The sequence below is a fragment of the Bos grunniens genome, chromosome 2 (genome assembly GCF_055505025.1).
Source record: "Bos grunniens cultivar Pamir isolate PY7600 chromosome 2, Bosgru_T2T1.0, whole genome shotgun sequence".
NCBI lineage: Eukaryota > Metazoa > Chordata > Mammalia > Artiodactyla > Bovidae > Bos > Bos grunniens.
The window spans coordinates 131,208,666-131,497,023 of NC_141166.1; the positions used below are offsets into that span (position 1 = coordinate 131,208,666).

The following is a 288,358-nucleotide window of genomic DNA, read 5'->3' on the forward strand; positions in this document are numbered from 1 at the left end:
CCTGCCTGGAGAATCCCCATGGACAGAGGAGCCTGGCAGGCTACAGTCCATAAGGTTGAAAAGAGTCGGACATGACTGAAGTGACTTAGCCCACATGCACCCATCCTTTCAGTTAAGTTCTTTAACTGCCTTTATTAGTCATTTATTGACAATGTAGAAGATCTGTGTGTATTTAAGGAGCATTGGTGGTATAGTTGTGAGCATAGCCGCCTTCCAAACAGTTGACCTGGGTTCGATTCCCAGCCAACGCAGCGGGCTAACCTTTGTGACTTCTCTCGTGGCTCAGCCAGTAAGGAGTCTGCCTGCAATACAGGAGACCCAGGTTCAATCCCTGGGTTGGGAAGATCCCCTGGAGAAGGAAATGGCAATCCACTCCAGTATTCTTGCCTGGACAGAGGAGCCTGACAGGCTACAGTCCATGGGGTCTCAAAGAGTTGGACACGACTGAGCAACTTCACTTCAGCTCAAACAGAGATTTTCCTCTTGTTTTCAGTTTCCACTAGGTACGTCAGAACTTCCCCCGTGGTCAAAGGCTACTCAGAAAAATCCTTCAATCAATATTCTTTCATGTGTTTTTGGAAGAACTTAAATCTTTTGTAAAAAGAGTATGTGGAGCTGGGACATGGAGATAAATAGTCTCAGATTTTGTTCTTCTGCTGTTTCTCTTCCCTCTCCAAATCAGACCTTAAGAGCCTCCATTTCCAATATTACTGTCTGTTCGTATTCTGTATCTGGCTGGACCCAAGTGTATTATGGAATTGTTATACAGATTTTTGACTTCTTTATTTTCCCAGGATGTTATAGTGACCATGGGCGTGGAAAGACAGTGTAAACCACTGCTAGGAAGAAATTTATGTTTAATTTATAATAAAATAATACTTTTATTTTTTGAAGAAAATTGACACAAGAAAGTCTATCTGTTCTGAGTAGTTTCTATAACAAAACCATAATTTCTAAATTGGTCACATTTCAATAGTTTGTGGAGAGTATAAATAATTCAACCAATATACTTCTGCTGCTGCTGCTGCTAAGTCGCTTCAGTCATGTCCAACTCTGTGCGACCCCATAGATGGCAGCCCACCAGGCTCCCCCACCCTTGGGATTCTCCAGGCAAGAACATTGGAGTGGGTTGCCATTTCCTTCTCCAATGCGTGAAAGTGAAGTCGCTGAGTCGTGTCCGACTCCTTGCGACCCCATGGACCGCAGCCTACCAGGCTCCTCCGCCCATGGGATTTGCCAGGCAAGAGTACTGGAGTGGGTTACCATTGCCTTCTCCGTAAAAAAAAAAAAAAAAAAAACCTGTTTAACATAAAGGATACCTATTACACAAAAAGGAGAATTTCAACAAGATCCTCTCACATATATTATTCACATTGATAAAGTATCAAAAAGAATCTATAATATTTCCAGTGATTATTATATCTAGTAATGAGTAGATAGAGGGAAAAACAAGGAAAAGTCAATTAAGAACCAGGAGAGATAGTGAAATGAAAGGCAAAGACAGTAACCTCTTAATCCTAAAACAGATTCTTACTGAAATTCTCCTTTTTGTGTAATAGGTATCCTTTATGTTAAACAGGTTTTTTTTTTTTACTTGTAATACTTAAATATCCACTGTAAAACAAAAGATTTAGAAAGCACTGCAAAATAAATGGATAGCCCAATGAGTTGTTATAAGGCCAGTACGCCTGTAGCCAAGAGTATTTCAGAAGTCCCCCATGTGCCTCATTCCAAATTCAAGTCACCTCCTGCCCCTCAAAGCATTCACCATCCTGATATTCACAGCGATCATTTCCTTTGTTTCCTTACAGTTTATGGCACCCAAATGCACATCCATAGACATTTTTACCCATTAAAAAGTTGTTTTGGATATGCCTTTTAAGTCTCTCTTGTACTGCTTCACTCTTCTATCCTTGGTATTTCCTTCAAACTGGCACCTGGGTTCAGAGACTTCCCTGGACTTGCTTTTATTCCTTTGGGTAAGACTAGAGGTGTGTTGTGTTCTTTCCTGAGGAATCATACAATGTCTGGTTTATTCTTATTTTGTGATACTTCTAACTATTGGTATCTAGATCCATTGGGGGTTACAGAATGGTGACATTCAAATTCCATCATTTCTTTTTCACTATTAGCTGATATATTTTGATAAGGAGACATTATCTCTCATCTACTATTTGGTTACCCAGTGATACATTTCACATGGAAAATGTAGGATAGGTGCTCAGGTTTTTTTCTCCACCAGTTTATTGTCCTCCTCTAAAGGTCACCAATTCTTTTGTTTTTAAAAATATTGTCATGAACTCATGATTTCAACATATTTGATAAAATTTCAATCAATAGCAATTATTACTTATTATTATTATTATGTTTTTGCTCGTATTGTCCTATCTTTGGCCAGCAGGATTCTCTTCAGGTTGGCTTCTGAGTCCTTTCCATATGACTTGATTTGATAACTTCCTTGATTTTTAATAACAGATGTCTATGTTCATCTTATATGCATCCTGCGCCAGACAAGAACTCAGTCCTGTTTCCATAAGTCTTGATTTCTTCTATGATTTCTAGACCACAATCTGGGTGGTAATGCTTATTGCTCCTGAGTTGGCTACTTATTGCTATTTGGCCTTTTCAGTGGCAGAGTTAGGGAATCTATCTATTGATTAGTATACATATAGGTACAATTTTACAAATAAAATACTGATATTTCCAATTAAAAGTCAGTGCTGTTTTTAGTTGCTCAGTCGTGTCTGACTCTTTGCAGCCCCATGGATTGTAGCCCGCCAGGCTCCTCTGTCCATGGAAATTTCCAGGCAAGAGTACTGGAGCGAGTTGCCTTTTCCTACTCCAGGGGATCTTCGTGACCCAGGTATCGAACCTACATCTCTTGCATCTCCTGCATTGGCAGGCGGGTTCTTTACCACTAGCGCCACCTGGGAAGCCAAAAGTCAGTACTGTGAGATTTTAACCTAGTCAATTTTATACTTTTACTTCATCTGTCTCTCTCTTCCTCCATAACAAGATTTCTAGTTTCCAAGGGTAGGGTAGATGGTGGAATTGTAATATCCCATAACACTCATTTACAGTATCCCACACTGCATACAGAACAGGCTTAGAATAACTATACACATATCACCACCACCAGTATAATTACAAAGGACAGCTCAGGACTTCCCTGGTGGTCCAGTGGTTAGGAGTTTACCTTCCAATGTGGGAGACACTGGTTTGGTCCCTGGCTGGGGAGTTAAAATCTGACATGCCTTGCAGCCAAAAAAACAAAACATAAAATAGAAGCAATATTGTAACAAGTTCAATAAAGACTTTTAAAAATGGTCCGCATTAAAAAAAATCTTTTACATGTTTCAATGCCATTCTCCCAAATCTTCCCACCCTCTCCCTCTCCCACAGAGTCCATAAGCCTGTTCTATACATCAGTGTCTCTTTTGCTGTCTCGTATACAGGGTTATCGTTACCATCTTTCTAAATTCCATATATATGCGTTAGTATACTGTATTGGTGTTTGTCCTTCTGGCTTGTGAAATGTCATGTATGAAACGAGATGCCAGTCCAGGTTCAATGCACGATGCTGGATGCTTGGGGCTGGTGCACTGGGACGACCCAGAGGGATGGTATGGGGAGGGAGGAGGGAGGAGGGTTCAGGATGGGGAACACATGTATAATTTTTTTTTAATTAAAATTGAATAAAAAAAAAAAACTTAAAAAAAAATAAAATAAAAATAAAAAAAATCTTTTAAATAAAACAATGGCTTAAATTTTTTTTCATATGCTCTCCTCACCCTCATCCTATTTTTATAGTTATACTATATCTACATTATGTGCAAATATAGCTTTTACATATTATACTCTTTTAATTCTCATTTAGCATTAGTTCTTCAGATAACTGTTTTTATGTCCACCACCAATTCTTCTACTAATGTCTATCTAATCATTTTGATTGTTTAAAACTCATCCTCCTCTAGATTCTTCAGGAAGGGCTAATGTGAACAATACTCTCTGAATCCTTGCATAATGATAACTGTTGTTCTGTGCCTTTTATAGTTGAAAGTCGGTTTTGCAGTATATAAAATCCTTGCTTTACATTTTATTCCTTGTGTCTCTTAAATACGTTATTCCATTTTTTCCTGGCATAAAGTATAGCTGTCAAAAAAACCTGATGATAATCTACATTTTTTCACCTTTTAAGTCACTTTTGGTTTTGATTGGATACTCAATGAAAGTTTTTTCTTTAAAGTTCATTCATTTTGCTAGAAATATGTCTTGGTGTTGATAATTCTGGGTCAACATTCTCAGCTACACAGTATGTTCTTTTTTTTAAATATATGACTTCATATAGTTTTTTATTAAAGAAAATTTCTCTTTAATTATAATTTTTAGTATTTGTTTTGTCCCCTTATTTTGCATTTCTTCTTCAAAAATTAGAGATATTATCCTGTTCATTGTTTCTCTTAGACATAACTTTGCAAGACATTTGGCCTCAATACTTATCTGTTCCTCATTTTTATGTAAAAATGGCTTTCCAGAACTTTTAGCAGGATACATGGCTTTGAGTGACTTTTCTAACTGCACAAACTCTTCTGTGGTTTTCAAGAAGTGTTACGAAGAGTCACCTTGCTTTATGAGGTTTCCAGATTCTGTTCCCTTCCACCACTTTTATTTGACCTCCTCTCTGTTGTTCTCTGCCCAGCTCAGTTCTGACTCCACTTTCAGCATTTCCCTTCAGCGTGACCCTCCGTCCTGGAAGGCAGGTCAGTCTCTAGGGCAGCTTAAGCGCCTTCAGTCTTCTAGCAGACCCCTTGCACTCACCACCTACTGGATTGGACAAAACGTGCCCACTCGCTTTCCAATAAACAGCCCTTGCTATCTAGGGATTCTCTTCTCAAGTCCACTAAAGTCCGTCAAACTTCACTGCTTCTTTCGGCTTTTCCTGCCCACGTGTTGAAAGGATTCAGGTTTTGCAGCTGTTGGTGGTCTGTCTGCCCTCACTCACATGTATTTTGAAGTTTGTATAGATGCCTTGTAGCCAAGCATCAGTATAAATGTTGTCCATGGGATTTTAAGTTTTGCTAAGTTGTTGTTCTCTATGATTTTATGTTAAGATTTAGATTAAAAATTACACTGCTGCTGCAGTCATCTCCCTAGAGCCCACCACATAAACTATTCTCTTTAAGTAAAGCCCAGATTTTCACAAGAATTAGGAACAAAAATTATTAATAACTTCCTAAGCTTTGATAATTTTATTATAACTTCAGCAGGGTTTAGAAAATGTATTCTCCATGTTATAAAATCCTAAGCACTTTGGAGCAATGTAATTTTTGTTTTACTTCTCGTGCAATTAAAGAGAGAACATTTCTTTGTTTCTGAACAGGTGCTCCATGTATTAATGGAAACCAACCTTATATAAACCTTTGGTATAAGGCAAGTATAAGCTGATGATCAAAGAAATGATAATTTTCATTGTAGTAAAAAAGGAGGTGTGTTTGCACAGTGTTTTCATGTATGTTATCTTATTTCATCCTCAAAATAACTCTCTTAGAGAGGTACTGTTATGAGTCCCATCTTTCAGAAGAAGCAGTTCAGCTTAGAGGACTTAAAAGACTTGTTTCAAGACACTGGCTTTGGGACTCTTAACCCGTCTACGTGTTTACTTGTCCTCTGAGGGCTCAGTTTGGGAGAGATCCCTGTGCAGCCACACGGGAGGAAGTGGAAACTGCTTGGCAAGCTCTATGGTCAAATACTTCTTGAGGACCCACAGGGTGACAGGTGCTGCAGGCAGATCTCCCTCACAGGCTGGCCAAGAGCCTTGTCTAGCCCCTTAGAGCCGTAGGAGACAGAGCGGCATTTGAACCTGAGTTTCTAAACTCCAGCGCCTGTGGTTTGCTTTTGCCTGCTAGCTAAGGTCAGTGCCAGAAGGCGCTTTGTGTGACCTGCAGCGCTTAGAGGGCTCCACGTGGCATCGCAACACCTGCATGTTGCTGGACATGAGTTGCTTCACTTCGTGGCAGATGTGAAAGGACAGGGTCAGCACTTCTGGAGCTTGCAGCACAGCTCTTCCGGGGTTTACTTGGCATACTCTGAACAGCAGAGAAGAGAATCCTGTCCCAACCTCCAGGCAGCCTCTTATCGCATGCTAATCTCTTACCTTAAAATCCATGCACTTTTTATTATTATTTTAAAAATTTTGTTTGTGCTGGGTCTTCACTGCAGCACACAGGCTTCTCTAGTTGTGGCCCTTGGTCTTCTCTTGTTGCCCAGTACAGGATCTAGAGTCTGTGGGCTCAGGAGTTGCAGCGTGCTTGGGTTTAGTTGCCTCGGGGCATGTGGGATCTTAGCTCTCTGACCAGGGATCAAACCTGTGTCCCCTTTTAATAAATTACCCTAGGAGAGAAGGGGGCAGGCTGCAAGAGAGTGAATGGTCCTGAGGGGAGCAGAGAAAATCTGGCCCCAGGGAAAGGGCGTGCAAGCTCCCAGGAAAACAGTGGTAATGGGTCCTGGGAACCTCATTGCCTCATCGCCTGGAAGGCAGATTCTTAACCACTGGACCACTAGGGAAGCCCCTCGTGCAACTTTTAAATTCTACTTCACAATATATGTGTGCTATTGAATACAAAAAGCATATTTTCCATACACATCAGCAAGTAAAATTTTTGTTATAAGGAGGCACAGACTGTTCTCGGATGGCTCTTAGTATCTCCTGGCACATTACATACTCCTAAAGTGCTCCTCAGTTTGAAAGCATAAGAAGAAATACAGACATGTAGACTGGGGCTCCATCTTGGGAGTTTGAAGGTTTTGCTGAATCTCTGGACTTTGTTCTGTAGACACTGAGGGTCCAATAAAGCATTTCAAGAAAGAAAGGGAACGGGTCAGTTTTGTCTTAGAGGAATGGTTCTGAATTTCCTTGAACACCATCTATAGTAAGAAATACATATTACATGCCAATTCATATGCATATTATATATTCAGTTCAGTTCAGTCACTCAGTCGTGTCCAACTCTTTGCAACCTCATGAACCGCAGCACACCAGGCCTCCCTGTCCATCACCAGCTCCCGGAGTCCATCCAAACCCACATCCATCAAGTCGGTGATGCCATCCAACCATCTCATCCTCTGTCGTCCCCTTCTCCTCCTGCCCTCAATCTTTTCAGATGAGTCAATTCTTTGCATCAGGTGGCCAAAGTACTGGAGTTCCAGCTTCAACATGAGTCTTTCCAATGAACACCCAGGACTAATCTCCTTTAGGATGGACTGGTTGGATCTCCTTGCAGTCCAAGGGACTCTCAAGAGTCTTCTTCAACACCACAGTTCAAAAGCATCAGTTCTTCAGCGCTCAGCTTTCTTTATAGTCCAACTCTCACATCCATACATGACAACTGGAAAAACCATAGCCTTGACTAGACAGACCTTTGTTGGCAAAGTAATGTCTCTGCTTTTTAATATGCTGTCTAGGTTGGTCATAACTTTCCTTCCAAGGAATAAGCGTCTTTTAATTTCATGGCTGGATCACCATCTGCAGTGATTTTGGAGCCCAGAAAAATAAAGTCAGCCATTGTTTCCACTGTTTCCCCATCTATTTGCCATGAAGTGATGGGACCAGATGCCATGATCTTCGTTTTCTGAATGTTGAGCTTTCAGCCAACTTTTTCACTCTCCTCTTTCACTTTCATCAAGAGGCTCTTTAGTTCTTCTTCACTTTCTGCCATAAGGGTGGTGTCATCTGCATATCTGAGGTTCCTGATATAAATAAAAATTTGATGAAACTTTACTTACCTTTATATTGTCCACCCTAACCTCGTTCATCTAGGAAAAGTTAATGCAATCCACTAAATTGGTTGCACAACCGCTACTGCACTGCACTTCAGGTAACCAGAGAATTTATATACTTCATTAATATTTCAAATGGAACAGAACTGTACTCATTCAGAAAACACTTTAATGCTTCTTCCAGGAGGGTTAGAGAGGTTACTGGGAAGGAAGAGGCAATGAGGTTCCCAGGACCCATCAACCCATTACCACTGTTTCCTGGGAGCCTGCACGCCCTTTCCCTGGGGCCAGATTTTCTCTGCTCCCCTCAGGACCATTCATTCTCTTGCAGCCTGTCCCCTTCTCTCCTAGGATAATTTATTTCAAACAGAACCTTCTCCAATCATCCCACTTGAGAAGGCCCGATAAGTGGGAGAGAGTAATCTGTGTCTTGAACTTTCACCCTCCCCCAGATAGAGAACACCTGAGGGCAGAACGTAGCACGTCGTGATCGGCAGTAGTTTGCTAAGCTGCCGAGACCAAGTGCTGGAGACCCGGTGATTCACACAACAGAAACTGATTTTCCCGCAGCTCTGCAGGCTACCATTCAAGATTAAGATGTCAGCAGGGTTGATTTCTTCTGAGGCCTCTCTCGTTTGCTTGTAGACGGCTAACCTCTCCCTGTGTCTTCATGGGATCTTCCTTCCGTGTGTGTCTCTGTGCTAATCTCTTATAAGGAGACCCAGTTGGACTGAATTAGGGCCCACTCATAAGTCATCAGACACGACTGAGCGACTTCACTTTCACTTTTCATGTTCATGCATTGGAGAAGGAAATGGCAACCCACTCCAGTGTTCTTGCCTGGAGAATCCCAGGGACGGGGGAGCCTTGTGGGCTGCGTCTATGGGGTGGCACAGAGTCGGACACAACTGAAGAGACTTAGCAGCAGCAGCAGCATAAGATGTCATGTGCAAACTGAAGAGACTTAGCAGCAGCAGCAGCATAAGATGTCATGTGCACTTAATTACCTCTTTAAAGACCCAATTTCCAAATACAGTCACATTTTGAGGTACTCGCGTTTAGGACTTCAACATATGAAGGTGAGACAAAATTCAGCCTGTAAAAAATTAATGAAGAGAAATCTCAGTTAAGTAGAGTCGAGAGACCAGAAGGGGGAGCTCTCACGCCCTCGGATGAGCCCAATAGGAAGAAGAAAGACTTCTTCCCTGCTAAGAGCCCAGCCCATGACAGTCAGAACTCACCCGCTGAAAAGCCATGGACTCTCTGCTTACTATGCCTGCTTGCCCCCGCACTTCTTCCCCACCATAAGAGTTCTCTTCTCCATTTTTGTGGGGCACTTGCATGTGAGGCTCACCATGGTTGCACACTGTGAACTGCAACTCATTGTTAATACTAAATAAGCCCATTTTTGCTGCAGAAATAACTAGCAGTCTATTTGTTTTAGGTTAGTCCACAGCACCATTTATGTTTATTTTTTATAAAGGAATCAAATTCAGTCATTTTTATGTTCTACAAAATAAATGCCAAAATACTAGCATTACAAACAACATCACAGCTATTCTCATAATATAATGAGTTCAGTTACTTAATTGTATTTTGGATAGATAGATTTTCCATTTTAGTGCCCCCCCCCCACCCCAGGAGAGTCTTGGAGGCTACCAACTTTACTTTTTAAGAATAAGAAGGTCTTAGTTTTTTATTTTACTTATTAAAAAAGTACTGTATACTTAACTGCTGCCCAACTGTTTCATCTTACCCTTGACTGGATGTCCTCAACACACACACACAAAAAAATGCATGAAAAGCTGGTACATGTTAATTAAAAGATTTCAGTAAAAGAAAAGAGAAAGACAAGAAATCTTTTATTTGGGATTCACTGGGCTGACTGAAAAGAAAAAAATCTGACAAGCCCTTTCTCTCTTTGGGAAGTTCAGCAAGAAGCAAGCCCAGCAGATTGGAATTAGCTCAGAGGAAAAACACAGGCTAAGAACAGTAGCAACGGGACATGAACTCTAGCTAAGCTCTGGTCTGATAAGGCCACTTCTCAGCCAGGAAGCTCCTGTGATTACAGATGGACTGGGTGTCTCCTCCCGGGCCTGTGGTCCACAGACGGGCCTGTAGCACCAGACGGGGCTCTTCCTAGTCTGCATCCCGCAGCGCCAGTCCACAAGCCTCTCCTCCTGCCTCTTTCCTCTCTGTGGAGCTGCGAACACTCCCAGCTTCTGCCTCTGAGCTTCCCATTTAACATTTATTTCAGGAGGCTGCTGCGGGTGGGGGCCAGTGCCCTTGTTTCCAATTGGTTGACTGATTTATCAAACTCTCTAGACTCCCCACTCTATTCTTTGGCCGACTCCTTTTCAGCTCTCTGAATCTGTACTTCATTCTAGAGATGTGGTTGTTCATCAAGATGATCTCTATGATTCCTCTTCACCCTAATGTTATATGAATCTATTCTGCAGTTTCACACTTTCATGCAGATTAAAAAAAAAAAAAAAACTCCCATGTACAATTACAAAAGAAACTCAATATAGATACCATTGCCTAACAGATAGGAGGAGAAAAGTACCACCTTTCTTCTTTAAGCTTATTTTAGGTAGAAAATTTAAGCATATCTCATGATTACCTGTGGGTCTTCAACTTGCTCCTTTGTTCTGCCTTGGGCCACTCATTTATAGTGGCAACTCTGAGAGAGTTCACTGCTGGAACTACATGTAACCTGAAACATTCTCCTTCAGTGACACTGGCAGGTTCACCACTAATTATCCAGCTAACTCAGTTCAGTTCACTCGCTCAGTCATGTCAGACTCTTTGCAACCCCATGGACAGCAGCATGCCAGACCTCCCTGTCCTTCACCATCTCCTGGAGCTTACTCAAACTCATGTCCATTGAATTGGTGATGCTGTCCAACTATCTCATCCTCTGTTGTCCCCTTCTCCTCCTGTCTTCAATCTTTCCCAGCATCAGGTTTTTTTCCAATGAGTCGGCTCTTCTCATCAGGTGCCCAAAGTATTAAAGCTTCAGCTTCATCATCAGTTCCTCCAATGAATATTTCCTTTGATTGATTGGTTTGATCTCCTTTAGGATTGACTGGTTTGATCTCCTTGCAGTCCAAGGGACTCTCAAGAGTCTTCTCCAGGACCACAGATCAAAAGCATCAATTCTTTGGCACTCAGCCTTCTTTATGGTCCAACTCTCACATCCATATGTGAGAAAAACCATAGCTTTGACTATACGGACCTTAGTTGGCAAAGTGATGTCTCTGCTTTTTAATATGCTGTCTAGGTTTGTCGTCGGGCTAACACACATATAATTCTGAAAAACGTCATCGAAAAAATTCAAAATGACTATCTGTGAGATGGCATTATCAGCAATGCTTTGTTTTTCAAAATTAGAATTGCTAATAAATTATTTTCTAATGCTTTTTTGTATGAAATTAAAAGATGCTTACTCCTTGGAAGGAAAGTCATAACCAACCTAGATAGCATATTCCAAAGCAGAGACATTACTTTGCTAACAAAGGTCCGGCTAGTCAAGGCTATGGTTTTTCCAGTAGTCATGTATGGATGTGAGAGTTGGACTGTTAAAAAGGCTGAGTGCCGAAGAATTGATGCTTTTGAACTGTGGTGTTGGAGAAGACTCTTGAGAGTCCCTTGGACTGCAAGGAGATCCAACCAGTCCATTCTGAAGGAAATCAGTCCTGGGTGTTCTTTGGAAGGAACGATGCTAAAGCTGAAACTCCAGTACTTTGGCCACCTCATGCGAAGAGTTGACTCATTGGAAAAGACTCTGATACTGGGAGGGATTGGGGGCAGGAGGAGAAGGGGACGACAGAGGATGAGATGGCTGGATGGCATCACCGACTCGATGGACATGAGTTTGAGTGAACTCCAGGAGTTGGTGATGGACAGGGAGGCCTGGCATGCTGCAGTTCATGGGGTCGCAGAGAGTCGGACATGACTGAACGACTGAACTGAACTGAACTGATGGATATTTTCTTAAGATAGTTACATTTGCAAAATGGCTTTGTACTGTTTTCTCTTTGCGCCCACTTGTGGCCCACACATGCCTGGCCTCCTCCTCCTTGCTGACTCACAGGCCCAGGCTCTGCCCACACTCACACTCAGTGACCTGGCACCCACTGTCCAGCTCTCCTGTGTTCTCCTACAAGTCCACCCACGCACCTGCTCTCCTTCACACAGGTAGACACATTCATGCTTCCACTGCTCAGCAGCCAAAGCACAAGCATGGCTTAAGGGAGGGGAAGAATAATGTTTCCAATGATCATCATGTTTTATTTAATTAGCAAGCTCTATTCACACATGAATAGTTTACAAACAGTTCTTTGATTCTTAAACTACTCCTCCAAAACCCCCTCATACACGATAATTGGGGTTTTTTATTAAAAAAAAAACCCTACCAAAATATATGTGTATGTTCATGTTGCAATTTTTTTCAGTGACAATATTTGTCCTTATCTTTTGTCCACACTGAAATATTTTACTCACATCTTGAAGTGAATGGGTATACCAATGAGACAGTGGCTTGTTGGGATGGTTATTTGTAATGCCAGTACCTGAGCTAAAGCTGGAATCAACAGGCTGCCTGACAAGATTAATTCGCTGTGGATCATGCCAGAGCAACTCCAGAGCCAACGCCAGAAACAAGGGTCAGCCCACTCATTAAAAGCCTGCCAAGGCATACTCTTGGGGAGGCAGGCCCCAGAGGAGGCGAGGAGGCCAGCCTGTACTCCCTGTGTGTATTTATAAGGCTACTAGAAAGGCCTTCCTCAAATCATCCTCACCCCGGTGTTGCCATGTCTACAATCCCAGCATTAGAGAGTCATTCCTGAAGCTTCTCAGGATTTAAAGTATGAAGAATTAGAAAGAGGCTGTTGGAGTTTCTTCCCATTTGTGGCAACTACTTTTATCTTTCCAAGGAGCTCAGATTATATGCCACATGGTGTGAACAGAATCTATTCTGCAATATTACAAATCCACTCTTTAATAGGAAATATGAGCATTAGGGTGGATTTTAAGAAGCACACAATTGAATTTGTGTTGATATTTTTTGGTTTTGGTTCGTTGTTTGGCTATCTCTATATTAAGTTGAAGTGCACTCCTTGAAGGAAGGCTAGGACCATTTCTCTTTCTTATTTATATTTCTGAGCTGTTGTTCAGTCGCTAAGCCATGTCTGACTCTTTGCGACCCCATGGACTGCAACACACCAGGCTTCCCTGTCCTTCACTATCTCCCTGGGTTTGCTCAAACTCATGTCTATTGAATCAGTGATGCCATCCAACCATCTCAACCTCTTTTGCCTCCTTCTCCTCTTGCCCTCAGTCTGTCCCAGCATCAGGGTCTTTTCCAATGAGTTGGTTCTTTGCATCAGGTGGCCAAAGTACCATGCCTAATAAGGCTGGAAAATTGCTGCCTATCCCTGGTAATTTCTCTTATCAATACTAAACCTTTAGAGCCAATTTTATTTTACTTTTCATCCACCATTATTTTACTCTTTATGTTGAATATAACTACTTTTTTCCTTTAAATTTCCACAATGTTGGGTCTACTGTCTAACATATCTAATCACTTTCTCTCTTGTATCATATTTAATCTTAGAGCTCATCATGGCTCATAAGGACTTTTAAGTTAATCTCTATATGATTTATACATCCTATGCAAAGATCCCTACATAAAAAAAACTCCTCACGTAGAAAGACGCAAGCAAAGTATGAAAAGCAAGAAATAAATGTCTCCTGGGCCACCCCACAGCGATCTGACTGCCACAATGTTGTTTCCAGCTGTGAGGTTCCAGCTAAAGATGGTAAAAGGAACACAGCACATTATCTCTTCTCAGCAGAAATCAGAAGAGGGGTTATAAATAGATGCAAGATTTCAATAAATATTTGGTGGAAAGAGGATGGAGGAAATTTAACTGGCCCAATGGGAAAGGAAGTCACAGTCTAAAGTATGTGTACTTGGGGATGCTGAAGATAAGCAAGATATTTCACCATGAAGAACCTGAAGGAGGCTCAGGACTTGCAGTCACCACATTTGGCAGAAAGTAAGGGTAAGGTGTGGGATGTAAAGCGGAAGTTGAAACCTTATATATGGGTCAGTCACCTACTCTTACAACCCCAGGCAGAGAAAATCAGGAGCCAAGCTACTCCTTCCTTCTTCAAGGAGGAAACTGAAGTCACTCAGTTGTGTCCCATTCTTAGCAACCCCATGGACTGTAGCCTACCAGGCTCCTCTGTCCATGGAATTTTCCAGGCAAGAATACTGGAGTGGGGTGCCATTTCCTTCTCCAGGAGATCTTCCTGACCCAGAAACTGAACCCAGGTCTCTGGCACTGTAGGCAGACGCTTTACCATCTGAGCCACCAGGGAAGTTGAGGAGGAGGAGGGATTTATTTCCTGGAGACACTCAGTAGGAAAGGCCTGGGCATCAGAGAAATCAGGTCTCTAGAAGACATGGGTAAGGCATGGGGATGTAAACAGCCAAGTGAACTGGAGGCCTGCACTGGGAATGGCTGGATCACCTGTCCCTCTCCACTGCCGTATCATCAAAGCACTGTTAATCAGGAAACTAACCCTGAGGCCAGGCTTCTTCAAACTGTGGGTTAGGAAATCAGTTTAATGGGTCATAATAAACACTGTCATTGGTTGGGCTCCCCAGGAAGCAGATTCTGAGACAGACTGAGAGTTTAGAACATTCATTGTATGCTAAGTCGTTTCAATCATGTCCCACTCTTTGCAACCCTATGGACTGTAGCCCATCAGGCTCCTCTGTCCATGGGATTCTCCAGGCAAGAATACAGGAGTCTGTTGCCATACCCTCCTCCAGGGTATCTTCCTGACCCAGGTATGGAACCTGGGTCTCTTACATGTTTCCTGCATTGGCAAGCAGGTTCTTTACTACTATTGACACCTGGGAAGCCCAAGAATATTCATCAGGGAGAGACTTTGGGATCAGAACTTGTAGAAGGAAACAAGAACTAGACAAAAGGGAAAGTAGGGCTGTGATTCAAGGTCCAGTGACTACTTCAGCCAAGCCCACAGGGGACACAGAAGCTAAAACAGCTCCTCAGAATTGTCCCCAGTCAGGCCAAAGTGGCCAGCCTTTATCCCCTTTATCCTTGATTGGGAGACTAGGTCTTTAAAGAGGCGAGTAAGTTCAACTGAGGCCCTCAGGGCAGAGCCCTAATTCCATGTGACTGGCGTCCTTACAAGAAGAGAAGGAAACATCTGGGGGTTGCTCAGAGAAGAGGCCGCGTGAGGCCACAGCGAGAAAGCGGCCATCTGCAAGCTAAGGACAGAGGCCTCAGGAGACAAGATCCCACACGCAGTGCGGTGCGTCCAAACAATAAAAGTAAGGAAAGGAATTCCCTGCTGGTCCAGTGGTTAAAGCTCCGTGTTTCCACTGCGGGGGCACGGATTCAATCCCTGGTCGCGGTGCTGATATCCCTCATGTCACACAGTGCAGCCAAAAAGAGAGAACAAAATGCTTACATCTTCACCCTAGAAGGCTGAGAAAATACATTTCTGTTGTTTAAGTCACCCAGTCTACGGTATTTTATTATGGTAGCCCTAGAAAATTAATATATTCCTCCCTTATTGGACGTATGACCTTGCGCATGTCAACTCTTTGAACCGAGGGAATCCCTGGAGGGGCTGACAGCTCAAGCCTGCCCACCAGCAGTCCTCAGCGACTGGGGCAACCAGGCTGTCACTGCAGAGGATATGACTGGTAAAACACAAGGTCTGTCACAAACATTCAAGAAAATAAAATTCAACAGACTAAACAGAAAATATCAGAGTGCATGTAGAAGAGATAAATATTGTTTCATGAAACTTTTCTGCATAAACATACACACATATATATATACACATATATATACGTATATACACACACACACGTGGGCATGCCTTGTATAAATGTACATATATATATGTGAACTAACATGATGAAAAATGATTTCTTTTTGCCAAAAATGTTTATAAGTCACTTCCTGAGGCAAGAAATTACAGGAATGTTTTTCTGAAAAAAGCTAAACAGACCCAGAGAAGTGTTGAAGTCCTTTAATGGACCAGAACCTGGTGGTCTGGAGTCGACCGATAAGAAAGTAAAGCAGAGAGAAAGAGGCTGATATTCCTTGGTTTACACAGGAAGCCAATAAAGCCCCTGGCATGGGGCTTGCTCTGTTCACGGAGGCCTCAGGCGCCCTCTCGATGGGGTGAAGGTGCAGAGCACCTTCTAGAGAGGGTTTTAGAAGCCAGGGCAGGAAAGTGAACTCAGAGAGCCTGCAGAGAAATAGCCTGAGAGAGAGAGAGAAAGAAAGAGAAAGACACGGGGACCAGAGCTCTGATGGAGCAAAGGTGTTTTAATCAACATGGTGTGGGCATATATACTGTAGTTATTTTCAGCAAAGATAAAGATTAAAATTCCAGACTTAACAAACATAGGCGATCCATATTAAAGAGAGAGAGAGAGTTGTAAATAATCACTTTTACCATATGGTTCACAAGAAGGAAGAGGGTACTTATAACCGTATAGAAAAACTAATGAAGGAAATGCCTGGATTCCTCAGCCCTGGGAGAGGCTTGCCTCTCCTCTTAATTCCTGAATATTCAGGAATTAATAAGGAACAGAGGATTCCTGACAGATCCAAAACAGTACACAGAAAGCCTCCTGTTAAATGCTTCCTGACAGAGAAAAAACAAAATGTTTTCTCTACCATCCAAAAGTGAACTGCTGCTGCTGCTGTTAAGTCGCGTCAGTCGTGTCCAACTCTGTGCGACCCCATAGACGGCAGCCCACCAGGCTCCGCTGTCCCTGGGATTCTCCAGGCAAGAATACCGGAGTGGGCTGCCATTTTCTCCTCCAGTGCATGAAAGTGAAACATGAAAGTGAAGTCGCTCAGTCGTGTCCGACTCCCAGCGACCGCATGGACTGTAGTCCACCAGGCTCCTCTGTCCATGGGATTTCCCAGGCAAGAGTACTAGAGTGGGGTGCCATTGCCTTCTCCGAAAAGTGAACTATCACCCTATAAACCCCATCCACACACACAGAGTTCCTCATTAGAGCAATACCAAAGAATGTTCAAACTGCTGTAAAACTGTGCTCTTTTCACACGCTAGCAAGGTTATGTTCAAAATCCTACAACGTAGGCTTCAACAGTACATGAACCGAGAACTTCCAGATGTACAAGCTAGATTTGGAAAAGGATTTGGAAAAGACCAAATTGCCAACATTCAATGGATCATGGAGAAAGCAAGGGAATTCCAGAAAACCATATACTTCTGCTTCGTTGACTATGCTAAAGCCTTTGACTGTGTGGATCACAACGAACTGTGGAAAATTCTTAGAGAGATGGGAATATCAGACCAGTTTAGCTGTCTCCTGAGAAACCTGTATGCAAGTCAAGAAGCAACAGTTAGAACTGGATTTAGAACAACAGACTGGTTCAAAATTGGGAAAGGAGTACTTCAAGGCTATATACTGTCACTCTGTTTATTTAACTTATATGCTGAGTACACCATGCGAAATGCTAGGCTGGATGAATCACAAGCTGGAATCAAGATTGCCAGGAGAAATATTGACAACCTCAGATATGCAGATGATACCACTCTAATGGCAGAAAGCGAAGAGGAACTAAAGAGCCTCTTGAGGAGGGTGAAAGAGGAGAGTGAAAAAGCTGGCTTAAAACTCAACATTCAAAAAGCTAACATCATGGCATTTTGTCTCATTGTGCCCGTGTGCTTAGTCGCTCAGTCACGTCCAGCTGTTTGCGACCATTTGGCCTGTAGCCCACAAGGCTCCTCTGTCCATGGAATTTTTCAGGCAAGAATACTGGAGTGGGTTGCCATTTTCCTCCTCCAGGGGATCTTCCCAACCCAGGAATAGAACGTATGTCTCCTGTGCCTCCTGAATTGCAGGCAGATTCTTTACCCACTGAACCATCAGGGAAACCCCATTTGCCATGCCTTTTCATGGCAAATAGAAAAGTAAAAAGTGAAAGCAATGACAGAGTTTCTTTTCTTGGACTCCAAAAGCACTGTGGACAGTGACTGCAACCATGAAATTAAAAGACATTTGCTCCTTGGAAGGAAAGTTATGACAAATCTAGACTGTATTGAAAAGCAGAGACATCACCTTGCTGACAAAGGTTCTTACAATCAAAGCTATGGTTTTTCCAGCAGTCACGTATGGATGTGAGAGTTGGTCCATAAGGAAGGCTGAGTGCCAAAGAATTGATGCTTTCGAATTGTGGTGCTGGAGAAGCCTCTTGAGAGTCCTTTGGACTGCAAGGAGATCCAACCAGTCCATTCTAAAGGAGATCAACCCTGAGTATTCATTGGAAGAACGGATGCTGAAGCTGAAACTCCAATACTTTGGTCACTTGATGAGAAGAGCTGACTTTTTGGAAAAGACCCTGATGCTGGGAAAGACTGAAGGCAAAAGAAGGGGCCGGCAGCAGATGAGATAGTTAGATAGCGTCACCGACTTGATGGACATGAATTTGAGCAAGCTCCAGGAGACAGTGCAGGACAGGGGAGCCTGGCGTGCTGCAGTCCATGGAGTCACAAAGAGTCAGACACACTCGTTATATAAACACTGAATAGTGATATAACTATATTGGGAGAATTAGAGGAGGGTATAAGAGGCCAAATCCACATCTGCTATGGAAAAGAGTAATAGATAACACCCGGAACTTTGAAAAATCAAGAAACAGCATTAGAAATGTGGAGATAAATACCAGAAGAAACGGCTGAGAGTGAGTGTGGTTGCTCTGGGGATGGAATTAGAACTAGAACTTGCAGACGATTCAGGGAAAGGTGATCTCTTTTTCTTTTAGGCATTGAAGAGAGATTTGGCTTTTTAAACTCTGTACGCTTGTAACTTAGATGAAAATAATATAAACAATTTCAGAAAGAAAAATAATACATGCATATTATTTTTGAGTTATGGAGGCAACCATTTTAAAAAGCTCTAGGGAGTCACAGGGATGTAATGAATACGTAGGGAATAGAGTTAGTAAGAGTTTAACAACTTTGGTGATGGATGGTAACTGGACTTACTGTGGCAATTATTTTGTAATGTACAAAGTATGAAATTATTATGTTGTATACCTGAAACTAATATTGTATGTTAAGTATAACTTAATAAATAAAAACTAAAGGGAAAGTCTGAAAGTTTTTTCCGGGGGACTGGGGGGGATGATAGAACCGGAGTTGATTTTCGCTATTAAAACAATTTGATTTTGTAGACTTGTGACAATATTACATTGAATAAAATTTTTAAATAAAAATAAAACAATTAATTTGCAGGAATGAATTCAGGCATGCAGACGCTTAGGAAGGGCTTTGATTCCTAAGCCTTGCTGCTTGCAGATTCCTCATCTTTGAAATCTTTCACATCTTCTTTACACAGTGTAAGCAGCTCATGAGAAAACATATCTGGAAGCTCCTGGTGGATTGAAAATGATCAATAAAGGTTCCCTTCTTTCCTCTCATAGATGAAGAACTCAGGCACTAGTGTTCAGGAGCATGAACTCTTTGAAATGCCTCTTTGCTTGACTCACAAGGACCCTCCCAGTACACTTTGGATATAAAAGGAATACCTAGCATGAACATATATAATGAAGTCATTAAAAAATATCCCATGTGAAATAAGAAATACCTTTTGTGTAATCTGGCTAGCTTTGCAATGAATCTATTTTTTTTCAACAATAAAGTGTAATACACACTTTACTTACATGACTTTTCTCAAGCCTTACTGATTTTTGAAAAAGTTCCAGATCCAAATTTTATCTAATAGTAATTAGAGCCAATTTATCCATTGTGGTTTCCCATTAAAGCTCAGCTTTAATGCTTAGGAAGGGGGGTTGAGATATTGATCCCTGCATTGCTTAGGGTAGGCAGGCACCCTGAATTACTAGCCTCTGGACAGGAATAGCCTGTTTTATGCAGATCTGAATGCTGATTATAATTTTTCTTTGAGTGCCCTGTCATGAAAAAGGTTGGGAAGCATTTCCTTAACAGGTGCCATAAAAATCCACTGTAAGGACTGGCAGCTCTTTAAAGTCTGAAGAAGGTTGCTTCCAACCCTCTTACACTGTTGGTGGGAATGCAAGCTAGTACAGCCACTATGGAGAACAGTGTGGAGATTCCTTAAAAAACTGGAAATAGAACTGCCTTATGATCCAGCAATCCCACTGCTGGGCATACACACTGAGGAAACCAGAATTGAAAGAGACACGTGTACCCCAATGTTCATCGCAGCACAGTTTATAATAGCCAGGACATGGAAACAACCTAGATGTCCATCAGCAGATGAATGGATAAGAAAGCTGTGGTACATCAGTTCTAATGAGGTGGATGAAACTGGAGTCTATTATACAGAGTGAAGTAAGCCAGAAAGAAAAACACCAATACAGTATACTAACGCATATATATGGAATTTAAAAAGATGGTAACAATAACCCTGTGTACGAGACAGCAAAAGAGACACTGATGTATAGAACAGTCTTTTGGACTCTGTGGGAGAGGGAGAGGGTGGGATGATTTGGGAGAATGGCATTGAAATATGTATAATATCATATATGAAACGAGTCGCCAGTCCAGGTTCGATGCACAATACTGGATGCTTGGGGCTGGAGCATTGGGACGACCCAGAGGGATGGTATGGGGAGGGAGGAGGGAGGAGGGTTCAGGATGGGGAACACACGTATACCTGTGGCAGATTCATTTTGATATATGGCAAAACCAATACAATATTGTAAAGTTAAATAAAATTAAATTTAAAAAAAAAAGAATAGTTTAATTTGCATGACTTCAGATGGTTTTCAATGTCTTCCACATCTGACTGGAAATTATGTAGCATTAGGTTTATGTATCGGAGAAGGCAATGGCACCCCACTCCAGTACTCTTGCCTGGAAAATCCCATGGACGGAGGAGCCTGGTAGGCTGTAGTCCATGGGGTAGCTGAGGGTCGGACACAACTGAGTGACGTCACTTTCACTTTTCACTTTCATGCATTGGAGAAGGAAATGGCAACCCACTCCAGTGTTCTTGCCTGGAGAATCCCAGGGACAGAGGAGCCTGGTGGGCTGCCGTCTATGGGGTCACACAGAGTCGGACACGACTGAAGCGACTTAGCAGCAGCAGCAGCAGGTTTATGTATGATTTTGAATCATTAAGCTACAAGTAACTTAATAGAGACCCCAAGATAGTTGTTTAAACAATCAGATTACTCCCTCTTGCAAAAAGAATTCTGGAGAAAGTAACCCAAGGCTAGCATGGTGGCTTCATAATAATCAAGGATCCTGCTGCTTTATTGCTAAGGCTCAGGGAATGAAAGCCAGAACACCCACACCTCAAAGAGCAGGATGGAGGCGGGAACGGGTGTGCCCTTTATCTCTTAGGAAGACTTGGTAGAAATCACTGTCCTATCCCCATTTAAGTCTACTTATGCGGAATGCAGTCACATGACCAATAGCTGGAAACTCAGTAGCAAGTTATGATCTTTTAGGCAGGTGACACGATGTCTAGCTTGAGCTAGGAGTTTCATTAATCTGACAGAGGAGAATGAGTATTTGGTAGGGAAACAGCAGTCTTTACAACATGCTTTTAGTAATTGCTGTGTAATTCATTTCAAACAAAAGCAATCTGTCAATTCATTATTTCATATATACTGCCAGAAAAGATGACATAATATGTATTAAGGAAGACTAATTAGCAAGTTCATTAATTGAAGTTTTGATTATATATTTTTGTTGGATTTAATAATTCAATGATTAAGGGAGTGTAGCTAGGAGGTAAAACAGATTCTGAAGCAACTGCTTGACTTCCGTCTATTAGTTGTGTGAACTTGAGAAAATTGCTTCAGTGCTCTGTGACTTAGTCTCCTTTTCTGTAAAGTGGAGATAAAAATAATCATACCTATTTAATAGGAATTTGGAAGAATTAATGAGTTAAAATATATAATGTACTTGGAATAGTAAGTGATTAGTAAATGATAGCTATCAATATATCTTTAGCTTTGTTTGTTTTACCTGCTAAGTGGTGTCCTACTCTTTTTCGACCCCCTGGACTGTAGCCTGCCAGGCTCCTCTGTCCATGGGATTTCCCAGGCAAGAATACCAGGTTGGGTTGCCATTTCTTTCTCCAGGGGATATTCCCCACCCAGGAGTAGAACCCATGTCTCCTGCATGGGCAGGCAGATTCTTTACTACTGAGCCACCTGAGAAGCCCAACATATCTTCAGCTTAAATTAAAATCTTTTCCTTTAAAACCAGAGGTAACTGTGACAATCTTCTTTATTAAAGAATTTTGGGGGTTCCCTGGTGGCTCAGTGGTAAAGAATCTACCTGCCAATGCAGGAGACATGGGTCTAATCCCTGGTCTGGGAAGATCCCACATGCCACGGAGCAACGAAGCCTATGCGCCACAACTTCTGAGCCTGTGCTCTAGAGCCCCAGAGTCTCAACTACTGAAGCCATGCACCCTAGAGCCCCCGCTCTGCAACAAGAGAAGCCAGCACAACAGGCCCACCTACCACAACCAGAGAGGAGCCCCTGCTCACCGCAACTAGAGAAAACCTGTGTGTAGCAACGAAGACCCAGCACTGCCAAAAATAAATACATAAATACAATTTTAAAAAAGAATTCTTCCAGATATGTAAAATTTGCCAGGTTTTGCATTGGTAAGAGAAAGAGAGAGTGAAGTCGCTCAGTCATGTCCGACTCTTTGCGACCCCATGGACTGTGCCCACCAGGCTCCTCCATCCATTGGTAGATAACTTAAAAATGCCGATCCCTGAAGACAAACCACAGGGCTTTGAACTAATTAATGTTATGTTCCACAGTAGCATTATGAAAGGAAAGGCAACATAGTAAGACTGAGCAGTAACTAGCTTGTCTCTTTTTCCCTCCCCTTCTCCCACTTTCTCCCTTAATAACCTGTACTGATGATATCACCGCCTCTCTTCTCCCCGCCACAGCCTGACAGTCTCACGTTGCCCCAGGGCAGCACAGATTCTGGGTATCTTTACCCCTAACACTGCGGCATGCCTTCTGCATCCATCGTCCTTTCCAGTCATGTTCCTAATCATTTCTGGTGGTTCAAAATTATAAACTGCCCAGACGGGAGCAATAACGTCATTTACATGCATGCTAAGCTGCTACAGTCGTGTCCAGCTCTTTACGACTCCATGGGATTTTCCAGGCAAGCATACTGGGGTGGGTTGCCATTTCCTTCTCCAGGGGATCTCCCCTGATCCGGGACTATTGCTGTCTATTATGTCTCCTGCATTGGCGGGTGGGTTCTTTTCCACTAGCGCCGCCAGGGAAGCCACGAGAAGCCAGCTGAAACGTGTTTTAGGTTTTCCTCGAACAGCTCCACAAATATGAGACCCATTTTCCTTTTAGAAAGACAAAATTTAAGTTTTGACTACTAATGACACTAAGACTATAGCTAAAACACTTTCTTACCTTCTAAAAATAACAAAAATTATATTAAAGAAGTTTTCAGTTCAGCCTGACTCTTTGCGACCCCATGGACTGCAGCACGCCAGGCCTCCCTGTCCATCACCAACTCCTGGAGTTTACCCAAACTCATGTCCGTTGAGTCGGTGATGCCATCCAACCATCTCATCCTCTGGCGTCCCCTTCTCCTCCTGCCCTCAATCTTTCCCAGCATCAGGGTCTTTTCAAATGAGTCGGTTCTTCACATCAGGTGGCCAAAGTACTGGAGTTTCAGCTTCAGCATCAGTCCTTCCAATGAATATTCAAGACTTATTTCCTTTAGGATGGACTGGTTGGATCTCCTTGCAGTTGGAGGGACTCTCAAGAGTCTTCTCCAATACCACAGTTTAAAAACATCAATTCTTCGGCGCTCAGCTTTCTTTATAGTCCAACTCTCACATCCATACGTGACTACCGGAAAAAACCATAGCTTTGACAAGAAGGACCTTTGTTGGCAAAGGACTGTCTCTGCTTTTTAATATGCTGTAAATTATATTAAAGAAGTTTTATAAAAAATAAAAAATTCCTATTTCCATTAATGTGTTACTTTCATTTTTGAACCTAAGGCAATTGCTTCAGTTGTCACCATTTCCTTCCTAGAGGGGGGTTAATAAGGGATGGAGAACATTTCTAGTCAAAACTGGGGAGTGTACACATATCCTCGGCTTATGCTCTGTTGGTAAGGACCTAGTCACGGGGCAAGACCTAGATTCAAAGGAGGCTGGGAAATGTCCTCCGTGGCTGGGACCAGCTAAAACTGGAGGTGGGGTTTCTTTTACCAGAAGGAGGAAAGAGAGAACAAATGAGGAGTGTGTAGCTTTGCCACACAAATGTGTCACAGAGTTGTGGTACAGTAAAAGCCATTTTACTTTGCTTTTTACTTAACATTATGTCAATCAAAAGCTTTTACCCCATGTTATTACATGGTCTTCAAAATTATAAAGCAACAGCTTTATCATGATTACTGTGTGTATAATCAATAATGCTTTGACTCTTCCTATTATTGAGAATGTAGATTCTTTCCAGTTCTTTACAATGTCACAAAAGATTTTTCCATAAGTGTATATTTTTTTAATCTTCCTGGAACAACTCCCTTAGGAAAATTCCCAGAACTGGGAATACTAGGTCAAAGGGTATGTGAACAGTGTATGATTCTTAATGTTTTTGTTCCAAATTGGTTTCTAAGAAGGCTGTATCAATTTGTTCCCAAAGGAAATGTGCATATTTTTCTATGAGGGTGGGGAGGAAGACATATTCACATATCCTTGTAGGTAGAATATTTTCAGTTTTCAGGGTCCGGCTGGAGTGATCAGGAAACACAAGACTTGGGTTTGAATCTCTTATTCTGCCACTTCCTAGTTAAACAGCTGTAGGCAAGTTCCTTGTGCCTCAATTCCTTATTTTAAAATTGACGATAAAAAAAATTCCTCATAAGATTGTGATTCTTGATAAATATTGTTTTTTTTAAGATTGTTGACAGATATTATTTTACCATCTGCTACACACAGGGTAAAAATGCAATTTCCTGCTCCACTGAAGAGAGATATAGCCATGTGACTTTCTTTAGCCAGTGAAATGGAAGCAAAAGTAACAAGTGTCATCTCCAGGCATACATTTCAAGGACCTGTGTGTTATATGCCACGTTCTTTTTTGCCTTTGCCATATGATTGGAAATACTTCAGATCATCTGTTGTCATTTAGTTGCTAAGCCATGTCTGACTCTTTTGCGACCCCATGGACTGTAGCCCACCCAGCTCCTCTGATAATCGGATTTCCCAGGCAAGAATACTGGACTGGGCTGTCATTTTCTTCTCCAGGGGATCTTCCCAGCCCAGGGATCGAACCCACATCTCCTGCACTGCAGGTGGATTATTTATCTCCGATCATACCAGCTCTTCAAGTGAGTCCTAGACTAAGGGTGGCACGGAGCAAAGCCTGAAGCCAATCTGTGATGGATTCGTGAACTTAGTAAGAAATAAGTCTTTGAGTGTTTTTTAAGCCACTGACACTTTGACATTGTCTGTTATTGCAGTATAACCAAGCCTATTCTGACTGCTGCACATTTTCTCAGGATTAATAAAATAACATGAATGAGATGTTGGGCCCATGATAGGCATTCAATATATGTCCTTTATAATAATAATTACTACCCTCTATTCAATAATTCAATGCCCTCTATTTGCCAGGCAATTTTACACATTATCTCTAATCTTCAGAATAACCCTGCATATTATAAAAGCCTCCATTATAAAGGAGAAAAACAAAGCTTGGAACGGTTAGTATTTTGCCTAACATCATCCAGCTAGAAAGCTGCAGAGCTGGGATTCAAATCTGGCGTGTTTCCTTCCATCTTTTTTTCTTTGCCTTTGGAAGTCTATGGCACAATTTTTTAACTACTTACATCATTATGTGAATTTTCTTTTACTTTTGTTTTCTAAATTTTATATTTAATCCTGCAACAAAACTTCTATTGTCTTAAACTTATTGAAAGATACACAGAAATTGAATCAAAGATACAGTAGCTTGCTATTCAAGCCCCTGTTTGTTCCACAGAAGAAACAATATGAACTCAGATACCTTCTACGGTTTTCCTGACAGAAGTTAAGATTTATATACTTATAAAAAGAAAAAAATGGTTTCACCAGTATCCTATTTCCACGGTAGGAACAAAGATGTAGATAGAGAATGGAAGGGAAGGGGCGGGCGGGACGCACTGGGAGAGCGGCGCTGACGTACATACATCACCGTGTGGAACACAAGTGCTGCTGGGAAGCTGCCATATCGCACACGGAGCTCAGCTCGGCGCTCTGTGATGACTTTGGGGGCGGGAGTGCGGGGGGGGGGGGCGGGAGTGCGGGGGGGGGGGGCGGGAGTGCGGGGGGGGGGGGCGGGAGTGCGGGGGGGGGGCGGGAGTGCGGGGGGGGGGGCGGGAGTGCGGGGGCGGGGGGCGGGAGTGCGGGGGGGCGGGGCGGGAGTGCGGGGGGGGGCGGGAGTGCGGGGGGGGGGGCGGGAGTGAGGCGTATGTGTATTCACTTCGTTGTACAGCAGAAAATAACACATCATCGTAAAGCAACTATACTCCTATTAAAAATAAATTAAGAAAGAAAAGAATGGTTTCAAAATTGGAGTGGAATGAGTCAGATTGGAATGAGTTGGATTAAATTCTCAAACCAAACACTTACTGACTCTGTCTCTTTCTGTCTTTTAACAATTAAGATACAATTCACATACCATTTAACTCAACCATACCATTCAACTCAACCATTTAAAGTTACAATTCAGTGGCTTTTAAAACTGTCACAGAGTTGTGTTATCTATCAACCCCATCAATTTTAGACAACTTTCATTACCTCAAAGAGAAATCCCACACCTCTCAGCCATCACTCGAATCTCTCCATCCACCCCACCTCACCCTCTAGCCCCAGACAATTAGGAATTTACTTTCAGGACTCTGGCTCTTTTTACAGTGCTTCCCAGAATTTCAATTCCCCTCCATCCCCCAAAAATGGTTTGCCGTACCGTCTTACCACTCTAGCCTCACACCTAACCCGGCAAAGCTTTGTTCAATTATTTTTAAATTGAAGCTTCAGTTCTTAGACTTTTTGTTTGTATTGGTCATTAAAGTCCTGCTAGGTATCCAGAGTTCTATTTATCTTAGCTGTACAGACTCTTTCAGAGGTTTGATGTGCTGCTTCAGATGCATCTCCTGTGATCAACAGTGGATCACATGAAGTGAAAGGCAAATCTTTCTGCTTTATGTAGAAACATTTCCAATAGGAAGCTCTGCTATCTCTAATAAATATTGCTGAAGACAGAAAAACAAAACAAAACACCAAAGCTTAAATTCTAAAGTATCTGGTGTAAGAAACTAAAATTCTCTTTTCTTTGCTGTTATTGATCAGTTGCTGAGTTGTGTCAGACTCTTTGAGACCTCATGGACTGCAACACACCAGGCTTCCCTGTCCTTCACCATCTGCTGGAGCTTGCTCAAACTCATGTCCATTGAGTCGATGATGCCATTCAAGCATCTCATCCTCTGTTGCCCGCTTCTCCTCCTGCCCTCAATGTTTCCCAGCATCAGGGTCTTTTCTAATGAGTTGGCTCTTTGCATGAGGTGGCCAAAGAATTGGAGCTTCAGCTTCAGCATCAGTCCTTCCAGTGAATATTCAGAGTGATTTCCTTTAGGAGTGACTGGTTTGATCTCCTTGCAGTCCAAGGAACTTTTTACTTACTCTACTAAAAACTTAGAATTTCCTTGTGATATATTACTAAAGATTCACAAAATATACTGTTTTTTAAAAAGCTCTCATCTGTTCGTGACCTGATCATCTAGTCCGTAGAACTTTCAAAACTTTTTCTTCTCTTTCGTTATTCCCTTATGAGCCATTTCACAGTTTGTAAATACCTCTAACTCGTGATATAAGGTGGTCAAGTGGGTGAGATGAAATTAAAATTGCTCTCTTATGATTCTTATTTTTTAAAAGTGTTGGTTAGGAAAAGGCAGACATTGACATTAATGGTTAAAAAGACTACAGTAGTCCCCTCTGACCCACGGTTATGTTTTCTGTGGTTACCCATGGTCAACCAAGGTACAAAAACATTAAATGGCAAACTCCAGAAATAAACAACTCATACGCTTTAAATTGTGTGCCACTCTGAGCAGAGTGACAGTCTCTCGTCATCCAGCTGCATCCTGCCCGGGACGTGAATCATCCCTTTGTTCAGCCCGTCCCTCCTGCTTGTCACGGAGAGGCCACCTGGGTGATCAGACCAACAGCGGTGGCTGTTCTGCGGCTGTGCCCCTGTGCAAGTAACCCTTAGTATACTTGATGGCCCCAAGGCGCAAAAGCAGTGATGCCCGCAATTCGAGTATACCGAAGCCAGAGAGTGCTTCTTTTAAGTGAAAAAGTGAGAGTTCTTGACTTAATAAGGAAAGAACACAATCATATGCAAAGGGTCCCAACACGTACGGTAAGAATGAACCTTCCACCTGTGAGATTGTAAAGCAGGAAAAAGAATTTCATGCTAGTTTTGTGGTGGCACCTCAAACTGCAAAAGTTATAGCCATAGTACCTGATAAGTACTCAGTGAAGACAGAAAAGCCTTAGCTATTTTGAGAGGGAGACCACATTCACACAACTTTCACTAAAATATACTATTGTAACTGTTCTATTATTAAATCATCTCTAATTTCTTACTGTGCCCAGTTTATAAATGTAACTCTTTTATCAGTATTAAATTAATAAATATAGATATTAAATAAAGCAGGAAGCAAAAAAATGCACCAAAGCATTAAGAGGATGGGAGAGATGAACTGTTCCCTTGGAGGGAAGAAATTAAGGAAACGTTGAATGCTTGTATACCCATGAAAACAGTGTCTCTGCGATGGACTGAATTGCGGATGAGTTAACCAGTTTGCGGGGTCTGGTTCTAGTCTCTACTTGTGCTCTGCTGAGCTGTTTTCCGCGTGTTTTGGATACATGTGGCGATAGCAACCTGTTAAGTCTCTGGTAAAACCCAGTCCAAAGATATGCGAAGCCTGGACATGTGGAGCTGAATAAGCATGTATTAAAGCCATGAACTGTATTAACCTTATGGGGCAGTTATGGCAACGGGAAAAACAGTGTTGGTGAATAAGAGCGCTTAAAGGGCGACGGCTTAACGTAAGGAAACAGCAGGCACTGTGAAAGTTCAGAGGGCATGACATGCCTTTCTTTGACTCCAGGAGCTGCAAGTTCTACTTCTCCCCCGCCCCCCACCCCATATACAACTGCACTATTCTCATGAAGCTTACCTTCAGCAAATATTTATTCAACAACTATAAAATGACATGTGACTCGGTGGCTGGAACAGTGAGGGGTGTGTAAACGACAGGACCCCAGGAGTGTGTGGGAAAGCACAGATGATGCTTATGAAGCAATGAGTCCAGTGTGTAGACTACTATATTGGTGGGGAAAATGGAAGAAGAGCGTGGGACTCAAATCAGTAGGTTCTTGAATACCAAATTTATGTTAGGACTTTATTCTTTGGAAAACACAAGCTCATAATTTTTTTCCTTTTAATGTGAAAAGAAAGTGATCAAAGCTGTTTCTGGCTATTTATTCACATTTTTTTGTCCTATTGATATCTTTTTTTAGACAGTAAATTTTCAGTGAACAAAAACAATATCTATTTTACTTGCTTGTTTAATGTCTAATGCAATTTGGTAGGCTATTGCTTAATATTTAGTTGATGTAAACACCGGCTGTTATTAAAAATTCAAGAGTTCTTAGTATAGAAGGAATAAAGGATGCCCATTGTTCTTAAGATTTATTTAGCTAAACTATCATCTGCCTCACCAGGAAAAATAAGAAACCGAAGCAACTGTGGCAAATCATTTGCCCAAGAATGCCACTTTAAAATCCTAGTGAAGAAGATATCAGGTACTACAGCATAGAAGTTCTGTAAACTGATACATGCTGTATTTCATTGATTTCAGCATTTTTTTTTTTCAGTATTATAACTGTAGGTAGATTCCAGAAGACTCGCATATATTTAAATTATCTAAAGATCTGGTTAAACATGATCAAACTAATTCCCCTCTTTCATTGCCCTCTGTAGGGTCTCCTACCCTGAGTGATTGGTTATAATGGACAGGATGTGACAGATGCCACCCCCGGGCCCCATAAGGTAAGGCATCTGAAGGAGGGTCGGAAAAGCCTGTGACAGAGTTAGAGGGAAGGAGGGATGATGGTGACTACCATAGAGCCAGCATGGTCCCACCAGTAATTTCAAGAGGGAAAACAAGAGTTCTTGCAGTTTCCAGAAACAGGATTGACTGCCAGCTCCTTGCCATCCTCCGCCTTAGACTGGCTATGGGAGAACAGGCAGGCACACGCAGGCTGACAGCTCTTGCCTGTGACAGCTCCAGCTGACACATATACAGTGCCAGCCTTCCCAGGCCCTGGGAGCCAAGCGGGGTGAGCTGGGATGAGGTGAAGGAAAACCCCGAAGTAAAACAGAGACGATGGGAGAATTGGAGGCCAGGGTGGTGAGTGTGGTATAAGGTGCCCTGTGGAGGCTGAGTGGAAGCGAGGATGAGGGCATGAGACAGAAAGCCTGGGGCTGCCTGGTGGGCCTCCTAGAGGGGCGTGGGCATGTTTGCAGAGGAAGCTGTGGGGGCATGTGCGTGTGCAGAAGGTATATTAGGGAGGGGTTTTATTGATGTAGGCGTGGGAGGGTGTGTGCTGCAGGGTGTGGAATGCGAGGGTGGAGAGAAAAAAGAGTGAGGAGGCTGGGAGGACTTTCATGGAGTGCCAGGAACACCCATTTCACAAAGGAGAACTGCCAGCTGCCAGAGGGTCAGATCTCCTTGTGGGAACGGATCAGCTCCCCACGCTGGATTCTGGCCACAGATCCTACCCTGCCAGATTTCTGACCCCAAAAGGGAGGGACACAGTTACTGGATTTTTACCACACCCTGATCCATGATCTTTCCCAGGGACTGATGTTTTTGCTTGCGTTATTATCATAGTGTTGGTCACAGAGCAGTATTTCTTGGCAGACAGTCTGGTGAATAGAACTATAAATTAGAAAGAAAAGAGTTTCTTGTTTTGGTTTCTTTCATGTGCTTTCTGATGGCCTTTGGAACCGTGCTGTAATATTTCTGTGTCTTGGTTCCCAATTTTCTTAGTAAGAAGAAAGACTACATCAACCAGCTAAGGGAAATATAATGTAAAATAACTGCAATGAATAAATAATTATAAAGACAACTAGATAATAAATTTTAATCCAGTGTGAGAAAGAATTTTCATGAATTACAACTATTCAAAACTAGGAGGAGGTGAAACAGGAGGTAAGGGGACAGGGCTTAACCTTTGAAAGAATGACATAGTCAAAGATTATAGGACATAAATTGGTTAGAACCAACTAGATGCAAGATGGTGGAAGATCTGACTTCCCAGTGGACCTTGAGCCTCATTACTGTATGTAATACACTAGCATGCTAAATGACGCACGCAGAGTCCTGACCATAAAATGCCAAAAAGTGGGCAGTGGACCGATTCCTGGAAGTCCCTGCCCCTTCTCCAAAGTAGTTGGAATAATCCTCCCATTCATTAGCCTATGAAATTACCCAGCTCACAAAAACTAACCACTCCATATTTCAACGCTGCTCTTACCTTTTGAGACAGACTGCATTCTCTCTAAGGGATGTGTATCTCTGTAGATAAATCCACTTCTTAACCTATCACTTTGTCTCTCACTGAATTCTTTCTTCAACGAGACATAAAGAACCTGGGCTTCATTAAGTCCTGAGACCAGGTGTGGGTTCAAGGCTCAATCTGAACTGTGCAATTTCAGCGGTATTTGTCTGTCATGTCATTAGATATGTTCAAATAGAGGGAAGAGGACCAGTTGTTGGGTGTCTAGCAGCAAATGAGGTGTGTATTTAAGATATCCTGAAGACTTATGTAAAAACCCTGAGATGTTATGATTCTAGGACTACACAATGCTTTAAGCAATACAGAATTATTTCACACATTAAAGTGCCTTAGATATGAAATGATCATAGTATTAAATGGTCAACTAACAAAGAATGTCTCTGTGTGATTAGCACTGTTATTGGACAGGCTGTATGTACAGCACAGAAATACAGAGAGAACTTGAGGCCCAAGTACTCCACAGTAACCCTGAAGCAAACTGAATATAGAGAAGAAGGCCCTGTCATATACCAGCGGGTAGTATTCAATGCAAACAGGCTGGAACTCTGATCAGTCATTCCTGAATAGCCTCGATTCTTATGAGCCATGCAGTCCAACTTTGTGTAGTCCTGAAAGAAGACGAGGCGGTGGCACGGGTGAAGAATCCTCCTGCCAATGCAGGAGATGCTGGAGACAAGGATCTGATCCCTGGGTGGGGACGATCCCCTGGAGGAGCGCATGGCAACCTCCTCCAGTATTCTTCCCTGGAGAATCCCATGGACAGAGGAGCCTCGCGCTCTATGGTCCGCAGGGCTGCAGAGTCAGACACAACTGAAGCGACTTAGCAAGAAAGAAGACCACAGGTGTTCTCTTCAGTGATTAAAAAAAACTGTCAGATGTCTGCAAAGCACCAAGTACAGATAACTACGAAGTGCTCATTTGAGAGATAGTCAAGAAGTCCTTCGGATAAGGCAATGGCACCCCACTCCAGTGCTCTTGCCTGGAAAATTCCATGGACAGAGGAGCCTAGTGGGCTGCAGTCCATGGGGTCACTGAGGGTCGGACACGACTGAGCAACTTCACTTTCACTTTTCACTTTCATGCATTGGAGAAGGAAATGGCAACCCACTCCAGTATTCTTGCCTGGAGAATCCCAGGGACAGGGGAGCCTGGTGGGCTGCTGTCTCTGGGGTCGCACAGAGTTGGACACGACTGAAGCGACTTAGCAGCAGCAGCAAGAAGTCCTTAGAGCATCCTTAGCTTTCCGAGTACTGCTGACAAGTCTCCTCAAATGTCAGTGTGCCTTTTAATTACCTGGGGATGGATCAAAATGCAGATTCTGATTTAGTAGGCATGGGGTGGGCCTGAGATTCTAGTCAATATACGAAATAGTTCCCTTTTTTTAAGCATGCATCAAATGATGTGTTCTAAAACTTATTAATTAATTCATTGTATTTTTGGCTGTGCAGGGTCTTTTCGTTGCTGCCCCAGGCTTTCTCCGGCTGCAGCAAGCAGGGCTCCTCTCTAGTTGCTGTGGACAGGCTTCTCATTTCGGTGGCTCCTCTTGCTGAGCAGCACGGACTCCAGGGCACATGGGTTTCAATAGTTGCGGCATCTGGGTTCTAGAGCTCGGGCTCAGTAGTTGCGGTGCATGGGCTTAGTTGCCCTGTGGCTTGTGGGATCTTTGTTTCTGGATCAGGGATCAAATTCGTTTCCCCTAAGTGGCAGGCAGCTTCTTAACCACTGAGCCACCAGGGAAGCCCCTCAATATATTTCAAAGAGATACCGATGATACTTGTCCACAGGTCACTCAGAGAAGCCAGGCTGTAGAATCTACAATGTAGACGAAAGTGCTGAGGGAGTTGCAGGTATTCACCTATTTGACGCTGCATTAGGAGAATAAGGTTCAACACTACCCCGTGCATGGAATCACAAAACCCATAGTATACAAGGAACAGAGCCTTGTGATGCCCTTTGAAAACCATAATATGTCTCTGTTTACTGGCCAAAATTTATTATGTGAGGGAGTATGAAATCTGTCTGGACCTGGATTGACATCTCCTTCCCTGGTGGCTCAGATGGTAAAGAATCCACCTGCAATGCCGGAGACCCAGGTTCCATCCCTGGGACAGGAAGATCCTCTGGAGAAGGACGTCAACCCACTCCAGTGTACCTGCCTGGAGAATTCCATGGACAGGGGAGCCTAGTAGGCTATGGTCGGGGGTCACAAAAAGTCCAACACATTTTCAAATTTTTCAACTAGAGCAGTGATAACGTGGTCTCTTAGGGTAAATGTCAGCAAAGTCTTGAGAATGCCAAACTACACTGACAAGGAAATGAAGTATATTTTAGTCCCTTCTTACCTGTCTTTTCCCTTCTTAGAACATGCTTTTCCCTAAGAGGCTACCTTGATCTTTTCTCTCAGGGCTTCGACCTCAACTAATTATCTTAATATCCTCCACTGAAGTAGACAGTAAGGAATTTAAGGTGCAACCTTTCCCTGGGGAATCTGTAAGACTCCACATCTTCAGGACACTAAAGGATAAGACGCTATCAGGAAAATGTCAGACCCTGTGACAGGTAGAAAAGTATATTTTAATAGGTGGACTTGCTTTAAATGGCCTTTTCACATCTCTGCAGATTGACATTACCCAGGATGAAAGGAGTGGGGGAAATGACAGTGCTGGGAGAAGTCTTGAGAAGGGTCTCGGTCTCATTCTGACTCCTCAGGATTGAGAAGGTCAAAAGATGGAAGCTTCAGTCCAAAGGAAAGACATCTGAGCACATGAACTAGCAAAGGTTGTTAACCATCTTCTCAATGGTGACTGATTTATTTTGCATCAATGAATCAGAACTAATTAGATTCCACCCTGTTTCTCACCTCAGAATAGATAGTAACTAATGTTGTACCATATATTTTTAACTATATTATAAATGTAGGAATTCTTTGCTTCAGCCATCCACAACTTAGCTCCCCAGCAGTACTGTCCATCTGGAACACAACTATAAACCAAGAATTATGCAAAAAATTCCCCTCGTAGGCAAATAGATGTCATTACATTCACATGGAAGCTCGTAAGACCTAAAGATCTTAGAATTTACATAATCGACATCTCCCACCTCACAACGGTAATTCATTACTGACAATCAGCTGTTGTACATGAAACAAGCTGACTGGACTCCTGTTTCCCATTATTTCAAATGGGGAAAATTATAACGTGTCACACATCGGCCCTAAACCACCACCAAATTTCTAAAAACGTAGTGAAACCATAGTAAGATGTGAACATGTAAGTAACAAATGACATATTATGAAGTAAAATGACTCAGCAAGCTTACTGATTATAAAAGAACGGACACAGAAGTTACCAGCTGCTCTTTGTATCAGTTTCACATCTTAGTACCAGTGACACAGAAACTCATCTTTATTGATGATGTGCACTTTTAAAAGTCTGTGCACATGATTCTATCAGTTAAAGAAAGAAAGTGAAAGTGAAGTCGCTCAGTTGTGTCCGACTCTTTGCGACCCCATGGACTGTAGCCTAATCAGGCTCCTCCATCCATGGGATTTTCCAGGCAAGAGTGCTGGAGTGGATTGCCATTTCCTTCTCCAGGGGATCTTCCCGACCCAGGTATCGAACCCGGGTCTCCCACATTGCAGGCAGACTCATTACCGTCTGAGCCACCAGGGAAGCCTCTATCAGTTACTTCCCTGCATATTTGCTTTTAAAAAATGTTCTACTGAGGTTTGAGTATGTAAGCATGTATTTTCCCCATAAAAATATCAGCCCCAAAATGATATGCTGAGAGTGATGTATGTTCTGTGAAGTTGGGTGTTAAAAACCAAGAGATATTCTATGAGAAGATGTAAACTGGGGAGGTTTGCAGCGTATGTCTGCTGGCATGCTGGAGTCCACGTATATTGGTTCATGGGAGTCAGTTATTAAATTCGCTGGAGTTTAGAAAGCTGGTTGATGTCACATTGATAACTCAAAATTGGACATGATGGAGTATTTACACCACACCACAAAAACAGATGAATACTACATGTCAAGGACTCCTCTCACCCCCATGGGTGCTGGCTGTTGAGCACTTGCACACCACCAAGTACGCCTGGACTGTATCTCACCAAGTGTAAGCTATCATTGGTTACTATAGGTTATATTACAGTAAGGATATGCTAGACTCAGGGTGTGGCGAAAGCAAACCCCACACGCCAGGGGCTTACACAACAAAAGTTTGTTTCATGCTACAAGGAGAGTCCCTTGAGGCTTCTGTACGACTTGGTCACTCAGGAACCATGAGTGATAAAGGCCCCATTGTCTCTATGAGAGGTTCAGGGTTTACTAGGTGAGAAAAGCGACTGGCAATCAAGACCTAGTTTTCCTATGCTTGGAACACAAGTCACTTTCCATCCACATCCTCTGGCCAGAACTGGTATCATGCACAGTCTATTTAGAAAGAGCACAGACAGGTGAGGACACTCTTCAGTCACATGAACCATTTATTTACATGTGTCTAAGCTGGGGGTGGGGGAGGGAAACACTGTCAAACTGTGCCTTTAGGCTATACTCTTGAGAGTCCCTTGGACTGCAAGGAGATCCAACCAGTCCATTCTGAAGGAGATCAGCCCTGGGTGTTCACTGGAAGGACTAATGCTGAAGCTGAAGCTCCAGTACTTTGGCCACCTCATGCAAAGAGTTGACTCACTGGAAAAGACTCTGATACTGGGAGGGACTGGGGGCAGGAGGAGAAGGGGACGACAGAGGATGAGATGGCTGGATGGCATCACGGACTGGATAGACGTTGAGTCTGAGTGAACTCCGGGAGTTGGTGATGGGCAGGGAGGCCTGGCGTGCTGCAATTTATGGGGTCGCAAAGAGTCAGTAACGACTGAGCGACTGAACTGAACTGATAGCACAGAATGAGTTATTTGAGACCACAGATTTTTAAAAATCTTTTGTTACTCTTTTGCATGCTGAAGAGGGTAAATTAATCAAAATAAATCAGTTAAAGTATTTCATAGGGCTTCCCTGGTGGCTCAGAGGTAAGATTCTGCCTGCCAATGGAGAAGATGCAGGTCTGATCCCTGGGTTGGGCAGATCCCTTGGAGTAGGAAATAGAAACCCCCTCCAGTATCCTTGCCTGGAAAATTTCATGGACAGAGGAGCCTGGCAGGCTACAATCCATGGGGTTGCAAAGAGTCAGACACAACTAAGCAACTCAGGGTGCACACAAAGTATTCTATTAAAAAAAGGCAAATCAAAACTACAATGAGGTACCACTTCACACCAGTCAGAATGGTCCTTAAAGGTCTACAAATAACAAATGCTAGAGAGGGCATGGAGAAAAGGGAACCCTTTCACAAGGTTGGTGGGAATGTAAGTTCGTACAGCCACTATGGAAAACAGTACAGAGGTTCCTCAAAAAACTAAAAATAGAGTTGCCACACGATCCAGCCATCCCACTCCTGGGCATATATCTGGACAAAACTCTAATTCGAACAGATTCACGCACTCCTATGTTCATGGCTGCACTATTCACAACAGCCAAGACATGGAAACAACCTAAATGTCTATCAACAGATGAACGGATAAAGATGATGAGATCCATACACACGATGGAATACTCCTCAGCCATAAAAAATGCAATAGTGCCATTTGCAGGAACATGAATGGACCTAAAGATTATTATGCTAAATGAAGTAAGTCAGAAAGAGAAAGACAAACATCATCTGATATCGCTTATATGTGGAATCTAAAATATGACACAAATGAATACATCTATGACACAGAAACAGACCCACAGACATAGACAACAGACCTGTGGTTGTCAAGGTGGCGGGGGATGCAGTGGGAGGTTGAGATTAGCAGATGCAAACCAGTACACACAAAATGGAACACACAAAATGGATAAACGAGAAGGTCCTATCATATGGAACAAGGAACTGTATTCAATATCCCATGATAAGCCATAACGGAAATGAATAGGAAAAAGAATGTATATATATGCATAAATGAATCACTTTGCTATTCAGCAGAAATTAAAACAACATTGCAAATGAACTATATTTTGGTAAAAAAAAGTATTCTCTGAAACTTCTGTACATGTAGGGGCTTATTGTTTTGAATCACTTTTGAATCAGTAACTGGTATCTGTGATTTTCTACAGACACCATGCCACCAAGAGCATGGGGGAGGCAGCATTTCTTAAAAGTGTTCCATTTTTAGCTCAACAAGTTTTCCCAAACCAGTAACACCCATTATGCATGTTTTAAATGTGGAGCTTTATGAATCCTCCTGGGAGTTGCTGGAAGGTTTTCAGACAACAGGTTTATACTGTCTCAGATAGCCTCAAACGATTTGCTGTCTGAAGCGCTGCAGTTGTCCAATCAGGCCCTGATGGGAACAGCCAAGTCATGATATTTTCAGTAGGCTCATTTTTTAATGGACTAATTTCTCATGGATGTAGGCAACTATGTCATGAACACTGCTTGGCAAAGTGTGATTGTTAAAGTGTGACTGTCATGGATTGCATCCTGATTTCAGAGATGTTGAAATGTAAAAATTAAAATGAATAAGATAAAATAAGTGTGTTTTAGAATCTATTAAAAGACACTTACCTAAGGGGGAGATTGCACTAAAACTTAGCCTTAAAGATCTTTGAAAACTTGATGGACAGAGGATGGAGAAAAGGGATTTAAAAGCTATGTCAGTTTTTTTCTCCCTAGAGATGACAGCTAGAATTCACCTTCAGGCTAGACTGTTCTCTCTTATTTGGGGAAAATTCAACAGAATGAGTCCTTTAGGTGTCAAATCTAAGCAAAGGCCTTGTTCTGAATTGGTGATTTTCAATCAGGGTGACTCTGAGTTGCTAAACATCTTTGTTTTATAACTCAACAATAAATGTCTGTTTTGTAATCTGAAGAATTACATCTCTGCACATTGTATTTCCCTTGATAAATGTTTATTATCGTGAAAGAGTGAATTTAGGCTTTATTGTACCTATAAAGTATCACTAATTCATTTGGAGATCTGTACACTCTTGTTCAGAAGCAAAATCTAGAGATTGTGTGGAGAAGGATTAGGCAAGTTTGCATGTCACTAGCGGACAGCCCTGCCAAGGACAGAAATGCCCTTGGTAGGCCTCAACCGGGCCCAGACTGTTCATGTCTGTGGGCTGTGTGTGTGCTAAGTTGCTTCAGTCATGTCCCACTCTTTGCAACCCCATGGACTGTAGCCCACCAGCTCCCAGGGTCCATGGGATTCTCCAGGCAAGGATACTACAGTGGGTTGCCATGCTCTGCTCCAGGGGATCTTCCCTACCCAGGGATCGAACTCGAGTCTCTTACGCCCTGCATTGGCAGGCAGGTTCTTTACCACTAGCGCCACCCGGGAAGCCCTGTCTGTGGGCTGCTGCTACTGCTGCTGCTACGTCGCTTCAGTCGTGTCCAACTCTGTGCGACCCCAGAGACAGCAGCCCACCAGGCTCCCCTGTCCCTGGGATTCTCCAGGCAAGAACACTGGAGTGGGTTGCCATTTCCTTCTCCAATGCATGAAAGTGAAAAGTAAAAGTGAAGTCACTCAGTCGTGTCCGACTTTTATCGATCCCATGGACTGCAGCCTACCAGGCTCCTCCGTCCATGGGATTTTCCAGACAAGAGTACTGGAGTGGGGTGCCATTGCCTTGTGGACTACATAAGGTCAAATAATCTAGAATGTATTGATACTGTACTGGTATGTTTTGATGCATTATCCTACAGGGAACCATGAGACAAGTTCATGATTCTGTTGGTCTGTCATCTTAGGAAAAGTAATGAGTCGCTAGCCAATGATAACTGGAGAAGTGGGCTCCAAACCAGGGGAAGGAAACACCTCCTTCCCATGTCTGGAGCTCGGCAGTGGGCTTGTGCTTGGAGTTGTGGATACCTTTGACCTGCTTCTGGGGTTGGCCTGAGCAGGACAGAGATGGGAGCTACACAGGCAAATCTTTGTGGAGGACTCAGAATGGGTCTGAGCCTCGCTGGGTTTGGGGTAAGCTCATCTGGTAGCTCAGGGGTCCCCAACCTTTTTGGCACCAGGGACTGGTTTCATGGAAGGCCATTTTGCCATGGACCAGGAGGCAGAGGGGATGGTTTCAGGATGATTCAAGTGCATTACATTTGTTGTGCACTTTGTTTCTATTATATTAGCTTTCACCTCAGATCATCAGGCATTAGGTCCCGGAGGCTGGGGACCGGGGAGCCAAATCCAGCAGCGGGGCTATGATGTCCTTCTCCTCTGTTACTCCCCACACTTCAGTTAAGCTTGTTAAAGGTGCAGCCTGGTCTCTGAGGGCTGCAGTGAGTTAAGGGGAGGTCTGCTGCATAGCTGAGATGACATGATACAGAAGGGAGTTGGGGGCTTTGCTCTGAAGTCAAAGAGGTGGGAGCTGCATATTAGGAGTGAAAGGGCTTTCCCTGCAAGCCCACTCACAAGGCTGAAAAGAGAAGCCTGAAAAACAGGAGAGAAGATTTTAAAAATCTTACATAAAGGAAGCACAAATACTGAAAGAAATGAAAAACACAACCACAAAAAGTCTGTGGGTCTAGGTGAGAGTCAAATAGCACCACACACCTGAGCTGGGTCCTAACACAGCACTCTCTTACAGCCCAGCACACATCTGAGCTGGGTCCTAACACAGCACTCTCTTACAGCCCAGTACGAAATGCACAGTTGTCACGGCAATTCCAAGTTCTCAGGGAAAGGTTTAAGGTCACATGAAACTTCATACCCACCATTGAGAAAAATGTTTATGTAATTTGTTAATGTAAAGAAAATCCTTATGATACAGAAGCTTAGCCCTCAGTTACTTGAAATCTAACCTGAGTACCGTGGGTGCTGAGAAACTCGGAGAGTCCGAGAGCTGCCTATTCAATTCACGGCACTGGCACTCCAGGACATTTCGAAGATAAACACGGTGTTTCCCCTGAAAGCATTTGGAGACGTTCCCTGTGTGTTTCTAACAATGCTCTAGCAGCTCATATGAATCAAACAAGCATGAATTTATCTAAATCTTCATTTATCCTATTTATATTTGTAAACTACGCAACATCTTGAGGATAATGAGTTCCATATGTTTACTACCCACTGTATAAAGTAATGCCATCTTTTATTTGTCTTTAAACTACTTTCATAGCATTTCAATGGATGCCCTGAAACATTCCAGGATTTGAGATGCTCTCACTCGAGAGCCACAGCTAGCACAGACAGGGCTTTAGGCGGGTAAGGAAAGCCATGCCCTCTGGGCACTCGAGTGGAGGAATGGGCACTCCCTTTTTGGAGCAAGTGCACAGACCAGTAAGCCGAGCATGGCTTCAGTCCTGGCTGGGTCTCCTCCTGGCTCCCTGCCCCTCATATGCCCTTATCTGCTGCCCTGCTGGGCGCAGCTGGCACGGAGCTACACAGCGCTCCTGGGTTCATCAAGATTGTACATATTTTGATAATATCCTTTCTCAGTGATCATCTTTCTAAGGGATCTTAGTCTTTCCGTTAATTCTTAATTTAGAGCCTATTGACCCTGCTCTGTCTTTCCTGGGATGTGGGGTTGTGGCAGTTATAAAACAGGGGTCAGAGGAACAGGGCAGTAACGATTCTATTTCCAGGATTTCTAATGATTTCAATAATTCAGAGAGGACCATTTTAGGACCATAGGTTAGGTTAATTTTCCCAAGACTCACTTACTGTCTGCTGATGGCCCATGCAGAGTTACTAGCTACTTTTCTAACCATTTCCCAAGCTTGATGAGGTATCATTTCATTTTTATCTATATCAGTTCAGACCTGTATCACCTGTCCAGGTCCCCTTTCAGATTTCATTCTCTACTTCCTTTCTGTAAATATGTTTAAATCCTAATCAAGAACTATCACAATGTAAGGATAATATAATTTTAAGAAAAAATACTGAAGATGATGACTTCATTCCCCTTCTCTTAAAAAATAAATCTTTAAATCTGTTCTTTTTCTAGATAAACTCACCGAGCCCAGGGGTGATGCTCGGGTGATACTGAGTGAAAGAACGAATACCTACAGTCCTCTTACGGTCAGTTTGTTTTTGCTGCATTTGTTGTGTGGAAGCAGCCTCTGCTGGAAACATGTGCGAGCTCCTTCTTCTCCTTGTTCTCAGTGAACACTGGCATCTTAGTGATGTTTGGTTTAGACGCCAGATCTCTTCAGCAGTTAAGTCTATCCAATAAAATTCAATTCTTCAATTTTCTTTCATCCCAGGTCTTTGTCCCCATATTCAAAATACTTCAAGCATTTCTAAAACTAAAATTTCAATAATATCTATGGATAAAATACATATTTTTCTTCTCCCTACCACAGTAGATATTTTCTGGTGGAGAAATATTCTATACCAAATTCAACTATTAGAGGTTTTTATCTTGAGCATTTTCTCTTCAATGGAGAATTCTGTTAATTTCACATTGTTTAAAGAAATTTTTAATTATTATAAAAAACTTTAAAACACATAGTTATAGAGTGATCAGTAAAAAGCATCCCCAAATACCTATCATACTGCTTCAACAATTTTCAATAGCTCTTGAGTTTAATTTAGTATAAAAAAACACCTCGACTTCTGATGTCACTGCGATGTCTGAAATTCTCAGATTCTTCCTCTTCTTGTGAGGATTTTTATTTTATTCCACAACCTCTTGTGGAAGGTTGAGAATGTTGTGTGATCATCAGCTCCCAATACCTCCAGGTCTGTAGTCCACAGGAGGACAGGAGCTGTGGACGTAATCCCTAGTCGCCAGGTGTTTGAGTGCCGCTCCCCTATTGCTGTTGCTGGTTATTTCTTTTTGCTAATGGAGACAGTTCTCTGAGGGTTTCTCATATTTCTGCACACCTGTGAGCAAAGCACTGAGTTACCCTTTGTTCCTTTAAAAGGATTTTGTATAGTAAGCAGCCTTGGAAGTGAAGGTAGTTTCTCTCTGGAACAAAGGGTGGGCATACTTCTTGGCATTATAAAGAGATCCTGGGTCCCTGAGCTTGGGGTCTTTCTGTAACATGACCTACTGCACAGGCAGAGGTCACCTGATCCTACTCTCATCCCCCCATGGGAACTGGGAACTGACATAAAAATGCTGATGCTCAGGTTGTTGCTAGGATTGTAATAAACCTCATCTTTGACCTAGGAATCGCAGGCTTTCATCATGACACTGTGGCAGGCTAACTTTTTGGTTTACAAGGAGGGCAAGTGCAGACCCTTTAGGGTTCTTGACAGTTTTGGCAATGATGGTGGGACGATGACAAAGACGTGGCTTTCTGAAACAGGAAGCATGAGGGCCTCCCAGGCCAATTAACGGGATTTGAGGAAAGTCCAAGGGAATCAGTATTGAACTGCAAATGGTATGGCCAACTAGGAAATAAATGTTTGTTTGCTTGTCTTTTTTAAAATTTTATTTTATTTCCTGCTAAATTGAAGGAATTTGGTAGATACTTGCAGGCTGAATTATTAGGAAGGAGTTTCAGAGACAGTTGCCTGACCAGTGAGTGCCCTGCTTATTGCTAACTCTTCTCTGGGTGAAGGAACTTTCCTCACCAACCCAGGGGTCAAACTCTAATCTACCCCACTGTAATAGCCAATAGATGGGAAAGCAACAGTTAGAACTGGACATGGAACAACGGACTGGTTCAAAATTGGGAAAAGAGTACTCAAGGCTGTATATTATCATCCTACTTATTTAACTTATATGCAGAGTACATCATGAGAAATGCCAGGCTGGATGAAACAGGAATCAGGATTACTGGGAGAAATATCAACAACCTGATATGCAGATGATACCACTCTAAGGGCAGAAAGCGAAGAGGAACTAAAGAGCCTCTTGATGAGGGTGAAGAAGGAGAGTGAAAAAGCTGACTTAAAACTCAGTATTCGAAACACTAAGATCATGGCATTTGGTCCCATCACTTCATGACAAAGAGATGGGGAAAAAGTAGAAACAGTGGCATATTTTATTTTCTTGGGCTCCAAAATCACTGCGGATGGTGATGTAGCTATGAAATTAAAATATGCCAGCTCCTTGGAAGTAAAGCTATGACAAACCTAGACAACGTATTCAAAAGCAGAGACATTACTTTGCCGACAAAGGTATGAATAGTCAAAACTATGGTTTTTCCAGTAGTAGAAAGGTAAAGATGTGAGAGTCAGACCATAAAGAAGGCTGAGCACCGAAGAACTGCTGCTTTTGAATTATGGTGCTGGAGAAGACTCTTGAGAGTCCCTTCCTCAGCAAGGAGATCAAACAACTCAATCCTAAAGGAAATCAACCCTGAATATTCATTGGAAGGACTGATGCTGATGCTGAAGCTCCAATACTTTGGCCACCTGATGTGAAGAGCCAACTCAGTGCAAAAGACTCTGATGCTGGGAAAGATTGAGGGCAAGAGGAGAAGGGGGTGGAAGAAGTTGAGATGTTTTGATAGCACCACCGATTCAATGGATATGAGTTTGAGCAAACTGGGAGATAGTTAAGGACAGGGAAGCCTGGCGTACTGCAATTCATGGGGTCACACAGTCGGACATGACTTAGTGAATTGAATAAACAACAACACTAAGATTCATCTCGGTTGGCAGAAGGTTCCACTTGCATTCAGACAAGTTACAGGGACCCACATCCATACTGAGCATGAAAGGAAGAAAAACTGCTATCATTATGGGCAAAAACCAGACAAATATAGAGCTTTGGCTGATTTGCTTAGGAATTGAGGATGTGGAGTGTGTAAAGTTTATTAAGGAAGAATGACAACTAGGCTTTCTCACAACAAATCCTCCTGCAACCTCTAATGCTAACTTTTGATCCATTTGGAGATGACAGTAAAAGGTCTCAGACTTTTTCTGCAGTGGATTCTGGCTTCTATAAGGCAACACTGACCTTCATGGGGAGATTTTTTTCTGACACAGAAAAACTCCATGGGAAACCACAGATATGGCATTGACAACAAGCCAGTACTCTGGAATGGGTATCTAATGTTGATGAATGAGGAAATGATGTCATCCTACCTCTTCAGACCTCAGCCACACTGGGGAGAAACAGTTAGATATGGGGTCAATATTTTCCCATCCCTAAGGAAGGTCGACAGAGAAGGCAATGGCACCCCACTCCAGTACTCTTGCCTGGAAAATCCCATGGACGGAGGAGCCTGGTAGGCTGCAGTCCATGTGGTCGTGAAGAGTCAGACACGACTGAGCAACTTCCTTTCACTTTTCACTTTCATGCATTGGAGAAGGAAATGGCAACCCACTCCAGTATTCTTGCCTGGAGAATCCCAGGGACGGGGGAGCCTGGTGGGCTGCCGTCTGTGGGGTCGCACAGAGTCAGACACGACTGAAGCGACTTAGCAGCAGCAGCAGCAGCAAGGAAGGTCAAAGGCCACACACATCTATCTCAGTAAGCTGGGAATCTCGGAGTGAATCAAACTTTTACGGCTCTGTTAAACACAGGAGTCCAAGACACTGTTACACCTGGACATGTGGGAGGAAAATGCACGCAGATTCAGCTAACGGGGTTTGGGCAGCCTTCACAGAGGGGACGGAGAAGCTAGTCTGACTTTGGGGGTGGGGCACTTTGAGTCAATTTAATGTACAGATGTTGCTGCTTTTACATCTTTATGTCAGTAAGAATTGATGCTTTTACTTCCCTCTCTCATAAGTGCCAGAGAGGAGTCTCCACAATTGAGAAGAGCTGCATGTAGAGAATGCTGATAGGACACAAACGTTTTTAATGATGCCGAGGGGAATCTGGTATCCCTGGAGAAGCACTAAACACACACGGAGGCCTTGCCATGCAAACGAGACTGATCTTGATCAAGTGCCAGTGGTGTGGCGTCATTTGTCTGTAACATGCCACTAATCTGTAAAATAGATTTGGGTGCAGTCACAGGGTCTAGCAAAGTTGACGCTGTGAGGCAACAGCTGATTTTGGTTGCCAGGACATTTTCCAGCATGTAGTGAGTGCCTCTACCCTCCGATGTCCAAAGTTTTCAATACATAAGTCAGTAGTCACCAATCTTTTTGGCACCAGGGATAAGTTTCACTGAAGACAATTTTTCTACTGACAGGGGCGGGGGTGGGGGGAGGGTTAGTGTTGGGGCAGGCCAGGTGGATGGTTTCAGGATGATTCAAGTATATCACATTTAATGTGTACTTTATTTCTATTCTTATCACATCAGCTCCACCTCAGATCATCAGATCATTAAATCTTGGAGAGTGCGGACACCTGTTATACATGATGCATTGTCAATGGGCAAGTCAGAAGCCTCAGTTCAACTACTCTTACTGCAGTATTCAGTTCAGTTCAGTCGCGCGGTCGTGTCTGACTCTTTGCGACTCCATAAATCGCAGCACGCCAGGCCTCCCTGTCCATTACCAACTCCCAGAGTTTACCCAAACTCATGTCCATCAAGTCAGTGATGCCATCCAGCCATCTCATCCTCTGTCGGCCCCTTCTCCCCCTTCTCCTCCTGCCCCCAATCCCTCCCAGCATCAGAGTCTTTTCCAATGAGTCAACTCTTCGCATGAGGTGGCCAAAGTACTGGAGTTTCAGCTTTAGCATCAGTCCTTCCAAAGAAATCCCAGGGCTGATCTCCTTTAGGATAGACTGGTTGGATCTCCTTATAGTTCTCTCCTTACAGGAGAGGATCTGGTTGGATCTCCTTACAGGACTCTCAAGAGTATTCTCCAACACCACAGTTCAAAAGCATCAATTCTTCGGCACTCAGCTTTCTTCACAGTTCAACTTTCACATCTATATATGACCACTGGAAAAACCATAGCCTTGACTAGACGGACCTTTGTTGGCAAAGTAATGTCTCTGCTTTTGAATATGATATCTAGGTTGGTCATAACTTTTCTTCCAAGGAGTAAGCATCTTTTAATTTCATGGCTGCAATCCCCATCTGCAGTGATTTTGGAGCCCAAAAAAATAAAGTCTGTCACTGTTTCCACTGTTTCTCCATCTATTTCCCATGAAGTGATGGGACCAGATGCCATGATCTTAGTTTTCTGAATGTTGAGCTTTAAGCCAACTTTTTCACTCTCCACTTTCACTTTCATCAAGAGGCTTTTGAGTTCCTCTTCACTCTCTGCCATAAGGGTGGTATCATCTGCATATCTGAGGTTATTGATATTTCTCCCAGCAATCTTGATTTCAGCTTGTGCTTCTTCCAGCCCAGCGTTTCTCATGATGTACTCTGCATAGAAGTTAAATAAGCAGGGTGACAATATACAGCCTTGACGTACTCCTTTTCCTATTTGGAACCAGTCTGTTGTTCCATGTCCAGTTCTAACTGTTGCTTCCTGACCTGCATATAGATCATATCCCTATTGATAGATGTGGCAATTTTATTGATAAAGTGGAAATTTATTGATAAATCCAGATAAAAATTCAGGAGTCTGATGACCAATTAAAGTTTCTTGAAACAATGAGGGTAGATTCACAATACTCAGTATCTCTGGCAGAAACAAAACAAAACAAAACAAAACAAAAAACCTGCTGTCTCTTTGCCCTTCTATCACCAAAAAGGAGGCCCATGTGGGACAGCTTGAGTATTGGAGACGGTATCTGGTTCTTTACATGCGCTAATTTGCAAATTAGCATCCTTTGGATGAAGCCCAAACCTAGAGACTGCCTTGGAAGCTGTATGGAAAGTTATTGAAATAACACACTCTCTAATCTGGGGGCCCAAATCTCTAATGATCCCTCTGAGTTACAAAATTCTGTGACTAATGGTTTTGTTGACTGCAGCCTCTAGCAAAAGGAGGCTGTCTCCACCCAGGGATGCTCCTGTGACGTTTTAGATTCATTATGTCCCTGATGAAACTACCAAAGATCTTCTTTTTAAAAAGTAGCTCTTAGCGTGCCACTGTGCTCTTATCAACACTGAATGCCTGACCCATGGAAACCTTGTGACTCTCTGATGTGATATTCCTATTTTGGGTGAGTCACCTCAGATTCAATGACTAACAGAGGGGGACAGTCCCGATAAGTTTCACTTGTCAAATGAAAACAGCACCTTCAAGAACACAACCAGCTTGGCCTCCACAGCACCTAGATTTTACACGTAGAAGTGGTACCTGTTCCTTTAGGGGAAACTTTATGCCCTATTACTAGCTTTGTACAAAAGTAACTACAGTTTTGCACTGCTGAACTTTGCCATTTGATATGGAATACATTCTTAAATAAATGTGGTTATGTTACATATCATTTTAATGCACATCTCTCCTTTTTACTTTTTTTTTTTTTTTGCTAATGACATTGTGCTGTGCTTAGTTGCTCAGTCTTGTCTGACTCTTTACAACCCCACAGACTGCAGCCCTCCAGGCTCCTCTGTCCGTGGGGATTCTCCATGCAAGAATACTGGAGTGAGTTGCCATGCCCTCCTCCACAGGATCTTTCCAACCCAGGGATCGAACCCAAGTGTCCCCCACTGCAGGTAGATTCTTTACTGTTTTACTTGATGCTTATTTTATATTTATTTTAGACTACGGAAATGATGTTAGACAAAAAGCAGATTCAAGTGATTTTCTTATTTGAGTTCAAAATGGGTTGTAAAGCAGTGGAGACAACTTTCAACATCAGCAACGCATTTGGCCCAGAAACTGCTATCAAATGTACGGTGCAGTGGTGGTTCAAGAACTTTTGCCGAGGAGACGAGGGCCTTGAAGGTGAGGAGGGCAGGGGCTGGCCTTGAAGGTGAGAAGGGCAGTGGCTGGCCATCGGAAGTTGACAACAACCGAGAGCATCATCGAAACTGATCCTCCTGAAACTACACGAGAAACTGCCCAAGAACTCAATGTTGAGCATTCTATGGTCACCAGGCATTTGAAGCAAACTGGAAAGGTGAAAAAGCTCTATGATATGTGGGTGCCTCATGAGCTGATAGAAAATTTTTAAAAATGTCATTTTGAAGTGTTGTCTTCTCTTATTCTATGCAACAACAATGAAACATTTCTCCACTGGATTGTGACATGTGACAAAAAGTGGATTTTATATGACAACCGGCAACAACCAGCTCAGTGGTTAGACCAAGAAGAAGCTCCAAAGCACTTCCCAAAGCCAAACTTGCACCAAAAAAAGGTCATGGTCACCGTTTAGTGGTCTGCTGCTGGTCTGATCCACTACAGCTTTCTGAATCCTGATGAAACCATTACATCTGAGAAGTATGCTCAGCAAACTGATAACTGCAATGCCTATAGCCAGCATTGGTCAACAGAAAGGCCCAATTCTTCTCCATGACGGTGTCAACTGCATATTGCACAACCAACACATCAAAAGTTGAATAAATTGGGATATGAAGTTTTGCCTCATCTGCCATATTCACCTGATGCCAACCGACTACCACTTCTTCAAGTATCTGGACAACTTTTTGCAGGAAAAGGCTTCCACAACCAGCAGAATACAGAAAATGCTTTCCAAGAGTTCATCGAATCCTGAAGCACAGGTGTTTATGTTACAGGAATAAGCAAACATTTCTCGGTGGCAAAAATGTTTTGATTGTAATGGTTCCAATTTTAATTAATAAAGATGTGTTTGAGCCTACCGTGGCCCTTGAAACTAATCCAGGTGAAGTTTTTGGCTCTCTGGACCATCTACAGTCTGACAGTGGTGTGCTTTTTATCACAAGCCACTCAACAATGGGCTGGCCAGTCAAGGTATCTGATGGACCTTCCATGCTTCCTGCCATCCACAGGCATCTGGTATTGTTGAACTCTGAAATGGGCTCCTAGATAACTGACTCAACAATATTTCCAACTCTAACTCCTTCACCTCCTCCTGGTCCACATACCTTAGGAAGATAATTATATCACTAAATGCAACTCTCCCCAGAAGGGGATCACTTTCTCTCAGTTGCTTCCAGGGTAATGATTAGGATGAAAGGGGTAGGAAGTTATTAGCACAATATATCGTCCTATCTGGGCTTCGCATGTGGTGCAGTGGTAAAGAATTCACCTGCCACTGCAGGAAATGCAAGAGAATGGTTCAATCCCTGGGTCAGGAAGATCCCCTGGAGTCGGGCATGGCAACCCATTATAGTATTCCTGCCTGGAAAATCATGGACAGAGGAGCCTGGAGGGCTACAGCCCACGGGATCACAAAGAGTTGGATACAACTGACTGTGCGTACACACACACAGAGTCCTAATTAAAAATTTTAGGACTCTTCCCTGACCATTCCCAGGTAAGATGCTTTTACTTTTCTCCTAATAGCAACCCGGGCCAAAACAGTTGGTTTGCCCACTATTGCTATGAATAATAAATTGTCCTTTGTCTCTGACTTCTTCTTCTTTTCTTATTTCTTCTACCAGAACACCTGAAACTATGGCAGGCTAACTTGCCAGTTCGCAGAGCACAGTATCAGACTCTTCAGAGCTCTTGACACCATGCCAGCACTGAACAGCAATCACAGCGCAGAGCTCTACAGAAATGAGGCCGACTTCCTAACTTTCTTCCTCGTGTTGTCAGACCGAGAGTGATAACTTTGTTACGTGCTCTTGTGGACTCAGCAAGATTGTACAAAGAACATTTTGACCAAAAAAATGAAAATGAGTAGGATCCAGGCACTACTTGTTCCTTTCGTATTACCATGCAGGGGAAGAAACCGTGTATTTTCTTTGCCAGTTGCCGTCAGGTTTATTGGGCTCCGGGTGTGATTACCCATGGGAGAGTGTGCCTCTTAAGGACCTTTCCTCAGTGGCCACACAGTGGGTACAACAAAGAACCTGATTACAGTAAAGATTGTATGCAGCACAACTCAGGGTGGCCTAATTAAATCTCGTATCATGGCTGACAGCTGTGAATTTGTTTAAAGAATTTGTTGTGAAAGCTCCTCTGATGTTTACTATTGTTACTCAGACTTCATGCAGTGAGATTATAGTTCAGGAGGTCCCTGATACTGGAGGGTTAATGCTAGCTCTCACTGTGCGTGTGAACGTGTGCGTGCGCACACGGACTGCCCTTCAGAACCTTTTAATACGTCAAATCAAGGCAGAGGGAGAGAGCTGTTTTCTCATTTACTGAGAAAGGTTTCTGCAGTTACCTTAAAACACAACTTCAAAAGGCCTTTGTGTATATTACTTGATGTGTAACAATTCTGACACGCAGTGCTTCGCACGCTTTCACACACGTGTGACAGCTGCTAACTCATGGAAACCCTGAGGCTTTCCTCCAGGCTTAGGGGCCTGGGTTGAAGATAAGTCAAAGACAGACCTGAGACTGGTCATGGACAGCTGGATGATAATACATTATTGCTGTTGGGGAATCTGTTGATGCTTCAGCAAACATTCATTGCTGCTGCTGCTAAGTCACTTCAGTCGTTTCCGACTCTGTGTGACCCCGTGGACTGCAGCCCACCAGGCTCCTCCACCCATGGGATTTTCCAGGCAAGAGTCCTGGAGTGGGTTGCCATTGCCTTCTCCGAAACATTCATTAGGTACCTGCTATCTGCAGGTATTGAATGAGACACGAAGAATACACAGATGTCAAAATATTCGCCTAAATGTTTGATGTAAAGCTGTCAATCCATGGGAGGCAACCATTAATAGGTCTGTAAACCAGTAATTATTCTACATATAAGATATATAAGATGTTAAACGGGGGCTTCCCTGGTGGCTCAGCAGTAAAGAATCCACCTGCCAATGCAGGAGACACAGGTTCAGTCCATGATCCAGGAAGATCTTACATGCCAAGGAGCAACTAAGCCCCTTTGCCACTGCGTTGAGACTGTGCTCTGGAACCTGGGAGCTGGGACTGCTGAAGGCCGCATGCCCTAGAGCTCGTGTTCCACGGGAAGAACAGCCACCGCAAAAGAAGCCCACACACTGCAACCAGACAGCAGCTCCCACTCGCCACAACCAGAGAAAAGCCTGCGCAGCAACGAAGACCCAGCACACCCAAAGTAAATACATATAAATAGAATTTTAAAAAATTTAAAGATGTCACATGGGAATACAGAGGAGAAAATGATTAATTGTGCCTGGGATTAAAAAAGAAAATTGAGAGTAGACAGTGGTTTTGGGGTCTACTACCACGTTTGGGACTGGTGCATACAACCCTGCATTCTGGGCACTGTGAGGCTCAGACACTCCAGAGGTGCAGCCAGAAAGGTAAGCTTTGGAGCCACATAGCTTTGGGTTTGAATTTTAGCTCAATGACTAACAACCAGTTATCAGTTATATGATAGGCTTCCCTGGTGGCTCAGACGGGTAAAGCATCTGTCTGCAATGCAGGAGACCGGGGTTTGATCCCTGGGTTGGGAAGATCCCCTGGAGAAGGAAATGGCAGCCCACTCTAGTATTCTTGCCTGGAAAATCCCATGGACGGCGGAGCCTGGTAGGCTGCTGTCCATGGGGTTGCAAAGAGTCGGACACGACTGAGCGACTTCACTTCACTTCACTTTACTTCACTTCAAGGAATTTATTAACCTCTGTCAAAGCAGGTTTCTTTACTGTCAAAAGAGGAACTGGCGTTTAACAGTCTGACATAAATTGTAGCAATATTTTCTTTGAGCAGTCTCCCAAGGCAAAACAAATAAAAGCAAAAATAAGCAAGTGGGACCTAATCAAATTTAAAAGCTTTCGCACAACAAAGGAAATTCATCAAAAAAATGAAAAAACCTGGGGGATGGAAGAAAGTATTTGCAAATGATGCTACCAACAAGAACTTAATATTCCAAATATACAGACAGTGCATACAGTACAATATTGAAAATACAAACAACCTGATTAAAAAATGAGTAGAAGACCTAAACAGACATTTTTCCAAAGAAGACATACAGATGCCCAACACACACATGAAGAGATGCTTGACATCACGAATTATTACAGAAATGCAAATCAAAGCTACAATGAGATAGCTCCTCACACTGGTCAGAATGGCCATCATTGAAGAGCCTACAAATAATAACTGCTGGAGAGCGTGTGAAGAAAAGGGAGTCCTCCTACACTGTTGGAGGGAATGTAAACCGGTGCAGCCACTATGGAGAACAGTATAGAGATTCCTCAAAATACTAAAAACAGAGCTATAATACAATCCAGCAATCCTAGTCCTGGTATATATCTGGGAAAAACAAAAACTCTAATTAAAAAAGATAAATGCACACCAGTTTTTATAGTGGCACCACTGACAATAGCCAAGACACAGAAACAATCCAAGTGCCCATCAACAGATCACTGGATTAAGAAGATGTAGCATATATATATATAAATATATAAAAATATATACATACACAATGGAATATTACTCAGCCATAAAAACAATGAAATATTGCCATTTGCAGCAACATGGATGAACACAGAGAGTATTATACTTAGTGAAGCAACTCAGAGAAAGATAAATAAGATATCACATATATTTTGAATCTAAAAAATAATACAAATAAATGTATAAACAAAACAGAAACAGACTCAGAGACATAGAAAAAGAGAGGAAAGGAAAAGAAAAGGAAAGAGAGGGAGGGAGGAGGAAGGAAGGGACAAATTAAAAAGTATGGGATATGATATTGCTTATATGTGGAATCTAAAAAAAGTAAAAATGAACTTATTTACAAAATAGAAACAGTTACATACATAAACAACAAACACGGTCATCAGCAGGAAAGCAGGGGTAAACTAGGAGAGTGAAACTGCCATATACATACTGTGCTGTGCTGTGCTGTGCTTAGACGCTCAGTTGTGCCCGACTCTTTGCAACCCCCTGGTCTGCAGCCCGCCAGGCTCCTCTGTCCATGGGGATTCTCCAAGTAAGAATACTGGAGTAGGTTGCCATGCCCTCCTCACCATATACACACTGCTGCTGCTTCTACTGCTAAGTTACTTCAGTCGTGTCCGACTCTGTGCGACCCCATAGACGGCAGCCCACCAGGCTCCCCCGTCCCTGGGATTCTCCAGGCAAGAACACTGGAGTGGGTTGCCATTTCCTTCTCCAATGCATGAAAGTGAAAAGTGAAAGGGAAGTCACTCAGTCGTGTCCGACTCTTCGCGACCCCATGGACTGCAGCCTACCAGGCTCCTCCATCCATGGGATATTCTAGGCAAGAGTACTGGAGTGGGGTGCCATTGCCTTCTCCAATATACACACTACTATATATAAAATAGATAACCAATAAGGACCTATTGTAGAGCATAGGAAACTCTACTCAATACTCTGTAATGATCTATATGGGAAAATAATCTGCAAGAGTGGATATATGTGTGTGTGTGTATACATAAATTACACACATATATTACATATATATGTAACTGATTCACTTTGCTGTACACGGGAAACTAACACAATATTGTAAATCAACTATATTCCAATAAAAATTAAAAAACACTTTTTTAAGTATGAGATTAACAGATACAAACAACTACACATAAAATAAAATAAATAAATAAGCAACAAAGACCTACTGAAGAGCACAGGGAACTATAATCATTATCTTATAATAATTTTTAATGGAATATAATGTGAAAAATATAACCGAATCACTTTGCTGTACACCTGAAATGATACAGTATTGTAAATTAACTACACTTTAATAATTTACAAAAAAAGAATGATGGTGTCACCACATTGAATTATGAGAATCAGAGGAAATAACCAACCTAAAGTGTCCACAAGGTAGATGCTCCATAAATGTTAGTGTCCCTTGCCTCCCACCTTTCACTCCAATCCTATACTGAGAAATGTAGAAAAGCCAAATTACCAGTTTACTGGGAATGATCATTCTTTCAGGGATTCATGGCAGATTTCAGAGTATGTTGGAATTTGAAAGCCAAATAATTTAGTATGTATAGGAAAGGGAGAAACTAACAACAACATTTTTTGCTGGCTGCTTAACGTATATTCTCTTTTTTAATTCTCAAAAAACCCTCTAAGGGAGCTTGTGTTTCTTCCATGTTGAAGAGTATTTCTTACCTAATGTAATATCAGTGTTACTTAATTCACTTTGTGTGCGTGTAAAGCTTCATAATCTTGATATAGGCTTTAAAAAAAAAATAGTAAGGTTCCAAATTAAGGTACCCTGTAACCAGATGACAACAGCTGGCTGCAGCCACCCAGTACAGATGCAGGAATAAGGGTTGTGTGGAAACGTGCTCCATTGATATAGAACTTGGTGTATTTTCCATTTATGTGTCATCTATACATACTTCTTCACTTGGAATAATTAATTCAAAATGTAAAGTTTCTTTAAAATACCTGGTAAAGAAAACAAGCCTGTTTTATTTTTGTTTCTTTTTTTTAAATCAGTTTATCACAAACAATTTTATAAAGAGTTCATGACCAGAATGTTCCTTTATTACTCACCCTAAATCTTAGCTGGGGGGGTCAGAACTCTCCCAAGGCTTGGGTATAGCCCTAGGGCTTTGGAGTAGATGCAGTAGATTAGTATCTATATATAGTTTTTCTCATTTGGTTATGCTTTTTTCCTATTCCAAACAAGAGGGCACTAATCAGCCCAAAGACATATGCCATTCCCTGATTTCTCTGCTGTAAATACTTCTTTTGGCTTCCCCAAAGCTCCCCATTTACTGAAGGTATGGGATATAAACGGTTCTAACCAAAACGCCCTAGAATTCAGAAGAGCTCTAAGAAGAAAAAAGTTTCTTTTGCTCATGTGATACAGATTGAAGGCAAGCGCTGAGGCCAGACAGAGGGCTGTCCCATGAGGTCATTCAGGGAAGTCTGTCCTCGCAGCTGGTGCTGCATGGTATGCACTAGGGTGATGTTCTCATGCCCTGGGGTCACGCCCTGCTGAGCCACGTCTGAGTTTCAGCCCAAGGGAAGAGTGACGAGTTTACCAAGGGCTGTGTCCTTGAGATAATCTAGGCTGAGCATACATTACTTCATTTCCCGATGGTCTAAATGGTCAAGGTCCCTCCCAGTAACAAGGAAAACTGGGATATGTAGTTGACAACCCAATAGACATGTGTCTACCTAGAACTCAGGGAGTTCATACAAAAGTAGAAGAGAAAGGATACCACGAGATGACAGCAATCTCAGCCACACTCTGACAAAAGTTCAAACAGAAGAGTAGCTATACAATGGTAAAGCACTTTTTTTGGTGTTGTTGTTCCAACCAGGAGGTTGTTGTTGTTCAGTTGCTAAATCATGTCTGACTCTTTGTGACCCCATGCACTGCAGCACACCAGGATTCCTAGTCCTTCACCGTCTCCCAGAGTTTGCTTAAACTCATGTCCATTGAGCCGTGATGCCATCCAACCATCTCATCCTCTGTCGGCCCTTCTCCTCCTGCTTTCAATCTTTCCTAGCATAAGGGTCTTTTCTAATGAGTCGGCTCTTTGCATCAGGTGATCAAAGTATTGCAGCATGAGACCTTCCAATGAATATTCAGAGCTGATTTCCTTTAGGATGGACTGGTTTGATCTTCTTGCTGTCCAAGGGATTCTCAAGAGTCTTCTCCAGCACCACAGATTGAAAGCATCAATTCTTTGGCGCTCAGCCTTCCTTATGGTCCAACTCTCACATCCGTACATGACTACTGGAAAAACCGTAGTTCTGACCACACATACCTTTGTTGGCAAGGTGACGTCTCTGCTTTTGAATATGCTGTCTACGTTTGCCATCGCTTTTCTTTCAAGGAGCAAGAGTCTTTTAATTTCATGGTCATTGTCCGCAGTGATTTTGGAACCCAGGAATATCTGTCATTCTCCCATTTTAAGTTTTTAGTATCTCTCCTCCACTATCATCCTTAGGCAGCAACTTCTAGCTGTGTCCTCAATAGCATCTGGCCACCACTTCTGCCTCCCCCAAATTAACTGTTAACCCAGAAGTCAGCAGGACTCTTTCTCAAATGCAAACGAGGCAACATCACTTCTCTAGTTAGAACTTACCGTAAACCTCTCGTTGCAACAGAGAATAACATCTGAATGCTGTACCGTGGCCTGGAAGGCTGCGCTACTGGCTTCAGCTTACATCTCTTCCTTCTCGGTACTCTGCCAACTTTTGTTGTTTTCCCCGAACAAACCAAGTTGCTCTCATCTTGGGTCTTTCCCTTCTGCTGTTCCTTCTGCTCAAGGTCATATCTTCACAAAGCCTCTCCTAATATTTAGCTTCAACCCAAACGTGACCTTCTCAGTCACATTTGGGTTGAAGGCCATCAGGTGAGGCCTTCCACAAACCCTCAGCTAAAGCAGCCCCACCCTCCTAGTCACTATCTGTGATATCACCCCCAAATGTTCTTCATAACATATGTCTTGCACACTATGACTTATTATCCATTTACATGGTTATAGCATATAAGCTCCTGGAGAAAGAACGCTCTCCTGTTCATTATTGGATACAGAGCTCCTACCGGGCAGCTATGAACACATCGCAGACACTCTGAATATCTGTGAGCTGACGGGCTTGGGTTTTGTAAAACAGCAAAACTATCTAAGCCATTAGCACAGGACCTTGAACACGACAGGTATTCATTACTTATTGAATGAATAGGTACAAACTCCAGTGAATCAGAGAGACAAGGAAGGCCATTTGAAAAGGCTATACATAAACATTTTGTGTTTAATTAGCAATTTTCTAAATATTAAAGAAATCAATAATCTTTGTAAAAAATACAGATGAGTATAAAGAGAAGTCATACATACTACTGAAAGAAAACAATCAACATCTTGGTAAACACACATATAGACTTTTTTTCCCTATGTATGCGCACACACACACAGTTTTTAAAAATTGGTATCATACATAATATGCAATTTAAATAGAAAACTTCTCAAGTATACTCACCAATAAATCATGTTTATTTTAAAGTATGAAGATGAATAGTAAGATATACTAGACTGTGGTGTCCTTCACTTACTGATTTCAGATGGTGATTATAGAAAATAGAGAAAAAGATTTGCATGGGCACATATTTCACCAAACTCATGTCCCATGTTAGGGGTTCTCTGCAGAGAAGGGAAAAAAGACTTCTTAGAAAAGCTAGTCAAGCCTGAGATGCTGCTTATTCTTATGTAGGTCTAACTTTCCTTCCTTTCTACAGAAAAGCATTGATTGCTTGTCTTTGAAGGTTCCTCTGTCCATGGGATTCTCCAGGCAAGAATAATGGACTGCCAGTTAATTCTCCAGGGGATCTTCCCAACACAGGAATCGAACCCGGGTCTCCCACGTTGCAGGCAGATTCTTTACCGTCTCAGTCACCAGGGAAGCCCTTCCTAGCAAACGATGATGACAGTGGGAATTCCTGGCAGTGAGAGCTCAGCGCTTCCACTGCCAGGGGCCCAGGTCCAATCCACGGTTGGGGATCTGAGACCTGGCAAGCCTGGGCACAGCCAAAAACAAAACAGTAAGTTTTTTTTAAAAAAGATTTGTATCACTGGAAGAAAACTATCAAGACCTAATATTTTTACCTTTATCATCAACTTATATATAATACAAACTCCCATGATAGAACTGCTATCAAAATGTCAGGAGTGGTGTCTTCCCTGGAGATGAGGGGAAGCAACTAGATTTGGAAATCTGGTGTACAAACGTATATGAATATACGAATGACATTTATAATCCATATCCACCCATCATCCCATGAACATATGTAGCTGGCACAGATTAGAGCAGCCCTCATTTTCAACAAAAGAATCTGAAATGAAGTATTTGGTGCAGTCTAAAAAATGTAAGAATGACCTCTGTTCGTTTCCAAGGCAAACCATTCAACATCACAGTAATCCAAGTCTATGCTCCAACCACTAATGCCAAAGAAGGTGAAGTTGAATGGTTCTATGAAGACCTACAAGATGAAGTTGAATGGTTCTATGAAGACCTACAAGACCTCCTAGAACTAACACCAAAAAAAAAAAAAAAAAGATGTCCTATTCATCATAGAGAACTGGAATCCAAAAGCAGGAAGTCAAGAGATACCTGGAGTAACAGGCAAGTTGGGCCTTGGCGTACAAAATGAAGCAGGGTAAAGGCTAACAATTCCATGGACAGAGGAGGCTGGAAGGCTACAATCCATGGGGTCGCAAAGAGTCAGACATGACTTCACTTTCACTTTCACTTTCACAGGCTAACAAAGTTTTGCCATGAGAATGCATTGGTCATAGCAAACGTTCTTTTCCAACAACACGAGACAACTTTACACATGGACATCACCAGATGGTCAACACTGAAACCAGACTGATTATATTCTTTGCAGCTGAAGACGAAGAAGCTCTATACAGTCAGCAAAAACAAGACCTGGAGCTGACTATGGCTCAGATCATTAGCTCCTTATTGCAAAATTCAGGCTCAAACCGAAGAAAGTGGGGAAAACCACTAGACCAATGACCTAAATCAAATCCCTTATGATTATGTAGTGGAGATGACAGATTCAAGGGACTAGATTTGGTAGACAGAGTGACTGAAGAACTATGGACAGAGGTTTGCAACATTGTACAGGAGGTGGTGACTAAAACCATCCCCAAGAAAAAGAAATTCAAGAAGGCAAAGTGGTTGTCTGAGGAGGCGTTACAAATAGCTGAGAAAAGAAGAGAAGTGAAAGGCAAAGGAGAAAGGGAAAGATATACCCAGCTGAATGGAGAGCTCCAGAGGACAGCAAGGACACATAAGAAAGCCCTCTTAAGTGAACAGTGCAAAGAAGTGAAAGAAAACAATAGAATGGGAAAGACTAGAGATCTCTTTAAGAAAACTCGAGAGAGCAAAAAACATTTCATGCAAAGATGGGCACAATAAAGGACAAAAATGGCAAGGACCTAAAAAAAGCAGAAGAGATTAAGAAGAGGTGGCAAGAATATACAGAAGAAATGTACAAAAAAGCTCTTAATGACCCAGATAACCATGATGGTGTGGTCACTCACCAAGAGCAAGACATCCTGGAGTGTCAAGTCAAGTGGGCCTTAGGAAGCATTGCTACAAAGAAAGCTAGCAGAGGTGATGGAATTCCAGCTGAGCTATTTCAAATCCTAAAAGATGATGCTGTGAAAGTGCTGCAAATTTGGAATATTCAGCAGTGGCCACAACTGGAAAGGTTCAGTTTTCATTCCAATCCCAAAGAAAGGCAATGTCAAAGAATGGTCAAATTACTGTCAATTGCTCATTTCACATGCTAGCTCAAGATTATGCGCAAAATCCTTCAAGCCAGGCTTCAGGAGTATATAAATGGAGAACTTTCAGATGTACTAGCTGGATTTAAGGCAGAGAAACCAGAGATCAAATTGCCAACATAATATATAGTGAATCATAGAAAAAGAAAGGAAATTTTAAAAAAATATCTACTTCTGCTTCACTGACTACACTAAAGCCTTAGACTGTGTGGATCACAACAAACTGTGGAATATTCTTGAAGAGATGGTAATACCAGGCCACCTTACCTGCCTCCTGAGAAACCTGTGTGTAGGACAAAAAGCAACAGTTAGAACTGGACATGGAACAACAGACTGTTTCAAAATTGGGAAAGGAGTACATCAAGGCTGTATACCATCACCCTGCTTATTTGACTTATATGCTGAATACATCATACAAAATGGCTGGATGACTCACAAGCTGGAATCAAGATTGCCAGGAGAAATATCAACAACCTCAGATATGCAGATGATACCCCCTAATGGCAGAAAGTGAAGAGGAACTAAAGAGCTCCTTGATGAAGGTGAATGAGGAGAGTGAAAAGTCTGGTTTAAAACTCAATATTCAAAAAATGACGATCATGGCATCTGGTCCCATCACTTCACAGCATCGGGTCCCATCACTTCACACCATAGATGGGGAAAAAGTGGAAACAGTCTCAGATTTCATTTTCTTAGGCTTCAAAATCACTGTGGACAGTGACTGCATCTATGAAATTAAAAGATGCTTACTCCTTGGAAGAAAAGCTATGACGAACCTAGACAGCATATTCAAAAGCAAAGACATCAATCGGCTGACAAAGGTCTGTCTAGTCAAAGCTATAGTTTTTCCAGTAGTCACGTACGGATGTGTGGGTTGGACCATAAAGAAGGCTAAGTGCTGAAGAATTGATGCTTTTTAACTGTGGTGTTGGAGAAGACTCTTGAGAGTCCCCTGGACTGCAAGGAGATCCAACCAGTCCATCCTAAAGGAAACCAACCCTGAATATTCATTGGAAGGTCTCATGCTGAAAGTGAAGCTCCAATACTTTGGTCACCTGATGCAAAGAGCTGACTCATTGGAAAAGACCCTGATGCTGGGAAAGATTGAGGGCAGGAGGAGAAGGAGACGACAGAGGATGAGATGGTCGGATGGCATCACGGCTCAGTGGACATGAGTTTGAACAAACTAAGGGAGATAATGAAGGACAGGGAAGCCTGGCATGTTGCAGTTCACGGGGTCTCAAGAGTCAGACACAATAGCGACTGAACAACAACAATCAAGTCACAAAACATAAAAATGTTGTGGGTGTTTACAACTTGTTTTAAAAAGGCATTATTTGCATTAAAAATATGTCTTCTAATTTCCAAAATATGGGAAATTTTGGTTAAAAGATAATGGGGGAAAAAGGAAAGCACTGGAAGCAACTGGAAAAGTATGCATATAAATACCACAGTCCTTTTTGCTTTCAGCCTTTTAACTATGCGGAAGAACACGCACATTGTGTCTCCAGTTCTGACTTTGCCCAGATGCCTGTGTGACTTTGGCCAAGTCAGTTTCCCTCCCTGGGTCTTTGAGTCGTCACAACCAAAACAAAACAAGAGGGTAAAAAAAAAAGCCAGCACTTTTTACACCAGGGAGCCCACCTAAGCCGCAGAGAATGTCCCATCCAGCTCTAGCAGTCTATGATTATTACTGGTGAAAAATACATTGATTGTGTTATTTTGTACAGATTAATCATATAGGGTGTTGCTTTTTTTCCCTCTTGCCTTTTTGTTTGTTAAAAGGATGTTGGTAGGTAGTTTTGCTGCTGCTACTGCTGCTGCTACGTCGCTTCAGTCGTGTCCGACTCTGTGCGACCCCATAGACGGCAGCCCACCAGGCTCCCCCGTCCCTGGGATTCTCCAGGCAAGAACACTGGAGTGGGTTGCCATTTCCTTCTCCAACGCATGAAAGAGAAAAGTGAAAGTGAAGTTGCTCAGTTGTCTCCAACTCTTAGCGACCCCATGAACTGCAGCCCACCAGGCTCCTTGGTCCATGGGATTTTCCAGGCAAGAGTACTGGAGTGGGGTGCCATTGCCTTCTCCAAGGTAGTTTTGCTAAATGGTGCTTTATCTGCTTAAAATTTCTGGTGCGAAACGACGGACATTTCTAGTATCTATCAGTTAAATTCTGAAAGGCTCTGATGCTGAAATGGCAACCCACACCAGTGTTCTTGCCTGGAGAATCCCAGGGACGGGGGAGCCTGGTCGGCTGCCGTCTATGGGGTCGCACAGAGTCGGACATGACTGAAGCGACTTAGCAGCAGCAGCAGATGCTAGTTGACATTTTAGTTGAGTCAAAACCCTCCTCAGGTGGGTTTACCATGGGTGGTCGTTTTTCCTAAAAGGAGGCTGTGACTTGGCTCAGGAAGGACTGTGTTCTCCACGGTCAGGAAGACCGTGGTAGAGAACATAGTCATTTCAGAGCTGCGGCCAGTGAGACAGGGGACTGGATGGGGAAACAGAAGTGTGCTATATGGTTTTCAAGAGAGAAAAGGAACTTGCCATAAGGGACTGTTGGTATGTGAAGACAAAATTATGCTGAAGCCCTCCAAATCCTGTGACTGCTAAAGACCCCATTGCTATCCAAAACAACTCTCTGGAAAGGAAACATGACCCGAACTCTCCTGCTGTCTTGGACAAGGGCCCAGAGGATGAGAAGAAAAAAAGAACAACTGAGTAAAAGGGATGACAGAGAAAATGCCCCCATGGCAGTCACTGTTAAAATGCTCACTTAGTACTTCTAGGACAGAAGGAGCAAACTCATGAAAGTGCCCGATACAGAAGTGGAGCATTCCACCTAAAAGGTCCAGCCACAATACTAAAGCCTTAGAATAAAGTCAACAGGTTTACCATGGGTTGAACCTTAGAATAATGCAGTTCCTTGGCTTGTTTACCACAACGCTTTCTTTAGAGCTTCTACTTGAGGAACTGGGGTGGAGCAAAGAATAAAAAATATCCTTTCTGAGCTTGCCTCACGTCTAGCTTGAAAATGGAACTGCTGACTGGTAAGGCTACCAGTTTACGTGGTCTCAGTGAGCTTTCAGAGTCCAAGCATGGGTAGAGTCTGCCTGTTTGCATGACAGTGCTGCACATATATACACACAGACACACGAACACATACACACCTGCCTCATTTATCCCTCTGGGTTAGTGTTTCTCAGTCTCAGAACTATTGATGTTTCTGTCTAGATGATTCTTTGCTGTGGGCCTGTCCTGTACATTGTAGGATGGTTGGCAGCAGCCCTGTGCACCTTCCTCCCCTCCTTGCCTCCTTCCTTCCCCCACCAGATGTACTAATAAGAACCAACAATGTCTCCAAGCAGTGCCAAGAGTCTCCTGGGGAACAAAGTCTCCCTTGGTGAACATCACTGCTCGAGGCTGAGATGAGGACATTTGGCGACGGGGAAGAGAAGACTGCGACCTTTCCCGCAGAAGAGAGAGTGAGGAAAGATGCAGATGTTTATTCTTTAAGCCATTCTGCTTATGGATGTTATTCGCAGATGCCTACAAGTGTTTTTAGGAAACTGGTCTTATTCTAAGCAAGCCAGTATTACAAATATCACTTTAAACTGTAACTTAGAACTGCTTTTCCAGACAATGTCTCATTGGATTCAAATATCTGTCTTGAAGAATGCTCCTGATTTGGTCATCGTTTTTATCACTTGCGGTACTGCAGCCTTCCCGTGGAAGAGCATCAAGTGATGTTTTGCTTTTGTCCCCAAAACTTTGCAAACTACTCTGAAACACTGTTGAAAACACATTTTAGCAGAATGACTTTTTTTTTTTTTTAACTGTGATCCTCAAAGAATCCACTTTGTCTACTAGCTAGGAGAGCAATTCTCTTCATTCTGAATGTAACTGAGATAGAGTCATCGAGATCCATTTTACGACGTGGCTATGTAGACGTGAACTATTTTGCCACCAGCACGGCTGTAACTTGCAGGCAACAACGATCTTACTGAATAACCTTATGACCAAACCTCATAACTTCAGAGTGACTAAGAAGTAATATATCTTAACCTGAAGCTTAAGGATACACCCTTACTTAGTGTTTACATCCTATCTTGACTTGTATTTTGCTCCTAAAGAATAGGAAACCATCATAAATGGTGAGGGTGTGTGTGTGTGGTGTGTGTGTGTGTATGTGTGTAGGAGCACTCCAAGCCCCCTCCTTCTACAATTTATTTAAACCATCATTTACTGAATATTGATTATGGCCCAGTATTTGTGCCAATTTTAAGCAGATTTGTATTTTGAAAAAAAAATCAGCTGTATATCTTTTTAAATTGTGTTGTAATTAATACTTTCTCCATTATTTTGATATTAGTGAAGATTACCACAAAATTACTGTTTTTTTCCAGCTATATGGACAGAAATCAAGAAAAAGGAGAAGGACTCTACAAAAGATAGCCTGGATTTTTATAAAGCCAAACATCCAGGTTTATCAGATTACAACATGTGGGGAGAATCCTTTCCCTATTGTTTTACTATTTGTAGATAAGTAGGCAAAAAAAAAAAATTCTCTTGGGCTAAATTTTTATTTTCAGCTGGATGGATGGCAGGCCCAAGAACATCACAGGTAAAATTCTTGAAATGTGTAATTTCAGAGAGTTTCTGGAAAAAGATATATACTTTCTGGCCTTTAAGTGAGTCATCATAGTTTTCTGAATTTGCTACTGATTTACAAGAAATATGTTAAATATAAGTAAATAGGGATAATATGAATATTGCTAATGCGTTTAAGTCTTAACTTTAATTCTTACTTGCTTTTAGATTCTATCTTCTGTGTTGGGTGCTGGCCTGTAAGCTGGTGTCGATCTACTAGGCTGCATGGGAGTTATGTAAAATTACCAGCTGATATAGGCCAGGCGCCCACAGCTCTCTATGCATCAGGGACCACACTGAAGGCTTTCCAGGAGTAGGTGGCTCTGACCTACAGCAGGCACGACAAAGACAGCACGTGGGCCTATTTTCAGCGTCCCTTAGGCAGGTTTTCTCCACAAACTCATCAACTTCCTCGAGCCTCCCTGCCACCCCCCCTCCACCCGGTCACGTCCCCTCTCCCCAGTCATCCGAAAGAACTGTCTCTGGCCCCCACCACCACTGAGATGCAGAGCCTGCAGCAGCACGATGGCCTCACGCTCTCCCACTGCCGAGCACGGTCCTAGGTGCTGCCCCGCGTGCCACCTCCCCCATCTCTAGCTGGTCTGAGCGGCACAAAGACCCTGGAAGCTCAGAACATGCCTTTTTGAAGCTTTCCAACCTCAGCTCTATATGTCTCAGAAAACTGTACCTTTGCCACCTCTAACAGTGTTATTCTTAAAACCTCTCTTGCTCTTCCTCTCATTCTTTTCTTGCTGTTTCTAATTCTTGTTTCTTGGTTATTGTTTTCTAAGGAGGGAGAAGAAACAGATTGAAAACCAATTAGAGGATATTAGAGAAGGAAAGAGGATCCATTAGAGGAGAGTACAAGAGGAGGATGATCAGTATTAGTTCTGGAACAAAGCTGCTGCCACCAGACAGAAATTATTGTTTGGGGTGGGAGTGCGTGGCTGCAGTCACAGAGCCACTGAGCGGCCAGAATCTCAGCAACGTGTCCCCAGCCCTGGCGCCAGCATTCCCATCCTCCCGTCACTCATGGCTCTAGTGTCTTCATACAAAGGCTGCTCAGAAATTAGTTGAGGAAGTACAGACAATTGTTATGGGTTGAAACATGCTGAACTCCTAACCCCTAATATCTCAGAATATGACCTTATTTTTCTGTTAATAAGTGCAGATGTAATTAGTTAAGATGAGCTCACCCCAGAGTAGCCTGTGATCCAAAATGACCAGTGTTCTTAAAAAGGGGAAATTCAGATATGAACATTCACAGACAAGAAGAATACCACTAGAAGGTTGGAGTCATGCTTTCATAAGCCAAGGAACTATCAGAAACTAGAAAAGAGGGTTGGAACAATCCTTCCCGTTGCCTTCAGAGGAATTAAGGCCCTGCTGACGCCTTGATTTCAGACTTTCAGTTTTTAGAACCATGAGAGAGTACATATTTGTTTAAACCACCTGCTGCTGCTGCTGCTGCTAAGTCACTTCAGTCCACCTAGTCTGTGGTAATTGGTTAAAAGACAGGGCAAGCCAACTAATACTACAACGTAATAATGAAGGAGCTGTCCTGCTCTTGACTAGGGATCTCCCTGCATGGGTACTGCTTTGATGCGGCTAAGAAATGTGCACCATCCAATCCAAACACCTAGAATGAAACCCATGTGTGTTGATAATAGACATACACATGTAGGGACATAAACAAAAACACTCTGCAATGATTTCTAGGAAACTCCATAAAAATAATAATTGCTGAAGCTACCTGTTCCAGTTATCATGCACACGTGTGCTCAGTCATATCCCACTCTTTGCGACCCCATGGACTGTAGCCAACCAGGTTCCTCTGTCCACGGGATTCTCGAGGCAAGAATACTGGAGAGGGTTGCCCTTCCATTCTGCAGATCTTCCCCACCAGGGATCAAACCCGCATCTTCTGCATCTCCTGCATTGCAGGTGGATTCTTTACTGCTGAGCCACCAGGGAAGCCGCTATGGCTATCATAACCAAATGATAAAAATCTGTGGTATTCTTGGTCTTTTTACACGTCAGAGGAGCTGTATTCCCACATACCTGGACAGTTTCATGAGCTGAGCACTCCAGGTCACCTCCTTCTATAACTCAGCACTGTAGGCAGATTCTTTACAGTCTGAACCACCAGGAAAGCCCATAAGTCAGCTCAACCAACATTTATTAACAAGACAATGTATCAAGAATTCTTAGCAAGGGCAGTTGAATAAAGCATCAGACACAATCTCAGTCCTTAAGTAGCTTATTGTATAGTAACTAATAAGGCAGAATTCTAGAAGAATCTTTCATCTATCAACCCATAAGATACTCTGTCCAATTATACCCAAGAATGTTCAAGATTCTTAGCTATAGGTGATAGAAGCACAACTCAAGCTGGCTTAAACAAGCGAAATCCTGTGTTTTTGGAGGGTGAAAATATGACTTAGTGTAATAGTCAGGGTTCTCCAGAGAAACAGAATCAACAGGAGAGAGAGAAACAGGAAGAGAAAAGGCAGGGGAAGGGTGGAGGAAAGGAAGGAGAGAGAGACAGAAGAGAGGTCTTTAAGGATTTTGCTCATGTGATTGTGGGCTAATTTGTAGGGCAGGCTGGCAGGCTGGATAATGAGGCAAGAGTCTTGAATCCGAATTCTGCAGGGCAGTAGTCTGGAAACTCAAGCAGTGTCTCTGTGTTGTAGTCTTGAGAAGAATTCCTTCTTGGGAAACCTATCTTTGTTCTCAAGGCTTTCAACTGATTGGATGAGGCCCACTCATATTATGGAAGGTAATCTGATTTAACCCAAGTCTGTTGACGTAAATGTTTTGTGGTTATTGTTCAGTTGCTGAGTCTTGTGCAACTCTTTGAGGCCCCATGGACCGCAGGCTCCTCTGCCTTCTGCAGACTCCAGGCTCCTCTGTCCTTCACTATCTTCTGGAGTTGCTCAAATTCATGTCCAGTGAGTCAGTGATGCTAGCTAACCATCTCATCCTCTGCTGTCTCTTCTCCTTTTGCTGTCAATCTTTCCCAGCATCAGGATCTTAGCCAACAAATTGGCTCTTTGCATCAGGTGGCCAAAGTGCTAGAGTTTTAGCTTCTGCATCAATCTTTCCAACGAATATTCAGGGTTGATTTCCTTTAGGATTGACTGGGTTGATCACATTTTAAAAATACCTTCACATAGACATCTAGACTGGTGTTTGACTAAACAACCTGGCAAAGCCTAGAGAAGCTGACAGAAAGTTAAGCACCACAGCGAGTGGAATCCAGGGAGTGTCCCAAAGTTATCAGGAAAATCCACCCCTCCCATCTTCCATGATGAAGATTTTGGCTGGCTCATCTTCCAGTTCATGCCCTGGGGAACCCGTCACTGTGGCTGAGGGAATGTAATGCCTTGGTTGGGGCCAGGAATGGGGAGACAGGCTGTTGTGTTTAAGAAGGGAGGTTGAGAAGGCATCAGGAGCTGTTCAACTAGAAGTATCTCACCAACCAAGGGCATGGGGAGTGTGGTTTTGAAGCAAAAGAAAACATTTTGTGCAAATCCAGTCCTTGGGTACTTAGAGGTATGAAAGACAATGGAGAAAGGAGAGACCCTTTGGGGAAAATGGAGGGTTCTTACAGGACTGTCCTATATGCTCCTGCCACTGGAGGTGGTTAGTTACATCAGCGGTCACACCAGAGACCATATGCAATTAACAGACTTATTTTACATTAGCTAGATGTACACAACCTTTGAATCTCAGGAAATTTTCCTTTGAGGAAAATTTAGTTTTTCTCATTGATTTGAAGTCAGTAATTTCTGTTCCTCTGAGCACAGAATTGCTTTTAATTATAAATGCATGACATTTAAAATTATTTAAATACAAATATTTTTACACCAAGGGGTGTGGAATGCAGGGTGTGGGATGTGGGGATGGAAGCAATGAATTTTTTCCTGTGCAGAAACTCTGCTGGAAAAATATTTTCCCTTAGTCATCGTTCCGAAGAATCATTCCTCTCAGGGATGCTTGTTATTTAAAATTAAATGGAATTGGCATTTAGAGATTCTTAGAATAATTTAGCTGGACTTGTTTCAGTGATTACATAATGGTTTCAAATGGGTCAAGGTCCCAATAAATGTTATCTGTTTATGTGGTCACTATTCATCTGCCTCCCCTCACCCTCGTCTCTTTCACCATCACGGCTGCTACCCCACTCCTCTCCACACTGGAAGCTCCTTGAGGACAAAAACTTTTCATTTCTCTCACTCCCAGGGTGGTCTCTGAAGAGTGCACTGCCTAGGTGCATGCTGAGCTTCACTCAACACTGATATCTGGGGAGCCTGGGCTCTTAGGAAGGCAGAGAGTTCTGTGAAGCCTCAGGGGACAAAGCTCCTGTTTTTTTTTTTACGAACAAAAGTCAACACCACTGTAACAACAGCTTTACAAATTTCCAGATGCACAGCCGCCACTGTTAGCAGCTGTGGACACGTCTTACATGCAGCTAACATCTGTCAAATATTGGAAAACAGTTGCAGGCGAAATCTGAAGCATGTTTCCTATATACTCCCTCCTCGCATTAAAAAAAGATTCGCTTCCTCAACAACTCTGCCAGCTAGCCTTCCCTTTTCCGGTTCAGTTCTCCCCATCCTCTTCACTCCTTCCTCTTATTGGAACAGGAAAGACCTCCCTTTTATCCTTTTTACTCGTACATTAGCGGACTGATTAGAATTTGGAATTAATGAATCTCATTTGAATTTCTTTCTCTACTGTAAAATGGAAGAATGTGTTATCCTCTGAAAGGAAATTCAAGTATGAATAAGCATGTGGCGAGGGTCCTCCCTTCCATCCACAGGGGCCTCCTTCCTCCTCCCCCTCCCCTTCTGCTTTCCTTCTTGGGGAGTGGGTGGGAGAGGGGCACAGGCAGGGTAACTCTGAAATGCAATGATTTTAACTCCTTGAGGGTGCCAGAGGGAATCAAATGGAAAAGGTGGCTATGCTTTTTTTTTGCCTCTAACACCTACTTCTGGGACCTGAGCAGGGCTATGGATCATAAGGACCCATTTCTCTACAGAGGGTAAGTCCACCTTGCCTTACCCTAGCCACTTTAACTAAGTCCCTTCCCTGGATTTTTTTCTTTCTTTTGAACACAGACCAGGCCCCTCTCCTGAATTTAACCTAACTTCTTCCATCCATGAACTTTAAGAAAAACTCCCATGTGCCAACCCAGAATAGCATTGTTAGGAGTTCGCAAACTTCCTTGCTAACGTGAATACAATGGTTAATATTATTTCCATTTTACATATGAGATTTCCAGAGGCAAGGTAACCTCCCAAGGTCACAGCACTCAGAAACCAAGTCTGGAAGCCTGAGTCTTTCGGCTCCAAAGCCCATATGGACTCCCAGATGTGTTCTAATGTCACATTAGACAATAGAACTAGCAGTTTGGCATTCATTTTTCAAAAACTGACAATATTTCAATTCTGCTGCCTCCCTAACCTGACATCTTGGGTCACAACCCCGTGCCTCCTATATTATTTCTGTCCTCACTTCAGTATCTCTGGGGTACCTCACATTCCTCCTGAGCAAAACTGCTCCTGAAGTTCCAGTCTTCAACTCATCAAGTTAGTTGCTTAGAGATCTAGGATCCTTGATTTTCACCTTTATCTCTCTTTTCCAAAAATTGGTTACCAAGTCCTACAGATCCTCTCTGTCACATGCACACACATACAAACACTGCAGATCTACTCCAGGATTTGCATTTTGTCAGAGTTCTAAGCGTTCTCTCATTCACAGCTCCATCAAAGTACATTTTTTCTAAAACGCATATATAATCCCATTACTCTCTTGCTTTTAAATTCACAGGATAAGGTCAGATCCCTTAGCTAGGCAAAGGCGATCCTGTGTTCCTCCCAACCCACTAGTCCCTACCATAACCTTGACTCCTTAACCCATTCCCACCTACTCTGTCTTTTGAATTCTTGCTTTCACACCTGCTGAACTTTCATTCTCTTTTTCCATTCACACACCGAACCCAAGTTCAAATGTCAGTTGTGCTGTCAAACCCGCCCTGATTTCTCTGGAAAACTTGGTGGCCCTGTACTTCTACAGCTGCAGAAACATACCTTGAAAATAAAAACACATCCCTTTGTACTTGGAGTGACTGCTAATGGTGTACCTCTTTGCCCTAGCAGAGTGAGAGCCCTATGTGAGCAAAGAGACCTAGCATCATCTGCGCTTGGAGCCAGACCTCTGGCACCGGTTCTGTTTCTGGTGTGGGACAGATCTTCAATAAACATTGCTGGGCTGAGCTCAACTGAAGTGCATCTGAGGAACGAGGGTCCCAGCTTCCAGCCCGGTGCTTGTCATTTAAATATCTCCTCATGGGGGAGGGAGGTGGGAGGGGGGCTCAGGATGGGGAACACGTGTACACCCGTGGCGGATGCATGTTAATGTATGGCAAAACCAATATTGTAAAGTAAAAAATTAATTAATTAAAAAAATAAAAATCCAAAACCAAAAATAAATAAATAAATATCTCCTCATGGTTAAGCTGAGGCCTGAGCAAAAGAAGTAAGATTTCAACATTTGTCATTTCTGTCTGTGACCTCAATTTTTTTTTTTTTTTTTAGTTCCCTTTTCCTACCAGTTACAGTCTCTCTTCTTGTTTTAGATTCCCAGTGACCTCCTACATTTCTGCTCTGATTTCGCCAAATCAGGAAAGACCTAGAATCATCACTTGTATTCTAGCTGAAACCCCCAGCTCTGCTGTACACTCATTGGGATCCTGGGTAAATTCTTTTTTTTTTTTCCTTTTGTGAGCTCACATTCCTTGGAAATGTTCTTCTCAAGTGTGAGGCTTAGGTTTTAAGAGGCATTCTTTCAGAGAAGATTTGCATTTCTCCTGTCGAGGACCTGGGAGACTATGAACTTGCTGCCACTTTTAAACTCAAAATCTGCCCCTTTTTTGATGGCTACAATGGTTACCTGGTAGGATTGAGCTTAGGCATTTTTCAGAAAATAATTTATTTTGTGTGCGGTGGGTCTTCGTAGTTTTTTCAAAAGCTGCACAGGCTTTACTCTAGTTGCAAGGACTAGGGGTACTCTAGCTGGGTGCATGGGTTGGTTTCTCATCGCAGTGGGTTCTCTAGTCACAGAGCACAGACTCTAGGGCACGTGGGCTTCAGCAGTGGCAGCATGTGGGCTCAGCAGTTTTGGTTCCCGGACTCTAGAGCACAGGCTCAGTAGTTGTGGTGCGTGGGCCCAACTGCTCTGGGGCATGTGGGATCTTCCCGGATCAAGGATCGAACCTGTGTTCCCTGCACTGGCAGGCAGATTCTTAACCACTAGACCACCAGGGAAGCCCCTGGGCAAATTTTTGACCTGTCTGAAATTGGTTTCTTATTTATAACATGGAGATGATAGTACCTGCCTCCTAGGGTTGTCATGGAGATGCAGTAAGAAATTCTAAGTAAAGCTTTAGCACAATCCCAGAAACATAATAATGGCTCAATTAATGTGAAAAGAAAACTGCCTCATTTACACTGACCTGGTAAGTTCTTCCCAATGCATTTACTTCAAAGAGGTTCAAAAGGGAGGGGATACATGTATGTTGAGGTTTGACAGAAAACAACAAAATTCTGTAAAGCAACTATCTTTCAATTAAAAAATAAATTAATTAAAAAATAATGAAGACCAGATTCTTCAAAGGGAGGAAGGTTCATATTTCAAAAAGTAAGAAAGTAGCCCAAATGGATATCAAAGTTGATCATTAAAATGTTTTGTAGTGGCAAAGAAAAAAAAATGCTATTCAATTGTGGGATGAATTACCTATTAAAGAAATCTATTTGTTCAACTGACGTGTACTGATAACGCCCTTGGTGTCTTGCTTTGCACTTGGGAACAAAGAGGAAAGACTGGCTCCCGGACCTGGGGAGGGGTCTCCCACCTCTGTGATCAGGGCAGCCGTATCGGGGTGGGGTGGGGTAGGGGGGGTCTCCACAGGCAGTCTTTCCAGGGTTTAGAGGAGGGCATCTGGCATGGCCTCGTGAGGGTGCTGAGGGCAGGCTTCTCAAAGGAGGGGCCCACTGAGGCTGATACTGGTCAGATGAGGGCAGTCTTGCTAGAGGAAACTGGAGCAAAGGGACAGAAGTCAGACAGGCTCTGACAGAAGAGGATAAATGACAAGTCGTTGGGTTCAGCTGTACCTTGGGTACGTGCAAGAGCAGGTGAGTTGGAAAGATAGTCTAGAAAGATATGCAAGTGGCCAAATAAATCTTCAGGAGCAAGAGCAAGTGGGTGGGGAAGGTGTGGGCTGCAGTTCTTCTCGCTCAGTAAATCTCAACTGAGCTTTGCATATTGGAATCACCAGGAGCTTTTAAAAATACCCAAACCTAGGTCCCTAGACAATTATGTATAAATCAGCATGGAGGTACTGAAGCATCATTTTTTTAAAGCTTCCAAACTGACTTTCGTTTGCAGCCAAAATTGAGAACTGCTCTATAATTTAGCCCCTGAAACCACACCAACCCAAAGTGCGCCGGAAACGTAACTTAAGAGAACTGCAGTGAAACTGAAAGCATACCTGACCCTACCACTCCCTGTATTTTCTCAATTAACTTATTTATTAACTTCTTATTGTGGTAAAATGCATATATCATAAAATTGATCATCCTTACCATTTTCAAGTGTACAGTTCAGTGGCATTAAGTACACTCCCATTATTGTGCAACCATCTTCATCACCATCCATCTCCAGAAATTTTCATTATCTCCAAATGACACTCCACATCCATTAAACACCAATTCCTTGCTACAGTGAAGCTGAGCTGGACCTTCAGAGAGGTTCATTGTTTGTTAGGGGTGAAGGAGTGGCCTTTGATTTTGATCAGTCACTGGATACAAAGAGCTGCAGGAAGGGGCTATGACTGAGGGCGGAGACAGCTCCCTTCAGCCCAGGCAATTCTAAACAAGGCAGACAGTTGAAGGCTGCTGGCTACCAGCACTTCTGGCATTTGGAGAAATAAGGCCTTTATTCCTGCAAGGAGATGTGGGTGACATGCTGCACCATTCACCACATCCCAAAGAGGTCTCCTCCTGCTTGCTTTGGCCTCCTGGTTCTGGGATGCCGTGGGCACTTTACCATAATTGAGAAAGGAAGCAGCCTATACTTTCCAGGCCCATCCCATCCCTTCCCTTCTTCACCTTCCACTTTGCCTTCCCTGTTCCTTCTTTTCCTCAATTACAACCTGGTAACATTCCTGTTGCCCTTCTGTTGAAGACTACAGTTTAAGTCTTGGACCAGAGTTCCTGCCACTTCAAGCCTCTCGCTCCCTAAGACAATGAGCAGGAATGGAAGTAGAAAGCGGTTGCCCAAATCCTGGAGAATGGGTGGATGGGGTGAAGGTATAGCAGAGGGATACTGGGATAAAATACTTAGGCACAGAGAACCCCAGGCCAGGAGCATGGATTCAGGTACTGAGGGGCAGATACCAAACCAAATAAGCAGGTACCTGATGAGAAAGTTAGGACCGAAAAGGATGATAGTTAAATTGTACTTGGCATTAGGGACATAAGCATTGACCTTAGTTTTTGCATGTTGAAGAAATGGCAAAATGAGAAGACAAAAATACAAAGTTAGTATTTATGTCTAATTATTATGATGTGCAATAATCCAGTATATAATAAAATGTGTTAACACTTAAATGTGTTAAAATTAAAGTCTATCTCAAGTTGCATTTGATTAGAACAGCAAACGCTTATATACAAATGAAGGGCTTCATAAACTGTAAGATAACACGAAGGTACCTATAACCTGGAGATATGCTCACATCCTCAAACATCAGAGGGTATGCCCTGCCGTGCATCCTCTTTTGGGCCGAAGGAAACTGCACCTTTGTGTCCTTCCTGTGGCCCCCTTGGCTCTCACAGATGCACAACCCATGTACTGAGTCCCTAATTCTAAACTCCGGGACTTGTTTCTCATAAAAAATTTTTCTTAATAATCTTACCTGTGCATCAGAACTATATTTTGTGACTTTTCTCCTAAAAATAGTTTTTAGATAATTTGTATAATTGGATTTACGAACATTTCAATTCTGAGTCCTTAGGTAATCCACTCCACTTCAGCTTTAACTGAAATTCACTACCTTAGGGTCTTCCCAAGGTCATCTGAAGTTAGACTCCGTCTGGAAGCTCAGTAGTTCTTTTTTATTTTTTTTGCTGAGAAGGCATGATTTATTTGAAAATTGTTTAATATAATCCAAATGGAGGAACAAAAGGTATTCTTCCTTTCCCTTTCAAGTCCTGTGGTACCAAAACACAATTTCTCCCCACCCTCACCCCACCCATCCCATCCCCACTCTCACCCAAAACTAAATTACCCCTATCAGAGAGATTAGGAAAATGTACTAGTGATTTAAAAACATTTCACCTGCACAGTATTTTCATTTGGGCCCTATTTAATTTCTGAGTGTCATTTCCATTTCTGGTTCTGACACTATCTGTACTCTCTATATCCTCAGAGAAAGGGAGCATAACGCTTCTCTGGGGAAATTTACTCAAAATAAACCTCCAAATGCAAATTCTCTGAAAAAAATAACAGGATTATGCACTCAAAGAAAAAAAAGTTTTAATATTTCCTTTAGGCTAGCGTCTCTTTTCTCTTAGGATAGTCATATGGGAATTGAACGACTTCTTTGGTTGGATTACAGTCTTTATCCTCATCACCATGATTATCGCTATTAAGTTTTTAGCGTACATTTTTATGATTCAATCTTGGAAATGGTTCTTAAGAGTTTTCATGATCATTTCCTTAATTGTTTCCTTTTTTCGGGCTTTTACGAGGACATTAGCTTTGTCCTTTCTTTTAACTGCCTGCAAATCAGGACTTAAATTTTATTATCACGTAGCTGAGTGGAAAATCCCTCTCCCTGGACTCTTAGTGAGGCCACATAAGAAGCCTCTGAGGATGTGCTGTCTCATCGTAGAGCTAAGTCGCAGCCCAGGATCTGAGCCGGTTCTCCTCTTTGCCCACAAATTAGTGTAACAGCTCATAAAGACTTGAGCAAAAATCAACCTGCCTTTCCACTCTTTCGCCTCACTGTTTCCTTAGTGTGGCCCAAACTACAAACCAAACCTCATCTCCTCTTGTCTATCAGTTCTTCACCCTTGGCCAGCTGTTCTGGTGGTTCCTTAGTTCTTACCATCAATCTCTAGCAGTTCCTGGGACGCTCTGAGCTAGCACGGACCACTACAAACACATTTCTCATAGGGATCAATGGCATTTCCCAAGAAACAGGAAACTCCTTCACGGAGAACCGAAAGGTAAAACACTGCTGTGAGTTTTCATGTATCCCAATCCATTTTTCTTAGATCATTCCTTCTTCCTTTCCTTCCATCAAGCAGAAGTTATTACATAGAGCTAAATGATGTCATCCTCAGAAGAAACTTCCCTGATGGCTCAGATGGTAAAGCGTCTGCCTACAAGGCAGGAGACCTGGGTTCGATTCCCTGGGTCGGGAAGATCCTCTGGAGAAGGAAATGGCAACCCACCCCAGTACTCTTGCCTGGAAAATCCCGTGGATGGAGGACCATGGTAGGGTATAGTTCATGGGGTCGAAAAGAGTTGGACGCGACTGAGCGACTTCACATCACATCAGAAGAAACAATTCCCAATTACCTAACTTCTAACTTACTCTGTGATTGGGTTACAGTTTCATCTGAAAGCAAAGGAAGATTCTTTGTTCTTTTAAAGTTCTTTTTATCCAGATAATTCTTGCCTAAAACGATGGGAGTTGGCAGAATGGAAATAAGCATAACACAAGATTGCAAATCAACTAAAATCCAACATGATAAAAATAAGTTAAATACCTGAGATGCTTTAAAAAAGAATGAAAATAAGCAAGAAATAATCTCTCTTCTATCAGAGGCAGCAAAGCTGGCTCCCAATTCAAAGAGCAGAACTGGTCTTGTTATTAAGACTTAAAGAGTGCAACGCTTTTGTTACTTAGCTCTGAAAGCACATGATGTGGACCATAAAAATTTTTTTTCGATGTTATGGTTTGCTTTTCAGATTGTAACTGTCATACAGAAATAATGCAAGGCTAAGCAAAGTCAAACCTAGGGTTCTGCAGGGTCAGTTCCAAAAACAGGAGACATGTGGTGTTTTTATTCTGCCATTTAAGGGAGAGGTTCACAGGGTAGCCAAGGGCAGTGCTTACTGTCTCTAGACATTATAAAGAGCTAAGGCACAGGGCTAAAAGTTGAGAGTGAGAGATTAGCACTGATAACTAAGGAAAATGGCCATCTAATAGTCAACAGGAAGTTAGAAAATAGAGAATAGAACCAAAGCCATTCAACTCATTCTGCCATATCGGGTCTTCCCTGGCTGTGACTGCTTTTATCTGGGCGGCCAGTGCTGCACTGGCTCTTTGGCTTCAGCTTCTTAAAGGTGCCACTCAGCACCTGGTAGTTCTTCTGCAGTCAGTTGGTGCTGCTGCATCATCACCACCTTTATCATTGTCATAATCATCATCAAATCAGCAATTCTTTTTCCAGGATGCAAAGCAAATCCTAATTTGCCAGATCCCACGAGACCTAAACTTTCAGTTGGATTTGATAATATCTTGTTTCCTTAGAAGTTTGTCGAGATGGTTTTCTGGAGTTGATACTTTACAGGCTTTCCTGCAGTCAATTTTATATATCATCCACAGAATGTCTGCTACTGAAATCTGGGTACAAATACACCGTGTCCTACAAGCATAAGGAGAGTGTGGAGAGAAGCCATGATATTTACTTGCCACAATCAGTTTGCGCTCATGCAGCGGGAGGTAAGGAAGATGCTTAGGGCAGCAATCCGCAATCTCTTTGGTACAAAGGACCGATTTTGTGGAAGACAGTTTTCCACAGACTGCAGGGTGGGTGTAGACGGGGGAAATGGTTTCAGTTTTGCCCACTGCTCAACTCCTGCGGTGTGGCCCAGTTCCTAACAGACAGTGAACTGGTACCAGTTCATGGCTCGGGGGTTGGGGACCCCTGGGTTGCTGCTGCTGCTGCTAAGTCACTTCAGTCGTGTCCGACTCTGTGTGACCCCATAGGCAGTAGCCCACGAGGCTACCCCATCCCTGGGATTCTCCAGGCAAGAACACTGGAGTGGGTTGCCATTTCCTTCTCCAATGCAGGAAAGTGAAAAGTGAAAAGGAAGTCGCTCTGTCGTGTCCGACTCCTAGCGACCCCATGGACTGCAGCCTACCAGGCTCCTCCATCCATGGGATTTTCCAGGCAAGAGTACTGGAGTGGGTTGCCATTGCCTTCTCCAGACCCGTGGGTTAGGGGATAGGAAAACTGAAATATAGAAAAGTTCCCTCTGCAACATGCAGGCTTTTCCAGGGGGGTAAAAGAAAGATAACTTGGCTCTAGTGGGCACTGTTTCCATATCTTATTACACCATTAAAAAGGACATAGAGTCCCAAAAGAACTTTTAGATCTCATTAGTTTTCTATTCAGTCCTGCCCATCAGTGGCATTAAAAGAGAGCTACACAGGGAACTTCCTGAACCTGATAAGGGTCAACTACCTTGTGACAAGGGTATCCATTCTTACCACTCCTGTTCAATACTGTACTGAAGACAGGACAATTAGGCAAGAGAGAGAAACAGAAGGGATCTAAGCTGAAAAGAAAAAAGACATGCTCTTGTATACAGAAAATCCTAAGGAAGTTACTAAAAAAAAATACTAGAACTAACAAACATATAAGGTTATGGGATACAAGATCAATATACAAATGTCAATATATTTCTATACACTGGCAGTGAACAATGTGAAACTAAGAAAATTTCATTTACAGTAACATAAAAAAAGAATAAAATAGGAAAAATTTAATAAAATAAGTAAAAGATTTGTACACTGAAAACTTTTAAAACATCACTGGAAGAAATTAAAGAAGATCTAAATAAATGGAATCGACACCCTAGGTTCAAGGCTTTCAAGACTCAATATTGTTAAAGTGGTGGTACTCCTTAAATTGATCTACATATTTGATATAATACATATCAAAATTTCAGCTGGACTTTTTGCAGACATTTCCTCACACTCCTCCCATTTCAAAACTTATTACAAAGTTATAGCAATCAAGACAGTGTGATAGTGGCATAAGGACAGACATTTAGATCGATGGAACAAAACTGAGAATGCAAAAATAAAACCCTCATGTGTATGGTCAACTGATTTTCTACAAAGGAGCTAACCAAGACAATTAAAAGGAACAACTAGATATCTACATACAGAAGAAGAATTAAGTTGGATTCTGACCTTGCATTATATAAAATCATTACCTCAGAATGAATCAGAGACCTAAATACAAAAGTTAAAATTACAAAATTCTTAGAAGAAAATATAGGAATAAATCTTTGTGACCATAGATTGTGCAATAGTTTCTTAAATATGACACCCAAAAGCACAAACAACAACAGAAGATAAATTGGACATCATCAAAATTAAAAATTTTGTGCTTCACTTCAACAAAGTAAAAAGAGAACACACAGAATGGAACAAAATATTTGTAAATCACTTATCTGTTAAGGGACTTGTATCAGAATACATAAAGAATTCTTAAAATTTAACAATAAAAATAAATAACCCAATTAAAAATAGGCAAAGGACTTTCTTCAGAGAAGATATACAGTGACCAACAAATGCATGAAAAGATGCTCAACGATGTTTGTCGTTAAGGAAATGCAAATCAAAATCATAATGAGAAATCACTGCAGACTCACTAAGATGGCTATAATCAAAAATTTGGACAATCACAAGTGTCAGCAAGGATGTGGAAAAATTAGAACCCTTATTTTCTATGAGTAGAAATGTAAAATGATGCAGTCTTCTGAAAGACCATCTCAGTTCCAAAAAAAATTAAACGTAAGACTTAACTATATAATCTGGCAATTCTAGTTGAAATACACATTCACACAAAAACCTGTACACTAATATTCATAATAGCTAAAAAGTGGAAATAACCTAAATGTCCTGATGAATGAATAAGCAAAATGTAGCATATCCATAAACGGAATATTATTTGGCTGTAAAAAGAATGAGTATGAATGAAACTTGAAAGCATTATTCTGAGTGAAAGAAGCCAGACACTGAAGGCCACTTCTTGTATGATTCCATTTATATAAAACGTCCACAGTAGGCAAATCCATAGGGATAGGAATTCGATTAGTAGTTGTTTGGAGAAGGGACACTGGGAAGTGACTATTAATGGGTATGGGGTCTCTCTGGGCTGATAAAAATGTTCTGGAATTTTGGCTGACAATCTCTCTGGGCTGATAAAAATGTTCTGGAATTTTGGCTGACAATTGTACAACTTTGTGAATATACTAAAAACACTGAACTGTATGCTCTGAAAGGGTAAATTTTTTGTTACGTGCATTACATCTCAATAAACCTATTATAAAAAAGAAAGAAAAAAGAGAGAGAGAGAGAAAGGATGAACGGAGGTAAGGAAGGGAGGGAAGGAGGGAAGAAGAAAAATAAAGAGAGCTCTATAGATAGTAATCTGTGATGCTTAGGTCACCATCATCCTTGACAGCTTGAATGCTATCAGGTATTTAGATTTATTAGATTGTCTTTAGTTGTGCTTTTTCTTTCTTTCATTCTTTCTTTTTTAATATTGAGGTTTCAGTCCAAGTCATCCAGCCAAACAGATTCTCAAACATGTGTTTCCAACATATCAGAGTCCCTGGCTCTGGATTCAGCTAAGAAATCATGACCCAATTCATTTTAGCTACAGATTAACAAGCACAGGGGCCTCAAGAAAATAGGTTCCCTTTAGTGCCAGGTTAATTATAATGTTGACTGCAGCCATGAAATTAAAAGATGCTTGCTCCTTGGAAGAAAAGTTATGACCAACCTAGATAGCATATTGAAAAGCAGAGACATTACTTTGCCAACAAAGTTCCATCTAGTCAAAGCTATGGTTTTTCCAGTGGTCATGCATGGATGTGAGAGTTGGACTATAAAGAAAGCTGAGCACTGAAGAATTGATGCTTTTGAACTGTGGTGTTGGAGTAGACTCTTGAGAGTCCCTTGGACTGCAAGGAGATCCAACCAGTCCCTCCTAAAAGGAAATCAGTCCTGAATATTCCTTGGAAGGACTGATGCTGAAGCTGAAACTCCAATACTCTGACCACCTGACGTGAAGATTGACTCATCTGAAAAGACCCTGATTCTGGGAAAGATTGAAGGCGGGAGAAGATGGGGAAGACAGAGGATGAGATGATTGGCTGGCATCACCAACTCAAGGGACACGAGTTTGAGTAAACTCCGGGAGTTGGTGATGGACAGGGAAGCCTGGCGTGCTGTAGTCCATGAGGTCACAAAGAGTCAGACACGACTGAGTGACTGAACTGAACTGAATAATAATAATCAGTGTAAAAGTTAGAATGAATAACAAATGAAATGAAACACACAGACATTCAAACATATCTTGAGGAATGCCCCATTATATCACCATATTAAGAGTTCAGTTCAGTTCAGTCACTCAGTCGTGTCTGACTGTTTGTGACCCCATGGACTGCAGCACGCCAGGCCTCTCTGTCCATCACCAACTCCCGGAGTTTACCCAAACTCGTGTCCATTGAGTTGGTGATGCCATCCAATCATCTCATCCTCTGTCGTCCCCTTCTCCTCCTGCCTTCAATCTTTCCCAGCATCAGGGTTTTTTCAAATGAGTCAGCTCTTTGCATCAGGTGGCCAAAGTATTGGAGTTTCAGCTTCAGAATCAGTCCTTCCAATGAACACTCAGGACTGATTTCCTTTAGGATGGACTGGTTGGATCTCCTTGCAGTCCAAGGGACTCTCAAGAGTCTTAGGAATATAAAAAAAGAGGTGTCCCTGTAGAGTGATTTTGGGTTATGCAGCACCCTTTTGAATTGCTCAAACTGCTTAATAGCATTGACTTTAGCAAGTGTCACAACATCCTTTTGGGTAGCAAGCATTGCGCTAATAGTGCTGTACAACTGCAGGTCAGACAACCAAGGGACACAAGGTTATCACACGTCTAGAAGACAGTTATGCATGAAGTTCAGATGGCCCACCTAACAACGCTTCATCCACACCTGACCCAAGTGGCATCTTCTTGGACTTATCATCTCTCTAACCGATGACGGTTCTGAGTTCCTGTTACTCTGGATTTTCCGAGTGTATCTGCCATTTCCTAAACAGATGGTCAGTATCACACTGTATCACTGTTTTTGATGGTAATAGAAATCACATAGCTAACACTTCCTGAAGAAACTGGATTAGATATTGAAAATTGGACCCTGGGCTTTTTTAAAATTTGATTTCCTGTTTCATTTCCAGAAAGTCACAGGAATATTGACAGTCTATCAAGGGTATTTTGAAATAGATTAAAATCTACATTTGTTACCTGACATATACTCTGAACATTTTAGAAGGACCTATGGGACAAGACATGCTTCTTTTTGATAGCAAAAACAGAGAGGCCAAGAGTACAGCATGGCTTATACATTTTGGGGCTCAGTTTCCTGTGTAAAATAAAAGTTAGGACGAACTCACCTCTTAGGTCCCATGCAGCTGTTTGATTTGGTCATTGTGATGGTGATTTTCTCTGGTCAGCTCAAAACCTGGGCAGGAATACCTATGTAGGGATAGCATTCAGCTTATTTACCAGCATATTCCCCATGCTTAGCACACTGCCTGGCACACAGCACGTGCTTAAAAATATCCTTTGAGTAAACACACATCTGCAGTATTTTGTTTTATAAAATTTTCTCTGACTGCAAAGCATTACAGTTGAAGGTGAATTTAACGTAACAACCTCTCCTAGGAATATATCTGTTGTGTTGCTAATGTGTTGTTTTTTTTTTCCTCCAGATTTCTTTCATTCCTAATTACTCTGACTGACCATTCACAAAAGGGTATTAAGCTTTGAAGATTTCCAAACCCCTCTGGTGAGGGAATATATATAAGTGTTCATATGTTTCTCACTAAATTTTAAAAGGTTATTCGTATCTGCAGTATTTTTTGGCATTTTAACGAATAATAACATATTCATATTACATCAACACTTACTTCATTGTTTTTCCTTTAAAAATTCTTTTTTAAAAATGTCAACATCTTCCCTGGCTTTATTTCGTTCATTAGTTACCAGTGCTGACTCTTTTTTCTGGCCAGTCTTCCTCCAGAAAACTTAGAGGAAGGAGATGACCTATTTGTCTTTGATTTTTGCTTCCAAAGATGCTCCGCCAAAGAACAGAAACTCCTTATAGAATGCATACGCTTCAGGGGCATCTGGCTCTGTCTTTAACTTGACAAAAATAAAATAATAAAGTTACGTTTTTCCTTCACACATTTAAAAGCCAGAAATAGATTCAGACGTACAGTTTTCAATCCATGTGCCAACCTAGCAAGCCGAGCGAAGCAGACGGCAGTGAGCAGGGCCACCTCCAGCCACCCTCGCCCACGCTCTGCCCCACTCCCAGGGCCCAGCCTCCCGCAGCCCAGCCCCGAGCCCACCAGCTGCTCCCATGGCAGCTGCACACTCGCCTCTGGGGCTGTTCCTGAGAGTCCTTAAAACCAGAGCATCGTGGCATGACTGTGGACCAGCTCCTCTGACACCAATGCATTTCTGAAGATTATTTACTCTTCAGGCTCTTCACACTTAACCATCAAGAATGGACTAGGGATGCCCCAGACAGCTGACTGTCTGCGTGATGTCTCGTGCTCAGTCAGTCTCCTCTGAGAACAGAAGTCAAGGACATGTTCTAGGTTCCCAGAGAGACGGACCCGATGTGTGCCTGGGGACATCTATTACTGTGTTTTCACCCTTCAAGGAAGGAAACCTCCCAGGCTTCTGAGAATTTAGAGCCCAGCAGTGTAACATGGTTTTAACTAACAACATACATGATTCACATTTTTTCCTTCGAAAATATAAAATCAGTTCTATTAAGTCTGTTATCACACGAGTTACTGAGTGATAACTCTGGCCTGAGCTGGGCAGATCAGTCTTCCTCACTTGAGTTTGAAATCAAGACAAAATGTTCCTCTCAGTCTGTCCTGGTTTCTCCAACAGAAAAGATGCACCAAGGAACTGTGGATCAACAGTAATGGGGCTGTGCACCCTGAGTCAATAAAAATACCTGCAAAAAAAGAGGAAAGAGAAATCTATAGAGAGAAGAGCAGAGAGGAGAAAGACAGCATGCTCCCCAGCTTCCTCCTGGCTCCCTGGTTTTTGGTTCTAGTCCCTCAGGAGGCAGGGCTGCCTCCACCCTTGGCACACTTCTCTTAAATGCAATGTTAAATCTGTTGTTTAGTCACAAAGTCATGTCTGACTCTTGGCGACCCCATGGCCTGGAGACCGCAAGGCTCCACAATGTTAACAGTCGTTCCTAAAATATTGACTCCACAATTTTCTGACAACAAAGCACAGTTATAGTCCTTTTTATCAAATTCAATTATTCAAACTCTCCACAATTTTACAATATAGACATAATCCTACAATATATCTAAATAGAAAAAGGTATGTTTTTGGTTAAGAATGATACAGAGCATCACTTGCAGCTGTGCTAACCTACCAAATCGCACCGCCTCAAATAAAAAACCACTTAATTCACCAAATATTTATTGGGCAGCTGCTAGCGACTCCATACCAGGTCAAAGGTTGGAGGCTTGAAAACCATTCAGACACAGGGCCTGCCTCCTAGGAGCTCTGGATGTGCTGCTGCTGCTGCCAAGTCGCTTCAGTCGTGTCTGACTCTGTGCGACCCCATAGATGGTGGCCCACCAGGCTCCCCCGTCCCTTATAATTTTAAGTGAACTGCTGCCGCTAAGTCGCTTCACTCGAGTAAGTTAAATAAGTGCACCACATCTCCCTGAGGCTCACTGGAGAAAGGATTCACTCCCGTTTAACACTGTTTTCAGTGAGCACCTCAGTGTTAAGCAATGATAATCCTAGTTTGCAGATTTCATTTGATTCATATTTCAAGAAGTTAGGCATGAGCATCAGCTACAGAAATCTCAATGTTTAGGGTTTGACCAAAATTCTTTCAAAGATGTTGGATGAGTGTTATAGAGTTCTCGGTGAGGAATAAACAGCATCTTCCAAGATGTTTAGTATCCAACCAGATGAAACAGATCACACACAATTTAACTTCCCTCCTCTGATTGTATAGAATGATACATATCAACTTTGATATGAAGTTGAACTTCTTAACCAGGCTATGTTGACAGTAAAGCAAAGTCCTATTTGTCAAAATTCATCTAGACACTGTCAAAGTCCAGTTATAATATGTTATTTTCAAAGATTAAAGTATAGAAATCTTTATATTAATATTTTTACCACTTTTATGTACTTTTTTATTGATTATGCATTGAGGATTATATGTTACACTTTTAAGTTAATTTGGTGTTTGGAATAGAACTTATAAAAGTAACATCTAACTATAAATTAACACATACTTAATACATAATATTTGCATAATACAGTGAATATTTTCTGACCTAACCCACAAAGCCATTTTATTGCTAGAGTCAAATCTTTATTTTTATAATAATTTTTTTTAGACCTTTACTTGCTCTCTCAGCAGAAGGTTTAACATAAGACTCTCCTCAAATTGTCTGAGACCTCAGGACTTAGTCCAAAGGAAGACAAGGGTGAATTGTGTTTCCAATTCTAGGTCTAGAGGGAAAACTCTGAATTTTTTCACTCGTACATAGTCCACTCTGCAATAATGCCTTTGCTGGTTTTGGCCCCTGCCCAGCTACAGTGAGGCCTTGACCTAGGGATCTGTAGTTACAGTTCTGTTCAAGTCCTTCACATACTCCTCAATAGGTAACCATCTTCCCCTAATGGACAGAATTGGGCCAGGGTGGCTGGGTCCCAAGGACTACATCAAATTAACAGTCTTTGGCACAGTGAAGGAAACCACCACAAAACAAAAAGGCAGCCTATTGAACGGGACAAGATAATTTCAAACACTATATCCAGTAAGGGGTTAACATCTTAAATAATTCATATAACTCAACATTAAAAAACAAACACCAGACTGGGCAAAGGATCTGAGTTGACATTTTTCCGAAGAAGACATACAGATGGCCAACAGTCACCTGAAAAGATGCTCAATATCACTAATGATCAGGGAAATGCAAATCAAAACCAAAATGACATACTACCTCACACCTGTCAGAACGGCTATCGTTAAAAAGAACACAAATAACAAGTGCTGATGAGGATGAGGAGAAAAGGGAAACCCCGTGGGCCGTTGGTGGGCTTGTAAGTTGGTGCAGCCACTATGGAACACAGTGAGGAGGTTCCTCAAAAAAATAAAAAATAAAACTACCATACAATCCAGAAACTCCAATCCTGGGTATTTACCCAAAAAAAAAAAAAAAAAAAAAAAACCCAGAACAAAAAAAATACTAAAAAAACAAAGAAAACAAAAATACTAATTCTATAAGAAATACACACATTAACGTTCATAGCAGCATTATTTAAAACAGTCAAGATATGAAAGCAACCTAAGTATCCATTGACAACTGAATGGATAAAGATGTGGTATGTTTACAATGGAATACTACTTAGCCATAAAAAATGAAATCATCTGTGACAACATGGAGGAATCTAGATGGTACCACACTAAGTGACATAAGTCAGAGAAAAGCAAGTACTGTATGATCTCACTTTTATATGTAATCTGAAAAACAAACTGAAAACGGACTCATAGGTACAGAGAATAAACTAGATGGTTGCCAGAAGGGAGGGGAGGTGGGCAACATAGGTGAGGGGGATTAAGCGGTAAAAGCCTCTAGCTATAAAATAAACAAGTCACAGAGATGTAATATGCAGCATAAGGAATACGGTCAATAATATGGCAATAACTTCATATGGAAACAGATGGTTACTAGACTTAACAAGGGGATCATTTTCTAATGTATGCAAATGTCAAACCACTATGCAGTACACTATGTAATATTATATGTTAAGTGTATTTCAATTAACACAGACTATTCAATTCTGCTTTGGAAAATAAGAGAAATGAACGCACAGGGAGAAAAGTAAAATGAAGAATTAAGGGAAATAGCTTATGAGACAGGCAAGTTTTATAAAATATGTAAGATAAGTCAGTAACTTGAGATGTTAGATGTACATAAAGTAAGTATAACGCTTAAATAATGAACTATAATGAACATACCTGGAAACAGATGGAAAGAGCAAGAAATACTTAATAGTCACAATATGCTAAATATGTATGAGGCCATAAATCATCAAACACCCATGGCACACTTAAGATACAGGGGGCACATGAGGAGTTCACTATTTACGAGATTTTAATTCAGCCGACCATTGGCTCCTCACATCCTCTGCACAATGCATACAAGATTAAATCCATAACTGCTCATCAGGCTAATTACAGTGCAGCTGTCAGCCAGAAGCACTTGCTCCCAAACCTGTAAAGCAAGTGTGTGTTTTGACTCCAGGCACCTTCTATGAATTGGGTCACTTTGTTCAAATCTCAACTCTGAATACAGGACTGAGTATTCAGATAGTGTCATCTTATGAGACCCCTACATCATACCTAAAATGTGCTAACCTACCCCATCTCTCTCACCTTGCTTCTTGCTGTGTTTTCAATTGATTTAATAAGCCATGTGATTCAAGCATCTCGTTTTGGTCTGTAAGCCCTTCTGCTTTGTGAGCTCTTGGACAGCTTGCCTGCTGTTATACTTACAGGCTTCCGTTGTAGCAAGGTAATTTCCCACACAACAATAATATTTACAAGTTTTTAGCCTGGATAATAAATGGCATCATCTTGTAGACCTTTATAGCCACTTGCTCATTTATCCTACATCATATTTGTGACATACTCCCATGGAAGTTGTAGATCTATTTATTTTCACAGCTATATCCACTGTATGAATGTATCATAACATGCTCATAAATTCTTATTGATATAATGTAGGTTGTTTCCAGTTTTTAAATACAGCACCCAGTGATGCTGTGATTATTCCTGGGCACATGGAAGAGAGTCGCTCTGAGAATACACCTGGGAGTGCAAATTCTGGGTCAAAGAATTTGCACACCTTTAACTTGATTAAGTATTGCCAAACTTCTCTCCAAGATGATTGTGTCAAGTTATACCCTTACCAGAAGAATATGAGTTCCTATGCTCTTAATCCTAGCCAACACTTGGTGTTGTCAGACTTACACACTTTGCTGATCTAATGAATCAACGGACGAACTCTGGTTACAAGTAATAATTCTGGCAATTTAAAAGCCTTGTGGCATTTCCTCATGAGAAAAAAAAATCTGGACACATTTTGTGTCATATTTTTGGACTTTCCTATCCTTTGTTTAAGGCCAAGTAAAGTTTCCTCTTTATTTTTCTAACTCTGTGAATACCAAAGGAAAAACAACTCTGCAACAGAATTTGTCATTTTTTTTTTTTCCCCATAGGGATTAGGGTTTGGAAGAATACCATGTTGGCTGTTTTATATCACAAAAATAACCCTCTGATTATAAAGGAGCACAAGAAAAAGAATTTAGCAGCACCCATGCAAATCAGTCTAAGTACAAATCAAAACTAAGTACATGACATAATGATGGTGGGTCAGTAGCTGGACAACTATTACTCATAGGCTGAGAATGCACTTATTTAAAAAATTCTAGAAAGTTGCTCCTTGCCCCAGAATATATACCCAAGAGGCTTGTTCCATACCTTAAATCTATTAGAAATTAATTGTACGGGGGTCGAATTTTTTTCATATTTAAGGAACTCCCAAAAAAAAATCTCCAAAAATACAGTTAGTACTTATATATTATCATCACCTTATTTGTCACATTTTTTTCAAAACCACAAAGGAAATGGGATATAGGACCTACAAGCACTATTGGATACAAGACAGAAGCCATCCTCAATTTACTCCTCTCCCTAATCCAGCCATTTGGACAGGTGAGTCTGTGTTCTTCATTTCTTGCTTAAACCTTTTGGATGACTTCACAAGAGCCCCAGCAGTGTTCTCAAAGTGTGGTCGAGGGGTCCCTTTTGACTTCAGATGCCCTAAACTAACTGTTTAAAAAATGCAGATTCCTGAGTCCCAGGCCTTACACTCAGAGTATAAAGCCCTAGAATCTGTGTTTTCAACAAATTACCCAGTTTGATTAAAAAGAAAACTCTTTTACAATTGAGATGGATAGCTCACATTAAGTACTGAAATCATAAATACTTAATGATTTAATAAATAATTACAAAGTGAACAGCCACATAACCACAGCCTAAAACAAGAAAGACAGCCTCGCCCGAACTTCAGAAGTACAATACTCCCTTTCCAATCACCTCCCTCTTCCCTAACTGGAACTACTCTTCCAAAGGTTAGCACTCCTACTTTGATTCTTGTACTCAGTGACGCTGAGGACTACAGCAACAGGATAAAGTGCACACTGCTTAGAGTATCATGTGAAGATGCTGCATAATTTGTTCTCTGCAACCTCATCTTCTGCCTCTGTCCTCTTCGCACTTCATTCTGAAGCCACTTGGAATCAGGTTTCATTGCACAGTTACTGCCCTAATTCATTGCTCTTGTTTCCTGCTGTTTCTCTGCCTCAGTACTTGCTGGGGAGTGCCTGTACTTCCTGAGTCTTTCTATTAAATCCATCCTTCAAGACCCGCTCCACCGTCACTTCTGTGTAAGCCTCTCCTGACTTTCACCCCTGTGCCTCATCCGAGGCAGAACCTCACTCCTTCCACTGTGTGACTGAGAACATCTTACAATGTAGAACGACTGTTCTTTTACATGTCCATTCCCCTTCTTAGACCAGGAATTAGGACAGAGGTTTATTTGCATATTTTTAAAACTCTCTTTGGTATATAGTACAGGCTTCAGTAGATGATCAATTGTTGCTCAAACAATCTCCAAGTATGCACATCTTTGGAAAAGTGGCACACTGCACAATTAATGCCTCCAGGTATATTTGGATTAGATTATATTCTTCCTTTGCTATTCTTGTTGCTCAATTGCTCAGTTGTGTCCGACTCTTTGCAACCCCATGAACTGCAGCACGCCAGGCTTCCCTGTCTTTCACTATCTCCTGGAGTTTGCTCAAACTCATGTTCTTTGAGTTGATGATGCCATCCAAATATCTCAACCCCTGTCACCCTCTTCTCCTCCCACCCTGTGTTTCCCAGAATCAGGGTCTTTTTCAATGAGTTGGCTCTTCATGTCAAGTGGCCAAAGTATTGGAGCTTCAGCTTCAGCATCAGTCCTTCCAATGAATATTCAGGGTTGATTTCCTTTAGGACTGATTGGTTTGATCTCCTTGCTGTCCAAGGGATGCTCAAACCCCCATCTTCTGCATCCCCTGCATTGCAGGCAGATTCTGTAGCCACTGAGCCATCCACTCGTCAGGAAACAAACCAAGCTCAGACCTCAGGAGAACCCTGGGAGCCTGAGTTGGGGGTGGGGGGTGGTGGTGGTGAAAGCAAGCGAAGGAAGCGGAATGAAATGCAAAGTGGGGCAAGTGGGGGAGCCAGAATGATGTCTAGACCTCAGGGTGGGGTAGGCCATGCAGAGAAAGGAGTGGTCATGCTGCTCCAGGCGGCAGCGGGGAACCAGCCTCACCGGGGTCTTCCTTTCTTCCTCAGACAAGACACCTAGCTGTCAGGCTGCCGTACGGCGTGGAAAGCCCAGACTGCTCTGACTTCTTTACAACATCTTGTCCTGCCTCTAATCGCCCCCCCTCCACTGTTCATCTGCTTCTGCGTGTCCATTCTTGTGTGAAAAATGCCACCTTATAAGTAACCTATTTCTTGACCTTAGCATACAGGGAAGGTGGAGCATTCCGTCCTTCAAAACTCCTGCCCATCCACAGTATGTGCGAGGAGGAGTGGAGGGCGACCACAAGGGACAGAGGGGCCTTGTGCAGCTGCCCTGGCGTGCAGAGGGTCTGGATCGTACGCATCTGGGCAGCCTGCACGGGGACCTTCTCAGCAATGTAGATAGTCCTTACGCAAATGATCCACGACTGTTAGGCAAACTGAGAGGCTGGAAGGACGGGCGTGAGAATGACTCAAAGTGCATATAATCCAGAAAAGATACTGTCAGACAAAATGCAGATCTGTTATATCAGAAAGTAGTCTGAAAGGGAGCCAACACTGCCAGTTTGATCCCTGGGACGGGGGTAGGAGTGGCTTTGAGCATAGAGAGGGTCAAGGTCAGTGTGGAGGCAGCACTCTTGGGAGATGGTTGCTTGTGAAATGAAGGAAGAGTGGAGTCCTGAGAACGGCAGACTTCGGGAGACTGGGCTCCTCTTTCCTCCCCTAAAGGACCACGCAGTCTGCAGAAGGGTCCCAGCAGTACTGCACCAGTACTGTGGCTGGAGGGCCCAGTTCACTGCAGCAAAACAGGGGCAGCGAGACACGGGGACACCAGAGGCTGCCCAGAAGCCAATTTTGTCCGTTTGGCTGTGGAAGCCCAGTGGAAGAATTACCAAAGTCCCGAAGCTGCATACGTTCCTGGAGTAGGGGCACCTTCAAGAAGGTACAAGTTTATACCTGCCTTAAAGATTAATCAGAAAAAGAAAAGAGGTATGACTGTAACATCAGATTAAAGCTGCTCCTAATGTTATAAATATATAAATGGTATACACACACACACACACACACACGGCTTCCCTCGTAGCTCAGTTAGTAAAGAATCTGCCTGCAATGCAGGAGACTGGGTTGGATTTGATTCCTGGGTTGGGAAGATCCCCTGGAGAAGAAAATGGCAACCCACTCCAGTATTCTTGCCTGGAGAATCCCACAGACAGAGGAGCCTGGAAGGCTACAGTCCATGGGGTCACAAGAGTTGAGCACAACTTAGCGACTAAACCACCATACCCACACACACACACACACACACACACACACACACACACACACATATATATACCAGACTGGGCTTCCCCAGTGGCTCAGAATATATATCATACATTCACATCTCACACATGGTAGGCTCTCAATATACAGTTCAGTATAGACAACTAATATCATACGAAGTGCTCCATACATACATGTTCACTGCATAAGTTCCTGATTTTTGTGCTCTTTTCAAATAGATAAACTAAGAATTTTGTTTTCATTTTTATTTCATTGTAAACTGCTTCTGAAGCAAGATCTTTTTACACAAATAATATTGCAATGTTCCCTCTGATTCTTAATGTTAATGCATGTTTATTGTTGAAGGTTTTGATTAAAAGAAAGATAAAAAATGATTTATAATACCATCATCTAGAGATAACTGCTGCTAAGATTTGGTAAATTTCCTTTCATATTTAGCTAGAGTGATTACAGTTCATTCAGTTTTGTCCTATTTTGACTACTACTATTGTATCATGATCATTTCCCAAGGTTATTAAATATTAATTAAATGTATTCCATCACATTGATGTACTATAATTTAATCAAATCATCATCTCAAGTCTTGGTTTTTCAATTTGTAAATAAAGTTGTGATAAATATCTTCTTAAATGTTTATAAACTTGGATAATACCCTAGAAATGAATCTGTTGGATCTACTTGTATGAATACTTTGAAACTCTTGGCTCAATTTGCCAAGTTACTCTTCTAATGTTTGTTTACCTTTTGACCAGCAATTTACACAAGAACTCCTAAACTTACCAATACTGGAAGTATTTGGAAAATTTTATTTAAGAAATATATTTATGGTCAGAAAAAACTCACACTCTGTCATTATTGGAGACTGTTGTTACAGTACAAATTGAAAAAAAAAAAGGCAGCGCTAGCTTCTATTATTAAGAAGTCAAGGTCTTTACCATTCTTGACTCCCATATATTATTGCCAATCCTGGGCAGGCAGATGAGTCATGATGTATAAATCCCAGTAAGACAACAATAAAATTCAAACTGTAACTTGGCAATTGTATGTGAACATGATTTGCTTTTATGTCAATAGTTCTAAGTCTCTTATTGTACAATACATGCGTTGTCCTTTCCAAGCGTCTGCTCCTAGAAGGCAGTGTTGAGTAATTTGCTGTGACAATTAGCCCAACTTATTAATATTAACACACTCGATTTCCTCATATCTGAACCACAGTGTAGTGAAAGCACTTGGCGCAGAGGGTACTTTCTGAACCCATTCTGCTTTTCTTTCCTTTTCCTGATATGCACTCCTACGTGACACGCACTTGTGTCTGATACGTTCAACACCTCTTCTAATCCAACTTAAAGGGAACGAACGCATAGGCTCTCTGCAAGTCAAGAGAGCCGGACACCGGCTCTTTCTCTGCCCCTTCTTCCTGCAGATCTACCCCCTATACTCCATCCATCCCTGCCATCCGTCCCAGGTCGAGAGCATACCAATATGGTGAGCTCAGAGGAATTTATGTTGGGGTGATCCCTTTTCTGTCTCTTCTTTTTTCTCCTTCAGGAGAGTTATGGATTTGGGTACTTTTCCCTTGGCTTTTCCACTTCTTCAAAGAGTTACGTCCCCTTTAGTTAACTTCTCACAAGTGCACTTATCTCCTTTTTGTCTCATCTCCTCCCACTTTCTTTCAACGCTTGCCCGTTTACTTCAAGAAAGTTCTCCTTCTTTACATGCTCTTTTCCTATTCCTTTACTCCGCGTCTTGGTTAATGAGCCATACACCTTTGTTAAGGGAACAAACAAAATCTTCCATCCACTCTCATGAAGGATGCTTTAAAAGGGGGACTTGAACTGGTGGGTCGTTTACCTGCACAGCGTAGGCCTGACGAGACAAGTGCAGAGACAAGGTGGGAGAGTGAGCACAGACTTGCTGTCAATCTCCGCAAACCGGGTGGAGAAGAGCAAAAGCCAAACACAGGACTGTGAGGAACAAGAAAAAGAATGAAGTGTGCAAATGGAAGATGGTCTGGATTAATTTCAGAGGCTGAGCAGAGTATTTTTTTTTCCTACTTTCCATTTTGCCTTGTGTAGCTAGCTGAGAGTTATTAACGGCCAGTGCTTTAGTCCATTCAGGCTGCTACGACAAAAAGTACCATAGACAGGATGGCTTAAAAAACAAACATTTATTTCTCACAGTCTGGAATCTGGGAAATACAGGATCAAGACACTGGCAGATGATTCTGTGTGTGGTGACGGGCCACTTCCTTGTTCATATATGGTTGTCTTCTCACTATGCCCTCACATAATGGCAGGGTCAAGAGAGCGCTCAGCAGTCTTGTTTATAAGAACACTAATCCCATTCATGAGGGCCTCACCCTTGTGACCTAATCATCTCCCGGTGGCTCACCTTCTAATAGCATCACTCTGGAGGATGGCATTTCCATATATGAATATGGTAAGGACACAAACATTCAGTCTCTAACAGCCGGGAATGAGCGGACAGTAGGTAGTGTGACGAGGCCTGAAACAGGGTCATGGAACAGTTAACTATACAGGGGCTACACAATGAAGGCCAGAAAAAAGGGAAAGAAGTGTTAGTCGCTCAGTTGTGTCCATCTCTTTGCGACCTCATGGACTGTAGTCTGCCAGGCTCCTCTGTCCATGGAACTCTCCAAGCAAGAATACTGGAGTGGGGAGCCATTTCCTTCTCCAGGGGAATCTTCCCAACCCAGGGATTGAACCCAAGTCTCCCGCATTGCAGCCAGATTCTTTACCAGCTAGGCCATCGGGAAGCCCGAAAATGGGGAAAAGGTGGGAAGAAAAGAGAGGATGCTACCAGAGAGGATGGAGGAGGAAGAAAAACAGGGCACTAATCTCTACAAAATGTCCATAAATTCTCCTGTCTTAAAGACAAACTTTTAGCTTTTATTAACATTTAATGCTTTTTCCCTCTCATATTCCAAAATTCTTTATTTGTAAAATGTGAGGACTACTGTCCCCGAATACACGTTGTTTTTTTTTTTTTTTATATTGGAGCATAGTTAATAAAACCAGAATTACTCAATTAAGTGTTTGCTTGTATCTACTGCCTAATATATTAGTATTTTTCTGCTCTTTATATCAGCAATGTATAACATAAATGTTCTTATCTGTAGAAGTCAATTGGATTAGATGACTTCTAAGATCCTACTTGGCTCCCCACTAAGTCTGTAATTGGATGTTTTCATTTGCATTCTATAAGGACTTAGAGCCTATCCTGGGAATCTACAATTTTCTTTTCCAACAGGAATTGCAATATGAGTTCAAAATAACCAACTTATTGGAAACTAAACTAGTTGTATGTTGAATTTCTGAAAATTATTTGAAAATATTTTGAATGTACAAAGGTAGTTGAACTAGGTGAACTTCACAGTCCTTTACATCTTAAAATTCTATATTGGCCTGTATTGAAGATTTGTTTATTTTTAAGAAGACCAAGTGTCTTTAAAGTCATGACTCTTGAAATAATCAGTTATATATTAGCATACCTTTAAAAAACTTGTTTATAATCTTCATATATTTTAAAACATTCAAACCTCTACACACTAAAAACACCAATTTAATCAACATATACATCCAAAACTTTAAATTTCACATTGCAAAATAAAGGAAATTTAAATTATATTTCGGATAATATGAATATTACACAGGACTCAGTTAACTGTAGGGCCACCACCACATAGAGTAGAAAATCAGTTAGGTATGGAATGGTTCTGGGCTTCCCTGGGGGCTGAGAGGTAAAGAATCTGCCTGTAGTGCAGGAGTTGAGGGTTTGACCTCTGGGTCAGGAAGATCCCCTGGAGAAGGAAATGGCAACCCATTCCAGTATTCCCGCCTGGGAAATTCCATGGACGGAGGAGCCTGGTGGGCTACAGTCCATGTGGTTGCAAAAGAGTCGGACATGACTGAGCAACTAAACAACAATGGAATTGTTCTAAGGCAACCACAGAAGAAAAAGAGGATAAAATTATACAATATCTCAGATCTTATCGATCATAAGCCATGTTATTCCTTCTCTCCTCTAGGAACATCTAAAATCATTTGTTCTGTTGTTTTGAATCACTGAAGCATTTTAAAGGAATCTTTCTAAAAGTAATCGAGTAATGCTCTTCCAGGGAAGTTTTCATTCTAATGTCAGAACCACTACCAACTTTCTACATCAGTTTGTATTCAAAACTTTATTTTAGTTTCACAATGCAGAAATATTTTTTTGTCCAAAAATTCCTTATTTTTGCAAATGCACTAATCATTCTAATAATCACTTTTTAAGATCCTATTAAACATACATTTACTGAATTCAACAGATGTGTAAAACATACTTACAGAATGGAATATAGAATAATACGAAACCAGAATACAATGGAATATAGAATAATCCAAAACCAGAATTGTTACCTTACAGGATGGAATGCTTTTCCTTAACAAACTACCAGGGCCTGGGCATGGCAGGAGACCGTGTTTTGTGAGGGAGACGTCAAGGTGGCACTAGCAGTGAAAATGGTAAGGAGGTGAATTTATTTAGAATCAATGCTTCTTTACCGGAGTTGTCTCAGATACAGGTGAATGTCTCAACTCTCTTTTTGAACAGCCATATTAACTACAGTGTTGTCATACAGACATACAGAATTGGATGCTAAAAGCTTAAAATATTTTCTTTTCTTCATTTTCCTTCCTCCCACCATTTCCCTCAGCATCATGGGTGTTTAAAGCAATGCAAAGTGGGCCAAAAATGCCATTCTTAATGTGGGAAGAACATACTATCTAAATGTGCTCAGAAAACAAACAAGGAGAGACTTCCATGTTTAACTGTAGAAATAACCAGTTAAAAGGCAGAAGAAAATGTATCTGCCCTGACACATTTCCTTTTCAGCACTGTATTCTATGCTGGCCAGAGATACAAGTTTGGGAAGAGGATTTCATGTCATTTCTTCCAACTCTGGAAACAATTCTACTGGGAGGCTCAATAGTTCAGGTAAGACAACTCATTTCATGACTGATGAATCACTGATTGTACACCTTTACGTAAGTAATTTTTCTCTAGCTGTTCAGAACCAGTAATGTGTGCAAAACATCAAGATTCCAGAGAGGAACTGGAAGAAAATAATCATGCAGATTTCATTTGTTCATTTGAAAACTGAACAAATTTAACCTATATCTTTACCTGTATCTTTCCAAGAAGTTGTTTTTATTACAACCCATGTTAACTTTCTCTTTAGAACAGGGTCCAAAATTGCAAATCTGAGACAATGAGGCTAAGACACACTTCCAGTAGTGATTCTTCAATTGAAGAAAAATTCAAGGAAGCATGCTTATTCATATGATACAGTAACACAACTATTCCTGACAGAACCTTCCACTAATACAGGAGATTTAATTATATATATTACATTGTGACATTACTCTTTCCTATAACATGCTTTTGCAAAAAGAAAAAGGTTCAGTACTTTAATAAGGTCTTTTTCTTTCAATGTTATCAGCCCATCCATTGCTGCAACATAAAGATGTGGTATGAAGAATTTCCCATCTCAAAGAATGCCTTGTATAGCCATCAGCAAAGTAGGCACACTCTGGGAGGCCAGCCAGGATGTGGGAATGGCCTCCTATAAAACCGAGTTTGTATATGAACATTAAAACGTAATTTTACCTGTATTTGCAGTCGTTTTATATTTACTAAACGCTCTCTAGCCTTCAAGAACACAATCCTAAAATTCAAGGAATTCTTCCCTTGTCCCATTTTTGCAAAGAAAGGAAAAATAGATTCTAAAACAAATTTCCGAATTTTCTGGCAATAGTTTAAGTACATTTTTGGAGGTGTTTTAATACTTTTCTTTGGTTAGAAAAAGTTCACGCAAACCAAATTAAAAAATTCTACAGCGTGCCCTGGGAGCTCAATTTTAACACATCCCAGGGCTGTTCTAGCGCCGTCGGATTTTTACACCATGGAAATAGAAAATATTAACCAGTGAAATAACAGGCAGGTTTTCAGGAGAGTTGACAAGGTTGGAATGAAGTTACCCAGCAAGCCAGACAGTTGTCAAAGCCGCACTTCGGAATCGTGGGTTCCCATTCCTTCCCACCTTCCTATGCCAGAGGGGTGGTGGGGAGGGGGCAAGATGGGCGAAGCAGAGATTCACAAGGACTGCCAGTTTCTCTTCCAGCCCCGCGCACCTGCCAGCCCTCCCCCCCTCGCCCCCGGCTTCGCGGCCGCAGCCAACTTCCCGCAGGACCCGGGGGCCGGCCGACCCGGGGGTGGGGGTGGGGGCGGCACCTGGCTCCCGGCCTCGGGCCGGCGGGGGCGGGGCGAGCCAGGCGCCCAGATCGGTGGGCCAAGCGTGCTATTTTTTTTAAAGTCAGCCTCCCGGGGGATGTTGGATTTGGCGGGGTGTGCTCTTTGAAATACTATATTGGGAACCTCACACATTAAACAATTTTTTTTTTTTAATTGCAAACCTTCCCAGTTCACCCGGCAGCTGGCAAGCCTCCCCTCTCTCCTGCCCGCCACCCCCGCCTTCTTCCTTCCCGCCCCTTATCCCCGCCGGGCTCGCGGGAGCCGCCCCCTCCCAGGCGCCCGTTTGGTTCCTCCCAGCTGCCGCGTGAATGGGCCGCCCTCCGGGTTCCGTGGGGCGGGGGCGGCGGGAAGAGGCCGAGCCCCGGCCCCGGCGGCCGCCGCCCCCGCCCCCGCTCCGCGGCGGCCCACGCCGGGATCTGCGTCACTCGGCCGCGCGGGGGCGGGAGCCGGAGCGGCGCATGTAGCAAGAGCGGAATCTCCCAGCGTGACAGCGCGCGGGGGGTGGAGGCGGCGGAGGCGGGCGGGGGAAGGGGGGTGCCGCGCGCGAGGGGAGGGGCGGGGCGGGGAGGGGAGTAGGGGGGAGGGCGCAGCGGGGGAGGCGCCGCCGCCTCAGCCGCCCGCGCGCCCGAGTCGGGAGGAGCCGCCGCCGCCGCCACCGCGGCCGAGCGAGTGCCGTCGGGGCTGGCGGGCGGGAAGGAGCCGCGGGCCCGAGCTGGAGGGGGGGAGTAGGGAGAGCGCGCCCACCACCTTCCCTTCCCCCCACCTCGATGGGAGCGGGGGCGTCCCGGCCGCCGCAGCCGACCGAGGAGACCGAGCCGGGGGCCGTCACTTCGGAGTTGGGGCTGAGGTGTCCTCTGGGGAGAGCGCGCCAAGACCGCTGCAGCAGCTGGCCGAGTACGTACCGACTCGCTGTCCGCCAAGTGCCAAATGCCTCAGTGCTCGGGCGAACTTGGGGCGGCGGATTCTCCGGGCTGCGCCGGCACTTGGTGGGGCGGGCGTCCAGGGCCGCGGGCTCGGCGCGGCCGCTGCCGGAAGGAGAGGGCGGACTCGGGCTCTTGTGGACGATTCCCGGAGAGAATCGGTGCGCAGGGGCAGCGAGAAGAGGGCGAGCCGGGCCGCGGGGCCGACCTGTGCGTTCCGCTCCCAGAAAGCCCGGGGTGCGGCGTCCACTTTTCTGACCCGGCTGTGGCCGTCGCGCGCGGCGCTGAGCGCTCGTGGGTTGTGCGCGGTGGGAGCGCGCGCCGGCCCCGGAGTTTTGCAGCCTCTTTCCGCAGAGGCAGAGTCTTTTTGTTGGTTTGTTTACTTTAGAGTCTTAATTTTCGTCCTGAGTATCCTCTCTTTCGGAATGTAGTCGTTTTCTTTTTAAAGGCGGAAGGAGAGTTTTGCTTTAAAGTGGCTTACAGAAACTTGGCACCGAGGTGAGATGGAAGCGAGAGACTCATTTGTGCTCGCTAAGGCCGAGTATGGAATTTGCCAACACATGTGGGACATACAAGCCTTGGATGCAGAAGTCTGTGACCTTATTTATGGAGAAACGTTGCGAGGGCAGTCAAATGCTTTGGGACTGCAACTTCGCGGTTCACAAGGCTCAGATGTGAAAGGACACTTCCGAGTGAGCCTAAGTTTTGTAAGATCTTGGGCGAAAGGATAATTGAATTGGAATATGCATTTAGAGGTTCTGCAGACCAAGTTTTGCAGCAGGTGATCAGGAGAAATCCTTGACTTGCATATACTTAATACCTCACTCAGAGAGATTCGGGAGGCAGGGAAAATTTGGGGGTAGCTGTCAATTTAAAATTTCCCCCAGAAAGAGTTGGTTTGGAGTAACCTGTCACTACCAATTGGTTTGCCAGTGACATGTCTGCAAACTTAAGGAGTGCAAAGATCAGAGCTGAGAGGGAAATACTCAGATCTTATTTAAAAATATTTTGGCAGTTTTAATAGATAATATTAGATTGCATAGGAACAGTGAAATAGAATTTTAAAAAGATTAGTCACGTAGGAAATGCTAGGCTGTTTTGTTGGAGAAGTGTGCACACAATGAAATACCTTCTTAGATTTTCACTTTTTTGAAAAATTTCCCTGTAAACCATACCAGATTATGACATGTCGGAATTTATGTGTGGGTTTTAAGAAGGAGTAGTGGGAGAAAAGATGCATAGGATTTACTTTCTCTATTTTGGATGGGAGCTGATGTTTTCCAGAAGACCTTAAAAAGCTGCTTCTAGTCCAGCCTAAGGGCCAGTAAAAGTGTCTCTTTAGATTCAGGGGTATCCTTTTTCCTCCATTTTCCAGTACTTGAAACATTTAATACTGTATTTTCGTTAAGTTTTAAGAACTATATTCTCCTTGTAGGTATTATTGTGCATGTTAGGATTCTCTTTGGAGAAGGAAATGGCAATCCACTCCAGTATTCTTGCCTCGAGAATCCCACGGACAGAGAAGCCTGGTGGCTACAGTCCCCGGGGTCACAAAGAGTTGGACACGACTGAGTGACTGAGCAGCAGGATTCTCTTGAGAGTTTATATATATCTGCAAGGTCAGCCTACTTTATTTCTGTTTGGGTATTAGTTATTGGGAAATCAGGTCATGAAAGAAAATACCAAAGAACCATTGGAAGGTTTCTCGTTTTAATTTTATTATTTTTAGCAGCTTGCACAAAAGTTAATATGTCAGCCTGGTATTAGGAAAATTTTGTTTTCCTTGGCTCTGGTGATTTCCTATTATGTGTGAGTAAATCTGATAATAAAAAAAACATTGAGGCATTGTAGATTTTGATTTCATTCTTACTGCTAATTATGGATGTAGCGAACATGACAGAAATCCTTAGGAATACTGTAGCCGATACAAGGAAATTTAGTGAGCTTATATAGCTAATAAGTAATTTGCTATATCCAGTGGATATATCTTTCCTTGTTTGAGAATTAACAAAATTAAATAATCTCGGTTAAATTAATGAAAAATTTTCCTTTTTTGTTGACTAGTAAAATCCATTGCCCTTTAGAAAATTAATATATTTCCATTCTCCTTGTTATTTGGAGAATCAGTTAAAGCATTAGGTATTTTCTTTTAATCACATTTTAAGAGCATATTGGCTTATTATTAAAGATTTTGGGGATTTGTACCATGGCTGTTTTGAAAGAAAAAATTATAATGTATGACAAAGTGGCAGAGACCTTTGAAGAATTTATTGCATGAACGTTAAATATTTAAAGTAAAAAATGGTTGCATGGCAACAGAAGTATGTCAGGTTTTTGTGTCTGTTAACCTAGACTCTGGGCTTCGTCTGGTCCATTATAAGTCTAATTGTTTTTGTTGGTGCTGTGCATGTACATTATTAGGAATAAAAGCTTTGTAAAATTTACCCTTAAATGTGAAGCATATTCTGGATACCACAGAAGTATGATACATTTTATGTTACTTCCATGGAAATGACCATTTTATAATACTTTTTGAACAGGTTAAGATCTTCCTTAGTATAATCGTCTTTGTATGCATATTTCATAAAGTTTATTAAAAATAATAAGGAATAAATAATGCCCACTTAAGCTTAATATAAGGTTCCTAGCCCCTGTGCTTTGGATTTAGTTTTAACTGTTTCGTTCATTCCTTTTAGTAGAATGAAGAGTAGTACAGTTCTTATATTAAATGCAAATTTGCCTTTTGATCTGACATATTCAATAACTAGTGCAATAGTAGAATATATTCTCTTAAATATGAAACAAGTGGGAAGTTGATGTTGGGGAAAAAATAGTAATCCTTGTCAGAATTCTCATAGCTAAAATATACCATTAAGCTTTCAAATAGTTTGTTATTTATCAATATATTGTATTTAGAGAGTTGCATCTTAATTTGTAGTACATGTTGATTTAATAATTTTTAAAGAGGAATTTCTGAAATAAATAAAATTTTATATGTACTGTGTGCACACCACATGCTCAGAAGGCACTTAATGTTTGGTGACTAACTTGATTGTTCGTTGATTGAAGAATTTCCAGTCATTATATGAAATACTAGTGTTTACCTGTTATTATCACAGTTAATGCATACTTACTATTTAATTGCAAAAAATCTGATTTTCCTAATACTGATAAATTTAAGCTTACACCTTGAATAATTAAAATTTTAAGAGATTTATATGAAATTTTTTCCAGCTTCATTCAGAATTCAGAAAAAAATCAGTAGGCGAGAACATTTTAAGTTTGCTAAATTATTGTTAATGTATTAGAAGATATATGTTTAATTCATAGATATTACAGTAATAAGATCCAAAAATACCTCTCTTTTTTTTTTGGCTTTAAAAAAAATATTTATTTTTAACTGGAGGATAATTGCTTTACAGTATTATGTTGGTTTCTCAAAAATATCTTGCCTTAAGATATATTCCTGAATGTTTAACAATAAATATGCCTGGTTAAATCATTTGATACTTGAAACACATACATAGGACCGCCCTGCAGTCTTAAATAACCCATGATGTAACTAAGCCACACTTAGTTATTTTAGGTTGAGTTCTGGGACTAGGAAAAAAAATTCAAATAATTCACTCCTAGGCTCAAGGGTCATCCAGATTCTGGCTTGTCTTTTCAATCTCAACCTGTAAAGTACCCATTGCACCCTCTCCCCAGGCTCCTATACCTTCAGGCTGTGTGTGCTTAGTCACTTGGTCATGTTCGACTCTTTGCGACCCTCCGGACTATAGCCCGCCAGGTTCCTCTGTCCATGGAATTCTTCAGGCAAGAATACTGAAGTGGGTAGGCATTCGCTTCTCCAGGGGATCTTCCAGGAATCAAACCTGTGTCTCCTGCATTGCAGGCAGATTCTTTACCATCTGAGCAACCAGATAAACCATGCCTTCAGGCTACATTCTCCCAAACCTGGCCTTACCTCAGATGTTTTAAATGTAGCCACCCACTTCAGATTTCCTATTTCCTTCCTTGCCATTTCCTGTCTCTACCTTTCATTCCCTTAGTGTGTACCCGATCTCATCTAGGTGTTAGAGGAAAACAATCTGGTGGAACTAATTCACCTTAATCTGTAAATGACTCATGAGCTAACTCTTCCCAAGTATTTTCACATTTTTTTTTTAGAAGTCTGGAAGAGATTGGTGTTAATTTAGATAATTTCACAGTAAAACTTTCAGACTGTGTTGGGAGGCAGGAACTGATAGTCCTCTGCATAAGTCAGATTTTACTAGAATTTTGCCCTTGGTTTCTCCCCACTCCTGGAAGAGTCTCTTCTTTGGAATGCCGTAGACTTCACAGTGTGTATATACATTTGTGTATATACATTTGTATATTTCCTGCATCATGAAGAGGAGTATTCCAGAGTAGTGTTTTTTAATCCATTTGAATCTAATGATCGTTAATAAGATTGATATTTGTTATCTGGAGATGACATTTTAATTCATAGAAATTAAGAGGGAAAAGACCTAGGATCTCTTGTGATTGAAATTGACTTCTTAAAATGCTGCTGTTGGGGCTAGGCTAATAATGATGTATTCTGGTAAAGGGAGCTCATCTGGCCATCTTATGGGAATCCACCATATAATTAAAGAAAGGGGAAGTACTGAGGATGAGGGAATGAGAAAGATGGTAGGTAAAGTAGCAGGATGGGCCTTACTAGATTGGACACCAGTTAACACAGAGGGGATCCCTTTTGGAATACAAAGTGAAAGTCCCTCAGTCGTGTCCGACTCTTTTCGACCCCATGGACTGTAGAGTCCATGGACTTGTCCAGGCCAGAATACTGGAATGGGCAGCCTTTCCCTTCTCCAGAATATATTCCCAACCCAGGGTCGAGTCCAGGTCTCCCGCATTATAGGCGGATTCTTTACCAGCTGAGCTACAAGGGAGGCCCAGGAATACTGGAGTGGGTAGTCTATCCCTCCTCCAGAGGATCTTCCAGACCCAGGAATCAAACCGGAGTCTCCTGCATTGCAGGCGTTCTTTACCAGATGAGCTACCAGGGAAGCCCTGATTTATAAAAGGAGACTGCTAATCAGAGTCTGACTCAAATGTTGGGTTTCATTTAACAGAGGCTTTTAACAGAGATGTTATTCCTCTTTCAGTACTTAGATGAGAGGGATAAAAGCTGAATGAGACTCTAGTCCCTACATCTTGCATGCTAAGTTACTTCATTTGTGTCAGATTTTGCAACTCTATGGACTGTAGCCCTCCAGGGTCCTCTGTCCAAGGCAAGAATACTGGAGTGGGTTGTCATGCCCTCCTGCAGGGGATCTTCCTGACCCAAGGACCAAACCCACCTCTCCTGCATTGATTGGCAGGCGGGTTCTTTACTGCTAAACCATGAGCTTCTGCCATCGAGGAGCTTAAAGCCTGAGGTAATCTGTTCTACAGAGCCATGTAAGTTTGCTTCTCTGTTCCATGGCTCTTTATGTTTAATACTTAGCATAGCATTTAGCATAGTGTTTAAGTGTGTGCCTGCTTCTCTGTCTTCTGGTTCTTAACTGTCTGTGAAGAACCACTGGAGCAAAGTCCAGTGTTTGGCACAAGCATCAGAGGAAGGTTAAGGGCTACAGAGGAAGATGGATAGGTCTAGGATACCTGTATGAGTTGTTTGGATTTTTTCCTCCATCCAGTGGGGAAATTTGCATAAATGAGTAAAGGGCCACATCTGTACTTCAGGACAATGAAGTCGACATTTCAGTATGGCATATTTTGAAGGTGAGGAGGCTGTTTTCAAAGTTGGGGCAAGAAGCAAGGGGAAAATTAGAATTAGGTGCTTTTGAGGCAGAGAAAGGTTGGTGATGTGGCCTAAAGGCATGTAGATTTGAAGAAGGAAGAGGAAAACAAAAGCATGAGTGGATAAAGAAGATACACACCCTGGAATATTATTCAGCCATAAAAAAAATTCTGCCATTTGCAACAACATGGATAGAATTGGATGGTATTCAGGCAGAGAATGACAAATACTATATAATATCACTTACGTGTGGAATTTAAAAAATAAAACTAGTGAATATAACAAAAAAGAAATAGAGTCACAGATATATAACAAACTAGTGATTACCACCTGGAAAAGGGAAAAACGGACGGGCAAGATAGGAGTAAGGGATTACAGGTACAAACTACTATGTATAAAATAAATAAGCTACAAGGATATATTGTACAGCACAGGAAATAAACCAGTATTTTATAATGACTGTAAAAGAAATGCTGTGCTGTGCTTAGTCGTGTCCAGCTCTTTGCCACCCCATGGACTGTAGCCCACCAAGCTCCTCTGTCCATGGGATTCTCCACGCAAGAATACTGGAGTGGGTTGCCATGCCCTCCTCCAGGGGTCTTCCCAACCCTGGAAGGGATCAAACCCATGTCTCCCGAATTGCCGGCAGATTCTTTACTGTCTGAGCCACCAGGGAAGCCCATGAATACTGGAGTGGGTAGCCTATCCTTTCTCCAGGGGGTCTTCCTGACCCAGGAATTGAACTGGGGTCTACTGCATTGCAGGCAGATTCTTTATCAGCTGAGCCATTAGGGAAGCCCAGAAAAGAAATATGACCTTTAAAAATTGTGAATCATTAAAAAAAAAATTGTGAATCATTATATTGTACACCTGAATCTTTTGTATGATATTATACATTAACTGTATCACAGTAAAATTAAAAAAAATAAATCCTTTATTAATCCAGAAAACTGAAAGAGTAGTGGTGCAACTAAAAGTAATGAGAGCTGGAAGAACAGATTTGGGAATCTGGAAGAGGGGAGGAAAATTACAGCACATACTTCTCTTTGGCTTACCAGATTTGAGAAGTTTGACAGCATCCAATGTGAAATGCTGAATTATCAGAAAAACAATTTGGGTTCTCACAAGATCACTTTCTAAATTAAAAAAAAAAAAATAGCAAGTACTCATTAAGTTTGCTTTTAGTGTTTTATCAATGGAGAATACTTTGACAACTTGAATTTGATCACACTATTAAGTGAGATTTTATTAAATCACAAAGTTCTTTTTTTTTTCTTTGCAAAGTAGATGTATATGTGTGAGTCAGTGTTTGGTGTGCATTTGGATTTGAGAGCAGTTGGCAGTGACTTCATGAACCACTGGTCCAGGCTACAAATAGCGGTTTGGAGGTCAGTCTGCTATAGGTAATATTGAAGCCTAGGAGTGGACAGAGATCATCAGGGGAGAATATGGAAAGATAGTAGAAATGGGATCTAATAAAAAAATTTGGAGAATTCCTGCAGTTAGAGTAAGGGAAGGCAGCATAACATAGTAAAAAAAGTCAGGTGAAGAGCATTTCAAGGAGTGATGTCAAACTGCAGAGAGGTTAAAGAGAAAAGCTGGTGATCACTCAGTAGTTACTTGGGAGCTTTGATGGAGGAGTTGGGACAGAAGGCAGGCTGAAGCTTCCTGGACTAGATTGAGGCAGGTTTGAAGGAATGGTTCTTCTTTTTCCTTGTGACCATTAAACACCTCTGTCTTAACCCTAAATCCCCACATCCCAGCTTGGAGAAAGAGAAATTGTATTTCCCATATTTATACTGAGTTCTGTGTTTTGGTTCAAGGACAAAGCAGGAGTTGACCAGTAAAGTTTTTGGAGCCAAACCAGCTCCTTACTTCACTTAGCATAGTTTAAATCTTGGCAGATGACTGATCCTACCCCAGAAGGAGCCAAAGTGAGTTTGTCGTTAAAAGGTTCTGGAACAAATTATTACCATTTGAAATAGATCATTGAATAGCAAACAACAACAAATGGCCTTAAATGAATCCACTGTTTTATTCCTCTTCCTTTGGGACTAACTGGACTGAAGAACATTTAAGCTGGTGCAAGTGGAGGTTTGCTGTATATAGGCAGCAGGCCTTTGGTTTAGGTTTTGAATGCAGTAAAAATGGGTAACTGATTTCTCTTAATTGTGGAATTCATAAAAAGGTCAGACTCAGCATGGTTGTTCCAGCATCTCTTGCAAAGGCCAGGTAACTGGAGTTTGCAGCGGAGCAGACTTGCTGTGCTGTTAGCTGCCTATGTTATGTTGCACTATATTAGAATCCTTTTGTATTCACTTCCGATTGGAGAAATGCAGCTTTCTTTTGACTTATTTGACCTTCGTGTTGAAGCAAGAGTAGACACAGAGTTTGTAAAAACAGAAAATCTTGTCTTATAAAAATTTTCTTTTAAATCAAATTAATATATAAAGTGGTGGATGTTTAAATGATCACAACAGGCTTTATGAGAAACTGAAATGTGCTCTTAAAGGAATAAAGCTTAGGGAGAAAACTCCTTTCCCAGCGGTAAGTGTGGGCCTTTAGCAAGTCTCCTGGGACTCTAAATAGTTCACTTATTTATCTTTCATCTGGTGTCTTGACTTTGGAAATGTACACTTGGTCTTGTCAGTCCTTGTGGAGATGTTAATAATGGTAACTACTTTCTTACTGGAACGTAAGAGCTTTCTCTTAGGAAACTAGGGGGTTTCCTTTTTTTTTTTTTTTCCTGGGTAAAAATGACAAAGGATAAAAATTGAAAATTAATATTTTCTAAAACCATTGCCTATCTCAGAAGAATAAAGCCTAAGTTTGAGTTTTGAGTTCTCTTCTTCTTAAATTTCTCTTTTATATTTGTCCATGATATATTCTTTGTTATTGCTTATAAAAAGATTCAAAAACTCTGTTCTAGATTTTCTCAGGTAATTTTTAGTTTACTCCATAATTTGGGGGAGTATAGGTGGTGAGGTCATTGATGACACCATGAATCTTGCAAGGTTACAGCCCTTTTATAAAAAAGCTTTTGCGTGTGTATGTGCATACATACATATTTATGTGTATGTATGGCTTAAAGCTCAACATTCGGAAAACTAAGATCATGGCATCTGGTCCCATCACTTCATGGGAAATAGATGGGGAAACAGCGGAAACAGTATCAGACTTTATTTTTTGGGGCTCCAAAATCACTGCAGATGGTGACTGCAGCCATGACATTAAAAGACGGTTACTCCTTGGAAGGAAAGTTATGACCAAACTAGATAGCATATTAAAAAGCAGAGACATTATTTTGCCAACAAAGGTCCATCTAGTCAAGGCTATGGTTTTTCCAGTGGTCATGTATGGATGTGAGAGTTGGACTGTGAAGAAAGCTGAGCGCCAAAGAATTGATGCTTTTGAACTGTGGTGTTGGAGAAGACTCTTGAGAGTCCCTTGGACTGCAAGGAGATCCAACCAGTCCATCCTAAAGGAGATCAGTCTTGGGTGTTCATTGGAAGGACTGATGCTAAAGCTGATACTCCAATATTTTGGCCACCTCCTGTGAAGAGTTGACTCATTGGAAAAGACTGTGATGCTGGGAGGGATTGGGGGCAGGAGGAGAAGGGGACAACAGAGGATAAGATGGCTGGATGGCATCACCGACTCGGTGGATGTGGGTTTGGGTGAACTCCGGGAGCTGGTGATGGACAGGGAGGCCTGGCGTGCTGCGGTTCATGGGGTCGCAAAGAGTCGGACATGACTGAGAGACTGAACTGAACTGAACTGATTGATATTTTTGTGCGTGTATACTCTGGAGTTGAAAGCCTGTGGAATTACTGCATTAAGTGTATGAAGGGAAAATGGGTTTCCTTCCCTCTATCTCATACACTTTCTAGAAACCCTTCTATTTGGTATAATATTGTTCAATATAGACTTGAACTTGGGTCTGTAACTCCCCAGAGCTTGTTTTTGTGGCTTAGTGTTCAGCTGGATGATAAATTCTCTCCCTTAGAAGTCTCCCTTTTATGTGGGAGGACAAAACAAATCCTCTTATGAGTGATTCACAAGGTGCAGAGATGTTTTTATCCAGAGAACTAACATGACATGAACACAAAGGTGACCAAAAGCTGTACGAGTTTGTGGTGCCCAGAGGGTGCCCTAACCAGGGATCTTCCAGTGTAGTTTGCCAGGTTTGCCAAATCACAAGAGTCTTCTGAGATGCAACCCGAGCAAATTATATTTTTCAGAAGCTCCCCCAAGGGATTTCCTGGCTGTCAGCAGAAGTTTAGTGGGCCCAAATTGAATTTTTTTTTTTTAATATATACCTTGGGAAGTCATCAGGTCATGACTTACAAAGAGCCATAAAATTTGAGGAGGTCAGTAGTTGATGAGAGCAGACTGTGGATGACACAGGGGTTCCAGGAGTTGGGGTTTCCCAGGAGTCAGTCCTTAAGGTGGTAGGGAAATGCATTCTCCTTGGACGGGATGACTGAGACTAGAATTTTGTATAGCAGTCTGGCCAATGATGTAAAGCAGAAGTCCCAGATTTGTTGATCTGGCCTTGAGGGCTGTTCCCAGTGTTCCTCAGCTTGCCGAGTCTCCCAGTTGACAGTTGCTCCTGACTTTCTTGAGAGTGTACTTGCATTTTCTTCCAGTGTATGCATTCTTTTGGCTTTCTATAATTTTTGCTATAGAGGGCTGTAGGAGCCTTTTAATCCTACAGGTGCATTGATTACAAGTTTGTTTCTCTTAAACGGAAGTGCTTGGCCAGCTCCTCTATGTATGTGGGAGGTCTCCAGGCAACTGTGAATGACTTTTCAATAAAACTGCTAAGAGGTCAAGAAGTGCTTTGCTGGGTCTTGTTCTGTCTCTTTAAAGGGAGACTTCTCTGCCTTCCTTGGGCTCTAGAAGTATAACTTCCTTGGCTCTGTCTTGGGCTCTTCCACACACACTGGCTTCGTCCTCTCTTGAACCCTGAGACAGACTTAGGTTCCATGCTGTTACTTTGCAAACAGGACCACTCTGCTTCAGCTTTATGCTTTGCGCCACATTCTCTAGTGCTGTGTGTTTGAAAGAGAATTCCAACATCCCTAGTTTTATGTATCCCTGATGCCTAGGTAATCCCATAGTCACCTATTAGTCTCTTTCTGGAACCACAGAAAGTGTTTCTAAAAAATGGTAACCGTTTCCTCTCTTTCATCACTTACACCTAAGTGATCACCAAGTCTTGCCATTTATTTGTCTGAATTTTTCCTGCCTCTTTTTTCTCCGTTTCTAAATATACCACCTTGTATCCTATTAATTCTAGTTCATACTGAAATCTCTCATCTGCCTGCAAGACTAATCTTGCTACTTTTTCTTTATAAAATAGGAACTAACTATACCTATCTCACAGGGCTGTTGTGAGGATGAGACATCATGTTAAGTGCCTATTTATCATACGGTCTGACGCAAGTATTCAGTGCATGCAGTACTTCTGGCTTGTGATACTGAGCCCTGGTGGCTCAGACAGTAAAACGTCTGTCTACAAAGCGGGACACCCGGGTTTGATCCCTGGGTCGGGAAGATCCGCTGGAGAAGGAAATGGCAATCCACTCTAGTACTATTGCCTGGAAAATCCCATAGACGGAGGAGCCTGGTAGGCTGCAGTCCATGGGGTCACAAAAAGTCAGACACGACTGAGCGACTTCACTTACACCTATCTCACAGGGCTGTTGTGAGGATGAGACGTAATGTTAAGTGCCTATTTATCATATGGTCTGACACAAGTATTCAGTGCATGCATAGTAGCAGAGTATACTTCTTATCTCCTTCAGAAGTTTATCATCCTTCACTTCTCTGTGTGCACACCATGGAAGCAGCAAAGTGAATACTCAAAAATACAGCATACAGAGCCCTGTGAGCCATGTTTGGCTTAAGTCCCTAGACCTATTTAGCTACCTATGAGATCTCAGGCAGATTACTGATCTTTGAGCCTTTATATTTTTTTCCTTTAAAATGGAAACTATTACTGACTGTTGATCATTATGATTGTTAGGAGAGTAAGATAACTTAGAGAGAGGCTTCCGAGATGGTATCAGTGGTAAAGAATCCACCTGCCAATGCAGGAGACACAAGAGACTCAGGTTCGATCCCTGGGTCAGAAAGATCCCCTGGAGTAGGAAATGGCAAACCACTCCAGTATTCTTGCCTGGAAAATCCCATGGACAGAGGAGCCTGGCAGCTACAGTCCGTGAGTCGCCAAGAGTCAGACACAACCGAGTGCGCGCGCATGCATGCGCGCACATACACACACACACACACACACACACACAGCATAGAGAGAATGCGTGCGCGCACATACACACACACACACACACACACACACACACACAGCATAGAGAGAATGCTTCCGTAACAGTTGCTGTGCAAATGCTCCTTGTTTTTTGCTCTTCCCATACTGCAATCTTAAACCCTGTAGTGTCCGACAAGAGGCTTAAGAAGGTTTTTAGCAAGTGTGATGAGCGTTTCCTCTCTTCTTTTTGCAGGTTAAGCCCATCCACAGTGATGGCTGCAGCCTTACCCAGGACCCTGGGGGAGTTGCAGCTGTATAGAATATTACAAAAAGCCAACCTGCTTTCTTATTTTGATGCCTTCATCCAACAAGGTGGTGATGATGTCCAGCAACTCTGTGAAGCTGGAGAAGAGGAGTTCCTGGAGATCATGGCACTCGTGGGCATGGCTAGCAAGCCCCTTCATGTTAGAAGGCTGCAGAAGGCTTTGAGAGACTGGGTTACAAACCCTGGCCTTTTCAATCAGCCACTGACGTCTCTGCCTGTCAGTAGCATACCCATCTATAAGTTACCAGAGGGCTCACCAACATGGCTGGGAATATCCTGCAGCAGTTATGAAAGGAACAGCAGTTCCCGAGAACCTCATCTAAAAATCCCCAAGTGTGCTGCCACCACGTGCGTGCAGAGCTTGGGACCGGGGAAGTCAGACGTGGTGGGGAGCTTAGCGCTGCAGAGTATCAGTGACTCCCGACTCTGGCAGGGCCACCACGCCACTGAGAGTGAGCACAGCCTCTCCCCAGCTGACCTTGGCTCCCCGGCTTCCCCAAAAGAAAGTAGCGAGGTGCTGGATGCTGCCGCTGCGCTCTCTGTAGCCGAGTGTGTGGAGCGCATGGCCCCCACGCTGCCAAAAAGTGACTTGAACGAAGTGAAAGAGCTGCTGAAAACCAACAAGAAGTTGGCCAAGATGATCGGTCACATCTTTGAGATGAGTGATGACGACCCACACAAAGAAGAGGAAATTCGAAAATACAGTGCAATATATGGCAGATTCGACTCGAAGAGGAAGGATGGGAAGCACCTCACACTTCATGAGGTAAAAAGCCCACATTTAGCTTTGTGTGTATGTGGTGTGCATGTCTCTTAAAGAGATTAATTTGGTAATAGTTTACAGCAGAGATGATACACTCCCCGGATTAAAGACGTTTAGGTTCAGCAAAACGTAACTCTTTAGTGAAAATAGACCATATTTATTGTGTTAAGGTATTTCTGTGTTGATTTCAAACATGTTTAACTTTAAAATTGTAGTGTAGAGTGACTCTTAGAATAATATTGGTTTAAGTAGTAAAAGCATAAAGTCTGCGTTTACAAGGCAGTTTGTCTTTTAATTAAGAATTAAAAATGAAATTTTAAATCTAACTTAAAAATCATTTTTGTAGACTTTTTAGAAAAAAAAGTTGTAAAGAATAACCAGAACTTAAAGTGATTTTCAGCTAGCATAGAAAACAAAATTAGATGGATGTTAGAAGAATTATTGTAGCTTTGAATATTGTTTTGGTGTGACATTTGATATTAAAAATCCTCATTTTATTTTTGTAGCATTCTATCTAGAAACATTTTGCTTAAGTAGAAGAATACATGTATGTATATTTCTTTTACATTTGCTTCCTTTTTCTTGTCCGCCTGGCCAACACATCATCTTTAAGGCTCAAGCATGAGCTTAAGTCTTTTATAGTGTGTTTTCCCCTAAGTAGAATGACCTTTCCTTTTCATTTTTATCCCTACACATACTTCTGTCACAGTAACTTCAACACTTTATTGTACTTTTTAATATATTGGTCTGTCCCTCACAGTATACTTTGGGATTCTTCAAGGCAGAACTTATATCTCATTCATTTTTATATCTTCAGAATCTAATGTACTCAATAAATGCTTGAAAATTAAGTGCATTTCAAAATTACCTTTTTTAAACAAAAGCTGTTTCATAGCTAAAATTCATAGCCATTTATCCATTAGAAGAAAGAGATAAATTATCCTTGGAAAAAAATGTTCAGTTGAATGCAGTATTTCATGTTAGTAACATAAGATCATTCCCCACAGTCTTGTACTTGAACACAAAAAATAGTATATACTCACTGAAAAAGCATTCAGTTATACAGAAAGACGTGAAGTAATGGAATCTGTAAACATCCAGCTACTTTTCTTTACATATACAAATGTGGGGTCATATTTTACACACTCTTCTCCAAACTCTCTTTTTTTAAACTTAATAATATACTCAAAGTACAGTATACTATCAGGTATATTTTCAGGTGGTTACATATAGAGCTGCCGTATTCGTTTATGGGTTACATTATATTTCACAGTGTGAATGTGCTGTTATCTTAACCATTCACTTTTTGATGTCACTTAAGTTGTTTACATTTTTAAAAAATTTTATATGTGGTGAGACATGAACATTCTGCACATACACCTTTACAGATTTGTACATGTTTTCCTATAGAATAGATTCCAACATGTAAAATTATGGGCCCAAAGAATATGTAGATTTAATATTTTAGTAGATGGTCCTTCAGATCAGATCAGATCAGTCGCTCAGTCGTGTCCTACTCTTTGCAACCCCATGAATCACAGCACGGCAGGCCTCCCTGTCCATCACCAACTCCCGGAGTTCACTCAGACTCACGTCCATCGAATCAGTAATGCCATCCAGCCACCTCATCCTCTGTCGGCCCCTTCTCCTCTTGCCCCCAATCCCTCCCAGCATCAGAGTCTTTTCCAATGAGTCAACTCTTCGCATGAGGTGGCCAAAGTACTGGAGTTTCAGCTTTAGCATCATTCCTTCCAAAGAAATCCCAGGGCTTATCTTCAGAATGGACTGGTTGGATCTCCTTGCCGTCCAAGGGACTCTCAAGACTCTTCTCCAACACCACAGTTCAAAAGCATCAATTCTTTGGCACTCAGCTTTCTTCACAGTCCAACTCTCACATCCATACATGACCAGAGAAAAAACCATAGCCTTGACTAGATAGTCCTTAATTGCCTTCTAAAAAAGCTAGAACAGTTTATATTTTCTTTATCATTATTATATGCAACTGTCTATTTTTCCACACTCTTGCTAATATTGCATTAGTCATTTTTAATTTTTGTCAGTCTAAGAAAAATTTTCATTGCTCAAAGTAACTTTTATTATTGAGGAAGAGCATCTTTTCTTATGGTTAATAGACATCCAATTTTATATTCATATCCTTTGTTTTAATGTTGGAGTTGTCTTACCTTTAAAATATTGTTAAAAACTTTTATATTGTAAGTATATTAACTTTTTGTCTTAGATTGTAAATATTTTTCCAGATTATCATTTATCCTTTGACCTTGTAGACTGGTTGCCATGTGGAAATTTAATTCTGTGTAGTAATGGTCATTGATCTTGTCCTGTGTCATTTCATTTATCTGATTCTCTGTTCCTTTCACTGGTATGAAGTTACTTCAGGTACTGTAGCAAAGCAGTATATTTTATATATGGAAAGGCAAGTGCCTCTTCAATAGTATTCTTTTGTAGCTTCTTTTTTTTAGGTAACCTTACACATTTCTCCTTCTCAAATGAAATTTTTAGTGTATTTGTCAAATTTCCCCAAAATTTCTGTTGGTGTTTGATTAGAAATGCCCTAAAGGTATAGATTAATTGGGGGGAAAATGATATATTTACAATAATGAAAACTCCCATAGAGTAACATAGTATGTGCATTTACTTAGCTCTTTTATATTTTTCTGTAATTTTTTAGTTCTTTATTCATAGTTTTGAACATTTCTTGTTAGGCCAAATACTGTATATTATATATGTGTATATTAAATGTTTGTATTATAAACATTTACATTTATTTTGCTTGTATGGATACATGAATATGTAAGATATGAAGGGGATATAATTGTAAATGAAATTGTTTCCTTTTTAAATTACTATCACTGGCCGATTTTTATATATTAATCTTCTTTTCAGCAGTTTCACCATCTGATATTTTTAAATTGTTGTAGATGTGAATGTCTACTGATGCTTAATATGAGAGAATTGGTTAGCAAAAGTAGTCACAGGGACTCTGTGATTTGACCTCCTTTGGGCATGTCCTTATGTAATTGTTGTGTATTGTTGGCATACAATAATGAATTCACAAGAACTTGTGGATAGATGTAGAAAATACAAGTGGCGTTATAATTCAGCTACGCTTTGACACTATTATTACCTGTGACGGGATGCAGAGGAGTCTACTGAAGGCTGCTATAGTAGGGAACAAGGGCGAGGCGTGTTGGCAGCCTCCGGCTCACGCTTTAATCCAGCTTTCATATAGTTTTTAAATATGGCAGATGAAGCACAGTCAAGGGCCTGTATTTTTATTAAAGCAAAAGTATGTTACAGAGATGACTTTAATAAACCCTATCGATCTCACTTTAAAAATTCCTAACCTGCTTTTAAAAAAGTCCAAAATGAATTATTTCACACTTGACTTTTCCTAAGGGGCGCTTTGCTTCTTTGAATAAATAGGCACAGGTGGTATTTAAGTAATGAGACCATTGTGGGTTTCCCAAAAGAAGGAAACAATCAAAATGAGTGCCAGTAGGTGGAGATGTGGGGGTGGAGCTTTGGAAAATGTGGCCTGTGTTTTTGAAACTTAACTTAGACCACTTATTATTTGTAAGTCAAGTGTGTGAATCTGGTCCGATAATATATTTTAGGATAGAAGTTTATGCATCAGAGCACTCTCTTCAAACTAGTAACCATCCAAGAGTTTAATAGAAATTATGAAATCCTGAGGGAATTAAAGAAGCTACCATCAAGTGTACCATTTAGGTATTGTGATAATTCCACATTTTTTTTTTTTGACTGTTTAAAATGAGAGAAAGACTTGAGTTTTTCTAAATTCCTAAGACTAAAGAAGGTTATTAGTTTGTCCTCAATTTCTAAATAAGGAAAAATATGACTTATTCTTAATCCACTTTTGGTAGTATTTCTGACCCTGTGTATAGTATTACAAACTCTGTGGACACTGTTCTTTTAATCTTTGAAGACATATAAGTAGGTCACAAGTAGATGAACATCAGGAAGTTATCTATACCTGAAAAATAATTTTCAACTCACGAGTACATAAAATTCTCATTTTTATATGCATTTTGTACTTGTTTCCCAGTATACTTGTAAAATTTATAATTCATTACATTTTATTGTAGAGAATTGTAGAATGAGTCATTGTTACAGACACCTTTTTTAAAGCTAGAGAATCGGTGCTGGTCTTAGAACATGGCTAGGTGTAGCCTGGTGGTAGGAGTCAGACCATGAACATATAATGCAGAGGCTGCGGCCTAGAACCAAACTAGTTACTGGTGTGGGGCAGGTGCCAAGGGACGAACCCAGGAGCAGGATTACAAAGAGGTCCAGGCGGGCAGAGTTCCATCTGCCCAAACGTGTTGCTAGAGTATGTGGTAACTAGGTAAGCAGAGTGCATCAAATCTTTAAAGCAGTAAATAGAGAGAGAGAAACCGAAACTTGAGACTAGCAAGGTCATGGAGAATGGAGGGGCTTGTAATATTCAGAGATAGGAGCACACAGACAAGTCGGCATTATAGAGAATGCTCGTCAGCAGATAGCAACTTCCAGCCAGAGAGCTCTGGAACTCAAAGACAGGAAGGAGAAAAAGAGAAGGTAGAGTCAGTGGATAAGTTGTAGGTGTAATGGAAATGCTGCAGAAACTGGAGTGCTAAGGAGATTGCAAAAACAAGGACCCAGGCCCATGGAATACATAGGCCATGGTTTAGGTCAGCTCCCGCCGTAATGTTGAGAAGGCAAGGCTGAGGGTGTCAGAGAAGCCCAACAGTTTTAGTTTTGAGAGAGGGGGATTGTCAAATCAGGGGACCTGGGAGACCTCAACATACTGCTAGTAGTTATAATGCTTTATTCTGAACTCTTCAGCTTGAGCGGAACAATTTCAACATCTCATACTTGAAAGAAATGCTGGATATTTCCTTTTGATCATTTTAAAAAGTAGATTATAGGGCTATTAGGTTAGTGTCACTTCTTGAGTCACTTTTGATAAATGGACAAATGAGAATTTGTCCATTTCATCTAAGTGTTCAAACTTACTGGGATAGTTTATAGTTTTTAAAACCTAATATTGTTTGTACCTTTGTCTCTTTCCCCCTGATCAGTCTTGCCAGAGATTTGTCAGTTATATTAATCTTTTCAGGGATCTGCAGACCAAAGCCTGTGGGCAACATTTTGCCCACTTCCTAATTTTGCAGATAGACTTTCTTTGGAATACAGACATGCCTTTCTGTTTATGCATTATCTGTGGCTGCTTTTGAGCTACAGTGTAGGGTTGGGTGGTTGTGACACAGACTGGCCTGTAAAGCCTAAAATATTATTATCTGACCTTTTACAGAAAAGCTTTCCCACTTCTTTATTAGGAAGCACTTTTGGCTTAATTGATCTTTGTAGTTAATGTTGTGTTTGTTTATATCTGCTTTCGTGTAGTTTATTGTTCTAACTTACATTTTATCCTGAGTTCATTAATGTTCAGCTGTTCTTTTCTAATGTAAGCAATTAAAGCCATGAATTCTCACTATATATTGAATTAGCATTATTCCCAAAGGTTTCAATTCTGATTATTTCTCTTTTTTATTTATGCTTTCTGTTCACAAATTATTAAGTTTTTTTTTTTTTCCTAATATGAGAGGTTTTTCCTTAGATCTTTTTCCTAATGATTTCTAACTGATTACATTGTGATCAGAGAACATGATTTGCATGATATGGCACCCCACTCCAGTACTCTTGCCTGGAAAATCCCATGGACAGAGGAGCCTGGTAGGCTGCAATCCATGGGGTTGCAAAAAGTCGGACATGACTAAGCAACTTCACTTTCACTTTTCACTTTCATGCATTGGAGAAGGAAATGGCAACCCACTCCAGTGTTCTTGCCTGGAGAATCCCAGGGACCGGGGAGCCTGGTGGGCTGCCGTCTATGGGGTCGCACAGAGTCGGACACGACTGCAGCGATTTAGCAGCAGCAGCAGCAGCAACAGCCCTTTAAAATATGGAGAGATATTAGTTATGGCCCCGTATGTGGTCAGTGTTTTAAATGTGCTTCTGCAGTTGTTGTTAGAGTGTTCTGTGTGTGTTTGTTTTAACAAGCTTTTTAGGTCTGTTATTCAAAACTTCTGTAGACTGAATCTTTTATTATTTTGTCGGCTTGCTCTATCAGTAACTGAGTTGTGTGTTAAAATCACCTACTTTGATTGTGGAGTTGTCTGTTTCTCTTTGAATTATGTAGTGGCCTTATTGATTTTTTAATAATGCATTTTTTTAAATTTTTTGTGTTGATATTAATACATGTGCTTTCTTTTTGTTACTAATTGCTTGTTACTTCTTTTTCCATCCTTTTACTTTGGTTTTTCTGAATCTGTGTTTTCGATATATCTCTCGTAAATACTGATAGTTGGGTTTTTAAAAAATCCTGTATTACATTCTTTGTCTTTTAATGCAAACATTTGGTCCATGTAAATTTATTACAGTGACTGATGTTTTGAATTTATTTCCTTTATTTTGTATTTCTTCCCTTCCCCTTTTTCATATTTCATGTTTACCATCTGGAACTAGGGTCCTTTAGCTTGAAGTGCGTTATCTGGAATTTTCTTAATGAAGACCTACTGTAGGCAGACTCTCTCCTTGCCTGCCCTATTGGAAAATATCTTCATTCTGCCCTCATTTTTGTTGTTATTGTTGTTCTGTCGCTAAGTTGTGTTCGACTCTGTGCAACCCTGTGCACTGCAGCATGCCAGGCTTCCCTGTCTGTTACTATCTCCTGGAATTCGCTCAAACTCGTATCCATTGAGTCAGTGATTCCCTCCAACCACTTCATCCCCTGTTGCCCCCTTCTCCTTCCCTCATTCTTTCCCAGCATCAGAATCTTTTCCAGTGCCTCAGCTCTTTGCATCAGTTGGCCAGAGTATTGGAGCTTCAGCTTTAGCATCAGTCCTTCCGATGAATATTCAGGGTTGATTTCCATTAGGATTGACTGGTTGGATCTCCTTGCTGTCCAAGGGACTCTCAAGAGTCTTCTCCAGCATCACAGTTTGAACACATCAGTTGTTCGGTGCTCAGCCTTCTTTAGGGTCCAACTCTCACATCTGTACATGACCACTGGAAAAACTATAGCTTTGACTACACAGACCTTTGTCAGCAAAGTGATTTCTTTGCTTTTTAATGCACTGTCTAGGTTTGTCATAGCTTTCCTTCCAAGGAGAGAGTGTTTTTTTTTTTTTTAATAGTAAAGCAATTTATTTTCTTGGGTTGACAACAGATAAATCTCACTTGAAATGTGGCAGTAAGTTTGGGTAGAAGAGGAGGATATTGGCTGTATTAGTACTGAGATATTGATGGGTATACATCTGAGGCAGCATATTTTCAAGAGTTATTTTCTTACTACAAATCATCTGCCCCATTTCCAGACTGTGCATCTTGATTTTTTTTAATATATATATTTTTTATTAAAGTATAGTTGACTTATGATTCAGGTACAGCACAAGGTGATTTGGTTATACAAATACAGATATATTATTTTTGAAATTTTTTCCATCGTAAGTTATTACAAGATACTGACTATAGTTCCCTGTGCTATACAGTAGACCTTTGTTGCATATCTATTTTTTAATTAGAAATCTAGCATTTTATTCATACTGAGTCAAACAAGTGGAACCAAAATGTCATAATTTTTTAGTTAGGAAAAAATGTTTTCTAAAATATATTTGTTGTACATATTTATATATATATATGTATACAAAAGCTTTTCTCAGTTCAGTTCAGTCGCTCAGTCACATCCAACTCTTTGCTACCTCATTCATTGCAGCACGCTAGGCTTCCCTGTCCATCACCAACTTCTGGACCTCATGTCCATAGAGTCAGTGATGCCATCCAACCATCTCATCCTGTCATCCCCTTCTCCTCCTGCCTTCAGTCTTTCCCAGCATCAGGGTCTTTTCCAATGAGTCAGTTCTTCGCAGCAGGTGGCCCAAATATTGGGAGTTTCAGCTTCAGCATCAGTCCTTCCAGAACTGATTTCCTTTAGGATGGACTGGTTGGATCTCCTTGCAGTCCAAGGGACTCTCAAGAGTCCTCTCCAACACCACAGTTCAAAAGCATCAATTAATTCTTCGGCGCTCAGCTTTCTTTATGGTCCAACTCTCACATCCAAACATGACTACTGGAAAAACCATAGCTTCGACTAAATGGACCTTTGTTGGCAAAGTAATATCTCTGCTTTTTAATATGCTGTCTAGGATGGTCATAGCTTTCCTTCCAAGGAGGAAGTGTCTTTTAATTTCATGGCTGGAGTCGCCATCTGCAGTGATTTTGGAGCTGAAGAAAATAAAGTCTGGCACTGTTTCCACTGTTTCCCCATCTATTTGCCATGAAGTGATGGGACTGGATGCCATGATCTTAGTTTTCTGAATGTTGAGTTTTAAATCAGCTTTTTCACACTCTTCTTTCATCAAGAGGCTCTTTATCTTTAGTTCCTCTTCATTTTCTGCCATAAGGGTGGTGGCATCTGCATATCTGAAGTTATTGATATTTCTCCCGGCAACCTTGATTCCAGCTTGTGCTTCATCTCGCCGAGCATTTCTCATGATGTACTGTGCATATAAATTAAATACGCATAGTGAGAATATACAGCCTTGATGTACTCCTTTGCCAATTTTGAACCAGTCGTTGTTCCATGTCCAGTTCTAACTGTTGCTTCTTGACCTGCATACAGATTTCTCAGGAGACAGATAAAGTAGTCTGGTATTCGCATCTCTTTAAGAATTTTCCACAGTTTGTTGTGATCCACACAGTCGAAGGCTTTAAGCATAGTCAGTGAAGCAGATATTTTTCTGTAATTCCCTTGCTTTTTTCTGTGATCCAGCAGATGCTGCCAATTTGATCTGTGGTTCTGCTCATTTTTCTAAATCCAGCTTGTACATCTGGAAGTTTTCGTTTCACATACTGCTAAATCCTGGCTTGAAGGATTTTGAGCATTACCTTACTAACGTGTGAGACGAGCACAGTTGTACAGTAGTTTGGCTTCTTTGGCATTGCCTTTCTTTGGGATTGGAATGAAAACTAACGAGTCCTATGGCCACTGCTGAGTTTTCCAAATTTGCTGGCATATTGAATGCAGCACTTTAACAGCATCATCTTTTAGGATTTGAAATAGCTCATTTGGAATTGCATCACCTCCTCCAGTAGCTTTGCCTTCATTCTTAATTGCTACTCATTTTGGGTATCTAATTCTATATTGTCATTTACTTTCTGTTCGTAATCAAAAGTATCATTTCCTTGGCCTTTAGCTTTCATTGTGTTTAGAAGCCAGTGGTTAGGTGACTATTGTCTGCTTTAGACGTCTTTTTTTCCTATGCCCCAATTCTTCTTCCTCCTTAATTCTTCTCTCCTTCTGACTTCTCAATTTTTCTTGGTCATTTTTACTATATTACTCTTTTAGTCATATTTGCAACTCCTTTTATCTCTTTAAATGAAGTCCTTGAGGGTCTGTCTGCTGGTTTTTACTTTTGACTCCTTCTTTCTTTGTTTAATGATTTCTATGAGCTCATATTTCTTGAAACTGTGGGAATGTTTTGAGAGTTAGGAAGAAAATGGACTCTCCTAGAGGTTTCTTGTTTTTGCTTCTACCAGGCACCTGTACTTCACACACTACAACTCTGGAGCCCCATGAAAGTGAATTCTCAGGCTGTTGGTGTGAATTAGGGCTGAAAATCCATGTGAAGAGCTGATTTGGGTTTATAAAATTCTCTCCTAATTAGTAATAAAGTTCAGGACAGGTAATTCTCCTTGCATTTCCCGGTGGGCAAGGGGGGACCGTGAACAGGTGTATTTCTGATTCTGTCTTACATTTCGCTGTAGTACTTTCGTATTATTTTTCACCTTTGTGGAGGAAAGGTCTTTGACTCTTCAGCCTCTCCTTTGATGGGTTCTGGCGTATTTCTCTCACTCTCTCCCCACGCTCAGCAGCCTAAGAAGGCGGTGAAGATCGAAGCTCAAGTTCATCTGGTTTGACATCTGTCCTCAGCTTAGTCTTTTGAGATATGGTCTTCATTCATTTTTGCTTCAGTAGTTCTTACTGTCTTGCTGGCTTATTAATGTAAAGATATTTTTTCTTTCTATTTTAGTCAACATTTTTCCTGTGAGAAATGTGAGAAGGGCCAGGCATGGTACATAGCCCTCCCTGTGCTGGAAATGAAAGTCTTGATTGCCCTCTGAGCCTCCCTGTTACCTAGCCTTCATGTTGTAGTTTTATGCTAACACTTATGTGAAGCTTAATTGAAAGTCACACTCATTTGATTGTTAAAGATTATCATTTTAAATACTCCCAGCAAAGACAGTTTTAAAATCTAGTTATAAATAATAGAAGGCTAACTTTAAGAAATCTTTTCACAAAGATATGAATGGAATTTTGGTATTTTTAGCTATGAAAGTAGGAAGTGGAGGAAGTAAGTAAACCAATGAGGGAGACTATCTTATTTTATACTTCTAACAAAATTAGAAACTTAGAACTTTTAAAAAGCTAGCTTGGTGCTTCAGTGACTTAACTACTGGTTTTGGAGAACTTTTTTTTTTTTTTTAATGCATCATTGTTACTGATTTAATTATTAGCAACGAGGATTATGAAATCTAGAAGATAGTTACAGAAAATACATTTTTGAGGGGAAAGCTTGATGAATTGGCTTCCTATTACAACTTGGAGTGAGCTACGGTTATTTCTCTAGCTTCGGTTTTTCTGCCAGAAGGCTCTCTGAGGGCCTGGGGAGTTCAGTATAGTTTTTTGGTCTGTTGGAGCCTGAATTCAGTTTACAGAGATTGCGTTCTGTTTGTTTTTCTTGGTTTCTGGTAGGATGATGGAAGGAATACTAGAACACTGTTTTTAATTTATGTTGAAAAGTTGTTATCTATGGTTGTGCATGAGCTTGTACCTCTGAAATGTTGTCAATTAAAATATCTTACTGACAGTTAGAATTTCTCCATACTTACTTAGGTTTATGAGCACAAAAAAGAACCAGCTACATAACAAGCAACTCGAAAAGGATATTTAAAAGTCATTGTAGCTACCACTAAGCTGCAATTGAAGTTAATTTATGTAGGAAATTATTCTTTGAAGTATATTTTACTTTTTGCTCCTGTAACATTGTGCTTATCAAAAGCACTTCGGGAAGAAATTGATCTACTGATGATTCTTTAGGATGGGAGGGAGAAGGCTGAAAATAATTTCTTCCTATTATGCTTTTATATTCAGCCATGGGTTTAAAATAAGAAACCTGGCCTTAATTGCTAGTAGCCATATTACAAGCATTCAGTTCAGTTCAGTCACTCAGTCATGTCCGACTCTTTGCAACCCCATGGATTGCAACACACCAGGCTTCCCTGTCCATCACCAACTCCCGGAGCTTACTCAGACTCATGTCCATCGAGTTGGTGATATCATCCAACCATCTCATTCTCTGTCATCCCCTTCTCCTCCTGCCTTCAGTCTTTCCCAGCATCAGGGTCTTTTCAAATGAGTCAGTTCTTCACATCAGGTGGCCGGAGTATTGAAATTTCAACTCAGCATCAGTCCTTCCAATGAATATTCCAGGCTGATTTCCTTTAGGATGGACTGGTTGGATCTCCTTGCAGTCCAAGGGACTCTCAAGAGTCTTCTCCAACACCACAGTTCAAAGCATCAATTCCTTGGTGCTCAGCTTTCTTTATGGCCCAACTCTCACATCCATACATGACCACTGGAAAAACCGTAGCTTTGACTAGACAGACCTTTGTTGGCAAAGTAATATCTCTGTTTTTTAATATGCTGTCTAGGTTGGTTATAACTTTCCTTCCAAGGAATAAGCGCCTTTTAATTTCATGGTTCCAGTCACCATCTGCAGTGATTTGTGTGTCTAGGTAGTAAAAATTACAATGTAAAGAATACTTAAATACATTCATTAGTCAGTATTTATTAAGCTCACAACCCATACCAGAGACTGACAAGCCAAGTCTCTGCCTTAACATAAAAAAGTAAAAATACAGCATATGTTAAGTGAAGGAAAGGAGGTTATACACCTGTGTTCACATGTATGTACACAAAGGAATATTGGAATAATATGCATAAAAATATTAATAGTCATTCTGGATGGAATGCATGTTGCATTTGTTTTCTTTTGCTTCTCTTTTCAAAACTTTTTTAAAAAAATTATTGTGAATAAAGTGGGATGTCTGGGTCGGGAGGAAGAGTAAATGCCTGATTCCTTATCAGAGGAGAATGAGAATCGATACTAAACCAACTTTGTGGCAAGTGTGCCTTCTCACTTCTTAGAGTCCTTGGAGGTAGTGATATTATCCTGTTTTGCCTCAGAGAAAACTGAGGCTCTGAGACGTTTTTACATGTCCAAAATTACACAGCTGGTAAGTGATGCAGCAGACTCCTACACCTCTCTGCCTTCAAATCCTGTCAGTTTGCTGTCAATCATGCCTGGAATGGGTTTCTTGCTTTTTAAAAAAGTCTGATATACCCCTTGGCAGTTTCTTACATCTATTTAAATTGACAAAATTATATGAAAAAACATTTTCTAGTCTATTAAGCAAATTATAGACTTGGAGTTTAGGATAACATTTGATACTTAAATTTTTAGAACTGGTGTTTGGTCAATGAGCAACTCTATATTGGCAATATTTAACACTTAGATAAAAGAGTAGAATTACATGAAATTAAAACACATTTGCTCCTTGGAAGAAAAGCTATGACAAACCTATACAGTGTATTAAAAAACAGAGACATCACTTTGCCAACAAAGGTCCGTATAGTTAAAGCTATGGCTTTTCCAGTAGTCATGTATGGATATGAGAGTTGGACCATAAAGAAGAATTGATGCTTTCAAACTGTGGTGCTAGAGAAGACTCTTCAGAGTACCTTAGACAGCAAAGAGATCAAACCAGTCAATCCTAAAGGAAATCAACCCTGAATTTTCACTGAAAGGACTGATGCTGAAGCTCTAACACTTTGGCCACCTGATGCAGAGTCGACTCATTGGAAAAGACCTGGATAACTGGGAAAGATTGAGGGTAAGCAGAGAAGGGGGTGACAGAGGATGAGATGGTTGGATTGCATCACTGACTCAATGGACATGAGTTTGAACAAACTCGAGGAGATAGTGAAGGACAAGGAAGCGTGGTGTGCTGCAGTTCATGGGGTCACAGAGAGTCAGACACAGCTTAGTAACTACACAACAACAATCTCAATCTTAGAGATTTGGTAATTCCAAGACCTTGTTTTTCCTTTTTAGCCCTTGTGTGTGATAATACTTCATTATCTTTTACTAAGTGATTTTGTAAATATTTAATGAATATCATTTACTTTTTATTCCTTCCTAAGAATTTTCATGTCAGTTCACATTTAAAAATATCTATCAGATGATGTATATTCAGTTTTGTAAATTAATTTATTTTAATTGGAGGCTAATTACTTTACAATATTGTAGTGGTTTTTGCCATACATTGACATGAATCAGCCACGGGTGTACATATGTCCCCCATCCCAAACCCCCCCTCCCATCTCCCTTCCCCTCCCATCCCTCCGGGTCATCCCAGTGCACCGGCTTTGAGTGCCCTGTTTCATGCATCGAATTTGGACTGGTGATCTATTTCACATATGGTAATATATATGTTTCAATGCTATTCTCTCAAATCATCCCACCCTTGCCTTCTGCCTCAGAGTCCAAAAGTCTGTTCTTTATATCGGTGTCTCTTTTGCTGTCTCACATATAGGGTCATCGTTACCATCTTTCTAAATTCCATATATGTACATTAATATACTGTATTGGTGTTTTTATTTCTAACTGACTTCACTCTGTGTAATAGGCTCCAGTTTCATCCACCTCATTAGAACTGATTCAAATGCATTCTTTTTAATAGCTGAGTAATATTCAATTGTGTATATGTACCACAGCTTTCTTATCCACTCATCTGCTGATGGACATCTAGGTTGCTTCCATGTCCTGGCTATTGTAAACAGTGATGCGATGAACATTGGGGTACACATGTGTCTTTCAATTCTGGTTTCCTCGGTGTGTATGCCCAGCAGTGAGATTGCTGGGTCATAAGGCAGTTCTCGGAGAAGGCAATGGCAACCCACTCCAGTACTCTTGCCTGGAAAATCCCATGGACAGAGGAGCCTGGTAAGCTGCAGTCCATGGGGTCGCTAGAGTCGGACATGACTGAGCGACTTCACTTTCACTTTTCACTTTCATGCATTGGAGAAGGAAATGGCAACCCACTCCAGTGTTCTTGCCTGGAGAATCCCAGGGACAGCAGAGCCTGGTGGGCTGCCGTCTATGGGGTCGCACAGAGTCGGACACAACTGAAGCGACTTAGTAGTAGTAGTAGTAAAGCAGTTCTAGTTCCAGTTTTTTAAGGAATCTCCACACTGTTCTTCATAGTGGCTGTACTAGTTTGCATTCCCACCAACAGTGTAAGAGGGTTCCCTTTTCTCCACACCCTCTCCAGCATTTATTGTTTGTAGACTTTTGGATAGCAGCCATTCTGACCAGCATGAGATGGTACCTCATTGTGGTTTTGATTTGCATTTCTCTGATAATGAGTGATGTTGAGCATTTTTTCATGTGTTTGTTAGCCATCTGTATATCTTCTTTGGAGAAATGTCCGTTTAGTTCTTTGGCCCATTTTTGGATTGGGTTGTTTATTTTTCTGGTGTTCAGCTGCATGAACTGCTTGTATATTTTGAGATATATTCTGTTTTAGTTAAGGAAATATTATCACCATATTGTATAATCAGATCCCTTGGTTTCTTATAAACAAAAAAAGATGCAGAACATTTTTTAACTTTTTATTTTGCTTATTTTCCATAAATTCTTACACTTAAAAATAAATAAAGCATGTAAATACATAAAACCAAGATGACTGTTTTGATTAGTTTGAGTTCTGAGAGGTGTAGGTGACTTGATTTTCTTCTGAAATTAGGCAGTAAGACTAATTAGGAGTAAAGGGTATTCTGATTTTCATAAATTGTGATCTAACTACATAATGATGTGACATTTTTATATTCTTAAGTGAAACATTTTCTACATTGATGAAATAAAAATGCTTATAACTTGTGAAACTTTTGAAACGCAGCTCACCGTTAATGAAGCAGCCGCTCAGCTCTGTGTAAAGGATAATGCCCTGCTGACAAGAAGAGATGAGCTTTTTGCCCTGGCCAGGCAGATTTCTCGAGAAGTCACCTATAAATATACTTACCGAACCACCAAGTAAGTGTTTAACTGACAGTATTTTGGAGTTTGATAAAGCAGAGCTTGAAACACAATCCGTTCGTTGATAGAGTATATTTAAGAAAAGTAGAAGTGTAATTAAATAATTCTGTCAACAGTGAATTTTCAAAACATTGTTGCTGAAGTGGTTTTCGTTAATTCGTTTAGTCATCTTGTACTGTCTTTTGAAAGATAGTTCCCTAGCACTGGAGCATTGGTCTGGTAGTGGTTCTCAACATTCTTCCTCACGTGGATGCTTTGGTTTTGAGTGTGATGAGAGGATTTAGTTAAGCAGCATTCATAGACATTTGTACACTACACAAACTCCATGAACTTTTTGAACTCTCTCTGAAAGGAATGTGTTTTCTTTCGCAAAGTGTTTGCCGATCTGAGGGGCTTCCCTAGTGGCTCAGACGGTAAAGAATCTGCCTGCAATGTGGGGGACCTGGGTTAGATCCCTGAGTTGGGAAGATCCCCTGGAAAAGGATGTGGCCAACACACTCCAATATTCTTGCCTGGAAAATCCCATGGATAGAGGAGCCTGGCAGGCTACAGTTCCATGTGGTCACAAAGAGTTGGACACAGTTGAGCAACTTCACTTTGCCATCTGATGAGATTAGCTAAAGAGATAAAGACTTCATTACCCAGTATGCAAAGGAAAATTGGAAAATACTAGGTTACTAGTGAATGAAGTATGGAATATGTGTTTGAAATAAAAAACCCCATGTTGAAAAGCAGTGGTGATTTTAAAATTTAATGTAAACATACACATAATATATTCTTCATCTTATCCTCACTTAAAACCTAAGCATCGTCTATAGATAGAGGAACATTTTGATTTTGTTCACTTGGCTCCGTGTGGACCCTGATTTCCAGTGCAGTATCAGCTGTTTGCCACTGCTGCTGTGAGGAGCTGAATTAGCATGACTGAGTGTATGTTGAAAAGACCGTATCTTGAGCGCCCTTCCCAGCTCTAATAAATCACATCCTCTGGGGATGGAACCTTAGAGTCCAAACTTTCACAAGCAGCTGCTGTGATTCTTGTGCGTGTTCACACTTGAAAACCACCTAGACAGGCACTTGGTTTCATCACCATTATTTTCCCTAACTCATGGTGGCTTTGTCGTCTGTTCTGTCAAGAGCCCACATACTTAGAAATCAGCAACAAGTAAAATTATGCAAAATAAACAATCAGGGTAAGAATATACAGCAACATTAGAGGATTGTTTATAAGATTTTCTTTTTTTTTTTTTTTAGTTGAGTGTTCAAGAGCTGATTTTTGTGAGGTTTTCTTCACTGTATTATACAAAATTTTCTTTCTGACATTTACACAAAATTTTCTTTAATCCAAGTAGTACATGTACATGATATATGAAGTCTTATAGTACACAAGGCTTATTGCAAAGCAGTTACCCTGCTCCCCCTTCCTTCTGAATACTAAGACCCAGAAGCCACTGCTTTCAGCAGTTTTTATTTTTTATAGTATTTATTTACATTTGTATATTTTAAGTTAAATCATTTTAGAATACAAAAGACTTTCACATTATAAGTTGAAACTCAGTAAAGAGCTGATGCCAAAAGTTGCGCTCTCGTTTCTGTCTTCTTCCTCTGTTCCTCTTCTCACTGTTAGTACTTTTTGTTAGTCTCTTTTTCATCCTTCTAGTGTTTGTCTGTGTGCATGTATTTCTCACTTATACCTTTTCTTTTTTTGGAAAAAACAGGAAGTAGCATGTGTCTGCATTATGTTGTATTTCATTCTTGGTTTACCATGTGCTAGAGGTCTTGCTGTATTAGTACAGATCCATCTTTGTCACTGTTTTTCGTTTATTTGTTTTTTAACAGCTGCAGGAAACTGCATTATGTGCATCTACCATAATTCATTTAACTAGTCCCTTGACGGACACATGAGTTGTCTCTAGTCTTTTGTCATTATAAGTAATACCACTGGAACCTCATACATATTTTCTTGATTCTGAGATGTGTTTTTCCACATTTTAACATCTTTTGTGTTGAGGTATAACTTAAAAATTTATGACTCGCCATGGTTGAATTGGCAGTTACATTTGATGTTTGTGTATGTGCTTCTGTGGGATAGATTCCCAGCAGAGGGGTACCTAAAGATCAATGGAAGATGCATGTATGGTTTTGATAGGTAGACAAAATGCACTTTAATCTCATGTAGCCTTAAGCATTCATCCTAAATGGTCATTGTTGTCACTTTATTCTAAATTGTACTGGTCCATGAAGGCTCTCATAGAGTACAGTCCTCGATTTTCCCCCTTTTTCATTTTGTGGTCCTCATTAATACTGGGTATTCTCTGTGTTAGGCATTCTTAGGTAGTGGCCTTTTATAATGGATCATGTACTTGTGTTTGTCTGTTTCCCCATTGTTAACTTAGAAATGATGAGAAGTCCCTTTTTCATTATTTAATGTTCATTATGAATGTCTTATTTCTGGTGGCAAGGTTCCAGAGTTACTTGTTTTGGTGGAAGTTTATAGATTTAGATGCCTTTAGAAAAAATGTATTACCTTCTCAAATTTTTCTCTCTCTCATTCCCCTCAGGTCAAAATGTGGAGAGAGAGATGAATTATCCCCGAAGAGAATTAAAGTAGAGGTATGATTATGTGTTATCTTTTCTTATGCTAATAGTGTTTGCTTACTAGTTCAACTGAAAAAGACAGAATGGTCCCTCCAGCTAGTGAGAAAGTGTGAATTGTGGAATCTGAAAAATGGTACAGAATTTGGTCACTTTGAAGTATCCATAGTAATTTGAACTAGGTACTCAGAAAATTCCTAGAAGGAATCAACAGTGATGAGCTTGGTGCCTAGTCAGTTTATCAAAGGTTGATTTGTAAACAGGTGTTTCTTACACGGTTAAAACTCTTTACTGGTTAAACAGTTCCTTTTATGATTTTATTTACATCATTAGTCATCAAGTAGACTTAAAGGAGCTAAAGTTTAATTTCTATATATTAAATATCTGAGAGAAGTGACACTTTAGTAGCTATAAGTTATGAAAACTTCACTATAATTAAAAGCCTCTTTTAGGGTATCACTTCTGAGGCTGTCTTTCTGATTTTAGACCTGTGAGTAGCAAGGTGAGTTGAGCAAGAAAAATATGTTTTTCTTAGGGCTCTCAGAACCGGTTTCAGAATGACTGCTCCTTAATTTCAGAGAAGGCAATGGCACCCTACTCTTGCCTGGACAATCCCATGGATGGAGGAGCCTGGTAGGCTGTAGTCCATGGGGTCGCTAGAGTCAGACATGACTGAGCGACTTCACTTTCACTTTTCAGTCTCATGCATTGGAGAAGGAAATGGCAATCCACTCCAGTGTTCTTGCCCGGAGAATCCCAGGGACAGGGAAGCCTGGTGGGCTGCCGTCTATGGGGTCACACAGAGTTGGATACGACTGAAGCGACTTAGCAGCAGCAGCAGCAGCTCCTTAATTTGGATTGATACTTTTCTAAAGGCCAGTCTGAAGCAGAGCAGGCAGCTCCTTTTTTTCTTGGACAGGGGAGAGAGGTCATTACTCTTGGTCATTCATTATTTAATTTCTTGTTAAGGAAAACAAGCTGTGTTTATCCTAAATTTCCATAATCAGATTATTCTTGCTAAGCATCTGATTGCTTGCAATAATTTTTCATTTATACCAAAGCCAGAGTTAATCTTTTAAAAACATACATCCCTTTCTTGCTTAAATCTATTGGCTGTCTACTGTGCCTAGAATAAAATCTACACTTTTTCCTGAGACACCGAAGACCCTGCACGAGCTGACTCTGACTCGACTCTCTAACCTCATCTGCTTCCACACTTCCCCATTCTTACTGTGTCCCAGTTCCACTGACCGACCTTCTGTTGCTGGAACACGTCAAACTCATTTATGCCTCAGCACTGGCTGGTTGTTGCCTCTCCCTGGATCTCTCTCTAAATCTTCACATGGCTTCAGCTTGTAGTTGAGTTTCCTCGCAGTTCCCTGCTTCCCTTTCTAAAGAGGCACTGTTACCCCATCATCACATCTGGGCTCTTTGTCCTGGCGTGGCTTGCTTGTTTTCATAGCACTTAGCCGTTTCTGAAACTGTTATGTATGTGTTTCTGATTTGTTACTGGTCTGCCCCATTGGGTGAAAATAGAGCTCTTATCTGTCTGTCCTCTATTTTACTTAGTTTATAGTAGTGCCTTGTACTTAGTAGGACTTAAAATCTGTTTGATGAAATCATGAATGGCCATGAGTAAATATCTTTGCATTCTAAAGGCTTTAGCTGTACACAGTGGTTTTCACAGAAGAAAAATGTTGTCCAAAATGAGCACCTTTTTAAAAATTATGCTTATGTTTGTAATCTACTTCAGTGTTAACTCTGGAGTAGTGTTTAAGATGGGTTAACCTCACACATAGTACTCAGAAAACTTACTGAAATGACCTAAGGCCATCGAAAGAGCTAACTGGTGAAATATTTTCTCCTGTTGCATCTCAAAATAATGAGTAAGAGAGGACCCCTGTGGATTTATCTGTTAGTGACTCTGCCTCTAGAAGGGAAGCTGGATCAACAAAGAAACTACCAAAGGGCATGTGCCATTGGAGGATTTAGAGGCAGGAAGGTACAAAGCCTACCCTGTGGCCGGGAAAGGTAACCAGTCAGCTGCTGGGTTATTAGAGAATATGTCTGCATCTCTTTCTCACCATTGACCCTCCACGCCATTGTGACTCAGGCCGTTCTCACATTTTCAAGCCATGGTTTCTTTTTGTCTAGCTTCAGAGGTCACCGGTGAACACTGAAGTCTGAGATCTTGAATCTCATGGACTCTTGGAGCTATAGTGTTTTCTTGTTAGGCTATATTGATAAGTCTTTCTGACCCTCTGAATAGCCCTGATCTGAAATGTAAGCTTATTATTTCTGTATCCAGTTACAGTGTTTCGGATTTCTTTTTAGGAGCTCACGGTGTTGGGTTGAAGTTAGAGGCGACCCTTCCAGTCCTTTATGTTCACTAGAGATATTGGAGTTATGCCTGTGTTTTAAGTTGCTTCAGTTGTGTCTGACTCTTTGCAACCCTGTGGACTGTAGCCCACCAGGCTCCTCTGTCTATGGATTCTTCAGGCAGAAATACTGGGATGGGTTGCCATGCCCTCCTCCAGGGATCTTCCCGACCCAGGGATTGAACATGCATCGTTTAGGTCTCCTGCGCTGTCAAGCAGGTTCTTTACCACTAGTGCCGTCTGGGAAGCCCCAATTGATTAGTTCTATATGAGATTAGTTTATTACTTTACTAGACTTCTCAAAGCCATTTGCACAGTTGTGGATTTAGAATTAAGATAATCATTGTTTCCTTTTTCTGTGAATAACAGTTCTAACCCTTCCTAAACAGACAAGTGACTAATAAACCCCAAGTGTTCTTATAGACAATAAACTCTTGATTTTAGAAATGAATAGGGACTTTGGCTTTGAATTTAGGACAGGTGTTTACTTTTGTTGGTTTTTTTGTCTGTTTTTGCTTAGTTTTTTTTTCTTTAAACTTGTGTATTGCAGAGCATTGATTTATGCAAAACGTGTGTTAATGCCTGTGTGTATACCTACACAGGTGTATAGTGTAGTGTGTGATGCTTTGCAAAATACCCAGTACTGGCATAAATGGTGTTATGTGCCTGTCCCCGCTAGGCATTTGAAATTCTCCTTGTATTCTGAGTCCGATTTGAGGTCCTGGAGCTGTCCATTTGGTTTCGGAAGCCGATACTGAGGTAGTCAGTATTGGCAGTACAGGGTTACTGCTCCCCTGAGAAGGCTTCACCAAGCATCATTGCTTTCTTTATGTCTACCTTCTCTGTGGCTGCTGGGCAGGGGGAGAATTTCTGGCATGAGAAGAGATGAGGGGAGGCTTAACGAAGAGATACCATCTGAGCTGGATTTTAAAAGAAGGGTAGGATTTCAGAAGATAGGGATGTGGGGTGGAAAGTGTAGGGGCATTGCAAAGAAATACCAGCATGGGCAAAGACACAGAGGTAAGAAAATACTCTGTGTGTTTAGAGAACAGTAAGACCAGTTTTTCCAGAATATGTGGCTGACACAAAGGACATCATAAGTCAGTGAGAAAGATTTTAGAATTCTTTGAGTATACTGTTTGTCTTATTTCATTTGAGTATTTTGTGATTCTTAGCTCATTAATTCTCTATTAAGAAAAAGTTATATAAAAATAAGCTTAGCTTATTGTAGTGTAAGATTCCTAATTACTAGGCTCAAATTAATGAGTTTTTTTCTCTTCATCTTTATTTTTCTAAAATTTTTGTCAGCAACCAATGAGCATATATGCCAAGTTGCTAAGTTTTTTCAATCTTAAAAAGATCATTTTTAAGATCTGTAACATTGGAGAACAAAAAGAAATGTAATGTCTGATAGATGAAATAGAAGTAACTCAAAGTAGACATGTAAAGGAAAGAGAAACATTTTCTTTTGCGCCATTTTCAATGCATGAGACTACACTAAAAAGCTAGTGCTTTATTCAGGCTCAGTTGCTGCTGCTGCTGCTAAGTCACTTCAGTCATGTCCGACTCTGTGCGACCCCATAGATGGCAGCCCACGAGGCTCCCCCGTCCCTGGGATTCTCCAGGCAAGAACACTGGAGTGGGTTGCCATTTCCTTCTCCAGTGCAGGAAAGTGAAAAGTGAAAGTGAAGCCGCTCAGTCGTGTCCGACTCCCAGCGACCCCATGGACTGCAACCCACCAGGCTCCTCCGTCTGTGGGATTTTCCAGGCAAGAGCACTGGAGTGGGGTGCCATTGCCTTCTCCTATTCAGGCTCAGTAGCTGTTGCCATATTTTCCTGATCTGTTGGTGAAGGGTTGAATGGAACAAAATGTTAAAATCCTTGTCTGGTTTTTCTCTTATTATATACAGAATGTATTATATATATATATATATATAAAATATTTTAATAAAAATATATATTTTTATATATCTATATGGTTGTTCCCCCTAATAGTTAACTAGTATGCATGTTGCAAAGTACTCAGGATAATCTCTTATTCTTGAATAGCGTTCCTTCCTGTAGGGATATAAGACATTAAACAACGTAGAAGTTTGGAACTTTATAATTCCTAGAATATATGAGATAGTCACAGAGGAAAAAGCCTGCTGACTTCCGGAGGCCTTGTTAGGGTAGCCTGTGACCTATTATACAGCCTCTGGGGAAAATCTCTTTGGCCCCATATGTTAGTGAGGCTTGGGAATATTTCTCCTGTTGAGGCTAGATCACCGTCCTCTGTGAATCCACTTTCAGCTAAAACGCTAATGGATTATTACATTTATTCTTTTTCATCAGAGACCTCAAAGCTAGCTCTGGGTCATTTGTGGAAATAACTGATTTTATTAAATCTCTTATATGCCTGTCCCTACTAGGCATTTGAAATTCATTATCACAAACCTTGTCTCCTCTGTATGAAGGCTTTATGAGTTCCACTTACAGCCAAGGAGAAACCCAGAAAGGCTCAGAAACTTACCTGCCTTTTAACATTGCTGTCTAGTAGCCAGAGCCTGGCCTTCAAATCTAGGTCTAACTTGTAAACTTCAAAGCAGTACCACTCTCCTGGGTGCTAATGATCATTTACAAAGCACCTAAGGTGTGATAAATGCTTTCCTCCTGCTAGTATGGTAAGAATGGCAAAATGTGCACAAGACTGGCGGTCTTAGCAGAGGGGAGAAAGAATGACAGTTATTATCTAATTCAAGGAAGGCAAACATTTTGAGTAGAAAATTTAACAATGTAAGTTACAAAATGTTTTTAAATATAAGATAACACCATTTGACATACTCATTTTTTAGATTGAAGAAAAAACGGTGCATTGGGAAGATTAGCAGAATAAATCAAGAAAAATTAGTTGGAGTTTTTTATACTGTGTGACAGAACGTATTTAAGAAGGCTTGATTGCAAGTTAAGGGAGATGAAAAATTAAGAGCCAAAGTCCTTGTCTTGCCTTCCTCTCAGTTATAACATCCTGAGTGGGTTAAGTTGATATCTTTTCTTTTTTATCAAGAGCACATCCTATGAACAAACCCTGCCATTTCCTCCAGTGTAATAAGTATTATCGTGGAAGAGAGAGAGGGTGAGTGAAAGCACCAGTCTTAGCCCAGTGGTGGCAGCTGACTGAACGGACTGCCAGTGTTCAGTCTCGTCTGTCAGCTTTCTTCGCTCCCTGAAATTGCTGGAGACTAGGCAAAGAGATGAGAGGTGACAGCCTTCTTGATCCTGTGTGGGCTGGGAGTGCAAAGCAATCAGAGATAACTGGATGAAAGAAATGACGTCTGTTAATAGAGACCAGAAAGTCAGAGAATTGGGGCTTGAAAAAGAAGGACTTGGAGGAAACATCTGCTTGCAGTCCCAGTGGGCTGGGGGTGGGAGAGTGAGGAAGGAGGGGGAGGAGGGTCAGAGTATCCACCCACACTGTTACTAAGCTTGTTGAAAGGAACGCTGGTCTAATTTGATGTAGACTCTTCCCCTCTGGATCAGAAAAACAGAAGCATTACAATGTGCTATTCATACAGAAAGTGTGAGTAGAAAAAGGGAAAATGCACGTGTGAGACTAAGAACATCTGTTGGAACAAGTCTTTTTAAAGACAGCCAAGCAGTGGTTTTAAAGCGAGTTGCTAGTATTTGGTGGGAAAGGATGAGGAGAAGTTGGGGTGGAGACCAATGAGATGAGAGTAATTAGGTCAGGAGCAGCATCCCACCCTGTATCTTTTAATTTCTCAGTGCTCAGACTCAGAGTCTCTCCAGTGAGGGAACACGGTGATTAATGACAGCAGCCAAAAATGGCAGGAAGACAAATTGCTCATAGCATGGTACAGCTGGTTCCTGGGGAAAAAGCTTCAGAAACATACTAAGAGTCCTGTACCAAACGTGATTTGAAAAGAGACCATTTTCTTGGGAATGTTCTCACTTTTATTTCTAAGTTGCATGTTTTGGGGCGCCTTAAACTTCCTTTATATGTCATGAAGTGAAGGCCTCTCAGTCCAGTATTTTCTCATCCATGGTGAACCGTTGAAAGACTGGGACAAAATTGGAATGAGTAAGGAACCCAGCTGAGAGAGACCACTGACCTGTGTTGTTTACTGCTTATTGCATGCTTTTCTTTCTCTTTGTTAATGATGGAGCAGTGTTCATTTTGTAAAAACTTTTCCCATGTTGAGGTTGAGGTTCTCCCAGCTTTTCAGAATCCTCAGGGTTAATAATCCTGACAGTGGTGCAGCCATATATTTCTATAGCAATGTGCATTTTCCAAACCTTTACCATTTGCATTATTTTATTTAATCCCCACAAATTTCCGTTGAGCAGTTAAGCTATTTTTTAATCTCCATTTAAAAACTGGAAGCAATGAGGTTAACTTTCCATTCATCTGTTGATGGACATTTAGGTTGCTTCTTGTGCCTTGTAATTAATTGTAAATAATTAATTGTGAATAATTGTAAATAATGTTGCTCTGAACATTGGGATGCATGTATCTTTTCAAATTAGTGTTGTTTCTTGTGGATACATACACAGGAATGGCATTGCTGGGTCATGTGGTGGTTCTGCACTACAAAGCTACAGTAGTCGAAACAGTATGGTATTAGCACACAAAAACAGACAAATAGATTAATGAAATAGGGTAGGGAGCCCAGAAATAAACCCACACACCTACGGCCAGTTCTGCAAGAAGGAGGCAAGACTATAAGGTGGAGAAAAGACAGTCTTTTTAATAAGTCATGCTGGGAAAACTGGATACCTACATGTAAAAGAATGAAATTAGAATATTCTCTAACATTATATGCAACAGTAAGCTCAAAATGGATTAAAGACCTCAAGGTAAGACCAGCTGCTATAAAACTCCAAGAGGAAAACATAGGCAGGACATTCTTTGACATAAATCATAGTAATGTATTATTTTTTTGTATCTGTCTTCTAAAATAAAGGAAATAAATGCCTCTGGTTAGTTTCACAAAAGTGGCAACTCAAGGATTTTACGGTTCTGACATAGGCTTTGAAGCCAATGTCTGTAGCTATAAAATGAGGGAACTCTAGGGTTGTTTGTGGGATAAAATGAAACAATACAAGTAAAACACAGAACATAGTTAGGAAACTGGTTGATTGTAGGCACCTGAAAAATGATAGCTGCTCTTACGGATGTTATTTTCTGCTGGCTTACCTCATTGAACTTTCGAATTTAAAGGAGGATTTGTTAAAGATAAAGCTGGGTTTTAGGTCTAAATAAATTCTTAGGTGAAAAGTGGAATGACTAAGAAAAGTGTGCTTTTCATTTAAATTATATACACTTGTATAAAATTCATTCTAGTTCAGTTAATGATTGTATTCTATGCATTCCTTTAAGCCCAGGGTCCTCGGTCTTGTACAGGCCTAGAAAGGTGGCTATTCTTAATTTAAAAAGGCTGATTATATATCAACCCACCATGGAGGTACATAAGACTATTTCAAGATGTTAAATTTATTTTCTCTTGACTCTAAATTACTTTATTTCATGTCTATGATTTTTTTTTAAATGGACAATTATTAATAATTATTAGGAAATGAATTTTAGTAGACGCAATATTTGAAAACATGAGATTGGCGGAGGAGAAATAATTTTTTGAAAAGACCCTGATGGGGAAAATATGAATCAGTGTTTCATACTTGAAATTGTATAAATAATTTGTTATTATTACATCTTTTTTTGCTGTTATTATATAACAACTTTAGTTTTTCATAATTTACCCTACAAACATAAAGCTTTATCAAACAAGGAGAAAAATGTTTTGGATGTTAATGACAACATCTTTGAGGATCTCTTGAGTAATTTTTAGTAGATTTAGTACAACCATGTTATCATGATGTTTGTAGTTATAAATTTTATATGGAGCACTAAACAGGCAAAGAAATTTGATAAAATTAGTAAATGGATTTGCATGTATATAATATGTATATATGTATGGTATAAAATGGAAATAAGTTGAAGTGTTACCCAAGAGTAGAGTGCCCCAAGTACACTCTACTTAATATAAGAATAGATATAAATAAGTATATATAAGAATACCAACTGATATATTTATTCAGTAGTTATTGTATGCTAAAGGCAATATCTCATTTGCTTTATCTCACAACAGTCCTGATAGATAGATTCTCTTATCCTGATTCTCCATATGAAGAAACTAAAGTTCAGAAGGGTTCAGTTACTCATCCAGTGTCATGTAGTTAGTAAGTGGTGGTGGAATCAGAACACAGGTACAGGTCTTTCTGATTCCTCACCTCATTGTCTGTCATGTGAAATGGTAAAGAAGAAATGTTAAGTCAGCCTGGAAGAATTCTGCAGAAATCTGGGTTGGAAGTTTACTTTGGATCTTTACCACATTACATGTAACAAAATAGATTCCAGATAGGTTAGAGAGTTAACATTTGAAAAATGAAAGAAACAATAGAATAAAACTTTAGAAAACTAGAGGGTAGATTTGAGTTCCTCTCAAATCTCCAAAAGAGAATGTCTTTTGAATTGTATAGTAACAGAAGAAATCACAAAGTAAAATCTAAGTGTATATTCAGTGTAGCTACAATATGTAAAGTTAAATTTTTTTGACTATCAAAACAAAAGTACAAATTGGCAAAAATTAAGAAAACAACACCCAGTACTGGCGAGGAAAACTGTCATACTTTGCTTATGACACAATAGAGCAGTAAAGGCCCTTGAGGAACACATGTGATGGGCATAAGTGTTCATCCTTTTGTACCAATTCCACTTCTGGTAATCTGTTGTATTAGATCATCTAAACTATAGAAAATGTTATTTCCATGAAAGTATTTTTGCAGTATTTTTCATAAAACCAAAAATAAGGCAAATAATCTAAATGTCCAATATGAAGATGATGATTAAACAGTCAGACCACCAGATGAAATGTTATATAATTATTATTATCAGTGATCATAAAATCTGTGTTTCAGTGTAAAACACTGTGAATGTATAAACTTTTTTATCTTTTAACATGTATGTTTTATTGAGGTTGCAACTGTGGAAATAAGGTAATTAATTGTACTATGAAAGACTGAAATGAAGTATTGTATGTTAAAATCTTAATCTTGATTATTCAGGTATCAGGATTAAGGTGGATTTCTTTGCTTCATCTTCTGAGTTTTTGATAATATGGTTATTTTAAAGTAAAAAGTACATATTCTTTGACCTACAGGATGGGTTTCCAGATTTCCAGGACTCTGTGCAGACACTCTTCCAGCAGGCTAAAGCTAAGAGTGAGGAGCTCACTGCTCTTAGCTCACAGGTAATGTCAGCCATTAGTTAACACTTCATAGGAGCTTCGGTGGGTGAAAAACTCAGTGGCCCCTTCAGCTGGCTTCAGTTTTAGATTCAGTTTCATCCAAAGACTAAATTTATTCCCGGTTGTTTTTACAATGTCATCTGATCCACAGTTGTGTCAACAGGATAGCAGTATCAGCTAGGTTTGGTCTGCTTTGTGAGCAGAACCCAGTATCTGCTACTTGTTTATTCTTTGAAGTTTTGTAGGAAGTAGGACAGATTCTCTACTTAAGAAAACTCAGAAGCAGCAGCTTGATACCAGGAAAACAGCCATGTTGACTCTGTGTGTATTATAGCTGTGAGATAAAACAATTCTAGTTCTCAGTAAAATAGTAATAGTCAACATTGTTGCTATTGTTTAATCATTTCAATTCATGTATAATGAAAAACTAATATGTACTTTCAGGTGCTTTCGCTACTAAGTAATTTTATTGTGTACACAGAAATTAACGTTTTTAAAAGTCATTTTTGCCTTTTAGTAGGTACTATAGGTTTTATTCTTATTGATCTTCTCACTTCTAATGACCAATCTGCTTTTGGTCAGATTTAGTGGTGCCAAGTTTTGTGTTTTCATGTGGAGAAAATGAAAAATAAATTTTCCTCCTCCAGAAATCTTATTGAAATTTTATTAATTAATAATAAATGAATTAGAAGTTACGATTCCTTTTAATCTGGTTTATTTGATTCAGAAAAATAGTGTAAGCTTTTATTCTGTTTTATGAGTAATTTTATGTGTCAGCATATTTCACCTATTGATTTTTGCTATTGTGAATCAGGATTATTATAACTAATTTTATATAGCACATTCCTTGTATGAGCCGCCTATGTATGAATCTTCTGTGTAGCATGGCAGCGATTCATTTCTGTGCCTTTGGACTATTACCTCCTTGGCAAAATAGCACAAATACAGTGCTCTGAATATCACACACAGGTAATTTAGAACCGTGCCTAGAGAAGGGACAGATAAATTTATATGTCAGCCAACTAATTGTGTATTTTAAAACATGTCATTTGAAAAAAATAATAAAACATGTCATTTGATGAGTGGCTGGAAAACACTGCAGTTTCATTCCATGATGAAGATGAAGATCCTTGTTGGCACTGAGGTTTTTCTGCATAATTTGCATTGTTTAATTTTAGTGGGAGGTGTGTTTGTCTTGTTCTTCTAGACAGCCGTTTTACACCTTTTCTCCCCCAAACATACTGTCATCATATCGGAGTTTGTGTAGTGCCAAATCCTAAAATAAAAATGCCAAGATTTCACCCTGTGTTAGAAGCAGTTTATAGCAGATGGTGCTGTTGCTCTGAGGTTCTTTTTAAAAGAAAAATCTTTAAAAGGACTTGGTACCTTGGAAGACAAAGCTAAGGTTATTCTGCTTTTGAACTAGAATGGAATTCTCTTTATAGGATTGAGCAGAAAGCTTTTTTTCCTTTTGTACAAAATCCAGCATTCTGTGTTTTAACATGATGATATAGACATCAGTGCATATTTATGGAACGTGTATACCACATGAAGTGTGAACTAATTTTAATGAATACTAAATATATTTGCTGGAGTCTGAAATTGGCATCTTTAAACCATTAAAAAATCTAGGATGTTTTAGTTATTTTATTTTCGCTTTACTTACTAGCAGCCTGAAAAGGTGATGGCAAAGCAGATGGAGTTCCTCTGCACCCAAGCTGGCTATGACAGACTGCAGCATGCCGAAAGAAGACTGTCTGCAGGACTGTACAGGCAGAGCTCAGACGAGCACAGCCCTAACGGCTTGATGTCAGACAGCGCTGAGGGACAAGGTACATCCTTAGAGTGACCGCGCCTTGAGTGCCAGCTGCTCAGTGCACTGTAAACAGAAACAAAGAAACAAAAATGCTATTAGAGTTCTCTATCAAAATTTTTAAATTGTCCCTTTTTCTAAAGAGGAAAGAATTCTTCCTGCAGTTTTAATTTGTAGTTTTTTTAACCTTGTTGTTTAGTTGCTAAGTTGTGTCTGACTCTTTGAGACCCACATGGACTACAGCGCACCAGGCTTCCCTGTCCTTCACTATCTCCCGGAGTTTGCTCAGACTCATGTCCTTTGAGTCAGTGATGCCATCCAACCATCTCTTCCTCTCTCGTCCCCTTCTCCTCCTGCCCTCAGTCTTTCCCAGCATCAGGATCTTTTCCACTGAGTTGGCTCTTTGCATCAGGTAGCCACAGTCTTGGGGCATCAGCTTCGTCATTCGTCCTTCCAGTGAATATTCAGGGTTGGTTTCCTTTAGGATGGCCTGTTGTGATCTGCTTGCAGTCCAAGGGACTCTCAGTAGGCTTCTCTAGCACCACAGCCCTAAACAAGAGCTGGCCCACGTAACTGACATGTATTTCGTAGAGGGTGGATGGGAATGGGAGATGTAAATAGTATAGATCATTTTTCCTCAAGAAATGAATTCCATGGGAGATGCTGATCATTTTTTAAAAGACTAAAAGTGTATTTTTTTTAAGACTACATAAGCAGATTTGTCTGAAATTTATAACATTTGGTTCCTCAGAGAATGTGGTAACTGTGTCTAAAATACTATGACAAAATAGAGATTTGAAGAGAGTATAAGAAGGGAGAGACTTGTAGAAATGTTATCTTCTTTCAGGCTTCACATTGTTCTATAGATTCTGTAAAGATATTTGTGTGGCATATACTTTGGAAGTTGTCCCCTTAAACTCTTTAGATGTAAAAGGCTTTGCTTCGTGAGTATTTTTACCATTTTTAAAATTCCTTCATTTGTATCCACACATGAAGAAACTTCCCAGTGCCTGTCACTCACTCATTCAGCAAATATGTGTTTATGCCTCCTGTGTGCCACGCTGCTAGATACTGAAAATGTAGCGGTAAGTCGGATAGACCCTGCCTCCTTGGGGCTTATGCTTGACTGGAGAAAGATGGATAGCATCCAAGTATCAGAATAGATCCTCTAGTTTGAAATAGTGACAGTGTTTGAAGAAAAGCAACTTTGTAGGATCTTCTTTTTTATGTATTACTGTTAGGCTTTTTTAGAGAGTGGTTACTATAGTCAAAAAAGTAAGATTTCTAAATAGGAATATCATCCTAACCAGCCTTCTTCAACTATAGAGTAAAACATTACATGTTAGCAGATCAGAGTAGTGGTGAAGAACATTCTTCCTTTAAAATATTACAGAAACTTCAGTGGAGGTCTTTTTTTAACTTCTCCAGTCATCCTTAACAGTTAAGATTAGAGTTAAGAAATGTTAGTCACTCAGTTGTGTCCAACTCTTTGCAATTCCGTGGACTGTATTCCACCTGGCTCCTCTGTCCATAGATTCTCCAGGGAAGAATATTGGAGTGGGTAGCCATTCCCTTGAGGGATCTTCCTGATGCAAGGGTCGAGCCCAGGTCTTCTGCCCTGCAGGCTGATTCTTTACCATCTGAGCCACCAGGGAAGCCTGAGAGTTAAGAATCAAAGACATTAATGAAAGATTTGATTACTCTCATTTGTGACACCAGAATATTCCAGTGCAGGGCAGCAGTTTGCTAAGTGTGATGGATTTAGGTTTATGATAGGGAATATGATTTGGTGTATGAGACATTTTTTACCATATCTGTGCTAATTACATCTTTTCCTGGCTTTGCCATAGGTTTTGCTGTTGTTCTAGAAATTGGCAATTGGCTTGAAGCCATCTCTGTGTCTGTGTGTGAAAGTGTTAGTTGCTCAGTCATGTCCAACTCTTTGCAATCCCATGGACTGAGGCCCACCAGGCTCCTCTGTCCATGGGATTTTCCAGGCAAGAATATTGGAGTGGGTTGCCATTGCCTTCTCCAGGGGATCTTCCCAACACAGAGATTGAACCCAGGTCTCCTGCACTGAAGGCAGACTCTTTGCCATCTGAGCCACAGAAGAGATTTCTGTGTCTGTAGTATTTGTTACTATGTGGTTAATGACCTACCTTGGTAAAATGGTTGCACTAATAAGAAAATGCCTGGAAATCTCAGTCTTTTGTTTCATTTGTGATTAGCTTGTCGAAATGTCCTGACAGAACAATAAATTGTGAGACTAGCATGAATTGCCATTTTCTCCCTTAATTATTATCTTAAATATTTCTCCAGCTAGCATTTAAATTCTTCAGTGCCTGTTGACTTTCCTTACTTATTTCTTAAGGAGTGTTCAGGCAATCCATGGAAACTTATTTTTAAGAAAGCCGTGATGCATTTTTAATTATTCATATTCCTTTTTTTCTTTTCATTAGGAGAAAGACCTTTGAATCTCCGAATGCCTAATTTACAGAACAGACAACCCCATCATTTTGTGGTGGATGGGGAGCTGAGTAGACATTACTCCAGTGAGGCAAAGTCCCACTCATCAGGTGAAAATGTAGGATGTGATTAGAGGGAGTAATACTTGAATAAACTGTATTTTGATTTTAATCTCCTAACTTCTATTTATCCCTCCTTAAAAAGGGGTCATTGCTAATACTGTTACTGGTCAGTTTTCTCGCCTTGGAAATAACAGATTGCCATATTAATAGCCAGTTTTGTTTTGTTTTTTGAAAACATGATATTCCAAAAAATAGACAGGGAAAAGCTCTTGAAGGTTGAGATTATTTTGATTACCTATTACATGAATGGTGGCTTTATGCAAGATTGTAAAACAGGTAATAAATGACTGGCTTTAGATATCATATTCCCTTTTCCAGCCTTTCATAATATGAAATTGATTATATGTTTGCTGTCATGCTAAAAGAAAACCACTTGTGTTTTTCTAAAATCTGAACTTTTCATGCAGCTGCATTTGGGGGGTGATACTTGTATCTCAGAAGTAAACTGAACTCCATAAAAGGGCAACTGTTTCTCGTATAGTCTGGCGTTTGCATGTTTTTATCCAAGTAAAGTGAGTTAGGGGTAAAGGTATTAGAGACCAACACCATTTGAAAAAACCCAGTATTGTTCAGTCTTTTGAGTTAAAGTAACTTTAGGAGTCACTTGAAGTCAGTTGTCTCATCTGTAAAACATAATTTCTGCCTCACTGAACAGTTAGGAGGATTAAACAGGATAACCTATATGAATTGCCTGGCTGATAAGAATTCAGTAAATGGTAGCTACTATTACTCTTTGTATGCTGAATTTCTGTACAGAGAGGGAAATTCATAAAGTCAACTTCCTAATCTCAGATAAGCTATAAATGTTGGTTACTTTTCTAGAATCCTCTTTAAAGTGTATATGTGTGTGTGTGTATCCCCCAGTATTAATACTTCACATAAATAAATACTACATTTTATTGTCATTCTGTAGTGTGTGTTTGAGGTTCAAATAATTATTCTTGTAACTCTTAAGGAATGAGTCCTTATGAAAAATAGAATCTTCATTCTTTTATCCCTGTTTCTCCCACATTAAGGTTTTGTGACTAGAGAAACTTAAAAGTAGTCCTGTGTTTAAACATGAAAAATGACTTTCTGCCTCATGTCTTCATTGGTAGTAAATATTTTGGCCAGTAACTTTGTTGTATGTGAGCGACCAGTTTTATTTTAGATATTTTATTTATCACTTTGGACCAAGCATTAAATAAAAATCAGTAGGTTCTATATGCTGTGTGCTTTACATGCGTTTTGTAATTTAGGTCTCATACTACCATGTATAGATCCTATCCACATTTTATAGATGAAGACACAAAGGCTTAGAGAGATGTGTAACTTGGAATCCAAAATCTTAGACACAATTCACAATTTTATAAACATAAAAATTTTGTATGGAATTGCAGTTACGAATAGTTGATACTGCTTGTTTTGGGATTTGAGTTTGGGGTTTTCTTTTTGTTCTTTTTGTGACCTTTGATGTAAAGTATTAATATATTTTGTTTCCATTTTTCTACAGAGAGCCTTGGGATTTTAAAAGACTATCCTCACTCAGCTTTTACTTTGGAAAAGAAAGTCATCAAAACAGAGCCTGAAGATTCAAGATAGCTGTGGCTCTTCCACTGTTCTCTGGAAATGGCATCAGAGTTAAGGATAGTGCTCCATCATAGAAATAAGCCTTAATAACCAATGTTGCCTCATTCAGCACAAACAGATTTCATAGCCAAAGCATAAGGACTGATACAGTAGTCTGTGGAAACCAGGAAGACAAAACCACAGCCGCAAAGGGGTAAACTGAGAGAATGTTGCAATCTGTAACAGAAATACTGATCCACATTCCTGTGTAAGTCATTTTATGTGGAAAGGCTTACAAATTAATACTGTAAGCATTCACTATTTAAGAATGTACAATGTACTTGTGTAATTTATAGAAGTAAAATCTAGGTGTTGAGACCTGTTTGGACCAATAGATGTGGATAAAGTTTATTTTACTTGAAATTTCATTGTCTGCTTTAAGTGTTTTACGTAAATATTATTGTATGTCAGAGTTCAGAATCTTTGCAGTCATAAAAAAGAAAGTTTAAAAGTTTAAGTGATGTAGTTGTGGGCAAGGTTGTAATGACTTTGGAAAAATGGAAAGCAGATACTCAATTTAAGCCAAGGAAAATGTTGTAGTTTTAATACCTGATAAAACTGATTTTGTTTAAATAGGAAATGTCTCATTTCTTAGCAGTCAGGTGTCATTTTTACTGGCTTAATTAGGCAATAGTTAATAAATACTGGAGTGGAGTTAAAAAGATGAGCAATAGAGTAGAAAAATCTCTCCTACCTGGTTGATCCAGGTTGCATACTATGATAGCTACTTAAAGTATGACAAAAATAGGAAGCTGCTCCTTGGACAGAGAGCCTGAAACAATGGACCCATGCACAAAAGCCGTGACTTCAACATTGTTTTTTCAGAATGTGTTATGTAGATTAAGACATAGTAAGTTAACCCTAAATGTGATAAGAATGATGACTGTTAACAAAGGCTATATATGTAGTAGAGTAAGCACTGTTTTATATCCAGAAAGTCCTGTACGTAGAAAATCCTTTTCTACATACCAGAGTCAGAGAAGCTAGATGGTTCTCCCTGGGGAACATATTCCCATCCAAACAGTTCACAGTTGTGGACGACCGGTGCATCCACATTTGCAGGCATATTTCTATGAAGGTTTAGTTGACACCTATATTCATTATTTATTTTACAATTTCATTTTTGTATACTTTTCGGATTTATGAATGCAGTTTTTTCTTAAAACTCATTTTAACTTGAAAATCTGTTTTAATTCTCCCTATTTAGTTAGTGGGCTATATACATATATATGAGAGTGTGCTTAAATGTTAATAACATGCTTGCATACTTACCAGAATTTCCCATTGGAATCCACAGTGAAAAACAAATACTACTTCTACCAATGTATATTTTTCTGTTGGTTTAAGAGGAGAAGATTTTTGACAGCTTTACCTCCTTCCTCCAGATTTAAACCCAGAGATTGCCCAGGAGAGTGTGTTGACTTGGAATATGTGTTTTTTGTTTTCAGTTCTGCTCTGGGTCATAACTGAATAAACATATTAAGTTACAGTCTGTTATATTAAAATTCATCAGCCGGATGTCAGATGAAATGTCTGCACTGTAGTCTCTGATCACTGTCACATATATAATTCCTTTTTCATGTTGATTTGTAGAATAGCTTTACAGTAGAAACACCAGTAAACAACTTTTATACTATTAAAAGGCTTTTTTCCCTTCTTAAATGTTTTAATTGTACCATAGTGTTTTGCCCACTGAAGAAGCTTTTCATGGACCTTGCAACTTTGTTGCTAGCTTTAGGTTGATAATTGTGGTTGTATTGTTCACTGTATGTAGAAATAGTATGAATATGATTTACATAGATTGTTCGGTTTTTAATATTAGCCATAGAACTGGTTAGTATCTCAGTAGTTTCATGAAACGTTTCCTGTATTCTAATCTATTTTGAGAAATTTTGTGGGTTTTTTTTAATTGTGTCTTACAGTTCAAGTTTGTAGATTTTAATAAGCGACAATTTTTAAAGATATGGTAATCTTCCAACTAATATTTATCTGTCTTTCACGACCATACAGACTGCATCTTTAAATCCATGAATAAGTTTCCTTAAGTATCATCCTTTCCTGGTTTTTTTCGTGCTTAGTGGTAAGGGGAAGCACAAGAAAAATTTCAGTAGAATACGGTTTTTATTTTGTAAACACTAATGTATTAAACTTGCTATACATTGAAGCAAATAATATATATTTTTATTTGAATTGTATATATGAACTGGATGTTATAACTAGTCGATTTTTTTCATTGTGTTAGAGGTATTTTCACTGAACAAGGTCAATTGGTTACCTCAGTATTACAGCCAATATAGTCCAAGGGACCATTTCTCTCCAAGTCTTGTGTTGTGCTTTATTATGTGAAGTCCTCGTTTCTGTGACTGTAACCGCTGTCGGTGAGGTGGGATGAGTGCACTGGCTTCCTGTGGCAATAAAGACGTTCTGTGCCTCACACATCTTATGTTTATAGAGTTTTCTGCATAGCATTCCTCACAGCAGTACTAGCCTGCCTGTCTCCCCGCTCATTTGGTCTGGGCTTGAGTGCCAGGGCCAGGGGCTTCTGTCTTAAGCCTGTTACTGTCAGCCGCCTTCATCTCTGTAAGGTTGTCGGCAGGCAGGTACTCAGTTTACGCTGGCTGTCAGAATTTGGTTTATATTGTTCTCACAAGAAGGTTACAAAGACATTTTGAAAACTACCCACCATGTCTAACCAACTGAATCAATAAAAGGGGGAACATTAGGACTTAAGACTGCAAACATACTAATATTTGCAAAGTGTTAATGTGACTCGGCCTCAGTATTAAGGGCTATATATGAAATTGAACTAACCTGTGGTAGAGAATTAGCAAAAGCCTTGCTGTGAAATTGTAATGGGTGAGTTTGGTAGATTAATAGCTTCAGTGCAGAGCCAGTGGCTCGGGTGAGGGTGGAGGCCACAGAAAAAAAAAATATATATAAGAGGTGAACTTTGCCCTTTGGGAACCTAATACCTAGTTGAATGGGAATTTTTGTCACTCAGATAAAATCCAGATTCCACTGTGTTACAGAGGGATAAATAAGGAACTGACATTTAAGTGAATTTTGTGTTCAGTAGGCGTTACGGGAGTAAATGCTTTACAGGTGAAAGAAAGCGCGTTGAGTGAGTGAGGCTGGCGATGAGCCAGGACTGGAAAGATGTGGGGTGTGCCTATAAAGCTGTGGTGGGCGTGCATTTCACTTGGAGGTCACTTTTTTAAAAGTTACAAAGCTGAATGCTTCAAAATAATGCTTGCCATGGATAATCATTCTTTCGACAGTCCCATTGAACTTACGAAAAGGCAGCGGCTTAATGTGTTAAGACTGAATATTACTGTCAGCTGCCTGCATTTCCATGAAGTTTTTGGCAGACAGGTACTCAGTTGACTCTTCTGTCAGAAAGAGACTTCGGTTTATATTGTTCTCACTTAATGAGAAGGTTACAAAGACATTTTGAAAACTACCCACTGTATCTAACCAACTAAATCAATGAAAAGGGGGAATATCAGGATCTAAGGCTTTGCAAACTTATTAATATTTGCGAAGTGTTAATGTAACTAGGCCTCAGTATTAAGGCTCATGCTTTTTCCTGTCCTTAATTAGTAAAACCGCCTGGGGAAAAGCTCTAGGATTTGGTGATTATGAGCACCTAGTGAACCTTTACAGTAAGTTTAAGAGCTGAAGCCTAAATAAGCATGTAAGGAATTTCCTAACGTGGTCTGCTCACTTGGCTACTCAGATGTCTAAGTATTACTGACACAATACGCATTGTGCTTGTGACTTCACCTAATACTGCACTGACTCTTCAAAAGACAATCAACCGAGGTAGCAACCTAGAGAAACTAGGAGGTCTGTCTCTTATAGGAAGTGAATTCATCAGTAAATAGCTGAAGTTAGAGTTGAGCAAACATTTTTGTGTTTGTAACAGCTTGAAGCATAAGACCAAATATGGTAGCTGCTGTTTAACTAAAAACCACCTTATGGTCCAGCTGTGTGCATGGGTGGTGTTTCAGGGAATCCAGACTTATTTATTTGTTACTATCTGTGGGTGTTCTCATAAATGAGATAATCTTAAGTGGGCCTCCAGACTTAATAAAAGAATGATCCAATGTCAAGAAATTTGTTTTTTATTGTAAATATGTGTAATTTCAGAAAACCTTACTGTTGATTCTTAGTGGCTCTACAAGATGATTCTTATTTTACATTGAAGCGATCAAAAGCTAATTGTAGTGTTTTTCTTTGAGTATGCAGCAGTTGCAGCTTTAAAATCTCTTCTCTGGCCTCTGTTTTTACTGACCTACGAAAAATTTTTTAAAAAGAAGAAAACACCTCTATGGTGTTTTAAATTTTTTGTGCAGAAAAAGCTAAGCAGAAATTTATTTTGTAAATTCACTGTCAACTTATTAAAGTTAGAATCTGAAAACTTACTGTGTTTTATCTTATAAATTTTTTTCTGTCTATAAGTTTAGCAATTTTCAGGAAACTATGAATAATCGGTTGGTTCCATTTACAAAATTGGTTTAAAAATCCCTTATATTTTTATTCTTTCATACTCTTCCTGTCTTCTAAGGGCCACAATTTTGAATTATTAAAACAATATCCTGTTGAATTCTAGGTCTCCTTGTTGTGTCTGTTTGATCACAGTTTCCAAGGTTATTTTTCTGACAGCTAAATAATCTACTTCCAACTATTGCTCCCAATAAGGTTAAAGGTCTAGTTTTTACCAATTCATCTTAATTAGTGGAAATTTTTATGACATTTTTGTAGCAACTGCATAAAACTCTCAAGGAACATCACAAATGAATTAAAAATAATACTGATCTTAGTTTTACTGCAACATTCAGATCAAATGTTTAGTTATGATTCTTTTTCTGTTTTATTCTTACTGCCTGATTTACAAAACTGGTTTAAAAATCCCTTATACTTTTATTCTTTCATACTCTTCCTGTCTTTACCTCGAATTTTTTTACTCTACTATATAATTGCTGTCTACTTAAGTTTTCCAGTATAGATTCTCAAAAGAATTGTTTTCTTCACAATATCAGAAATAGTTAATTGAATGCTGCCGTCAAACATAATATTGCAAAATGCAGATTAAGTACATGTAACACTAGTTTAAGATGATAACCACCACACAAGTGTTACAATCAACCCAAGAATTTTTTCTCATCAGCCTATTAAGAGTGACAGATTTTTTTCAGTTTCCTGGTAGTCCAAACAATTTGGTAATCTACCAAGGCTAGTTTTACTGTGGGTGCGCACCAGTGACGGTATAAGTTAAGATTGTGCTTCATATTTACACATTCTGAAACTTTATGAGTCATCTTTGCATTAAAAGTTTGCACCTCATAAATTTATGCTTAAAAGTGCCATGTTTAACACCCACACACAGTCCTGAGCAAGTAAGGCCATTCTCTTGCAACTGTCACAGACACCCTCTGCTGACAGGTCATTTAGGCTCAAGTATGTAGGAAGATATTTAAGTAGTGCACACGTAGGTGGAATCTTACCGGTAACTGGCTCAGCTGAGGATTTTATAGTTTTCTGAGACTCCGTACCATCCTCAACTGTGAACTGTTAAACCAGACATCTGTGGTCTAGCCCCATACCCTGTTATTTAGTAGCCTTCCAGGAAGACAAAGTGATCTTTTTTTTGGTGGCATGTTCTTATAGTGTAAGCCCTCCAGCGTCTCATCATTTTAGTATAAAATTCTAAAGAGGAGGTACAACACTTTCTACCCTTAAGTCTCTGACAACATAATGTGAGGATGTTTTCCATCAGCAGTTAAAATGGACAAGGTCATCTTTTTCCCTTCTGAATTCAGCCAGTTATTCTATCAGAACATGCTTGTACATTGATTGATGGAACTTCTGCATGCATCAGCTAATTCTCAAGTTGGAGCACATCTCTGATTGTTTATAGTGAGAATACAGCTTGACTGATGAGATAGACCTATCACAGATAAAACCAGGTACTTAATTCCAATTCTTAGAGTTTTAAAAAACCACTTGTAAAAAAAAAAAAAAAAAACTATATATATGTATATATATATATAATTGTGAAATCTAGTTTATTCTCCTTTCCTGGACTGAGTGGAAAAATTCTGGAAGTAACACCTTTATTGAAAGCTCGCAGGCTATCTTTATCATTAGAGTTGTGACCTAATTAATCCCTTTCCACAAACCAGCAAATTTGCACTGATTTCCTCTTTTTATGAAAGAAAAACTACATTGAGAGGTTTGGAAGCTCATTGATACCTTGAGAAGGAATTAATTTGCAGGTGACAATTGTTTCTGCTTTGGTTTCTGTCCTTAATGAAAGAAGAGCTCTGTGCATTAAACCCCAAAGTCGCCTCCAGCTCCTTTACGTGGACCAATGTGAGGGGTCCGCCGAGACAGTTAAAGAAGGTTGAGGAAAGCAGCAGCACAGGAGCTGACAACCTCAAAAATAAAGATTGTTACTTTGTTTCCTAAATGGACAGGCTTCAGAGAAATCATGTGTTGTTTTGTTAAGTATATTCTTAAAACTCCAGGGTTCTCTAAATAAGGCAAAAATTACCATGAACATTTTTTAGTCATGCGTCTGAGAACAAGGTCACTATAAGAACAAACTAAGATTATGGCTCCTGAACGTGAAACATTTATAATACTAAGCAGATGACATTATTCAGAACAAATTCAAAGAATAAGAGAATTACAAACAGCTCACATCCAGACCCATACTCTGCCGTCACTTCAGGGCATGTGTGCCAGCCATCATGGAGGCTGCTTACGGAGGCGGGGGTAGGGAGGCAGGCCATGAGCTGACGGACACACTGAGTTTGACAGGCCCTCCGTTTGTCTTAGTGGAGCTATTTAGGGTGGAAACAAAGTCTGGGGATCAGGAAAGTCTGGAGCTCCAATCAAGACAGGGTTCATGGATCTGGGTGTTAAACTGGTGTCTCAAAAATGGTAGCTGAAGCTATCATAGTGAGAGAGCACGGAAATAGAAGGTTAGAGTCCTGGGAAATACTAACACGGAGCAGGTGGGAAGAAACACGGAGAAGAGCTGCCAGACACGCAAGAAAGGGCAGTTAGAAGAGCGGAGAGAGAATTAATTCATCCAGGAAGCTACAGAGGAGGTCAGCAGTCATGTCAAAGTAGGTGAGAGTCAAGTAGGATGAGAACAGGCTGTTGGATTTGATTGTTAAATAGGTCTTTGTTAACCTTTTAAGAGAGTGGTACCAAACAGGGTAATTGGGGGGGGGGGGGGGGAGAACTGATGCAACTGTTCAGTGCGATTCACCAAAGTAAAACAACATACTGATGAAAGTAATCGAGTGTGAAAATTAGTAGTGACCTTGATTCATGGCATCTTTCATTCAAACATAAGGTTTGAATAAACACCACATTCCTGCCTCAGCACAGGCTAGACGGCTTTACTTGGGGCTGTTTGAAATCGCACTCACTATGCAAGCCAGAAATCAGTGTCCCTAGATCACTTAAGCCCAGCCCAACCCCTGTCACAGCCTGCATCTCAAAAGGCTGAAGTAGAGGGACTTCCCTGGTGGTTCGGTGATGAAGAATCGGCCTTGCATTTCAGGCGACGTGGATCTGATCCCTGGTCTGGGAACTATGATACCACGTGCTGTGGAGCAACTGAGCTCCACACCTCAACTAGAGAGAGTCCCTGCACCGCAGCGAGGATGCAGCGAAGATCCCACATGCCACAGCTGAGACCCGATGCAGCTAAATGCTTTCTTTTTTTAATTAAAGGTTGAGGTAGAATCCCACAACACCTGATCAGGAACACCAAACTTCACAGCAGAAGAGTTAGATAGAAAACATTTAGGGTTTTGTTTGTTTTTCTATGCATCTCAGTAATGCAAGCTTTTAACTGTAAACTACTAATGACCCGTGATGGAAAAGGGTAGAATGTTAAGATCACCTGCTCTATTCCCCAGATGAACCTGGGCCCAGCAGTTGGTGACTTGTCAAAGGACTCACAAGCGACAGGTGACAGAGCCACCTGCCCGACGAGCCCCTGGGCCCCTGTCTCCCTAGTCCAGTGCTCTCCTGCACCACCCTGCCTCTCCTCTAGGTGAGATTTTTAGTACTTCCCTAAACAAAACAGAGAACATTGTGCTGTTAGTGGCTAGAGAAAATTCAGGAAACATGAATTTGAGTTCTGACTCATCTACCATTTATTTGCCACTGAGTCACTCGTATCTCTACATCTATAGCTGCACTTCCATCATCCAAAGAAGTACAGTTTGGTACTTCAAAGCTGAGTGCTACAGATCAAGGACTGGGGGTCAGGGAGTCGCTGTTTTATAAATGGTTTTATCTTCAGGCAACGGAACATTCAAACAAGTCACTAAAGCTCTTTGACCTTTAGTTTCCCACTTGTAAGAAGTGGATCATGAGGTGCTCTCCAGACCCCAGGGCTGCAGTGAAATTATTGCATATAGAAGACACAGAGCGCTAAAATAGTCACCAACTTTTATAAAGTACAGACATTGCCTTATGTGATTCCATGAGTATCCTTAAGAATCCAGGAGGCTATCCTAATAATGTTTAAGTTATTGCTAATATTTACCGAGGAAAAAGTTATTAGGGTCTGCAAACTTTCTTTCCATTAAAGAACATCTTTGCTTATTTGTTGCAAGCCGACGAAAAAGGCCTTTATTCTAACTCCTGGGAGGGTCAGTCACAAAGCAAGGGAACACTGAGTAAGGTTAGGGATGCTGGACTCCAGTCCTGGATTCTGCTAATGTCTTACTGTGTGACCTGTCAGATCACACCTTTGCTGTACCCTGATTTCCTCTTCTGTGAAAAGAGAGTTGGGCTTCCATGGGTTGTTAATTCTTTGTGCCACATATCCTTCTGATAATGTGATTGATTAAGTGTATTGATCCTCTTCTCATAATGCACCCAGGCCTTAACTTTAGCATAAATTTCAGTGGACTCAAAGCCTAGACAACCCTGGAGAGCATATTTAAAAGCAGAGATGTTACTTTGCCAACAAAGACCCATCTAGTCAAAGCTTTGGTTTTTCCAGTGGTCATGTATGGATGTGAGAGTTGGACCATGAAGAAAGCTGAGCGCCAAAGAATTGATGCTTTTGAACTGTGGTGTTGGAGAAGACTCTTGAGAGTCCCTTGGACCGCAAGGAGATCCAACCAGTCCATTCTAAAGGAGATCAGCCCTAGGTGTTCTTTGGAAGGACTGATGCCAAAGCTGAAACTCCAGTACTTTGGCCACCTCATGTGAAGAGTTGACTCATTGGAAAAGACTCTGATGCTGGGAGGGGTTGGGGGCATGAGGAGAAGGGAACGACAGAGGATGAGATGGCTGGATGGCATCACTGACTCGATGGACATGAGTTTGAGCAAGCTCTGGGAGTTGGTGATGGACAGGGACGCCTGGTGTGCTGCAGTCCATGGGGTAGCAAAGAGTCAGACAAGATTTAGTGACTGAACAACCACACAGTCTAACCTAATACAGAATGGACTCCAGGTTAAGAATCCCTAACCTCGTTGGTCTCTTCTAGGTTTAATTGTCTAGGAAAGCTCTGACCAAGATGTCTATGTCTATTTTGGGCAAAGATAGCATTCCATTTTCAGTTTTTTTCTTCATTAGAGTTCAGCCTGGATCCTACAGATGGCAGGAGATTTCTGGCACAACGCCACTCCATAAGTAGTTGAAATTTGTGAAGAAAAGGATCTAAAGTCCTCAATATTATTTAAAATGGGAACTCCTGAATCTGTCATCCCATATCTTAAGCACAGATAATTTTTGGCTCACACATCTAGGCCAGCAACTAAAATACAATGGCACTTTATATAACAAGTTCTTAAATCTGTTCATATTAAAAAGAAATTGAAGAACTCCTCTTTGCTTGAAAAGATACATGCAAAGGCAATAAATAAACTTGGATTATGTTCTTTTTTATATATAACCTGTCCTGAGAATCAGGTGAATGGGCGACAGACCACCTTCTCTATCAATTATGTCATGACTACAGTAAGCTCTTGGTTGACTGCAGAACAGTCTGTTCAAATCAGTGTAAGCAAATACGGAAGCTTTTTGAAGAATACAAGTATATCCCAAGGAATCCTGGACGGGATATCAGTGCCGGCTCAGGAGGGACCAGGGCCCAGGAAGCTGAGGGTTAAGAAGTGATTTTGTTTCCAGCCTCTCAGAGAAGCTAAGTGTTTGCTAGTTTCCCCTTCCCTCTGCACGTCTACTTTTCTGTCCCACTAGCAGTGTCTGCCTCAGAATACTCCTGGCCAGCTAACCGCAGCAGTGACTTTCCACCCGGACCCCTATCAAGATTGATGGAGTCTTGAATGCTCAAATTCCCCCCAGGGAGATTTGATTGCTCCAGCTTAAGGGAGGAGAGCTATGAGAGCAAAATTTCCCTTAAACTGAAGTCTCTCAGTCGTGTCCGACTTTTTGTGGCCCCAGGGACTGTAGTCCACCAGGCTCCTCCGTCCATGGGATTCTCCAGGCAAGAATACTGGAGTGGGTTGCCATTTCCTTCTCCAGGGGATCTTCCCGACCCAGGGATCGAACTTAGGTGTGCTGCATTGCAGGCAGACACTTTAACCTCTGAGCCACCAGGGAAGCCCAAGTTCTATAAGGTGACGCTAAGTACTACCTTCGGTTCAATTCTGGTTTGAGTGCTTCTGAGCCTTCTTGAAGGGGCTCCGGCGATGAGGTAAACAGCGAACTTCTGCACTATGGGATGGTAATGTCGCCGAGGTAAAGGAATTGACTTCTAAACTAGCATATTTATTGTTCCTGTTGTTTAGTTGCTAAGTTGTGTCCAACTCTTTTGAAACCCCATGGACGATAGCCCACCAGGTTCCTCTGTCCATGGAGTTTCCCAGACAAGAATACTGGAGCGGGTTAGCATTTCCTCCTCCAGGGGATCTTCCTGACCCAGGAATTGAACCCCTGTCTCCTGTACTGCAGGCCGTTCTTTACCGCTGAGGCACTGGGGAAGCCTGCCTAGCGTGTGGCAGACCTCAAATCAAGGCGAAGGAATCAACAACATCAGGAGCATTTGATAGTAACTGAGGATAGATCACTGTCACTCGCTCCCAAGGTCCAGTCTCCCTCACGCTCAGAGGCAGCCTTTATCTGGAGAAGACACCCATAGCCCACAGCTACCAGTTAACATCGGGGAGCTAGTCTGGTATGTCTGTATCTGTTTCCAGATGGATCCCAACACTTGAGGTTTTTTGTTACAACCACATTCTGAAATCTTCATCAAGAAAATGTTAACCACAGAGTTGCAGAAATAATACAGACTTTCCTAACAAAAACTGTAGGACCATTTAACTACCTATTAATGTTTAAAAAAATTTTAAGACAAAAATGTAGATTAACTTTGAAACTATAAAACTGTATTTGTTTTCATTGTTCTGGTTGCTAAATATCTAAGCTCATTTGAGCTAGCTTAAGGAAAATTAGAAATTTATTTTAGAAATACAATGATGTTTAAGAATATGAGGGTAAAAAGGTAGCTCTAACTGGGCAGGAACTAGGAAATTGATGAGCATCAGGAGCCCACATAGTCCTCCCCTCAGCTGTCCTCTCTGCTTCTCTTTGTAAGTACACTTTCTTACCATCCCTGCCAACGGGCTTTTACCTGTTCCCTTGTTCACAAAGTGGAACATGACCTCCAAGAATAGTGAGTTTACCCACTTCGGAGGTGATTGAAATATGAATTTGTGTTTCTGTTTTGTACTTCTGCTCCTCCAGAGCCATCCACACTGCCTCAAAGAGAATTAAGAAAGTTCCAGACAGTATGCAAAGACAGTCAATGCTTGCTTGCTTCCCCCCCCCCCCCCCAAAATAAGCTTTTTTTGGTCAGAAACAGTAGCTGAAACTCTTTTTGGTAAGACTTCACATTTTAGAGTAGTTTAAGATTCATAGGAAAATGGAGAGGAAGATGCAGAAGTTTCCTGTACATTCTGTCTTTCTCCCCCTTTCCCCAAGGAGTTTTCCTTCGGGCAGGTTTGAGTGGGGAGGCTTTGCAACCAAATGAGGGTGTTGACTGCCAAGAGAACAGGCTCATGGCTGCCAAGGGGGTGAGGGAATAGAAGGAAGATGGATTGGGAGTTTGGTATTATATATAGAATGGGCTTCCCTGGTGGCTCAGAGGTTGAAGCATCTGCCTGCAATGCGTGAGACCTGGGTTTGATCCCTGGGTCGGGAAGATCCCCTGGAGAAGGAAATGGCAGCCCACTCCAGTACCGCTGCCTGAAGAGTCCCATGGACGGAGGAGCCTGGTGGGCTACAGTCCATAGGATTGAGCAACTAACACATATATAGAATGGATAAACAAGGTCCTACTGTATAGGGAATTCACAATCCTGTATTCAATACACTGTAATAATGGAAAAGAAAATAAGAAAGAGTGTATTGAGCCTCTTGATGGTAGAGCATGGTTCGTTCTGGTGACACAGGAGCCTACAGGGCAGTGGGAACTTGGCCTTGGAGTCATGGAACCGTTTGACCACTGCTGAGCAGCGTAGAGATCTGGATCAAGTGGGCCTGGCACAGTAGCACTGGGTGAGGGCATCCGTATGGTGCTGGGGGCCACCGTAGGAGTCAGCACAGCCAGGCGCCAAAGTGCCTCGCCTGCAGGGGTAATTTCTCAAATACCTGCCCACAGTAGACAATTGCCCTTGAGTATTTCACAGAAGTCTTGCAAAGAAGCCAAAGTCTTCATGGAGACATGCATAGAAGTCAAAGTTTTAATTTGAATGTGGTTGGTTTTGTTGAAAGAAAAAGGGGCTGTGAGAAATGAAAGAAAAGACCCTGAAGGAAGCAGAGTATAGAGTTTACATCCTAAAAATAATACAGTGGAAAGAAGCTGGAATAAGACCCTGAGTGTAACTGTCCCTTACCCCCAGAAGAAGGGAGGCCATCAGTGAAGCCCGGGATGAGGGACCAGGACCTTCCAGGATCCACATAGATGAAGGCAGAGTTGGCCTAGAGAAGCTCTGAGTACCTTAGTCTGCAGGGCTGGGAACCACGTGGGAGATCCCAGCCAGGCCCGCAAATCGTGGGTAACCACTGGAGTGAGCCCACGCTTGTCCTTGTTTCAGGGACCACAAAGGTCTGGCCTCTGTTGCTTTGCTGCCTGTAGAGGTCCTTCTGCTGACAGCAGCTAGTACATCACATCCCCTTGGTGCAGAAGGGGGCCTCCTGGATTCAAGAATTTAAGGATATCCATCTGATCTGCCCATGTGGGCCAGCCATTTCAGTGGAACAGGACATGTCTAAGTCTCTCCCCACAGAGGGTGGGTCCTGACCCCAGAGGTGGGGAGCGACAGAAGGAGGGAACGGGATTGGACAGTACTGGCCATGGAGAGCGCGACCGCTGCATAGGACCACACAGACTGCTGCTTTCTATCGCCAAGTTCAGTTCCAGATTCCCAGGGAAGGAGTTCTGACTGGCATAGCCTGGGTCAGTTGTCCACTCCAGTCCAACTCACTGTGGAAAGGAGGGTAGAGATTCATCCGCTTTAGGTCGGGGCGGGTGGGCGTATTTTAGCGGGATGTCATGAACCAGCCAAATACTCCAAAGTGTTTTCATGTGAAACTCTTTACACAGTTATAACTCATAGAATCAGATCATTAGACAATATGTCAGCATTCAGACTTATAAAATATAATCTGTTATGAACTATTATGTAAGCTTGGACACAATATTTCTTTCTCCCTCCCAATTTTTTCACATAAACTCTAAAGATAAATGTGTGTGTGTGTGTGTGCGCGCGCGCGCATGTGCGTTCAGTCACTCAGTATGCTCAGTCACTCAGTCATGTCCAACTCTTTGGGACCCGTTGGTCTGTAAGCCCGACAGACTCCTCTGAACTTGGAATTTTCCAGGCAAGAATACCAGAGTAAGTTGCCATTTCCTACTCCAGGGTATCCTCCTGACCCAGGGATCAATCCCTAGTCTCCTGTGTCTCCTGCATCACTGGCAGATTCTTTACCAGTGCCACCTGGGAAGCCCATAGTGTGTTTGTTTTTGTATGTATAGACGGTATTGATTATTTTAGCACAGAAGTTGGTTTTTCAGTTTTAGTTCTCTGAATGATTGGCCTGTCTACCGACATTTACAGATGTGTTAAGATAAAGAGAATCATGGAATATTAAATGATGAGTTTTAAGAAACCTTACAGACATAAACATTAACACATCTGTAAATGTTGGTAGACAGGTGATCAGAGAGCTGGGACTGAAAAATCAACATCTGTGCTAAAATAATCAATACTGTCCATCCACACAAGCACACCACACACCTTCTCCCCGCCTGCACAGCAATGCACCATGCACCCACCCACATTGCCCACCCTCAGCCCCCAAATATATTCATGTGCCGGAGGTTGCTTGCTTCCTTTCCTCAGAGTCCCTGCCCTGAAACTTAAGAGGGCACTCTGTGGGACTGATGGGCTGCAGTGCAGCGGGAGAAGGCTGCGGAGGGCAGAATGGAGTCTCTTCCACACCCCTCAGACTGTTTGGGGTCCTCTGTGTGGTGAGCGGTTGGAGGCTAGAGCTGAATATGTTAGTCAAGAAGACTCTGAGCCTTCGGGTACAGGCCAGCTGCTTCAGGAGCCCAGATGACAGCAGTGGTGGGGAGCCTGGCTGTGGCGGCTCTGGCAGCTGTGGGAGCAGAGCCTGCACCCTGTACAAGGCCTCGGGAGTTCTCCCAGGCGGGCCACAGGAAGAATTCTCTCAGGAGCCTTGTGAGGAGATGATGTAAAAGAAGTGGGAGAAAGCAGACCCGGGACCCATGTCAGGTAGTACCGGTGTGATCTGGGGGCGCGTTTGGGGCTCACTGCCTGAGAGCCAGTGTCTACACTGACTCAGACAGGGGCTGACAGTCGTTAAGATCCGTAAAACTTCGTCTCCAGGTGTTGGAATTGTGCTTCCCTAAAAATGTCACATGTTGAAGTTTTAACCACTCCCCCAACCCTGGTACTTCAGTGTGTAAGCATATTTGGAGATAGGGTCTTGAAAGTGTGAGCGTTAGTCCCTCAGTCGTGTCCGACTCTTTGCGACCCCACAGACTGTAACCCACCAAGTCTCCTCCGTCCATGGGATTCTCCAGGCCAGAATACTGGAGTGGGTGGCCATGTCCTTCTCAGTGATCTTCCCGACGCAGGGATCGAACCCAAGTGGGCTGCATTGCAGGCAGATTCTTTACCACATGAGCCACTAGGGAAGCAGGGTCTTGAAAGAGGTAATTAAATTAACATGAGGTCTTATAGGTGGGCCTTCCTATGACTGCTGTCCTTCTAAGAAAAGGAAGTTTAGACACAGACACAGTGCAGAGAGGAAACTGTGGAGATGCGAGAGCAGATGCCCACCTACAAGGCAAAGAGAGAGGCCCGGACCAGGCCCCGCCCTCACAAGCCTCAGAGGAAGCCAACGCTGCTGATACTCTCATGGCGGACGAATAGCCTCTAGAACTGTGAGTGAATACATTTCTGTTTTAAGTCACTGAGTCTGCGGTACTTTGTTACCAGAAAACTGACATAACAGAACGTTGGTTTCCAAAGGAAATTTCTTAGTCTCTGAATTCTGTGGATTTTCTAATATCACAGATTGAAAGATTCATTGAATCATAACTCTGGCTTTTTAGAGACGGGGAGAAGACATTAGTATTATCCATGTAAAGCTAAGCACTTTGCTATAGAATAGAAAGAAAGCTACAGCTTCAGCCCAGCTAGTGACCGATGGCCACATTTTTAAGTGATTTTGTAACAGAGTTCTCTGAAACAAACCAGTTGACTGTTTAATGATTGACTCCTATGTAATTTCCCACAACCAAAACTATTTGAAACTCAGAGCTGGTTTAAAAGGTAACTAGCTTGTTGACCATCTTGGGACTCCAGTCAATAGGGATTCACGTGGACACACTGGACCTAATTGGGAATATCATGGTGGTTAATTAAGTAGCTCCTTGAATAATAGGTTAAATATAACTTGTCTTGCTCCTTTGGTGTTCTTGGGTAGAAATATCAAACAGCCATCTCTGGTGAGAATCTTGCAACACGTAAATGCATGTTGCACTATGCAATTATAAATTGGATATCAACCATGAGATCAGCTGACGGTCTCCTGAAGTCTCAGCCAGCTAAAACTGTGACACCTAACACTGCAAGGCATGGTGCTGTTACTAAGAACAAGTGGTTTGCTTTATCGTCTAAATTTTAAAACCGTCTTAGGACTCCCAGGAAATGTGCTATTTCAAAATACTGCAGAAGAAAACTGAAGGGAGAGGGACCCAAAACAAATAAACAACTACAGAAATGTAGACTATTTTGGCCAAAACGTTTCAGTCTTGGTTTTTGACTACAGGAGTAAATCCCTAAATGAATGTTTCTTTCTCTTGCTTATGTAAACATTTTTTTTGTGTGTGCAGAATACATTTCATTTTCTGAGTATGATGTGGAAAAATAAAATAAAACAGTGTTGGATGTCTTCTGTGTCAGATAATGACTCTGAAGATTCTATAACTGAAAGCTGATTGAAACTAGAATACTGTGCTTTCCTAAATAAAGCACATTCCAATGGGTTCAGCAAAATAAAATTTGAATGATGTTATTTGGCAGGAATGATTTTAAAACTATAAAATGTGAAAATGTTTTTACGTTCAGGTCATGTAATCAATTCTTTTTAACATAAAAAAAACACAGCTTTTGCTAATAAATAATAGTTTATTCCCATTCCTACTAAACACCTATAGAACAATATTTAAAGAATATTAGCTTGAGTTTATGATATCTTCTGAGAGGGCAATAGCAATCCACTCCAGTACTCTTGCCTGGAAAATCCCATGGATGGAGGAGCCTGGTAGGCTGCAGTCCATGCGGTTGTACCGAGTCAGACACGACTGAAGCAACTTAGCAGCCGCAGCATGATATCTTCACTGGACTCTGCTTATATTACCTTCCTATCTAGCTGAAGAATTTTGTAATCAGGAAAGAGTTTCATTCTTTCTCTTTCTCTGCTCAAATTACCTGATACGATTATTTTTAGCTTATCGGCTTCCCTAAAGTGAGTTATTTCCACCAAAATATGCTCAGGGAGAACTTGAAGGGGAGACAATGGAAAGGCTAACTGTTCTTACTCCTGATTGGTGCCAACACTTTCATCTTCACTTAGATTCAAAACTCGTCATCGTTGAAACATACCTTTCTCTGTTCTTCGTATTTGGCCAAATCCTGTTGATTTTTCATTTGTATTTTCTCACACACACATTCATTTCTTTCTAGTCTTATTGTCATCCTATAGTTTAGTCCCTTATCATTTCATGCAATTTCAACCTCTACTTTTTTTCTGTCCTCCATCTCATTCTGTATATTGTTTCCGGAATAATTCCCCTCAACAGTACTTTCTTCGTTCATTGACCTTCTAAAGAAAAACAAAACACAGCACCACAAACGATTCCCATGATTTTCTACTGCTAATAGCATAAAATCCAAATTCCCTAGGCAAGCGTTATGCAGGGGTGGAGGGGCCAGTGAATACTGTTGGGAGTTTCCTCCCTCTCCAGATATCAGTGCCCCTGGGTCACTAGAAAAAAGCCAAGTCTGTTCCCTGGCTCAGAGGACCCTCACGCCTGGCACTTCACACCTGTCCTATGTCCCATCACCAGATTTCTCATTGCCGGCTCTATCCAATTGATAGTGAATTTGGACACCTGCTTGGCTTTGGACTGAACTTTTTCCCAAAAGGTACCTCTCATATCTAGCTCCATACAGTGCAGCCGATGAGGTCCTCTGACAAATCCAACTCAGCTGGATAGGAAAACTCTGGCATTCCACCAGCTGGGAAAGGGAGGTCAGATAGCCTTTAATGCTTTCTTCAGGATGGCCTCCACATAGATTTTTTTGCCTTCTCTCTCTATGCAAATGATTTATTTCAGCAAAGAGTTCACCAAGAGTTCCCTAAATCTCCACGCATGCATTCTAAGCCCCCAAATATGAGAAATTTTTCCTTATCAGAATCCCTGTTACTCATCACCTATTGGTTTTTAGAATGCCCTTAAACTCCAGTACTTTGGCCACCTGATGCAAAGAGCCAACTCATTGGAAAAAACCCTGATGTTGGGAAAGACTGAAGGTAGGAGGAGAAGGGGATGACAGATGATGAGATGGTTGGATGGCATCACTGACTCAATGGACATGAGTTTGAGTGAACTCCGGGAGTTGGTGATGGACAGGGAGGCCTGGCGTGCTGCGATTCATGGGGTGGCAAAGAGTCCGACACTACTGAGCGACTGAACTGACCTGAACTGAACTGCTGATACATCAGTGCAGTCACCTAGAAGTCCAGTGGGACCATCTCTATGTCTCACGTTCTCTGTTTCTGGAGACAGTGGGTCTCCTTATCACTGCCGCTATTCAGGTATGACCACTCTCAGTAATCCACTTGGGGACAAAATTCCTTCCAGCTCTGCCTTTGCCTGACCCCTTGGCCTGCCTGATCAAACACACAGAGCCTCAGTCCAAGTATATGAAGTGTGTGGTCATTGTTTTCCACGGATGTGTCAGATCTCAGGGTAGTGGGGCAGTGTGAAAGACGCATCGATTGTGGCTGAATCCAAGGCATTCCTTTGTCCTATCCAAGCAAAGACTCTCCCCAGCGTGGACTTCAAAGGGAAACTGTCTTCTGTCCATCCTTCTGTTCTTTCTTCCCTTCATCCTCCCCTCCACCATTAAAGCCCCCATCCTCATCCTTTCTCTGGGGAAATTCTTTCCAATGAGGAAGAGAAGCTCTGTCCAGAGAAACCTTTTTGAATCTTGAAAATCTGACCCCATCAGGCTTTGACAAGGTGTTTTGTGTTGTTTTTTTTTTTTTTTTTTTTGTGGTACTAATGTTGATTCAGTCAACTTTGGGGAGAAGGGACAGGCCTACCCCTAAATGAGGGTGAAAGTAGCTGTTCTAATCCCAGGTTAGTCTCCTGACCATGAGAACTACAATAAATTATAATAAATAAAAAGCTGACCTTTCCCACTGGTCAGCCAGAAAGTAATCACACCTCACTAATGTTTTTTGTCTGAGCATTGTTTTTTGTCTGAGACAATATAGACTAAACTCACACTGAAGAAAGGATAATTCTCTTGTTACTATGATTTTCATATCCTTTTAAAATTAAAAAATGGAACCTGCTGGGTTTTTTTTGTGTGTGCCGGGAAACAGTTGGCCTGAAGACATGAGCCAACATACCATCTGTCTAAGAGGGGTGTCTCAGCTTTGATCAGAGTCTTTGGATTCCAAGTTTCCCCTTGATAGGATTGGGATAATGATGGGGATATTCTATTTATCCCCACCACTCAATATTTATCCCACCACTCAGTATTGTGCTCACATAGCAATCACACAACTTCACAACTTCTGTGTAGGGGATACATGTGGAATTTGTGGGATATGCACAGATAAATGGGACAATCTGAAATCCAGGAGTGTAGAAATTAACAGGTGATATGTCAGCAACTAGTCATGATATACAACATGAAATGACTGCTTTGATAGGTTGGAGGGGTGTTGATTTTAATTGAGGAGGGTCGATTTTGATCAGAAAAAGTTTCCTGGGGGTGGTGTTATTTAATATCCTTCAATGTGAAGCAGGGTTTTGACAGGTGGACAAGGCATTAGAGTCAGAGGAAATTACATAAGCAGGGCCTAAAATGTTAGTGAATATGGCATTGCTGGGGGAACAAATGGGTAAAGAAGTCAGCTAGGGATTCAAACTATTCTATAAGCAACAAAAATGCACTTCCAGTTTTTGAGGAGATGAATATTCTCATTCAACTTTTGGTTGAGAAATATAACTCTGTGTCAGTGAGAAAGCTGGGTTGGAAAGGTATATATCAAATACTTGATAGGGAGGGCCAGCTTTGCTTAGACATATCATGTTTCCTTAAGGTCATCTGCAGTCAGAGGAAATTCACTTCTACCATTTCTTATGCCTTAGAGGGTCTTGTCTGTTGCTTGAGGCCTGTGTCTCCTGTCAGCGCCATTAACCAGTCTTGATTACTAGTAATCCATAGAGTAACTCAAAGCTCGTCTTTGTATTGTATGAGAAATACCCTTGGAAGTACATACATAGTAGAAACATAGGCAACTTGTTTGTAGATTAAAAAAAGAAAACCCATTAAAGCAAATGTATAATGTGCTAATGCCACTTTAATATGTAACAGTATTATTCATGATGGTTATTATGTATGTTTGAAGATCCATAAAATTGATTTTCTACCCACTGGGGAATAAATGGGCTATTTAAAACCAGAGGCCACAAACGAATCTCCTGAGGTGCATGAGAGCACATTCCCTACTGAAAATTGCCCATAATTAGAGCAGATTCTTTCAGAGACATAAATTAAAGCAATAAAATGAGTTCCCTATAAATAGCACTGCGTGTTCACACTGAAGGAATTGAGCTGTAAACTACAAATCCTTGCTCAAAATAACTCTGTTCTGTAGTTGCAAGCACTGATAAGAATAGGTTATGGAATCACCAGATGGGAAGAAATTCTAGTCTAGTGCAAACCTTTTCTTCTAAACTAGATTATATCAAACCTCCCAGAGGTATAAGAATCTGTCTTGCTCTGCTCATCCATATCAGGAAGTATCCACAGAATAGACTGAAAAAGAATTGAGGAGGCTTGGCTGCTGTCCATGGGGTCGCACAGAGTCGGACACGACTGAAGCGACTTAGCAGCAGCAGCAGTGTGTTCCTCACTTACTGTTGTTCAGTCACTAAGTTGTGTCTGACTCTTTGTGACCCCATGAACTGCAGCACTCCAGGCTTCCCTGTCCTTCACCATCTCCTGAAGTTGCTCAAACTCATGTCCACTGAGTCAGTGATGCCATCCAACCATCTCATCCTCTGTTGCCCCCTTCTCTCCCCCTGCTCTCAATTTTTCCCAGCATCAGGGTCTTTTTCAATGAGTTGTCTCTTTGCATCAGGTGGCCAAAGTATTGGAGCTTCAGCATCAGTCCTTCCAGTGAATATTCAGGGTGATTTCTTTTAGGATTGACTGGATTGATCTCCTTGCTGTCCAAGGGACTCTCAAGAACCTTACTTATTGATCACCCCTATACAGCATCCATCCCATAAGAGGTTAGAACTGGACAAAACCTGGCGGATCTCACATGCTGTGGCATATCTCACATGCTCAGGAGCAGGGCATCTCTTCTTATCCATGGTCAGGATGATTGAGACCAGGTGGTGATACCTGGGAACTCTGTCCTAAAGAGGCTTCTGACATTCTAAATCCAAAGTTGGGATACCAGTCTCGGGGCCTGAAGGGAAGCTAGGATGAAGGCATGAAACCAAAATAGGACAAAGAGTCAAAAACAGGAATTCTGAATGGCTTCAATGAATGGGCCAGGCTGTTTTAAAAGATTGGGATGAGGTGGACAGACAATACTTCCATTCATGGATATTAAGTACAGACACTTCTTCCTCAGAGCAAGTTTTGTTTAACACTAATTACTTAAGACACAATCGACTGATTAGGGAATATGTTTTGTGTAACACAGATTTCCTTTGATTATAACAATTGCAATCAAAAACTGGCATCAAAATAAGAAAAATGAAAATTCTGTGACTCACACAGGCTAGGAATACATGCCTGCTTTGTGTAGCTGGCTGCTCATTTAACTACTTTTTTTCTTTTGTTAATCTCTCACACCAATTTTGTCTTGTTCATAATAACAATCAAAGTGATAAGAATTGTGTATAAGATTCTCTAGATCCTAACCCCATCTCCCATGGAAATTAAGTTTATAACAACATTTTTGATAGCACAAGCTTTCCATAGGAATATAATTTTTTCACTATGGCAGAATAGACATTTTCATTTACATTTCTTTGCTTTAAACTTAATACTGTTCCTTTCAAATACAGAAAATGACAAGAAGTATATGTAGGATAACACATCCCCAAGGACTTATAATCCAGCTTAGATGAGACCCGCCCATTTCACCAGCTATCCAATCAATCACACTTTCCTCAAGAAGTCTTAGCCACCCAGACATCTGGCTTCAGCTGTCCTCTTAGGTACCTTTAGAATAATAATAACAACCCAGGACAAACCAATGTATGACATATAGTAAATCACGAGTAAAGGGAATGCTGAGGGCCACTGAGAGCTTGGGCAGGAACTGCAATATTGGGTGAGAATTGGGCAAGGAGGTGCTCCAGGGCATTTCAGGTGGACTCAGAATGGGGATGAGCTCCCTTGTTTGTTTCATCCAGTTATAGAGAAGCCAGTGTTTACTACACCAAAGATTTAATCATGCTAGAGTTACGATTCCTAGAAAAAATACGGTCACCAACTTCATGTGGAAATGCCATTTCCTTCAGTGATGTGTTTTTTGCAACCTAAATTTTGCATATTCCTTTGAGACATGTGTCAGTATAGTTCTGATGACTTAAAAATATGATGAGGAAATACAGCAGACAAGCATAATACATGCTAAAAGGATTTTTCATGACCCAGAAGGATGGGCTGGGGAGGGAGTAGGGAGGGGATTTCAGGATGGGGGGACACATATGCACCCATGGCTGATTCACGTAGATGTATGGCAAAACCTACCACAATATTGTAAAATAATTATCCTCCAATTAAAATAAATTAATTAATTTTTAAAAAAGGATTTTTCATCAGTGAACTGAACAGTGCTAGAAAATTGGAAGAAATTTAGATTTTGATCTCAGAATCGCAACTGTAATGAATTATATTCAGGCATGTTTTTATATGAGACTTTAAATATAATGCTTTTAAATATATACTTTTTCCACTGTGCAACAGTTTTGCAAGATAAAGATTATTTTAGCCATGAAGACATAGAAGTCCAGAATAGGTATAACCTTCCTTTGGTAAAATATAGCAGATGTTGGCCAAGCAAAGATTTAAACCAGATCAGAGCTAATGTAAAGTCAAGAAAAAAACTGTGGGAGAAACAGTTGTTTCTTCAGCTTTCATACTCATGTTATTTCAAAAGAAAATCTTATTTACTTATTTTTTAAGCTCTTTGGAGGTGTCTTCAGGATCCTCAAAATGAAACCCTGGTAAACTAATCATCACTTGTAAATTGAAATTCAGTATTCCTGTTGTTTGATTATCACACAGAGAATATTTAGTATTAAACCCTACAAAGAGAGAACATATTTTAAAAAAAACACTTTTTGTTCTTTTTAAAAGATAACTAATTTTATCAATTTAAACTTCTGATATTTCAAAGCATGAATCAATTTTTTATTATTAAATAATAGATCCATATTATATTTTTTTAAAGTAGGAACTAAAGAAGAAAGAAATCAATTCTAACCCCACCAACCTAAAAGGAAACTGCTTGCATGTTGGCATGACTTTCGAATTTCATAGTTTTTTCCTTACACGTATTTTTAAAGCTGAATATATCATTAACAGAGACTATCCCTTTTTACCTCTTAACCTTAATATAGTAAGAATTGAGAATTTAATCTTGATTCTTCTGTTGAAGAAAATAAAACTAGAAAAGATGGGGAGAAAGAGAAAGAAGAAAAAGGATGGATAAAAGCTTTCTTCAACCTTTAATTTGTTAAATTTTACTTTGGGGTCTTATCCCGCTCTCAAGCATTGTGTAACTGGGCATAAATATCTTAGTTAGCTTGGGCAGCTATAACAAATACCACAGACTGAGGGGCTGAAATGGTGGACATTTATTTCTCACAGTTCTGGAGGCTAGAAACCCAAGATCATGCTGTCAGCAGATTCTGTGTCTACCGAAAGCCTACTTCCTGGGTTGTAAACCTCCAATTGTCTCCCTGTGTGCTCACAAGGCCTTTTTCATGTGTACAGAGAGAAAGCTCCGTCCTTCTCTTCCTTTAAGGGCACTGAAAGATTGAAGGCGGGAGATGCAGGGGACGACAGAGGCTGAGATGGTTGGATGGCATCACTGACTCAGTGGACATGAGTTTGAGTAAGCTCCGGGAATTGGTGATGGACAGGGAGGCCTGGCGTGCTGCAGTCCATGGGGTCGCAAAGAATCGGACACGACTGAGTGACTGAACTGAACTGAACTGAAGCTCATCATGGATGCCCCACCCTTATGGCCTCATCTAAACCTAATTACCTCTCAAAGACCCCATTTCCAAATTCCATTGCTTGGATGTTAGGGGCTCAACATATGAATTTTGTGGGGGACATAAGCATTCAGTCAAAAACAACAGGCAAACCACAGCTTAACACTGAGCAAAACCCCACTATTATGCTATAAGCAAAATTCAAAAACCTCAATCAAGTCCTATGAGGATCAGTGTTATTGCGGTTAGTGAATGACCTGGGTGATGGGAAACTATCACTGGTTCCATCACATCCAAGCCTGAGTTGTCACAAGACATGTTATGTCTCTGTTTTGAGAGCACCCTTACAGAGAAGGTATAAAAATAAAGAGGCTCTGAACTTTAAGGATGATGCCCTTCATCTTCCCTCCCTGAATATTACTAGAGCCATTTTTACTGTGAGTTTAAGGCTGTCAGCTTTGTTTTCAATGGCAGTTCCAATTGTTTAGTAGTGGCTAACTGCATTGATGAGAAACGTTGGGCTGGAAGAAGGACAAGCTGGAATCAAGATTGCCAGGAGAAATATCAATAACCTCAGATATGCAGATGACACCACCCTTATGGCAGAAAGTGAAGAGGAACTAAAAAGCCTCTTGATGAAAGTGAAAGAGGAAAGTGAAAAAGTTGGCTTAAAGCTCAACATTCAGAAAACAAAGATCATGGCATCTGGTCCCATCACTTCATGGAAAATAGATGGGGAAACAGTGGAAACAGTGTCAGACTTTATTTTTGGGGGCTCCAAAATCACTGCAGATGGTGATTGCAGCCATGAAATTAAAAAACGCTTACTCCTTGGAAGGAAAGTTATGACCAACCTAGATAGCATATTGAAAAGCAGAGACATTACTTTGCCAACAAAGGTTCGTCTAGTCAAGGCTATGGTTTTTCCAGTGGTCATGTATGGATGTGAGAGATGGACTGTGAATACAGCTGAGCGCCAAAGAATTGATGCTTTTGAACTGTGGTGTTGGAGAAGACTCTTGAGAGTCCCTTGGACTGCAAGGAGATCCAACCAGTCCATCCTAAAGGAGATCAGTCCTGGGATTTCTTTGGAGGGAATGATGCTAAAGCTGAAACTCCAGTACTTTGGCCACCTCATTGACTCATTGGAAAAGACTGTGATGCTGGGAGGGATTGGGGGCAGGAGGAGAAGGGGATGACAGAGGATGAGATGGTTGGATGGCATCACTGACTCGATGGACGTGAGTCTGGGTGAACTCCAGGAGCTGGTGATGGACAGGGAGGCCTGGAGTGCTGCGATTCATGGGGTCGTAAAGAGTTAGACATGACTGAGCAACTGAACTGAACTGAACTGAACTGCATTGAATGTATGGATGAGAGAGTTGGACGATAAAGAAAGCTGAGTGCTGAAGAATTGATGCTTTGAAATGTGGTGTTGGAGAAGACTCTTGAGAGTCCCTTGGACTGCAAGAAGATCCAACAAGTCCATCCTAAAGGAGATCAGTCCTGGGTGTTCATTGGAAGAACTGATGCTGAAGCTGAAACTCCAATATTTTGGCCACCTGATGCGAAGAGCTGACTCATTGGAAAAGACCCTGATGCTGGGAAAGTATGGGGGCAGGAGGAGAAGGGGACGACAGAGGATGAGATGGTTGGATGGCATCACCGACTCAATGGACATGGGTTTGGGTGGACTCCAGGAGTTGGTGATGGACAGGGAGGCCTGGCGTGCTGCGGTTCATGGGATCCCAAAGAGTTGGGCACGACTGAGCAACTGAACTGAACTGAACTGCATTGAGTGGCACTTCAATGAGGAGACTGTCAAAGCCAGTGCTTAGGGGAAATTCATCGCCTGATTGATTAGCACTGTCTAGAATGATTGTGGAAAGGAAGCCTGGAGGTGCGAATACTGCCAATTGGCCTTTTCTGGGCTTGGGACATGTTAGTTTTATTACTAATGAAGACACTGAGAGAGATTCTTCCAGAGAAGCAGAGGCAGTAGGGGAAAGTTGCCTGAAAGGATCACCAGAGGGAGTCTGAGAGAGTAAACAAAGCTGGTGGCCTAGTCAGGAAGAACTTGATTATGCCATGGACTCAGAGTTAACCAATCACAAATGCCCTAAAAATTAATAGAGAACAAGGATCGCTCTCCAAATGGAAAAGAGTGGGCAGTTCAAGAGGGGGCTGAAACAGAAAATGCCTGAGATCCACTGTAGTGATTTATAAGAGCAGATAAGCTTACAGAATAAAGAACTATCACCATGCAACACATTTGTGGGCAGGACGCGTCTAAGAAGTTGAACTTCACCAAAGCAGTAGTTCTCGACACTGCGTACCTCTTAGATTCACCTGGGGAGCTTTATACAACCCCATCTCTGCCTGGGGACAGAGACAAATTAAATCAGTATACACTGGGAGTGAGCCCAGGTGTTTTAGTTTGAAATCTTCCCAGGTGAGTGTGGGCCACTGGCCTAAAGGAAGAAGAACCAGGGCTTTAGAGTCAGATGCACTGGGTCTAAGTTCTGGATCTACCACTAGTAGCTGTGTGAGCTCGAAAAACGTACTTAAACTCTGAATTACTATTTCCTCACCAATAAAGTATAGGTAACAATGTAGAGTTTTGAGGCTCATATGAGATCATATGTATATATAAAGGCCCTAATATGATGTCTAGAATGTTCACCGAAAGGTTTCCTGTTGCTCCAGAATTAACAACTGGAATTCAAAACTGAGAGCAAAGTAAGTATCAAGGACCAAAAAATAAATAATAAATGACTAAGAATCAGACATCCTTTTCAGGGCTTATCAAGAAGTAGTTGAACTTACTTTGCTTTCCCAGTAAAGACTGCCACCTGCTTCCAGCCCACGTAAGCAGACAGGAATCAGGAGGAGAGACTTCCGGGAGGACGTCTGCATCCCTGTGGCGGGGGTGGGGGGTAGCGGGGTGGTGCGGCGGGGCTCCCTGCTCATTCGACAGTTGGCTGTCTGCTCGTACCAAAGACGGGCTGGTTCGCCTCTGCCCAGTTTAGTAAGTGGAATAGAGAGCTGGAAGAAGAAAGTGGAGCAGCAAGGAGGAGTAAAGCGTGGTAGCTTCCATGCCCAGCACTTAGCATTTGCTGATGAATATGGGATTTTATGGTGGACCAAAGGGATGCTGTGGAAGGCAGCCAGGTTTGAGGCTGTCTCACCAGTACACCACCAAAGAGAACTGGCTGCCAGGAAAGTGGACCCAGTAACAAGAAACAGCGGGGTGAATCACCAAGGGCAGGAGCAGATGGTGAAGATGGTGAAGTGGGAGGCCTTCTGTGAGGCCTCTGGAAAATTCATGTAAGCAGCAGCAAGGGAGTCAGATCTGGATGTCTGCCACAGACAGGGCAGCCAGCAGCACTGCCCAAGAGGGCTCCAACACCCCAGGCAGTGAAGAAACACTTGTCTCTCCTGTCGCTCTTCCTTGTCTCCTTACAGAGAAGAGGAGGGCCCAGGAGCTGGAAAACACCTCTGTGTGCTAAGTCTCTCTGGCGGGGGTACTGTCTAGGGCTGGGGAAAAGGATATGGTCATTGTACTGAAGCAAGATTGAAGTTTTAAACCCCATTAGACTGGACTGGGCTTTTTATTTCTGAAAGTGATGGGAACCTTAAGATCTGCCTGAGTTGTTCTCGGGGGATGGGATTGGGGGGTGGGGATGGCACAGCATCTATGAACACTGCAGAGCTGAAGGCAGTGGCTGTGGGAAAATAAAATCATTTCATGTTTGACTCCCCTGTGAACGAGGATTGCTTGATACACCAGATGCGGTAGCTACTATTTTCATTACCAACACAGTGGCAACACGCAAGACTGAATGGTGCAGCTTTGGGGAAATGCACTGGTGATGAGTCACCCTGTGAGTATGCGGGTGGGGTTTCCCCCGAAGGACTGGAACTGCTCACAGCCAGCTGTCCTCAGAAGAGGTCAGCAGTGGGGCAGGCAATTAGAACTCTGGGATCTGGAGTCAGCCTGAGCAGGTGTCCCAGGAAGGGCACCTCATGAGGCCCTGAGGTGCTCCCCGGAGCACGTGGGCCCCCAGGAATGACATGCTTCCTCCTGGGGGTGATGGAGTCTATGCTCCAGAATCAACTCTGTGTTCCCCATTTCCATTCATTGTCCCTGAACTTCCTAAGATTTCGTAAGCATCTCATTTATTTTGACTTCTGATGTCCTGGGAAGAATTATGGAGAAAAGTTCACAACAACACACGGAGCAAAGTTGTACAAAGGAGTGGGGAGACTCCTGTTCCGAGGCCGTGGCCCTGGTGGCGAGCCTTGGGCACCAGCTAAGGACTTTACCCAGGAAAAGATCATCTCACTACAGCCGGTTATACCAGAGATAGTGGCCAGAATGGGAGGACTGAAGGGACTGTTTGCGGAAACACATGACAGAGAGTCTCAAAATTCCTAGGCATAGCAGGGGACGGTTGAGGGGAGGGGCTAATTTATGTCAATGAGACCAGTGTGAGTCAAGCCACATAGTTTGAGTTACTCTGTAATTAGAGTTGCCCAGCAGTGGAACAAGCTCCTTGTCACTATAATGTCCTTTGCTTAAAAGGATAAATATTCTCCTTTTAGGGAGTCTTCTAAGGGTGCTCCTCTGATGTTTATTCATTCAACGTGCATTTATACCCATTATTGTATACAAGTGTTGTGCTAAACACTCTACAGACAATCTCCATTGTGCTCACTCAGTCATGTCCAAGTCTTCACGGCCCCATGGACTGTAACACACCAGGCTCTTCTGCCCATGGAATTTCCCAGGCAGAAACACTAGAGTGGGGCGTCATTTTCTACTCCAGGGGATCTTCCCAACCCAGGGATCGAACCCACATCCCTCGTGTCTCTTGCACTGGCAGGTGGATTCTTTACCACTAGTGCCACCTGGGAAGTTTATCGATGGGGAAACTGAGGTTTAGAAATTGCTTAAGATCTTAACAGCTAATAAGCAGTACCGATAGTGTGTGACATTAGGTTGTCTGACTCTAACCACTGCCTTGTACTCACCCCCAAAAGTGAGTATGCTGGTCTAGTGGGGGATGTGGAAACAAACAATTCCAGACTGATTCATTGATGCAGATATGCACAAATTGTTACGGGCCTCGTGACTTAGTGTAATGGAAGGAGAAGAATGGAAGGGACAGTCTGAAGAGGCTTCTTACAGAATGTGCCTCCAAGACTGTTTCTTATGCAATGTGTAAGAATTACAGAGAAGAAGCACCGTGTGGGAGAGGAGGCTGACATTCTAGACAGAGGGGTCAACAAAGCGATTCTCACAGAAAGGTAGTTCAACAAATACCTGTTGAGTAGCTGAATGACCACATGAGCAAGTCACCTAGTCAAGACGCAACATTGCTTTGGGAGGACCGAAAGGTGAGAATAGCATGTCAGCGTGGAATGCAAAGAGCAAGGCAGAGAGCGCTAGTAAGGTAGCAGAAAACACAGAAGGCCGTGAGCCAAATGATAACACATACACACAAAGGAAAAGCAGCTGTGGGCCAGCGGAAGTGTTTGAAGGCTGTTTTTGGGGAGATTTGGACTCCATTTCTGAGCTGGAGCACTTCCAGGTGATGGGACGATGCCTAAGGTCACCCTGATTACGTTGGCAGGAATGAACAGGTGGTGCAAGTCATTAGGGTTTGAAGAACACTCCAACATGTTTAAGCTAAAGAGATTCCTTACAACTCTAAGAATAGATCATTTATTAAGTACCAAACTTTTCTTGAAATGAATGAATTTGTAAAATGCTTTAGTGTCGTTATACAAAAGCTGGTTGCCTGGTTATAAGTTGCTATTTTACTCAACGTTCACAAATACACTGCCAGAGTGTTACAATCGAAGCCTGTGATTTTTGTAATCATGCTCAATTAACCATTTCAGTTTTGTGATGCACGGACAGAACGTTTATTTTGACTCTAATGCCCCCAAACCTGGTACAATGAAAACATACAGGCCCACTTCATTGGTTTGCAGGTCACTGATCGAGCTGGTATACATGTATCACCTTAAGAAACAAATGGTCTACCTAGCTTTGAGGATATAGGCAAGCAGTTTAGCCAGAAGGTTCTTAAAGCCTCACCAGCTGCTAAAGGCATATTTGGTATAGAAATCATGAGAGGCTTCCCCGAATCCCACCCATCCTCTCCTTAGACACCTTCCTGCTTTGTGAGGCATAGGAGACAGCTATCAGTATAAAAAGACACAGCTGAACCTGGTTACAGAGAGCACATCTGAGTGCTTTCCTCTATGCTTTTATGTTTGAACTGACCCTACGGTCACGTGATCAGCTATTACATCTTGCTATTCTTTTGTTCAAAAAAGCAACAAAGATTTCAACAATGTCTGAGAAACTCAGTTAACTTGCCAAATGTAATCAATATAGCTTGAGTTTTTGCTTCTCCTCAGTAAGAAGATAGCACAGAAATACAAATAGATCATTTGAGTCAAACTGAGAAAGCTAATTTTGATCATCAGCAAAGGCAGTGTGACAGAAATTGGAGATTGTCCTTCACGACTAAATCAGTTGTGTTGTTGACAGCTGTGTTGTCAACACAGCTCCAGAGCCTCTGGGGAAAAGATTGTTCTGGAACCTACAGAATCCCCATCATTTTCTGTATCTGCTGGGTGAAACTCAAAAAGATGATTCCTGTAGGACACAATTCATACCCAAGTTCAGTCCTGGAGAAAAAACTCTTTATTGTACTGTACATCTCCCAGCCATTCTCCTTCCCCGGAGCTCACTGGGAAATGTCAGAGCCATCTCCACTCTATCATTTGAGAAAAAAAACATTGCCAGCCTAAAAAGAAAGTTCTCAAGTTCCAGCATGTGGTGAATTTTTATGGTTGACTTACAAATGTCTAAAGACTGAGGGGAACACGAGAAGCTTATAATGGAAATGCTGACTGTGTTCTGATTTATTGATGCTGACAAGCATCTACTGCACTTAAATCTCACAGATGCAAACACAGATCTTGCACTTCTGGGTTTCTTGTGGGGTTATGAGGAAGACAGCAGACACGCTGACTTCACTGGAAATTCCCTGGTAAAAAGACCCTTACCAACATTTTGAAAATTAGATCTCCAGACTCTGATACCAGCCACTGACTATCCGAGTAATGTATTCCCCACCAATGTAACCTGTGAGAACAGAAAGAAATGAATCTTCTCCCTTAACCATATCATCAAATGGGAGGAAGAGGACCCTGCCGGTGACCAGGTGCTTCTCAACTGTTAGCCCAGGGTTTAAGAGGAAGGGTCCACTGCTGACCAGGACACAGGTAAGGCCTCTCTACACGTGACCTGGTGTTCCCAAGTCTCTTCTGCTTTTAGACAACATTTCTTGGAAACTTGGAATGAAACACTTCCATTATTTTCTCTTTCAGGAAATGATTCATGGTCTTTCCAAAACGAACACAATCTCTCTCATATAGCAGAATATTTGAATTCCCAAAGCAGGAATTGCTCTTTGCAGACCTCTCCAACCTCTTTGTTCATTAAGTTTATGTCTGTTAGTTTCTCATTTGCTAGTAATTCTGGCAATTTGGGTCCAAATAAAACAAAGTAGAATTTTTAATGTTAATTTTTTAAAATAAATTAATTTCCCTGTTTCTTTAAAAGCACATCTGGTACCCTGGTTCTGTCTTCTAGGAGGGAGATCTGATGGTAAGGCAGAGATGTGTGCAGTAGTGGAAAGAATGCTGGCGATCAGATTCATCAGATCTCAGGCCTGTATCTGTTACATACTGGTGGTGGAATGGTGGGCTCACCCCATAACCCCTAAGTCTCAATTTCCTCAGTGTTAAGAACTATAACACTGCCTGCTGATGTTCACACAAGATCAGAAGGCCTAATATCTGTAAAAGAGATGTGAAACAAGAATCAAGTAAAATGATGTCTGATTATCATTGTGAGCATAATTACTTGGAAATTGGGTTTTTTTGGTCAACTAAAGGATAGAAGGCTACTTCTGTCTGCCAGTGCCACAGATTCCTTTGTCCTGGGCAAAGCATTCCAATGTAGAATTCCTCCAAGTGGCTAACGTTGGGAATGGGGGTGGTGGTGGAGATAGGATTTAGGCATATGCCAGTACCCGATGGGTAAAGCTGCTCAGACAGTTCTCTGGAGAAAAGTCGAGGCTGTTCTGAGAGCCCTCAGGTGCCAAGATGCTTTAGAAACCTTCTGTTCTACACACCCTTGTAGCTTGTCTTGTATATCTATGCACCATTATATTGCTTGGATTTAGACCCCTGGAACTCAAATTTCTGCTTTAGAATTCTGACATCTTCAAAGTGGTTGGATCTTATTAGCAAAAAAGGAATGGTCCCAGCATCAGCACTCAGTTCATTGTGCCCTCTGAGGTGGATGCTGGGGTGTGCTGCCCATGGGACAGAACACTCCCTGATCCAGCTTTCTGGAGGGCTGCCTACAGACGGCTTGACTGTTTTCCTTCCTCCCCTCTCCTTTTTCCCTCCCTTCCTTCATTCCTTCCCTAAAGAATTCCTTCTCTCAGCTGAAGGGAGCTCCCAGTGGTCAACATTGGGGTAGGAAAGTCTGGCCCCTAGGGCTGGATTTCAGATAGATTTGAAGGGCCATCCAGCTTCAGAGCTTCCTGTGGGATTGATTGAGGCCTTTCATGCAGCTGCTTCACGGCTTACATTTTCTCTCTTCTCAGTTCTGCTTCCCTTTCTTCTGCACAGGTGCTGTTCTCCCTGTGCAGAAAAGAGCTGGCATAGTGGTCTGAGGGGCTATCCTCCAAACACCAGTTTGGAAGTATGGCCCTTGGCTGGTATCTGGGAACTTGGGTTTATTCCATTCCCAGAACTGACAGGAGCAGCTCACAGTGCCCAAACTGGTTGCGGAAGCAATGTGGTCTATGCTAGACACCCGTTTTCCTGCAGGGAGTCCGGAATTCTGGTGTGTGCTGAGTCAATGATACCTGCATGAGCAGCCGCCAATAAAACCCTGGGCACTAAGTCTGTGCTGAGTTTCCTGGCAGGCGCGCTGCATGCGTGTTGCCTCACAGGTTCTGGGTGACTCCACTGGAAGAAGATGCGTGGAAGCTCGTGCCCGGTTTCCTCCTGGCTTTGTCCCAGGTACCTTTTGCCTTTTGCTAATTTTTCTTTATATCCTTTTACTGTGATTAATTATATCTGTGAGTACAACCATATACCAACCCCGGATATTCCTCCTAGCAAATTATCAAACTCCCCCAAATTCCTGCATACAAATTTCCATCATCTAAGTAAACCTGACTGAAGTCACCCTCCCCTCACTGTTAACCCAAGACCTACTCTTCCTTGAAGCTTGATTTCAGATAATGGCACCACCGTGCTTCCAGTTCCCTAATCTGATCACTTCAGAATCAAAACACTCCCATCCAGCTGGCTGATAGTCCTTCCAAATGTATCTCTATAATGCCTCCTTGAATGTGCTCTGCATTCTCACCACCATCATATTTGTAATTTAGGCCATCATGCTCTCCTCTTGACAATTGTTCCTCTAATTGTTCTTTCCCCAGTCACAACGATACCCAATGCTGCCAAGTTCATCTTCCTAATGTAAACTGTGGAATAAATGTCTAGCTTTAAAATCAAGACAACTTCAGTTTTTTTTCTCATTGATTTCAGAATAATATTAAACTGCTTAGCAAGGCATTCAAGGCCTCCATGAACTGGCCTCAGCCACCACGTCTGATTCCCTCTCACTTTTTGTACTGTACTTTTAGCCATACAGAACCTCACACTACTTTCTGAAGAATCCTGATATTTTCACTTTCTTTTTCCTTTGTCAATTCCCTCTCAGAAGGTCCCTTACCCACCTCTTCTTGTCGAGATTCTATTACCATTTTTTATGCCAAACTTCTTTTGAGATCCGTTTTCATAAACCCTTCCCAATCTGTCAAGGCAGAATTGACATTTTGTCCTCTGAGCTTCTACAGCAAAAATAGATTACTGTGTCTTCCACCTCCCTTGATGTGTGTCTCTAAAAATAATAACAAGTCTTTCTCTCCTTTTCCTTTGACCTTAATATTTGACTAAGCAAGAGCAAATTGTTAAACCAGAATTTTTATTTTTTATGAGACAGAAAACCATCCATCGTTTATAAGCTGTATACATATATATAACACTTGAACCAGCAGTTACCAAATGTTCTGGATTGTGTACCCCAAAACAAACTGGAACATGTATTTTCAACTCCATGTGTACAAATGTACACGTTGCACACAGTACACTGTGGTTGTTTAGTCACTAAGTCGTGTCCAGCTCTTCTGCCACACTGTGGACTGTAGTCCACCAGGCTTCTCTGTCCTTGGGATTTCCCAGGCAGGAATACAGGAATGAGCTACCATTTCCTTCTCCAGGGGAATCTTCCCTACCCAGGGATCCAGCCCACGTCTCCTGCATCTCCTACATTGGCAGGCAGATTATTTACCCCAGAGACACTTGGGGAGCCCATGTACATTACACTAACATTCTCTGTACATCACAGAACATACACATGAAGTTTCAAAGGACGGCGTGAGAAGCAGACGGAGAACCCCCAGTATTTTCAGCCTACGCCCCAGTGAGTCCCCTTATTCTGAGCTGTTCCTGTTCCCGGGGCTCTGTGCTTCGTTTCCCCTTTGTGACCTGCCTACCTTGAATCAGAAGACTTTGTTTCAGTTGCACTAGGAAATACTAACTTCTTTGTGATCAGAATGCAAAGACGTCATCTTCAGGGAAAGGTGAATTTCCTGAGCGCTGCAAAGTCCTGGTAGTTTAGCTGCCTCTTTTGCCAGACTCTCCAAAGGGAGTCGTCTTATTTTTTATTAAAGAAGGCGGTATATTCACATAGACCCTGAGGACTTTTGTTGTTATTATCTGATGGTTGTACAGGCAAACCACACCTTCTGAGATCCTATATGATTAGAAAGACATTTCAGAGTTGGGCTGGGCTGCAGGCAGGTTGAAGTACGATATTTTCCCCTAGTGATGACAGATACCATGCGATAATGCAGAGCTTCTGGTGGCAGTGACCTTGAGTATGTGAAGTTCTCAGCTCACTGCTGCTGTCACAACAGACTCTTGAGCAATCCAAGCAGAAAAACAGAAGTACAAGAAATACATAAAGGAAGGTGGTGGGTGGTGGTATAAAAATAACTATAGGAAGATTTTCGGGAAATATGGTCAAATGCACATTAGCATCAAGCATAAACTTAAGAATCTGATACAGAGTAAGTCTCAGAAAGAAAACATATTGCAAAAGGACATTTATAAAATTCTGGATTAAATAAGATCTTTGAACTTGACTTGTTAAAGAGACCCCAGGAAGACAGGGTTCTGCTATTATACAAGGAATCTTTGGGCTACTATTCTGCAAAGTTAAGCTGCACAAACTTAATATGATTGATTAAGATTAATATCAGTTGAGACCTTTGAATTTACAAATGGACTCTCTTTCTACTTTTGCAAACAAGCCTTACTGGAAATCACTACATCAAAAGTCATTAAAAATATGTAGATACCACAATGACTCCAAAAGGCAAGCTGAGCATCATTGCCATTTCACACACATCCCACACACCACACACAACAGGGGTAAAGAAAGGCTACAGTTCACACACTAGCTCTGAGTATAATGTTTCCTATCCAATCACCAGCCCACTACTGGGAATGGACAGTTTGGGGTTTAAAGCAAAATGGACTTTTCCCTGCAGAAATTTCACTTCAGTGAAAGTCAAAACAAATAGGGCAGAAAGGATATATAATTAATCGCTTTCTTCTTCTCAGCCATTGCTGGTATATTCTATGCCTACCCAGGTTCTCCAGGAATGAGCCTTCGCCTTGAACACTGTTCCATTCTCACATGGCTGCAGGGGAGGCTGAGGCAATGAGGAAGTGGAGAAAACCTTCTCTAACAGCCACTCCAGGGCACTGTGAAGTACATGCAGAGCCAGCAGGCTGCAGTTTGAGTCTGCTAAATTGTGCTATTCTTGTGCAGCAAAGCTTGCTTGCGTGTAGGCAAATGTACATTAAATTGTGTAGAAAATTCAAGAGGAGGCAGATAGAGGAGTTTGGGACTTGAGTGACTATTATTTGCATAGAAATGTTTTATATTGGACTAGTGCTTTTACTTAATTACCATAGCAATTCCCCTTTTAAAAAAATTAAGTTGAATAAGTACATTTATTAAACTAATTTTAAAAAATAAATTATGAAGTCACTAAAGTGGGCTTTTGTTTGTTAGGTTTTGACCTTTATAATGAGCTAGTTTGAAAATAACCATTGGTTACAGATACTTGGGGTAACATACCATCCAATACTGTACTATAAAAATAACATCGTTTTGTACTGTTTTAGTCCCTATAAGCCCAAGCTGGCAGTGTTTTAGTCGATAAAATTCTCGCACAAACTCTGTGGGACTCTTGTGAATCTCACTATAGCTCATCAGTTAGACAAAAGCCACACCTACAAAATCCCTCCTCTAACTTTTGTCCTGCAGAGACTGCTGAGGAACAAGTTCTTCAACTTCTTGGAGACTGTGGTGTTTGATTAAGGGGTTCTCTGAGGCACGCCCCTCATCTTTTTGAAGGTTCGCTGAATTGTACTCTGAGAATCCACTTTAGATCTTTGAAAATATAGTTGTTGAATATTTATTTTCATTTATTTATTTGGCCATGCCGGTCTTAGCTGTGGCACGCAGGATCCAGTTCCCCGACCAGGGACTGAACCTAAGCCTCCTGCACTGGGAGCATGGAATCTTAGCCACTGGAATCTCACTAGGGAAGTCCCAACTCTTAACAAAAGGTTAAAATTTATAGGCAAACTTGAGGCTTTATCTTTAGACTTTTTCTCCTAGCAGTGCCTTGGATCTGAACATTACTCAAAACCATTTCTTGATTTTATCAACTACTGCTGTCTGAAGAGACTAAGGATTTTTAAAATCATCAGTTTAACAGTCCTTCCCTCAATTTATCTCTTTCCTTTCACATCTTACTATAAGCAGGCTGTCTTTTCAACACTTTACTTAGAAAGCTTCTTAGCTAGATCATCAAGTTCTTTAGGCATATTCTCTGCTTTCCACATAACTGAAGAGGATAGCGTTGCTAAGATTTCTGCCACAGCGTAGCAAGGATCGCCCTTCCTCCGCTGTTCTTCATTTCCCTTTCTCAAAGTTCAGATTTCTACTAACAGTCTCTGCAAAGCTTCTCAAAATCCTTCTAGCTTCCACCTACTGCTTGGTTTCAAAGCTATTCCCATTCAAAAAACTAAGATCATGGCATCTGGTCCCATAACTTCATGGCAAATAGATGGAGAAAAAATGGAAACAGTGACAGACTTTATTTTCTTGGGCTCCAAAATCACTGCAGATGGTGACTGCAGCCATGAAATTGAAAGACATTTGCTCCTTGAAAGAAAAGCTATGACCGACCTAGGATATTAAAGAGCACAGACATTACTTTGCCAACAAAGGTCCTTCTAGTCAAAGCTATGGCTTTTCCAGTAGTCCTGTATGGATGTGAGAGTTGGACCGTAAAGAAGGCTGAGTGCTGAAGAATTTATGCTTTTGAACTGTGGTGTTGGGGAAGACTCTTGAGAGTCCTTTGGATAGCAAGAAGATCAAACCAATCAATCCTAAAGAATATCAACCCTGAATATTTATTGGAAGGACCGATACTAAAGCTGAAACTCCAATACTTCACCCACCTGATGCAAAGAGCCGACTCATTAGAAAAGACCCTGATGCTGGGAAAGATTGAAGGCAGGAGGAGAAGGAGGTGACAGAGGATGAGATGGTTGGATGGCATCACCGACTCAATGTACATGAGTTTGAGCAAGCTCTGGGAGATAGTGAAGGACAGGGAAGCCTGGTGTGCTGTAGTCCATGGGGTCGCCAAGAGTCAAACACAACTGAGTGACTAAACAACAACAAGAATGGTAGCCTGCCACTCTCAGTACAGGGTTCAATCAGAGAAGAAGAATCACTAGGATAGATATGAGTGAGTGAAGTCGCTCAGTCGTGTCCGACTCTTTGCGCCCCCATCGACTGTAGCCTGCCAGACTCCTCCGTCCATGGGATTTTCCAGGCAACAATACTGGAGTGGGTTGCCATTTCCTTCTCCAGGAGATCTTCCAGACTCAGGGATTGAACCCGGGTTTCCCACATTGTAGGCAGACGCTTTACCATCTGAGCCACCAGGGAAGCCTGATATCCCACCAGGGAAGGATAGATATACTCATGCAGACACACACACACACAGAGACACACACACACACAGGAATTTGATCATCCTGAATTGTGTGAGCTATTAAGAAGTCTCTTAAGCCTGGTTCACCAGTCAGGCAGTCTGGAAGGAATGACTGAGATCAAGAGCTAGCCAAACCCAAAAGCATGAAGTTTGAGCCTCATGAGGATAGACTGAAACTGCTACCAATTATTATTGCCTCTAGACCCTGGTGGTGTGAATATCCTGCACATGCCAAGGCTCGTTGTCACAGAGATAAATGCTTACATCTGGCCCAAGAGTTAGCCGCTGAAGGAGAATCCTGGGGAAGATGGAATGCCACGTTACAGCAAGGAGGTAAGTCAGCAGATTAGCAACAGGTGTGAGAGCTATAAAATGCCTGAAGCTCTCTAGATCTCCCACATAAATTTCCCTGTGGCCTGCCCTAGATGGAAACATATGGGAAAGGGAATTCTGTGGAAAGTAGTTCCGGCTGGTTAAATTGACGCATCTTACGTCACCATAATCCATCATGTCTGCAGTCCAGCCAGTAAGAAGGAGGAAGGAAAGGAAGAAAAGCTCATCCTCCTCCATTTAAGGATGCTACCTCAAAGGGATGCTCTAACCCCAGGGGCTAAAACCCAGTCAGGGAGGAGGGAAATACAGTCTTCATTCCAGTGGTCATGGGCATAGGAATTCTGTTCCTGGGATAGGAAGAAGGAGGAATTTAAAGACAATTCACACCTTCTGCCACAACACATTTGCCTCTTCCTAGATGACAGACGATGAGACGGTTGGGTGACGTCATTGATACGATGGACATGAGTTTGAGTAGGCTCCAGGAGTTGGTGATAGATAGGGAAGCCTGGAGTGCGCAGTCCATGGGGTCGCAAAGAGTCGGACATGACTGAGCGACTGAACTGAACTGAAGTGAACTCTGCTTGTCAAGCTCTAATTCACCCCAGTGCATGCTTAATCGCTCAGTCCTGACCAACTCTTTTTGACCCTTTGGACTGCAGCCCTCCAGGCTCTTCTATCCACGCGATTTTTTAGGCAAGAATACTGGAGTGGATTGCCATTTTCCTCCTCCAGGGGATTTTCCCAACCCAGGGACTGAACCAGCATCTCCTGCCATTGTAGGCAGATTCTTTACCTGCTGAGCCATCAGGGAAGCCCATTTCACCCCCTATAGACTTAACTCAATTATCATTCTTCCTGCAAAGCCTTCACTCTTTTTTCCCACTATGTTTCAGGTAAGTCCCTCCATCTGGGCACTTTTTCGTTTACTCATTTAGCAAGTTTTAAGTCCTTCCCTGTGCCAGGCATTGTTCTGGAAACTGGGGAGTTAGCAGTGACTGCAATAAAACCCTTTCCTTTGCAAAGCTCAATGCATCATAATTATTTAATATCCTTTTTTACTCTAAGGCTGTCTCAAATTAAGACAAGAAGGGCAAGATTCATAGATAACTTCAAACATTTTTATTCCCAACTAAATGTATGAATCTATTATCTAGAATTAAGATTAAATAATTGGGTGAGTCTTCTAAAGTACTTCACATTCTTTCCTATAAATCACCAAGGGAATGTCTGTAATTTATAAGTTACATCTCTTTTAGGAAGTCATGGACCTTGAAAGGACCCTGAAGGTTATGAAATTAAACCACCTCAGTTTAGATGAGAAGTCTGAGTCCTGGATCTCAGGACAGTGTGCCATGTTAGTATCAGTACTAGAAGTAAAATCCAAGAATATTGATTTTTGTACAGATGCCCTTGATGTATTGCTTTTGTGTGTGAAAAAAAGAATCACAGTAAAAATATACTCCATTATGTATATAAAAATCAGTCGTTCCAAAAATGATGGCATCAAAATTCAGGTTAAGAAAAAACTGCTACAGGAACAGGGGTTTTTGAGGTGAGTGTATGATAGTGTTAAGGGTATTTTCTAGTTCTAGAATGTGGGGAAAAGATATAAATAATTTGGAAATAAACATATTAGAGAACAGTAATATAGAGTTGTAAAATGTCAGTTATATTTTCAGGGTGACAGATGACACTCTACATCAAGGTCTATGTAGCCCTTTCATAAAATTTCATGGATTCTATTAGAAATCTGCTTTATGTTAATTTGAGATCTATAGCTGCACCCATACACTCACACACTCAAAACCAGAACAGCAGAGTTTTAATTTAAAAATTGATATGAAAAATAAAACCATTATGCACAGCTTTGAGTAGCCACTGAAGTTTAACACGTATCCTTGTTCTTTGACCTTTGCTCCCACACACCAACCGACGTGGTCAAAAATACGTGCCCCCGTGCTCACACCTACACTCTCAGCTCTCATCCACCCCTCACACACGGTTCTGATACTTTTGTTCCACCTTCCTCATCTATGGGAAATAGCTGAAGGAGAAATGAAAGTCTCGAGCACAGGTGCATAATGTATAAACGTGTGTACTACACAAAGCCTCTGGAAAACAGCTTGCAGTGAAATAAACCAATTTATTCCAGAAAAATTAATTTTCAGTAGAATTAATGAAAATAGCTAGCCCCTCCAGACAAAATTTGTGAGATCAAATGGGAAGATTGTGATTCAGTTTAATCCATTTTTATAACAATATATCTGAACAAATATAATAAATTGATGGTTTCCTGAGAAAGGGGTTTAAAATAGTACCATTCAATTATCTCTAAAGAAAATAGTTTTACCTTTTTAAGTTGGTACAGGAAGGCTACATTTAATGTTTTAGGGGTCTTGCCTTGAAACCTTTAGTTTCTCTGCTTCTGCACTACATTTCGGTTTAGGAAGATACAATTGGGTCAAACACCAGATTTTAATGCATACAAATGTGGAAAATCAACAATACTGTTGCTAAAAATACACAAGCTGTGGAAAATTCAAAACTATCAAAGAACACGAATGTTATAAAGTCTCTCTCAAAGTGGTGGCCATTGACTATACATTACTATTGTAGACAAACCACCTTAATTTTACGGGTCAAATTTTTATTATCAAGAATCTTAAAGGTTCTGAAAATCAATAAAATTATGAAAAACAGGAAAGAAAGGCACACATTTCCTCCCCTAATGAGTAAAAATAGCTCACCTTCAGGGCGGGTTAAGATTCTATGAATAAATGGACTTCTTTGGGTTACAGGTGGCAGAAAACCTGACTCAGACTGGCTTAAAAGGAAGTTCATTGTCTCCTATAACTGAGAGATCCAAATGTAGCTTCCGCACTTCAAGCACAGCCTGAGTCAGCCGAACAATTCACAAGTGCTTGGTTGCTCGCCTCTGACTGCCTCCCGTGTGACTGCAGTGTCACAGTCCACACAGATGTGCTCTGGATCGACCATCCTCTCACGTTCAAGACCAAAAAGCCAGAGGAGGCCAGCTTCCTCGGGAGCTCAGTTGCTAACTTGAGTCTTGTGGTCATTCCTGAGCCAGTCGCCATGGCTGAGGATGTGATGTACTAACTGGCTGAGGCCTACGAAGTCTGTTTTACATCTGAGTGAAGACAAAGGTGAAGTCTTAGTCAAGCACGTGGACCAAAGTGGGGGAGAAAAAGTAAATCTCAATATGGAAAGTGGGAGCTGTTTTCTGACAGATGGAGAGTAAATGGATTCTGGAATACAAAACACACATTCATGGGAGTAATCTATGATAGGCAGAAATATCAAATGGGGCCGTCAGTTTAGTCGCTCAGTTGTGTCCTACTCTTTGTAACCCCATGGACTGCAGCATGCCAGACCTCCCTGTCCATCACCAACTCCCAGAACTTACTCAAACTCCTGTCTATCGAGTTGGTGATGCCATCCAACCATCTCATCCTCTGTCATCTCCTTCTCCTCCCACCTTCAATCTTTTCCAGCATCAGGGTCTTTTCCAATGAGTCAGTTTTTCCCATCAGGTGGCCAAAGTATTAGAGTTTCAGCGTCAGCATCAGTCCTTCCAATGAATATTCAGGACTGATCTCCTTTAGGATGGACTGGTTGGATGTCCTTGCAGTACAAGGCACTCTTGAGAGTCTTCTCCAACACCACAGTTCAAAAGCATCAATTCTTCGGTGCTCAGCTTTCTTTATAGTCCAACTCTCACATCCATACATGACTACTGGAAAAACCATAGCGTTGACGAGATGGACCTTTGTTGGCAAAGTAATGTCTCTGCTTTTTAATATGCTGTCTAAGTTGGTCATAGCTTTTCTTCCAAAGAGCAAGCTTCTTTTAATTTCATGGCTGCAGTCACCATCTGAGGTGATTTTGGAGCCCAAGAAAATGAGGTTTCTCACTGTTTCCATTGCTTCCCCATCTATTTCCCGTGAAATGATGGGCCTGGATGCCATGATCTTAGTTTTCTGAATGTTGAGGTTGAAGCCAGCTTTTTCACTCTCCTCTTTCACTTTCATCAAGAGGCTCTTTAGTTCTTCTTCACTTTCTGCCATAAGGGTGGTGTCATCTGCGTATCTGAGGTTATTGGTATTCCTCCTGGCAATCTTGATTCCAGCTTGTGCTTCATCCAGCCCAGCATTTCCCATGATGTACTCTGCATATAAGTTAAATAAGCAGGGTGACAAAATATAGCCTTGATATGCTCCTTACCCAATTTGGAACCAGTCTGTTGTTCCATGTCCAGTTCTAATTGTTGCTTCCTGACCTGCATACAGATTTCTCAGGAAGCAGGTAAGGTGGTCTGGTATTCCCATCTGTTGAAGAATTTTCCACAGTTTGCTGTGATCCACACAGTCAAAGGCTTTGGCATAGTCAATAAAGCAGAAGTAGATGTTTTTCTGGGACTCTCTTGCTTTTTTTATGATCCAATGGATGTTGGCAATTTGATCTCTAGTTCCTCTACTTTTTCTAAATCCAGCAGCCCACTCCAGTATTCTTGCCTAGAAAATCCCATGGACAGCGGAGCCTGGTAGGCTACTGTCTATGGGGTGGCAAAGAGTCGGACACGACTGAGTGACTTCACTTCACTTCACTTCCTCTACTTTTTCTAAATCCAGCTTGAACATCTGGAAGTTCACAGTTCACATACTATTGAAGCCTGGCTTGGAGAATTTTGAGCATTTCTTTACTAGTGTGTGAAATGAGTGCAATCATGCGGTAGTTTGAACATTTTTTAGCATTGCCTTTCTTTGGGATTGGAATGAAAACTGACCTTTTCCAGTCCTGTGGCTACTGCTGAGTTTTCCAAATTTGCTGGCACATTGAGTGCAGCACTTTCACAGCATCATGTTTTAGGATCTGAAATAGCTCAACTGGAATTCCATCACCTCCTTTGACTTTGTTGGTAGTGATGCTTCCTAAGGGCCACTTGACTTTGCATTCCAGGATGTCTGGCTTTAGGTGGGTGATCATACCATCATGGTTATCTGGGTTGTGAAGATCGTTTTTGTGTAGTTCTTCTGTGCATACTTGCCACCTCTTCTTAATATCTTCTGCTTCTGTTAGGTCCATACCATTTCTAGATAGAATATTACTCAGCCACAAAAAGGAACAAATTTGAGTCAGTTCTCATGAGGTGGATGAACCTAGAGCCTGTTACACAGAGTGAAGTAGGTCAAAAAGACAAAAACAAATATATTAATGCCTATAAATGGAATCTAAAAAAATGATTCTGATGAACCTATTTGCAAAGCAAATAGAGATGCAGCAATAGAGGTGCAGACATAAAGAATGGACTTATAGACACAGCAGGGGAAAGAGAGAATAGGACAAATTGAGAGAGTAGCTTTGAAATATGTATATATTGTGTTGTTTATTTGTGAAGTTATGTCCTACTCTTTTGCAACCCCATGGACTGCAGCCCTCCAGGCTTCTCTGTCAACAGAATTTCTCAGGCAGTACTGGAGTGGGTTGCCACACCCTCCTCCAGGGGATCTTCCTGACCCAGGGATGGAACCTGTGTCTCCTGCATCTCCTGCTTTGCAGGCAGATTCTTTAGCGCTGAGCCGCTGAGGAAGTCCTGGATGTATGTATACCTATGGCTGACTTGTGTTGATGTGTGGCAGAAACCAACACGACATTGTAAAGCAATTATCCTCTGCTTCCCTGGTAGCTCAACTGGTAAAGAATCCTCCTGCAAGTCGGGAGACCTGGGTTGGGTAGATCCCCTGGAGAAGGGAAAGGCTACCGACTCCAGTATTCTGACCTGGAGAATTCCATGGACCGTATAGTCCATAGGGTGGCAAAGAGCTGGACAAAACTTAGCAACTTTCACTTTCCAATTAAAAATGAAAGATTTTTGAAAATAAGAATGAAAATAAATTGAAAGAATGTGTCAGTGAAAAAAATCAAGTAGTCCAGTGATTACAGTAAACGTAATAGATTAAAATTTCTAAAAAACTTAAAAAAACACACAAAAATTCTTCTTCTGTTGTGAGTCCCACTAGCCAACAGAGCCAAGTTATGTAGAGGTAACCCCTGGTGGCACAAGTAAAGTGAAAGTTGCTTAGTTGTGTCCGACTCTGCGACCAGGCAGACTGTACAGTCCATGGGATTCTCCAGGCCAGAATACTGGAGTGGGTAGCCTTTCCCTTCTCCAGGGGATCTTCCCAACCGAAGGATCAAACCCAGGTCTCCCGCATTGCAGGAGGATTCTTTCCCAGCTGAGCCACCAGGCAGAAGGAAAAACTGATGTAAAACCAGGACACAAGACATGTATCAAAGCTCCCTTTTGGGAGATACTGGCGCTATGGAGACCAACAAAGGGAAGGTGCAAAGTTGGCACCCACTCGCTCAAGTGAGGTAGGCAGGGTAGAGATGGCACCCACTGGCTAAAGGAAAGGGGAAAAAACCTTAAATTACAAAATAAAACAACAACAAAGATGGCGTCCACCGACGGGAGAGAGCCCAAGAGTAAGTGCAAAGATGACACTCCTTTCCTGGAGAGCACCTCTGTAGGTCCCAAACCTGTGTTAAATCAGATGCCTGCCCCTCGGATCAATGCCTGTGCATGTGTGCTAAGTCACTTCAGTCGTGTCTAACTCTGTGACCTATGGACCATAGCCCACCAGACTCCTCTGCCCATGGGATTCTCCACACAAGAATATTGGAGTGGGCTGCCATGCCCTCCTCCGGGGGATCTTCCCGACCCAGGGATCAAACTTGTGTTTCTTTTGTCTCCTGCATTGGCAGTGGGGTTCTTTACCACTAGCACCAACTGGAAAGCCCCAAGTCAATTTTCCCAGACAAGCTAATGAGCTTCTCCCTCACAAAGTGGATGACTGCTGCCCTGGGTCATGGGGACAAGTGAGCCCTTTAAGAGCCATTCTTCAGATCACTATAGCCCGTGGGTCTTGTGAATGCAAGCCCTGTTGGTTTTTAAAGCTAGAAGCTTTGAGGCTGTCTCTTGAGCACAGATCTTAAAAGTTGGGGTGCTGATGAGCAATACAAACTTTCTGCTTCTCAGAGTTGCTTCTCAAGCTCTGGGTTTGAGGTCCCTCCATACTCTGGATAGCTGTGCTGAGGGTGGGGCTTAAAGTGAGATTGTGTCCCTAACTGAGATGTAGGTCTTCTCTCATTTGCTAGTTTTCAGGGTTTGTTTCTTTTTTTTTTTCGGAGGAAGTTTTTCCAAATATAGCTTTAGATTGATGTGTTCATGGGAGGAGGTGAGTTCAGGATATTTCTATATCACCATCTTGAACCACCATCTTTTTTTTAATTTACTTAAAAAAAAATAATCTCTTTTCAAACGTTTATTTATTTAGGCTGCATCAGATCTTAGTTTCAGGTCTTTGTTGCACCACGTGGGATCTTCAGTTGTGGTGCTCAGGTTTCTCTCTAGTTGTGGCTCTTGGGCTCAGTAGTCACAGCGCACAGGCTTAGTTACCCCACAGCAAGCAGGATCTTAGTTCTCAGTCAGGGATAGAATCTGAATTGGAAGGCAGAATTCTTAACCACTGGATCACCAAGGAAGTCCCTTAAACCACCATCTTGATGCTCTTATATTACCCTCTTATGAACTTGGGTTTTATTCTTAAAGAGTTATTTTCTAGGAATAATTCACAGTCATTTGATCATTTTCCATATGAAGGTTCTAAGAAATGTAGGAAGCATTATTTGAGCTAAGAATTATATTTTCAACTAAAGAGACATAAAAGACTATTAATTGATGAATATAGTTAAAATCTGTTCCATGTTGAGGGGATTCACCCTAAATCAAAGCATACTTAAGACAATTAGAGCATCCACCATCTATATATGTATATACTAACATATATATAAGTACATATATATAGTTAAATAAATATACATATATTGGAGAAGGAAATGGCAGCCTACTCCAGTATTCTTGCCTGGAGAATCCCACAGACAGAGGAGCCTGGCAGGCTACAATCCATGGGGTCACAAGAGTCGAACACGGCTTAACGACTAAACCACCACCAACAACAACATATATATGAACTGGCATGTCATATCACAAAACACACACCAGAATATAATAATCTAATGGATAAAGTAAAATGATTGTAAATAAAATTTCTAATGTTCACTTCTCACATTCTCCTGGGGCTCATACACACACATTAAACCACTGTACCAGTCAATAGGAGAATCTGGACCAGAACTCAAGTTTCCTGACTTCAGTTCAGAGGTGTTTCCTCTTCATTTAATGCTTTTCATCTTTCTAATATCTAGCAGAACTAAAATGTAAGAAAGGCTTTTGTTCCAGACAAGATGGGAAAAGGGCCTACCTCCTACTAATAACTACAACAATAATAACAAAAAAAACCCTGAATAAGGGGGGAGAGATGAGTTAGGAGCTTGGGATTAACATATACACATTACTATATGTAAAATAGGTAAACAACAAGGACCTACTGTATAGCACAGGGAATATACTTAATATTTTGCAGTAACTACAATGGGAAAGAATCTGAAAAAGAATTTGTGTGCGTGTGTTCATAACTGAATCACTTTGCTGTACACCCGAAACTAACACAATATTGTAAACTGAATACACTTAACAACAACAAAAGAAATAATAAACAAACCCTTAACAAAACACCTCCCGGAAGATCTGAAAAGTAAAAAAAAAAAAAAAATGAATTAGTGAGAATATGGGAGATCTGAGGAATAGCTTTCCTCCGTTTTTTCAGTCAGTTCAGTTCAGTTGCTCAGTTGTTTCCGACTCTTTGCGACCTCATGGACTACAGCACACCAGGCTTCCCTGTCCATCACCAGCTCCGGGAACTTGCTCAAACTCATGTCCATCGAGTCGGTGATGCCATCCAACCATCTCATCCTCTGTCGTCCCCTTCTCCTCCTGCCTTTAATCTTTCCTAGCATCAGGGTCTTTTCCAATGAGTCAGTTTTTCGCATCAGGTGGCCAAAGCATTGGAGTTTCAGCTTCAGCATCAGTCCTTCCAATGAATATTCAGGACTAATTTCCTTTAGGATGGACTGGTTGGATCTCCTTGCAGTCCAAGGGACTCTCAAGAGTCTTTTCCAACACTATAGTTCAAAAGCATCAATTCTTGGGCGCTCAGCTTTCTTTATGGTTCAACTCTCACATCCATACATGACTACTGGACAAACTATAGCTTTGACTAGATGGACCTTTGTTGGCAAAGTAATGTCTCTGCTTTTTAATATGCTGTCTATGTTGGTCATAGCTTTCTTGCAAGGAGCAGGCGTCTTTTAATTTCATGGCTGCAGTCACAATCTGCAGTGATTTTGGTGCCTCCCAAAATACAGTCTCTCACTCTTTCCATTGTTTCCCCATTTCTTTGCCATGAAGTGATGAGACAGGATGCCATGATCTTAGTTTTCTGAATGTTGAATTTTAAGCCACTCTTTCACTCTCCTCTTTCACTTTCATCAAAAGGCTCTTTAGTTCTTCTTCACTTTCTGCCATAAGGGTAGTATCATCTGCATATCTGAGGTTATTGTTATTTCTCCTGGCAATCTTGATTCCAGCTTGTGCTTCATCCAGCCTGGCATTTCCCATGGTGTAATCTGCATATAAGTTAAATAAGCAGGGTGACAAAATATAGCCTTGATGTACTCCTTTCCCAATTTGGAACCAGTCCGTTCATTGTTCCACGTCCAGTTTTAACTGTTGCTTCTTGACCTGCATACAGGCTTCTCAGGAGGCAGGTAAAGTGGTCTGGTATTTCCAGATCTTGAAGAATTTTCCACAGTTTGTCATGATCCACACAGTCAAAGGCTTTGGCATAGTTAGTAAAGCAGAAGTCGATGTTTTTCTGGAACTCTCTTGCCTTTTTTACGATCCAATGGATGTTGGTGATTTGATCTCTGGTTCCTCTGCTTTTTCTAAATCCAGCTTGAACATCTGGAATTTCACGGTTCACGTACTGCTGAAGCCTGGCTTGGAGAATTTTGAGCATTTCTTTACTACTTTGTGAGGTGAGTGGAATTATGTGGTAGTTTGAGCATTCTTTAGCATTGCCTTTCTTTGGGATTGGAATGAAAACTGACCTTTTCCAGTCCTGTGGCCACTGCTGAGTTTTCCAAATTTGCTGGCATATTGAGTGCAGCACTTTCAAAGCATCATGTTTTAGGATTTGAAAGAGCTCAACTGGAATTCCATCACCTCCACTAGCTTTGTTGGTAGTGATGCTTCTTAAGGCCTGCTTGACTTTGCATTCCAAGATGTCTAGCTCTAGGTGAGTGATCACACTATTGTGGTTATCTGGATCATGAAGATCTTTTTTGTATAGTTCTTCTGTGTATTCTTGCCACCTCTTCTTAATATCTTCTAGTTATGTCAGGTCCATACTGTTTCTGTTCTTTATTGTGCCCAACTTTGCATGAAATGTCCACTTGGTGTCTCTAATTTTCTTGAAGAGATCTCTAGTCTTTCCCATTCTATTGTTTTCCTCTGTTTCTTTGCACTGATCACTTAAGAAGACTTTCTTATCTCTCCTTGCTATTCTTTGGAACTCTGCATTCCAAAGGGTATATCTTTGCTTTTCTCCTTTACCTTAGCTTCTCTTCTTTTCCTGAGATTTTACTTGCCCTGTATATATTTAGGTTTGTGTGTGAGAGAAGTTTGCAACATGGAAATACCAGTGGGAAGGAACAAAGAATCCCCAAGAAAATCCTACTCTGGGCAGCCATAAAACAGAAATCTTTTAGCTGTATGCTGTAGGCAGAATTCCAAGATATCACCCCAGATTTCCTACCAGTGATGCCCTGACCTGGAACTAGGAATATCACTTTACCTCTGTGATTAGGCTCTGCTCTATGCTATGGTTGATCTTAAGACATGGAGATTATACAGGTGATCCTGATGTGTCTTTTAAAAGTCATGAATTTTTTCTGGGTCGTGGTAGAAGAGAAAGTCAGAGGGATCCAACACGGGGGAGGATCTCTTTTGCTCCGACAGGGGTCCTAAGACGTGGCAAGGACATGAGAATGGCCTCTAGGAGCTTAGCCTGGTCCCCAGTGACGGCTAGCAAGGCGATGGGGATCACAGTCTTAGAACTGCAAAGAAATGAATTCTGTCAACAATGGGAAGGAGTTGGGAGCAGGTCTTTCGGTACTTGAACCTCTAAGTGGAGATATAACTTGCCCACATCTTGATTTTAGCCTTCTGACCTACAGGACTCTTGATTCAGAGAAACTACAAAATAATAAATGTATGCTCTTTTAAACCACTAAGTTATTGGTAACTTGCCTGTTCTTGAGACAGAACACTATGAAAAAGCCATGCCCCAGTGGTGCTGCAGTGATGGAGCTGGGTGGCAAAATGCTGACTATATTAGCTTCCTGTTGCTGCTATAACAAATCATGACAATTTTGGTGGCTTAAGAAAACACAAATGTATTATCTTACAGTTTTGGAGATCAGAAAGCCGAATGCATCTAAAACCAAGGTGTCCACCGAGCTGCATTCTGTCTGCAGAGTCTGTTTCCTTGTTTTTCCTCCCCAGTTTTTAGGTTTCCTACATGGTTTGGCTCATTGCCCTTTCCTCCATCTTTAAAGCAAAGCACTCCAACCCTGTGATCACATCTCCCCTCCTTTTTTTGACCCTTTTATCTTACTCTTATAAAGACACATGTGGTTACATTGGGCCTACCTGAAAATCCAATATAATCAAGATCCTTAATCACATTTGCAGTCTCTTTTACCATGGGAACATATAAGAATATATTAGAATGTAATAAGAATATATTTTCCATATAAAAAGATATTCCATATAAGAATAAGGGAACATGTTCACAGGGTCTGAGGATTAGAATGAGCAATGGTTCTGCAGAAGCCACATAAACTGAATTTGAACCACAGTTCACAAACATAGGCTAGGATATGCATTCTGAATATAAACAGGTTAACTAAATACTAAACTAGGAAATGTAAATAAGAACCGGAGTCTTATAATACTGGGTTGGCCAAAAATTCCTTCAGGTTGTTCAATACCATCTTACAAAAATTCCGAATGAATTTTTTGGCCACCCTAATAAAAAATGCTCAGGATATAGTCCAAACTTACTCATCATATTAGGAACATTTCAACTCAAGTAAGAAAAGACAATCAAGAGTTACCAACACCAAGATGACACAGATGTTGGAATTATTGGACAGGAATTTTAAAGCAGTTATTAAATGTTCTAATAAGCTATCACGCATGCTCCTGAATCAAGTGGGGGAAAAAAAACAGAAAACCTTAGAAAATATTTATATAAGATATAAAGAAGAACCAACTGGGAATTTTATAATTTAAAAATATAAAAACTGAAATAAAAACACATTGGTGGGTGTTTTGATAGTACCCAGGGTTTAATTTACCAAGGTAACTGAGTGAGGATATGGAGAGGTCAGTGCTATTGAAAGAAGAGTTTATATAAGGGACATGTCGTGCCATGCAGGGCTAGATGAAAAAGTGCCAGCATGGACACAAGCCATTTTGGCTTCCAGAAGAAGGAAGGAGCAGGCAAGTTTGAGCAATCTTAAGACTGGATAGTTGTGTGTGTGTGTTTTAATTTATTTTAATAAATAAAATTTATTTTATTGTAAAACAGGTCATCTGTTTCACATACAGTAATATATATGTTTCAATGCTATTCTCTCAAATCATCCCACCCTCGCCTTTTCCCACAGACTCCAAAAGTCTGTTCTTTACATCTGTATCCATTTTGCTGTCTCACGTATAGGGTCATCGTTACCATCTTTCTAAATTCCATATATATGCATTAACATACTGTATTGGTGTTTCTCTTTCTGGCTTACTTCACTCCATATAACAGGCTCCAGTTTCATCCACCTCATTAGAGCTGAGCCAAATGCATTCTTTTTTATAGCTGAGTAATATTCCATTGTGTATATGTACCACAACTTTCTTATCCATTCATCTGCCAGTGGACATCTATGTTGCTCCGTGTCCTAGCTATTGTAAATAGTGGAACATTGGGATACTTGTGTCTCTTTCAGTTCTGGTTTCCTTGGTGTGTATGCCCAGCCGGTGGGATTGCTGGGTCGTACGGCAGTTCTATTCCCAGCTTTTTAAGGAATCTCCACACTGTTCTCCATAGTGGCTGTAAGGACTGGAGAGTTTTCATAGCCACTGGGTCACAGTGGTGGTCTCTGCTTGTCTAGTACTTGGCCCAGGGGTGCTGATTTAGGGCAGGGGAAATACTGGCTTGATGTGTGAATGTTAGGTGAGAAAGGTTGTTGGGATATGGGCTCTGGAGTGGTTGGTTTGCAATATGAAAAGCACATGAAGGAGTGTCATTTGCTCTCTGAAGGAATTAGTTAGCTCTGGGAGGGCCAGTCTCTCTCTGGTCAGCAAGGGCCCCAAGATGTGAAAGCAATGTAAAGTATAAAAAATAAAAAACATAATTAAAACAATGGCTTAATAGTGAAATGGGGTGCCAGAAGTATCAGTGAACTTAGAGCAATAGAAATGATAAATATGAGCACCAGAAAGAAAAGAGATTTTTAGTAAAATGAATAGATCCCCCGGACTTGTGGGATAGTAACAGAAGATCTGACATTCACATTATCAAAGCTTCCAAAGAAGAAACAGGATACTGAGCAGAAAAACATTTGAAAAAACAGTGGCTCAAATTTGGTGAAAGACATAAGCTTCCAGATTCAGAAAACTGAGTGAACCCTAAATAGAATACATTTTAAGGCCTTCACACCCAGATACATCATAATCAAACTTCTGAAAACGTAGGACAAAGGAAAACTTTTGTAAAGCTGCCACAGCTAGAGAGAAACAATGGATTACTGAGAAATAATGATTCAAACGACAGCAGATTTCTCCTCAGAAACTTGAAGGACAGTCGAAGGAAGAGGTAAAGATTTTTCAAGTCCTGAAAGAAAAGCACTGTCAGCCCAGAATTCTTTACCAAGTAAAATGTATCCCTCAGGAAGGAAGGTGAAGGAACGGTAAGAGAATCTGTTAGCAGCACACCTGCTCCACGAGAATGGCTAAATGAACTTCAGACAGAAAGGAGACGGCAGTGAGAGGACCCCCGCAACATCACCTATCGAAAACACGCAGTGGGGTCACATGGATTGCATTTTGGACGACACTCTCAACGTGACAAAACTGCAGTGATTGGAGGATTGATCAGTGGTTTCAAAGCCTTAGGACTGGAAGAGGGTGTGATTATTGAGGTGGTTTTTCAAGTGTAACATGAAGAAGTTCCTTCCTTGTTATCGGGACAGTTCTGGATTCTGATTGTGGCAACGGTTATAGAAATCCACAAATGTGGTAACGCTTCAAATTTTACCCCCTAAAAAGAGTATATGTGAATAAAGACTGGTAAAACCAAATAAGGTCTGTATGTAAGTAAACAGCATTGAGCCACTGTGAATTTTCTGGATTTGACATGTTACTATGGTTATAGGAGATACTATCACTGGGGCGATATTAGTTACCCAGAAACTCTTTGCAATATTTTCTGCAACTGCTTGTCTTAAACATTTCCAAAATAAATTGTTAGAATGACAATATAGGACATATTTTAGTTTTTAAACAATTTAATAATTTATAAAGGTAGCCTCCTACCTTTATAGGTAGGAAAGCAAGGTTGAAGAAAATCAGCTGAACTGGAAGTTGGTGTAAGAAAGATTTTGGATCAGTGAGATCATTCTGGGCACACCCCCTCCAATCTACACAGGCTTATGTGCATATGCGTGTGCGCACGCACACACACACACACACACAGACACACTTACAGCCACTCAGATTTCAGTATTTCTCCGTTGCTTCTAGTATTCTCTTTGCAGCCACCTAGGAGTTTTCTTGCTTAGCATTAGGAAAGATCTCTCCGGAGATTGTCCCTCTTTTCCTGTTGGTGATCTGACCTATTTAACTCCTCCCTCATCTCCTAACCTTTTTAAGGTCTATAATTAAAAAAAAAAAATTGGCTGTGCCTTGCAGCTTGTGGGAATCTTAGTTCCCTGACTGAAGATCAAACGCAGGACCTCTGCAGTAAAAGCAGGGAGTGGAGTTCTAACCACCAGACCACCAGGGAAGTCCCTGACATCTTTATAATTCTTGTCCCCATAAAATTCTAGCCTCCATTTCTAACAGTAATACTGCCGGCAGCCTGTTTAACATCCCAGCATTACTGCCACTTGATTAGATATGAGAGAGTGAGACAGCACACACTGAAGGCTGACTCAGCAGTAAGTGATGTCAGACAGAGGAGGCAGCCAGAGGTGCTCAGTCTTACTGTCACATGTGCTTTGGAAGGCTGGGGAGCATGACTCCAGGAAGGTCTGAGGAGCCACAGCAGGTAAGTAGAGAGTTGGAAGAAAGGCAAGGAGTGGTGAGAAGTCATCCCATTTATGACAGCATGGTGTGCTTAGTCCCTACGGTCGTGTCCAACTCTGTGACCCCATGGACTGCAGCCCGCCAGGCTCCTCTGTCCATGGGGATGCTCCAGGCAAGAATACTGGAGTGGGTGGCCATGCCCTCCTCCAGGGGATCTTCCCGATCCAGGGATCAAACCCAGGTCTCCCACATTGTAGGTGGATTCTTTACCATCTGAGCCACATTATCCAGCTCAAATCCTTCAATGATCATTCACGTTGGGACTGAGAAAGGAGAAGAGCATTCAAGAAGGAACAGAAGGAAGAGAAACCTTCTTACAACCAAAGACTCTATTCCCGTCTTTTTCTGGGGCTAGAGGGAAACAGGGTCACGGATGGTAGACCCAGGTCTGAGGCTGCTGGGAGAGGGAACAGGGAGAGTTCAGTAAGTGCTGATGACTCTGTGGATCCAGTCTGTATAGCGAGAAACCTTGGTGTAGTAGCCAACGTCACCTCTCAGAACACACCCTTCTGACCAGGATAAGATCCCCTGGAGCTGATTTTGGCACAGGATTGGGGCAGCAAGTACTTCCTGTTAGAAAGAGGAGAGATGGGTCAGGCACAGTAGCCAGAACAAAGATAACCTCGTACCCAGTGCCCATCTGAGGAGCCCAGACAGAAAGAAAGATTCAGGTGATGAGGGTTGGGAGAAATGTCTGGTGGCCATCTGGGACCCAAGCCATCACTCACCCGAGGCTACATCAGCAGAAGCCATAGAGAAAGGAAACACTCAGGTGTCTCCACACTCACATTCATGTTCATTCAGGATTGGTTCTTCCTGGACCGCATTTACCTTGATCTCTTCTTGGATGTAAACAGGAAACTGGATTGTGTTGAAGGAGCTATGTGGACCCCCGAACAGTGTCCCAGAACAAACTTGGGAGGGCCCAAGGGGAAAGAATTACCTTACATGTGTGTTTGCTCTCCAGAGACAATCCTGCACAGAACATGTTCTCTGTGATCTTAACAGGCATTTTTCCTATAGGGGAAGCTTCACAATGTTCATTAGGGAAGCAAGAGACAGTCTGGTTTATCTTGACATCAGGCTTTGGCTCTGAGCACATGCACACGCAGGATGAGGGCGGGGTGGAGAGAGAGACCGGGTTTATTTTTCTTTGGTCCTTCACACATTCATCTCCCTCTCTTCTCTCCTCCCCTCCCTCTTATCTGTAATTAACCTCTCTGTCATTCAACGAAAGAAAAAATAAATTGAAAGGGAACCAGAGAAGAAAACAGATGAAACGAGAAAGCCAGCATCTGGTTCCGGTGCTGGACACTGCGTGCCTTGGACTTGGGTGTGCACGGCTTTACTTGTGAATTCTGTCAGTTTCTAAAGGAGGAGCCACATTCAGCATCACCAGCAGGATGACCCTCAACCCCTTCCTCACCCATACACGCCCCCACCCTTCACCTGCATCTGAATGATAAATGAGTCAAGAATACAGGATTCCAGAGACCTCCAGCCATCCATAGTCATGTTACCCCTTATAAGACAAGGTCTATCCTATGACCAATTTTGGCCTCAATTTCCACATTCATAAAATTAGAAGTTAAGATGTATAAGTTCTCAGGACCCTAACAGCTCTCTTGATCTCTAATAATTCAATGATACGACAACCCTCACAGAGTGGGCAGTCAAGGAGCACTAAGAGTCCGTCTTGAGGGTCACTCACCAGAATTCTGCCATGACCAGCCCCAGCCAAAAACAGCGCAGTCGTCCATCCTGTTGGTCGTGGGGCTGGGCAGAGCTGCCAGTTTTACCTGGTCGTTGAGCTTTAGGGGGCGTGTCAGCTTGATGAGCACTATGTCATGCTCGGCAGAATCCTGTTTGAAACTTGGATGTGGGATAATAAGCATGGGTCTTAAGCCCTCCATCCTTTTTTGGAAACGCTCATCTGAAATAGCAATCTCCATCTCAAGAAATCTGGAACAGGCCATGAAGGATAAGCAGAGGAAATAGATGTTATTCTATTGTTCATCTTGCATCATCCTACTGGGGAATCTAACTCATAACCACCAGGATCTATTTCCTGCCTCCTTCCAACCACTTCTTAGGTTTGAGAGTTCCCCCATGCGAGTCTCTTCAGGGTTGAGCCACCCCAGCGACTAAGAGCGGGGCATGTCTCTCACTCTAGGACCCCATCACTCACGGTAAGAAGCAGTGTGCTGCGGTGAGAACCCACTGTTTGTGGATCAGGGTCCCCAGACAGGTGTCCTTTTCTGAGTTCAGGAAGACCAAACAGGTTGATTCATTTTGGACGTTCTCCTGATAGAATTGCTCGACTGAGTCTGCCTGTTCTGCTGGTGGTGTTCCGGGCGTTGTTGCTGCTGTCGGATGGGGAGAGGAAGGCAGAATCTTAGAGGCAGGGGCACACTTTCCAGAGGATGGGAGTCTGGAATGTTTTGTGTGGAAGTGCTTTGAAATGGTCCGTCTGTTTTTGGTGTATCAGGAACTGTTAAACTATTTTAGAACCTTCTGTTAATTTTCCCCTGGACCCCCCTCTGTGTTTGTGTCCTCCCTCTCAGTCACACTTCCTCTCCCTTCCTTTCTTCCTTCTTCTCCTCAAACATCCTTCTTAGCTATATAGCAAAATCACATTTTTTTTTTTTTTGGTGCCAATATCCACCCTCTATTGCGTAAAGTCTCATCTCAGTCTGAATCTTCTCTTGTGGTCATGGAGCCAGAGGAAAAGTCAGTGGAATCCAGTTACCTCTGAGAGTTCTAGGAAACTACCAATCCCTGGAGTCCTGAGCTCTTAACCTTCTGATGATCACTTGTGAAAGTCGCTCAGTTGTGTCCAACTCTTTGCGACCCCATGGACTATACAGTCCATGGAATTCTCCAGGCCAGAATACTGGAGTGGGTAGCCTTTCCCTTCTCCAGGGTGTCTTCCCAACCCAGGGATTGAACTCAGGTCTCCTGCATTGCAAGCGGATTCTTTCCCAGCTGAGCTACCCCTGTTATCTATACCCATTTCCTACTCTTTCTTCCAATATGAACTTTTCAAAATTTTAAGCCAAAATAGGAATCTGCACTCACCAGCCACTGTCAGAATAGTGAAGACTAGAAGGAAGCCATTCATGTCTGCTGTCTCCACACCCTCTTCCAGCAAGAAGACCTGGGAAGGGAGTGAATTACCAACCAGCCTGAGGCTCAGGAAGCTTTGCAAGGGGAGAAATTACACAAAGGGGTGGGGAGGTTCAAGGGAGCAAGTGACTCTGAACTAAGAGAGGATGGCATCAGAGGGAAGAAAGACAGTCCCTGTCTCTCTAGAGAGACGTTGCCCATACTCCACTGCAGTATGGGCAATTTATCCAACGTGAGATGTCTGACCCCCAGAGGGAGGTGCTGTAAGCCAAGAACTTTGCTCTCCTTTATTGGAAAAGAGAAATCTCAGCTGGCCAGTCCTGTCTGCCCTCATCTACTGGTGATACTTCAGCTCTCTGTTGCCCTTAGGTTTACTCACCGGTCCTCAGTCAGCGTGGCTGATCGCTTCCTCTCTGTGTGACATTTACCAGCACTTAACTTAAAAATAAACTCCCTCCTCTGTGAGGTGCAGGCCCCCTTCACCTAGCCCGCCGAGCCCTCTCACATGTCACACTGATCCTTGTCATGTGAGGACCTTTGCCCTCGTGTCACACTGGCCCTACCCCCCTGTCATCCTCTCCTCATGTCACACTGTCCTCATCTCCTGAAATCACAGGCTTTTAGGCCTCTTGCTTTGGCTCCCACACACACCTGAGCATCTACCATCAGTAACCTGCAGGCACCTACTTCTGCCCTGATCTGAATACCTTCTTCTCCTGTCAAATGCCCCTTGACTTCCTTCCTCAAAGGTCATCTATACACACCCTGGCTGGCAAGCAAGCACTGGCTCCTCCTCCAGCATTTAGTCAAATGGTGGTCCTGACTCTTGAATGTATCCCTCTGATTGGCTGTGAATGTTTAGCTGTGCTTTCTGAGTTGGTGGCTCAGAGGATAAAGTGTCTGCCTGCAATGCAGGAGACCCGGGTTCGATCACTGGGTTGAGAAGATCCCCTGGAAAAGGAAATGGCAACCCACTTCAGTATTCTTGCCTGGAGAATCCCATGGACAGAGGAGCCTGGCGGGCTACAGTCCACGGGGTCGCAGAGTTGGACACGACTGAGTGACTTCACTTTCACTTTTCACTTTTCTGAGTTCATAGTGGTCCTGACTCTTGAATGCATTCCTCTGATTGGCTGTGAATGTTTAGCTGTGCTTCCTGAGTTCATAGCCATAAGTGAGGTTTCCCACTCACTCTCTGATCTGGCCGCACCACTAACCACACTGAGGAACACTGCCTCTCTGCTCTCTATCTGCGCTGATTCTTGTCTGATACTCACTGAGCTCCACTTGTTCAGACTGGATTTTAAGAGCTCTCAGATTCCAATTTGAGTCCACTCCTCCAATCCCTTCAACCCTCAACCTAGAATATTAGTTGGAAAGACTGATGCTGAAGATGAAGCTCCAGAGTATTGGAGAAGAGCCAACTCATTGGAAAAGGCCCTGATACTGGGAAAGATTGAAGGCAGAAGGAGAAGGGGATGATGAGATGGTTGGATGGCATCACGGAATCAATGAATATGAATTTTAGCAAGCTCTGGGAGATAGTGAAGGACAGGGAAGTCTGGTGTGCTGCAGGTCATGGGGTCACAAAGAGTCGAACATGACCGAGGGACTGATCAACAATCACCTCCAATCCCCGAACGGTTTCCTGGAGCATTCTTTTTCTTTTTCCTCTATTTTGGACTTTCTACTATAGGCCAGCCAGTTTCCTCAGTGCTTTTTCCTTTGGCCATTACTGAGCATGCTTCCTTGCATTCTTTGGCTCATTGTACAGACATATTTGGGGGCAGTTACTTTACCTACTCTTTGTCAGGGGATCTGCCCCTGCCCAAAACCCCCGCTGCATGGCTCAAGATTGGATGTCAGAAGGCCAGAAACCGAATCCTTAGAGGTCCACCTGGGTCAAAGTAGCTCTGCTTTGGTGCCCAATCCTGGTTCTTCCTAACCTGGGTCTGACACTTGCACACTCATAGCTCATCCTGCCAGACCCTCACATACTTCTGGAAGGTCTCAGACTCAAGCAACTCTACTTACCTGGTATATAACACCTTGACGTCCTTAAGGACAGGATTTATATCTGATTTAACAATGTGCCTCCAGACCCTAGCACGGTACCTGGCACCACACAGATTTTACACACACACACACACACAACTTTTTTAGATGAATGAGTGAATACCACTTTTTATTTATCTTTTGACTTAACGCCCTCAACAGCCTGCAACACTGACCTGACTCCAGGGAATCTATGCTCTCTGACTTGATTTAGGCCATTGCCCTGTGAGTTGTATTGGGAACAGTATTCCCAGATCATGGTCTTTGATTAAACCACCGATGAGGTACTGGACATCATTGACTTGAGATTTAATCTTTTCTTCTTTTAAAAGTTTAATTGAAGTATAATGACATACAGTAACTACACGTTTCAAGCGTAAAATTTGGTAAATTAATGAGCATATTCCCAAAAGATTCCTTCTGTCCCTTTGTAATGCCTTCTTTTGTCCCTCTCAACCACCACCTTTTCACCAGGCAACTACTAATCTGGTTTCTGTCACTATAGGTTCAGTTACACTTTCTAGAATTTTAGATAAATCACGCAGTATGTTTTCTTTTTTTAAAATCTGGCTACTTTCACTCAGCATAATTAATTTGAGATTCATAGATGCTATTGTGTAACTATAGAATTCATTTATTCTCACTGCTGAGTGATATTCCATTGTATTGGTATACCAAAATTTGCTAATTTATTTACCCATTGATGAACATTTGGGTTGTTTCCAGTTTGGGGCTGCTACAAATAAAACTTGCGTGAAATCACTATACATGTATGTCTTTATGTAGATATATGCTTCCTTTTCTCTTGGGTAAATAACTAGAGGTGGAAAGGGCTGGATTATGTATAGTAGGTGATGGTTTAACTTTTAAAGGAATGGCCAAATTATTTTCCAAAGTATTTTACATTCTCACCAGAAGTGTATGAGAGTTCCAGTTCCTCTATATCATCACAAACACTTGATGTGCTCAGTCTTTTAAAAAAGTTTTTTTAATTGAGATATAATTGACAGATAACATTGTATTCGTTTTACATATACAGTGTGCTCAGTCTTTTAATTTCAGCTATCCTCATAACTGTGAAATAGTGTTTCATTTTTGTTCTAATTTGCAATTCCCTAATGACTAATGATGATGAACATCCTTACACGAACTTGTCATTCATGTATCTTTTTTCGATAGTATGTTCAAATCCACTAAAAATTCGATTCTTATAATTGAGATGTGAAGGTTTTAAAAAATATCTTCTAGATGGGAATCCTTCAATACTTCCAGAAGCTGGAGAAATGGACTCCTTCCTCCAGGTCCATCCACATGCCTCGTCCCTAGAATCAATTATTTTCAATTTCCTAATCTTTCTCTTTCCAAACTCCAAAGTAAGCAGCCACAGTCTTCATCACTGACATGTGTCCCATATATATTTTTATTTCAGCTGCTTTTCTTTCCACACAAGGTAGATGACCAGGTATACCACAGATCTCTTTCTTTCACTACTGTCTTCTAGGGCCATGTTTGAATGGGGTTATAATGTAGCAGTCCATTTCTGACTTTACACATACCAGGCAGACCCATCTGTATACCAAGCACAGGTTTTTCCTTTTCCAAGAGCTTGTCATAAGGGAAGGCAGGGAATCTCCCTGCCTCCCACCCCTAAAACGAGCATACGTGTAAACGGAGGAAGGGGCAACAGTGCCATGGTGGCGGGTGGCACAGGCATCTGAGCCATCTGCTCATGCAGCTTCCTTGTCCTCTGGCCCTGCCCAGGACCGATCCTACATGTATCCCTTCTGTCCTGCTAGAATTCTGCCGGGGCCCACATGACATTATGATTCAGTGGAGTTGATAGAACACACCTTATGATGAACAATTCTGGTGTCATCGTCGCTGGATATTCCAAGATCCGTTCTCTGTCTCTACCAGGGCATGGTAGCACATTAGGGACTACTTTCTGAATGGTCTCTGCTGCAGATGGCGTAACATTGTTCCAGAACTCTACAGTCTATGTGGTATTCTCTTACTAGGGCCACAAAATTTCTTTCCCCATCACAGATATCTCTAATAGCATAGTTCTGCTAGGCTATAAGATTCAAGGAGCAGGACTCCTCGCACCATAACCTGAGACTTCTTCGGAGCTTTTTCCTATCCTGGACCCCACTCAGGAAATGGTTCAATGCAGTATTTCCAAGTGTTGGAGACGCCAACTCCAGAACCGCAAGAGCCCACTGGGTACGACGCTTCTTCTCAGTGCTGGGGTGTCTGGCGTGTCCCTGTCCCCTGAACAGTGATAAGGAGAACCGCTGAATCTGATGTATCTTTTACCCTCTAGAGCACATGCTTCTTGACAAGGCCTCTAACATTCTCACCACAGCTTAATCACTTGTTCTGATTAACCTGATGGAGTAGTTATGTTTCTCTCTTTGAAATTATACATCAGGTTAAAACAATAAATGTTTATTATCTCACAGTTTTTGTAGGTCAAGAATTCAAGAGTGGTGTACTTGAGTGATTCTGGCTCAAGGTCTCCCGTAAGGTTACAGGCAAGATGCTGAGTCATCTGAAGGCTTGACTGGGCTAGAGGATATGCTTTTATTTAATACAATGGCTCACTTAAATGGCATTTGGCAGCAGGACTTAGTTCCTTTGCACATGAATCTCTCTGTAGGGCTACTTCAGAGTCCTTATCACACGGAACCTGACTTCTCTCATAGCAGGTGACCCAAGAGAGAGAGCAAGGAACGGAGCTGGATGTCTCAGAAGTCACACATCATCACGCTGCACCACTTTATTTGTTAGTCACTAAGTCCAGTCCACACTCAAGGGAAGAGAAATTAAGCTCCACCTCTTGAAGGAAGAGACACCAAAGGATTTGTGGGCATACTTGCAAACCACCACGCGTGGTATCTCTACTATAGTGGATCTCTGTGATGATATGCAGGATATCCAGGTGGTCCAGGTTTCTTAGGGCTCTCTCATGACTGAAGGAAAAAGAAAACGCCTGCATTATTAATGGGCATCTGTTACCTTTTCTTGTGCTCTGCTGTCCTTAGTCCTGCTCAGTTGTGTCCGACTCTTTGTGACCCTGTATACTGTAGCCCACCAGGCTCCTCTGTCCATGGGGATTCTCCAGGCAAGAATACTGAAGTGGGTTGCCATGCCCTCCTCCAGGGTATCTTGCCAATCCAGGGATCAGACCCAGGTCTCCCACATTGCAAGCAGATTCTTTACCGTCTGAGCCACCAGGGAAGCCCAAGAATACTGGAGTGGGTAGTCTATCCTTTCTCCAGGGAGTCTTGCCAACCTAGGAATTAAAGTGGGGTGTCCTGTATTGCAGCCAGATCCTTTACCAGCTGAGCTACCAGGGAAGCCCCCCTTTTCTTGGGGGGTGGAAATGAAATGAAGGCATTTGCAAGTCAACACGAGGTACACGAGGCCATATTAATGTGTTCCAGCAGAGATATTACATCTGGCATAGCAACTGTAACTAGGGCAACTATTCGGTTGAGTTTAGTGTTCTCCAGGATCAGACAGTTTTGTCAGGGCAAGACTGGTGAATTAAATGGGGATAAATGAGGAATATCATCCTATATTCTTCAGATCTTAAAGGGTAGCACTAATCTTTGCCACTTTCCCCAAGATGTGATACCGTTTTTAATTTACTATCTCAGTGAGGGAGCAAATGTTAGATATTTCACTTGGTCTTCCCAACTAATACAGCTTTTATCCCATAGTACAAGGGATCTCGTACTGGAGGTTCTGCCAGTTACCAAGCACGTCCATTCCAACTACACATGCGGGACCCAGAGAAATGAACTCTTCCATGGCATTTATCACCATCTAACCTAGCACATATCACACTTACTCATTTTTATTTATCGTCTATCTTCCCAATGGATATAATTTCTGCAAGGGAAGGCTCTTTTGCTTTTTTAAAAACTGATACATTTCCAGTGCCTACATCGTGCCTAATATGTCACAGAAACTTTATAGTTCTAGCACGTAGCAGACAGTCTGTAAATATTTGCTGGGTGAAAGAATAGTGACTCTCAATATGAGTTTATTTTTTGCTATTCTTATAATTGCTCCTAAGATTTTCCCATCTCTTCCAGTAAGAATGAATCCAAATGTGAAGTGTTCACTTTGGAGCAAATTAGGGAAAGGCTCCTACAGGAGGACCAGAGATGACCACTGGCCCCTCAACGGTCCCTTGGAACAGTGCATGTGTTGGTGATGAACTGAAAGGTGGGAGACGGGCCGTGAAGGACACCAAGGTTCTCAGGACCTTCTATATCTCTCTTGCCCCAGTGTGGGTTGAAGTATACATATTTAATGTCCCATGTTTTCCCATGGTAATTATTGGTGTTTTGAGCCTCTTAAAATGGAATTTCTTGTTTTTAAAGAATTGAATTAGTCGTAAAATTTTAAATACTTTCAGGCTTTCTTTTGAAAACTTGGAAGACCTGCCTATTGCCATTTTTTCTGATGTTTAGAATTAGAGACTCATTTCAGATGGGGCATATACTTTTGTATTTTATCACAGTTCTCATCACTCCTTTTGTCTCTTTGATACTAAGGTTAAATGACTGTTGTCATTCATCAGTATATGAATAGGATCATTTTTCTTAAAGAAGAAAGTGACATAGTCTTATATCCAAGTCCATATAAAAACTGGGGAAAATGAAATGTAGACAAGGAGAAGTGTACATTTCAAGGAAAATGGAAGAATGTTTGTAGGAGGTAAGAGAGCACAAAGATCGCTCCTGAGCATCTACCACATAACATGCAAACAGGTGGGAACACAGCATGCAATTCAAGGTACAGGGGGCTAGTGTCTGCAGTCCTTCTTAGTCCGATAAGAGAGAATAAATAGTATATTCTCCTTAATTTGTAAGGTATTTCATTGTTTTTAAAAGAAAACCTATAATTCCCATCATTATGCACTGCTGCTAAGTCTCTTCAGTTGTGTCCGACTCTGTGCGACCACATAGACGGCAGCCCACCAGGCTCCCCCGTCCCTGAGATTCTCCAGGCAAGAACACTGGAGTGGGTTGCCATTTCCTTCTCCAATGCATGGAAGTGAAAAGTGAAAGTGGACTCTTAGCGACCCCATGGACTGCAGCCCACCAGGCTCCTCCATCCATGGGATTTTCCAGGCAAGAGTACTGGAGTGGGGTGCCATTGCCTTCTCCGATTATTATGCACAGCAATTTTTAATTTCTTTTCTTTCCATGTCGATATCAACCCCCCAAGATCTGTACTGTCTCACTCCAACTCCCAAATTTTGCCCTTTGGAAATGGAACTACAGAGGGAATTCAGTGCTAGTTCATATGCTTAATAACGGTAGCTTCCTTATTTACATAAAGAAAAGTTTTGCTATTCTAGTTCAAAAGAGAGTTAATCTCACCCAAGGACCTTTATTTTCTTCAATTCTAATATGGGGGGGGGGGGCGGGTTCAGTTCAGTCGCTCAGTCGTGTCTTTGCAACTCTTTGCGACCCATGAATCGCAGCACGACAGGCCTCCCTGTCCATCACCAACTCCCGGAGTCCACGCAAACCCATGTCCATCGAGTCGGTGATGCCATCCAACCATCTCGTCCTCTGTCGTCCCCTTCTCCTCCTGCCCCCAATCCCTCCCAGCATCACAGTCTTTTCCAATGAGTCAACTCTTTGCATCAGGTGGCCAAAGTATTGGGAACTTCAGCTTCAACATCAGTCCTACCAATGAACACTTAGGACTGATCTCCTTTAGAATGGACTGGTTGGATCTCCTTGCAGGTCAAGGGACTCTCAAGAGTCTTCTCCAACACCACAGTTCAAAAGCATCAATTCTTCGGCACTCAGCTTTCTTCACAGTCCAGCTCTCACATCCATACATGACCACTGGAAAAACCATAGCCTTGACTAGACAGACCTTTGTTGACAAAGTAATGTCTCTGCTTTTTAATATGCTATCTAGGTTGGTCATAACTTTCCTTCCAAGGAGTAAGTGTCTTTTAATTTCATGGCTGCAATCACCATCTGCAGTGATTTTGGAGCCCAGAAAAATAAAGTCAGCCACTGTTTCTACTGTTTCCCCATCTATTTGCCATGAAGTGATGGGACCGGATGCCATGATCTTACTTTTCTGAATGTTGAGCTTTCAGCCAACTTTTTCACTCTCCTCTTTCACCTTCATCAAGAGGCTCTTTAGTTCTTCTTCACTTTCTGCCATAAGGGTGGTGTCATCTGCATATCTGAGATTATTGATATTTCTCCTGGCAATCTTAATTCCAGCTTGTGCTTCCTCCAGCCCAGCGTTTCTCATGATGTACTCTGCATATAAGTTAAATAAACAGGGTGACAATATACAGCCTTGATGTACTCCTTTTCCTATCTGGAACCAGTTCCTTGTTCCATGTCCAGTTCTAACTGTTGCTTCCTGACCTGCATGCAGGTTTCTCAAGACAGCTTGCCTGGTGGCTCAGATGGGGGGCAGGTAGGAAGGGATTTATCCTTCTAGTTGCTTTTTAGTTGATGGTTTTAGGATCCAATAACCGTAATTGCAACAATAAAATTAAATTTCAGGTTAATAGTTTGAATTCTGAGATGTTTTTAGCTAGAAAATATGCATGATGACTAGAAAAATGTAACAACATCAGGTAAAATTATTTAGATGTTTTATTAAAAGGCCAAACACAAATCTATCATAATACGGGCATTTAGCTAAGCTTAAATAGTAATTAGATTATGGTGCATAGGTGTCAAACTCTTGTAAGGAAACAAGAGTGTTCTTATATCTATCTGAATATGTCTTTCTCCTTCTATCACTTTTTCCATTTTCATTTAAATCAATTTTAAAGATAAAGGAGTCACTGAGCCCAATATTTACTGATAGCCAAGCAGCAGCTTTTGGGTGTGAACCAGACTGGGGATGACTCACTGGAAGCCAAATGTTCGTATGGAAAGCTCCCCCTAAAATGGCATGAAAGCAAATATTTATAAACATGTTACAAAAGCATTGTGGAACCCTTGGGAGGAGGGGTTAAAATATTGCCACACATTCCTAATTACACCATTTTGATAAAACACTGCTTTGCTACAATGGAGGCTGGCCCAAGCCTTACGCCTTTCAGACACAAGGTTGCTATAATTGGTGTGACTGTCCTGACTCACAGTACTTCTTATTTTGAAATATGGTTCTATTTTGATAACCTCAGCCCAATCTGTATTTTGAATGCGTTAAAAAATTCATATGCTACTTGTGAAAATGTTCAGTTTCCTATAGATAGGTCTCTCAGTTGCAATCTACCCAGGGGTCGCAAGAAAGGAGTGATTAAAAATGGAAACGTATTTCTTGTTGAGCAAATATTTACCTCAAATTGTATATTTAAATTCTACACCATGATGTTGACTGTTGTATTAAATGCCCTTGTCCACCCTCTCAAACAAATTAAAAAAAATTGTTTTTATTCTGATAGATATTTTTGGTACATACCAGTTTCCTGTTACACTTAGGCCCTAGAACCCATGACTCAGACGACCTGGGTCTGTGGGAAGTCAGCTCCTGTTAGAAAAGCTCTGAAGAGAAGGCGATGGAAGTGGTGGAAGCGTGGTGCTTTTCTGTCTAGTCCTGATTTGAAAAGGAACCAAGGAATGAAGAGGCGATCAGGCCAAGAGGCCAGTCCTCCTGCAAAGCCCAACTACCTGCCCTTTCCCAAGGCCCCTACTAGGGTTCCTAGGTCTGTTGGCACATTTCAAAAAGGACATTGAGTCAGCCAGCCATGACAGTTGAACTCACCGAACTTAGTGAAGTGAAAGTCCCTCAGTCGTGTCCAGCTGTTTGCGACCCCATGGACTCTACAGTCCATGGAATTCTCCAGGCCTGAATACTGGAGTGGGTAGCCTTTCCCTTCCCCAGGGGACCATCCCAACCCAGGGAGCAAACCCAGATCTCCCACATTGCAGGCGGATTCCTTACCAGCTGAGCCACAAGGGAAGCCCACTGAAGTTAGCAGCAGCAATTTTTTTAGAATTTTGTCTTGTTTATGGGTCAAAAACTCAGTCTATATAACAAAAGGAAGTCTATCAGAGAAGGAATAAATAAATAAAGCTGTAGTATTAAAGTGAAAAAAAAAAAAAACCACTCTGTCTTGTATCCAAGAAATCAATAACAACTCCTTTCAATTATACCTGTGTTGTATATGTTAATAAGGTGACTCTTGGTAGGCATGATTTAATCAGTCATAACCATGTATGGAACCGCCATCAAATTCCCTAAATGATAAAGTTCAGGGAGCTCCCTGATGAGTGAACCCATTAATTCCCTAAATGATAAAGCTCAGGGAGCTCCCTGAAGAGTGAGCACATTGAGGTGCTGGGAGGGTGGTATTCCTAGAGGGCTCTGTGCCATCACCCCCCTGAGACAATCCTAGACCTTGTCTGGTACACTTCTTCCAATTGGTTGTTCCTGAGTTGTCTCCTTTTTCATAAACTGGTCGTAGCAAGTCAACCATTTATGATTTTTGTAAGCTGTTCAAACAAATTATGAAACCTGAGGGGGAGGCAATGGGAACGCTCGATTTATAGTCTGTCAGTCAGAAGTATAGATGCCCTGGGACTTGAGACGGTTGTCTAAAGAGGGTATAGTCTTGTAGGAATGAGTCCTTAACCTGTGGGGTCTGCACTGACCGGTCGCTACTGTCAGAACTAAACTGTGGGGCACCTCGTTGATATCTGGAGGGTTGGAAAATTGGCTAGTGTGAGGGAAAAAACCCACAGATTTGGTGTCAGAAGTATTGTTAGCAAAAAACAGTTCACTGTGCTTTTATGATTTCAGTAAGCTAGAATATGTATCAGGTTTGCCAAATCCATATGAAAAAACATACATGTAGGTTCTAGTCTACTGGGTAGATCAGACAAGACTCAGCTGACTCACAGATACGTGGAAATAGATCAAACAAGTAGCATGTGTTTGAAAGGAACACTTTAGTTAGACAAGGAGTGGGGATTTTTTGACAATCGTTTTGAATGTGAGTCAGAGTGTAGGTTTGAGTGGGTGAGCATGTGGGTGGATACATCTGTGGGTGTCAGAAAGAGACAGCCACGGATAGATGGCTGCAGTTCCCTAGCTAGTAAAATGACTATAATAGTAAGATAAATTTAAAAGCATAGAGCTCCACGGAGCCCTTTAAAATAGTTTTAGACACATGATGTCTACAGACAGGCTTATTTAAAATACCAATTGCTTCCCACAAAGACTTTAAATTACTCCCTCCTTACACAATACCAGACAATTTTCATTTACCACTTACTTGAAATTTGGTAATTATCACAAATTACCCTAACTTACATTGCTAGTAGTCCAAACCATTTAAAAACGGGAAAATTGAGATAATTGGGCTGCATTTCTTATCTAGAAAGTGACCTTCAGCTGTTCACAGACCAAGAAATGATAGCAAATAACTTCCACAGAAATAGGAGCTAAAGAAGAAGGATTTTATTTATTTACAGCTGTGACAAGATGGTTTCTGATATACTTATCTGCATGAAATAAACAGGTGATACAAGAAGTAAAAAGACATGGAATAGGCAATGTGATTTCTTGCCTGCTTTTACTGGAGAATAATAATAATGGTGAAGTGAAATCTATGCACAGAGACTTCATTTAACAAAAAATTCACAGATGTTCACTGGGGCAATTCCATGATGACGTTTCTAGATCCTGGCAAGTGTGAATCTATGGGCAAGTCCACAACTCACAAAAGCTGCAAAGAACATCACTGGAGACTAAAGGAAATAATCCCAGAATGACAGAGATGATGGATCAACAGGCACAGGATAGGTAGCCACTCGGTACACAGCTCCCATATCAGAGCCTCTGTGATGTGCCTCCCTGCGGTGCTTGCCTGTAGAATGACACCCTGCATCTGCCCTCAAGGCACTAGCTCATAGGCACTGTTTGTGCCAGGTCAACGGAGGAAACCATAACTAATTCTTCATTCATCAACAGTGATTTTTTTTCAAAACCAAAACCTTTTCCTAATTATAAAAATAATGCATGATCATTATTAACAAATTCAGGTAGAAGAGAAAAGCAGCATTCAATGAGTTTTGGAGAATTCATTTAAAGTCATTAGATACCAAAGGAGTATAAAGGGTCTGTGCTTCATCTCATACTCCTTCTTTGTAAACTCACTTCTCCACTCCTTGCCACGCATCACTTTTCATGATTAATTAATGGAGAGCAAGTGATACAACATACTTGCCTAGCAGGGCAATCTGTCTATATACTATTATTGTTTCTCACATAATGGAAGCATAATACACATTTATTTCATACTGTACTTCAGGCCTGGAAACATCTAAAACTATATCTGCCTCTTATTCGCATTAATATCACTCCTGCACTCACAAGAAGGGAGCACTCACCTCTCTCTGCTCTAAAGTCCTGATTCTTTACCCTTAGAGCCGAGCTAGGAAGTCAAATTCCACGTAAGCAGTCTGAGAATGATGAGTGGTGGCTTTGAGTCTCCTTGAGGTTCAGAACCTTTAATGCAGAGGGTGAACAGATACAGAATGTGTGAGCCTCCTGTATGTCAGGACAAGACAGGCTAACATTGCAGTTACCCAATTAATCTGAAATCCCAGTGGCTTAACCCAAGAAAGATTTAATTCTTGCTCTTGTTACATACCCATTGCAGATGGGAAGGCCGTCTTATTCAAAGACCAGGATGATGGAGTTTCTGCCATCTTGTGGCTGCAACAGCTCCTTGGTCCCTGTAGAAAGAGAGAGAAGGGATTCTCAGTGGGCTTTCCACTGCCTCTGCCCAGAAGGACTGCCTGTGGCTTCTGCTCACATTTCATTGGCCATAGCTAATCACATGGTCTTCCAAACTTCAAAGGAGCTGAGGAATTTGGAGAACAGATGAAATGATTAGCTAAAACTGTCTCTCACCTAAACTGTCCCACACTTAAACCTAAGTGTACGTTTTTGACACAGGCTGACATTATCCAAAATCAAGTAAGTGATATCTACTTATGTCAGTTTTCTACTCCTTTTGACATGAATATTTGAGAGTGAGAAGAAGGTAAGGAAGAATATATTGTACACATAAACAGTTTTTTATATATATAAGATAATTACTGTATACATAATAGCATTTTATTTTCTATAACAGGTATTCGAGAAGGAAGATGATGATTGTGAAAGAGAAAACCATTGCCAAACCCTCATTTTTAGCCACTAATTCCAATTTGGGTTAACTGAAAGCAGCAGCAAGCTTGGATTCGTAAGGGTGGACTAATTTCTGCAACAATTAGTTATCTCTGATCTTTGGAATTCCGGAAAATTTTTTTCTTTTGTGTATCTGAATTTTTTAATTTTCCTATAATTTCCCTGGTTAAGACAACGGAATTTATTATTGCATATGTGACAGTTCTGTGTAGGTGTTTGATGAGTGGCCTTCCAGTGATTCTATTTCTAGAATTTTATCCTGGGAAAATAAACAGCTAATATAAACATTTGGCCACCTCATGCGAAGAGTTGACTCATTGGAAAAGACTCTGATGCTGGGTGGGATTGGGGGCAGAAGGAGAAGGGGACGACAGAGGATGAGATGGTTGGATGGCATCACTGACTTGATGGACATGAGTCTGAGTGAACTCTGGGAGTTGGTGATGGACAGGGAGGCCTGGCATGCTGCGATCCATGGGGTCGCAAAGAGTCGGACACGACTGAGCAACTGAACTGAACTGAACTGAATATAAACAAATGCATGCACAAGTGTATTTATTATAGTATGGGGCTTCCAAGGTGGCTCAGACAGTAAAGAATCTGCCTGCAATGCAGGAGACCCGGTTCAATCTCTGGGTCAGGAAGATTCTCTGGAGAAGGGATTGACAACCCACTCCAGTATTCTTGCCTGGAGAAATCCACGGACAGAGGAGCCTGGGGGGCTATATAGTCCATGGGATCACAATGAGTTGGACACGACTCGACTAACACACACATTGTTAATAATGGGAAACACTTTCATGACACTTCATACCTCCAGCAATTGAAGGTAAATTAATAATGGTAATTCTAATAAAATATCATGAATGATGCCATAGATGTCTTCAGTAATGATGAACAATGTTCGTTATACATTAAGTTAAAATGAAAAGTGAAAGTAAAATTAATCAGTTGCCTCCAACTCTTTGTGACCCCTGCAGTGTAGCCCATCAGGCTCCTCTGTCCATGGAATTCTCCAGGCAAAAATACTGGAGTGGATTGCCAATTCCCCCTCCAAGGGATCTTCCCAACCCAGGGGGTGAACCCAGATCTCCTGCATTGCAGGCAGATTCTTTACCAGCTGAGTCACCAGGAAGCCCTTAAGTAAAAATACCTGTTTATAAATCTCTATGTCTAGAATATTCTCATTTGTATTTTTGGCTTCCCTGGTGGCTCAGTGGTAAAGAACCCGCCTGCCAATGCAGAAGATGCAGGTTCAATCCCTGGGTCAGGAAGATCCCCAAAGAAGGAAATGGCAACCCACTACAGTATTCTTATCTGCAAAATCCCATGGACAGAGGAGTCTGATGGGCTAGAGTTCACGGGGTTGAAAAGAGTTGGATACAACTTAGCGAATTAAAACAACAGCAACAACAAATACATGTATATACACATACACACAATATATATATCAAATAAAATGAGAATATTCTAGACATAGAATGTTTGTATATATATAATTTTTGCTTAAAGTGATGTTTTTCTTAAAAAAAAAAGAAATTTATTTTTTATTTTAAAGCAAAAAAAGAAAACGCTTGATGTTTAAAACAAAAACTCAAGAGTTTTAATCCATAGACATCTCAAAGGAAAAACAGAATACCACCTGGTTACCCACACTGGCTCTATCTTCCGGACAGCCCCTGCTGGAGCACCTTGATGGAGCCCCAGCCATCGTGGTGCAGATGGGTGGGTGGAGGGGGTGGGGAGCCAAGTTCTTGGTAGGCCCTTGTCTCAGTGCCCGGCTTGAGCTAACTGCAGAGCCCATACATAGCTGCTGCTCTTCATTCCTTACCTCCCTCACTCTGACAATGGTCTGCTTTCTTTCCTCTGAGTAGGAAACCTGCAGAGGCAGCTGGCTTGGGATATTTTGTGTAGGCATGTGAGTTATATGTAAATCACATGCCCAGACACTAAGAATCGTTTCTCAGATGGCGCAAGTCAGGAATATTTGCCTTGAGTTTGTGTTACACCTAAAAGAGAGCACATACTTCTGATATTTCTCTTAATTTCTTCCAGAATAAATCAAGCCACTGTCAGGAGAGGTTTGGCTTTTCTAGTTCACTATTCATTTTTGAAGTTATCCATGCATGCATGCTTATAAACATTAAATCATTTTCAAAGAAATTCTACCACAGTTGAATTCAAAGTGAAGAGCCAGAACGTAATAGTTTTATCCAAGAATCAACATCCTTTACAGTTTGAATAATGTAATATGAATTTATAACAGCCCAAAGAGGAAAACATTTTAAACTACTTTCAGTATTGAGAATAGTGATTTTATGAACCGTAGACTTCACTCAGCAAAATCATACATCTCTTATTTATACATATAAACACACATCCCAAATTTTATTACTATCTGTTAAAATTATAGCAGCTATATTCAATTCAAAATTAATTCAAAGAGGTGTACTTTTTAAAAAGATAACACCTACACTTAAAAGTCAAAGCCAATCTTGCTTTTATATTAAAGACTCACTTTTATTCAATCAGTATACTCTCTTCTGAAAATTATGAAACTGAGGGAAAAAAAAAAAGACAACACCATTTATAAGGTATAAAAACTAGTTTGCTGATTTATAATTAGCCTATATTAGCCTAGGCCATTGTTTTGGTATTTGGAAGCAGGTTGAAAAAAAAGAACTACTGATAATTATATGTAACTCATTCTGATTTTACTGATTCAGTCCAGATGCCGGGAGCCAGCGTGAGGAATTCCGCCTATGGCAAAGGTCATGAGGAAGGAGGCTCAGCATACGCAAAGGCGGGATCGAGCCTCAGGAGTCCCCCTGGAAATTTTTGAGCATCTACCCCCAAAACCAGAGTCTGCCTACTTTACTGCTTTGTGCTCTCACCTACACCTCTGACTTTATGGGGGGCTGTCCCCCACCACCTCTCTCTGAAAAAGAGTTAACTTACAGCTCCAGTTGATAAAGTTCCTGGGTGTGACAAGAGTGTTTTAACCTACAAACTCCTCTGAAAGTTATTCTGGCCACATGTGATTGTTCACAGCCTCCCAACTGTGAGAGGCATGAGATGTTCTAAACTGTCTAAATACAGATTCCTTTGAGCAGTTAAAAGATTGATTAGAAATTGTATTGGTGAAGGGTTTTTCACTTGTTAGGCCAATGTTTGCTGCTAAGTTTCCATATCCCTTACCTACTGTGTCCCTGGCAGTGTATTGATTAATATAATTGGTGTATAGGAATGTAAGTAGTACCTTTAATGTTTGTAACCTTGGACCCTTGAGTTAATTCTGTTCTTGTTATAGCCCACCACACCTTTGCCCTATAGGAATGCAACTTTATCTAATACTTTTGGAGGGTGGCGCCTGACTTTAGAATAATCACCTTTAGAGAAAAATAAGTTTTCTGAAGAAAGGATCTTAAAATGTTAACAGGCCTCTTGGCCAGAAGATGATGTAATTCACCTAAACTTTTGCATATGATACGTTTGCAGGAAGAAAGCCTGGCTTACTGCTAACTCTACCCCTTCCTCCATTTTCCTCTATGCACAACTTAAGGTATAAAAACTACTTTGGAAAATAAAGTGCGGGCCTTGTTCACCAAAACTTGGCCTCCCCATGTCGTTCTTTCTCTCACCTTCTGGCTGAATTCCCATCATGAGCGTGGAGGCTCGTCAAGCCTACTAATTTTGCCTGGGCTTCTAAGGTCTGACCAGGGAGGCCTTAGTATCTCTTCTCCTTCGGGAGAATGGGAGGACGCCTGCAGCCTACGTAAGTGACGTAAATTCCTTATTTTGGAATTTTATTAGCCTTCCACGTAAACCAAGTTATTCAGCCTCTTTTCTCCACTGAATTTTCTCACTGAGATATCCTTATTTAACCACTCTTTATATCTTTAATTCTATTGTAACCTGATTGCCGAAGCCATCTCCCCTTCGAATTCCCTGGATCCAACGGGCCTGGACCCCGGCACAGTTCAGTTGCTCAGTTGTGCCCAAATCTTTTCTACCCCATGGACTGCAGCACGCCAGGATTCCCTGTCCATCATCAATTCCTGGAGATTGTTCAAACTCATGTCCATCGAGTCAGTGATGCCATCCAATCATCTCATCCTCTGGTTTCCCTTTCTCCTCCTGCCTTCAATCTTTCCCAGCATCAGGGTCTTTTCCAATGAGTCAGTTCTTCACATCGGGTGGCCAAAATATTGGAGTTTCAGCTTCAGCATCAGTCCTTCCAATGAATAATCAGGGCTAATTTCCTTTAGGATTGACTGGTTAAATCTCCTTGCAGTCCAAGGGACTCTCAAGACTCTTCTCCAACACCACAGTTCAAAAGCATCAATTTTTCAGCGCTCAGCTTTCTTTATAGTCCAGCTCTCACATCCATATATGACTACTGGAAAAACCATAGCTTTGACTAGACAGACCTTTGTTGGCAAAGTAATGTCTTTGCTTTTCAGCATGCTGTCTAGGTTAGTCATAGCTTTTCTTCCAAGAAGCAAGCATCTTTTAATTTCATGGCTGTAGTCACCATCTGCAGTGATTTTGGAGCCCCCAAAAATAAAGTGTCTCACTGTTTCCATTGTTTCCCCATTTTTTTGCCATCAAGTGATGGGCCTGGATGCCATGATCTTAGTTTTCTGAATGTTGAGGTTGAAGCCAGCTTTTTCACTCTCCTCTTTCACTTTCATCAAGAGGCTCTTTAGTTCTTCTTCACTTTCTGCCATAAGGGTAGTGTCATCTGCATATCTGAGGTTATTGATATTTCTCCCGACAATCTTGATTCCAGCTTGTGCTTCATCCAGCCTGGCATTTCTCATGATGTACTCTGCATATAAGTTAAATAAGCAGGGTGACAATATACAGACTTGATGTACTCCTTTCACGATTTGGAACCAGTCTGTTGTTCCATGTCCAGTTCTGTTACTTCCTGACCTGCATACAGGTTTCTCAGGAGGCAGGTAAAGTGGTCTATTTCCATCTCTTGAAGAATTTTCCACAGTTTGTTGTGATTCACACAGTCAATGACTTTGGTGTAATCAATAAAGCAGAAAAGATGTTTTTCTGGAACTCTCTTGCTTTCTCAATGATCCAACAGATGTTAGCAATTTGTTCTCTGGTTCCTCTGCGTTTTCTAAATCCAGCTTGAACATCTAGAAGTTCTCGGTTTACATACTGCTGAAGCCTGGCTTGGAGAATTTTGAGCATTACTTTACTAGCATGTGAGATGAATGCAATTGTGTGGTAGTTTGAGCATTCTTTGGCATTGCCTTTCTTTGGGATTGGAATGAAAACTGACCTTTTCCAGTCCTGTGGCCACTACTGAGTTTTCCAAATTTCCTGGCATATTGAGTGTAGCACTTTCACAGCATCATCTTTCAGGATTTGAAAGAGCTCAACTGGAATTCTATCACCTCCACTAGCTTTGTTCGTAGTGATGCTTCCTAAAGGCCACTTGACTTTGCATTCCAGGATATCTGGCTCTAGGTGAGTGATCACACCATCATGGTTCTCTGGGTCATGAAGATATTTTTAATATAGTTCTTCTGTGTATTCTTGCCACCTGTTCTTAATATCTTCTGTTTCTGTTAGGTCCATACCATTTCTGTCCTTTATTGATTAGCAGTAAATTAAGAATTCTCTTTCCTAACAGAGAAGGATAAGATGTTAATTTTCATAAGCATTCAGGATTTTAATAGGCTGGAGAAGACTCTTGAGAGTCCCTTGAACAGCAAGGAGATCAATCCAGTCAATCCCCCAAAAAAATCAACCCTGAATATTCATTGGAAAGACTGATGCTGAAGCTGAAACTCCAATACCTTGGCCACCTGATGCAAAGAGCCGACTCATTAGAAAAGACCTTGATGCTGGGAAAGATTGAGGGCAGGAGGAGAAGGGGATGACAGAGGATGAGAAGGTTGGATAGCATCATTGACTCAATGGACATGAGTTTGAGCAAATTCCGGGAGATAATGGAGGACAGAGGAACCTGGCTTGTACAGTCTATGAGGTCACAAAAGTTGAACACGACTTAGCAACTGCACAATAGTAAGAAGGGAATTAGTCCTTGAGGGGTGAGGAAATAAAGTGCCAGTGCTGAGCTGAAAAGGCAAGGGAAACAGACTTTGGCAGGGCCCTTTGCCTCTTTCAAGATTTCCTGAAAGGATCCAGCTAAGAATTGCCATAAATAACTCTCTTGCTAAGGTACAGCTTTTGCTACCACAAAGGACATGAACCAGCATAAAAGGTGTGTTCTGGAAGGAGGACTTACACTCATACCTCAGTGTTACTGCTCCTCTGGAGACCTTGTCTGTCTTCCCTTATTGGCTACTCCCATTGAGCACCAGCCGTAAATGCCGATCATTTGCTCCTGACTCACCATTCCCTCCTGGAGGAGGAAATGGCAACCCACGCCAATATTCTTGCTGGGGAAATCCCATGGACAGAGGAGCCTGGCGGGCTACAGTACATGGGGTCGCAGAGCGTCAGTCACGACAGAGACTGAGAACACTGTTCCCAGCCTCTGACCTCCTCAGTTGGAGCCTCGTTAAAAAGACCTTAGTCAGGCTGGGTCATCCCTCCTCTCCACGTGGTCATGGCGCTTTTCCACTGCTGAACTCAGACAGTGTGAGGAGGGTTCACTGTATTGGGCAGGAAGAATATAAAGCAGCTCACTTACTTCACCTGAGAACTATCCTGAAATAGTGTTGGGACCAGTGGAAGGGACCCGTGAAATTATAAAGGTAACTAAGTGTATGGCTTGTTCTCTGATACCCAGGCATCAGATAATAAGAAAAAGTAAAATTTGGCAACTCAAGCGTATTGTGTTAAATCTCTTTGACAAAGAAGCTGTGTGATGTTTTCCTAATTCCCACTCACACGTATCAGCCATCCTCTCTTCCATATAACACTTAGCCTCCGACACTTGACTACCCTGCGTCTCCCACCGACCCAGCAGTGAACCCATTTACATGCCCTTGAACCCTTTCACTGTTACACAGGCGCCAGGGAACTCTGTGGAATGCCCTTCTGTATATGTCAGCTTTTGCTTCCTTTCACATCTAGAACACGACTTTCCTTAGTTGAACAGGTTCTCTGTTAACCTGTGTACTGTTACATAATAATGCATAGGGGTGTGCATCTCAGCCATCAGCAGATGCTTAAATCCTGATGGCGGTTTAAATCAACCATCGGTGCGTATAAAGTGCACGTTGTGTGTCTGTAGATTTGTACGTTCCGAGAGGTATAAACCCCTGTGTCTCTCTGGGTACCTGTGCTTAGGCACCTGTGCTGTGTTTACGTGTGTGTGAGTCCACATCTGTATACAGCTGTATGCGTGTCTTACGGCCCAGTCAATAGCATCCTGTAGAGTATGGCCATTTGCTTCCACATTTCGGTATCTAGCAGAGCTATCCTCTTGGATTTTTTTTAACTTTATTTTTACTGTGGTAAAACATATGTAACAAACAATTTACCATTTTAACCCATTTTGAGTATATGATCCGGTGGCACTAACCACATTCACAGTGCTGGGCACACAGTCACCGCTGTCTAGTCCCCAGATTTTTCATCACTCAAAAAGAAACTGTAACCAGTAACTCCCAGTTCCCCTTCTCTCAACCCCTGGGACCTTCTAATCTACTCTCTACCTCTATGATTTTGCCTAATGTTTTCAAGGCTCATTCTTGTTGGAGCATGTATGGGAACTTCTGTTACATGGATACACCACATTTTATTTCTGTTTATTCATTGTGGACACACTTGCATTGTTTCTACCTTTTCATCATTGTGAATAATGCTGAAATTAGCACATGCGTCTGAGTACCTGTTCAAGTTCCTGTTTTTAATCCTTTTGGGTATATACCTACAAGATGAATGGCTGAGTCATACGGTGATTTTATGTCTAGCTTTTTGAGGAACCTCCAGATTGTTCCCGCAGTGGCTTCACAGTACCATGAGCAATGGATGAGGGTTCCAATTTCTCTACATCCTTGCCAGCATTTGTTGTTTTCTTCTTTTTTAAAAAATAATAAGCTTGCTAATGGGCTTGAAGTGGTAACTAACTGTGATTTTGACTTGCATTTCTCTAATGATTTTGACTTGCATTTCTCTAATGATTAGTGATGTTAAGCATCTTTTAATGTGCCTGTTGCTTTTACTGCTAAGTCACTTCAGTCATGTCCAACTCTTTGAGACCTTATGGACCATAGCCCACCAGGCTCCTCTGTCCATGGGATTCTCCAGGCAAGAATACTGGAGTGGGTCCCCATGCCCTCCTCCAGGGGATCTTCCCAACCCCAGGGATCGAACCAGTCTCATGTCTCCTGCATTGGCAGGTGGGTTCTTTACCACCAGCACCACCTATCTTTAGAGAAATGTCTGTTCAAGTCCTTGCCTGTTTTTAAGTGGGTTGTTTGCTCATTGTTGTTGCATTGGAATTCTTTATATACTCTGGACATCAATTCTTTATCAGATATATGATTTGCAAATATATTCTCCCAGTCTTTAGGTTTACTTCTCACTTTCCTGATAATATCCTTTGAGGCACAAAAGTTTCTACTTTCGATGAAATCCAATTTATCGATTTTTTCTTTTGTTGCTCATGCTTTTGGTGTCATATCTAAGAATTTATTGCCAAATCTAAGGTCATGAAGATTTCCACTATGTTTTCTCCCAAGATATTTATCATTTCAGCTCTTATATTTAGATTACTGACTCATTCTGAGTTAATTGTTGTATATTGTGTGAGGTAGTGGCCCACCTCTACCAGAACTATTTGTAGAAGAGACTGCTCTTTTCCAATTAAATGGACTTGGTACACTTGTCAAATGCTTCCCAGGTGGTGTTAGTGGTAAAGCACCCACCTGCCAATGCTGGAGACGAAAGAGACGCAGGTTCAATTCCTAGGTTGGGAAGATCCCCTGGAGGAGGCAAACCACTCCAGTACTCTTGCCTGGAGAATCCCATGGACAGAGAAGCCTGGTACAGTCCACAGGGTACCAAAAAGTCAGATACAACTGAGCGACAAAGCCCAGCATAATACCCTTGCCAAACACTGATCACAGTGTTTGTTTGTTTGTGAACTATCAATCTTATTTTGCTGACTTGCATGAACCACGCTGTTTTGACTACTATGGGCTTGTCGTAAGCTTTGAAATCAGGACATGTGGGTTCTCTGGTTTTCTTTTTAAGACTGCTTTGCATACTCAGAGCCCCTTGCAATCCTATATGAAATTTAAGATTGGCTTTTTCAGGTCTGCAAAAAGGGATGTTGGAGTTTTGCTAGAGATTGTGTTGAATCTGTAGATTGCTTTGGATATGATTACCATGCTCACAATGGTAAGTTTTACTCCCCACGAACATGGCATGTCTTTTCACTTAGTCAGGTCTTTAAGTTCTTTCAACAATGTTTTGTAGCTTTCAGTGTACAAGTCTTTCATCTTTTTGGTTGAATTTATTCCCAGGTATTTTTTTTTACCCTTTCCTTTTAATTGACTTGAAATCTTCCACTGTAATTACTAGACAATAACGTGTCCATAGCACACAGAACAGTGCTTGGCACACAGCAGACACTGAACAAATGCTAATTGAATAAAAGAATCTCCAAAATCATAGGATCTTAGAACTTTGAGGAAACACTCCTACCAATTCTTTTCTTCTAAGGATGAAGTAAGGTTGTTCAGGGACTTCCCTAGCGGTTCACTGGTAAGGAATCTACTTGCCAACAGGAGATGCGGGTTTGATCCCTGGGTCAGGAAGATCCCCTGGAGAAGGGAACATCAGCCAGTATTCTTGTCTGGGAAGTCCCGTGGACAGATAGGTCTAGCAAGCTGTAGTCCATGGCCTTGCAAGAGCATCAACTTAGCAACAACAAAGAGGGTGTTCAGACTGGGTAAGTGAATTGTTCCAAACAGCACTTAGCCAGTAGCAGAACCAGAAGTTCACATCACTAAGAGTTTTCTGTGGATCAAAATGTGGTCATTATATGCCAAGATTCTGCCTGCTGGAATAAGTGAATGTGTCTGTAAACTTGGATGCTTTTCTTTGGGTATGGGAATTTTTTCAGAATCTGATTTCTTATACTTTTAAATGAATCTTAGGGTTCATTTAGGATTCAAATGAATCATAGGATTATACAAAGGTTTAGTATACTTACAAAAGTATCCAATGTGAACACAAATAAGGTTATTAAAATGGACTATCTGGAGATATGTATCTATGAGGGCATCATAAATGGAAGTTTCTAGGAGTGTGTGTGTGTGTCTGTGTATCTGTGTTAGATGAGATGGCTGAGTGTCATTGTGGAAATAAATTTAGCCCTTCAGATCTTTCCTCACTCACAGCAGATGACCCTTCACTAGACTTTACTGCCTAAAGAACTTGTTTCATTTTAGAATTACTTCCATTAAGAGAATGAGTGGAGAAAAACAGAAGTGTATCCTTGCTTACAAGCTGAGACATTCCGTAGTGTGCTTCAAGAACAATCACTCGCTGTTCTTACGTTTTGCTTTTTCCTGAAGTAGGGTCAGCCGGCCGGGACAGAGGCTCAGTGCTGCCTGATGCGGGCTCCGTTCCACAGCTGGTCAGTCCCCGGGCCATTCTCTTCTTTCTCCTGATCTAGGCTTCTCCCGGGGCCTCCCAAAGATGGCCAGGAACCATCAGTCTAGGAATCATCTCTGAGTCAACAGTGAGAGATCAGCAACTCTCTGACTCCGGAATTTGGCAGGCTGAATAAGAGAATTGAGAACTGCCTACTCAATATCCCCTCACTCTCCCAACTCCTCCAATTTGATTGTGGGCACGAATGTACTTAGGGAAAACAAAACAAAAAAATTGTAAAAAAAAAAAAAAAAAGAAAAAAAACCCCACCACCCTGCATTTCTCACTCTCCTTTGCAGCTAGAGGTTGTCATTAGCCTAGCTCTGGACAATCAGGCATAAGCAAACGCTTTTGCATAGGGTTTTCAGGAAAGATCTTTAAAATGGAACTGATAGCTGACAAATGCCTTTTGCCCTTCTCATTCTACCTTTTCCCAGCTGGATTCTAGATGTAATGATGAAGGTGTAGCAGCCCTCGTAACCATGGCAACCATGAGGGAAAGGTTAAGATGTCACAGAGATATCCACACTGAGATCACCATGCTGCCCAACCACAGCCCACTACCACCTACCTCTTGTTTCACAAGAAAAACCCCTGATCAGTTTAAACCACTGTTTTCTGGGTCTCTTCACTAGCAGCCCAATTTAATTCTTAACTCATATTGGAGCTTAAAAGGCTGAATGAGATAATTTGAGTCAGTGGACTCCTATTGTATCTCGTTGCCAAATTAGAGAAACTTAAACATTATGGAGGAATTCTAGGTAGTCAAGATAATGGTGGCGGCATAAATCTAAATTTCCTGACATAGTGCCCTCCCCTGTAAAACACACACAGAGCAAGAAATCAAGTAAAACTACATAAAACCCATGTCCTCACCAGAACTAGAAAACAGAAATCCAAATTTCAAAGTAACTGCAAATAGAAAACTATAAATCCCAGAAAGCTCCCTCCCACATTGTGGATGAAGCCTTTCAGGTAAACAAAGTTTGGGAAAAACCATGATGGCGAACTCAGGGTTGAGTTAAAACTACCAGAAAGATAAAGTCTGCGCCTGCGTCTAAGCGGAGCCCTTACTACATGGAAGGCACTTACCTGTGTGCAGGGGGTGAGGAGGCGGTCTTGGAAAGATAAAGCTTCTGAGTGAAAAATGTCCAAAGGAAAGGGGTCCAGAGGGTTCTTCTGAAAATCAGTCGGGGGAGGCGGGTGGGGACTGGGTTCGGGGAACTTGGGGGGAACTTTGAAATCTGCCAGACCTTCTCTTCCTCCAAAGCCATACTTGGCTACACTGACAGAAGAGGGCGCTCTTGATCTAGGAATCCTGCAACCCCTACCTCTCCAGCCCCGTCTCCATCTAAGCACAATTAACTAGAACAGAAAAGAATCCAGAACCATTCAACTAATAAAATTTCTACCCCCAATAATGGCAAAGTAGAAGAAAACTCCCTAACACCACTAAGTAACACTACTGTCTAAACTGAGTCATATATCTTCAACACTTTGAATAACAAAATTAAAAGCTAAGTAGAGAAATGGACCGGAAAGGAAAAAAAAAAACCTAGGAAGAAATAAAATGAAAGTTGATTGAATTCAGAAAAAAAAAAAGAAAAAAACAATAAAATAAACATTGTACTGCATTGGCTGTAACATTTTAGGTAATACATACTACCACATTTTAAATACCTGGGAAATAGATGGGGAAACAGTGTCAGACTTTATTTTTCTGGGCTCCAAAATCACTGCAGATGGTGACTGCGGCCATGAAATTAAAAGACTCTTACTCCTTGGGAGGAAAGTTATGACCAACCTAGATAGCATATTCAAAAGCAGAGACATTACTTTGCCAACAAAGGTTCGTCTAGTCCAGGCTATGGTTTTTCCTGTGGTCATGTATGGCTGTGAGAGTTGGACTGTGAAGAAAGCTGAGCGCCGAAGAATTGATGCTTTTGAACTATGGTGTTGGAGAAGACTCTTGAGAGTCCCTTGCACTGCAAGGAGATCCAACCAGTCCATTCTGAAGGAGATCAGTGCTGGGATTTCTTTGGAAGGAATGATGCTAAAGCTGAGACTCCAGTACTTTGGCCACCTCATGCGAAGAGTTGACTCATTGGAAAAGACTGTGATGCTGGGAGGGATTGGGGGCAGGAGGAGAAGGGGCCGACAGAGGATGAGATGGCTGGATGGCATCACTGACTCGATGGACATGAGTCTGAGTGAACTCCGGGAGTTGGTGATGGACAGGGAGGCCTGGCATGCTGCGATTCATGGGGTCACAAAGAGTAGGACACGACTGAGCAACTGAACTGAACTGACTGATATATATGCCTGTTATCCTCCAAGTTACAGTCAAATGATTTCTTCACCATGTAGCTGTTCAGAATTTATCCTCACTGGGTCTGATCTTTGAGGCATGCAGTAAACAGTGTCTGGCTGTGATTGCTGCCATCACTGTTATTGGCAATTGACTGGTCGGGGGCAGTGAGGGAGAGGAGAGAATCTCAAATAACGCATCTGGGGCAAAAAGTGAAGGAATTTGTCATACTGTGTGTCCACCTAGGCCAAAGACTTGGCTTTGCAGACAAGAAGACTGAGACAGGGAGGTAACACAGTAGCCAATGGAGAAAGCCTTCTTTCCTTCCCTCGCCTCTTTTCTTACTGGTTGAAAAGACAACGAATGCCTCCTCTCTGAATCAGCCTGCAACGCCCTCCAGATGCTATGACTCCCCTCTTAGCAGGACCTCTTTATAATTCACCCTCCCCTTTCCTTCTGACAAATTCCCCCAGACAGAAGCTCTGTGTAAGTCACTCTCATTCTAGAATGCTAAAATGCAAATAAACCAAACCACCTTCCCTGATTCTTACAGTCAAATGATTTCCTTGCCATGTAGCTTTCCAGAATTTACCCTAGTGGGGTCTCTGAGGCATGCAGTAATGTTTAAATCTCTGATTCTCCTCTTATCAAACTTAGAAGTGTGTTACACGAGCTGCCTCTTTTCCTTCCCACTCATTCCCAAAGCTCTCGCTGCTTCCCCCTTCATCCTCTCTGAAAACGTCATTTTCAGAAGCTGTTGGCTACCATCTTTAAACACCCTTATTCTTTGTCTTCTTGGAGCCACAGTCTTTTTCCTCCGGTCAGTCCCACAGCTATTCATTCTCTTGTTCTGGGTTGTTCTCTTCCCTCTTCAGTGGAGGTATCCCACCAAAGGTCTCTACTACCTTCTGCACTCATAGCTGCAAACCACAAATACACACATCCAGGCACATCTGCTTCTTGGGTGCCTCCCTAGATGTCACGCCTGGGTTTCAGGAGGCACCTGGAGCTCAACATGTCTAAAGCTGAATCCCACAACCTCTTTTCAAGTCTGCATCTCCTCCCAATCTCCAAACCAAGGTCAAATGATCCTTGATACCATCCTTTCCTTTATCTTCTCTCCCAAATCATTCATAAATTTAACTGAAAACACTGAGTACCTAGTGTGTGTGGGCACAGGCCATTGACAAGACCCACTTTCTACACTGAACTTACAGATTCAGTGAAAAGTCCTGCACAGGTTTCCTTCCATCCCACTTTTCATTCACACTGTCACCCTCCAGGTTCAAGTCAGCATTGCCTCGTTCCTAGACTGATAAATCAGCGCTTTGTGAGATTTGTCTGAAGCCAGCCTGTTCAAACGGAGCTGATGTCTTTTCTCCTCGCACATTTTATAACTGTTGTTGTTGTTCAGTTGCTCAGTCATGTCCGACTCTTTTGTGACCCCATGGGCTGTATCCCACCAGGCTCCTCTGTCCGTGGGATTTTCCCAGGCAAGGATACTGGAGTGGGTTGCCATTTCCTTTTCCAGGGGATATTCTTGACCCAGGGATCAAACTCCCATCTCCTGCACTGCATGTGGATTCTCTGCCACTGAGCTGCCAGCGAAGCCCTCCTTGCACGCTTTGTACCGTAACACATTTGTTGCTGTCTCTGGGTTTCCCTCCTCCTGGAATTCCCTCCTCTAATCTCCTCATACTATACTGTATCTGTCCTTTAAGGCCCATCTCAAATGCCAGTCCTCTCTGATGCTTTCCCTGACTTCCCAGGCCAAGAATGTGGCTTCTTTCCCTGAATTTATCAGATTTGCCCTCTTCACCCCTGCTTTATCAGCCATCCCTCCTGCCCAAGCTAGTTGCTTCACAAATCATGATTAGAATGATGGTGGAATCCAGTTTTATGTGATAGGAAAGTGGCTCCGTGATCAACTTCAACAGAGATTACTCTATCATCAGCTAATTTGTGTACCTTTTTCCCCTGGAGATTTAATAAACTCAATTCCTGAAGAAGCTGAATATGCTGCTGCTAAGTCACTTCAGTCGTGTCTGACTCTGTGTGACCCCATAGACGGCAGCCTACCAGGCTCCCCCATCCCTGGGATTCTCCAGGCAAGAACACTGGAGTGGGTTGCCATTTCCTTCTCCAGTGCATGGAAGTGAAAAGTGAAAGGGAAGTCACTCAGTCGTGTCCGACTCTTAGCGACCCCATGGACTGCAGCCCACCAGGCTCCTCCGTCCATGGGATTTTCCAGGCAAGAGTACTGGAGTGGGGTGCCATTGCCTTCTCTGGCTGAATATGCTACGGTTACTAAATTCTGTTTGGGGCTTCAAAGGAAATATTACATAACTTTTAAAAAGTCACATGAGTTCTAGGGACCTCAGCTTCCCTATGGAGAAGGCAATGGCACCCCACTCCAGTACTCTTGCCTGGAAAATCCCATGGATGGAGGAGCCTGGTAGGCTGCAGTCCATGGGGTCGCTAAGAGTCAGACATGACTAAGCAACTTCACTTTCACTTTTCACTTTCATGCATTGGAGAAGGAAATGGCAGCCCACTCCAGTGTTCTTGCCTTGAGAATCCCAGGGACAGGGGAGCCTGGTGGGCTGCCGTCTATCGGGTTGCACAGAGTCGGACACAACCGAAGCGACTTAGCAGCAGCAGCAGCTTCCCTATCTAGAAAACAGAAAGTTGTACTGAATGATCTTAAGCTTCTGAAGATTCTAGTTCTCTAGATCTAACAGTCTATAACTAAGTTTTCTAGGGGATTTGACCGGGTGATTTCACCTACTGATAGACTGCTTCTACCCGTTGCCAGCCTTTTTCCTTTCCTTGCCTTCTCTATAGAAGTTGGAAAAGCTAGACAGCCCTCTTGGCAGCTTTTCTTACAGCTAGAAGTGGTCGTGTGATATAGTTCTAACCAATGAGATGGAAGCAGAACTCTACTAAAGGGAATTCTGGGAAGCCGTTGCTTTCCAGATGGAAGAGAAAGGCACAGCTGACGTGACTCCTGTGGCAGGCAGACTTCTCAGATGGCCCCCTGATATATGATATATGGCCCTGTATAATCTCCTGCCTTAGGGTATGGGCAGAATCGTGAGCTATCACCCCCACGATTAGGTTACTAATCAGTTGTCTTGGAGTCAATCAAAGGGAGATTATTCTGTGTGGGCCTGACATAATCAGATGAGCCTTTAAAAAGAGACACAGCTTCCTGTCAGGAAAACAAACGGTTGCAAACTGCCTTGGGGCGGCCTCCAGAAGCCGCTAAGAGCTCAGCCCTAACAACTGCGTTCTACCAACAGCTGGCGAGCTTGAAAGGGACCCTAGGGTTCAGACGATGCGCAGTCCCAGCTGACACCTTGGCAGCAGCCTGCCTTCTCAAGCAGAGAATTCAATGAACCATGGCCAGACTCCTGACACGTCGGAGCTCCAGGATCAACTTGTGTTAACTTGCAATGTTTGCAGCTCCTTGTTATAAAGCAATAGAAAATGAAACAACCCCTTTCCACTTAATCGCAAAAGCTGGGCACTTACGAAAACCATCTTGTGATCATAAAGGAAAAGCCAAGTGAATCACAGAGCCCCTGACCTCTTGCACCTCTAAGCCACAATCAGCAGTTGCTTTTCTCCAAGAAAACTTCTATACCAGAAAAAGAAATGTCTATTTATATAAGCCAATACAAATTAGAAAGCATTTCTTGTACTTGTAGTCGAAATCATTTCCAACTGATAAAACAGACTTCCAAAACCAGCATGAGTATATTATTTATTCACTGGCAAACTTTTATAAGGAATCTATAATGTTACAGATAGTAAAAGAAAGAAGCACCAGAAATTAAAAAAAAAAATTTGCCTTCTGTAGGCTTGTAGCCTAGTGTAGGGGGAGAGGTGGTGGGGGAAAAGGTGAGGAAAGGTAGTCAGGATACAATTAAAATACAGAATGACTAGGCTATGATAAGTATAAGCAAAAGGTCTTGCATGCATGCTAAGTCACTTCAGTTCAGTTCAGTTCAGTTGCTCAGTCGTGTCCGACTCTTTGCGACCCCATGAATCGCAGCACGCCAGGCCTCCCTGTCCATCTCCAACTCCCAGAGTTCACTCAAACTCACATCCATCGAGTCGGTGATGCCATCCAGCCATCTCATCCTCTGTCCTCCCCTTTTCCTCCTGCTCCCAGTCCCTTCCAGCATCACAGTCTTTTCCAATGAGTCAACTCTTAGCATGAGGTGGCCAAAGTACTGGAGTTTCAGCCTTAGCATCATTCCTTCCAAAGAACACCCAGGGCTGATCTCCTTTAGAATGGACTGGTTGGATCTCCTTGCAGTCCAAGGGACTCTCAAGAGTCTTCAGTCATATCCAACTCTTAGTGGACCCTATGGACTGTAGCCCACCAGGCTCCTCTGTCCATGGGCTTCTCCAGGCAAGAATACTGGAGTGGGTTGCCATACTCTCCTCCAGGGGATCTTCCCGACCCAGGAATCAAACCCGCATCTCCTGCTGCTCCTGCATTGCAGGCGGATTCTTTACCGATGAGCCTCGAGCCTCGGGGTAAGCCCAAACAAAAGATCTTAGGGAAGCTCAAAGAAGAGACACCTAGTGTAGACTTTAGGGTTGGTCAGGAGGGAGGAGCTGGATCCAAGGCTTTAGGATGAGGCACAGAATTACGAAGGATGAGCATGTCACTCAGGAATAGCAGAGGAGGGGAGTCCTGGCACAGAGAGTGGAAGTCAATCAGTCAAATAATTGACAACCACCAAAATCGGTAAGGTGAGGCTGAGGAATGTGTGAGCAACAGAGAAACAGACCTAGCACCAGGTACCGCCCCAGGCTCTGATGAGCGAGCTGCCTCGCCCCACTCCCTTCCCCAGGACGAGTGCTCTTGCATCGCTGAGGGAAATGCAGGTAGCTCCGGCAGCTGCCCCAGATGTAAACACATGCAGGGAGCGGCTTTCCCAAGGAAGACTCTAGGTCAAGGTACTTCCGGAATGTGCTGCGCACAGGGAATCCAAGAAGAGAGAAAGGGATTTGACAGAGGAGACAACCCCTTCAGTTTTTTGAAGGAGAATCTTGGGGCCTTCAGGCTCCGTCAGAGCACATTAACTCTCCTCGTGACTTAGGGTTCTCACAGCCTAGGATTTCACTTGGAAATTAGAAAGCTTCTGTAAATCTCCTTTAAATGAGTCAAGGAACAAATACATCGCAATGATAAAATGGGAAATACTGAAATAGGGACTAGAGAAAAACCCTGGAAATGAAAAAGCCTAAGGCAGAGACTGAACTGAACCGAAGGCAGAGACAGTCGCAGGAAGTTGAAGGCAGCAATGAATCCAATCTCATGTCATCCACTGACCTGTGTTTTCCTATTTGAGGAGCAAAGGGGTTTCGAATGCTAGAGAAAAAGAGGTAAGTTAGGGAGCAGAAGCTACATGTCCTTCCTTCAGAGGAATTGATGCTTTTGAACTATGGTGTTGGAGAAGACTCTTGAGAGTCCCTTGCACTGCAAGGAGATCCAACCAGTCCATTCTAAAGGAGATCAGCCCTGGGTGTTCTTTGGAAGGAATGATGCTAAGGCTGAAACTCCAGTACTTTGGCCACCTCATGCTAAGAGTTGACTCATTGGAAAAGACTGTGATGCTGGAAGGGACTGGGAGCAGGAGGAAAGGGGGAGGACAGAGGATGCCTCCCCTGGTCTCCCCAGGAAGCTGGGGAAGCTCCCCTTGTAGCATCAGGTAGGGAGCTTGCCTGAGGCCTAGGAGGTTTTTTCCCACTCTTTTCAAACGTGGGATACAGTAAAATTCACCCTTTTTAGGTGTACAATTTGATGATGAGATTTGACAAATGTGTATAGTGTGGTGACCCAAGGACAAAAGAGCAGATAAAACCCAGGAGGGTCTTAGAATGCAGGAACAGAAAAACCAGACTCTTATTGTCCTTCCCTCCCCCATGTTGTAACTACTAATGGATTTCAGGCCCTCCTGAGCAGTAGAACCTATAACCTGTCTCCCCTCCTACCCCACAGGAAGAAGGTATTTGCCTTATTCTCCACCCGCCCCCCACCACCCGACCCAGTATACATGCCTCATCCAATCAGCAAATGACCCGCAAGACCCCTATCCCACTCCTTGTACCCTGGGTATAAAAGTAGACTAAGGACTCCTGTTCAACTCGGTTCTCCCTTGAGCTGGCCTGCTCTTCTAACAGCGTCTCCCACTCTAATAGACTTTATTTCCCTCTCCTTCTGTCTCATGTCTGGAAATTCTTTTCCAACCCGCACCCAGACCATGACATATAGTAGCACTAACTACTCCATGAGAAAGGCAAAGGACCCTCCCGTCACCCCGCAAAGCCGCCCCAGCCCTTTTGTTGTCAACACCCCCACCCCTGGGAAACTACCGACAGTTTCTATCCCTATAATCTCGCCTTTTCCAGAATGTCGTGTAAATCGACTCATACACTATATAGTCTTGTGTGTCAGGCTTCTTGCACTTAACATCACGCAAGGCCAATTTTTAAAAACTGTTGTCTGCCAAGGTCATCTTTCCCTGTGAACCAAGGCTAAGTGGGTGAGGATCAGTGTTCATGCTTGTCTTAACAAATTCACTGGAGTATATAACTGTAGACCCTAAATCAAACCTGCTGAGTCAAAAGCAGTGTCTCTTCGTAATCTATTCTGATGTGATGACTCAAGTTACACTTCTATTGTGCAAACACTAATAGTGCAATAGTGAATTTATACATGCATATCTCTGTTTATTAGCATTTAGAAATGCATAATTGCATTTTAATCATCAAGAGCATTTATAGGCCTATGCTACTGCCCTTGAGGACCTTGCAAAATAATTTAAAAGATAGCATATACTTAAATAGGGCTTCCTAGATGGTGCTAGTGGTAAAGAACCTGCCCAGCAATGCAGGAGACATAAGAGACACAAATTCGATCCCTGGGTTGGGAAGATCCCCTAGGAGGAGGAGGGCCTAGCAACCCACCCTAGTATTCTTGCCTGGAGAATCCCATGGACAGAGGAGCCCAACAGGCTACAGTCCACAGGGCTGCAAAGAGTCTGACATGACTGAAGCGACTTAGCACGTACGCATATACTTAAATCATAGACTTTCATTGCTGCAAAAGGTTTTAGGGCATCCTAGATTTTCACATTTGGCAATGACTTTCAAGATTATCCACACCTGCCTATCATTTTAGATTTGAATTTCCTCCAGGGGTGGCAAACTCCAAGAACAGATGAATGATGTAAATGTGTGAAATGAGCCAGGGGACACTGACAACTTGCCTGAGGCAAATCGGAGAGAGTTTGGTAGTACCTGTGGCCATTCAAATTCAATTTGAAAACAAACACTTTGAAAAAACATTAAGTATATATATTTTGGCTTGCTTTAGTCCTTGGGTAGTCACACTGCAATCTCTTCTATAATAGCCTTCCCAAGTTTTTGCCTCGTATGCTGGATACTCCTGAGTCCCTGACCTACACCCTTTCACTCTTATCAGCTCAGTAGGTGCCAGTCTGGCTTTCAATTGCCAGCATGGCATTTAAATGCTATAGGATTCCTTGAAGCCCTAATGCTGGCTTTGCCCTTCTCCCACCAGGCAGGCAGGAAGTGGCAAGAGATTGATGCCCTTTCAATGACCACTGATGGAAATTTGAGTATAAGTCCCTCAGCTTGCTGGGGGACTAATTAAAGTTAGTACTTTACACGGGCCACCAGAATTTCCAAGTGAGATTAGAGTTCCCTTTACGACCGTTGACTCTTGTGTGACAGTGTACCTTTTATTTCCAGCATCCTTTCTCGTTCTACTTACCCGTCTCTTACAGTCTTTCCTGACATCACCTGCCAGATAAGCTACTTTATTTGGATCTTCATATCAGGATCTGCTTCTGAGAGTTGACCTCAAGTTGATGTAGCTAGTGAAAACTTGAATAACTCCAGAGATGAGAGACTTCAGTTCAGTTCAGTTCAGTTCAGTTCAGTCGCTCAGTTGTGTCTGACTCTTTGCGACCCCATGAATCGCAGCACGCCAGGCTTCCCTGTCCATCACCAACTCCCGGAGCTTACTCAAACTCATGTCTATCGAGTCAGTGATGCCATCCAGCCATCTCATCTTCTGTCGTCCCCTTCTCCTCCCACCTTCAATCTTTCCCAGCATCAGGGTCTTTTCCAATTAGTCAGTTCTTTGCATCAGGTGGCCAAAGTATTGGAGTTTCAGCCTCAGCATCAGTCCTTCCAATGAACACCCAGGACTGATCTCCTTTAGAATGGACTGGTTGGATCTCCTTGCAGTCCAAGGGACTCTCTCAAGAGTCTTCTCCAACACCACAGTTCAAAAGCATCAATTCTTCAGTGCTCAGCCTTCTTCACAGTCCAACTCTCACATCCATACATGACCACTGGAAAAACCATAGCCTTGACTAGACGAACCTTTGTTGGCAAAGTAATGTCTCTGCTTTTCAATATGCTATCTAGGTTGGTCATAACTTTCCTTCCAAGGAGTAAGCGTCTTTTAATTTCATGGCTGCAGTCACCATCTGCAGTGATTTTGGAGCCCCCAAAAATAAAGTCTGACACTGTTTTCACTGTTTCCCCATCTATTTCCCATGAAGTGATGGGACCGGATGCCATGATCTTAGTTTTCTGAATGCTGAACTTTAAGCCAACTTTTTCACTCTCCATTTTCACTTTCATCAAGAGGCTTTTCAGTTCCTCTTCACTTTCTGCCATAAGGGTGGTGTCATCTGCATATCTGAGTTTATTGATATTTCTCCCGGCAATCTTAATTCCAGCTTGTGCTTCACCCAGCCCAGCGTTTCTCATTATGTACTCTGCATAGAAGTTAAATATGCAGGGTGACAATGTACAGCCTTGATGTACTCCTTTTCCTACTTGGAACCAGTCTGTTGTTCCATGTCCAGTTCTAACTCTTGCTACCTGACCTGCATACAAAAGGCAGATCAGGTGGTCTGGTATTCCCATCTCTTTCAGAATTTTCCACAGTTTGTTGTGATCCACACAGTCAAAGGCTTTGGCATAGTCAATAAAGCAGAAATAGATGTTTTTCTGGAACTCTCTTTCTTTTTCAATGATCCAGCAGATGTTGGCAATTTGATCTCTGGTTCTTCTGCCTTTTCTAAAACCAGCTTGAACATCTGGAAGTTCATGGTTCACGTATTGCTGAAGCCTGGCTTGCATTCCTAATCTCTAGAGAATAGCTTGAGCCATCTTTGACCTACAGAAATATCTTCCCCTCACAGAGATGAAAGTGTCTCCCTGTGACTAGCACCTAAAGGTTCACTCTGTGGGACCGTCTACTGTTGTGTGAACCCGTCTAGAAATCCCCTCTTTAGAGAGAAATCCTTCAACCCAATTCCTAAACTGTCCTTGAATATATCCTACATTTCACTCACCTTATCTATGAAAATTGTCAATCGGTACACAAAGCCAGTAATGAGAATCTGGAATGAAAAATGCCCAAGAGGAGAACCCCCAGAAATCTGGGGGTTTTAGGAGGATACTGGACTTTCCCATTGATGGAATATGGAAACAAGAGCCATTTTTAGTTAAATGTTAAAAGAAGAATCAGTCCAAAGGACATGAGATCATTTTGTTTACACATATATGTATTATGTGTTACATTTACAGTCCTAGTTTTTCACTTGGGAAAGGATCACGAAAAATGTGCTGTGTCTTCATTTTCAGCCTGACAGGCTTCTGCATTTCCCAGTCAAGGATTTAATGTTTGCTCTTGTATGTACTACCTAACAAGATATACACAGTTTGTATTAAATTCACAGCTTCCTTCCAAGAGACAAATTCTGGACATTTTTAAGAGGCAACAAAGGTTCTAAAATATCTGACAGTGTCTTGTATCCATCCCTTCCCATTTTAAGAGAAAAGGGAGTTTCAGGAGAGCTGAGAGCTGGGCAAAAGAGAGTGCAAAACAGGGTGAAAAGTAGGTTTCAGAGCCCTTATGAATGTCCCTTCTGACATTATATTTGAAATAGAGTACTTGTTGGGGAGTTAAATGTACTAGTTTCTAAATTTTGAAAGAGATTTGAGGATATCCGTGGCCATGTTTTTGCAGCCTGTTTTTGGGACACACTGAAAGGACTGATTACTTGCTAATGTGTCTTTTCTTTTACAAAACGATTTGTGAATATGCATTCTGAGTATTTATGAATAGTTTTTCTTTTACATATTTTTTTTTGAAAGAGAGATAAACAAGTGATGATTGAATTCAAGGCTATACCTATTCCTCCCACTTCTTCTCCATCTGATATAATTACAGTAAGTCTGGCTTGTGCATATCTGAACATCTTCTGGTTTTGATTGTCAAGCAATCAAATAGCATTTCTCACCCCCACTCAGACCCATAATTTAGAAGCTTCTCTGAAGTGACACTTGTTGCAGTTTAATTATAACGCTCTTCAATCCAGAAAGCTATTTAAAGAACAAAGGAAGCTGTGCCTTTGCAGTCCAGTCTTTTGAAAACAATGCAGAAATACGTATGTGTAGCTGATCCCTCGGAGAAGGCAATGGCACCCCACTCCAGTGCTCTTGCCTGGAAAATCCCATGCGGAAGAGCCTGGTAGGCTGCAGTCCATGGGGTCGATAAGAGTCGGACACTTCCCTTTCACTTTTCACGTTCATGCATTGGAGAAGGAAATGGCAACCCACTCCAGTGTTCTTGCCTGGAGAATCCCAGGGACGGGGGAGCCTGGTGGGCTGCCATCTATGGGGTCACACAGAGTCGGACACGACTGAAGCGACTTAGCAGCAGCAGCAGCTGATCCCTAATTGAAACTTGATAACGTGTGTGATGAATGACTTGTTTCCTTTGGGAAAATGACTGATATTTTAACATACATGTTTCTTTCCGAGAGTGTCCAGCACAGTTATGCCATTTTAAAACTTAGGAGCAAGCATGCACAATTTCACAATCTGCATTCTGTTTACAGGAAATGTCTTCTTTCATTTCAAAATGAAATTCTCAAGGCTCAAACGGGTAAGTGTTTTAATTCAGCAAAGAATTAAAGAGCTGCTTTTTCCAGACATATTCTCTTTCCTTCCCTGGCAGTTACGGGTACCAACTTGCTCTTAATTATCTTCCATTCAATGCTAGTCATAGCCGCCTGCCTACTTCACACCTCGGCAGGCCAGCCCACAGTACTCACCCAGCCCTCTCTGGCTGAATCATCTTCCGCCCCCATCCTTTCCCACTGCTGTTTCCTTTCCACTTCAGTGCTCTTTTTAGAGGGACATGCTTGCTTTTCCAGAGCTTTTTTCTTCATTCTATATTATGTTCCCTTTATATTCTAGAGAACAACAATTCTTAAGGAATTTTCTTCCTGTGACTGAAGACACCTTGTGCTTAACATAGCTATCCATTAATTCTTGCCTACTTTAGGTGAAAGTAGGATTTGAGAAACTGGACATTTATCACCCTCACTCCAACATATGAAAGAGAAAATGAGTCATTTTTTTGTGAGTTTCTGCCTTGGCAGAGACACAGGAAATCCTAGGCTTGGGCAATTTAAACCGTCGCCTACAGCTTTGACATCCCTGCTTTCAACATTCTGGTCTCATTGATTTTTTTTTTTTTAATGTTGCAGTTAAGTCCTTCCAAATTGACTCTCCAATCTCCATTTTTCTTAGGCATAAATGCTGACCCAATGGCTCCAACAAAGTGTCAGAAGTTGGAGGTTTTAGGATTGTATACCTGACGGTACCTGAGCTCTGACCAACCAACAGAAATGTGCTCATACCAGTTGTGTGAAGACACAAACTTTTCATCTTTATGTGTTACTGGTCTCAATATTTTATGGAGGTATCCATGCAAGTACATAAATTTCTCCATATTTACAGATGAGTCACTTGTCATCAGCTGACAATGGTTCCTAATGCAGATCTCACAGCAACCCCAAAAATCAATGGGAGAAAATAGGAAGCCCAGTTCAAATAATCAACCAATGACCCCACTGAGGGGGTCTCCTTTTGGTAAGAAGTGTAGGGCTTCCGAGGCAGCACTAGCGGTAAAGAACCCACCTGCCAATGCAGGAGACACTAGAGATGCAGGCTCAATCCCTGGGTCAGGAAGATGCCCTGGAGGAGGGCATGGCAACCCACTCCAGTATTCTTGCCTAGAGAATTCCATGAATAGAGGAGCCTGGCGGGCTACAGTCCATTAGGGCACAGATTTGGACACGACTGATGCAACTTAGTATGCATGTTTCAGTTAAAATATTTGGTCCAACTCTCCATTTTAAGTTAAAAAAATGAGCTCCAAAAGACTGATATGACTTGTTCAAAGTCATTAGAGGATTAATTTTTTTTAAAAAGTTAAGAGTTTGGCAAAACTAATACAATTATGTAAAGTTTAAAAATAAAATAAAATTAAAAAAAAAAAGTTAAGAGTAGAACCCAAGTTTATCCACTAGACAAAAGGAAACCCACCTTTGTGAAGTGGCCTTCTTATCATTTCACCAAATCTTCACAACCACCCCACAAAAAGGCATCATCTTCCCCACTTAACAGACAAGAAAACTGAGGGTCATAAAGGTAAGTAATTGTCTCAAGTCCACACGCCTGGAGAGTGATGCTGACATGTGGAACTTTTGCTAGTGTTTGCAGAGAACATTTTACAGTTTTGTGAGCACTCATTCAGGAAGTACCAGGCATTGAACCAAGCTCGTTACCGTATCATCCAACTGAACTCTCATGACAGCCCCTTGTGATATTTATGTGTTAAAAATATAATTTTCTCCATAGTGAAAACATGGAATTTGATACTTCTTTTGTGCCTTTTCTTTGTTTTGTTTATCTCTTTAGAAACAAAGGCCATTCAAAAAACAGAGGGCAAATGCATTTTTTTCACATATTATTTTTGTGTGTCTAAATAATCGATATGTTTTAGGAGACAAGAGAGTAATCACATTCTCATAACTGTTAGCATTTTCCCTCTATGGACTTCTGAGAGAGGATGAATGAGGGGCCAAAGACCCCTCACCTATCATTGGAATTTTGTCGGGAAAAATCAGCTATAAGGTGACGCTTAATATCTTTGCTCTAACTCAAGGTTTGATTGGGGGGACTACTGAGATAAGAGAGGAAATGTGCTGTTATTATTTGAACTTATCTGATTTTGCCAGGATATACATGTGGCACAATTCTCAATCCTTTACTCAGAAAATAAAGGAATCTATGTTTAAATAAATGTATAGCTTGGGTCTCTAAAAACCTATTCTTCAAAAACTAGGCAGGAAAAATTTGGAGATAAAAATAAGAAGAAGAATAAAATTTAATGTATAGGTTTGTTTTGAAGATAGGTGAACAGAGCTTTCAAGTCACAGTAATGTATTTTTAATATGCATTCATCAGCTCAGGGATCCGCCTGTCTCTAAACCCTCCTGGATGCCCCTGCCTGAGGTCTGGAACACACTCCCATTCTCAGCTCTATGAGCTCATGCATTTTCAATTGTTCAGCCATCCCCTCAAATTACTACCTTTCAGGAATCCTTTTTTGTATTAAGTTGAAGCGTGATGGTAATTTCCTTTAGAATATCTGTCTGAAACGACCTTTTCAGACTGCATTTTCTTCACTTGTGAAATGTGAATCTGATTAGATCAACAGTAGGGTGTCATCCAGGTCTAAATTTTATGAGTTTCTAGTTGTTCAGTTCCCCAGTCATGTCCGAGACTCTTTGCGACCCCATGGGCTGCAGCACGCCAGGCCTCCCTGTCCCTCACCATCTCCCGAAGTTTGCCCAAGTGGATGTCCATTGCATTGATGAATGCCATCCAGCCATGTTATCTTCTGACACCCTCTTCTCCTTCCAGTATAATGTATAATGTTTCTAGTATAATGTATTAAATCAACAAACATATATTGAGCACCTACTAATGTCAGTCTCTATATCAGAAACTGGGGGAACCAGAATGCAGTCCTTCCCTGCAAACATCTTATTCTGGAGCAAAGGGGAGAGGCTCAGAGATGGCTGATTATCACTCAATATTGAAAATGATAAAATCAAAGTATGTGCACAGAGACGGAGTGATTATGCTTAAGTAAAACACAAAGAACATGGCATCCAAGCTGAGCCTTGAAAGATGAATTAATGGGCCCAAAGATGAAAGAACTTTCTAGATAGGAGGAACAGCACAAGCAATGGCACAGAAGCATGTTAACACAGGGAAGAGCCCAAAGAGCACAGATGAGAGGAGGCGTGGAGCAGCAGCATGGGGCCTGTATCCTCTGAGAAGCCAAAACCATCACTGTTAGCCATCTAGAGCTGCCGTATAAAAGTACTATGACTGGATGGCTTCTGGTGGCTGGAAGTCCTAGACCAAGCAGTTGACAAGTTTGGGTCCTCCTGAGGCCTCTGTCCTTGACTGGCAGATGGCCATCTTGCTGTGTCCTCTCATGGCACCGCTACTGTCTCTTCTTTGGACTAGCTGCTGCTGCTGCTGCTAAGTCACTTCAGTCGTGTCCGACTCTGCAAGACCCCATAGACGGCAGCCCACCAGGCTCCCCCGTCCCTGGGATTCTCCAGGCAAGAACACTGGAGTGGGTTGCCATTTCCTCCTCCAATGCATGAAAGTGAAAAGTGAAAGTGAAGTCGCTCAGTCGTGTCGGACTCCTAGCCACCCCATGGACTGCAGCCCACCAGGCCCCTCTGTCCACGGGATTTTCCAGGCAAGAGTACTGGAGTGGGGTGCCATTGTCTTCTCCGTCTTTGGACTAGAATCCACTCTTATTTGTTTAACCCTCACTACCTTCTTAAAGGCCTTATCTCCCAATATAGTCAGGCAGCACAATAGTAAAGAATCTGCCTACCAATGCAGAAGGCGCGGGAGACATGGGTTTGATCCCTGGGTCGGGAAGATCCCCTGGAAAAGGAAATGGCAACCCACTCCAGTGCCTGAAAAATCCCATGGACAGAGGAGCCTGGCGGACTATAATCCACGGGGCGCAAACAGTCAGACACACCCGAGCCTGCACACATGCCCAATACAGTCACATATGGATGGGGGCGGTGCTGCTGCTGCTGCTGCTAAGTCGCTTCAGTCGTGTCCGACTCTGCAAGACCCCATAGACGGCAGCCCACCAGGCTCCCCCGTCCCTGGGATTCTCCAGGCAAGAACACTGGAGTGGGTTGCCATTTCCTTCTCCAATGCATGAAAGTGAAAAGTGAAAGGGAAGTCACTCAGTTGTGTCCGACTCTTAGCGACCCCATGGACTGCAGCCTACCAGGCTCCACCATCCATGGGATTTTCCAGGCAAGGGTTCTGGAGTGGGGTACCATTGCCTTCTCGCAAGGGGAGGTACAATTCAGTCCATAACATACAGCTGGCTGCACTACTTGGAAAAGAGCAAGGAAGAACTTCAGGGCAGTCAGAGTGGCTACCAACAGGTACATCAGTGACCTCAGTCGTAAGAGAACCCTTACGACTGCCTCACCCAAATGACTACATATACAATTTCCCATTCAACTTTGGTTTGTTTTGCTACTTTAGAACTTTAGAATTGAAACTTAGTGTGTGGGAAGCCTCTGGGAGAGACATCAATAATAAGAAGAAATGGTTACTGACAGATAATATTTTTCAAAGATGGTCCCAACAATCTTTCCCACCCCTCTCCCTCCTGCAGAGTAACTTCGTCCCTGTCCCCGTCAATAAGGAGACTCTAAATCTTGTTTCCTTGAATTTGGGGCTGACCTCATGGCTCACTGTTGCTAATAGAATGGTGTTTTATGATTTCTGAGGCCATGAGAAATGCCATGAAACTTCCGCCTGTTTCTTATCCACTTTGGGGCTTTCTCTCTCAGAATCTAGTCACCATGCTTTAAAAATCTCAAACCATGTTAAAAGGCCATGTGTAGGTGTCCTGGACGATAGTCACAGCTGAGCCCAGCCATCAGCTGTCCCAGCCCAGGTGCCAGACAGGTGAGTGAGTGATCACAGAGAGAGCTCCTCCAGCCCCAGCTGTTTTAGATTGCAGCTACTGAAGTCGCTTCTCGTCACCGAAGTCTTCCTAGCTGAGAGGCCAGACGTTGCAGAGCAGAGAATGCCCTTTTGTATTTAGAATGTCCCTCACGGCCTTTCCAAATTCCTGATTCACAGAAGCTGAGAGTGTAATAAAGTAATTTTTTATGTCACTAAACTCTGGGGGCAAACTAGAGTCTGGTGGCTAGCGCCTAGGGAGACACAGGGCACCAACATGTTAACACCCAGAGCTTCAGCTCCCCGCTCCTCCTGGAGAACCCTCGGTCCTCTTCCCGACCCTCGAAGGTGCCCACCCTGCAGCCCTTGCAGCTCCATAAAGGACCCCTGTTAGCATCCATCTTAGGGGGCTGGGCCCCCAGCTTCAGACAGGTCAGGTAAATGTGCCCTCCCAATTATTCCCTTGTATGACTCAAGACTGAAGGCGGGGGGCTGTGGACTGAAACTATCTTTGCTGATCATATGACTATATGCAGGCAGTGTAATCACAGCTGGGGATGTGGTTAAGATTCAGCTCAGGACTTTCCAGTTGTCCAGTGGTTTGGACTCAAGAGTTTCCACTGTAGGGGCACAAGCTCGATTCCTGGTTGGGGAACTAAGATCCCACATGCCACATGGCATGGCCAAAATAATAAATGAATAAAAATAAAATTCAATTCAAAATATATGATCCCTACCGTTCAGAATTTATAATCTAGTATCTAGTTGGAAAGACACAGGCTCAGACATTTCTAGCTAGCCATAGTCATTTCTGACTATAGATGTCAGACGTTAGTCTTTAAGAATGAGTTAAGTGTGACATGGGGCATCTGTGAAGGGAGGCCATTGCCTTTGACACTGTGGAGGAAGACAGATCTTACCTGACTCTCAATTTTAATGAATGGTTCTGAATAGAACAGCTAACGCTATGAACTGTAAAATGCTTGTAATATAATAATTCTAATAGTATTTAAGTTATTGGATATATACAATCCAACATCCTAAAATTCTACTATTATGCTATGCAATTGACTGCTTTTCTTATTTTACGCTTAGAAAGAGCCCTAGAAGTAGGTACTACGAGTAGGTACTCTGTTTCACAGAGAGAGAAACTGAAGTTTATCGAAGTGACTTACCAAGGTCACATGATTAGAAAATGGCAGAGTCGGGATATCCAAAGAGTTCAGGATATTTCAAACTAAATTTTGCACTGTACAATGTCAGGAAGGTATCTGGATTCTTTGCTTCCACAATATAATGATTTGAATATTTAAATATACTTTTGTGGTCTAGTTTCCCCTTACCCTCAAGAAAGAAAAGAAATTTAACACAAGCCTTAATTTATAACTCAAGATCTATCCAATAGAGTATTATCTATATCTTTAGATATGCAACAGAGTATTAGTTGTCTAACAGCTTTTCTAGTTAATTGCTAATTAATTATATATTTCAAATTGCTTATAATATGTTTCCTTTAGAACTAGAGAGCTTTATTGGTAGGTTACAATTATGAGATTATACAGTTCCCACCACTGCTTTAAAAATAATTAACAAAGGCTTGTATGGCTGTTAGAATAACTGACACAATCCTGAGTCTTCACGGTTTCTCCTGTCCTTCCTACCCGGGACTGCACTGTGTGGTAAACCACTTCCCTGTAGTCAAGGGCTTGGCAGTAAACAGATGTTGTTTAATAAGCATCAGGACCAGGTGGCCTCTATGATCTATTAGTTCCAAAACAATGATGAAAACCTTTGCTAACGTATTCCTGGTACCCACGAGACTAGTAGCCCATTCATAAACCTTGACTTAGGAATGCATGTCCGGCCTACTCCTACACCCTAGGTTAACTATAAAATTATCCAACGGCCCCTCAGGGGTGAGTGGTGCAGCTGCAAATGCTTCCAGATCGTTGTCCACCCGATCCAAATCCCACCTTGTAAGTTATTGTTTTTTTAGTTACTAAGTCCTGTCTAACTGTTTTGCAACCCCATAGACTGTAGACTGCCGGACTCCTCTGTCCATGGGATTTTCCAGGCAAGAATCCTGGAGTCGGTGCCCATTTCCTACTCCAGAGATTGAACCCGTGTCTCCTGCATTGGTAGATGGATTCTTTACTGTTGAACCAGGGAAGCCTTTGTGAGTAAGTTACCCTATAACAAACTTGATCCATTGATTATGTGGAGCTGCCTGCCTCATTTTTTAGGTCTTTCGATGCCTTCTCAGTCCGGTGGATACTTTTGCTGCTTTCATCTTCCAAAGAGGCTCAAGTTTCAAAATAGCAAGGACATTATTTCAAAAATGCTAATTTCTAGTTCACTGAGGGCAGCAAGAACCTTTTCAGATATTTTATCTTCAAAAGTGTCAAAATTTCCTATACCAAAATACACAGGCCATGATTTTTGAGCAAGACATCTATGTACACTAGTGGGTCAGTGAGTATTATATCATACCATATCAACCATTCCACCGACCTGGAGCAGGAACAAGGAAGCTTCTATAGCTGTATCAATATTACTCTCTTTGAAGCCTAGGTTATCGTAATTTCCCCCCCATTTGAGAAAAGAATTATAGCCTTTATCCAGTAGATTAGTTTATCAACTGATCCCTGGTTTCCAAATTAATCAACAAATATAAAGTAGGGCTTCCCTGTGGACTCAGTGGTAAAGAACCTGCCTGCCAATGCAGGAGACATGGGTTTGATCCCTGGGTTGGGAAGATCCCTTGGAGAAGGAAATGGCAACCCGCTCCAGTATTCTTGCCTGGAGAATCTCATGGACAGAGGAGCCTGGGCAGGCTACAGTCCATGGGGTCAAAAAAGAGTCAGACATGATTTAGTGACTAAATAACAACAATACAAGTAGGGCATAATGCCTGAAAAAAAAAAAAAGTACAAATGCATCTGGTATCCCAGACTGGATTAAGCAAATTTAGGTATGTGCTTACTGCTGCTAAGTCACTTCAGTCGTGTCCAACTCTGTGTGACCCCATAGATGGCAGCCCACCAGGCCCCGACATCCCTGGGATTCTCCAGGCAAGAACACTGGAGTGGGTTGCCATTTCCTTCTCCAATGCATGAAAGTGAAAAGTGAAAGTGAAGCTGCTCAGTCGTGTCCGACTCTTAGCAACCCTATGGACTGCAGCCTACCAGGCTCCTCTGTCCATGAGATTTTCCAGACAAGAGTACTAGAGTGGGATGCCATTGCCTTCTCCCAGGTATGTGCTTAGGATACCACAAAAAGTTAAAACAACAGATAGGCAATCATTAGGAGAGAGAAGTAGACTTAATGAACTATATTACACCGAGTTTATAAATCGGACTTAAAAGTTTTTTGAAACAGGTATGAGAGGTTGAAGGGAGTCAGAGGCATCATAACCTTTTCAGAGGTTGAGGCCACAAGGCAATCAATCCCTCTTTATATCTCAGAGTAGAGCAGTTTGGCATAGAATACAGTTGCTCATCCAGAATCCCTCCAAACTCTTCATTTGTAACAGATACTGGAAACTTTTCATGTAGTTCACAAAATAGCTCTAGTCAACAATAGCATCTATTTCTAAGTACTTGTCCTTATGTGGCCTTAGTATTTTAACAGTAAATTGTTTTGATTGAGGTTTCAATAGAAAAAAAGTGTGGACATACTTCAGTGGATGGTAATTGAATGAATGAACTAGAACCAATAGAGCTGGATTCAAAACCCACTTTTTAAAAAATTTCTAATCTGTGACCTTTGATCCCTTACTTAGGTTTCTACATCTATAAAACGAAAATCATTACATACTTCAAGCAGTTGTTATGATGCTAAAATGAGACGTTGTGAGGTTATCTAGTTAAGGTAGTTGAATCTCTAATTTGGGGATGGAAGGATTAGAAATGAGACACTTATTTAAGGAATTGTATTAAAATCCATCATAACTTCCCCATGATGATTCATTCATTCATTCCTTCAAAGCATATAGAATACCTACATGTCCAGTATTAGGTACAAAGAAGCTTCTATGATAAAACCTTAAAGAATAAGATGTTTTATTTCCATTTGGACATAGTTTACAAACTACATAGTCTTTGATAGAATCTGCAACAATTGATTATAGTTTCAATCTAACCATCTCTCACTGGTGCCTCCTCCCCTCTTTGAGAAAGAGAGGGAGTGAGCAGCTTCCCTGGTGACTCGTTGGTGAAGAATCCTCCTGTCAATGCAGGAGACACAGGTTCAATCCCTGAACCATGCTCCACACGCTGTGGAGCAACCAAGCCCAGGTGCCACCACCATGAGCCTGTGCTCCAGAGCCGGGAGCTACAACCACTGACCTCTCGAGCTGCAACTATAGAAGCCTGTGCTCCCTAGAGCCCATGCTCTGCCGTAAAAGAAGCTGCTGCAATGAAAAGCTTGTGCACCGCAACTGGAGAATGGCCCTTACAACCAGAGAAAGGTCCTCGCAGCAACGAAGACCCAGCACAGCCAGAAATAAAATAATTTTTTTAAAAAAGAGAGGAAGTGAGAGTGTCTGTTTTACAAATCACCTAATTATTTTCAGAAATCAAAGTTTAATGACTTGGTACTTTGACAGTCACAATATAGGTGCAAATGTCAAACTGCCCACCCAAAATGTCATCCCCTCCATGACCTCCCACCCAAAATGTCGTATCCTCTTGAAGGCACCCTCCTCTCTGGTCTCTAAGATTTCACAGATGCTGCTCCATGTGTCTGAGCCATGCTCTCTTCACCTCCCTGCCTCAGCTCATCGGCTCCTACCCAAACTTCAGCACTCTCTTCAGTCATCCCCTGCTGTGGGTGGTTCCTCTGTCCTTATTCCCACTGTCTCCAGTCCAAACAGAGGTCTTTCTCACCCTTATGATAGGCTATTAAATGAAATCAAGTTTGATTTTTTCTTAACTAGAAAGATCATTTAAAATGTATTAGTAGTGGAAACATTCATTCACCTTTGAAGTCGACTCTTGCTTCAGGAAAATCACTAGAATAGTTTCATAAACATAATAACCACCTATTGTTCTTGGAGAAAAATGTTAAAGTCATTTTTAATCTGAAAGCTTCAGACAGAGATGTGAAATGAGCCATGGACGGCTGTACGTTTTGTTGTCTTTAGCATAAACATCGGAGAAGGCAATGGCACCCCACTCCAGTACTCTTGCCTGGAAAATCCCATGGACCGAGGAGCCTGGTAGGCTGTAGTCCATGGGGTCACCAAGAGTTGGACACTTACTGAGCGACTTCATTTTCACTTTCATGCATTGGAGAAGGAAATGGCAACCCACTCCAGTGTTCTTGCCTGGAGAATCCCAGAGACGGTGGAGCCTGGTAGGCTGCCATCTGTGGGGTCACACAGAGTCGGACACGACTGAAGCGACTTAGCAGCAGCAGCAGCAGCAGCAGCATAAACATGTCCTTGATAAGACAGATAATATTTTTTTTAATATGTATTTAATCTTGACCCTGAAACCCAACCCACCCCTGACCCAGGAGATGTGTATATCTTTTATATAAGAACTTTTTCATGGACCGATTTAGAACATTCCATATCAGGCCTTCACTTAATATCATGTTGGAGTAAAGATCTGAAATGGCCTTATGGCTGAAACCATGGTGTTTTTTTAAACTGAGTAACACAAACTTTGAAGTATCTCTTTTAAACCATTGCATTGTCTTGTCTGTTGCCCCAAGGCTAAAGAGAACTTGTTCAGTGAGGGTGAAGGAACTGGGTGTTTCCACTGTCAATCATCCTGGGGTAAGCGATGGGGCAGGCTTGGGCATGGATGGGCAGACCTCTTCCCAGCTGTAAATAAAGGAGTTCAGTTCAGTTCAGTTCAGTCGCTCAGTCGAGGGAAGTGTAAAAACTTCACTGTGCATAGATGCCTGGGGTGACCTGCCGAATGGAACACTGACATACAGGATCAATTGTATATACAATATTTAATATTGACGGAAGATCCTAAGAGCAGAGAGTCACTTTTAGTGGCAGCTGAATTATAAGACACTTTCTATGTTGTGCTTGAATTATCCCTAACGCGTCCGTGAAGGGCTGAGTATTTCAGTCGCCTTGGCTGTACTCTAGGGAATTAAGGAAGAGCTGTGTGCATGTATCTAGCGTGGAGCAGAGAAGAGCAGCAGCACTGAAAGGCATTCACAGGACATCAGAAATAAGCTGCGGAGTACGGAGCTGTAGCGTCTAGATCAGGATGTCCGGTCAGCCGGTCAGAGATCATCTAGATAGACTGCAGAACATCTAGATAGACCGCTCTTTGGAGATTTACAGAACTTATTTGGGAAGGAAATCTGGGGAAAGAACAGATTTCCCACAATTCCCTCTGAGGGCTATTGCTATTGTTTGAGGGAAACATTGATAGAAAAGCATGTGCTTTTTAAAGACAAAAAAGCTTGAATTGCATCCTTCAAATTCACTTTGTCTTTTCTACAAAACCACCGACTTACTGATAATAAGGACTGTGGGTTTTTTTCCTTAAATCTTTACATCATCACAATTTCTAGAACAGTGTCTGGAGCATAGTAGGTGTTCAAACATACCTGCTGAGTTACACAGGCACAAAGTCTGTCACAGAATTTTCTTCAACTTGATGAGATGACTTAGGTCAATAGTCATTTAAAACTGGTTTTGAAACCAGAAACTGAAAAACTCATAGAAGAAAACACAGGCAGAACACTCTTTGACATAAATCATAGCAATATTTTCTAGATCTGTTTCCTAAGGCAAAGTAAACAAAGCTAAATAAACAAGGGGGACCTAATTAAACATAAAAGCTTTTGCACAGCAAAGGAAACCACTGATGAAATGAAAAGACAAGAAAATGTTTGCAAATGATGACCAATAAGAGGTTAATATCCAAACTATACAATAGCTCATACAACTCAATATGAAAACCCCCAAACAATCCTATAAAAGATGGGCATTAGATCTAAATGAACATTTTTCCAGAGAAAACATACAGATGACCAATCCACGTGTGAAAAGAAGCTCAACATTGCTAATCACTAGAGAAATGCAAATCAAAATCACAGTGGTACATCGCCTCACACTTGTCGGAATGCCTAAAAGCCAGAAATAACAGATGTTGGCGAGTCTGTGGAGGAAAGGAAGCCCTTGTGCCCTGTTAGTAGGAATCTGAATTGGTGCAATTAATATGGAAAACAGTACAAAAGTTCCTCAAAAGACTAAAAATAGAATTACCATATGCTCCAGCAATTCCATTCCTGAGTATATATCCAAAGAAAACAAAAACAATTTAAAAAGATATACGTACCCCTATGTTCATAACAGCATTATTTACAATAACCAAGATATGAAGGCAATGGCACCCCACTCCAGTGCTCTTGCCTGGAAAATCCCATGGATGGAGGAGCCTGGTGGGCTGCAGTCCATGGGGTCGCTAAGAGTTGGACATGACTGAGCGACTTCACTTTCACTTTTCACTTTTATGCACTGGAGAAGGAAATGGCAACCCACTCCAATGTTTTTGGCTGGAGAATCCCAGGGATGGGGGAGCCTGATGGGCTGCGTGTATGGGTTGCACAGAGTCGGACACGACTGAAGCGACTTAGCAGCAGCAGCAGCAGCAGCAGCAAGTATCCATCAACAGATGACTGAATGAAGAAGATGTGATTCAAGCACACACACACACATGATGGAATGAGATACTATGTTTAGTGAAATAAATTGGTCAGAGAAAGACAAATACCACCACTTGTATGTCACCTGTATGTCACCACTTGTATATGGAGTCTGAAAAATAAAACAAGTGAATGAATATAACAAAACAGAAACAGACTCAGATACAGAGAAGAAACCCGTGCTCACCAGTGGGGAGAAAGAAGTGGGAGGGGCACGATGAGTGTGGGGAAAGAGGCACAAACTACAATATATTTTGAACTACTCTGTTGTACACCTGAAACTACAATTAGAAATATACTGAAATGGAATCAGTCAGATACCTCTTTATTATAAGGCTGTTGCTGTAACTTTCAAATGGAAAACATGTTTTAAGCACAGATTCCTACAAAGAGCTGCACCATCATCACATATTGTTAGAGAATCAGGAAACCAGAAGAGATCGAAGGCCGTGTAGTTCCCTTACTTTACAAAGGAGGAGATTAAAGCTGTGAGGAAAAAAAGTTACTTGCCCAGTGTCACACACCTCACCAACAGGAGCCAGGGCTAGGCTGTATCTGTTCTGATCCATTCCTCTCCTTAATAACTACCACATCATAAGCCTCTACTACATCACACCACTCATGAGTCCATGGCTAGAAAGGAGGTAGAGAGTACTTATTTGTATTTTATGTTTAACAAATACTCTGAAACAATAGTTGGTGTAGAGATTTTTTTTTTAACCATACTTTGCTTAATTTTATGACCATCGAATATCCTTAAAAGTCCTAATGTGAGAGCTGGATCATAAAGAAAGCTGAGCACCGAAGAATTGATGCTTTCAAACTGTGGTGTTGGAGAAGACTCTTGAGAGTCCCTTGGACTGCAAGGAGATCAAACTAGTCAATCCTAAAGGAATCAACTCCATGGAGTCACAAAGAGTCGGACACGACTGAACAACTGAACAACAATAACAACAAAAATTTCTAATGGTGATTCTCACACCTGGCTGCAAAAAGACCTGGGCCAGGTCCTACCCCAAGCCAGCAGGATTCAGGCATTGGTTGTTTTTTTTTTTTTTTTTTTAATCTTCTCCAAATGTTTATAATTGCAACCAATATTGAAAATCATTGCCCTAAAATAGTTTTATTTAATGTCCTTTTCTTTTTTCCAATCCTTTTGTGAACATTTCCCAACTTCTCTCTGATGCCCTCCTCTATGATTAACTAGAAGACATGAGAATGCACAGTCCTTATTTGGATTTCACTAATGACCAGTAAGAACTTCCTAAACGAGTGAAGTTCAATGCCAGAAACATTTAATTTACACTCAACACAAAAGACATTTCCACCTGCCTAGGACAATGTTCTCTTGGCAAAACTTTTGCTTTGCTAACCTTTGACTTGCTTCATTTTGTACTCCAAGGCTGAATGTGCCCATTACTCCAGGTATCTCTTGACTTCCAGCTTTTGCATTCCAGTCCTCTATAACGAAAAGGACAACATTCTTGGGTGTTAGTTCCAGAAGGTCTTGAACTTTCTTGAACTATGAACAATGGTTCATTGAACCGTTCAACTTCAGCTTCTTCAGCATTACTGGTTGAGGCACAGATTTGGATTACTGTGATATCGAATGGTTTGCCTTGGAAACGAACAGAGATCATTCTGTCATTTTTGAGACTGCATCCAAGTACTGCATTTCAGACTCCTGTTGACCCTGATGGCTACTCCATTTCCTCTAAGGGATTCTTGCCCAGAGTAGTAGATACATTGGTCATCTGAGTTAAATTCACCCATTCCAGTCCATCTTAGTTCACTGATTCCTAAAATGTCTATGTTCACTCTTGCCATCTCCTGTTTGACCACTTCCAGGTTGCTTTGATTCATGGACCTGACATTGCCAGGAGAAATATCAATAACCTCAGATATGCAGATGACACCACCCTTATGGCAGAAAGTGAAGAAGAACTCAAAAGCCTCTTGATGAAAGTGAAAGAGGAGAGTGAAAAAGTTGGCTTAAAGCTCAACATTCAGAAAATGAAGATGATGGCATCCGGTCCCATCACTTCATGGGAAATAGATGGGGAAACAGTGGAAACAGTGTCAGACTTTATTTTGGGAGGGGGGGCTCCAAAATCACTGCAGATGGTGACTTCAGCCATGAAATTAAAAGACGCTTACTCCTTGGAAGAAAAGTTATGACCAACCTAGACAGCATATTGAAAAGCAAAGACATTACTTTGCCAACAAAGGTCCATCTAGTCAAGGCTATGGTTTTTCCAGTGGTCATGTATGGCTGTGAGAGTTGGACTGTGAAGAAAGCTGAGCGCCAAAGAATTAATGCTTTTGAACTGTGGTGTTGGAGAAGACTCTTGAGAGTCCCTTGGACTGCAAGGAGATCCAACCAGTCCATTCTAAAGGAGATCAGACCTGGGTGTTCTTTGGAAGGACTGATGCTAAAGCTGAAACTCCAGTACTTCGGCCACCTCATGCGAAGAGTTGACTCATTGGAAAAGACTGTGATGCTGAGAGGGATTGGGGGCAGGAGGAGAAGGGGACGACAGAGGATGAGATGGCTGGATGGCATCACCGACTCTATGGACATGAGTGTGAGTAAACTCCGGGAGTTGGTGATGGACAGGGAGGCCTGGCGTGCTGTGATTCGTGGGGTTGCAAAGAGTCAGACACGACTGAGCAATTGAATTGAACTGACTGAACATTCCAGGTTCCTTTACAGCATCAGACTTTACTTCCATCACCAGTCACATCCACAACTGGGTGTTGTTTTTGCTTTGGCTCCATCCCTTCATTCTTTCTGGAGTTATTTCTCCACTGATCTCCAGTAGCATATTGGGCACCTACCAACCTGGGGAATTCATCTTTCAGTGTCCTATCTTTTTGCCTTTTCATACTGCAAGGAGATCAAACCAGTCCATCCTAAAGGAAATCAGTCCTGAATATTCAGTGGAAGGACTGATGCTGAAGCTGAAACTCCAGTACTTTGGCCACCTGATGTGAAGAACTGACTACTTTGAAAAGACCCTGATGCTGGTGAAGATTGAAGGCAGGAGGAGAGGAGACGACAGAGGATGAGATGGTTGGATGGCATCACCGACTCAATGGATGTGAGTTTGAGCAAGCTCCAGGAGCTGGTGATGGACAGGGAAGCCTGGCATGCTGCAGTCCATGGGGTCACAAAGAGTCAGACACGACTGAGCAACTGAACTGAACTGAGGACAACAGGTATTAGAGAATAGATTTCCATAGAACTGTATGATCAGCAAGAAACATGATCATTCAACCACAGCAACCAGGGACATTTTTACCTATGGTGCATGTCCTCCTTGTTCAAAGTCACCCAGGAGAAGTATTCTATATTTTCTTTCATTATGGGTGGCTGGTGGCTCAGTTGGTAAAGAATCCACCTGCAATGTGGGAAACCTGGCTTGATCCCTGGGTTGGGAGGATCCCCTGGAGAAGGGAAAGGCTACTACTCCAGTTTTCTTGCCTGAAGAATTCCACGGACATAGGAGCCTGGAAGTCTGCTGTCCAAGGGGTCTCAAAGAGTTGGACACAACTGAGCGACTTTCACTTTCATTTTTAGTCACACTGCGGAGAACATTATTTATTTAACCAATTTAATGTTTAACTGATGTCTTCCATGGAAATGAAGAACAATGAGTAGATTGGATTGCCTGTTTACATATCTTTTCTTTAGTTGTAGACTCACAAATTCAAAACCTAATCTTCTTTCCTTTAGGCTAATAATAATGTAACCTGTCATGATGGCCTACATTTTATAACCATTTATAGTTTCATTTCTCCTCTCTGAATATAATCAGAACACAGTGTAATAAAACAATTTACCTTTGCTTTAACATCATGTAAAAGTGAAAAATGCAATGAAGTCATCACTTTTAAGTATCGTTACCTTCATTCTCAAGTACTTTCCATTCTCTACCTTATTTTTCAACTTTAAGACATGAAATACAGTTACTGGGTCACAAATTATAATTATCTTGCCTTGTATCTGAAAACAAAGTGCAAACATAAAGGTTTCTTGCTTTGGTAATTTCTGTAATTTATTCATAGCATTGATGAGGCCCTGGGTATAATTCAAATGTACAGACAGTACCCACAATACCATAAACATAAGCTTTTCTCAGAGCAAGTTATTACTGAAGCACAAACTAGGATAAAGGAATTAATCATTAACTCTTCAGGCAGCCTTTACATTTTCTTTATGTAGTGTTTTCTATACTCACCTGTACTCGTCGTAATATTGTGCCATTTTTTACCAGCTAGTTAAGATTTCATTGTATAAACAGTAGCTGAATATATTCATGTCAAAGATAATCATGCCTTTAAAAGGTTTCTTTGTCAGGTATTCATTAAAGTGGGTTTCACATCAAAATGATAGCGCAAACATCTTACCCATTTGGCAGGTTTTTAAAATTTTTTAATTTTATTAGCACCGTATCAAATCCTCAGCCTATATTATATCTCCTTAACAGCACAGAAATTTGTTTTGTGAATGCACACAATTGGTGGGCATCCAAAGTGGAATAATCTGTGTATCATTTACAAATATGTGTTGGAGACCATAATAGCAATGACGCTGCTCATGAATGCATCAGAAATGCATAATTAGAAATATCTACTTGTACCAATGGTACACCTTATAAATGGTGCTTCCACTTTCTTAATAATTGGTCTTCAAAAATTCATTCTGTGATAAATTCTCTAAATGAAGACTTCTTCCCAGCTGATGTTTACCACTCCGGGTTGCCTGAAGCACTGGCATTTTGCTTCAAGACAGGAGGTAACAGGAATAAACAGAGCACCAACTACATTTCCTCCGGATCAGATATGTGAATGTTGTGAACATTGTAACGGGTGGTGTGGGTGACACAGAGCTTCACAGAAGCGCCCACACGGAGAGCAGCCCGTCTTCAGGAAGCACAGGAGACACCGCTTTGTCTCATTCTAAAGCAACTCACAACCTTCTCCAGTTTTCCAGTGGAAGCTTTCTGACACAGTGTTTAATCTAAACCTGATGGGATATGACGAATTTTTAGGAGGTAATTTGATTTCTAGACAGCAGGCAGGAGAATAGAAAAGGACAACATCTGAGGTCACAGCTGTAACTATCTCTGAGTTCTCTGAAGGAGTAAAGTGACCAGGGACAGGGGAGCCTGACGGGCTGCCGTCTATAGGGTTGCACAGAGTCAGACACGACTGAAGTGACTTAGCAGCAGCAGCAGCAGCAGACACTGATAGGGGCTTCCCTTGTGGCTCAGCTGGTAAAGAATCTGCCTGCAATGCAGGAGACCTGGCTTCCATCCCTGGGTTGGGAAGATCCCCTGGAGAAGGAAACAGCTACCCACTCAAGTATTCTGGCCTGGAGAATTTCATGGTCCATGGGGTCACAAAGAATCGGACACAACTGAGCGACTTTCACTTCACTTCACTTCAGAGACTGATAGGCACTAAATTAATGACAATATAAAATTTCATTCTTACATTTCCTCTTAGGAGGGACCCATATTTGCCCTGGGGGCTTGGCAGCAGAGGGTCAGGGTAGGGGGAGTCATGAATCCCACCCCAGGCCTTTCTGTGGAGATACATGAGAAGACTGTTGTGGACTGCTGCCTAGGAAGCCCTGCGCACTGAGAAGACCTCTTGGGACTCTGATCGGCCTGACTATGAAGGTGTCAGTCATGATTGTATACGCGCTGCTCTAGCTGTTTGTGGGAAACTTGCAGTGATTTTTAGCTTTGTTTGCTTTTGCTTTAGTTTTTTGCAAGGCAAAGGATATATCTAAGTGAGAGATGGCTTTCAACATTGCAACCTGACATTTTTCCCAAATATTTACTGTCACTGCTTAAAAGATTTCTGGGTGTATCTTTTAAAATTCCCCTCAACTCCAGTGGCACATCTTTTTCAATACACTGAGTACTATCAATCTTCATCCTTTGAGGGAAGACTTTATTCTACTTTATTTATATGTATTTGTTTCTTATTGTGGAGAACATATATAACGTAAAACTTGTCATTTTAAAGTGCACAGCCTGATGGCATTTAGTGTGGTCACAATGTTTTGCACTTGTCACTACCAATCTCCCCAGAGGCTGGCAAATCAGTCTTGGTTGCCAGCATCCAAAATAAAGCAAACTTCCCTTTCCAGGAACCTCTCCTCTTTAATGGCTTTTGAGTGGGGAGCAGCCAGACCCCACTTTCAATAACAAGCTGAGCTTCCTTTGCTTTGCAGCGTGTTCCCACTAGCTATCTATTTCACACACGGCAGTGTATGTATGTCAACCCTAATCTCCCAGTTCATCCCGCTTAATGATACTTTTATGCAGCTCTTGTGAAGGAGGCAACATTGCCTTCTCACTTTGTTGAGATTTTTTTTTTTTACGCCAATATTTCATAAGATCCTGTCATTCTATGGCTCAAATGGTCAAGGATCTGCTTGCAATGCAAGAGGCATGGGTTTGATCCCTTGGTCAGAAAGATCCCCTGGAGAAGAGAATGGCTACCCACTCCAGTATTCTTGCCTGGAGCATACCACGGACAGAGGAGCATGGCAGGCTACAGTCCATGCAGTCGCAGAGTCACACTTGACGGAGTGACTTTCACTTTCACTAGGACTTCTTTAGTTAGCAGAAGAAGGAGGGAAAGAAAAGCAGGCCAGGAGCCCATAAATTGCAAGATGGAAAAGAAATGGGTAGAGCTGAATAATTAAATAAATGGCATAGTATTTTGAGTCTACAATTATTTAGGATTTTAGCTGAACTGCAATGATTGATGGGCTTCCCTGGTGACTCAGATGGTTAAGAATCTGCCTGCAATGCGGGAGATCCACGTTTGATTCCAGTGTCTGTAAGACCCCCTGGAGAAGGAAATGGCAACCCACTCCAGTATTCTTGCCTGGAAAAACCCATGAACAAAGGAGCCTGGTGGGCTACAGTCCATGTGTTTGCAAAAGAGTCGGACATGACAGTGACTAAACAACAATGGTGACGTATGTCGGCTAGACGTATTATGGAAATCATTTTGCAATATATACAAATATCAAATCATTATATTGTACGCCTAAAACTAATATAATATTTCCCTGGTAGCTCAGCTTGTAAAGAATCCACCTGCAATGCAGGAGACCCTGGTTCGATTCCTGGGTTGGGAAGATCTGCTGGAGAAGGGATGGGCTACCCACTCCAGTATTCTTGGGCTTCTCTAGTGGCTCAGCTGGTAAAGAATCTGCCTGCAATGCAGGAGACCTGGCTTCCATCCCTGGGTTGGGAATATCCGCTGGAGAAGGGAACAGCTTTCCACTCCAGTATTCTGTCCATGGAGAATTCCATGGACAGTGTAGACCATGGGGTCTTAAAGAGTCGGACACGACTGAGCGACTTTCACTTTCACTTTATGTCAATGATACTGAAAAAAAGAAAAATGAATAAATGTCGAAGTGAAACCAGTAGAAACAGAAAGCAAACAACAGAGAAAATAAATAAAACCAAAAGTTTATTCCTTTAAAAGACTTTGAAAGTCAGTAAGCCCCTAGCTAGATTAACCAAGACAAAAAAAGGAAAGAAGATAAACCATCAAGGAGATACAGCTATGGCTGCTACAGACGCAGAGAAGCTGATGAAGGGAGTTATGAGAGCTCCGCGGTGATAGTCAACCACATAGAGAGTTCCTGAGCAGATGCAGATCGTAACTAACCGAGAAGAAATAGAAAACTTGGATATACTTATGTCCGTCTTTTTTTTCATGTTTTATAATTTAAAACCTTCCTAAAAAGAAAACTCCAGGGCTAGATGGCTTCCCTGGTGGATTCTATGAACCTTTACACAAACTATTTCAGAAAATAGAGGAGATGAATATACTTTTCAATTAATTTATAAACCCAGGTGAACCCACCAACATATTTTAAGGACGATGAGCAAGTGGAGTTTTTCCCAGGAATATTAAAAAAACAAATCACTGCATTCACACAAGAAAAGAGGAGGGTAATCATATAATCATATCAATGGATGGAGAAAAAAACATTTGACAAAATGCAATATCTACTTGTGCATTTTTAAAAAAAAATCAGGAATAGCAACCTCTTAGAGGGAATTTACAGAAAATCTACAGTTAACATCATATTTTAAGGTATAGGACTGAATACTTTCCCCTAAGATCAAGAGCAAGGCAGGAATGCTCACTTACCACTTCACTTCAGCATAATAATGGAAATTCTATCTAGGGCAATCAGATCAGATCAGATCAGCCGCTCAGTCGTGTCCGACTCTTTGCGACCCAATGAATAGCAGCACGCCAGGCCTCCCTGTCCATCACCAACTCCCAGAGTTCACCCAGACTCACGTCCATCGAGTCAGTGATGCCATCCAGCCATCTCATCCTCTGTTGTCCCCTTCTCCTCTTGCCCCCAATCCCTCCCAGCATCAGAGTCTTTTCCAATGAGTCAACTCTTTGCATGAGGTGGCCAAAGTACTGGAGTTTCAGCTTTAGTATCATTCCTTCCAAAGAAATCCCAGGGCTGATCTCCTTCAGAATGGACTGGTTGGATCTCCTTGCAGTCCAAGGGACTCTCAAGAGTCTTCTCCAACACCACAGTTCAAAAGCATCAATTCTTCAGCGCTCAGTCTTCTTCACAGTCCAACTCTCACAGCCATACATGACCACTGGAAAAACCATAGCCTGGACTAGACGAACCTTTGTTGGCAAAGTAATATCTCTGCTTTTGAATATGGTATCTAGGTTGGTCATAACTTTCCTTCCAAGGAGTAAGAGTCTTTTAATTTCATGGCTGCAATCACCATCTGCAATGATTTTGGAGCCCCAAAAGATAAAGTCTGACACAGTTTCCACTGTTTCCCCATCTATTTCCCATGAAGTAATGGGACCGGATGCCATGATCTTCGTTTTCTGAATGTTGAGTTTTAAGCCAACTTTTTCACTCTCCACTTTCACTTTCATCAAGAGGCTTTTGAGTTCCTCTTCACTTTCCGCCATAAGGGTGGTGTCATCTGCATATCTGAGGTTATTGATATTTCTCCTGGCAATCTTGATTCCAGCTTGTGTTTCTTCCAGTCCAGCATTTCTCATGATGTACTCTGCATAGAAGTTAAATAAACAGGGTGACAATATACAGCCTTGACGAACTCCTTGTCCTATTTGGAACCAGCCTGTTGTTCCATGTCCAGTTCTAACTGTTGCTTCCTGACCTGCATACAATGGGCAGGAAAAATAAATGAATAAAGCCATAAAGATTAGAAAGATATTACACTGTCTTTTTTCACAGGAGACATAATTGTGTACATATAAAGTCTTAGAGAATCTACAAAAACTATTAAAACTAATAACTAAATTTAACAAAACTGTAGAATACAAGCTCAGTAAAGAAAACCTGGGGCTTCCCTAGTGGCCCAGTGGTTAAGTCTCCATCCCCCTAATGCGGGGGAGCCAGGTTCGGTCCCTGGTGAGGGAAGGAGATCCCACATGCCACAACTAAGAGTTTCCATGCCACAACTGAAAATGCCACATGCCGCAACTAAGCCCAGGCACAGCCAAGTGAACAAATGAATACCTCTTTGGATTCAGTGGACAAACAGATTCAAGGGATTAGATCTGATAGACAGAGTGCCTGACAAACTATGAATGGAGGTTTCTGACATTGTAGAGGAGGCAAGACCATCTGCAAGAAAAAGAAATGCAAAAAGGCAAAATGGTTGTCTGGGGAGGCCTTACAAATAGCTGAGAAAAGAAGAGAAGCAAAAGGCAAAGGAGAAAAGGAAAGATATACCCATCTGAATGCTGAGTTCCAAAGAAGAGCTAGGAGAGATAAGAAAGCCTTCCTCAGTGAGCAGTGTAAAGAAATAGAGGAAAACAATAGAATGGGAAAGACTAGAGATCTCTTCAAGAAACTTAGAGATGCCAAGGGAACATTTCATGCAAAGATGGGTATAATAAAGGACAGCAGCAGAAGATATTAAGAACAGGTGGCAAGAATACACAGAAGAACTATGTAAAAAATATCTTCATGACCCAGATAACCATGATGGTGTGATCACTCACCTAGAATGCAAAGTCAAGTGGCCCTTAGGAGGCATCATTACTAACAAAGCTAGCGGGGGTGATGGAATTCCAGTTGAGCTCTTTCAAATGCTAAAAGATGATGCCGTGAAAGTGCTACACTCAATATGCCAGCAAATTTGGAAAACTCAGCAGTGGCCACAGGACTGGAAAAGGTCAGTTTTCATTTCAATCCCAAAGAAAGGCAATGCCAAAGAACATTCAAACTACCACACAATTGCACTCATTTCACACGCTAGTAAAGTAATGCTCAAAATTCTCCAAGCCAGACTTCAACAGTATGGGAACCATGAACTTCCAGATCTTCAAGGTGGATTTACAAAAGGCAGAGGAACCAGAGATCAAACTGCCAACATCCGCTGGATCATAGAAAAAGCAAGAGAGTTCCAGAAAAACATCTACTTCTGCTTTATTGACTACACCAAAGCCTCTGACTGTGTAGATCACACCAAACTGTGGAAAATTCTTAAAGAGATGGGAATACCAGACCACCTGACCTGCCTTCTGAGAAATCTGTATACAGGTAAAGAGGTAACAGTAAGAACTGGACGTGGAACCACAGACTGGTTCCAAATTGGGAAAGGAGTATGTCAAGGCTGTATATTGTCACCCTGCTTATTTAACTTCTATGCAGAGAAATGCTGGGCTGGATGAAGCACAAGCTGGAATCAAGATTGCTGGGAGAAATATCAATAACCTCAGATATGCAGATGACACCACCTTTATGGCAGAAACTGAAGACGAACTAAAGAGCCTCTTGATAAAAATGAAAGAGGGGAATGAAAAAATTGGCTTAAAACTCAACATCCAGAAAACTAAGATCATGGCATCTGGTTCCATCAGTTCAGTTTAGTCACTCAGTCGTGTCCAACTCTTCGCAACCTCATGAATCACAGCACGCCAGGCCTCCCTGTCCATCGCCAACTCCCGGAGTTCACCCAAACTCATGTTCATCAAGTCAGTGATGCCATCCAGCCATCTCATCCTCTGTTGTCCCCTTCTCCTCCTGCCCCCAATCCCTCCCAGCATCAGGGTCTTTTCCAATGAGTCAATCACTTCATGGCAAATAAATATGGAAACAATGGAAACAGCAAGAGACTTTATTTTCTTGGGCTCCAAAATCACTGCAGATGGTGACTGCAGCCATGAAGTTAAAAGACGCTTGCTCCTTGGAAGAATAACTATGACGAACCTAGACAGCATATTAAAAAGCAGAGACATTACTTTGCCAACAAAGGTCTGTCTAGTCAAGGCTATGGTTTTTCCAGTAGTCATATATGGATGTGAGAGTTGGACTATAAAGAAAGCTAAGCACTGAAGAATTGATGCTTTTGAACTGTGGTGTTGGAGAAGACTCTTGAGAGTCCCTTGGACAGCAAGGAGATCCAACCAGTCCATCCTAAAGGAAATCAGTCCTGAATATTCATTAGAAGGATGACGCTGAAGCTGAAACTCTAATAATTTGGCCACCTGATGTGAAGAACTGACTCATTGGAAAAGACCCTAATGCTGGGGAAGATTGAGGGCTGAAGGAGAAGGGGACGACAGAGGATGAGATGGTTGGATGGCATCACCGACTCGATAGACATGAGTTTGAGCAAGCTCCAGGAATTGATGATGGACAGGGAAGCCTGGTGTGCTGTAGTCCATGGGGTCACAAAGAGTCAGACAATGACTGAGTGACTGAACTGAACTGAACCTCTCTGGGGTAAAAAAAAAAAAGAAAACTGTTTTTTTTTTTTTTTTCTCTTGTCCCACAGGAGTCATTTTCTTTTAAAATTTTTATTAAATCTTTCCGAAAGTATAATTGACATACAATAAACTGCACATATTTAAATTTTACGAGTCAGTAAGTTTTGACATAGGTGGTTGGCTTGGATGGTGAAGAATCTGCCTGCAATGCAGGAGACCTGGGTTTGATCCCTGGGTTGGGGAGATCCCCTGAGGAGCATGGCAACCCACTCCAGTATTCTTGCTTGGAGAATCCCCATGGATGGAGGAGCCTGGCGGGCTACGGTCCATGGGGTCGCAAAGAGTCAGACATGACTGAGCGACTAAGCACACACAGCACATACACATGTGAAACCAAAATCAGGATAATGAATATGCCCATCACCCCTAAAAATTTCTATGTGCCCCTTTGTAATCGCTCTCTTCTCTGCATACTCCTCCATCTTCAGGCAGCCACCGGACTGCATTCTGTCAGTACAGATGTTGGCATTTCTTAAAATCTTACATAAATGGACTGACATATGTCAGACTTTTTCTCTGATTTCGTTCACATAGCATAATTATGTTGAGATACACCCTGTTGTAACCATTTGCATATCTACCTTGGGAAAAACTCTGTTGAAGTTCTTTGTCCATTTTGTACTCAGATCACTTGTCTTGTTTGTTGTTGAGTTATTAGACCTTCTCTATATATCCTGTATATTAACCCCTTCTTGCATATATGATTAGAACCATTTCTGCCATTCTGCAGGCTGCCTTTCTACTCTGTTCAGTGTCCTCTGGTGCACAAAAGTTTCTAATTTTGAAGAAGTTCATTTCGTCTTTCATTTACTGCCTGTGCCTTTGGTGACGCACTGCCAAATTCAATGACATTTCTGTCCTGTCTTCTCAGAGTTTTATAGTTTCAACCCTTACGTTCCTGTCTTTGCTTTCTCAGTTCATTCTTGCTTATGCTGTTAGGTGAGGGTCTGTCAGCTACAAATTGTCACTTGCCATGGGCACTTGCCGTCTACCTTTACAAGGATTCGATTATGTGCTGCTGCAGCCGCTGATCCTCATCACCTGCTGAAGGGCGTTCAGGGTGGAGACCATGAATGAGGACCTCTGTGCTCTGAAAACAGGTCTTCAGATAGGTATTTTCAGGAAAAGGTTTTTGTGAACCCAGTTCTTATGTCGGGGCTTCCCAGGTGGTTCTAGTGTAAAGAACCTGACTGCCAAGGCAGGAGAACTAAGAGACGTGGATTCGATCCCTGGGTTGGGAAGCTTCCCCTGAAGGGGAAACGGCAACCCACTCCATTTCCACTGCCTGGAAAATCCCGTGGACAGAGGAGCCTGGCGGGCTACAATCCATGGGGTCACAAAGAAACTGAAGTGACTTAGCCCAATCCTTATATGTCCTCATATCTAGAAAATCACTTAATCCCTTCATGGTGACAGCAGCTCCTTGGGACTAGCAGAAAATTTTGGCAAAGATAAGTACTTGATTGCATGAACTTCTCCTTCACCAAAATCACATGTATATTGACCATCCCCCTGTGAAATGGAGTATTTCCTGCCACATCAGGAAACAGGACGTCACATTCACCAGGGACTTCAGCCTTCCGGGTGTGAGACAGTAAGCCCTAAGGGAATTCAGAAAGAAGTATACCTGCTGTCTAACAGCCATCAGGCTGCAGCCATTCCCTGCGAAGGCAGGAAGTGAAAACTGCAGGGTTGGCCCCAGATAGCTGAGATGAATATAAAAATGATTTCAGTGAGCCCAGACGCTTGCATCTTCCTATACACAGAAGAGAGCTAAATACCTTGAGAAACCTGGTTTTCCTTAATTAACAATAATCTTTTGATGCTCAGGCTACCTGCCCCTTTGTTGCAAACTTCTATATAACCTGACTCTTTCCCTGCCTCCGTGGAGCAGTTTCTCAGGGCTACTTGAGATGCTCTCGCCCAGGTTTGAAGTCCTAAGAATTTCCCACTGAATAAAACAACTCTCTACTTTAAGGTTGTGACTGTTTTTTAGGTCGATACCCTCTACATCTTTGGAGCAGTTTTCTCAGAACTATCTGAAGTGCTGTCTCCTGGGCTGCAGTCCTCATGTTCCACTAAATAAAATTTAACTCACAATTCTCACATTGAGCGTTTTTCTAAGTCAACAGGCCCAACTTTATTCCTTTGCATCTGAACATCCAGTTTTCTCTGCATCATTTGTTGAAATGTTGTGGCCACACGTTCCGGGAAACAAACTGACTGAGAAGGACGATGAAGATAGTGGAGGGCAGTTTATTACACCGGGCCCAAGGCAGAGTCTCCTCTTAGCCAAGGACCGCAACCAACTTTTGTGAAAATCTTATATACCTTAAGTGTACTGCTCAAGCCCACATCCCCAAATTCCTTAAACCTAGCCTGGAAAGTATTAAAGGGAGATTCAATCAGGTTGCAGCCATGATTCATAATCAGAAGGGTCAGCTGGTTATACACTGTGGCCTACACCAATGGGTGCCATCAAGATTACAGAGGTGATTGACCACATAGGGGATTATTACATTCTTTTTGGGGATGTGAAATCTTGGTATGGAATCTGGTGTTTATCAGTCCAGGAGGCCAGTTCGGCCACGGGTATGTTACCCCCAGGGTTACCAGGCACATAGTCCAAAGCTCACTGAAAGTGCAAGATGGACTTTCCTTCTTTTTCAAGATGGAATCAGCTTGGTCTGTTCCTTTCCTCCCTCAGAAAAAGACTCCTTTCCCCATTGAATGATCTTTGCAGTTTGTCAGAAACAGAGGTGTTGTCTCCTGGGTTGTGTCCTCATTTTGGGACTTAAACCACAGGCTTTCTTTCTTTTTTTTTTTTAATGTCAAATGGAATCTTTCTGAATGCTGGTGAATGCATGGAACATAATACAAACAGGTATGGTACTGGAGTTTATCTTTCAAATCCCAAACTGAAAAAAATACCAATTGAAAAATAGAAATATTTAATTACTAAAAATTTTTTTTCTCTATCATAATTCTTCTGCTCCCTGGACTATGAAGCCGGGAGGTGGGCCTCATCTGTGCCACTCCCTGGATGTCAAGGTCAGGCCTCAGATATAACTGCTGGATGGGTGGTTGAGAACTCAACCTGAGCTCCTGCTGCTGGGAGCCGTATCGAACCTGATTCAGTTTTCTAACAGAAAACGGCTGTTCACAAGCATAAACCACGATCTTTTAACTGAGATCACACTGGTCTCAGGACTTAATGAAGTTCAGGTTCTCGATGTCTCGTCACAGAAAGAATTCAGTGAGAGACAGAGTGATAGGTAAGAAGTGAATTTACTTAGAGAGAAGCGTACTCTACAGATAGAATGTAGGTCACTTCAGAAAGCGAAAGTGGCACCAGGGTATGGGGTTGTCAGTTTTTTGTTGCTGCTGTTGTTGTTGTTCAGCTGCTAAGTTGTATCTGACTCTTTCCAACCCCATTGACCACAGCAAGCCAGGCTCCTCTGTCCTCCACTACCTCCTGGAATTCGCTCAGATTCATGTCCACTGAGTCAGTGATGCTACCAACATTTGTCTCTCTCTTGAGTACGATATTGAGCAGTGAGCAGCCAGACCTTAGTTCAGTAACACCTCTACTAGTCACCACCCATTCCTTTGTTCCCTTTGCAGCAAAACTCAGAATCACCCACACTCACGGTCCCCAGTACCTCTCCTCACATCCTTCTTTAACCCACTCACTGGGGTTTCTGTCCCAACCTCTCCGCTCTTGCTGCCCTGTCAAGCCCACAATAACTGATGTGGCTAAATCTGATCTCGATTCTCCTCCTCCCCCTCCACTAGGCAGTGCTGGACACAGCAGGGAACCCCCCTCCCTCATGCCCTCTCTTCACTGGCTTCTAAAACATCTAAGACTCTAGCACCAGTTCCAATGTGCAGGGTTTTTTCCCCCCTACACCAACAAGCAATTCTCAGACACCAGTTCAGTGCGCTACCATTAAGTCAGTTCTGACACCATCTGCCTGCAGACAGCATCAGATCTCCCAGATGAGGCTCAGTCCTACAAGGCTGCCCTCCTCCCCCACTTTAGACGCCAATCGCAAGTCCAGGGTGTTATGTATGATTCTGACCGACCGGCTAGAAGACTGGAGGTTCCCATGGCCCCCTTCTTGGATGTGATTAACTTGTAGAGTGGCTCACAGAACTCAGAGAAACATTTTACTCTCTAGATCATTGGTTCATTACAAAGGATATACCTCAGGAGCAGCCAGAGGGAAGAGATGCGTAGGGCAAAGCATTTCGGAGGGAGGACGAACTTCCACGCTGTCTCTGAGCATGCTACTCTCCCCGGATCTCCCTGGGTTTATCCACCTGGATGTTCTCTGAACCCTTTCTGGATTTTTACTGGAAGTTTAATTACATAGGCACGGGTGATTACATTTATTGGCCATGGTGACTGATCCAAACTCTAGCCTTATTCCTCCTCCCTTGACGTCAGGGGACTTGATGCTTAAAGTTCCAGTTCTCTCTTCGCGTGGCCACCAGCCACCACCCTTAGGTGCTTTCCAAAATCCACTTCATTAACGTAACAAAGACAAGTTCCAAGGGCTTTAGGAGCTCTGTGCCAGAAAAGGGGACAGAGACTAAATATACATTTCTTTTTGTAAATCACAGTATCACAGCTTCCAGCTCTGGGCTGTCCATCTCCACCTCCACTTCCTGGGCTGACTCTTTCTCTCCCTGGCTGTTTCCGGTGAAGGGAAAGGATCCAGTGCCAGTGCCCCTCTCTTTCCACACCTACCCGTTTGTTGCCATTCAGGCCATGGCACAAAAGACCACCCGTTTGCCCATAGCTCTTGAGTTTAGCTGTCTGCACCCCAGACATCTTCCCAGCACTCCAGGCCACCTGGACTCCTGCCTCTTCCACATCTCCACCAGATGCCTTGTGGGCAGATCAGCCCTAACAGGTCCAACAGTGATCTCCTCCAGAGATCAGACCCAAAACCCGGAGTCAGCTTCCCCTGCTCTCTTCCTCCTACGGCCCCACATCTGAACTTCTGAGACATTCTCTTGGCTTTGACTTCAAAATCTGTCTGGAACCTGACCATGCCCACCACCTCCACTGCTATCACCCTGGTCCAAGCCTAGGTGACCAACACAGCATCTTAATTGGGCCCCCTGCTGCTGTGACAGCCAAGGAGAGCCTTTTGAAATTCGAGTTCTATTGTGTCCCTCCTCTGCTCAGACCCCTGCCATAACCCCCATTTCACTCAGAGTCCTTACAAACGGCCACCACTTGGCCCCACCAGCCCCACCAGCAACTCTTACTGTCCCCGCCTCAATCTCCACTGCAGCCACCTGGCTGCCTCACTGCTCCTGGGACACCCAGGAACACGCCCACCTCCACGTCTCTGCACCAGCTGCTCTCGATCTGGAACATTCTTCCTCCAGAAAATTCCTCAATGAGGCCTGCCCCAATTGCCAAGTTGGATCGTGCACCCTGTCATCTCCTTGCTGTGCCAGGATCTTCCCTTGCATGGGAGATCTTTAGTTTTGACGCAGGATCTAGCTCCCCAGGGATGGAACCCGGGTCCCCTTCATTGGGAGCGCGGAGTCTTAGCCACTGGGAAGTCCCTCGCTCTCCTTATTCCTATCACTTTTAACACTTTTGAAAGAAACTGACTACAGTTACTGTCTACCGCCCTCTGCTGGAACCTGGGCGCCTGGACAAGACTCTGCACCTGATTTTTGTTCCCTGGTTGAACTCCAGCCCGGAGAACAGTAAAAGGCCTGCAGTAGGCACCCAGTAAATATTTGTTGCATGAATGAATGAATGAGATGATATTGCTTCCTCTGTTCACTGTGAGGTGTAGACACGAAGGCTGAAACGCGCTCCCAGCCTGAAAGGAGCTCCCAGGCTTGCCAGAAGGCAGAGCCAAGACAACAGTGGAGACAAGCTGAGCCCGACGCTGGACAAGTCACCCCGTTGCGCTGGAGAAACCGCTGGAGAAACCGCTGGAGATGGGAGTTTCGCTACTAGCAACTACGACCCTTCTGTGACAGGAGGGGAAAGCAGTTGTCCATGAAGGCTGCAAGAAATCGCTCCAGAGGCGTATGGAATTATTATTAAAGTTGCGATTGACAGCTGGTGGGTGGGGCTGAGTTGCCTACCACATCCGCCTGTGGGGCCCCCAAGGTTTGCTTTCTCCTGCTGACTTCTCTCATCCTCCACACTGCGGGCTCCCACGCAGGATTTGTTCTGATAACATCCTGTGTAAACAACAGCCCTCCTTGGCCTCCATCCCAATTAACAGGCAGGCAGCTGAAAGTAACCCCCACACCTGCCGTTCAGGAAGTGCAGCCCAGAGGACTCAGGTCCGCAGCGGATGGGGACACAGGCAGGCAGTTCCTGGAGGGCGCTTCACGGGTGCGGGCATGGGCTCCTCGTGAAAGCCCTCCATGCGGCTTCTCTCCTCCTCATCCCACGGGCCAAGCTGGTGACCCTTCCCCACGTCCTCCAGCCTCTCAGCCTGCACACTGCCCCCACTCCCACCCTGGCAGAGGCCTCCTACCAGCCCCCAGCCTCAGGGTAGGTCATCCGGATCTCACACACTCCTCACCCCGCAGCTCAGCGCTCAGAGACCCTGGTCCCTAGTTCTGACTCCTCCCTCTTCTCCTGGCTGATCTGAGGTAAGCCCAAGCCCTTCTGTGGACCTCCCTTTCTCTCCTGTGACGTGGACATGAGCTGAGATTACCTCGGCAGTCTGTTAGTGCCTGGTCTCCGCGTGGCAAACCTAGAACTGATTGGACAGTTTGATCATTCTGCTCCATCAGCTGCGCTTCCAGTCTAAGCTCCTCTGCCACATTTTGAGCCACCCCTGACTTGGCCCTCCCTGCCGCCCAAGATGGGCACACACACGCATCCTCCCCACACTCAGCCCAGGTCTCACCACTGCCTGCAAGCTATCTCTCTCCCTTCGACCAGGCCTGGCCCCTCCCAGAACACGCACCCCTCCTTTCTTCCTCCCCAAACACCAACCGTCTTTGTCCCTTCAGGGTTCCCCTCATGCCCTGCTTCCTCCAGAAGGCCCTCTGCTCTGGGCTCAGCCTGAGCTCTCCTTTCTCCCTATTAGACTCAGGCCCATCCCCCCATATCTAGATCACTGTCGATGACAGCATAAACCCTCCACTTACGTCAGCTAGTGATGTGCCTGCAGCTTTCAGAAGTTTGCCAGTGGAGGGGTGGGGCCCGCACAGAGGGAAGGAAAAAAAAAAGAAGTTTGCCAGTAAGGCGGAGCAGTGTCCTGACCAGAACAGAGGCTGTGTGATCTTGAGGCAATTAGTCAACGTCTCTGAGTCTCAGTTTAGTTGTCAAGAAAAACTAGAATAACATGGGCTTTGGGGGACGTTAGGAGAATTAGATGAGACTGTATATGAAGTACCCAGTACAGTTTCTGGAACCCATAATAAATGGAAATTAATGTTCTAGCGACCATTGAAAGGGGCTTCTTAGCTGTGTCACAAAAAACTATATTCCAAGTGTTTTTCCTGGGCTGTGCTAACAGATTCTTTGGATAAAAAAAATATTCCAGCATCTACAAAACTGCCTCTTTTTATGATAATTCCAACTATACAAGGATGTCATAGAGAGAGCACAGCCCCCACCTCCGCCCATCGTCACACTCTACTGAGCCTGAATCTAGCCTCGGAAACTTTCTCGGCACAGTTTTAGAAGCAGCCGCTAACACATCAGAATGGGCACACGTTGAAAGAAAGTTGGTTGATCATTGTCTTAGGTGTCTGGGAAGTGACATCCTCGGGATTTTCTGAGAAGTAAGAGCATCTTGGTTATTCATACTGAGTCCAATAGTTTATGCTAACAAGATTAGTCATGTGGGCCCTGAGATACCTCAAGGTGAGGGAAAGACCAACCCTGTGATTAGGCTTTGAGCCTTGTGTGATTAAGGGGCCATGTGCAGCAAGTTCAGCCTTGACTCGGGTTTGGCTGTGACTCAGTCAGCTGTGCCTACGTAATGAAATCTCAGTAAAAAACTTACTGCGTGGTGAACACACTGATGTGCCAGGAGGGTGGCTCAGCCCGGGGGAGCAGAGGCTTCACATGTGAGGCCCTCCCAGACCTGACCCTACATGTGTCTTCATTTGGCTGAATTGTACCACTGAAAACAAAACTATATTGATAAATCTAGTACTTTCTTGAATTCTGTGGGCCATTCTAGTGAGCTTTTGACCCTGAGGTGGTCATGAGAGCTCCTGAATTTGCAGCTGGTTGGTCAGAAGCACAAGTGGCCTGGTAGCCCCAGAGCCTATGGCTGGTGTCTGAAGAAGGGGGAGTCTCATGGAAGAGGTGCCCTCAGCCTGTGAGGCCTGTGCTGAGTCCAAGTGGTTAGTGCCAGGACTGCATCACACTTCAATCAACCAAAGGCAGATCCTGTGGGCCTGGTGTGGGCCAAGCTACAGCCAGACCATGGACCTACAGTGGAGTCAGAGGAAGACGAGGGGGAGTCCCATTGTCCTGCCCAGAGGTGCTCAAGTACAAAATCCACCCTCAGTCACAATGCTCCACGTGCAGAGTGGGTACCAGGCCTGAGCCTACAGGAGAAGCCTGCATGTCTGACTCTCTTTGCCCAGGTTCTTAATGGTCCCAGGGACCACCCCAGCCCACAGGGGACGAGGGTAGTCAATACTTCAGCTCCTGACCTCCCAATGGACCATCCTTGGCAGTGATCCCATTGCTCACAAAATCCTATCTGATGTGGGCTTTCTCTGCTTCCCAATCTTGGTTTGCCTCATCCCTCTCTCCTGCTTCCCTTTGGGGTCACCTCCCAAATAAAATCCCTGCAGAGTCTATTTCCAGGACCACACACATCACAGCTGGGGGCAACTCTGCAGCGCCGTGCTTGGGAACATGTCAGGGCAGCCCAAAGCCTGGCCCAACCTCCATGCCATGAGAGTCTGGATGGACAGAGAATGGCAGTGTGGCCTTCCTGGGGACAAGACAGTCCTGGGCATGGGGAGCAGGGCTCCCAGAGCCAAGAGGGGAGTTCTGGAGACCCATGGAGCAGCTGTAGAGAGAGCCACAAACACAGTGGGAGCGGTCTCAGCCCCTTCTGGTGGACATGCGGGGCTGGACAGTCAGTCCCTGGGGGGTGGCTGGGGAAGGACACAGGGACAAGCAGGCCCTGCATCCTGGCCCCCACCCCTGGCAGGCTGCTTTGTCCTGGGGCCCATTGGGTTGGGCGCCACCCCAGGCTTGAGTTTTGACCTGCTGACCTAATGTCCTGGGACCCTTGCTTGACCCGTCTGCAGGACACTGTCCAGCCCAGGTCAGTACAGACCACACTCTGCCCGAAGGTGCTATTACCTGAAAACTGGGCTGGCCTCTTGATGGGTGTCAAACCAATAGGTAAAACCAAACCAAAGACTGGGAGAAGGAAGGATGGAAGGATTTTTTTTTTTACTTGCAGCAAATTAGGAGAATGCTGGGGATCTTTTCCAAAGCAGTGTCTTCCTAACAGCAAAATCGAGGAAGTTTTAAGCTAAGGGTCCTGGCATATTCATGGAGGGGCTCGAGCAGAGGATAATTCAGCATAGAATTGGGGCAAAGGTCAACAGAGTCCAAGCTTTAGTTGATTTAAGTCAGGAGGGTCAACACCATCATTCCATCCTCCAGCTGGATGGGGGCTTTGCTGGGAGCCGGCATATTGCATATTGAGTGCATATTGCATATTGAGTGCAGCACTTTCCACAGCATCATCTTTCAGGATCTGGAATAGCTCAACTGGAGTTCTATCACTGCCGGTAGCCAGCGTGAGGAACTCCGCCCATGACAAAGGTCATGAGGAAGGAGGCTTGGCATACGCAAAGGCGGGATCAAGCCTCAGGAATCCCCCTGGAAATTCTCGAGCATCTACCCCCAAAACCAGAGTCTGCCTACTTTCTGCTTTGTGCTTTCACCTACACCTCTGACTTTACGGGGGGCTGTCCCCCACTACCTCTCTGAAAAAAAAGAGTTAGCTTACAGTTCCAGTTAATAATTCCTGGGTGTGACAGTGTTTAACCTACAAACTCCTTTGGAAGTCCTCTAGCCTGCCTGAATAGGTTTTTCCAGCCACACGTGATTGTTCAGAGCCTCCCAACTGTGAGAGGCATGAGATGTTCTAAACTGTCTAAATACAGATTCCTTTGAGCAGTTAAAAGATTGATTAGAAATTGTATTGGTGAAGGGATTTTCACTTGTTGGGCCAATGTTTGCTGCTAAGTTTCCATATCCCTTACCTGCTGTGTCCCTGGCAGTGTATTGATTAATATAATTGGTGTAAGTAGTAGCTTTAATGTTTGTAACGTGGGACCCTTGAGTTAATTCTTTTTCTTGTTATAGCCCACCACACCTTTGCTCTGTAGGAATGCAACTTTATCTAATGCTTTTTGGAGGCTGGCGCCTGACTTTAGAATAATCACCTTTAGAGAAAAAGGCCTCCGAGCCAGAAGATGATGCAAATCACCTAAACTTTTGCATATGATAAGTTTGCAGGAAGAAAGCCTGGCATACTGCATGACTCTACCCCTTCCCCCATTATCCTCTATGCATAACTTAAGGTATAAAAACTACTTTGGAAAATAAAGTGCGGGGCCTTGTTCACCGAAACTTGGTCTTACCATGTCGTTCTTTCTCTTATCTTCTGGCTGAATTATTCAGCCTCTTTTCTCCACTGAATTTCCTCACTGAGCTATTCTTATTTCAGCCTCTTTTCTCCACTGAATTTCCTCACTGAGCTATCCTCATTCTATTACTCTTTATATCCTTAATTAACGTTTAATTAAGCAATTGTTTCCTGATCTTTGCCTACGCCGTCTCTCCTTCGAATACCCTGGATCAGCCGGGGCTGGACTCCGGCAGGGCTTTGATTCCCCCACAAAAATATATCATTATGTATAGTCAAAGAGTCGGACACGACTGAGCGACTGAACTGAACTGAACTGAACTGAATCCTAAAGGAAATCAACCCTGAATATCCACTGGAAGGACTAATGCTGAAGCTGAAGCTCCAATACTTTGGCCACCTGATGCAAAGAGCCGACTCATTGGAAAAGACTCTGATGCTGGGAAAGATTGAGGGGAGGAGGACAACAGAGGATAAGATGGTTGGATGGCATCATCAACTCAATGGATATGAATTTGAGCAAACTCCAGGAGATAGTGAAGGACAGGAAGCCTAACGTGCTGCAGTCCATAGGATTGCAAATAGCCAGACATGACTTAGCGACTGAACAACAAAATTAGTCCCTAAGGAGGAACTAGGACACTGCTTTATCTTTGCATTATTGTTTGACTACCTTTTCTCTGTTCCTGCATTCCTTTGTTGCCTTAAGAGAGTTGATTACTAGGATCAGTTCCAGGTCAAGCATCGTGGCCAGGCTTAGATTCCAAAATGGCTTCTCTTACGTCAAGAAAGCCATGCCTTGTTCTTTCTCCCAGGACCCCCTAACTTACCTGCTTACAGTGCTTTCCGAGGGGTGGGGGCCGGCCCCACCCTGTCCACGTCAGTCAACGTGCAGGGTGCTCTCCCCTCGCTCTCCTCTTAAGGGCACCTCATTCCAACTCACAGAGCAAGTGTGCCAGGAGAGGTCCTGACTCTCCCCACCCCAGAGGGGAAGACCGCCAGGTGAAGAGGCCCTGGAGAGTGAGGCCTGGGTCGGGGCCTGTCCAGCATTCGCGGCAGACTCAGGCCCAGGTAAAGTTCCAGCACGGGTTTTAGCGCTTGAGAGGGTGTAAGTGAGGGGACAGCTCTGTATGCCCCCGAGGGGGCTGTGGAGTGGGAGTCTCCCCAGACCCTGCCTCCCCAGCTGGCCTGGGGGCTCTTGTTCTCTGAGTGTGGGCACTCCCAGGGAGGGTGGGCAACCCAGCAAACACCTCGAGGCCTCAGTCTCTACGCTCACTGTGAGAAATCCAAGTTGCTGCGCAGGCGACCTGCAGTCTTTCTTCTTACACGGCCCAGACGGTGCTCCTCCATCTACATCTGCCCTGTCTCCTGTCTCAGGCTCCCTTTCCAGCTTGCCCCCTGTGCACTGTCTTGGCCTTGCTTTCCTTCTGGACTTTACGGCACGAAATGAGCGCAGCCTTCCACTGAGACACTTCCAATAGTAAGGGGAGGGAGGAGGGGCTCTGTGGTGTTTCAGCTCTAAAGAGGCCCCTCATCCTGTGACAGAGTTAATGCAAAACAATAACAAACAAACAAAAAAATCCATGATACACAAAATATAAAAATTTCCATTAAAGACAGGATCAATATTACTGATTTTCCTTTTTGCCTCAGCAACAATATGATTTGGCACTAATCTTGTCTTTATTTAACACTTCAATATTTTTTTAGTTCATCTTGGAAATTTGACCTTAATTTTTATTATTTTTAACATTGCGTTAAAATAATACATTTCTTGATTCCTGAGTTTTGGAGTACCGTTTTAAATTTTGCACCCAAGGCAACTCCCCATTGCCTCACCCTAGTGCCAGCCCTGCCCCCAAACTAACATGGACCTTCCGATGAAAGGGGCTCTAGACCAAGCCATTCCCTGCCATGTTTTGTGTAAGAGGGATAACAAATCAACCTGAACCATGAACAATTAAGACAGTTTTGGGAGAGGAGATCAGAGAGAGAGAGAGAGAGAGAGAGAGAAAGTCACCGAGGGAAGTGGAGCAGATGCAAATATTAAAGAGAAGAGCAAGGACTGGGGCCAAGCCTATGACTTCAGAAGCTCATGCAAAGGACTCCTGGCCCGCGGTACAGCCTTGCCCTGATCTGAAGGCTTTCCCTTCAGACTGGTAATACTTGTAATCAGCCAGACACAATAACAGGAACATTTGTTGTTCTTGTTGTTTAGTCACCAAGTCATGTCCGACTCCTTGCAACACCATGGACTGTAGCCCACCAGGCTCTTCTGTCAATGGGATTTTCCAGGCAAGAATACTGGAGTGGCTTGCCATTTCCTACACCAGGGGATCTTTCCAACCCAGGGATCGAACCCTCATCTTCTGCAATGGCAGGCATAGTGAGTAATTTAATAGCTTCCAAAAACAAGCCCCCTGTTTATCTTGGATGCCCTAAGGAATGGAAATGATCTCCATGGGGGCCAAGAGCACGTAGAAAACTTTTAAATACAAACTCATTCTGAGGACGGAAGCCTTGCTCACCTTCCCCACTGTCATCAGCTGGGAGAACAAAAGCCATAGTGTACAAAAAGGTCGCCTTCTGTGCTCAGGGTCACCAAGTGTCCCAGCTTCCACAGCATTGTCCCATTTGGATTTACTATCCCTCTGTAATTATAAATATCATACCCTGTCACTCTTAAATCTGGCCCAGCTTGGACCAATGACCTATGTGAGTTACCTTATCCACACATAATGGCTGCATGAGTTCTGTGAGCCTCAAAGCAACCCTTCGAGGCAAACAGAACAAGTAAAATTACCTGTTTTATAAAGGAAGAGACTGAGGGTCAGCGAGGTTATGATCCTATTCACAGGACTGTTAAGCAGAGGAGCCGGTATCTGAACATTGGTCCACTGCACCAGGCAACCAGTACTCAGGTTCAAGGGACAACTTAAAGCCAAGAAACTTCAAAACCAGGTCAGAACTGCCACAAATGTCAATCCAGAAATACACCCTAAGGTACCAATGACATGTATGGCTCCTGAGATTTGCAAATAAGAAAAATGAGGCAATGGTAGCTCAGTTCAGTTCAGTCACTCAGTTCAGTTCAGTCGCTCTTTGCGACCCCATGAATTGCAGCATGCCAGGCCTCCCTGTCCATCACCAACTCCCGGAGTTCACTCAAACTCATGTCCATTGAGTCGATGATGCCATCCAGCCATCTCATCCTCTGTCATCCCCTTCTCCTTCTGCCCCCAATACCTCCCAGCATCAGAGTCTTTTCCAATGAGTCAACTCTTTGCATGAGGTGGCCAAAGTATTAGAATTTCAGCTTTAGCAACAGTCCTTCCAAAGAACACCCAGGACTGATCTCCTTTAGAATATACTGGTTGGATCTCCTTGCAATCCAAGGGACTCTCAAGAGTCTTCTCCAACACCACAGTTCAAAAGCATCAATTCTTTGGCACTCAGCTTTCTTCACAGTCCAAATCTCACATACATACATAACCACTGGAAAAACCATAGCCTTGACTAGACAGACCTTTGTTGGCAAAGTAATGTCTCTGCTTTTGAATATGCTATCTAGGTTGGTCATAACTTTCCTTCCAAGGAGTAAGCGTCTTTTAATTTCATGGTTGCAATCACCATCTGCAGTGATTTTGGAGCCCCCAAAAATAAAGTCTGATGTGAATTTAGTTTGTCAGAATCCCATGGTCCCACAAATGGCAACCATCCTGTTTTCCAAGAGTTAGTTTGGTGATAATCAACCAGACACGCTCTCTTTCTCCTAAAGTTTGTATTCTAGGCTGGTACTAATTAACTCCCTTCTTGGCCAAGCCTGTTTTCCTCAGTGGAATAGAGTTAGTGCAGAGAATAAGACAAGATAAGGCAGGAGCAGTGGGCAAGTGTCAGACCACAAAAGACCTTGAAGGACTTGATAGAAGCTATAGTTCCTAAAGGTGAGAGCAATGGACAGCTACTGAGGAACTGTTCCCAGAGGGGTGATGTAAGGAGATCTGTGGCTTTGGAAGTCTGTAGCAGACAGAAATGGAACAAAAGGGCAGGCTGGAAATAGAGCAGAAACTGATCAGACTTGGTTATGATTGACTCTGGGAGGGAGGAGAAGGAAAGAGAAGGAGGTAAAAATATTTTTAGACTCCCCCTTCTGGATGGAGAGGATGTCCGTCACTGAAGGAGGAGCAGGTTTTGGGGGGGCCTCAAGCTCTGTATTTTGTCATATGTGCTGGGTCCGATCTGAGGTGCATTTGAGAGATCCGTAACAGCAGATCAGGTAGGCACATTTATGTGTAAAGCTCAGAAGAGAAGTCTGGGCTGGAGGTGAAAAGGAATGGCTACTCAATAGTCACTGCACCTGTAGCAGCTCCCAGGATGCAAGTTCACTCAAGGCCATGGCCTCCAGTGGGGCTGGAGTGAGACTAGAGTCATGCTGATTCCTTTGCCCAAAGAATTGTGTAATGTTGCTTGGAATTTAAAGAAGTAATTACCCACCAAAATGTAAATTGGTGCAGCCACTATGGAAAACAGTATGGAGGTTCCTCAAAAAACTAAAAATAGAATTGCTGTATGATCTAGCAATCCCACTCCTGGGCCTGTATCTGGAGAAAATTACAATTCAAAGATACATGCACCCCAATTGTTCATAGCAGCATTATTTACAATAGTCTAGACATGAAAGTGAAAGTCACTCAGTTGTGTCCGACTCTTTGTGATCCCATGGACTATATAGTCCATGGAATTCTCTAAGCCAGAATACTAGAGTAGGTAGCCATTTCCTTCTCCAAGGATCTTCCTGACCCAGGGATTGAACCCAGATCTCCTGCATTGCAGGCAGATTCTTTACCAGCTGAGCCACCAGGGAAGCCCAGACAAGGCATGGAAGCAACCTAAATAGCCATTAACAGATAAATGGATAAAGAAGGTGTGGTACATATACAGTGGAATACTATTCGGTCATTAAAAGGAATGAAATAATGCCATTTGCAGCTACATGGGCAGTCCTAGAAATGATAATAGTAAGTGAAGGGAGAAAGACAAATACCATATGATACCACTTATATATCGAATCTAAAATCTGACACAAGTGAATTTACAGACAGACTCACAGACATAGAGAACAGACTGCTGGCGGTGGGGAAGAGGGTGAAGGAGGGAGGGACCGGGATTTTGGGGTTAGCAGATGCAAAGTATCACATACAGAATGGATCAACAACAACATCCTACTGTGTGGCACAGGGAGCTGTATTCAGCACCCTGTGATGAACCACAAGGGAAAGGAAGATGAAAACGAATGTGTCTATGTGTAACTGAGTCACTTTGCTGTGCAACAGAAATTAACACGTTGTAAATCAACTATAGTCAATAAAATTAATTTTTTGAAAAAATTTACCCACCAAAACAAGCACTTCAGATACCCTCTCTTTGCTCAAACTGTTTAGTCTTTCTGGGCTATAGTAACTATTTCCACAACACCTCTCAGAGCTGTCCAGACCCCTCCAGCCCTACTTTCTCTCTTTTGGAAATTCCTTCAGTAGAGTTTGTTTTATAAGTACTTTCAATGAAGCTGGGAGCTTGAGGAAGTTCTGGAAGCAGGGTACACACCCAGCCTGTCTCACCCAGGGCCTCTCGGGGCCAGCTTACAACTGCTTTGGGTTTGCAGCATCAGTTCATTTACTCCTCGCTATCTCCTGGGAGACCACTAATCCCCCATTTGACAGATAGGAAGTCAAGGCACTTCCCTGGGACACAGCTGGCAAGGAAACAGCTCACACTGGGACCCAGCACCTGGGACAGGAGATGAGTGAATCTTGGAGAAACGGCCCTTTGTAGCCACTTGGCAGTGGCCAGGAAGCAAAAATGTAGGACTTTGGCTTTGTTTTCAAAAGGAATTTTTCCACTTTCATTTTCAAAGGGAATTTTTTAGAATTCTTACATGTAAAGTCGTGAGCACTCAAGCTGTTACTCAAAAATACTGACACCAAAAGGAAAAAAGTCCACTAAAAGTGAACTTGCTTAAAACAGAAACTAAAATTTAGAGGAAATATTAGGAAAAAAGTCTTCTAGTTAGATTTAATTTGAAAAAATAAAGCTAAAAATTATAAAAATAAAATTATTTCATTTTATCTCAAATAAAACCTAGTTTACAATTACAATGACTCCTTCTGAGGATTTTTTTTTTTTTACTTTTTATTCTGAAAAATTTCAAGCAGAACAGTAAACAGACTGGTATAACAAAACTCCATGTATCCATTACCTAGACTGAATCATGGTTGACATTTTTTTATGTTTACTTTTATTGGCAAAGGTATTTTGAGGTCAGATACAGGTATTGTAACATTTTGATGTGAATCTTTTTAAACAATGACATCTACCTACATAGACACAAAGCCATCATCACACCTAAGAAAATCAACAAAAATTTCCTAGTATCATCTTATAACCAGAACACGTTTAAAGGCCTCCCTTTTATACCTCCCCCAAACGTCTTGCAGTTGGTTTGTTGAAATAAAGATCCAATCAAGAACCACTTGTGGACAGGAGAACAAGGTGGAGGAGGAGTCGGTGGACGTGGAGCACATCTCTCTTCACGGATACATCAGGAATACAGCTTCAGACTCAGAAGTGCTGCAGAACACCAGCTGAGAGCAGACAGGAGTGCCTGAACAGTGGAAAAGAATATATAGAACCACACCAAACTCAGGAGGATGAAAGAACTAGGGGGAAACCAGGAGTGTTAGTAGGACTGGACCGGCCCTTGGCGGGCGCGGGAACTGAAGCTGGCATCGGATCCCACATCAGGGCGATTGTCTGAGGCAGAGGAGAAACATATAAGGCTGAGAGTGAAACAGCTGCTCCGTGGCAGCCTAAATGAAAGGAAAATAAGATATTCCTTGCCACAGCCGGGGATAGGGATGCAGTTCCCCTAGAAGGCGCAGCAGCTGGGAACTGGAATTTATATTAAAAAGCAGAGACATTACTTTGCCAACAAAGGTCCGTCTAGTCAAGGCTATGGTTTTTCCAGTAGTCATGTATGGATGTGAGAGTTGGACTATAAAGAAGGCTGAGCACCAAAGAATTGATGCTTTTGAACCGTGGTGTTGGAGAAGACTCTTGAGAGTCCCTTGGACTGCAAGGAGATCCAACCAGTCCATCCTAAAGGAAATCAGTGCTGAATGTTCATTGGAAGGACTGATGTTGAAGCCGAAACTCCAATAATTTGGCCACCTGATGTGCAGAACTGACTCATTGGAAAAGACCCTGATGCTGGGAAAGATTGAGGGCAGGAGGAGAAGGGGATGACAGAGGATGAGATGGTTGGATGGCATCACCGATTCAATGGACATGAGTTTGAGTAAGCTGTGGGAGTTGGTGATGGACAGGAGAGCCTGGTGTGCTGTAGTGAATGGGGTTGCAAAGAGTCGGACATGACTGAGCAACAGAACTGAACTACCCAGGAAAATGGAATATCACTCCATCTCTTTATGTCATCTTTGATTTCTTTCATTAGTGTCTTAAAATTTTCTGTGTACAGTTCTTTTGTCTCCTTAGATAAGTTTATTCCTAGATATTTAATTTTTTTTTGTTGCCATGGTAAATGGGATTGATTCCTTAATTTCTCTTTCTGATTTTTCATTGTTAGTATATAGAAATGCAAGTGATTTCTGTGTATTAATTTCATATCCTGCAACTTTGCTAAATTCACTGATTAGCTCTAGTGACTTTCTGATACTATCTTTAGGGTTTTCTTCATACAGTATCACATCATCTGCAAACAGTGAGAGCTTTACTTCTTTTCCGATCTGGATTCCTTTATTTCTTTTTCTTCTCAGATTGCTGTAGCTAGGACTTCCAGAACTATGTTGAATAATAGTGGTGAAAGTGGACACCCTTGTCTTGTTCCTGATCTTAGGGGGAATGCTTTCATATTTTCAGCATTGAGAATAATGTTTGCTGTAGGCTTAACATATCTGGCCTTTACTATGTTGAGGTAGGTTCCTTCTATGCCCATTTTTTTATGAGTTTTAATCATAAATGGGAGCTGAATTTTGTCAAAGGCTTTTTCTGCATCTATTGAGACTATCATATGGTTTTTATCTTTCAATTTGCTAATATGGTATATCACATTAATTCAGTTCAGTTCAGTCGCTCAGTTGTGTCCAAATCTTTGCAACCCCATGGACTGCAGCATGCCAAGCTCCCCTGTCCATCACCAACTCCAGGAGCTTATTCAAACTCATGTCCATTGACTGGGTGATTCCATCCATCCTCTGTCATCCCCTTTTCCTCCCACCTTCAATCTTTCCCAGCATTAAGGTCTTTTCAAATGAGTCAGCTCTTCCCATCTGGTGGCCAAAGTATTGGAGTTTCAGCTTCAGCATCAGTCCTTCCATTGAATATTCAGGGATTGATTCAATTCAGTGTGAATCAATCACATTGATTGATTTGTGTATTTTGAAGAATCCTTGCATCCCTGGATTATACCAAACTTGATCATGGTGTATGAGCTTTATGATGTGTGCTGAATTCTGTTTGCTAAAATTTTGTTGAGGATTTCTGCATCCATGTTCATCAGTGATATTGGCCTGTAGTCTTCTTTTTTTGTGTTGTCTTTCTCTGTTTTTGTTTCAGGGGATGGTGGCCTCATAGAATGAGTTTGGAAGTGTTCCTTCCTCTGCAATTTTTTGAAAGAGTTTTAGAAGGATAAGCATTAGTGCTTCTCTAAATGTTTGACAGAATTCTCCTGTGAAGCCATCTGGTTCTGGGCTTTGGGGGTTTTTTTTGCAAGATTTTTTATCACAGCTTCAATTTCAGTGCTTGTAATTGGGTTGTTCATAATTTCTGTTTCTTCCTGGTTTAGCCTTGGAAGATTGAACTTTTCTAAGAACCTGTCCATCTCTTCCAGGTTATCGATTTTATTGCCATATATTTTGAATGAGATCCTTGCTGGGTACAGTAATCTTTCCCTTTCAGGACTTTAAATATATCCTGCCATTCCTTCTGGCCTGCAGAGTTTCTGCTGAAAGATCAGCTGTTAAACGTATGGAGTTTCCCTTGGATGTTATTGTTGCTTTTCCCTTTCTGCTTTTAATATTCTGGTTTTGTGTGTTTGGTCTTTGTTAGTTTGATTAGTATGTGTCTTGGCGTGTTTCTCCTTGGGTTTATCCTGAATGGGACTCTTTGCGCCTCTTGAACTTGACTATTTCCTTTTCCATGTTGGGGAAATTTTTAACTATGAACTCTTCAAATTTTTTCTCATACCTTTTCTTTTTCTCTTCTTCCGGGACCCCTATAATTCAAATGTTGGTGCATTTGATATTGTCCCAGAGGTCTCTGAGACTACCCTCAGTCTTTTTTATTCTTTTTAGTTCATTCTGCTCTTCAGAAGTTATTTCCACCATTTTATCTTCCAGCTTACTGATTCATTCTTCTGCTTCAGATATTCTGCTGTTGATTCCTTGTAGAGTATTTTTAATTTCAGTAATTGTGTTGTTTGTATGTTTATTTTTTATTTCTTCTAGGTCTTTGTTAATTGATTCTTGCATTTTCTCCATTCTGTTTGCATGGTTTTTGATAATCTTTACTATTATTATTCTGAATTCTTTTTCAGTTAGTCTGCCTATTTCCTCTACATTTATTTGAATTTCTGTGTTTCTAGTTTGTTCCTTCATTTGTGTAGTATTTCTCTGCCTTTTCATTATTCATTTTCAACTTATTGTGTTTGAGGTCTCCTTTTCCCATGCTTCAGGGTTGAATTCTTTCTTCCTTTTGGTTTCTACCCTCCTAAGGTTGGTCCAGTGGTTTGTGTAAGCTTCGTATCGGGTGAGATTTGTGCTGAGTTTTTTTGTTTTGCTTTGTTTTTCCTCTGATGGTCAAGGCTAAGTGAGGTGGTAATCCTATCTGGTGATGATTTGGTTTGTATTTTTGTTTTGTTTGTTGTTTAGATGAGATGTCCTGCACAGGGTGCTACTGGTGGTTGGGTGATGTTGGGTCTTGTATTCAAGTGGTTTCCAAAACAATCCAACAAAAATAAAGTACAGTAGATTGACCCAGCAAACGAAATAAAAAATTATATCTACCAGTTAAGAACAAAACTAACTAAAGCACAAACTGGAAAACAAAACTAAAGCAAGGTGCCAAGTGGGAAATAAAGCAATGAACACAAAACTAACAAATATTTTGAGAGGAAAGGAAAGAAAGAATTAATATGCAAAGTTAAATAGAGGTAGATAAAGAAGATTTGTATACATCAAAGATTAACTGCAAGGGCAAAGAACAGTAGGAAAAGCAAAAAAAAATAAATGTAGAAAAAAATATAAGTTTAAAAAATTAAAATTAAGAGGGGAAAAAAAGGAAGAATTTAAAAAAAAAGAAAAAGGAAAACTCCACAGAACTGCAAAAGCCCAACATAGAGGCAGAAGTTTATAACAACAATAAAAAATGTGGCTGAGAAAAGAAAAAGCTCAGAAGCTTAAGTAGATTTCATAGTGCCAATAAAATCGACAACTACAACGGGGGGGGGGGGGGAATCCAAATGAATCTACAGAACAAGTCAAAACATAAGAATAATGAATGTTTTTCTTGAGTCACTGCTGTCAGAGTCCTTTCCCTCGCTGGGAGTCACAGTCCAGCTCACCTCCCTAAGACGCCCTCCAACACTGTGCTGCTGTGGGGGCAGCTCAGAGTCTAATCTGGTCCTACTCCTGTGTGTTCTTGCCTCCAATGTCACAGCTATCAGAACTAGTGTATTTTCTTTTGCGGGAGCTCTCAATGACCTTTTATATAGTCCACAGACATAGAGTTTGCCTAGTTGATCGTGTGGATTTAATCTGCAGTTTGTACAGCTGATGGGAAGGTTTTGGGTCTTCTTCCTTAGCCACACTGCCCCTGGGTTTCAACTGTGGTTTTACTTCCACCTCTGCATGTGGGTTGTCCACTGGGATTTGCTTCTGAGGCTGCCCTGAAGGACTTGGGTCTGCCCCAGTGAGGACCAGATGTGGAGGTGGTGCAGCAGCTTGGGTAGCAGGGATTTTGGCAGCTCTCAGGAGAGTTGGCAGCTAGGGCAGCAGGAAATATAGTGCTCTAGAAGGGTATGGCAACCAGTATTGGCCAATACACTCCAGGATTCTTGCCTGGAGAAGCCCCCTGATGGAAAAGCCTGGCAGGCCACAGTTCACAAGGTTGGACATGACCAAAGTGACCCTATCTGCATAGATGCAAGACTTTTTTTTTTGGCCTGTGGCAGCTCTGCCCCAGTGAGAGTTGAGTGTGAAGGTGGCTCAGCTGCTTGGCTTGTGAGGATCCTGGCAATGCCAACTGTGCAGGCACACGGACTGCCTCCACTGCAGGAGTTATGGCCCCATCAGAGTCTTTTCAAGCCTCTTGTAGCTGGTGATCAGAAGGCCTCTTTGGCCACTCTTTCTCTGTAGCTGCTCCCATTCAGGCACTTGGAGGGCTCCCTTGCCTGGGGTCCTTCTCTGTTGTTCGATGCATCAGGCACATAGAGGGGCACCCCCTGGCTGGGGTCTTCTCTGTAGATTGGCAGGTCAGGGACTTAAATGGGGCACCCTGGGTGGGGGTCCTACTCTGTAGTTCAGTGCCTCAGGCATTTTATGGGCCAGCCTTTCTATTGTTCAGCTTCCCATTCTGGCCTGTGGGGAGAGAGAGACTATGGTGATGGCTCCACCCCCTATGCATTGTCGTTTTTCTTCCAAGGAGCAAGTGTCTTTTAATTTCATGGCTCTAGTCACCATCTGCAGTGATTTTGGAGCCCCCCAAAATAAAGTTTCTCACTGTTTCCATTTATTCCCCATCTATTTGTCATGAAGTGATGGGACTAGATGCAATGATCTTAGTTAATCAAGCTGATCACATGGACCACAGCCTTGTCTAATTCAATGAAACTATGAACCATGCCATGTAGGCCCACCCAGAATGGACAGGTCATGGTGGAGTGTTCTGACAAAACGTGGTCCACTGGAGAAGGGAATGGCAAGCCACTTCAGTATTTTTGCCTTGAGAACCCCATGAACAATATGAAAAGGCAAAGAGATAGGATACTGAAAGATGAACTCACCAGGTCAGTAGGTGCCCAATATGCTACTGGAGAAGAGTGGAGAAATAACTCCAGAAAGGATGAAAAGACAGAGCCAAAGCAAAAACAACACCCAGTTTTGGATGTGACTGATGATGGAAGTAAAGTCAATGCTGTAAAGAACAATATTGCATAGGAAGCTGGAATGTTGGGTCCATGAATCAAGGTAAATTGAAAGTGGTTTAACAGGAGATAGCAAGAGTGAACATCAACATTTTAGGAATCAGTGAACTAAAATGGAGTGGAATGGGTGAATTTAACTCAGATGACCATTATATCTACTACTGTGGGTAAAAATCCCTTAGAAGAAATGGAGTAGCCATCATAGTCAACAAAAGAGTCCAAAATGCAGTACTTGTATGCAGTTTCAAAAACAACAGAATGATCTCTGTTCATTTCCAAGGCAAACCATTCAATATTACAGCAATCCAAGTCTATGCCCAGATCAGTAATGCTGAAGAAGCTGAACTTGAGTGGTTCTATGAAGACCTACAAGACCTTCTAGAACTAGTACCCAAAAAAGATGTCCTTTTCATCATAGGGGACTGGAATGCAAAAGCAGGAAGTCAAGAGACCCTGGAGTAATGGACAAATTTGGCCTTGGAGTACAAAATGAAGCAGGGCAAAGGCTAGTAGAGTTTTGCCAAGAGAACACACTGGTCATAGCAAACACCCTCCTCCAACAACATAGGAGAAGACTCTACACATGGACATCACCAGATGGTCAACACTGAAATCAGATTGTTCCTACGTAGGAAGAATCAATATTGTGTAAATGACTATACTACCAAATGCAATCTACAGATTCAATGTGATCCCGACCAAATTCAGTTCAGTTGCTCAATCATGTCTGACTCTTTGTGACCCCATGAACCACAGCACGCCAGGCCTCCTGTCCATCACCAATGCCCAGAGTCCATCCAAACCCATGTCCATTGTGTTGGTGATGCCATCCGACCATCCATCCTCTGTCATCCCCATCTCCTGCCCTCAATCTTTCCCAGCATCAGGGTCTTTTCAAATGAGTCAGCTCTTCACATCAGGTGGCCAAAGTACTGGAGTTTCAGCTTCAACATCAGTCCTTCCAATGAACACCCAGGACTGGTCTCCTTTAGGATGGACTGGTTGGGTCTCCTTGCAGGCCAAGGGACTCACAAGAGTCTTCTCCAAAACCACAGTTCAAAAGGATCAATTCTTCAGCACTCAGCTTTCTTTATAGTCCAATTTGCACATCCATACATGACCACTGGAAAAACCATAGCCTTGACTAGACGGACCTTTGTTGGCAAAGTAATGTCTCTACTTTTTTTTTTTTTTTTTTAATTTTATTTTATTTTTAAACATTACATAATTGTATTAGTTTTGCCAAATATCAAAATGAATCCACCACAGGCATACATGTGTTCCCCATCCTGAACCCTCCTCCCTCCTCCCTCCCCACACCATCCCTCTGGGTCGTCCCAGTGCTCCAGCCCCAAGCATCCAGTATCGCGCATCGAACCTGGACTGGCAACTCGTTTCTTGCATGATATTCTACATGTTTCAATGTCACTCTCCCAAATCTTCCCACCCTCTCCCTCTCCCACAGAGTCCATAAGACTGTTCTATACATCAGTGTCTCTTTTGCTGTCTCGTACACCAGGTTATTGTTACCATCTTTCTAAATTCCATATATATGCGTTAGTATACTGTATTTCTGTTTTTCCTTCTGGCTTACTTCACTCTGTATAATAGGCTCCAGTTTCATCCACCTCATTAGAACTGATTCAAATGTATTCTTTTTAATGGCTGAGTAATACTCCATTGTGTATATG

General features: G+C 42.1%; 2 protein-coding genes, 2 long non-coding RNA genes and 1 pseudogene across 9 annotated transcripts; 3 read left to right on the plus strand and 2 right to left on the minus strand.

The window, feature by feature from the left end:
- Nucleotides 1-7,923: 7,923 nt before the first annotated feature.
- Nucleotides 7,924-81,836, minus strand: LOC147378756 (uncharacterized). Its single transcript, XR_015153244.1, has 2 exons — nt 81,755-81,836; nt 7,924-8,872 (listed from the first exon to the last, which is right to left on the minus strand). It is a non-coding gene; the product is annotated as an uncharacterized LOC147378756 (long non-coding RNA).
- On the plus strand, nt 30,203-50,082 carry LOC147378757 (uncharacterized). The gene is made up of 3 exons (XR_015153242.1): nt 30,203-30,331; nt 41,487-41,560; nt 49,828-50,082. It is a non-coding gene; the product is annotated as an uncharacterized LOC147378757 (long non-coding RNA).
- On the plus strand, nt 47,890-48,754 carry LOC147378758 (histone-lysine N-methyltransferase SETMAR pseudogene; annotated as a pseudogene).
- A 16,174-nt stretch (nt 81,837-98,010) lies between the features above and the next one.
- NAB1 (NGFI-A binding protein 1) lies at nt 98,011-147,408 on the plus strand. 6 transcript variants are annotated; one of them, XM_086371596.1, is made up of 8 exons: nt 98,011-98,277; nt 110,610-111,447; nt 126,550-126,683; nt 129,248-129,299; nt 138,877-138,966; nt 140,633-140,795; nt 143,236-143,360; nt 144,857-147,408. In XM_086371596.1, the coding sequence occupies exons 2-8, from the start codon at nt 110,629-110,631 to the stop codon at nt 144,872-144,874; spliced, it is 1,401 nt and encodes a 466-aa protein (XP_086227722.1). In that variant the 5' UTR covers nt 98,011-98,277; nt 110,610-110,628; the 3' UTR covers nt 144,875-147,408. The 6 variants fall into 6 exon arrangements, with proteins under 6 accessions (XP_086227722.1, XP_086227701.1, XP_086227732.1 ...); XM_086371575.1 differs by having other exon boundaries at nt 143,236-143,352; XM_086371606.1 differs by having other exon boundaries at nt 140,636-140,795.
- A 51,963-nt stretch (nt 147,409-199,371) lies between these two features.
- On the minus strand, nt 199,372-239,572 carry LOC147378760 (serine protease 58-like). The gene is made up of 7 exons (XM_086324099.1): nt 239,537-239,572; nt 237,770-237,817; nt 202,133-202,211; nt 201,243-201,420; nt 200,766-201,016; nt 199,998-200,146; nt 199,372-199,624 (listed from the first exon to the last, which is right to left on the minus strand). The coding sequence occupies exons 1-7, from the start codon at nt 239,570-239,572 to the stop codon at nt 199,475-199,477; spliced, it is 891 nt and encodes a 296-aa protein (XP_086180225.1). The 3' UTR covers nt 199,372-199,474.
- Nucleotides 239,573-288,358: the final 48,786 nt, after the last annotated feature.

What these genes read in the sequence shown, in the direction of transcription:
- LOC147378760 (XM_086324099.1), bottom strand. Translation starts at nt 239,572, where the DNA reads ATGGGGGCGGAAGATGATTCAGCCAGAGAGGGCTGG. An exon ending in TGACAATTTTCATAGATAAG is followed by an intron (nt 202,212 to 237,769) that starts GTGAGTGAAATG and finishes CTCCCTTCCCAG; the next exon opens with GTCTTCTTGCTGGAAGAGGG. An exon ending in GCAGCACACTGCTTCTTACC is followed by an intron (nt 201,017 to 201,242) that starts GTGAGTGATGGG and finishes GGCCTGTTCCAG; the next exon opens with ATTTCTTGAGATGGAGATTG.
- NAB1 (XM_086371575.1), top strand. Translation starts at nt 110,629, where the DNA reads ATGGCTGCAGCCTTACCCAGGACCCTGGGGGAGTTGCAGCTGTATAGA. An exon ending in AGCACCTCACACTTCATGAG is followed by an intron (nt 111,448 to 126,549) that starts GTAAAAAGCCCA and finishes TTTGAAACGCAG; the next exon opens with CTCACCGTTAATGAAGCAGC. An exon ending in TATACTTACCGAACCACCAA is followed by an intron (nt 126,684 to 129,247) that starts GTAAGTGTTTAA and finishes CATTCCCCTCAG; the next exon opens with GTCAAAATGTGGAGAGAGAG.